This window comes from Trachypithecus francoisi, unplaced genomic scaffold (genome assembly GCF_009764315.1).
Source record: "Trachypithecus francoisi isolate TF-2019V2 unplaced genomic scaffold, Tfra_2.0 Lachesis_group8, whole genome shotgun sequence".
Classification (NCBI taxonomy): domain Eukaryota; kingdom Metazoa; phylum Chordata; class Mammalia; order Primates; family Cercopithecidae; genus Trachypithecus; species Trachypithecus francoisi.
Window position 1 is genome coordinate 75847770 of NW_022681473.1, and position 288358 is coordinate 76136127.

The following is a 288358-nucleotide window of genomic DNA, read 5'->3' on the forward strand; positions in this document are numbered from 1 at the left end:
AAGAAGATGTCAGAGTTGAGAAGGCATTATTTGGAAATGGAAGGGGAAAGAATGTCTGTATTAGTTCATTTACATTGTTATAAAGGAATACCTGAGGTTGGGCAATTTATTTTAAAAAGAGGTTTCATTGGCTCACAGTTCTGCAGGCTCTACAGGAAGTGTGATGCCAGCATCTGCTCTAGGCAAGGGCTGCAAGAAACTTACACGAATAGTGGAAGGTGAAGGGGGACAGGCGTATCACATGGCAAGAACAGAAGTGAGAGAGAGAAGGGAGACGTTCCAGACTCTTTTAAACAACCAGATCTCATGTGACCTGAGTGAGAACTCCCTTATCACCAAGGGGATGGTGTTAAACCATTCATGAGGCATTCGCCCTCCTGATCCAATCACCTCCCACCAAGTCCCACCTCCAACATTGGGGATTACATTTCAACATGAGATTTGGAGGAGACAAACATTCAAACCCTATCAATATGCTTTCTTTCCATTAATATCATTTCTTGTGTTTGGGATTTGCAGAACAGCAGTATTTCTAAAATAAATCTGCAGTTTTCTTAACTCAAATTCTAAACAGCTTACAATGGTAGCTTTGTTAATGACTACATTGCAAAGCAACTCTCAATAAAGTACCACTGTGAACTTCCTATGGGTGTCACTCATTCAACAAAGCATTTATGGAACCAGTCAGGCACTGTGTGTAAGGTTTGAGGGATGCAAAATCAAAATGCTTCTTTCCTCAAATAGCTCATGGTCCACTAAGAGAGCCTGAGCCATCATTGTTGCTTTCAGTCTTCAGCAATAACAAGGAGGGAAGGAAGCAAGGAAAGTGGGAGAAGACAGGAAAAGCTATTCTAGGTGTGGTGGGTGAGGCTATCACGTGTTTAGCTCACACTGTTTTTAGTACCTTTAGTAATAGGCTTGGAAAAAGCAATTTAAATAAAAATGAGTTTAGGAGGATTTTTATGTAGCTTTCAGTTCTCAGAATAACCAAGTATGTGAGTTTTGCATGTTGTTATTCAAGATTCGGGGGGCAGGAACAAGGTGGTTGGAGCTTGAGCTTCAGGCTAGTAAATTGCTTACTTTAGGCCCAAAATTAGGTAGATTTGAAGAAATTAAGGAGGTGTAAAGAGACAGAGTATGGGAAAACACATTCTGTAGAGTCAGGCTGGCTGCCTTTGCATCTTGGGCAGTCACTTAACCTCTTTAAACCCTGGCTTCCTCAACTGTACTTTATGAATCTAATTCCCATATTGCAGTATTATTTAAGGATTAGAAAGTGTGTAACCTACACATAGTAGACATGAAATATATGGCAGTTGAAAAAATTGACATTTAACACGAATCTCTAAAGATTCTCTGGAAGTAGCCAAAGAGTATGGTTGTCTTTGCAGTGCATTCACGTAAAGGCACACAGAACAGTCTGTGTCCAATCCGTCACATGGTGTGAGGTGTAAACCAGTCCGATGACAGCCGGGCTCTACACACTTTAAGTTTTAATTTGTATAGATACATGATAGTTTTATATGCATATGGGGTAACTACATGCTTATTAATCCAAGGGCTTGCTCTGTCTTTTGCTGAGAGCAAATCAGTTGCCGCCTGGTATGGGGGCATGGTCTTTATCCAGTAGGCTCCACGGGCCCAGCCTGAATCTGCTGATCTACTTCAGGCTGTAGGGACAAGTAGTAAACCTAGTTTCAAAATTCTTCTGTGTAGCAGGAGGTGGGGTACAGGCATTTTTGTCTCCTCTCAAGTCATGTAGTCAGACACTAGAACCATTCAGGGAACAGAGAGGCTAGGGTAGTTTTATGGCAACAAAGGGCTGTTTGTTAAAGGCCTGATTGGTCTTTGCTTGTTTTACTAGATGTCAACACAACTGTTCTCTGTATTTTTCTTGGAATAAACTGGCTTTTGTAACAGACACAAGGAAATGTGCCCTTGAACAATTGAGGCTTTCTAAATATTAGTGACTTTAACTCGATTAAGTATTTCCATTTCCTATTCCTATGACTTTGTGAGGCTCATGTTTCCAGAAAGGCTTTTTTTTTTTTTTCTTTTTTTTAATCATGACTCTTTAAGTTGGTTATGTTTTAGGTCATTCTGTTCTTATGATCTGAGTAAGTGCTAAAAGCCTTTAAGATACTTTTAAAGAATCTTTAAATAGAAATGTTTTCAGATTTCCAGCACAACAAATGAGTCTTAAAGTAACTGCAGATTCAGATATCCTCACAGATTCTTAGCATAAGGTTTTGTGAGCATTTCCTTCCTCAAGTCCTGTGTCAACTCACTGACCTCTTGCCTTCTTGGGTTACTGCCATCTTTTTGTATAGTCTCAGCTATAAAAATATGCTAGCCTTTGCAACATTTCCCTCCTAAGAAGAATGAAAATTAACCATGTGGGATTCCCCTCTCTCTGACTACTCTAAATGAGGCCAGCAAGTCACTTTTACCTCAAAGTCCTTAGACACCAAATCAGAGGGATGGTGTACCCTGACTTCCCTTGAGGTTCTAGCACAAGTGTGTAATTAACATTTGAGCTTTGATGTTCTTCGTTACATCTCATTTTTACATCAGTCATTTTCTCCTAGCCACTTAAAAAGTGTCTTTTGTTGCTTTTATGTTATTTATATAGAAATGTCAACGTGAGATCTAACTGGGCCTAAAATCTGGTAAGAAGGTACATATTTTCAACGTGTCTTGTAACATTTACTCAGCACTAGCAGCTTGGATTTGCTTAGTTTTCATTTTTTAAGCTTTTGATATTTTTTGTATTTGTTTTCATTGACACATTACAATTCTAAAACATTATTTTAAAAGACTTCTCAGATCTCAGCTTATAGTATGTGTCATGGGTTTTGAAGTCACAGATCAGAAAAACCTTCATGAAATTAACAATTCTTCTAATAAAAATTGTATGACTGTGGCAGTGGTTGCTATTTTGCCTTGAAATATATTCTCCCTATTAGCAATAGTACAAAATAGAAGTGAAAAAAAAAATAAACTATTCTCCTCCGTCTTCTATAATCATTCATTTAGCTGTTTTAATTGGTACATGGTCATGCAAATACTTGTTTTAGTCTTTAGGTTTTTAAAAAAATAGCCATATGACAAAGTTCTGGCCAATGGAATGTGAACAGAAGTGTAAGAAGTGTGCAATTTCTGAGTTCTCTCTTCTCCTGTCCCCACCCACCTGAATCCTGCTGCTTGGAATGTGGTTATGCTGCTCAGCCATATTGGATTGTGCACCTGAGAGTAATACCTTAAGGACTGTGGGACACCAAGACACTAGACCTGAAAGTGGACACCTAACAATCTTGTGGGGCAGAGTAGCCACACATACCAAGTCACACTTGCATGTGTGAGGAAAAAGAAACTATCTTGTTTGAATCAGTGTAAGTTTACTGCTATACACAACCAAAACCAATCCTCATATAGAGACTGAATATTTTCCTTATGAGAAGTCAATGTTTTCAATAGTAAAATATTGTCTCTGCCAGGTGCGGTGGCTCATGCCTGTAATCCTAGCACTTTGGGAGGCCATGGTGGGAGGACTGCTTGAGCTCAGGAGTTCGAGACCCGCCTGGGCAACACAGTGAGACCTCCTCTCTACAAAAAGTCAAAAAATTAGCTAGGTGTGGTGGCATGCGCCTGTAGTGCCAGCTACTTGGGGGCTGAGGTGGGAGAATTGCTTTGGCTTAGAAGTTCAAGGCTGCAGTGAGCCATGATCTTGCCACAGAACTCTGGTCTAGGTGACAGAGCCAGATCTTGTCTCAAAAAAAAAAAAAAAAAAAAAAAAAAAAGAAAAAGAAAGAAAAAGAAAGAAAAGAAAAAAGTAGTCTCTAGGACATTAAATAGGGCTGGGTAAGTATTATTCTCTTAAAACATTTTTTTAAAAATTGACATTTTGGGCTGGATGATATGAAGAAAAAATATTTTAAAAAGGGCTCAAAGTACATTAGAAAGTATTCTGCTGAGAAAATATCTCTGGGCATCTAAACTGTTGCCCTAAGTATACTTATGTGTAGGGTTGGCTGTTTTAAAAAACGTGTTCTGTCACACCAAACTACAGTATTACTCAAGTTGCCCCAGGACCAAGAACTCCTGCTTGTTGTGAGGACACGTGGAGTCAGGGGTTCAAAGTTCTGCTTTGAAAACCGCTCATGGGATCTCCACAAGCACTGGGCTTTGGTCAGCTATGTAAAAAGGAAGAATGGGCAATGTCAACAATTTAGCAATACAAACAACAGCAAACACTTAAATGTGCTTATTATATGCACTTTACATATACTGATCCTATCTATTATAACCCTATGAGGTAGGGTCTATAATTACATCCATTTTACAGATGAAAAAACAGGCAGAGGGAAATTCAGTAACTTTTTCAAAGATCTCCAGGTAGTAAAGGAGCAGAGCCAGGATTTGAATACAGGCAATTTGGATCCAGAATCTAGGCTCTTAACTACAAGCTGTTCTGCATCCCAGTGAGAATAACAGTAATTCCATATCATATCTTTATCATGTTCTGAGTGTATCTTTTAAATTCATTAAATAAAAGCCAGGCACAGTGGCACAGGCCTATAATCCCAGCACTTTGGGAGATTGAGGTGGGCAGATCACTTGAGGACAGGAGTTCAAGACCAGGCTGGCCAACATGGCGAAACCTCATCTCTACTAAAAATACAGAAATTAGCCAGATGTGATGGCACATACCTGTAATGCCAGCTACTCGGGAGGCTGAGGCACAAGAATCACTTTAACCCGAGAGGCGGAGGTTGCAGTGAGTGGAGATTGCACTACTGCACTCCAGCCTGGGCAACAGAGTGAGACCCTGTCTCAAAAAATAATAAATAAAAATTTAAAAAATTCATTATATACAACAGTCTTATGAGGTGGGTACTATTATAATTTTATAGATGAAGAAACTGAGACAAAGGGAGAGTATGTAACTTGCTCAAACTGGGGTTTAAACCCATAGCTTGGCAGAGTTGACACCATTACTGCCATGCTGTACTGTCTCATCAAGCAGCAGTTGCTTCCCTCAGTGATGGAGATGCTCTCCAAGGAAGGGATTTCTGCAAATTGTCCTCTGTATATTTCCATATTCCAGGCTCTTCATTTGCCTTTCTTCCATCTCCTAACCCATAACATCTCCAGTCCTAACCACTCAGCATCTTCCCTTTCTCTGATTTTGCAACCTATCTGATTGTCTCTCACCTAGCTATCTCCTCTAGCTCACTACAGCTTTCAGCAGCTAAGTTTTGCTCATGTTGGAGGACTATTATAATAGTCTCCCTATAGTTCCTTCTTAATACAGCCAGAGTGAGGCTTTTAGCAATACATGTTTTTAAAGAATCCTGTGGTCAACATTTTCAGTGGCTTCCCCGCTAAGAAAGAAATCCAAGCCTTAGCATGGCCTAGTCTTGTCCCACTGCCACCCCTGACCTCAGCTCCAACCCACTCATTTTGTTCAATCCTTGCTGGTGGCGGTGCTGTTTCTGACTAGGGAAGCAGGGCCTTTGCTCTGCTCTCTGCCCACATATGTGGGGAGGAGAGCCACTCTCCACATCTTGCCATCCTGCTTCCTTACTTAGTATCTCTGTTCAAAGATGACTTCAGGGTCTTCCTTGACCCTATCCAAAACAGCATTATACTCTGCTCACATCACTCTACTATTTTTTTCTCACAACACTCATCATCATTTGTCATAAAACATTTGCTAATTGCCTGCTCTCACAAGAAAATAAGCTCAATGAAAGCAGAACCTATGTTTTTTTTTTCATTGATTCTTGCACCCAGAACTACTGGCACATTGAAAACACTCAGTGTGTCGAATGGATGAACAAAGCAGTCAGTCAATCTGCTTTCTAAAAATCTTCCTTGGCCAGTCTTTTGCTTAGCATCTCTTTTAGTTCACAGCTTTTTGTTATCTCTGCATTTTCTCAATGCCATGTGATCTGCCTTCTGTCCCTGCCAATTCCCAGGTATATCTAGGGGTAAGGTTCAAGTTCCTAATTGCTGGATCCAATGGACAGGTTTTGGTCTTTATTTTACTTGTGTTGGCCATTCCCTCCTTCTTCAGTTATATCCTTGACATAATTATCTTTCCTGGTTCTCCTCCTCCAGCTTTGATTGTTCTTTCCTGGCCTTCAGCCCTAATAAGGGTGTGTTCCCTGGGACTCATCCTTGGCCCTTTCTTACTCTGGCACACAGTGGTTCCTTTGGTAATCTCAACCGCTGTGATAGGTATTCTTGTGTGTGGTCTTTTAATACTTCTGGACTTCTTTAGATGTCTAGAAGTGGAATTACTGGACAAAGGAGACAAACATTTTTATGACTTTCTGAAAGGGCTGCACAATTTGCAGTGCTCCTAAAAATGATCAGTTGCTCGCTTTCCATCCCAAGAATGACAGACTACGAATAGGCAAATAGGTAAAAACAACGGAGCAGAGAATTCCAGAGTTCCAATTAAGAGGCAGGGAAGAGACAAAGTTAGCCTGAGCAGAAGCTTCAAGAGTGGAGGTATAAGAAAGGCTGCAACGGTTGTAGGCCTTGAATATTTGATCAGTAGTGAGCCACCCAAACACACTGAAGGATTCCAGCTGTTAAAGCACAGGATTCGAGGGGAGGGGCTGGAGCCAACCGGAAACATGAACACTCACCACGTGATGGATCACTCCTGCCCTTCTCAGGAAGCTACATTTGGGCAGAAAATTATCAAGAATGAGAACTTTGTGAATCATGTATGCTAAGTCTTGCAATCAATAAACTGCCTGATAAATGAAACTAAAAATGCCTGATGGGTCCTGTAGTTTCCCATAACACAAGACAAGAGGCCTGGGAAGTCCTGCTTACTTCCCAAGTTTCCTGTAAGACAGTAAAATAAACATTGATGAATGGAAAGCACCCTTCTCTATTGGGTGACTGATAAATAATACTGTTCTCCTAAGCCCATTGGACCAGTATTCCTCCTGTCTGCATCAAAGACCAGCCTTCCCCCAAAAAGAAAACCCATCTTTTTCCCTTGGGCCAAGTTGGCCTGAGGATCAGCAGAGCCAGCTATCAGGTAGTGTAGACTGGGCTCTAATCTGGGATGATAGCAATAAAAATCTGTACTGAATGTCTATTTGTGACCTGTGAGACCAAGGCTCTTTTGTACTGCAGGTTTGGTCTCAAGGGGTGATACATCCCATTAATCTGACCTCCTACCCTTAGGTATGAATTCCTGTTTTTAAACTTATGTCTTAATTCAAGTTCCCAAGCCAAATTCCCATCCCCAGATTATTTCCCTGGGTAGATTTTCTCAAAGGGGAATTATTGGATTAAGGGTATGAACTCTCCAGTTTCTTAACTATGGCCAATTTCCATCCAAAACAGCTGTACTGGCTTACACTCACCTTAGCCTTAGATAAGCAATCAAACTTTATGTACTCTTGCCTGCACTGGTACATACACACATGCTACTTGATAAACACAATGGCAATCTATACTCCATTGCACAGCAGTGCTAAAGACCAACAACTAGACCAACAGCCAGACCACAGTAGTTCTGGATGTCAACTTAAGCAGAGTTGATAAAGATTATATACTAAGTGACTTAATCTCTCTGAGCCTCAGTGTCCTAATCTATGAAATAGGTATAACAAAAGTGCTTCTTTCATAGACTCAGTTAAGTGAACGAGTATATATAAAAGCTCAGAACAGCCTTACACCTACAAAGGACTTTTTTTTTCTTCTTCTTTTTGAGACAGTCTCACACTGTCACCCAGGCTGAAATGCAATGGTGCAATCTCAGCTCATTGTAACCTCTGCCTCCCAGGTTCAAGTGCTTCTCCTGCTTCCAGCCTCCTGAGTAGTTGATTACGGGCATGCGCCACCATGTCCGGCTCATTTTTGTATATTTTCAGTAGAGACAGGGTTTCACCATGTTGGCCAGGCTGGTCTCAAACTCCTGGTCTCAAGTGATCCACCCGCCTCGGCCTCCCAAAGTGCTGGGATTACATGCGTGAGCCACTGTGCCTGGATTCATTTGAATTCTTTAGTTACTACTAAAGATGATTTTTTTTTTTCCATTGATCATTAGTATTTCTTCTTTGGTGAACTATTTTTATCATATTCTTTCCTTTTTCCTATTTGGCTATACCTATTTTTTATTAATATGTATTCTATGTGTGTGTGTATTTATACACACACACACACACACTTTGGGAGGCCCACTTTGGCCTCCCAAAGTATTGGGATTACAGACACGAGCCACTGCACTCGCCTAAAATTAGCTTATATATATATTATATATATATTTTAAATATATGTGTGTATATGTCTGCGCGTACATATATATCTTAATATACAGAGAGATGTCTCACTATGTTGCCCAGGCTAGTCTTTAACTCCTGGGCTCAAGTGATCCTCTTGCCTCGGCCTCCCAAACTGCTGGGATTACAGATGTGAACCACCTCTGAAATATGTATATTCTTGGCTGAGTCACGCCTGTAATCCCAGCACTTTGAGGCGGAGGACAGCAGATCACTTGCCCCTTCTCTAAGTAGGTATTTGGTGCTGGTAAAATTGGCTTATTAAATAGTCCATCTTTTCTTGACTCTTTTGAAATGCTGCTCTACCACGTATTTACACACCTGTCAGTTATTAGGCTTACTGTCCTATTCTCTTTGTGTCTTCTGGGCCAGTATCAAATCAGTTTAATTTACTGTAACTTTGTAAGTCTAAGTGAACTCCCATGTTTTCATTTCTATTTTTGGTCCACACAAAATGTAAATTCTGGCCACGATGAATTTTAAAGTCTGCACATCAGTACAGCTGTAAAATATTAGCTCCTGATGACAATTACTATAAACACCAAGCAAATGAGCACAGCTATCCCTGCACTTACCTTAGAAGACCGCGTGCTAGGCTTCTTGGGATCTCCCCCTGAATCCTCCCCTTCTACTTCAGTGTCTCTGTCTTCTTCTGGCCCTTGAAGCTTCCCTTCAATATGTAATTAAAAGGAAGTGAAGTTCATTTCAGTTTCTACCTTGATACGGTTTGGATGTTTGGATCTCTCATGGTTTAGCACTATCCCCTTGCTCAGTTACTTCAAGTGAGATTTGATTGTTTTCAAGTCTCCCACCTCACTCCCTTGCTTCTTCTCTCAGGCCTGCTCTCTCGTCTTTGGCTACGAGTAAAAGCTCCTTGAGGCCTCACCAGAAGCCAGTGTCATGCAGCCTGCGATGAGACAATTAAACCTCTTTTCTTTGTAAATTACCTAACCTCAGGTATTTACAGCAACACCAAGAACAGACTAACACTACTACCCTTCTTAGGACAAAAATGACCAGATATGCAGATTTCATATTTTGTGGCTTACACAGCCACTAAGCTAGCTGGCAGTGACAGTGTGGTGTGCTTAATGCTTCCATGTAGTGTTCTTAAAAGTTAAAGAAACCTGACTCCCTAGACAGCCTGAGTGGGGGGCAGTTGGGGGGGCTACTTGCTATTTCCTTCCCTATGGTCCCAGTCAGAGGCACGGTAACTCAGTACTTGTTTATCCAGAGCACAGGACAGCTGCCAAGGGACTAAGGCTCAAGAAAGACAGGCAGGGTACCTAACTGGGGAAGGCTCCAACAGAGCAAGGTTTCTCTCTCAAGGTCAATCACACACAATTTTTATTTCAAAACCAACTTTAGGCTGGGTGTGGTGGCTCACGCCTGTAATCTCAGCCCTTTGGAGGTGGAGGCGGGATCACTCAAGGTCAGGAGTTTGAGACCAGCCTGGCCAACATAGTGAAATCCCATCTCTATTAAAATACAAAAATTAGCCAGGCATGGTGGCAGACGCCTGAGGCAGGAGAATTGCTTGAACCCCGGAGGTGGAGGTTGCAGTGAGCTGAGATCACGCCACTGCACTACAGCCTGGGCAACAGAGCAAGACTCCATCTCAAAACAAAAACAATTTTTTTTTTTTTTTGAAGGGTCTCACTTCACTCTGTTGCCCAGGCTGGAGTGCAGTGGCGTGACCTCTGCTCACTGCACCATCAACCATACTGGGCTCAAGCGATCCTCCCATCTCAGCCTTCTGAGTAGCTGGGACTTAAATTTTTTTTTTTAATGTTGTACAGACGGGGTTTCACCATGTTGGCCAGGCTGGTCTCAAGCTCCTGGGCCCAAGTGATCCGCCCACTTAGGCCTCCCAAAGTGTTGGGATTACAGACATGAGCCACTGCACTGGCCTAAAATTATCTTTTGTATTAGATAAAAAGCTATTTTGAGCCAGAGTTTATCAGAAAACAAAACTTTTTCTAACCTCACCTTTCTCTCCTATTTGTCTGCCTAAAATCAGTTTAACCTTTCCTTCAAGTTACATCTGCCCCAGAACAAATACCATAGAAAGAACTTTCATCAACTTTAACAATGTAGTCAGTTTCATACAACTACATCTACATACCATATCAACAACAAATGGGACACAGTGAGTGCTTATGCTAAAATTAGACTAGGAATACAAGCTAGAAACACAGAAAACCTTTTGGATTGGTGATACTTCAAACAGGACTTTACTTCTTAGTAACAGCAAGAAATCAGCTTAATGTTTTCAGTTGAGACACTGCATGGATGATAATGCAGGATTTCTTTTCTGAAACTTTAGACAGCAGAATTCCAGATGGGCTAGTCACATCCATGAAAGGCAGCAAGTGTGGCAGAACAAAGATCTAAGCTGACTGCAGAGGCCACTGATGAAAGCTGTGAAGTATCTTTCCTGGAAGGCAAAAATAAATTCATCTGGCTTAGTACCATTGTGTCTCCATACACTGTGACCTGGTCACTGCTAGCACACAAGAGCCACACTCACTCTGAAGAGATATTTTTTTTCTCCATGGAATTTTGTAGAATAAGCAGAGTTTGGAAGCGTGTCTGTGAGTTATGATAAACGAGAAGAATCTTGAAATTATTTTTAGTTCAAGAAAAACATCCCATAAAGGCCTATTTCCCGTAAGTCACATTTTGTTGGCTTCTGGAAAAGCAGAAGACTCCTAGGCTAACATAAGGAAGTCCTCTTCCTAAATATGTATTCTCATAGTCACTGGTTAGGAAAGGGATACCTTTTTAAAAATGCTGAATGCTGACAGATGTTAAATCAAAGGCAAATAATTTTGAAAACAATTTGGGACTGGTATAGTTGTCCTCTGCTTACAGTCTTCTCTCTTATTTCAGCCAATACCTACTTGCTAACTGGATTTATTTCAGCCAATACCTACTTGCTAACTGGATAGTGAAATGATGTGAGCATGTATGAGTTTACACAGCCTGATGTAGTTAGGTAATCAACAGCTGATTTACTTTACTCATTATATTTTGGTTAAAGATGCTCTTGTCGCATGTTTGCATTCTTCCTTGTCAGCGATGTCTGGGCATCAAAGGAGGAGGCAGGAAATGTGCTTCACTAAAGACCACTGGGAATAAAGAGTGGCCATCAGTCTAGATTGCAGAGGGAAAATATCTCCATGTTAGTTTATATATTTAAATTATGTGACAGCAGGTCACAGAGAGAACAATGGACCATGAAACCAAAGATTTGATTTTCATCTGTTAACTTACTGATCTGGGCAAGTTCCTTTTTTTTTAAAACAGGGTCTCACTCTGTCACCCAGGCTGGAGTGTGTAGTGGTGTGATCCCAGCTCACTGCAGCCTCAACCTCCTGGACTTGGGTGATCCTACCACTTCAGTCTCCCAAGTAGCTGGGACTATAGGCATACACCTGGCTAAGTTTTGTATTTTTGGTACAGACAGCGTTTCACCATGTTACCCAGGCTGGTCTTGAACTCCTGGTCTCAAGTGATCATGCACCTCAGCCTCCCAAATTACTGGAATAACAGGTGTGAGCCACTGCACCCAGCTCCTTTTCTGATTTCTGCATATAGAATGGGTAAAATGTGGATAATACTTATCAAACACAGCCCAAAAGTTGTTTAAACAACAAAATAAAAATGGCTATGAAGCACGTCACATACTGAAACATACTTAAAAAAAAAATAAGGCAATATAAAAGAAACAAGCCACAGACCTTAAATATAAACACCTCCTCAAACATCAGAAGGGACAAAAATTTGTAAAGGAGGGTAACTTATAAAAGTACAATTTCCCAGTTTATATGAAAATGGTTTAATAATAGCGAAACTTAGAAGCTGATAAAATTTATTGGCTACGACTACATTTTTTCTCCAATCACAGCAAATATTATGCAGACACTTATCAATGCAAAGCTTTTCATCCTTTATCATGTACTCTGAACCCTATGCACTACTAAATAGGCAACATGATACAATCAAAGGTTTCTTTGGCAGACGTAATTGTATGTACCGAAACGTTACACTTAACTGCATATTATCCCTTAAACTTACCTGACTAAAGGCATCTGATCAAAAGACAGAAAGTGAACAATTTTAATAAGTAGTTGTGTTTATCAGTAAGAGTCTACAAGGTAACAAAAAGTGTAAAGAGACATCTTTTTGAAAATTTATATAAAACAAACCTTCCATGTTACTAAACCAACAAATATAATCACCTGGGTATACTTTCATTAGGGAAAAATGATGATATTGATAATAAAAAGAGAAAGGGAAAATGAAAATGCATCTCAGACCAGAATACCATAACAAAAGTTTTGTGGAAGCTGCATTTTATTTGAAAATCCACCCATTTTGCTAACATACATTTTAATATTGTAAACAAAAATAGAATCTGCAGAGACAATGCAACAAGAATGCTTAAACTCATGTACAGAATTGCTTTCCTACAATGAACTGTCCTTCTTAAGGCCCCTCTCAACCCAAATGTTAAAGATGTATTTACACAAAGCACCGATCAACAGTGCAGTTTAATTCTTCGTTTACTAAACTCTTGGCTAGACATTAACTTTAAAGATACTATTGTCCCTTATTTAAAAGGTACATGATCATAACATGGCACGAGCCAAATAAAAGGTTCAAGGACTCTGGCCCCCTTCCCCCACCCTTGCAACACCTTCTAGAGTTTTAGTGAAAAGAAGGAAAGTCTTGAAGTGAAAGCAATTCCTCACATTCATTTTGGAAAGGCCCTAATGTCAAATGGAAAATAATGACATGCCAAGCACAAAGCAGTAAAGATCCTTCCCAATGCACTAATGCTGAATTTAAAATGTAGTGCTTTTCCTAGTCAGTGAACTGTTCCCTGGCAAAATCCTAGGCACAGAATTGACTATAAGGATTAATGCATTTATAATGCTTCCCTAAATCCCATAGAGGCCGAGAATTCTTAAGAGATTCAGACCTATGGACTTGCCTTAAAATATTTAGTGCTCTGTATGTCAGCTGAGAAAAGCATTCTGAATCAGATTCATTCTTGTGGATAAAAATCAAACATACTGTGCACATCCATACTCATTTTCATAAGGAGGTCTGATACAATATTAATGTTATGTAAAACTGATAATCATAAATAAATACAAATACTTAAGGAATGTCTACTGCAAACTGAGTATAATTTTTTTTAAAAAAAGAAAAGTTAATTTCAGTTACTGTTTCTGTATTTGTGAGGACTGGAGAAAAGAAAGATAATGCATAATTAGGAATTTTAATTTTGATCCCCCAAAAGAGTCCTGTTGAAATGCAGTAAAGGACACAGTTCTTCTCTCCAGGCAGCTTTTCCAAATACAAATTTCACACTTTCCAAATAAGGGCTTTTCTTGATAGGTTACTGATTATGGGTATTAACAGGAGTTGAAAGAACTGAAGCGTTAGTCACCAAAAAGACAGATCTTAGTCTTAAATCATAGCAATTCTTGGCTTTATAAACTGTATTGATACGTTCTCCTATAAACTAGTCCCAATTTCCTTCATGGGCCTTCACTGAGTTACTTGTAGCATTCTAGTGGAAGAAGAGAGTTTAAGAGATTTAAGAGACAGCAGTTTGGATTTTGCTGGAAGTAAGGATTTTGCTGCTTGAGCACTTGTCTTTTTGGAGTAATTCCATTTTCTTCCATCAAGTTACATAAACTGTATCTGGAAAAAAAAAAAAGTGGGTATGTTAATTCATTGTATTGTAGGATGTCTTCTCATAAGTAAAAATGCTTTGTGGTCTTTACCATTTAACTGGCCCAGAAGTGTTCACAACATGCTAATCACAAACCCTGTTTATAAAACAAAGTCAGTATTACAAACTTATGTGCCAGAGAGCCCAATATTTGACACATATAGGGACTTCCAAATAATGATTTTTGTTGTTGTTGTTTTTGAGACAGGGTCTTGCTCCGCTGTCTAGGCTGGATTGCAGTGGCGTGATCAAAGCTCACTGGCTGGGCACCGTAGCTCACACCTGTAATCCCAGCACTCTGGGAGGCTGAGGCAGGCGGATCACCTGAGGTGAGTTCGAGAGTTTGAGACTGGCCTGGCCAATATGGTGAAAACCCGTCTCTACTAAAAATACAAAACTTAGCCAGGTGTGGTGGCGGGCACCTGTAATCCTAGCTACTTGGGAGGCTGAGACAGGAGAATTGCTTGAACCCGGGAGGCAGAGGTTGCAGTAGGCTGAGATCGTGGCACTGCACTGCAGCCTGGGCGACAAGAGCGAAACTCCATCTTGGAAAAAAAGAAAAGCTCACTGGACCTCCTGGGCTCAACCAACCCTCCTGCCTCAGCCTCTGGAATAGCTAAGACTGCAGTCGCCACCACAGCTGGCTAATTTTTTGGGAGGGGTAGAGACTAGGGTCTCAACATATTGCCCAGGCTAATCTTGAACTACTGATCCCAACTGATCCTTCTGCATCAGCCTCCCAGGGTGCTGGGATTACAGGCATAAGCAACCACATCCGGGCCAAATACTTAACTGCTAAAAATCGAGGAATAGCATGTGGAGGAGGAGAAGAAAGATCAATGACCTATTTTTTCATGACAAGTTCAGAAAAATCTCTCCATAAGCACAAATACCACACGCAAAATTTCATTTGGGAAGCAAAATTTGAAGTATTATTTCCAAATGATATACAATTAGAGATAATAAAGGGAACAGTAATATTATACTAAGTCATTTTTATTAACATAAAAATCTGAAAGAGCCATAAAAAATATTTTTCAATAGGGTACCACTGTTTATTCAAAGATATTTCACTCACGATTTCCCTTAAACTGCCCATCCAAAGATCTATTACTGAAGTAGACGTGCTAATAAACTTGCCAAATCAGAAGACTATAAACTCCCAAAGATCTAGAAGGTATATCTAAACTGGGGGCTAGAGCACCAAGAAGAACAAATTGCACTGTCTTCCAGCAAACAGAGGCAGTGTGGATCATATGCAGAATCCTTCTAATCAACAGGGCTTAAGTATTCACTTGCCCTTAATTAAAAAGCAAACTTTATCCGATCTCATCCATTTACTGTGAGCAGTGGGTGAGATTACTTTAATTATGTTAAAGATATTTTCCAAAAGTTGTTTTTCCTTATGTCCTATCTTTTCATTCTGCACCTGAAGAATAGAGGAAGAGGAGGAAGAGGAGAGGGAACCTAGAGTCCTTTAAAGAAATGAAAGAGAAGCGTGAATTGTGTTTAATGTTTGGTAATTGTTTTTAAGTATTTAAGTCCCCATCTCCCACAACAAGCAGCAATACCTAAAGTGATTTATAAGAAATCCTCCAAAGAGAGCTCTGCAAAAGGGTCCTTTCCTGAAGCTCTGTGAGGACTGTGACTGGAGGGGCTGGATGCTGCCGACAGCTGGGGGAAAAGAAGACAGAGAGAAGGAAAGAAAAAAAGATCTCAGAATGACAGAACATGAAAACAGAAAATGTATGAAAGAAGAAGTGGTTTTTGTTTTGTCATCTTTAATAAATATAAGGGCAGTCTTTGTAGAAAATGGATTAAGACCAAAGTTTCAGTAGCATGTCAAGTTAAAAGGTATGCAATGGCATGTGTTTTTCAGAAAACAAACTCTTGCTTCTGAAATTTCAAAGGAATAATGTCTTTTACCCAAAAGGTCGATATAAGCTGATCCATGGTTAAGAATTTTAATGTGTGTATGGGGGGGCGGTGGGGAGGATAGGGGAGGGAATACATAATTGCATTTTTGTTTAAAATTGAGAGAACATGTTTCCTGTGCCCAGGCTATCTGTCCAAAGCTGTGCAACTCTGACCTCAGTCCAGAGCCAACACATGTAGCTGCAATATTTTTTCCTTTCTTTCTTCGTAAGGGTCGAAAAGTCCTGTCCTAGGTTCACACACTTTTTACATGAAGTTGTCTCCTGCTCGTTTATCTGGACAAACTGCAGCTGACACACACACTGTGGGAGGTGAAAGAGACCTTAGAGGTCACCTACTGTAACTGTCCACATACTGCCCTGAATATGGGGAATACTTAAGATCTTGGATCCTGCTCCCTGTTTGGACATATTTACTTGATTCTTAAAATCTGTCCTATTGTTTATTCGAATATACTGTAAGGCAAGTAAACCACTGAACTCAGTATGTACCTTTATTCTCCCAAAGATAGACTATTCTTGAACAAGATACTAATTTTCATACATGTATCCTTCATTAAGCTGACATGAGTGTTTCAAACCCAACATGAACCATTTTACTTTCGAACAAGCTTTTAATTCTTTTTCTCCCTCTGTATAAGATTGCAAACCATGTAAGCACAGGACTATTACAAAATCAGCTATTCTTTTAGGGATGTCCAATTGAGCAATAAAAGTTGACTAACTGGAAATAGTTTCAATTCATACTTCAACATTCAAATCCTATAGAAGATTTCTTTGCTGGTGCCAAGTGATTTCATTTCTTTCTACCTATTTATTTATTTATTTATTTTGGAAAAGCACTATAGAGAATGAACAGCCAATGAGCTTCAGCAAATATTACATCACTAGTATATGCAATTTGTTCTGGATGCCAAGATCAATTTATAGGCATCAGTTATACTCAGGGTTGAGTAATTTCCTAATGCATATCTTGTTCCCAAAAACAAATGTTCAAAGACAATGGGAAGAGACAAATGGAAGCATGATGGAATCACGCAGGCAGCTACAGATGGGAGGACAGAGCAGCATGCCTGGGCTTGAGGTTTCAAGTATCATCCACGCAGAGACAAATTAAGGTGTAACAACTGGAAAGATTCCCCCTCCTCCCTCTTCAGCGCTACCATGGATGGCCAATCAAAAGCAGAATGATTTCAAGTAAAGTGATCATCAGTTACTAAGCTGGAGGGAGTCCAACAGCCACACTTATCTCCAAGATTAACTTCGTTTCTCTCTGAAGCAGATTTTCTTTCACCTGAAGTTAAAACAGCAACAGCAAATCCTACTTATTGCAGATAGACTGCATCTAAAATCAGAAGTTTCCTATGACAGCCCCACACTGAATTACCTTCTTAAATCACATGTTTTCATGAGGGTAGCAGTCTGAAAACCTGACAGACCCACAATAAAATGCCCCTGAAGAATACAGAAGAGAAAAATCCATTCTCAATATGTGAGCATACTGCTAGACAAGCCCTAGAGGCTTATAAACAATGTTGAAAAGGATCACTTTTCCTTGGGGAAAAAGAGGTGGTTTTTTATTAGAACTTCTAGTAGTCTCTTAAATTGGTAAAACATATACATACATGTGTTATGTCTATAAAAATGTAGCCAAACTAAAACATGACAGAGACCACCAATAAGAAAACAAGACAACATCCTTGGAATAAGTTTCTTATCATCAATATCCGTATCAAGCAGATGAAATCGTAGCCAGGGCTAGCTTGGCTGACTGCACAGCTCCAAGGAGTGGGACACCCAGCAGCCCCTGACCATCCTACCCCTTCCTGGTATCTTTTCCAAAGCACAGACACACCTTGCACTGGTGACAAAGTAGTCACCCCAGAGAGTAAATAAGAGAAGGAAGGGAAATGTGCTTCAGTAGCCGTTACTGCTCAGGAAAATCAAGAACAAAATAGCATGAAGAGGCAATGGGATCTTGGTGGGTGAGAAGTAGGAGAATTTTAAAACTATAAGAGCTGACTCGACTCTACTTATTCCTGTGAGTAAATTAAAGAACATGATGTAGAGTTGCTAAAGAACATAAAAAGGCAAGGTTAAAGTACACAAACCAGCAACAAAAAGACGGCTATTCACATAAATCACAAAATCATCAAATTTTACAAGAGAGCATATGTTATTTGTTGTTCTGGACACCAAGACAAATCATAATTGATCTTTCCAGTCAAGCCCTACTACTATGTCACCAGGTATCTATCACAAATAAAACTAAAAACACAAACAAAAAGAGCCTTTACCTATTTATTTCAAATACCATTCTCTATCCCAAAATTCCCACAGAGCCAAAAAATAACTGGTATAGCTACCAGTTCGTTCAAATCAAAATGACCTATGTCACAACTGAAGATGTCTTAAACAAAATGGTCAATCGTAATGGTCCAATACAAAGTTTTTTCTCATATATAGAAAAATGAAACACTGAGAAGAGCAGCGTATAAATAAAAATACTAAAATCTGCAAGTGGTTGATGATAGTATCTCTTAAATTCCTTCTCCCCTCCTCCACTACTCTAATCAATCTTTACGAAAAAATACGGTAAAATGTTACCAAAATCTTTGCATTATATCCAGAGCAATGATTTTCTTGGTTATAGAGTGTGTTTCATATAATCTATCTATCAACATTGTCTTGTTCTGTCACCCAGGCTGAAGCGCAGTGGCGCAGTCACAGGTCACTGCAACCTCAACCTCCTGGGCTCAAGTGATTCTCCCATCTCAGCCTCCCAAGTAGCTGGGATTACATGCACCACCACACCTGGCTTTTTTTTTTTAAGTTAAGGTCTTGCAATGTTGTACAGGATGGGTCAAACTGACTTTAATAAAGGACAAACACACCTAGCTTAAAGAAGGTTTAAAAAAAAAAGTCTATTGACAGACTATCATAAAATAAAAATGGTTACTCCTTCGTTATACTCCTGTTTAACACTAAACAAAGAAAATTTCAGGTTAGAACAAGAAAACACCAACAATCTCAGAAAGTCAGCCTAGTGGAATTAAAAGCTTATGAAAGACTAAATGGTTGGATATTTAGGAAAAAACTTGTGACATATCATTTGGCTGTACTTAAAATTCTTAGAGAACCAACTTTGCCACATCTTTACATTTTAATTTTTCAGTCACCCAAAAGCCTGGGTAGAAACTTAACAATGCTGTAGAGATTCATTTTGTCTCATTGGCAAAATCAACATCTTAAGAGAAAAACAGATTGTACTCCCTTTGCCTGGAACAACAGTGCCAGGTTTTGTAGAAAGATGGAACTGAATCTAATCCTAACTCTCTTATAAAATGGGATTTAGAATACCAGGCCCAATACCTGTATTCCTGCTTATGGCTGTCTTGAGAATTAAATGAACATAAGCACTCAGCATGCTGCCTGCCATATATTAAGCAGCTCAAATATTCTTAGTTCCATACTACCTACCATCAAATGTTCATCTACAGTTATAAGGGGCCTAGTTCAAATGTCATTGCCTCTGTGTCGTTCTTGCTCTTCTGCTGTGCTCTGTATGTCTTTCTTATAAGGGATCTCATTTTATTATCAACCAGTCACTTGTCCGTCTGTATTACACTCACCTTTAGGCTGCTCAGGTGCAGGAAAGACTTTATCTGTCCCTTGTTCAGTACATAGCACTTACACATTGTAAGAATTCTAAAATGTGCAAAATTAAAATGCTTTTTGGTGATAAAACAAGCTCCATATAAAAACAGTCTCCAAAGTGAGATGTACAAATAAATTATTACAACTGTATTATTTTAAAAAATTCCTATTTTTACATGTTTTAAATGTACCTCATATATTGCTACAGAAATACATGAATGGAATCTATAAATACACATACAGTCATGGTACATACTTGCTATGGTTTTGAGTGTTTCTTACAAAACTCTTCTTTAAATTTGGTTGTCACTGTAAACAGTATTGAGAGTTAGGACTTTTAAGAGGTATTTAGGTTCTCATCAAGGGAGTGGGTTCGCCGCCTTTTGTTCTCTCTCTGCTTTCTGCCTGCCGTGTGATACCTTCTACCATATTATCATGCACCAAGAAGGGCCTTGCCAAATTCCAATACCTTGATACTAGACTTTCCAGCCTCCAGAACTGTGAGCCAATACATTTCTGCTCTTTATAAACTACCCAGTCTATGGTATTCTGTTACATCAGCACAGACTTAGACAATGCTTCAAACATGTTTTCCTAATACTGCTGTGTAATCAAAACATTTAAAGACCATGGTACTACCAAATAGGATTCCACAGAGACACTGAGTCACAGAACAGTTAGGCTGTTTTGGGGTAATGTTTAGAACATGACCAGGCCATTAGTGGTACACTGAATCCAGTTGCTTAGGGATATAAATATACAGTGCTGCATTTCATTTACTTAAAGATAATGCGATTCCTCAGCTTCCTCTGTCAGATAGGGCTAAAAGACAGGATTTCTCTACTATATACATGTAGGGGTCTATCCTTTGGGTTAAGTCTAGTGCCACAAATAATTGCTTCTTGTGTTTATGGTCAACAAAACCCCACCTTGGGTTTCTGCCTATCAACAACATAACAAAGTTATGCCAATATTAACCCTGTCACCTTGAACGCATTACCCATTTTGTTTTGTTATTGTTGTTTTGTTTTTTTTTTTTGGAGACAGAATCTCACTCTGTCACCCAGGTGGAGTGCAGCGTGCGATCTTGGCTCACTGCAACCTTCCCCTGCCAGGTTCAAGCAATTCTCCTGCCTCAGCCTCCTGAGTTGCTGGGACTACAGGTGCCTGCCACCAAGCCCAGCTAATTTTTGTATTTTTCACAGAGTTGGGGTTTCACCATGCTGGTCAGCCTGGTTTCGAACTCCTGACCTCGTGATCCACGCCCCCCTCAGCCACCCAAAGTGCTGGGATTACAGGCGTGAGCCACCGTGCCCGGCCTGCATTACCCATTTTTTTAGGGGATGCCACACAGTGACCTGGGAGCATTCCACTTTGAATGTATGTTTTATCTGAACCTCTCTAAAACTTTTTTCCCCCCCAAAGACAGGGTCTAGTCCTGTTGCCCAGGCTGGAGCACAGTGGTGTGATCATTGCTAACTGTAGCCTTCAATTCCTGGGCTCAAGTGATTCTTCCACCTTAGCCTCCAAAAGTGTTGAGATTACAGGTGTGAGCCACTGTGCCCAATTCTCCTCTTAGAATTGCAGGATAAGAACAATTCAGGGAATAGGAGCAATTTCCAAAAACAGGGCAACCTTTAAAATTTTTCTTAGTTTCAAATATTTTCATTTGATCCTTACAGCAAAACGATAAAGCACACAAAGTAATACCACAATTTTACAGGTACGGAAACTAAGGCTCAAAGTTACATAGAGAATTTGCTCTCAACACATGGTTAGCTGAGGAGTTAAGTCAAGACTCTGTTGAATTGTGACCCCCCAAAAGATGTGTTGAAGTCCTAACCTCTGGTGCCCATAAATTTGACCCTACTTGGAAATAAGGTCTTTGGAGATGTAATCAAGTTAAGATGAGGTCATTGGAGTGACCCTAATTTGATGATTAGTGTTCTTATAAGGAGAGGCACGTGGAGGTAGAGACCCATAGAATACCATGTGACAGGTAGAGATTAAATGGCTACAACTGCAAACTATGGAATGACTGGGGCTATCAAAAGCTGAAAAAGTCAAGGAAGGATCCTCCCCTAGAAAATTCAGAGGCAGCATGGCTCTGCCGATACTCTGATTTTTCCAGAAGTGATAGAAAACAAATTTCTTTTTTAAGAACTTAAAAACTTTTAATATGCTTGATCAAGTTTGTGGTACTTTGTTACAGCAGTCCTAGGAAACTATAATACAGACTCTAATGCAGATCTGCTGGTTCCAAGGCTGGTGTTTTTTTCCCTCTTCAAACTCTGCTATCCCAATTAATTTCAATTCAGCTAGAATTTACGGTTATATTGAATTTACAGGAAAAAGTTAAAGTGGGAGTAGAGAATTTTTTAAAGGAACTTTTCTAGTAAATGTGAGACAATACATTCCCATGCTTTCTGTATACACATTAACATACATGGTCACTGATGTTTGTCAGGAAGATTCTACAGAACTTCACAGGCACCCAAGATTTTAAGAACACTTTCTGGTTTTCTTTATTAAGACAAGAAATTAGATTTCTACCTTTTGGAGAATGTCCTCAGCAAAAACCTAGTAACAAGCAAGGTCTTATTCTATAGGTTGTCTTGTTAGCAACAGTGGTCAGCAGATGAGACTCCTAACATTTCTGTTTTGAATGATTCAGGTGTGTACTGGGAGCTGCAGAACTAGTTTTCACCTACGGTACTACATCCCAATCCCCAAGGAAATGTCCCTCATGGTATTCTGTAGTCGGCAAGGATGAATGATAACAACACACTGCTTACAAGGCAAAAAGCCTTCTTCACAGAAATCCAGCTGGGCAGATTGGCTGACAGAGGAGGCACTGCCAATATTCACAATTAACACACCAAGAGAGTAAAAAAACAACCAGAACAAAACCAAAAAACAAAACTAAAACGAAGCCTAAAAGCAGCCACTAGTTCTTAAAATACAAGAAAGAAATTTAAAAGGCTTTTTCTAAGACTTCTATTATACAAATATCTAAAAGCAACAGTGTTCCCATTCAGAAGGATAAAAAGCACTCACAACAAGCCATCATTTCCCTTCAGGCACTTAACTGATCTCAGACTTATTTAAAATTAGCCACTGCAAAAAACAACAAAAAGCAGCAGCCATTTTGCATTTTTAACCATATCCTCCATAAACAAAACTGGCAGTCCTCCTTTAAAAAAAAAAAGGCTAATACCAGTCAAGAAACCAACAAAACTTGGCCAGGAGCAGTGGCTCATGCCTATAATCCCAGTCCTTTGGGAAGCCAAAGTGGGAGGACTGCTTGAGGTCAGGAATTCAAGACCAGTCTGATGTACGCTCGCTCTACAAAAAATTAAAAATTAGCCAGGCATGGTGGTGTGTGCCTGCAGTCTTTGCTACTCTGGAGGCTGAGGCTACAGTGAGTCATGAACATGCCACTGCACTCCAGTCTGGGTGACAGAGTGAGACCCTGTCTCAAAAAAAAAAAATAAAAATAAAAATAAAAATAAAAAAATAAAACAAAACAAACAAAACTTTTAGTACGCTTAATTTTAAAATTAAATGCCCAAAGTTAATACTCTGTATTTTTCATATTGCTTTTGGGAAAACAGGCAGATTGATATGCGATCAGTGAGAATTTTTCACATAAGGAAATAATAAGATGACAACAACCCTTCTCACCCACAAAGAGCTTCAAAAATACCTAAACTGCCATATAAACATTCATTTAAAAAGTGTTATTTCATACCACAATGACTTTCAAAAGAAAATTGAAACTATAATTGTGTTCATACTTAGTAACATAATAGCTGTGTATTCCAACTATAGAATGAGTTTATGAACTACTGGCTTAGCAATGGACATTTGAATTTACATAAAGCACCAGTAACAGAAAGCAGGAATCCCCTTTCCAGACACACTAGCAATCTGTACCAAGCAACCAAACAGTAAGACTGTGAGGAAGCACAGAAGAGAAACAAAAGGAAAACCACAAGGACCTAGAATTTACCACGAAGTTAAACATCTAGGAAGATGCACTAATGTAGAACAACATACTAAAGACAGCTACAATGTTAGGTATGAAACAGAAAAATATATCCATTGTTAAACAATTCCATGAAAATATCTAAAAAATACAGAAAAATGACCCAGCATACACACACACAAAAGGAGAAAAAGGTATGTGTATAGGAATTCGTAAGTTCAAAGCTACAGCGCAGTCTACTAAATTAAAGCCATAATGACAATTTCCTGAAGAACTGAATCAAGTCTGAGCTAACAGCCATCTGGAAGGTGTTAGCTGCTTCCTCACAAACAAGCACTAATGCAGTGCTTACAGTAAGGTAGATAAAATGTAAAACACACAACACACTGGAATGTCTCACTAAATGGCAACAAGATAAACATATCTGAGAGGGCTAGGGTTCTCTCAAAAATGTTAATTTGATTTAACAGTAATCAGGCAAGAAACCAAGAGCTACAAGTTATGCTTTAGGTAAGTAACAGCTCTCAAAACAAACACTTCAAAGAGCAAGGAAGAACTTTTGGGAATAGCTGTAGAACTGAGATTTGATTAAAATATTCCATTTTGATGGAATTTCATTTTTCATTTTAACTACCATTTACTTTACCCCATACAAAGAAATGGATGATCTCTGCCCTCAATGATTTTTTAATCCAACTGGAAAAAAAGGAACAAAACAATGAAAGAACAATTAAAAGGTAATTCATTAAGAAAAATTATTTTGGTTTCAGCTAGCATTCTATGGACAAAATTAATCCAAGAGACTGGCTGAGAATCATCAAACATCAAAGCCTGAGAAAAAGCTCATCTAATTCAAAGATAAACAGTTTAATTTTTTCAAAAACCAAAGAGAGTCTCACTATGTTGCCCAGGTTGGTCTGGAACTCCTTGCACTTAAGTGATCCTCCTGCCTGAGCCTCCCCAAGTGCTAGTATTATAGACATGAGCCACTGTGTTTGGCCAACAGTTTAATTTTTAATTATTAAAAATGTTCAATCATGAAGTTAAAGCTGTCTTCAGTCCTCAGGTGAGCCGTCTAATGTTTTAGCTCACCATAACTATTAGCCAACAAATCAAACCAATTTTAAACACCACTGTAAGTTATTATAATGGTTACAAGTAAGTGAAATGAGAGATTAAGGAGGAGCAGAGTAAGTTATATGATGAAAAAGATAAGTTTACAAGGTGATTCATTTACTTAACAAAAAATGTACAAAAACTATTACATGTCAGGCACCGTTCCAGGAACTAAGGACAGAGAAGTAAGCACGCCAGAGAAGCTTGCCTTCATGAAGCTTAAAATTTAGTAAAGAAGGCCCTTGCTAGATTGGATGGATGCCAGGTAGTCACAAGGTCTGTAAGAAAAAATAATGCAGAATAAGGAAAAGAATTCCAGATCTCATAAGGATGTGAAAGGGACACGAGACGACTGAAGACTGGATAAAGAGTAAACCCACTTTATGGCAGGTGAAGGACTTTTGGAAAAGACAAATAACAGCAGAACACTGGATACTTATTGAGAATTGTAAAAGTATGGAATCGAAGAACGTGAATATTCCATTAACTCATTATTATTCTTATAAATAGGGAGGCTTCATGAGGTAGTTTTAAGATAGAAGGAAAGCTGAGAAAAGGCTTTAAATTTTCCGTTATATTTAGATTCACCTCCTTAGGCTGGGCACAGTGGCTCACACCTGTAATTCCAACACTCTGGGAGGCCCAGGAAGGCAGATCACTTGAGGCCAGGAGTTTGAGACCAGCCTGGCCAACATGGTGAAACCCTGTCTCTTCTAAAAATTAGCTGGGCGTGGTGGCATGTGCCTGTAATCCCAACTGCTGGGGAGGTTGAGGCAGGAGTTACGACACAGGAGGCAGAGGTTGCAGTGAGCTGAAATCGCACCACTGCACTCCAGCCTGGGGGACACAGAGAGACTCCGTCACCCCCACACAAAAAAAGATTCACCTCCCTAAATGTTTGAGTATGGAGATAGGTGCTACAAATACTGCCTACAAAAGATTATTCCAGTATTTACAAAACGGATTAAATCGAGGAGGCGAAGAACATGAGTGACTATTGCAAAACAAGCGTGAATAAAGAGGTTCCAACATTGGGTGAAAGCTGTAGAATGCAGGGAGAAGAGTGGGTCTAATCACAGCAGAGAAACAATTAGTGGGACTTTGTGATTAGACACATGGAGAACAAAGGAGTTATAAAGAATTAAAAGTAACATTAACAAATTTAAGATTCTGACTTTCAAATGATTCAAATGACTATGCAGAGAGACCAAAGCTTCTATGAGCCATTTCATTGCTGCCTGATTTTATTTTTCTAGTTATCAATTTGCTTCCTTCATTTGCTTTTTCAGTAATACTTAAGTACTCATTTCAAATTTTATCTTTCAACTAGAAACTTACTACGCTAATGTTCTCATTCACTTCTGATATAAAGTAGTTAGGAAAAGATATTTCTGTCCCTGTTTCTTTTCATGCACAAGGAAATTCTGGCACTTTTCTGGTTTCTGCGAAAGGGTTATTTGGGTTTTAGAAGGCAACAGGACATAAAACTTGGGTTAAGAGCAGATGCTTGGTGGGTGCGGTGGCTCACACCTGTAATCCCAGCACTTTGGGAGGCTGAGGCAGGTGAACTGCTAGAGCTCAGGAGTTCAAGAAAAGCCTGGGTAACATGGCAAAATTCCATCTCTAAAAAATATACAAAAATTGGCCAGGCCTGGTGGCACACACCTGTAATCTCAGCTACTCAGGAGGCCAAGGCGGGAGGATGGCTTGAACCTAAGAGGTGAAGACTGCAGTGAGCCAAGACTGCACCACTGTACTCTAGTCTGGGTGACAGAGCAAGACCCTGTCTCAAAAAACAAAACAAAAACAGAGCAGATGCTGGGTGACAAGCAATTTTTTTTTTTTGAGATGGAGTTTAGCTCTTGTCACCCAGCCTGGAGTGCAATGGCATGATCTAGGCTCACAACAACCTCTGCCTCCCAGGTTCAAGCAATTCTCCTGCCTCAGCCTCCTGAGTAGCTGGGATTCCAGGCACGTGCCACCACGCCCAGAAAATTTTTGTATTTTTAGTAGAGACAGGGTTTCACCATGTTGGTCAGGCTGGTCTTGAACTCCTGATCTCAGGTGATCTACTCACCTTGGCCTCCCAAAGTGCGGGATTACAGGTGTGAGCCACCGCGCCTGGCCAACAATTTTTTAAAGGTAGATTTTTGCCAACATTTTAAAAAAAACATGTTTAGTTTCTTTAAATGCAAAACTCATACACAATGTTTCAAGATCGAAGGTTATTACCCAAAACTGTAGAGGATATTCTTTACAACTACAGTAGTTACATCCTGAATGTGTAAATGTTTACACATTTAGCAGAAAAAACAAAGGAGCGTGTAGACTGTTCACTGCTGACAAAAGAAGATGGTGCTACCTATTGGCCATTAAGGGCTCAGTCCCACTAGCAGAGAGACAGTGGTATAAATGAGCACTGGACTAGGAACAGGAGATACCTGGGGATAAGTTGATTTCACCACTTAATTAGCTGAAGAACCTTTCCAAATCTGTCTTCTTCACCTATAAAATGTGACGGTGAGAGCAGACCTATCTACCTTAAAGAATCAGGTGACATAATGTATGTAAAAGTAATTGGAAATTGTCTGGTAGCATCCAAGCTTAAGGTAGCAATATATTCTGACAACAGCCTGCAAATCAAGATGCAGAGGGGGTGAAGGGTTTAACTACATATCAGGAAAAAAGCTTCTGTAGTCAAAGGTCCCTAATAAGTCTTTAGCATGGACTATAGCTTTAAAAAAAATTACTTAAATACATTTCGGTTTCTATCACTTAGTCTCCTGTAGCAAAAAAAAAAATAGTTTTTAAAGTAAATGATACATATCTGAAGTTAAATGTACAAATAACAAAATAAAAAACAAAAGGACATGAAAAAGACATAATCGTTTATCAAGAAAACATCTACAACAGATAGGGATATCATCAATATACTTCTTAAAAGATTATCAAGTTAGGCCAGTAATCAGATTACTGCTGGTAAAAGTTCAATAGTAGTTACTATAAATACTGTAAATAGTCTATTTTATAAAAACAAATACATAAAAAGTAACTGACTTATAAAAGTAATGACTCTGTCAATTATCCTGACTCCAAGTTATTTTCAGTTTTCACTGTAAATACTTAACTGATTAAAGAACAAGGAGGAAGTCATTATAACACAGACAAACGGTGGGGTAAAAAAAGAGGCATGTTGCTAAATGTATTAACTGCATTTTACCGCTTAATCAGAACTAAATTCACTACCCACTCTTAGCCAACATAGATATCAATTTATTAAGAGATGCAATATTCAAAAAGGCTGAAAAATGAAAGGACTGCCTATGCTTCACTAGTCTATGAAATACAGTTCACTATTTCACTTTCTGTGGTTTCAGTTACCCGAAGTGAACCGTGGTCTGAAAACAGGTAAGTAGAGGATATTAAGATAGCTCAAGAGAGATAAAGACAGAGAAGGAGAGAGCAAGCATGTCCGTGAGCAAGGGCACACATTAACAAAACTTTTATTACAGTATACTGTTACTGTTCTATTATTCATTATTATTAACCTCTTACTGTGCTTAATTTATAAATTAACCTTTATCAGAGGTACATATGTATAGCATATATATGGTTCAGTACTATCCCATTTTCAGGCATCCACTGTGGGCCTTGGAACATATCCCCAAAGAGAAGAGGGGACTACTGTGCATACAGACTAGATTCAAATCGGATCAAATAAACTAATTTTGGCAATGTTTAAGACTGTATGCTTTGGCAAATGTAATATATATGCATTCAAGTGGAAGGGGAATAACAAGTCCACTAACCAGACGTTCATTCAAATGTTTTCAAATAAGCATTAAACACATACAGTAACCAATCAGTTGGCATTAGAAACCATTTAAGAAAAGGAGGAGTGTTCTAACGATTGCATATAATTAACTACTTCTAAATGCCAAACAGTATGAGCAGAGCCTCAGACACAGAAGGATAAACCATCCTATCGCTTCACAACGGCCTCATCCCAGAGTATGCCACCAGAGAAGTGAATAACAAAGGAATTTCCTATGTCTTCTAACCATAATGAGTAAAACCTTAAAAAAAGAAAACACACACACAAGAAAAAACCCCACATTCTTCTAATGCAATAATAATGGGATAAAAAACAATGTATATTTATGGCGTATTTTCAGGAACTGGGAGAGAAAACCCATAGAAACACGTGAAGAGGAAAGTCTCTGTAGATTAAACAATCTAGTTTAGCATGACATTTCAAGCTTTCTGATTCCTTTTTTTGGTTTGTTTTTGAAAACAATCCTCAGTGGCAGAAAGTTATCTAATGAAAAAATAACAGTCAAAACTTTCTGGAGAGTTGCCAAGAGTTTCACAAGCATCTCAAGAACAACACACCCTGCTGTAGCATCATTCTAGCCATTAGCCAAGGAACTAAAGCTCTGAGTTAATGGTTTGGAGGGTTCACAAAGGATAGTACACCAGAATCATGAAGAGCAAGTAGGCTCCTTAATCTCAGAAAAATCATCCTTTGGATCCACCAACTATAAGTTATCAAGAATTTTCTGTCTTTTAGTATTTGCTATCTACTTATCCTTTCCCTCCAAATAATCAATATTCCTAAAGCTCTTATATAAGATATGAAGCAAGCAATATCCATAATGAAGGGGGAAAGTGCTAGTAACTTGTTTCTCAAGTTGTACAAAAGGGTGTTATAGTATCATATTCCTTCCAAATCAAGCACATTACCACAGCTGTATGTAGTCTGTAATACCTGTGCTCCTGATACAGGGCCAAAGGGGTTTGGTGGTCTCATGACAGGCTGGCTGTATATTAAGGTTGGTTGCGTCATTACAGGGACACTTCCCATTTGTGGAGGCTAAAAAAGAGAAAATTATCAAGTCAAAAGATATTGACTACCATCTTTCTTATTGTGACAAGTAAATAACAATGACACAGGGATGACAGGTCCTAGTACCTTTGCTTGACTCAAGGGGTAACTTCCTCTGAATATAAGTAAGACTAACAGCTACAAACTTTCAAGAGTATTTTTTTTTCTTTTGGTATGTAAAGTCTTTAACATGCTCATTTTAAAAATGTGGTAACAAAGCCTTTTTCTATTCGATGAGCTGCAAAATTTAAACTTTATTGTAGTACAACAGACAAAATGATTCAGACTAAGAGCTTCCAAATTTATCAGGTTTAGACATCAAGAAAACTTAAGACTCTGTCTTTGCTGCTAAGATATTTCAAAGTAAATTGCCTTTGTATAACAAATGAAGTTCTTATACCATTACGCAAGTGATCACAAGTGAAGAGTTGATTCTCTGAATAAGCCTGCTCTAGTTCTTCCATTTTATTTCACATAAGAATCAAGAAAAGAGCTTAAATTACACACCAGAGGTTAACTCTTTCTTAACTGAAAACAATCTCAACCAAATATGTCTCCTTAAAAATTACTACTACAGGGTATAAAATTAACCTAGTAAGTGACATTACCTAGTGTAAAAATAATGCACATACAGACTACTGTTTTGGTTAAAATGCAATGCTCTAAAATCTGTCAAGAAGTTCTATTTATTGTTTCAAGTAGACTACTATTTGCATTTAGAGCTTCATTTTAAGTTTATGGCCTGAGTTTCTCAGTAGACTTTTTTCTTTTTGAGATGGAGTCTTGCTCTGTTGCTCAGACTGGAGTGCAGTGGCATGCTCTCCGCTCACTGCGACCTCTGCCTCCTGGGTTCAAGCGATTCTCCTGCCCCAGCCTCCTGAGTAGCTGGAATTACAGGTGTGTGCCACCATACCCAGCTAATTTTTGTATTTTTAGTAGAGATGGAGTTTCATCATATTGGTCAGGCTGGTCTTGAACTCCCAACCTCAGGTGATCCACCCACCGTGGCCTCCAAAGTGCTGGGATTAGAGGCGTAAGCCAACACGCCCGGCCTTAACAGACATTTTAATGCAATGACTGTGAAAAAAAGCTGTGAAACTTCTCCACATGTATAAAAGGAGTTACTTCCATATCATATACATAAAGAAGTAACATAACAGGCACAATAGTAACACCAAGGGACATGGCACTGCCTTCTACCAGGAACAGTTCCTCAAATACACACCGTTGGGTTGAAGCTACTAGCAACATTTCTTACTTAAGTGAGTCTATATACTGAGAGTTGCGAAAGTAAGGGCAATCTAAAATGCGCATTGTGGCATTTTGAAAGGTTAAGACTGTTTTTGTACTGTAATAACCACTGTCATAGGAAAATTTCTCTAGCCTTTATCAGACTAAATTTACCTCTATACAATTCAAGTGTTAATCCTTCCCATGCCCTACAATATTAGGTTATAAGTTCTCACTGGTATTTAATATATGGTCACAGCAACAAAGGCTCAGAATTAACATGAATGTTTGAAATATAAAAGGCTAGCAAAGTTATGAGGAGAAAAATAAACCAAGTAATACTATGAACATTAATGCATAAGATCTCTTGTATAATGATGAATCTAGACACGCTTATGAAGCCAATGCTATGGTTCTACTGCGTTAGGCACTAGGGCTAGGTGTACGAGGAGCACTAAATTCATTTTTAGGTTAAATTGTAATAAAAGCATATTACATATGAATCAATATTTTTTCCAAAAGCTGTATCTGGGAAAATACTTACAATTCCATATCCTATCATGCCTGTTGGTGTAGTAGCAGGATAGGCCATTACAGGGGGTGCCTAACATAGCGAAAGGAAAAATAAACAAGAAAGTATAACTCATGCGTGTCAACTGAGTTCAAGGAATTAGTAGCTGTAGTTCCACTAAAAAGAATTGCTAAGACAGCTGTGAGTAAGTGACACTTGTGATCATTAAGAACTGTCAATTAATGGTCAGTGAAAAAAAGTGTCCTGAAATTAGCAGAAAAGCAGACTTATTAGAAGGAAAAATATACCACTTAGATACAGCAGTGATCTAAGATTTCATCATGCTTTTTACAGCTTTAAAAATCTTTAGATTTAAAAAAATATCTTAAATAGTTCTAAATAGTTGTAAAATTTAAAGCCTATCACTATCATAAAAAATGTTTACCCAGAAAAAGTATTATTGAATGTTTTCTTACTTAGGTACCTGATTGCGTTAGCATTCAAAGAAAAAAAAAGTAAAGATCTCCAATCAATCAATAACCTGATCTTCCAAAAAGTTTCTAAGGATCTTACTCTTTTCAAAGAACTCCAAAGGTTTCAAACTACTATTGAGTACTATTTCTACGAACCATAGTTCTTATATAGAGTATGTATGTTAGCTTTCTAATTTATTCCAAAAATTATTTAAGAGGAACAATCAATTAGGTCAGGTCATGCTTTCATGTTTAAAAGAACCATCTACCACTATGATGTTTAAGTTCCCCTCTTTCTACTACTTTGATTATCAGTAAACATACAATTTGAGAACAGAATCATTTTAGATATAGTTGCTGTCTTAACAACATTTCCTGTGTGTGTTTCTCATAATGAAAACTGAAACTGAATAAAGGTGAAAGACCAATAACACTGCTAAAACATAAAATAACTGAAATTATATGGCAATTTGAACATATGCATGGAGAAATTAAATGAAGTATAACTTTAAAAAAAAACCACTAAAGTGAACAGTTCTAAGTTTAGTATTTGGGTGAGCGTGTAGGGCTTACTGGTCTCTCCCTACTTAAAAACCAAGATCTGCAAGAGCAGCAGACAAACTGCCAAGAAGAGCAGAAGCCTGTAAGATTTCATGCAGTTGTTATTTTAAACATTACCACAATCAACATTTCCCTTCATTCAGAAGTCATCAAGTGCATAGTGGCAGCACAGATACACACACAGACACCCAGCCATCTGGCAGCAAATGGCGGAATATTAAGCAAGGAAAAAAAATCGGTATTTCCCATGCCACCATCAGAATCAATTCTGCAACACATCCATGAAATCAGTAGATGCTAGGAAGAATTTCTGGCACATTGAAAATCTGAATGTGAAAACAATAGCTGAAAGGTTATGAGATTCTGCTATAGCAGTGGTTAATAGCATGCCAATTTATTGCAAAAAGGCTCATTTTTGGTCACTTACGTATTGTGGAAAATGCATGCCATTCTGTTTTTCCCAGGGAGAACAATTACATAATGCAATAACACTGGATTAGAACAAGTACTTACACAACAGAAAATACACAGAGAGCATTTTAGTTCACATGTACATTCACTAACTACCTAAAATTCCTCGTATTTCCAGTATCTAATGAAAGAACATCTATACTAAAACACTATCAAGGTTGACAAGGGAATTGTAGTCTTTGGCCTCATCTCTTTATATAAAAAATAGTTTATTGATTACAAGTATCATTAAAACATCAATTCTATCAATAGTGTCAATAGTGCTAAATTCTGGGCATCCCATAAACAGGGCTGCACAAGATGTTTACCACAGAAAAAAAAAACAAGCACTAATTAATTTGTAGTATAATATTCATTTTAATAAAATTCCAATGAATTTGTGTTAAATTAAAAAAAACACTGAAAAACCTTGACAGTGTTTAAGGATTAATAAAAAGGTTAGAAATGTAAAGAAATGTCAAAAGCAGCAGTTTATCTTAAGTAGTGAATCACATTATCAGCCCCAAACATTAGGCATTAAAAAGAAAACTCCATAAAATACATACAAATATTTTAGCAAAATCCTTAGATGATACACATTACCATATATAACACAGCAAGATAAAGACTGTTATCAACTTAAATACAAATTCTACAGGACTAAATACCTATTACATTTTAGTAGTCTTAAGTGCTATCTATGAACTCCTAATATTTCATATAGATTAATACTAACTTAAGAAAATACTCATTATATTTTAATAGCAGCATTGGTACTTATATCATTCCTCATACATCATCAATGTCATAATTCACACGAGACCATAAAATCCACTACTCTAAACTCCTACCATACCCTAGTCGATGAGGTGTGTTATAGTGGGAAGAAGACTGGATTCAGACTCAAAGAGATGGATGTCAACTTAAAACTGCTTTTCAACTGCTTTACATTTAGGGGGAAAAAAAATCTTTAAAAGTGGGGTGATACATGCTCCAATTCCCTCAAGTGAGCAACATTTACAGGTTTAAGATTGTGTATTTGTGTATATAAAAATCTAAACTACTTAAATGCAAAGTTTTAAAATCAGTGATGGTAGTCTGGGCGTAGTGGCTCAAGTCTGTAATCCCAGCCCTCTGGGAGGCTGAGGCGGACGGATCGCTTAAGGTCAGGAGTTCAAGACCAGCCTGGCCAACATGATGAAACCCCGTCTCTACTAAAAATAAAAAAATTAGCTGGGCGTGGTGGTGGGCGCCTATAATCCCAGCTACTTGTAGGCTGAGGCAGGAGAATCACTTGAACCTGGGAGGCAGAGGTTGCTGTGAGCTGAGATCGCACCACTGTACGCTAGTCTGGGCGAAAGAGCAAGACTCCATCTCAAAAAAATAAAAATAAAAATAAATAATAATAGCTGGGCACGGTGGCTCAAGCCTGTAATCCCAGCACTTCAGGAGGCCGAGACAGGCGGATCACGAGGTCAGGAGATCGAGACCAGCCTGGCTAACACGGTGAAACCCTGTCTCTACTAAAAAAATACAAAAAACTAGCTGGGCGAGGTGGCGAGCACTTGTAGTCCCAGCTACTCGGGAGGCTGAGGCAGGAGAATGGCGTAAACCCAGGAGGCGGAGCTTGCAGTGAGCTGAGATCTGGCCACTGCACTCCAGCCTGGGCAACACAGCGAGACTTCGTCTCAAAAAAATAAATAAATTAAAAAAATAATAAAATTAGTGATGGCAGTGAACACTAACTGTAAAAACAAAAAAATAACTGCCTTAAAAAGGTAGCTAAATATCAATATTACTTTCCATTTATTAAGTCTCAAGCTATATAATAAAATGCACAAATTTTTACAAACATACTATTTTTAGCTCAGTCCTACTAATTTTAACATATCATTAACCCATGGAAAACAGGGCAGTGCTCTGGAAGTGGCTATAAGGGCAACAGCGGCCTCTAACAGTAATAGGATAGCTCTTAGTAATGTGTAGCCTGTGTAATCAAAACATAGCTACTAGTCTACTGTCAGGAAAATGAATGCTTCAAACTTTTCCACAAGAAGGAGTTTTCTTTGATGAAAATTTGTTGTTTGGTAAGACAGAAACTGGCCAAGGACAGGAAAATAGCCACAAAGCTATTCTGGGTCTACCATATCTTACAGTAATTAAAAACATGCTAAAACCTCTTCATTACTGGATGCTAATTATTTAATTAGAAAATACAGTTAATCCTCATTATCCATGGATTCCGTATTTGCAAATTCACCTACCGGATAAACTTTGTGACACCAAAAATCAACACTCCTGGTGCTTTCAAGGCCATTCATGCTCATTTGCAGAGTGGCAAAAATTTGATTCATCCAATACAGTTCACTTCCAGCTGAGATGGAACAAAGGACACTCTGCCTTGGTTCAGCTCTCATACCACACCAGAGGATAGAGAATGAGGATGGGGAGTCCATCATACTGCAAGAAACTCTGACTCTGGGGCCAGGTGGACAGGGCTAAAATTCCAGCTCTGGCACCAGTTAGTGCGACAGCCTTAAGCAAGTCACTTAACACTTCTGAACTTTATTTCCTCTTTTGTAAAATAAAGAAAATAGAATATACTAGAATGAAGTTTTCTAAAAGGATCATCTATGTGACATACACATGTATGTATATATTTCCCCAGCAAGGGTTCAGTGTTCACTAATTCAGTGTTTGGAGTGACTTCAAATACTTAACTGCCACAAACAATGAGAATCAACTGTATAAGTTATATGACATATATATAATTGTCAAATTTATTGTCATATATAAAAATTACACGACAAAACCCAAGCAAGTATAGTTTCTTTACCAATAATGAAATCAGAAGATTTTATATTTTAGAAAAATAAATAAAAAATTTGAGGTCAGTAATATAGAGTAGTGATTAAGGACATATGTTCTATAGTTAGGCTGCCTAGGTTCTAAAAATTCAACTAATGATTTAAGATCTCTGTAATCCTGAGCACATAACTTAATAACTCTGTGCCTCCACTTCCTCATCTGTAAAATGGGGATAATAGTTACTAACACATTAACAGAATTATCAAAAATAAAACATTAGTATTTACTGGAATGAACTCTGGCACAAAGTAACACTTAAATACTTGTTAGCCGCTAAAATATACCTGGTAAACACAGGCAACCAGCTTCCTTTAAAAGAAATACAAATTACTTACACTTCTAAACTCAGTAACAATCTATTTATGCCTATCACTTTAAAAACATTTTCATGTTACATATTTAACTAAATTATTCAAGTGTTAGTATATCAGAAGCTTTTTCAACTCACCATTGTTGCAGCATTCCAAGCGGTTGTTGGTGCAACCTTTGGTTGCCAGTTAGATCCTCCAGTTAACTTCTTTTCACCTGGTTGACTCCAATTTACATCACTTTAAATAAACATAAGTGAGAATATTAAATGTCTCTAATTATAAAGTTTCCTTAACTATCTACATATATTGAACAGAGTAGGATACAGACTTGAGGCTGGGCGTGGTGGCTCACGCCTGTAATCCCAGCACTTTGGGAGGCCAAGGTGGACAAATCACTTGAGGTCAGGAATTCGAGATCAGCCTGGACAACATGGTGAAACCTCATCTCTACTAAAAATACAAAAATTAGGCAGGCATGGTGGTCCGTGCCTGTAATCCCAGCTACCAGGGAGGCTGAGGCAGGAGAATTGCCTGAACCCAGGCAGTAGAGGTTGCAGCAAGCCAAGACGGCGCCACTGCACTCCAGCCTGGGCGACAGAGCGAGACTCTGTTTTTAAAAAAAAAAAAAAAAAAAAAAAAAAAAAGGCCAGATGCGGTGGCTCAGGTCCGTAATCCCAGCACTTTGGGAGGTCGAGGCTGGTGGATCACGAGGTCAGGAGATTGAGACCAACCTGGCTAACACGGTGAAACCCTGTCTCTACTAAAAAATACAAAAAAATTAGCTGGGCATGGTGGCAGGTGCCTGTAGTCCCAGCTACTTGAGAGTCTGAGTCAGGAGAATGGTGTGAACCCGGGAGGCAGAGCTTGCAGTGGGCCGAGATTGCACCACTGAACTCCAGCCTGGGCAACAGAGCCAGACTCTGTGTCAAAAAAAAAAAAAAAAATGCAGACTTGACATCTCTATACATACTTTTGAGATGAAAGTCAAATCAACCTCTAAATAACACATGGAGAAAAAAATGTGTGTATTAAACACTCACTTCTTAGTCGTTCCATTTCCGATGCCAAGATCTAGTAAAGGAGAAAAAAAAAGCATTTTATAACATGAGACTCAGTTTAATAAAACAACATAAAAGAAGATTAAAGTATCCAAAGACTACTTACTGCCCACAAGGTTGGCTAAAGATGAATCCAAGTCATCAGATACTAACTTGTTAGGGGGGAGTTTGGCAACAGGAAGGCTCTGGTTCTGAGAGGCCACTGTTGGTTTGAGAAGTCCACCTAGTTCATCAAAGCCTTAAAGTTACAAACAGACGAAACAGAATTTGTAAGGAACTTTATGATGCTATGGTTTTCTAAAGGAGGTATTTGCCTTTTCTCCTTGTTTGTTCACTGGAAAAGTTATCCAAAAAACAGACATTAGTAAATGTCTTTAAATGGAAAATGGAGAAATTTACCACTTCACAGTGAACTGACTGAGAAGGCTGTATTTGTTTTGACAGAAATCATCTCTTATCTCATGACAAAATTACATTAGGGTTAAAGGGGATAAGAGAGAAGTATTATAAAAGGGAAAAAAAGGAATGTAATTCTCCTGCTTGCCCAGCAAAATTTTTTGAAGACTCATATCTACAGCAACATAGGTTAAAAAATAGCTCTCTGGAACTTTGAAAAAAGTTCCTTTTGCATTAAGAAATAAGATTTTATAGACCTTTTTTTAAAAGCAGAGAATGTAAGAGTGAACTATATCTAAGAAACTGCTAAATACTGTAATTGCATAAGCCCATCTAGTAAACGAGGACAATTCTTAAAAATGAAAATAAAATTCTTTAAGTTTTCCTCACCAAAGGATAGAAACTAAAAGAAAATCCAATCAAACTCTCTATGAGACTCAATAGTATGATCTAGGAATATTAGAGTTTGAAAAAGAAAGTCACCAAAGATGATAGTTCACAACGACTGGTCTCTCTTTCCACTTTCCTAGGCAAGACAAACTAAAATCTAATGCAGCAAAAAAAAAATTACCATAAATCTACTAGTGCACAGAAAAAAATAAATTCTTAGTCCACACATATTCTTTATAGGCTTTATTCTTAGTTTTTGGAGGATAACTAATTATATGTTATAAAATTAAGAACATCTCAATATATTCTCTCTAAATGGCTAGAAGTTAATTACTAACCAAAATCAAAGGCCATCCCAGAGTAAGAACAAAATTATGAGTGTCAAAGTTTTACAGGCACTTCAAATTAACAAGGTATTAATGAAAACACAAAGTGGAAACCTGGCTCTACAGATCTATAAAGTTTCTTTAAGACAAATGAATCATAATAAGAATCATGTATAAAACAATAAAAAGCTCCTGTACCCACAGGCCTGATTATTTAATACATTCTAATTATTTATAATAGATTATTTAAACAAGTCAAGGTACCACAAGTTATATTATTCTAGTTTACAAACATAGCCAATTTCATACATTAAGATACAATACTGTTATTATTCATTTCAGTAAAGGTAAAAATTGCATGCCTAAAAAGGCACAACATCTACACAGAGTCACAAGCAACTTAGCATTCTATAGAGCTAAATCTCTTTTTCTCTCTTATTTTGCTCTAGGACTAACAAAATGTTCCCAAAGTCTAAACTGGTACCAATAAAAGAATAATGACTAAACAGCTCCTTGAAGTTCTCGTCTAGTGCTTGGGGGGATGGGTCAATTTCTTTGGCTACCCCAACTTAATACACTTAAACATTTTAAAAGCAGTATTATTTTTCCTTACACAGAATCTAAATTAGGACACCATAATATTTTTAATAAAATTTTTTTCCTTACCCCCAGAATCTACAATAACATTTGTAGATTTATTTCCAAACACAGATTCAAAGTCCACATTAAGGCCAGCTGAAGGGTGTGGCTGTGCAACTGGAGAAGGAGTGAATCCTGGGTAAACCAAAATGGAAAAAAAAGTTCAAGTATTTAATAGCTCTACAACTATTTAATAATGATGACAATAGAATGGAAAATGCAGTAAATTTCCCAAACAAAAAACAAAGCCAATCCTTCAAGCAAAATGTTTTCTGTATCACATTTTTTGCAGTGATTGGGTTTTCCCTAACAACAAAATCATCCTACTGACAAAATTAACAAATGAGCAACTGACACTGAACTGAAAATATGCTTCATTACAGAAATCTTTGCGTATCTTTTACCTTAATTTTGTATGAGGATAATCTTTAAAAAACTAAACACATCTAAAATTACAAGATTTTGCATGAAGCAAAACACATACGCAATATAAGGGATCAGTTGAGAATGCAGTAAGAATTCTGTAGTGTTTAAAAAAAAAAGTATGAAACCTCTCAGTATCCCCAAGATAAAAGTTTTTCTCCCTCCCACCTACCCATTTTCCATATTTCTCTCCATCCTTCCTTCAACAGTTAATCAAAAGCTAAATAGCTTAAGTTCAGTGATAGGATTCTCAATGTTGCAACTCACTAATCCTCATGTCCATCTGTATCCATGTGCTTTTAAAACATCAAAGAAAAAAGATATGCCACTTTCAACTCTCAACCACCCTCTAACTTCAACTTAGTACTTGTAACAGTGGGGATGACAAGCATAAACTCGAGCATACTAATTAAGCTGACTCTACTCTTGAAACACAAAACCATTAACAGACCTTATTCTTTCTTGCCTGCGTTACACTAATGCTAGTGGTATTACACAGACAATAAGCTCATGTCTTTAAGATCAGCCTATACAGAGTTAACAAATATAAGGTTTCCAATTATGCGAGGTTATATTTGAGTAAGGTTCTGAATGTCTAAGGGCTGAAAAGAATTAAAATCACCTAAAAATATTAGGGCTGTCATGTGATTTGGAGAACTTTCAATGATTGAGTATATCCAAATAAACAGTAACCTTGCAAGGATCACAAAGAAGAAATTATTTCACCTTTTGGAATGCTATAAGGCTCCTAAGGTCTCTCCCTTTTCTAAATTCTACTGCGTCAGAATATAAAAAACCAAAGAAACAAACAAAAACCACCTATATTAGAAGGTTAACAACTACACCATTAGGGAGAAGTTAAACTTTTGGTGTCCTAAACTTAGGATCCCTCTCTTCCCCTCCTCTATTCGGGTCAGAATCTCACTTTGAATTCTTAATGTATAACACCAGGATGTAAAGAAGTACAATGATGCATGTTGTACTAGAAAGACTGATCTCAAAGAAAACTGTAAAAAGTAGGATAAGATTTGGTGAGATGTCCAAGAAGCTCCTCAAAGACAGAAACAACAATTTGTTATTAGCAAAGAACCATACAAGCTGATACACATTAATGATACTACTTTAAAGTAGCATTTCACACATCCTATAATGACTATTTGGTAGCACACACATTTTTAGAGAATGTACCAGTTTGATCGTGTTCCATACTCACATAACCCTTAAACTACTATTAACTCAAAGACATTGGTCATACAATGAGAACACAAAACACTATCAAAATACGAAATAATTTAGTATATAAATCTCCCGACTATTCATGAAAAGGATCTGAGAATCCTAGACTTACCAATTTAATAATATTTTTAAGTGTGCAAGCTGTTTAGGAATTATGCCATCAGCTTACTACTGGTTGTTCTCTTAACCTTTACATAAAAAGCGAATGTATCTACTCAAGAAAAAAATCTATCATGCTTAATTATGTGCCCATGCTATTATCAGGGTGTAAGTAGTACAGATAATGTTCTTTAAATCATTCTGGTAACAATCTTGGCTATGATGTCACTAACTTTTAGATTATATATGGAACAATTTAAAATTAGGCCAATATATCAAATTCCCATTTTCTCCTGCTACTTTGCCTCAACTTTCTAGAATATGATTGATATAAAAGATAAGCTTATTCTTTATAGTCACACAGAAATGACTTCAATACTTTCTGTAAAAAGAGGAGCTATCTCCCGAAATGCCTAGAGATACTAATCTGTGAAATTACAACATAATTACCTAAAAGTATAAAAGGTTAGAAAGACTATAAAGTAATCCAGAACTTGTATCTCAAGTTTTAAAAGCCTCTATAGACAGAGGAAAAAAGTTAAAAAAATTAATAAATTGCAATAGCAAATCAGCTTTTAATATTTGCTTAAAGTCACACAGTTATCATGGAAGCAAGCAGTTTACTTCCAAAGTAACAATTTTTAAAGTAATTATTGCATGCCTGAAAAACACACACCAACAAGGTTAGAGTTTTGCATCCTAATTTCAATGCACATCATCAATTTTTTGTGAAACTATCAGGACTGCCAACTTTTAATTTTTAAAAGTTATTTAAAACAAAAAGACCCAGCTAGTATCACTATTCTAAAAGGGAAAGTTTACAGAAATACACACACACACACACACACACACACATGCGTGCGCGCCCATGCTAAAAAGATCAGGCGCTGAGCTCTGAGTTAAGGTTAACTTTATGATATTATTACACAGGTCCTGCTTACTCTTCCATTTCACCAAGGCTCAGTGAAAACTTTCTCACTAACCAGCACCAACCCACAGTTCATCATTTAGAAACCACTGGCCTGCAGGATAAATCTCAAGAGGACAGTAATAAATTAACTAAAAAGTACAAGATCAACAAGCTTTAGGGAAAGAAAGGCATTCCAAATACCTTTTACAAAACTTGGTTGGACTGTTAATTGATTTTGGTGGTAGTTTTACAATAAATTAGGACTCATACTTTTTTGTCAAAGTAACCATTACCATTTATTAAACACTATTAAACACTATGCAAGGGCTTTATAAACAGGGTATTATTTAAACCTCACATAAACCCTATGACATAGTTATTATCCCCGTTTTACAGATGAGGAAACAAAGAGAAATTACCTAATTTACCCAAGGTCAAAGATTTAGTAAGCCTGTCAGAACCAAGACTTCAACCCCCATTTGTTTGATTCTAGAATCTATTAGGGGTTTTCCAGTTTAATCCCAAGTATTTCACCTTACATAAAATAGTAAGTAGAACAAGACATTTTTTACTATTGCTATATAATTAAAAACAACTCAATTTTATGAACTTCTTGAGCTTTTCATTGCTATTAGACCAAAAAAAGTGAATAATCTTTGGCAATTTTAAAATCTAAAAGCAATAAAGAAAAAAAACCAATGTTTAAGATTTTAGCTGATGACTACATAATAATTTAGGTAAGAAGTACATTCTAATCATGATGTGGTCCACATACACAAGAATTTTAAATTCTTAAAATTTTTTGAGAGATGGGGTCTTACATGTTCCCCAGGCTGACCTCAAACTCCTGGCCTCAAGCTATCCTCCTGCCTCAGCCTCCTAATTAGCAGGAATTATGGGTACCAGCTACTGGACCCAGCTCCCAAGATGGTTTTTAGTGGTAGTCATTTTGATACTTTTATATGCCTAGCAAAGTGCTAGATGTTACATAGTCATGTATGTAAACCTCATGACAATCCTGTAAGACACTATTATCCTAACTTGCATAGCCTTAAAAAGGTTAAATACTTGCTTAAAGTCATAGTTCATGAAGCAGAACTAGAATTCAAACCTAAGTTCATTAGGCTCCAAGCACATACCATCAAACGCCCTAATAAATTCCATTTTAAAAATACATTTAGTCCTGTCCAATTCTTGCGATCAAGAGCCTCAGTTCTTTAGTTGTGTCAAGCATTCTTTTTAATCCCAACTTAACTACAGTAATAACTACTATGCACACAGAAAGTATCAGCTGGACTTTGAGGTTTCACTGCTACCACAATGGCCTTGAATATATGTGGAAAGACATAGATTATACAAAACTTCAGATTCCATAACCTTGTAATATTAAAACGTTTATATGCTTGTGAAAATTTAAGGTTTGAGAATGGAGTAAAGTAAGAAGATGATAAGCATCTATTCATAAAATCACCAAGTGTTTAATTAAGGCAAATGAAGTTAGGCAAAAAGTAGTGTGTTCTTTGAAAGCAAGTAAGTATATTTTTTCTTACCCAGTTTATAAAAACTAATTTTAAGGAAAAAAAAATCCTTCCTGCATAAATAAGTTGTAAAGATACTGTTATCTAGCTCCAAATGAGCCGGCTACAGTAGAAGAAACAAGGCACATAAAGGTAGTATTAGGAGAAACTTAAGTGACACAAACAATTCTGACAAGGCACACAAGACAGGAAGACAGGAAAGGAGTAAGGACAGGCAAAAAAAGAGGGGAAGGGGGAAGGAAAGAATCAGGGAAGCAGCTAGGGAGGCAGGCAAGGAATAAGAGGAAGAAGAGAAGGTAGAAAAAAGAAAGAGAAGGGGAGGAACAGTTATGAGTGGGATGGGTAATTGAGAAAACAAAAAATGGGGGGAGCCCAAGCACTTGGCATTCTTCAAATTACAACTTACTAAAAAAAAGAACTTAAGGTTCCATTAAGTACTTTTAAAAAAACTATTCTGTTTGCATAAATTAAAAAGAAAAACCCAACACTGTATCTCATTAGAGAAGAAATATGAGGCAGTTGGCTTTTTAGCCAACACGATCCTGTCCTCTAATGTGTGGTTTTACAGGTGAGAAAGCAAGCCTAGACACTTTTACAGACACTCACATATGCAGCATAGTTAAGACCACAACTCAGTCTCCTTGACATACAATTCAGTGTTCTTGAAGCTTCAATGAGGACAAGCTACCTATTACACGATTACCTATTACACATATCATTGTATCAAATGTCTTCCCTCTGTCAAGATCAGAAGCTGCCTAGATACATAGCTATTCTGATTTTTCTGGATTGTTCTTAATTCTATAGAGTAAGGGTTGGCAACTTTGTATCAAAATGACATGATAAGAATTACTGCAACAAATTATCACACTTTGGGTATATATGTATTTTAAGCTATTAGACTAGTCATATTTTTAGAAGACCTGACTTGGAACTTTGTCTATTCTCCTTCTACTAACTCACTTTCTAGTTACTTCTTCCTTCCCCTCACTCATATATATCTAACAGAATATTTAGAATATGGTCACACGATTTGTTTAGGGTATACTGATGACTTTCTGCATGCTATTTTAATGAAATATTTAAATTCACATTACCCTAAGCTGCTTCTCTGAACTGAACAAAAGAAGTTTCATTGTCTGCCGTGCATGGTGGCTCACGCCTATAATCCCAGCACTTTGGGAGGCCGAGGCAGGCAGATCAAGAGGTCAGGAGATTAAGACCATCCTGGCCAACACGGTGAAACCCCATCTCTACTAAATACACAAAAAATTAGCGGGGCGAGGTGGCGGGCGCCTGTGGTCCCAGCTACTCGGGAGCTGAGGCAGGAGAATGGTGTGAACCCAGGAGGCAGAGCTTGCAGTGAGCCAAGATCACGCCACTGCACTCCAGCCTAGGCGACAGAGCAAGACTCTGTCTCAAAAAAAAAAAAAAAAAAGAAGTTTCATTGTCTTTGGGACTGCGGGGGGAGCAGGGTTAGCATCTTTTTCAGCAGAATTCAAAAACATTTATTTCAGCTTCAGTATATATTTTAAAACTTACTATTCCCTATATAACCTCAGTGTGAAATTCTGCCTTTTTATACTATAATTACAGAATATCCAAATCAAGTTGTGTTTCTGCTTTACTATTTAAAATGGAATACATACTTCCTACTTTTATCTCCATACTATCAATAAAGTGAAATCTTTCCGAATGGGATAAAAGATATGCATAGATTTTGGACAATATAAAACTGTGACATGCAACAGCTATAAGAGAAACAAAAGATTAAAGATAGCTGCTAAGAGTGATTAACCACCCTCTCTCCCAAGCACAAAGAGAAAAATATAAACACATATAAACAAGTAAGTTTAAGAGATGTTACTTTTCAACCAGTTCTCCAAACTAAAACAGGAAGCTGCATGTGATACTAGACAGCTAGAGTACTGCACTGTAACATGATAAGAGAACAAAACGCTAAACAAAAAAAAAGAGTTCAACATCAAGAGAAATTTTCCTTAAAGTTCGTATAAATAAAATTGAGATACTAGTGTCAATTTAAAAAACTCACTACATGATTGCTGGTTAGTTTCAGAATTTGATATTAAAATCTGAAGTAATTATTGCAATGCTTTTAAAGTAATCAATGGACACGTAAAATATAGTTAGGCAGTATAAACATTGATTGGAAAAAAAGGTTAAATGGTACTTTACCAACAAACATTTCATGAGTAGGTGTCCTAGTAGTGAAAGTGGATACATCTGAAGAAATGGAAAGGTGAACATCACCACTACTTTTTGTGAGGAAAGGATTTAAGCTTGGAATGGCATCATCAACAGCATCTACAGTAGCAGAGAAAGGATCTGTGCAGTCCAAATATATTACAGCAAAATGAAGAAAGGAAGTAAATTAATTAGTATTGTAATTAGTCAAAAGATGAAAAGTGAAAAATAGTAGCTATATTATCGTTTATTAATCTTAAATATCTAAATTCTCAAAAACAAAAAATATCTAATTATCAAGATGGAAGAATTGCATTTAATATATTTTAAAATTAATCCTTAGAAAAAAATCATTTTATTTGTTAACACCAGAAAGCCAATAGTGAGGTAGTTAAAAAAGAGAACAATAACCCAGATATTTCTATAAAGAGCCACCCATCCTGCACCAATCTTCCCTGTCCTAGGTGAGTGTGTTGGTTGTGGTGGTATAGCTGTGTTTACCTGAATAATTGATATAGACAATAGGTATGTGTGTCGTGAGTAAACTTTCAAAGAAAAAAAGAGGGTAATGACAAATTAAGGGTAAGAAGCTGTTTCTGGCATGTGCAGATAATTCCTGCATATATTCAAAATAAAAAATAAAGATGAAGAAAAAAAATCTAAGCATGGGGGAAAAGAATTTTAGATAATTAAGAACAGAGATGAAAGAATGCCCACTTAATAGATCGGCAACAGCTTTGAATGTCTAAGAGCTTTAGTCTTTAAATGATTTGCTAAAGGAACAACAAAAGTGTTGTTTCCCTATTAGAATGATATCAAATATGTACCATTATCAAATGCTTTATCTAATGTTATTCTAGAATCAGATAAATATTATACTGATTCCTTATTCAAGATAATTATCATTCTAATGACTGAAACCTATTTTTCTTTACTTCTCAAGATTTAAAAAGTTAACTAAATGGGGAAAGAAAAAAAATAAAAAGTAGCAAAAATATTACCATAATTTTTTCTTTGTAACATAATTAAAAATAAGTGGATACTCCTGTAATTCTAAACAGTAGAATCTTTCTTGTCTGTTCTAGTTTAGTTCTTGACCTTCACTGAAATATACTGGGGTACCTTCACACTACTAGGTACTGTATTTTACTTTCAAGATTGTATTACTGCACATTAAGAAGGTAACACTGGCCTAAGGACTAGCTCATTTACTATGGTACAGACACATTTCCTTTAAAGTCAAAAAATTCAACGCAAGCATTCTGCAAGCTCAAATACAACTGTTTGAAAAAGGAAAAAAAAAAAAATCAAGAAAATACTCGGGTTATGATTTTTAAAATAACACATCTTTTCAATACAACTTTTTCTGTAACGTAAGAACTTTTCTATAATAGTATTCTTATGGAAAACCAATTCACACTAAAAAAAAATAAAGTCCTACAAATCTATTAAAACACGCTGATTATGCTATTCAAACGCGAAATCTTTCCCATCACTCCACTCCCCAATAAATGGAACACTGGGAAAAAAGAATCAGAAAACGATAAGAAATAAAAAGTAGAAAATAGTTACAAGAAGTTGCAGGGGGGTGCAGTGGGTTTTTTTTGTTTTGTCCTTTTTGAGAGTGGGTCTTGCTCTGTTGCCCAGGTAGACTGCAGTGGTACAATCATGGCTCACTGTAACCTCAAACTCCTGGGCTCAAGTGATCCTCCCACCTCAGCCTCCCGAGTAGCTGAGACTACAGGCACGTGCCACCGTGCCTGGCTAATTTTTGTAGAGATGCTATAATACCAATGCTAGTCTTGAACCCCTGCCTGGACTCAAGTGATCCTCCTGCCTTGGCCTCCCAAAGTGCTGGGATTACAGGCATGAGCCACCAAGGACAGTGGTTTTTAGTACTAAAAATATATATATATATTTTAGATAATATATATACTGATGGTCACTCTAGCTTCTTCTTGCATAAGAAAGGAGTTGCATTAAGCTTAAAGTTGGCCAGTTAGGCTGAAAGTTCTGATTTTTTTTTTTTTTTGAGACGGAGTCTCGCTGTGTCATCCAGGCTGGAGTGCAATGACGTGATCTTGGCTCATTGCAACCTCTGGCTCATTGCAACCTCCACCTCCTGGGTTCAAGCAATTCTCCTGCCTCAGCCTCCCAAGTAGCTGGGATTACAGGCGCGTGCCACCACGCTCAGCTCATTTTTCTATTTTTAGTAGAGACGAGGTTTCACCATGTTGGCCAGGATGGCCTCGAACTCCTGACCTCAGGTGATCCACCCACCTTGGCCTCCCAAAGTGTTGGCATTACAGGCATGAGCTAACACACACAGCCAGATGTTCTGTTTTTAAATACATGATATTAATAGCTGCAGAGAATTTTAAAAGTACATTGTATTTTGTCAGACAAGTAAAATACCTGTTTTTCACACACACACAAAAAAGCCATGAAATAAGTCATTTTTTAAAAAAACACACATTATTTCTGTAACAGATCCATTGCTTTATGAGAAAACACATGTTCAAGAAAGGTTACCAGTTATCCGCTGTTCTACTGACAGATAGGTTTTATTTAGCACCTAATTTCAATCACTTCCTGTTACGTGAAACACCTTAGAGAAGAATATTCAGAAATATGTGCAAATGTATTCATAACTAGATCAATCAGATAAGGAAAACCAGTTCCTAATCTACTTGACAAAACACTACAGGTAATCTACAAGATGTTAATCTATTAATGGACATTATACTATAATAATAAAAACCAATTCATTAAGGTGTAATAATAACACTCTAGCTATTTCAAGTTAACCTATTAAACTGGCAATTCTAAATCCCTTAAAGATTTTTTTTTTTCCTTTAGACAGAGTCTTGCTCTGTCGCCCAGGGTGGAGTGCAATGGCACAATCATGGCTTACTGTAGCCTTGAACTTTCTGTGCTCAAGCAATCCCCCCACTTTAGCCCTCTGAGTAGCTGGGACCACAGGTGTATGGCACCATGCCCGGCTAATTTTCTCTTTTTTTTGTAGAAGCAAGGTCTCGCCATGTTGCCCAGGCTGGTCTCAAACTCCTGGGCTCAAGCAATCGTCTGCCTCAGCTCCCAAAGTGCTGGAATTACAAGTGTGAGCCACTGCACCCAGTTTAAAATTTTTAAATACAGTTTTGTCCATTATTTTTTTCACTATTCATTCAAGTTTATTTTTTTGAGACAGAGGTTCGCTCTGTCGCCCAGGCTGGAATGCAAGGGCATGACCTTGGCTCACTGCAACCTCCACCTCTCAGGTTCAAGCGACTCTAGTGCCTCAGCTTCCTGAGTATGTGGGATTACAGGTGCACACCACCACACTTAGCTAATTTTTATATTTTTAGTAGAGATGGGGTATCACCATGTTGGCCAGGCTGGTCTCAAATTCCTAACCTCAAGTGACCCACCCACCTCGACTTCCCAAAGTGCTGGGATTACAGGCATGGACACCTGGCCCAAAAGTTTAATTCTATGCTGCACTAGAGTCATTAAAAAAAAATCCAAAAAAAGTTAAAACAAAGACTAAAATGGCACCACAGTCATACTATAGCCTTTAAGTCCTAAACAACTGATACCTACATTCACACACAGTAAGTTGATTTTTTTTTAAAACATTGTTTGGTAAAGACAAGGTCTTGCTATGTTGCCCAGGCTGGTCTCGAACTCCTGGGCTCACGCAATCCTCCTGCCTTGGTCTCCTAAAGTATTGCAATTACAGGTATGAGCCACTGCACCTGCCCAGATAATCAAATTTTTTCATCAAGTGTTTTGTGTTTCATGCCAGCTAAAAGTAAAGCAAATTACACTTCAGAATGGATTCTATTACACTTAAACTAAAATCTGAAATCTTGCTTCAAATACTCAACAGTGTACCAAGCTGATAATATTGTGTATTTTTAGACATAAAAACTCAAAGTTTGCTATAATACAAAATGTTCAGGGTGATGAAAACCTAGGTCTTCTCAGGTATTAGTATTCAATACCCACTGCTTGTTTACACTCCACAACACTTCTTGAAAAAGTCAAGGCTCATTAACAATACAATGACGGCAACAAGAGAGCTTCTGTTCTCTCATTTTCATTCTACCAAAAGGTGGAATCTTAAATGTCTTTCATATACACATACAAACTTTTCTTCCCTTTATCTCTACCTTATCACTAATCTATCTATGACCAGGAATGCACATCATTTCTGTGGTGTTTCTAAGAACTAAATTAAATACTAGGTCTATTATTGGCATTCATTTTTAGCTAATAAAAGCCAATAAAAGAATAGAACAAGATTTGGGGATTATGAAAAAAACATACCTTTGCTTTGTCATATACTATAAAAGCAGCATTATATGTAAACTGTTACATATTTAAGTGTTCAGCTAAATAGTTAACTTCAAAATACCCTAAGTATTTAATGTTACAATCTAAGCTTCTCATATATGTGATTTCTTTTCTTTTGAGACAAGAGTCTCACTCTGTTGCCCAGGCTAGAGTGTGGTGGCACAAATCTCGGCTCACTGCAATCTCCGCCTCCCGGGTTCAAGTGATTCTCACGCCTCAGCCTCCCGAGAAGCTGGGATTACAGATGTGCGCCACCAAACCTGGCTAATTTTTGTATTTTTAGTAGAGACAGGCTTTTGCCATGTTGGTGAGTCTGGTCTCGAACTCCTGTCCTCATGTGATCTGCCCACCTTGGCTTCCCAAAGTACTGAGATTACAGGTGTGAGCCACCACACCTCGCCATATATGAGATTTCTTTATTTCAGTCTAACTTTTAGTTAGTTTAGTCACACTTTAATTTTAAAAATTAAAAAAATATATATCAATATGATTGTCCTGGATATGAATACTGACTTGAACTAGAACATTCTTGGCTTAAAATACTCTTCAGCATCATGAGGAAGTCAAAACCTTGGTTATCACCAACTCAGAAGCCAAATATCCTTATATGAAAGTCAAGACAGGATTTAATTGATTAAATTATGGGTCTTAATATGGGGGAAATTTTTACAGAAATAGCATACAAAGCAAAATAAACTAAAATAGAAAAGTAAAACATGATTAAATGTATTCCAATATATTGCAGTCTGTCACATAGCGACTTTGATGGAATAATGTCTTCTAACAGGCCATAGAACAATTCTTACAGATTGAAATTACTTAGAATTGTTCTCTCACCATAACAGTCTATTTGCTGTCACATGTGACTTTAACAATTTCAAGCAGAAACTTCAACTTGTCATTTTTAGTTGTACGTGGTGTCCAGACAAAACAATTAGGAATTGCAGTTCAGCTTCTTTGAAATGTTAAATATATTTTTATTTGGCCTTCTGTAAAATTTTTAATCTATTTAGAAAAACAACTCAGCCTTAGTTTTAAAAAAACTACTACATTTTTTAAAAAAGGAAATAAGCTGAAACTGCTTAAATGATCATGTTAATTCTACTAACCTTTTCTAAAGCAATTCACAATAAGGCAGAAAGTAATTAAGAATTCAAAAATCAGAAAATACCATGAGGGTATCAAGAAACTCCTTTCTAAATCTTAATTTGCTATCTACAGTTCATTCTGAAATAATTCTAAAATACTTAACAATTAATATCTTGTCATTTTTAGGAATTACTCTCAGATCTTAAGATTTAGCTAAATTAAACTAGCCTTCAAAGTCAATTAGTTTTTTAAATCAAGTTCAGGCTCACAAAACTAGCCTGAAATCTAGTATTTTAGGGTTTCACTACCCGCTCTGTGCCCCACCTTGACACCGAAAGAACTTGTCCAGAAGAGAAAGCGCCCACGTATTCAACTAACGTTTACAAACTACCTGTCAGAACAAAATATTTTAAAACCTGCCTTCATAGAGCTTATTTTCTAGGATATAGTTCCTTAAAAATTTTAAATGTTCTTAAATTCAAATCATTAAAATAAAATGAAAAAAGCTTTGTTTATATACTGTAAAAACTCATTAGAATAATTAATTTATCTTGCTATGAGAGATAAGCCTATCACTTCAGAAATGCTTAAGGGCAGCAAACATACCTATTGGCACAAGGGGAAAATTCTTTGACTAGCAAAATCTTTCAGGTCTTAATTTAAAAAACATTTAAAACATTTATGTCTTGACCATACAGCTGGTCAAGACAATCCTGGTCACAACATAGTTCCTGGGTGATAATACCATCTGAGTTTTATTAGAACTTTATCATATACTTAACACAAAGATAAGTTATTTCCCCAAAAGTTAAAACAAAAATTCTACACCAAAATCAAAATAACCACTATGCACTTTCTGGTTATGAAATAAAAATTCAACATTAAAAGAATAATCTCATACCTAAAAATACACTTGGTCCTTCCTCTTACATTTATCTTTATTAAATATCATTTCATAATTTATTTGAACATAAATTCCTAAATTATTTATAATAAATGAACATGCCTTCAAGGGATAAAACTGCTTCACTGCCATTTTAATATTTATTAAGTTCTCATGTATCAAGTGTAATAAAAAAACTACACTTAAGTAAAACACCACAGAATGAGGAGAAGAGATGCATGTAAAATCTAAAATAGAATTCATCAATGCTTACCTCCCCATGTACTTGCTACCTGAGAAGCAGTTGACATAGGATGTACAGATGGGTGAAAAGTTGGCTGCTGCAAATCAAGCAGATCATTGGGCAGCTTTGATGTGCTACAAAGATATTTTGGAAACGTGTTTTATTTACCAGAAAAACTTTGCTACTTTAGGGTCACCTTCTCTGCCCACCACAGATAAAAACATTAAAAACAAGGGAGAAAAGTCTCATTAATATAAATTTCAAAAGAGGAACAGTTTCTTCATATAATAGCATATTTCTAAGGAGGCTTGGAAAAATAATCTAATATCATATCTTAAGTTTATACAGGATTCAAAGAATAGTAGCTCTTCTGAAAAGGATAAATGTCTTTCCCCGGAAAAAAACTAATTTCCTTCTTAAAAGGAATCTAAACAATAAGATTCTAAAATACAAAATATCATAGCAATTTTAATATTTTAAAAATTCTTTTCCTTTAATATTCACAGAACTTGAATCACATTTACAATACACTACAAAGTAAAATACTCCTTAACCTCACTTCTAGTGCCTCAGTATCCCAACTATGTATCAATGATACAGGGAAAAAATTTTACCTGCATTTATGAATAGAGCTACCCCATTACACAACACACTATTTACATGATATATTTCTTTCTTTTTGTTTTTGAGACAAGAGTCTCGCTCTGTCACCCAGGATGGAGTGCAGTGGCACGATCTTGGCTCACTCACTGTAACCTCAGCCTCCCGGGTTCAAGTGATTCTTCTGTCTTAGCCTTCCGCGCAGCTGGGACTACAGGTGCACAGCACCACACCTGGCTAATTTTTGTACTTTTATAGAGATGGGGTTTCACCATGTTGGCCAGGCTGGTCTCAAACTCTTGACCTCAAGTGATCTGCCCATCTCGGCCTCCCACAGTGCTGGGATTACAGGCGTGAGCCACTGCACTCAGCCTGTTAATTTATTTTATTTTTTTTTGAGACAAGAGTCTCACTCTGTTGTCTAGGCTGGAGTGCAGTGATGCAATCTTGGCTCAATGCAACCTCCACCTCCTGGGTTCCAGTGATTTGCATGCCTTAGCCTCCCAAGTAGCTGGGGATTACAGGCGCATGCCACCACGCCTGGCTAATTTTTGTCCTTTAGTAGAGACAGGGTTTCACCACATTGCCCAGGTTGGCCTCAAACTCCTGAACTCAGACCTGACCTCAGATGATCCACCCACCTCAGCCTCCCAACGTGCTGGGATTACAGGCATGAGCCACCATGCCTGGCTTACATGATATATTTCTGACCTCAAGACTTCTATGTGATTTTAATGAACAACTCAAAACATGACCCTAGAGTGTCTAAGAATTCAAACACAATACAGATAATTTTAAGGGGTCTGGGTGCAGTGGCTGATGCCTGTAATCCCAGCACTTTGGGAGGCCGAGGTGTGTGGACTGCTTGAGTCCAAAAGTTCAAGATCAGCTTGGGCAAAATGGCAAAAAAAATATGAAAAATAGCTGGGCATCGTGGAGTGCGCCTATAGTCCCAGCTACTCATCAGGAAGCTAAGATGGGGAACGCTTGAGCCTAGGAGGTTGAGGCTGCAGTGAGCCATGACTGTGCCACTGCACTCCAGCCTGGGTAACACAGTAAGACCCTGTCTCAAAAGAGAGAGAGGGAATAAGAGAGAGACAGGCAAAGAGACGGGGTCTTGCTATGTTGCCCAGGCTAGCATTGTACTGCTGGGCTCAGGCCTTCCTCCTGCCTCAACCACCTGAGTAGCTGGGACAACAGGCACATGCCACCACACCCAGCTCCTAATTTTTAACTTGTATATTCTCCAAAATAGAATGTTTTTCTTTTTAAATGGATATACAACAATTGTACATATTTATGGGATACATATGATATTGTGATACATGCATACCATGTAATTATCAGGATATCTATCACAACTCAAACATTCATCATTTCTCTGTGTTGAGAACATTCTAAACCTTCTAGCCACTTTGATATAGATAACGCAATTATTATTACTAACTAGTAATTCTACTGTGCTATCAAACACTAGAACTTATTCCTTCTAACTGTATTTTTATAAAAAAGTTTTGAAGACATGTCTTTTAGATGTAAAATAGTTGTGTAGATAGTAGATATAAATGCATTTAGTGCTTTGGGGAACATATAGAATATACAATAAGAATTCTATAAATGGGCTGTAAGATTTGCCCTTAATTACTATTAAAAAAGTGAACATTTTTAGTATGTGAGATAAAACAGTGAAATTAGTTCTTTATCCAATAATTTGTTTCAGCCTCAAACACTGAACATTCTTTTCACTTGTCTCTCCTAGGACAGACTTCTTTCCAAGGTCTCCATGTTGAGAACTTGCCCCTTAATGGGTTCAATGTTACTTAACTGAGGATTAAAGAAGGTAGCATACATGAGCAAACAAATCATAAAGCTGAAAGGAAAAAGAGAACTAAATTCAGCAAACACCTACTAAGATTTTAGGAAGCAGGTAGCAACTGAGAATGCACACAGCAAGCAGTTCACATAGTAAAACTTACAATGAGCTTTTAGGCTCAGCTATTAGGAGTCAGTAGGCAGGAAGACGAACTTTCAAGGGTGAGTTAATAAAATAAACAGCAACAACAAAGTGAAAGGAAAAAACTCACCACTCTCTATGGAACATTTAACATGTGCTAATAATGCACTGTGCTAATAAAAGCTAGTCATCTGGGAGCATCTTAGAAGCAAAAATTCTTGGGCCCCAAGTCCCACCTATTGAATCAGAACTCCAGGATTGGGACTCAGGTATCTGTAGTTTAATAAACTCTCCAAATGTTTCTGATGTTAAAGTTGAGAACCACAATCTCACTTGAAAACAAGTTCTCAAAAAAAGTTAAGAACTAACAGAGCCAGGATTCAAACCAGAATCTGACTTTTAAACTGCTTTAAGCCACTGTGAGGTAAAAAACAAAACAGGTTTAGAAAATGTCAATTATTTTACTTTACCCCACAATATTATATTTCCACGTTAAGTAGCTTAAATTAGACAACAAGATTATTAAAGTTAGTGTGGTAGGCTTCAATACCAAGAAACCTGGCAACTAAACTGTCACTATGTTCCAGATTACAGAGTTTAAAACCAGGAAACAGATATGACAGATGTTTAATATCCAATGAAATGGTATTTTAAAATATACATCATACCCATACGTCAAAGAACTATAAAGGGTCTTGAATCATTAGATGTCTCATAAATGTGTTTAATCATAATTTTTACACAATGAAAAGTTTGGCCAGAGATAACAGCTACATTCCTATTAGCATAAATCAGTGATTTAACTATATTCAATTTCCTAAATATGTAAAATATAAACTCTTACCACTTTATCTTTAGGTATTATACCAGTATCACCATTTATCGCCACCTCTTTGTGTGAATAGACTATAAAAGCATAAATAAAAGTAAACCTGAAAAGTCCTGCAAAATTTCTATTAGAAGTCTTTGAACTTACAGTTTCAAAGGTAACCTTAACTTCTACTCCTACCTGTTAGAAGAACTAGGGGTAGAAAATATGTCAATGGCTGGTGCAGTCATTATCCCTCCTGCTGAGGTGGATACAGGAGAGGCTGCAGTTGTTAAGGAGGTATGAGGTTTCTTTGCAAGTTCTTTTAGGCGCTGTTCCTGTTAAGAAAGGGAACTACCATAAGGATTCCAGAAACTAGATTTGTTTGTACAACCTCTGAAAAAAGCATTTTCTAATTTGTTCTGATAGCAGATATTCTGTTTTACCTAATTCTATGTCAGGATGAAAAGTCAGACTGAGTTTCAGCCCATTAACACTATACATTTAAGACTCTGTGCAGAGGCCCCATTTACCTAATGAACACCTGTACTCATTTTTCCAAATATGGAGAATGCACAAACTTACCTTTAAAGCTTTCAAACGTGCCTGTTCTTCCTCTAATGCTGCCTGCTTTTCCCTTTCATCCACTTTGGTCAGAGATAGACCAGTGCTTGCGAGGGAAGACACTGCATTGGAAAGCGTAGTTGCCCTAGGATAATTGAATAGAGATAATTTGGCTTTTTGCTAAACACTTCACATTACACCCAGGTCAGGAAACGGTCTGGCAACCTTGCCATGGATAGGCACTATAATTATAAACTTAACTTCTGGATTCAAACACAGTACTTCAGATGAAATATTCCACCCAGTGATCTACGGGATTAAAGCAATTAGAAAAATCTTGACTTACATAAACACTCACTGCTTTTAGAGTAAATGTTTGACTTTGGAAAGGGTTCACAAGAAAGTGGGGCACATTGCCTCTTCCAAGCCCCGAGAGAGGAAACCAATGCAATTGGGAAAGAGCCCACATACTCCCACAAAATCCCTGATGGGAAAAAGTGCTGAGCTTATCACAGGGAAAACCCTCTGCTAATTTACAGCCTACGTTTTGGCAGTGCCACAGAACACCAAAACATGCATACCAGTAATACGTAACGGAGGTCTAGGTATGTTTCACCTATAACAACAGCCCCAGAGGACTTCAGGTTCCCTCAAAAGAAGACTGGTTTCAATCTAGTCACCAGGTCATCTGGCATCTTTCTATGTGCTGCCCTTTTGCCAAACTAGAATTTCCTTTTTAATATACACATACAATGTATCATCTTTCACTGGCAAGCCACCTCCTTTCCCTTTTATCAAAAAAGTATCCACACTGTAAACCTCAACATTAACTTTCCAAATGTTAACTCTAGGCTAAGTAAAACAAGTGGTAAAGAATTCTAACCTGAAGAACTACCTTGAGCTTTATTAATTTTCCTTTTACCACAAACTAAACATCATTAGTTTTTACTCTAAGCACATAAAGTGGTAAAAACTCTTCTAAATTTTACATAAAATTAGTATTATAAATAAGCCAATAAAAAGGTACAACTCAGAAGACAAAGGAAGAGTGACACAGTTGTGACAGAAATGCAAGAAAACCAATACATTTTATGATAAACATTTCAGGTAAATTGGTGCACCTGAACTACATGGCTCTTTCCTTCATTATTCTCTCAAATAAATGAGACTTATTGTTTTGATTGCTACTTCAAAAATCCTACTAGAAAATTCAAAGTACAAATCTAGGATTAAAAATAAGTACTAAAATCCAATAATGGCATTTTCCTTTGAAAATTATTTAAATTTTATTACTAAAAGAAAGACTAAAGTTATGAAACAATCAGAAAGTCTAAAAATAGCCAAAGGAAAGTTCTCACCATACAAATTCTTTCTTCATGCTGTTTTAAAAAAAGCTTCATATGACAACATGAGAGTAACTCAAGTAATTTCTTAACCCAATGCAAAAATCATGTTACCAGATTGATATGAAATGATATGTGTTACTTTCAATTTGCTAGGTTAACTGGTCTTAGTCTGAGGAATTAGCTTAAAACATAATAAAGTGATTAAAATATAAAATATCAATAATCAACCCCATGAACTGGCATTAGACAGAGATGATGCAATTTGATGTCTGATATTCTAGGTTTGAGTCCCAGCATTGCTACTACATACTTCACAGGGCTATTGTTAGGATTGAGCAAATTTATATAAAAGTATCTTGTAATTATAAGCCCGGCATGGTGGTTCATGCCTGTAATCCCAGCACTTTGGGAGGCTGAGGTGTGCCGATCACTTGATTTCAGGGGTTCAAGACTAGCCTGGTCAACACGGTGAAACCCTGTCTCTACTAAAAATACAAAAATTAGCCAGGTGTGGTGGCATGTATCTGTAGTCCCAGCTACTTGGGAGGCTGAGGTGGAAGAATCTCTTGAACCCGGGAGGTGAAAGTTGCAAGTGAGCTGAGATTGTGCCACTGCACTCCAGCCTGGGCAAAAGTGAGACTCTGTCTCAAGGGGGGAAAAAGAAAAAGAAAAAAAAAGTATCTTATAACTATAAAGCATCATACAAAACAATGCACTAACATCTTTAGGAGAAATTTTGACATCATAAACACAATTCTAAACTATGCAGTCACTGTCATTATCTTAAGAGATGCCGACATTTATCGAAGGTCAGAAACTATTTCAAGAATTTGCATGTATTAATCCATTTAATCCTGATACTAATTCTATGAGGTTGATAATACGATTAAACCCATTTTATAGAAAATCAAATCAAGATAAAGAGAAATTAAATAGCTTGGAACTTGAGCTGATTTCATCTACTCCCTCAGAAAAATCACTCTTGCTCTTTGTCCTACAAAGAATGATGTACCTGCTTGCAGCTGTAGAATCTTTGATTTTCTTTCCTTCCAAGGAAGCTAAGTGTTGTTCCAAAGCATCAAGAAGACTGCTGGGGGCCTGCAATTGTACAAATATTAAGAATTTCATGATAATTAGGTCACTGGTCAAATTAAATCAAGTATCATCTAATCAGAGAGCAACAAAAATAAACAGGTATGTTCTTCATGTACTAATTAACAGTGGAGTTTTAGCTACTTAATGAGAATGACAATCTTACTTTTATTATACAAACATGACCTAGTTGGAAATATTAAGAAACATTACCAAAAACGTTAAGAACAGAAAACTATGTAAACATGAAACATTTTTTAAAAATCTTGCAAGTACTTAAATTTTAAAGTAAAACCATACTCCTAAAAGCTAGATACACTACTGAGCATGCAGAAGGTACTTAATAAGCCCTGCTGAGCAACTGAATGTGTTCAAACATGACTCTGGAATAATTATTGATAAATGACACTGAACACTGGCATCAGGGAAATGAAAATGAAAATCACAATGAGATACATCTTTTTACTTACTACAATGACTAAAGTTAAATACATTAGCAATATCAAACGTTGGTGAGCACATGGAACAACTGGAACTCTCATATATCACTAGTGGGAGTTTATCACTTTGAAAATGGATTAGGCTGTTTTTTTACAAAGTTAAATACACACCTATCTTAATGACCCAATTCCATTCCTAACTATTTACCCCAAAGGGATAAAATCTTATCTCTGTAAGAAAAGACTTAATGTTTAATGTGGCTTTATTTACAACAGTCAAAAACTGCAAATAATCCAAAAGTCCATCATTTGGAAAATGGATAGACAAAATTATGGTAAATATTATTCAGCAATAAAGAAGAATTAATTAATGGTATATTCAACAACATATAGACAGATCTCAAACAATATGAGCAAAAAAAGCCAGAATGCAAAAGTAAATACTTGTATGATTACATTTATATTAAGTTTAACAACCAACAAAATTATGCTATTAGAAAACAAAACAGTGATTGTGGAGGTGGGTAAGAAGTGACTGGAAGGGGGCATAAGGATTGGGGAAATAGAATTTTCCTATCTTGAATTGATGTGTTGGTTACACAAATGTTTATCAAACTGCACTGAAATGAATATTTACTTTTTTTTAACAGAAGACTATTTTAAAGTCAGTCTATAGGTCAAATCTCAACCTAATAGAAGAAAGCTTTCAAAAGGAAACCTCTTCAGTGTGCAGACTAAGAACTGCCCACTAGAAGTGAAGCAAATGCATCGGTAGCGTTTACTTACCCTAAATATTCTATAGGATTTGAAATACAGTTTCTGGATTACAGGATCTAAAAATAGTTAAAGGGGCAATACCTACTAATTTCTCTATCATTTATGACTTTAACAACTTCTTTCATCTACTATTTCCTCTATATACCAGGACCTTAGCCCAAGGGAGATACAGTAGAAAACCATTTAAAACCAAATACTACATTGGAAGATGAACTTCTTTGTTGAAATGAGAGTACACATGCACTTCCTACAGCCCCAGCAAAAATGTTTGCTAATCAGCAAGCAAAGCACTGTCTTTAGAGCTTTCAGAAATAAGGAGGATGTTGATGATAGTGGTTAACATTTAAAAAGCTCTCCTCACACAACAGGTACTACGCTAGCTACCTTGTAGTAGTCACTGAATCTATGAAGCAGACACTACTGGTATATCCATTTTACAGATAAACTACCTGAGACAGTGAAGATTAAGTTATCTGACCAAGATCACATATTTGATACACAAAAGAAGCCAAGATACGGAAGGTATCACTGACTTTAAAGACCACATAATTAACTACTATGGTACCAAATCCTAAACTGAAACTCTGGTCATAGAAACTGTAGTTTATCTTTTTTCTGAAGGGTTTAAGCTGTGGCTTACAAATAAAAATATTAAATTACCAAGTTATGATAAGTAAGACAAACCATTTCTAAAATCCCTTCTAAATATATCTGGCTATTCTTTGAAAGTCAAATCCACATGACAAACAGTGAGGAGGCTGGACACAGTGACTCACACCTGTAATCCCAACACTTTGGGAAGTAGAGGTGGAATGACTGCTTGAGCCCAGTTGTTTGAGACCAGCCTGTGGAATATAAGGGGACCCTGTCTCCACAAAAAAATTAAAAAATTAGTTGGGTGTGGTGGCATATGCCTGTGATACCAGCTACTAAGGAGGCTGAGGCTAAGGATTACTTGAGCCTGGGAGGTTGAGGATGTAATGAACCATGATTTTGTCAATGCGCTCCAGCCTGGGTGACAAAGCAAAAGCCTATCTTTTCTCCCTCTCCCCCAACAAAACCCAAAAGAGTGAAGAAAATGTGATGCTTTACACCTTAAAATATATAATAACAAAAAAAAGAGTAAATAATCTCAAATTTCCACTCTTCTGCATTACCACCATCTTCCCTAAAGTGTAAACAGCTTTGTTTCATTCACTTTTGAAAACTTTCTGAATCACCCAAAGAATGCCTGGCAAGTTTCCTTTGCTCAGAGATCATCAATACAGAGGAAAAGAGGAACGGAGGTTAAAGAACCCTATTCTAATTACAATAGGGTGAATATTAACATACACAGACACATGATGACGGCCTGTAACTTCTACATCTATCCTGAGGACAATGAATTTTAAATAAAACATAAGGGAAGCATAACAAATGGGGTGGGTAACAGGGGAATCTAAAGTTGCCAAATCATTTTATACTATATGTTATTCAAGCAATGACTTATCTCATGTTCAACCCAGAATAATGTGCTTGCTCTTAATAAAGCCAATTTATTTCAAGTGGACATATACAGGATTCTTTACTTACATATAACCCACGACTAGATTTATTGCATACTCTTAGCCTTGACATTAGAGGGAAGAATCTGAACAAGTGAGTACAGAGAAACTCAGTAATAACTGTTAACAAGGCGTTTAAAAGATGTCCTGGAGGCCGGACGTGGTGGCTCAAGCCTGTAATCCTAACACTTTGGGAAGCCTAGGCGGGCGGATCACCTGAGGTCAGGAGTTTGAGGTCAGCCTGGCTAACATGGCAAAACTCCAACTCTACTAAAAATACAACAATTAGCTGGGCATGGTGGCTTAAGACTGTAATCCCAGTTACTTAGGAGGCTGAGGTGGGAGAATCGCTTGAACCCAGGAAGTGGAGGTTGCAGTGAGCTGAGATCACACCACTACCGCTCCAGCCTAGGCAACAAGAGCAAAACTCTATGTCAAAAAGAAACATTAAAAAAACGTCCTGGAACAATTCAAAACAAGGTAAAACAGATGTCAACAGTTGAGAGAGTTGACGGAAATGTTACAAGGATAGTTTATGCCAGGTACTTTCATTCTTGATACTCAGTAAAGAAAACAGAGAATAAGCCACAACAACCAGCAGGTATGAAGTTTGTTTCCTAGAAACTTTTTGAAGACGATGATGATAAAGACAATATTAAAACAGCCAACATTAGTTGAGTGTGCTTAATGCTTTAAATTTTTTTTTTTTGGCATTAACTTATTTAATCCCCTGAACTACTTACTGTATGAGGTAGGTACTGTAGCATCTTCATTTTACAGATGATGAAACTAAAGCATAGAAAGTAACTTCCCTGAAGTCACAGGGCCAGCTAATGGCACAGCCGAGACTGAAATTTGGACATATCCCAAACCCTACTCTCTTAATCTAGTATTATGTTTTGAGGTTTATCCCTATTTAATTCTCCCAACTGAGTCAAAGAGTCAAAGTGGAAGTTTAAAACAGGAAAAATAAATACTGTATAATTCTCTACCAGCAGTATAGTGAAAATTGTTTTTCTAAATATCATTTTCTAAATTCAGGTTCCAAAAAGTTTTTTTTTTCCCTTTTTTAAGATGGGAAAGAAACAGTGATTGAAGAGATTAAATAAATGGTATGACAGTAGGTAGGCCACAAATGTAAGTGGCAAGCAGATCGTTTTATGTGGTCATAACGTTAGAACAATCTTTAGGAATACATCAAAATGTTAAAATTGGTCAAAACCTGCACTGATCCCTTTGACAATGGGGGCTACATGTTACTTATCTTAATACTCTTCACAGCTCATACACAACAGACAGTTGATTGATATTTTAACAATATACTTACCTGTGAAAGGTCTGGTATATCACCTCTGTCAATTCCAACTTGCTGTAAGAAGAAGCATTGTATTTAATAAATTACAATAAAAATATTTTATAAATAAAATTTGGAAAAATGACATCACAGCTAATACCAGTAATATTTTAAACAGACTTCTTAAGAATCAGGAAAATATTTAATCTCCAAAAATACTCAACATTTCCAACGGCTTAGATATTATTTGGTGGCCCTAAAAGTTGTTAACAGTAGGGAAACTAGAGTTGGAAAGTCAACGAATCTAAGTTACCATCCCTATGTCTTCTGAATACCTATATATAAGCTACCTTGTCACAATCTGAAAACTCCCCTCTCTTTTATGTGTAATATGACAAATATATTAAGAATGAGAAAGCCTGACCATGAACAAGCTCTTTGATGGAAAACAAAAAAAAAATTTAAGAAACAAACCTGAAGACATCGACTTTGTCTTTCTCCATAAAACATGTTTTCCCTAGAAATCACCATAGATAACATTTTAAAAACTCATGTTCCATCAGGTAGCCCAGGTTTACAAAAATGTCAAGTGATATCTAATCAGGATATAACTGTCTTCACAAAGCAATTCCAATACACTTTCATGATGCTCAGGCCCTAGGCAATTTCTAGCAAAAAAAGAGAAATGGTTCCCGTGTATTCTAGCATCCAAATTAGAAAACTGTTTTCTGTCCCATGGCTGTGTTTCATTTTCTAATCAGTCTCCCTTCCTTTTGTGACCTCTCAGGGGCTGGTCTCAGAATGATGTCAGTAGAAAATCTGATAAAGGCCAGATACACAGTGGCTCACACCTGTAATCTCAGGATGTGGGGAGGCCAAGGTGGGCGGATCACGAGGTCAGGAGATCAACACCATCCTGGCTAACACAGTGAAACCCCATCTCTACTAAAAATACAAAAATTAGTTAGGTATGGTGGCAGGCACCTGTAATTCCAGCTACTCAGCAGGCTGAAGCAGGAGAATCGTTTGAACCCAGGAGGTAGAGGGTGCAGTGAGCAGGGATCAATCACGCCACTGCACTCCAGCCTGGGAAACAGAGCGAGACTCCGTCTTTGCAAAAACAAACAAACAAAAAAAACCTGATAAATTCATTATTACTCAGATGTTACTAATCACTGCCTGATATATTTGTTCTCTTCAAACATGTTTCAAGAGGTTACTCTTGCCTTCTTCCAGGAACTAAGGCATTCTAATTAAACTGCAAGCCCAGAGACAGTCTCCTAACAGAATATTTTAAGGTAAGGGACTCTTCATATTTTTCTTAAATCATATGGAGCAGGCTGGGTGTGGTGGCTCATGCCTATAATCCGAGCACTTTGGGAGGTCACAGTGGGTTGATCACTTGAGGTCAGGAGCTCGAGACTAGCCTGGCCAACATGGTGAAACCTCATCTCTAAAATCAGCTGGGTGTGGTGACGGGCACCTGTAATCCCAGCTATGCGGGAGGCTGAGGCAGGAGAATCTTGGGAGGCAGAGGGTGCAGCGAGACGAGATCACATCATGGCACTCCAGCCTGGGTGACAGAGCAAGTCTCTGTCTCAAAAAAAAAAAAAAATTATAGATAGCAGAGAGTCTATCCCACCTAAGAATAACTTAACAGCACATCTGGAGTATAGAAGGGGGCTTACAACTTAAGTTTGGGCGGGCGCCATGGCTGATGCCTGTAATCCCAGCACTTTGGGAGGCCGAGGCGGGCAGATCACCTGAGGTCAGGAGTTCAAGACCAGCCTGGCCAACATGGTGAAACCCTGTCTCTAGTAAAAATACAAAAATTAGCTGGGTGTGGTGGCAGGCACCTGTAATCCCAGCTACTCGGGAGGCTGAGACAACGGAATCACTCGAACCCAGGAGGCTGAGGTTGCAGTGAGACAAGATTACGCCATTGCCCTCCAGCCTAGGGACAAGAGCAAGACTTTGTCTTAAAAAAAAAACAAAAAAAAAAAACTTAACTTTTTACTACAACTACCAAATGCAAAGAACATAAAAGGCCAAGAGGGAATGTCAACAAATTAAAACTTATTTAAAGAATTTACTAGAATTACAGCATAACCACCACCTTCTTCTGTTTTAATATGTGACTGACCCTTAAAAAATGGAAAGGATCTTCCTCCTTGAAACATTTTTAAATTCAAAATAAATTTCAGTAGGCTTCATAAAACAGCAGATTAATAATAAACCTATTGTCTGATCATCCTGTTCTGTCCGACTGCTTCTAATATAGAATCATATATCACCACAGTAATAAAGCCTAGAATCACTAACTTGCTAATTCCAAAGTAACTACTTTGACATAATTGAGCAAATTATCCTAGGAAGAAATCTTTGGTGGAGATGGGTAGAGGCTGGAGAATGGGAGAACAAACAAACAAAAAAACCCTTAAGAACGCCTCTGTAGTAGCAAGATAATGCCTGCAAGTATTACCACACTTGCCTTCTGTCACAATTTCAGAAAAATTTTTTTTTTTTTTTGAGGCGGAGTCTCGCTCTGTCGCCCGGACTGGAGTGCAGTGGCCAGATCTCAGCTCACTGCAAGCTCCGCCTCCTGGGTTTCCGCCATTCTCCTGCCTCAGCCTCCCAAGTAGCTGGGACTACAGGCGCCCGCCACCTCGCCCGGCTAGTTTTTTTTTGTATTTTTAGTAGAGACGGGGTTTCACCGTATTAGCCAGGATGGTCTCGATCTCCTGACCTCGTGATCTGCCCGTCTCGGCCTCCCAAAGTGCTGGGATTACAGGCTTGAGCCACCGCGCCCGGCCCAGAAAATTATTTTTAAGCAGAGCTGCAAAATTAGATTATCCTATTACCTACATTCATGGTTTTCACAATCAAGGATAATAAATACACAAAATTCATTTCTGTCGGGGAACAAAAGCTTTTTTTTTTTTTTTTTTACGGACTCTTGCTCTGTCGCCCAGCCTGGAGTGCAGTGGTGCAATCTCGGCTCACTGAAACCTCCGCTTCCCAGGCTCAAGTGATTCTCCTGTCTCAGCCTCCTGAGTAGCTGGGATTATAGGTGCCCGTCACCACGCTTGGCTAATATTTGTATCTTTAGTATAGACGGGGTTTTGCCATGTTGGCCAGTCTTGAACATCTGACCTCAGGTGATCCACTCACCTCAGTTTCCCAAAATGCTGCGATTACAGGTCTGAACCACAGTGCCCGGCCAACGAAAACATTTTGAACTATGTGGCTCCAGCTGTCTCACTGAAAAGAAACCTGCACTGATACTGGATATTCTCTACCACATTTAACAATAAACATTCTCAAATATATGATTAATTCCAACTATAAAAATCTCTGGCACTACTGTATGTCACCTACTCAATTTTATAGAGAAGTAAACAATTTAAAAACAGGTAACTTTTCAATACTCGCTACTGAATAAAATATACAGATATATTTTATTCACTATTTTACCATATTCATATCTTGGCACAGAATTCAATACAGCATAATAGTATCACTGAATACTAAATTTAAGACATTTACTTTATTGGATAGTAAGTGATGACTTCAAAATCCATACTTACAGACAAAAAGGCAAGTTAGGAGACAGTTACTTAAAGACAGCTTACCTCTGCAACTTTGAGGAACTCTGAGATTCTTGTCATCCTAGTTAGGAACTTCTTATAGATGTCAAGACCTTCTTTGCATTGGTTCTTTTTCATATCAAAATATTTTTCTGACAAAATAAATGTAAAAATTCTTTTGTTCACATCAAAATATAACACCCAAAAAAGGAAACAAGAGTAGGTAATAGCTCCAAATAGGTCTCTAAAGAAGCATACACACTCTGCTAGAAAAATATCAGTGTTAAGCTAGCTTAGGTATTTAAAGCAAATTAGAATAGAGCTGCTATTATATTAAAAAATAGAAACATTACTTGACCCTACTCATATTCCTAGTCTGTGCCACAATACTTTTCCTCACAATTACCTAAGTATATATTTGTGTAAACACGTATTACACTTGACCCCGTTTAAAACAGCACTAACATCTATTTCCAATCTTCTTACTAATAGTGTATTATCTAAGATAACAACTATGCCCAAATGTCACTCAGAAAGTTCATTCAAGTTTAATGTATACATAGGAGTAAAGAGGTTAATTTATACTAATTATAGTATGGAAGACTACGCCTTCTAAAGCTTTATAGAAAAACCTTTATTTTTCACTTGTGAAAAAATAAGCCAAATTTCCCTATCCCTATAGATTAAAGCATCCCTGAGTAAGTCCATGTTACTTCAGACTATAAAAAACAGATTTAAATTTTTTAAAAAGTTCATTATGGAGTTGATTACGAGAAAATAATATTTTTCTGGGACAAAAAAATTTTTTTTCCCATCTTTTTTTATTGTGGTAAAATACATATAACATAAAACTTACTTTTTGTTTTTTTTTTTAAACAGAGTTTCGCTCTTGTTGCCCAGGCTGGAGTACACAGGGAAGATCTAGGCTCACTGCAACCTCTGCCTCCTGGGTTCAAGCAATTTTCCTGCCTCAGCCTAAAACTCACTACTATCTTAACCCAGCTAAATTTTAAAGGCACTTTTATATTTCTAAAAATTAACAAAATGGGTAGAAAAAACACAGATATATCTAAAAAATAAAGTTCAACTTGCTGAACATCCTGGGTATAAAAGTATGTAATCACTTGCAGAGATAATCAGGCATAAAACTCTTTTCTCCAAATTAATTGTTAAAATGAATGAATATATCATAATAAATTTTTAGACAGCTTTAAGTAACGAATCAGTCAATATTATTTATCCATATGACACAAGATAAGAAATGTTACTAGGCTACAGCAGTATTTACCCAACAAATTAATAATTCCTTCATTGTATGCTGCAAACAGTCTAATGGCATCTTTGAACAGGAGCATGAAGGCAGCATTTATTACCCCATTTGTAAGTTCATTGCTATTAACCTGGGGAAAAATTGGAAAATAAAATTAGCTAATCTTAGGTTTTAAACGACACAAAAAGACTTCCTTCAAATTAAAATACAGTAAATTCCAGCATTAGGCATGTTAGTGAAAAAGACATTTATTTTCTCTAATAAATAGAGGATTATATAGGGAGATTATATAGGATTATATAGGGAGAATCCTAATAATAAATAAATGAAAGCAATTTATAATATAAAAAATACATATGGACAATAACATATGAAAAGAAATACAACTTCACTTATCAGGTGAATTAAAATATAATAATCAAATCAAATTATTAAAATATCCTTTCCTAAACATCAGACTATATTACTCAGTGCCCATAAGAATGAAAAAAAAGGCCGGGCGCGGTGGCTCAAGCCTGTAATCCCAGCACTTTGGGAGGCCGAGACGGGCGGATCACGAGGTCAGGAGATCGAGACCACCCTGGCTAACACGGTGAAACCCTGTCTCTACTAAAAATACAAAAAACTAGCCGGGCGAAGTGGCGGCGCCTGTAGTCCCAGCTACTCGGGAGGCTGAGGCAGGAGAATGGCGTGAACCCGGGAGGCGGAGCTTGCAGTGAGCTGAGATCTGGCCACTGCACTCCAGCCTGGGTGACAGAGCGAGACTCCGTCTCAAAAAAAAAAAAAAAAGAATGAAAAAAAAAAGAACACGGTAGCTCATGACTGTGGTCGCAGCACATCATAAGGCCAAGGCAGGAGGATTGCTTGAGCCTGGCAGTTTAAAATGAGACCAGCCTGGGCAACATAGCAAGACCTCCTCTCTAAAAAAAACTAAAACCAAGAAAAAGTAGCTGAACATGGGGGTGCACCCCTGTAGTCTCAGCTACTCAGGAGGCTGAGGTGGCAGGATTGCTTGAGCCCAGGAGTTGGAGGCTGCAATGAGCTATGATCATGCCACTGCACTCCAGTCTGAGTGACAGAGAAAAACGCTGTCTCAAAAACACAACAAAAAAAAGATGAAAAAGCAAAAACAGACACCTGTTGAGTAGTGGCTCACCCTTTTGCAATAGAAGCAATATTTATTAAAAATGTAAATGCTTATATTATTTGAACCACCAAATTCTTTTTCTGGGTGTTAACCCTATTGAAATAGGTTTACAAATGGACACACACACACACACACACACACACAGAGATAGAGACAAGAGACAGAGAGAGGAGAGAGAATTGAGTGCAGCCTCGTTTAGGTTAAAAAAACAGAAAAACTAAACATCTATCAACAGGAGGATCAGATAAATTGTTATATATAACAAAGTACAATATAGACATTGAAAAGAATAAGACATTTTATACAAATACAATATATTAAGAAAAATATGCATGGTTGGACCATGAGCTTCTATATAAACCAAAATAATGTGGAATAACTGCATCAAAACCCCATGCCTTCTAGAGCAGGGGTCAGCAAACTTTTTTTTGTAAAGGGTCAGATGGTAAATATTTTAGACTTTGTGGGCCACATAGTCTGTCACAACTTTTCAACTCTGCTGTTGTGACATGAAACAGCCATAGATATTATGTACCAGTGAGGCTGGCTGTGTTCCAATAATACTATTGAGGACACTGAAGCTGGAATTTCATATAATTTCCACCTGTTACAAAATATCATTTAATTATTTTCAACCACTTATAAAACATACAAAAATAGGCAGTGAGCTATAGTTGGATAATCTCTGTTCTAGTCTATGAAATACCTGTAAGATTTATTGAATGTTTACTCAACACTTACTATGTGCCACGTTAATAGGCAATGGGGGTACAACAGAGAACAAAAGAGACCTAGTTCCTGTCCTGAAGAAGCTTAAAAACTAGCAATTAAACAATTTAAAGGAAAAATCTATTTCAGCATGAAACTGTCACAGTTCCATTCACTAACTCGCACTCACAATCTCTAAAACAAAATGTCAGATAAATAATAAACAAAACATTGTAAGATAGATGCCAAAAAAACAGAACAGAGTTGAAAATGCTAACTTCTAACATATTATAAATAAATGACAAAGCTGGCAGCTTGGATGAAGTCATGGTCATTAAAATAAAAATTCCAGGGAACACAATGCCCTTGGGCAATAGCTACATAACAGGCTATTATAAGTGCTATTTAAATTTTTTCTGAATAACTGTCACACTTTGAGTCCCATTAAATAGACAAAAACAAAATATTAAGTTGGCTATTCATTTAAAAAATACCCCTGTACATTTTAAAAATCTAAAAGTCATTATTAAAAGAAAATATATTTTCAGATCAACTCTTTCACCACTTTAGCTTGTATATCTTAAAATTCTAGAGCCAGAGAAGCACTAAAGAAATCCAAAAGAGTCATAAAAATCAAAAAGTAATTTGACTTAAGACTATTTTATAGAAAATCCTTAGCCATATAGGATATCAGTGAGAAAAACTAGAGTCTGTGAAAACTTTAGATTAAAAATTCTCATTAATTATAATGACTTAATTTTTTAAAATCTTAAATTACAAAAGCATAAATCAACTTACATTAAAATCAAGAAGTGCATCCATTTGATTCTGAATAATTGGTACAGTTTTAAGGAGTTTTTCTGTGTTCATTGTTCTCATAACTCCATCAGCCCTGTTATGGAAAAAAAAAGAGAAATAAACAAATGAATCTGCAATTAAATCTACATTTCAAACTCCCCCGGTTCTCTACTAAAACAGAGAACCAAGTTGCTATTAAATGTCACATATTTTTAAGTCATTATGAAAACTAAAGCAGAGATCATACAGAAAAAACAAAAACAGGCAACACAATATGTCAAATGTCAAGGTACTCATTTAGAACTAAAAAAGAACATAAAGTATGAACCATAAAAACAAAAGTTTACATTAAACAGCAAGGTGTATAGCACACTTTTCACATGAGGAAATGATCTGATCCTCACAAACATTGGTGTGTAAAGAGCAGTTTTACCATTTTTTTTAAAATTACAAATAAAATAATCATTTGCCTGAAGTCACTAAACAGTTAAACACTCTGTAGGCCAGGAGCTGACAAAGTCTAAGAGCACTGTTTTATTTACGGTATTTTATTCATGACCCAACAGCAATGGCTTTTAATTCAGAAATGATAACTAAAACCACTTTACTACAAAATAAAGAACAATTTTACCAAGTCATTCTAATCTGGCTATTACACAAGAGATACTTTCAGTGGACAGTCTTTAATAAAATAGTCTGTTAAATATTTCCAAACAGATATTTCTAAAGATAGAGAAATATTAGCGGCACCAAAACAGATTTAAAAACCACTATGTGAGGCTGGGCGCGGTGGCTCAAGCCTGTAATCCCAGCACTTTGGGAGGCCGAGACGGGTGGATCACGAGGTCAGGAGATCGAGACCATCCTGGCTAACACGGTGAAACCCCGTCTCTACTAAAAAATACAAAAAACTAGCCGGGCGAGGTGGCAGGCGCCTGTAGTCCCAGCTACTCGGGAGGCTGAGGCAGGAGAATGGCGTAAACCCGGGAGGCGGAGCTTGCAGTGAGCTGAGATCCGGCCACTGCACTCCAGCCTGGGGGACAGAGGGAGACTCCGTCTCAAAAAAAAAAAAAAAAAGAAAAAAAGAAAAAAAAAAAACCCCACTACGTGAAAGGTACTAGGGCTAACGTACACAACTAATATTAAGAGCTTATTGTATATCACATTTAGTATTACTCAAGAGATTGCCCTATCATTTTCAAATCCTTGTAAAAATTCTACTGATATTCTTGTTCCATTTTACGGTTGATGAAATTTTAGGTTCAGCGAGGGTATATGACTTATCTAAGATCACAGAACTAATCAGAGGTAGCGTCATTATGTAAACCCAGGTGTACTAGACTGTGAAATAATGGCATAACTGTTTGGCTGAGTAACAAGGCATTTCCAAAAAATATGTCAGGTTCCCCTAATTTACAAATGATCTATACTTATAAATGGCTGTTCTACCCTACAATAAACCATGAACTATGACCTCAGATGCCAAAAAACAATTAAGCTATAAAAAGCAACAATTGTGCTTTGCAGGACACAACAAAGTTTAATAAACAAATACTGGACTACCTTAAGTAGTCACCTACTGATCAGCTTCGGCCTAATTCTCCCCAATGTGTTAACTTATTGATGCCTGTTTCCTCTCAAGTGCTAAACAGCATTGGCTGGAACCAGCTGCTGGAGCTTGGGATGAGGACACCATCCCTTCTTTCGCAACTCTTCTTACTGAAGTCACTTTTTTACCTCCGGTTACTTCTTCATCACAGAAGATTTGAACATTGGCTCAGTCTTTCTTGTCTTCATTAGCTTCAACATCTATATGGACAACCAATCCAACCTCTTGATGTCAAAATCCCTGATTCTAACCTTACTGCCCCCAGAAACCACAGCATCCTAGCCCCACCCCTGAACGAAAAAAAAAAAAGGTAAAATTCAGACACCTTATTCTGTGACAATTACCTGTTAACCTTTCAGCTGCTTTGGTCACATATCCCTGTGGTAAAAACTATTTGACCTCATCAGAAACTTCAATGTTTCAACTCCACCACTACCCACACTGATCCTTTCTCATTTTTACTTTCTTCACCTAGCTTAGAATTCCACAGATCATTGTTATATTCACTCCCTTACAAATACCTTTAACTTTCTTGCACCTCTTTTCTTCCCTGCATGTCAGTCACCTGGCTAATTAACAATCCTGGCTGAGCAAATACCTAACTAATCCATGCCTGTACACATATAGCTGAGTGCTGGTAAAGAAAATGGCACAACTGGGCAAACTGGCAAAACCATAAACTCATGATCATCAACCTCAAATGAATACTCAACATTGCCAGCAATCCTCTTAGCCTTCTCTAATAAAATCCTCTCCTAAGCATCTTCAAGTTCTCTTCTTCTCTTTCCTTGTCTCCTTACATGAAACACATCAGCTCTCAGCTCTTAACTCCCAAAATACTTCATTCTAGAACAGAGAATAACAAAAAGCAATTGTCTGGTCTTCTTGCCACCCAAACTATATTTCTATTTAAAAATAGTTGGCTAGGCCGGGCGCGGTGGCTCAAGCCTGTAATCCCAGCACTTTGGGAGGCCGAGACGGGCAGATCACGAGGTCAGGAGATCGAGACCATCCTGGCTAACACGGTAAAACCCCGTCTCTACTAAAAATACAAAAAACTAGCCGGGCGAGGTGGCGGGCGCCTGTAGTCCCAGCTACTCCGGAGGCTGAGGCAGGAGAATGGCGTAAACCCGGGAGGCGGAGCTTGCAGTGAGCTGAGATCTGGCCACTGCACTCCAGCCTGGGCGACAGAGCGAGACTCCGTCTCAAAAAAAAAAAAAAAAAAAAAAAGTTGGCTAAGGCTGGGCGCATTGGCTCACGCTTGTAATCCCAGCACTTTGGGAGGCTGAGGCAGGCGGATCACGAGGTCAGGATTTTGAGACCAGCCCGGCCAATATGGTGAAACCCCATCTCTACTAAAAAATACAAAAAGTGGCCGGGCACGGTGGCATGTGCCTGTAGTCCCAGATACTCGGGAGGCTGAGGTGGGAGAATTGCTTGAATCCGGAAGGCGGAGGATGCACTGAACAGAGATCACGCCACTGCACTCCAGCCTGGGTGACAGAGCAAAACTGTCTCAAAAAAAAAACAAGTTAGCTTTTACCTCATGTTTTTCCTACCATGGTAGACTCCAAATGAATCCAAGATTAAAATATAAAACACTGAATCCATAAATATATCTGATGAAAACATAATAATTAATCATTTTAGCTCACTGAGCTTGCTTGAAGATAAAAAACATAAAAATGAAGGTAACGATTTTGATCACCTAAGACTGTAAAGCTTTTAACGATGTTAAAAAAACAGGGAAAAAATACTCATAACCTATCATAACCTATAACATTTTCCTAATACACAAAAAGTTCGTTTGTTGAGTGTTTGTTACGTGTTAAGCATTACATACAATATCCCATTTAATTCTCACAACAATCCTAACAGGAAAGTACTAATTAACATCATAATTTTACAGATGAAATAACTCAGAGCTTAAATAAGGCCTTCCCAGTTTTGCCACAGCATACTAGCATGGTAGAAACGGTTATAAGTGTGCCAAGATGTTGATCCTTTCTAACCCTTTAGCCTCAAGTAGTCTCTTGTATAAATAGTTATCAGTTTGTGTGCCACCATGTGAAAGAAGTTTAGCACGCTGATAGATATGTAACAAAATATCCTTGTTCTTAGAAAATATTCACCAAAGTATTAAAAGATATAAACTATAAAAGGCAACAGGTATGTAACCCACTCTCAAATGGTTCAGAAAAAAAATGTGTGTGCATGCCTATGTGAATATACACAGAAAGAGAAATGCAGATTTGGCAAAATGTTAAAAACTGGTGGTTCTGAGTAAAGTATACAGAAGTTCTCTAATATTCTTCCTACATTTCTGGAAGTGAAATTATTTCAAAGTAACATTATTTTTTAAAAGTCAGTAAACCAGCTAAAGTATCTCATTGAAGTCCCTCATCTAATTGGTATGAAGCTAGAATTCAAACCTAGATTCATCTGACTAAAAAAGCTTGTGAGTTCTTACCACTATTCAACACAATGGAAAAGAATGAAAAACCCAAAAGAGACGATGTCAATGGACATCAAAAGACAATTAATAAAACAAGTATGGCATTCAAAAGGAAGGGGGAGTGTGCTCAATATCACCATTTATTCAATCAGCTAATATAAAATGAACACGAGATGCATTTTTCATGATGGAAGAATACAGAATAACTAAGCCAATAATTTGGTATAACTTTTATAAAGCATAATTTGGTGTTTTCTATTAAAATGTTAAATGTATATATATTTATCAATGACCCACCAATTTAAATAATTTATTCTACAGAAAAACTCTCTTAATACAACCATAAATAAAAGGATGGTCAATCCATTGCTTTTATAAGATTAAAAAAATGGGAATAAATCAGATGTACACCTGCAACATAATTCTACAGCCATTCATAAGAATGAGATGGACTGAGGCCGGACGAGGTGGCTCATGCCTGTAATCTCAGCACTTTGGGAGGCCGAGACAGGTGGATCACTTGTGGTCAGTTCAAGACCAGCCTGGCCAACATGTCAAAACCCCATCTCTACTAAAAATACAAAAATTAGCTGGGCATGGTGGCGGGCACCTGTAGTCCCAGCTACTTGGGAGGCTGACACAGGAGAATCGCTTGAACCCAGGAGGTGAAGGTTGCAGTGAGCCAAGAGCACACCACTGCATCCCAGCCTGGGTGACAGAGCCGACTCCATCTTAAAAAAAAAAGAATGAGATGGATCTATGTGTACAGATGTTGAAAATGTCCAAAATACAGAGGAGGAAAGAAAAGCAGCCTTCAAAGAATCTGATCCAATTTTTATGTAATTTCCTATGTGCCTTTATATACATATTTTTATTTACACCCACAGAAAAGATTAGACACACTAAAATGTTAACATTTTCTATGAATTAGGATGGTACTCTTAATTTTTTTTAAGTTTATTACTTTTGTAAGTATAAAAAATTATCTTAATAAATCAAACTTCACTACTTATAATGAGAGTCCTCTCCAAAAGGTGTAGCCTACTGAGGTTTTTGCCATGATATAATACATTTCAACTGCTGTCATGTCCTCAATCTATACCTGACAGTCTTAATTTTTTTCTTTTGTATTTACACAGTCTGATATGTGAATGTGTGTACGTTTAATGCCACTTTTGCGCTTCTTCTTGGTCCCCACTCAATTATGGCTCCTCCTTGATTCAACTAAGTCAATACTAATTTTACTGTACTTGATCAAGGGCTATTTTCATCCAATTAAAAAAGACTGCTCTATTAAATAAAAAAATTCATCAACTATTCTCAAGACTGGCCCTTCACATTAGAAAAAAAGTTACCATTTTAGGCCAGGCGCGGTGGCTCAAGCCTGTAATCCCAGCACTTTGGGAGGCCGAGACGGGCGGATCACGAGGTCAGCAGATCGAGACTATCCTGACTAACACGGTGAAACCCCGTCTCTACTAAAAAATACAAAAAACTAGCCAGACGAGGTGGCGGGCGCCTGTAGTCCCAGCTACTCGGGAGGCTGAGGCAGGAGAATGGCGTGAACCCGGGAGGCGGAGTTTGCAGTGAGCCGAGATCCAGCCACTGCACTCCAGCCTGGGCGACAGAGTGAGACTCCGCCTCAAAAAAAAAAAAAAGCTACCATTTTAAAAATCTATTATTCTGAAATCGGTAAATACACTGAAGATCAACTTTACTGAAGACACTTTACAGTGAAATATTATTGGACAAAATACAGAGGTTAAAAATCAGACTTCTAAAAAAGTTCTCCAACATAGTCTTCTACAAAGTGCTTAAATATATGAAATAAAATCTGTAGAATTTACTCTAGGTATATTCCAAAATAATTGCCTCCTGATGAATTTGGAATGGCAACATAGAACATTTAAATTCAGCTTTAAATTTTCTTGCATAACTAAGAGGTTAACTCTATATTTTAGCTAAATTTTCCCTTCAGTCCATTAATTTAAAATTTCAATAGAACAATCTAAAGGAATACATCAATTGCTTAGACCTTAGGGATCACTGAGCAGCAGAGTGGCTCAGGAAGGCATTCACCAGGCTATTTCTGTACATGACAGATTCCCTTCAAAACAGGACTTCATAGCTACAAGGGTCATCACTGCTGCTAAGAATGTCTTCAGTGGCTTTCTCCTCAGTCCTCATCCTATATCCCAGGAAAAAATCTGCATATCAGGTGTTATCAGTTATAGAAGCACTGACTGCATCACTCATGTGACTGGATCATGTGCTAGGATGATTGTTAATTAGGGTGCAGCAAAAATTAAATGCATCTTCTGCATTTGAGATTAAAAGAAAGCTTAAATACAAAGCAGCACTGAAAGAAATGAGAAGAGATCCAAATAAACAGAAAGACATCTCTTGTTCATGGACTAGAAATTTAATCATTAAGAAGATAATACTCCCCAAGCTGATCAACAGATTCAATGCAATCCCCCACAAAAATCCCAGCTATCTTTTCTGCAAAAATCAACAAGCTGATCCTGAAATTCACATGGGAATGCAAGGGGCCTAAAACAGCCAAAACAATGTTGGGGAAAAAAAAGAACAGAGTTGGAAGACTCACACGTTCTCATTTTCAAACACAATGCAAAGCAACAGTAATCAAGACAGTGTGGTACCGGCATGAAGATACACATACAGATCAACAGAACAGAGCTGCAAGTCCAGAAATAAACCTTTACATTTATGGTCAATTCATCTTCAACAAGGTGGTAAGACTACCCAATGGGCAAAGAAGAGTAATTTCACAAAATGGTGCTGGGATAACTATATATCCACATACAAAAGAATAAATTTGGACTCATCTCCTACACCATATACAAAAGTTAATTTCAAAGAGATAAAAACCCTAACTATAAGGTCAAAAAATACAAGATTCTTAGAATAAAAAGGAGTACATCTTTGTGACCTTGGATTAAACAATGATTTCTTAGATACAATGACAAAAGTAGAAGCAACCAAAGGAAAAAAATAGATACACTTAATTAATCAGTTAAAAATGTTTGTTCTTCAAAAAACACCAACAAGAAACTGAAAAGACAAGCCACGGAAGAAAAATATTTGCAAATTATTTATGTGATAAGAAACTGGTGTCCAGAATATATTTTTTAAAATTCTTGCAACAATAAAAAGGCAAGTAACCCAATTTAAAAATGGGCAAAAGGCCAGGGCAGTAGCTCATGCCTATAATTCCAACACTGTGGGAGGCCGAAATGGGAAGACTGCTTGAGCCCAGGAGTTCAAGACCAGCCTAGGCAACATAGTAAGACCTCGTTTGTATGAAAATTTTTTAAAAAATTAACTGAGCTTAGTGTTGTATGCCTGTGTTCCCAGCTACTCAGCAGGCTGCAGGGGAAAAATGCTTAAGCACAGGAGGTGGACACGCAGTGAGCTGGGATTGTACCATTGTCTCAAAAAGTAAAAATAAAAAATAAAAACAGGGAAAAGGGTTTGAAGAGGCATTTTTTCAAAAGACAATATACAAATGGTCAACAGTACAAAAAAAAAATGCTCAATATCATTAGCCATCAGGGAAATGACAACTAAAAATCACAAGACACTATTTCACACCCACTAGGATGGCTACAACTAAAAAAAAACAAAAACAAAAACAGAAAATAAGTATGGCAAGAAAGGGAGAAACTGAAAGTGCCATACATTACTGATGGGAATGTAAAATGATTCAACTGCTTTGAAAAATAATTTGGCAGTTCCTCAAAATGGCAAACATAAGAGTTACCATATGACACAGCAATTCCAGTTCTAGGTATATACTGAAGAGAATTAAAAAGATAATCCACATAAGATCTAATGTTCACAGCACCATTATTCCTAATAGTCAAAAGTAGAAACTATTCAAGTGGCCATCAGCTGATGAACAGATAAAATGCAGTATATGTCCATAAAGTAAAATATGATCTGGTTAGAAAAAGGAATAAAACACTGATATTTGATATAACATGGATGCTATAACTTGGATATATTATGCTACACAAAGGCCACATATTGTATAATTTCATTTATATGAAATGTGCAGAATAGGCAAGCCCAGAGACACAGAAAGTAGGATCATGGTTGCCAGGATCTAGGGGAAGAGGGAATAGGAAACAAATGGTAATAGGTACAGAGTTTCTTTTTAGAGGTGATAAAAATGTTCTGAAATTAGTGGTGATGTTGGACAACCTTGTAAATACGCTAAAAACCAATGAATTACACACTTTAAAAGGATAACTTTTGTTATGTGAATTATATCTCAATAAAGGTGCTACAAAAAGAACTGAAAAACAAATCCTACCACAAAAAGTACTTGATATACCTCATCAAAGAAAAATGAGGTTCATCTTTTAAAACTGGCTTAAATTTCGTAATTCATAATCTAGTACTCCTATGTTTTACATTTTTAAAAATTCAAATCAATTAGATGCCAAAAAAAGCTTAACTCACCCTCTCTTCACTTTTGTGAAATCAAATGCAACTTGTCTGTATGAAACTGCTTTTTCATTTAAATATCTACTATACCGCCTAATAAATGTAGACATGTCATATCCTGTAAAAAAAAAAAAAAAAAAAAAAAAAAAAAAAAAAAAAAAAAGAAACAAGTTTTTATAAATGACTAAAAATCCCAATATTCCTCGAAAAACAAGTCATTGTATTCAATGGCTATAATGTCTTGGTATCCCAGTTCAATTTAGTGATGTAAATTAAGTAACTTATTAACAACATTACCATTAAATTCTCTTAAGGTTTCATATTTAAATCAGATAAGTCCTATGTAGCTTTAAAAAAAACTCTTCCTTAGACCTTCACCAAAATAAGAAGTTTCTTTTCTTTCTTTCAATATTCCTATTCTTTATTCATCAGGAATTAGAAAAACATGTCCTTTTATACAACTTGATAATCTCACAACTCAAATTTAACATCCTATAGAACCACAATCCCATTCCTCAAAACATCAAGCAACTTCATATAATTTTTATATTCCTAAAATCTTTAGCTGTATTTAGAACCATAACTTATATGTGCCAACCTTATAAAAAGTGTAAAAAATTACTGTCTAATATAACAAATGGCAATACGCAAGTTTCGGGTGTAACAAAAACAATTTATATGTTTTCAATGAAATTTCTAAATGAATACATAAATCATTTTAAGACTGTTTCATCATGTCCTTGATTTGAAAACTTCAGCAACATAAAATCTAATCAGTATTATTTTTAAAAAACACCAAAAACTCTGTGTTTATTTATTGCCTGGCTCAAGGAAGTCTATAAATTTTTGCTCCTCATTGCAAACTGAACCCATTTTAACTCATATTCATCTAACAAATTAAATTACTTGATCTTTGCTACTTTTAAAAGACAATACCAAAACCACCCAAAATGTAAACTAACTGGATTTCAACATCACCAGTTCATTTATTTAGCAAAATATTTATTGAGTGCCTATTAAGTACCAGTGGAGAAAAATCAGTGAACAAAATAGAAAAAAAAATACTGTTCTCATATGACTTCATACCTACTACTGTACAGGTCAGGTGTTACATGCTACATTCCTCAGCTCTTCAATTCATATGGTTCTATCTACTATATCCCATCCTAAGAGGGTAAAGAACCTCTCATCCTTCAAGGCTCAACCTCTCCTCTACATAAAAAGAGTGAAATTATTAAAACCTTATCACTAGAATTGCTTAATTTCCATCTTAAGAAAGTGAGAAATCAGTTGCTAATACAACACAAAAAACCTACTTGGATATATGCATAAACTGTGCCTAGAGCAGTGCTCTGCATCTTGTTTTTCATACACTTTTAAAGTTAAAATGAACTGACTGAGGGAGGAAGTGAAAATTAAAGGATGAGCAGGCAGTTTCTTCCATGCCCCTGAAAATACAGACACTCCATTTTTATCTATAATATATATCTGGCTTCTGTTTAAGATTTCAAAAACAGGCCAGGTGTGGTGGCTCATGCCTGTAATCCCAGCACTTTGGGAGGCTCACGAGGATCGCTTTAGACCAAGAGTTCAAGACCAACCTGGTCAACAGAGCAAGAGCCCATCTCTACAAAATATTTAAGAATAAAAAAATTTGCCAGGCCTGGTGGTGCACATCTGTAATCCCAGCTGCTCGGGAGGCTGAAGGGAGGCCTGCTTGAGCCAGGAGTTCGAGGCTGCAGTGAGCTATGATCACACCACTGCACCCAGCCTAGGTGACAGAGCAAGCCCTGGCCTCTTTTACTCCAGCCTCAGCAACAGTACCAGATCCTGTCTCAAAGAAAAAGAAAATATTTTTTCAAGGGGGGGGGGGTCTACTGTTTTAATTTTTTTTCCTTAAGTTAGAGCACTATAACTCTTATTAAAATATAATGCATTTTGTAACACTGGGTCCTATGTATAGATTACTGGTCTTCTAGAATGTTTGGAAGATAGGGTATTAAATTCATTTTAAGCAAGTATATACTTGCACCTACCAAAGGGAAACAAGTATTGGACTGAACACCTCCAAACTCAAATACAGCCAGTCTCTCACACACACACACACACACACACACACACACACACACACAAAACAATTCCACTGATCTTTTTTTTTTTTTTTTTTTTTAACACCTCCAGAAGAACCACAGTTCAGGCCCTCATTAACTCTACACTAGATAACAAGAAAAACAACTGAAACAGTCTCAGCATCTTCAAGATTTGGTTTACTCTGATCTAACTTGACTAAGCTATGATGCTTTCCTTGTAACACATAATTCTCTCTCCCCTCCTCTCTACTGCATTATGAAATTCCAACTATATAAAATATTTTTGTGCTTGATTATGGCTCTGAACAGCTTGAGGGCTATCTGCCACTACATGTTCTCAAATACACCATTCATATATATTCTCTTCACATTCATTTGCTCTATAAATCTTAAATATTCATATCCATGTGAATGACTTTCATATCCATATACATCTGTGTATCTGTGCTTACTTTCACATCCATGTATTGTACCTGTGTACCCGTGCTTAAGCCAACTCATCTTTTCATCCTTCCCTTGAAGCCAAGCATAAACCTCACCTTCTCTAAAGACACTTCCCTGATTGAGCTTCACTACTGAATATTCCCAACTCATTTGGCATATCCTTTATGAGGTTCTCCCTAAAGCTGACATTCTATAATGCTAACAGCCTAGTTACAGAACTAAGTAAAAACAGATGACATTATGACAATGTGCATGGACAGCTATAACCACATTATGTCCATTTCAAGTTACTAAATAAAAAATAACAGGCCAGGTGCGGTGGCTCACGCCTGTAAATCCAGCACTTTGGGAGGCCGAGGTAAGCAGATCATGAGGTCAAGAGATGGAGACCATCCTGGCCAACATAGCGAAACCCCGTCTCTACTAAAAATACACAAATTAGCTGGGTGTGGTGACACGCTCGGGTAGTCCCAGCTACTCGGGAGGCTGAGGCAGGAGAATTGCTTCAACCCGGGAGGCGGAGGTTGCAGTGAGCCAAGATCATGCCACTTCACTCCAGCCTGGTGACAGAATGAGACTTTGTCTCAAAAAAAAAAAAAAGAAAAGAAAAGAAAAGAAAACAGCTTATGAATGAATATGAAAAAAAGAATATAAACAAATAATTCATCTTAATAAATTATATTCACTTTAGCTACTAAAAAATGTAATATTCCAACTACATTTCTTGGAATGAAACATAAAATAATACAATAACAATGAAAGCAAATATTTACACAGCATTTCTTTTTTGTTTGTTTGTTTTTTTGAGACAGAGTCTAGCTTTGTCAACCAGGCTGAAGCGCAGTGGCATGATCCTGGCTTACTGCAACCTTCGCCTCCTGGGTTCAAGTGATTCTCCTGCCTCAGCCTCCTGAGTAGCTGGGATTACAGGCGTGCACCACCAATCCCGGCTAATTTTTGTATTTTCAGTAGAGATGGGGTTTCACCATGTTGGCTAGGCTGGTCTCGAACACTTGACCTCAAGTGACCCACCTGCCTCAGCCTCCCAAAGTGCTGGGATTACAGGCATGAGCCACCGTACCTGGCCTTACACAGCATGTCTTGTGTGCCAGGCACTGTTCTAAGCACTTTGTAGTAATTAACTAGTTAAGTCTCATGACAATCTTATTGGGTAGGTACTATCACTATTACTCGATTCTACTGATGCAGAGGTGAAGTAACCTGCCCAAGTTCACATAGCTGCTAGGTGGCAAAGATGAGATTCAAACCCAGACAGTCCAGCTCCAGAATTCATGCTCTCAAATAACTACTCTGTACTACCTCTCAGAGAGCTCTGAGTATCTGGTAGGCAAATAAATATTAATTCAAATTAAAAGACAGTTTTTTCTTTCCTACAACCTTCACTAAAATATAAGGTTTAAAGTAGCACATGTTCTAAAAGACAGAGTTCTGCTCCAGAGTAATCATCATGTGGGTGTCATTCTTTTGATTTTCTATAATGAAAAAGTTATCTTTACCTTGCAATCCACTTTTATCCAAAAAATTGCTTAAGTTAAACAACGTGTTTCTTGAAGCCAAATACTGAATAAAACGCTGGAAAAAAAAAAAAATTACATCATATTAAGGTACTGCCATCTCACAAACTCTAATTCGAAAACTAGGAGGAAAAGTTATGGTTAACGCATTCCATTAAGCTTATCTAGTTTAAATTTCTCATCCTCACTACTCCTCCCATTAACTAGTTACCAAACCTAAAAACATAATATGTATTTTTCACTAGCATGCAAGAATTTATTACAGCCAAATTCCCACAGATATATTATAGTATTAAGCCAAAATAATAAAAGCAAATAGGCAGTGGAACCAGTAGTTTGGGTTTTATTACAGCATACTAAAACTATGGCTAATCATTTCTAGGTGGCATCTGTATTTTAAACAGCCATCTGGTATACCAAAGTTTTGGCTTTTAAAAAAAACAAAATACTTCTAAACACACAAGAAAGTAATAGAGATCCCCTTACCCACTGTCCAGATTAAACAAATTTACATGCTCACTTCAGATCTTATATAAAATCAAAACATTATAGCCTCCATTGCTTCAATCTCCCTTCCCTCCCTCTTCGGAGGTGAGTACTTTTCTGAAACAAGTACACATTACTTTCACACAGGTTTTCACCATTTTATTAGATATACAAGTATCTATAAACTATCCAATTGCTTTCTATTTTAAATTTACACAAGTATCATAGTGTACTTACTCTGCAATGTGCTTTAACTCAATCTTTCCCTAAGAATTACCCCACTTAACATTTCATTTTAAATGATGTTCTAATATTCCAATGAATACATCATTATAAATCCATTTATTTAGCATGGATATACTTTCTAATTTTCACTATTATTAACAAAGTTGTATTGACATCTTTGTTCTTGGTCTCCATGCATAAGTATATTCGTTTATCAGGATATATACTTAGGAATGAATTATTAGGCCAGCACATATGTAAAAGTTCATCTTCTCAATATTGCCAAAATGCTCTCTGAAGTGCTTACCATAGTAAATAACATTAGTCTCCTTCACATACAGCCTCTAAACAGCTAAAGAAATGCCTTTCAATTTCACTTCTTAGGATTCCTTTACTTTCTTCTTCGTTTTTTTAATGCATGCAGAGGCTAATAATCAACTAGGATGCACACCATCACCTCCGAAATCAGTCCTTTTTTTTTTTCTTTTTTGAGACAGGGTCTTGCTCTGTCGTCCAAGCTGGGGTACAGTGGTGTGATCACAGCTTTCCACCCTCCTGATCTCAAGCAATCCTACCATCTCAGCATGAAGCACCACCCACCATTCACTCTTCACCCTCGCCCCCAAGTAGCTGGGACTACAGGCATGCACCACCACGTCCAGATCACATTTCGTTTTTAATTTTCTGTAGAGACAACATCTTACCACACTGCCTAAGCTGGTCTGGAACTCTTGGACTCAAGTAATCCTCCTGCCTTGGCCCCCCAAAGTGTCAGGATTACAGGTGTGAGCCACTGTGCCCGGCCCCCAAATCAGTCTTGTTCAACTGAGATCACCCCAAACTAACAAACCAGGATTTTGAAAACCAATTTGTAAACTGAAGACTCGTATTTCACAATTATCCTAAAATAGTGTTTCAAAAAGTTATAAAAATATCGTAAGACAATATTAGACTATGATTTTAATAGATTTTGATAAGACTCTTCTTTACCTCTGCATTCTAAATTAATGTAAATAATTTAGTCTACCAAGCCATTTCATTCATGATTTTAGAGATAATAAATCTAAATTTTCCTTTTCATTTTATTAGTCCTTTCTACCTTCATCATATTTAGCTGCAAAGACATATATGGCTTTAATCAAGTTGTGGTTTTGGTTTCAACAGCAACCTAATGCTATTCAAAATGGTATTAAATTGAGCACCATGCCAACAATCTGGCAAGTAATAAGGCTTCATAGGTTCCCATTTTGGGTCATAAGCAGTAACCTGAAATGGATTATCCTAAAACTTCATTTAAAGAATGGCAATGTGGAAGCTGAGTGATTAGGTACATAAGCATTTGTTACACCATTCACTCTACTATTGTGTATATCAGAAACTTTTGATAACAAAATATTTAAAGAACATATTTCAGGTTACCCAAAATGGTATTAAATACTTTATAATAAATCCATGCTTGGTTCCATACATCTGTTTTCTAATTTCATCTACAAATTTCTAACTCTACATTTTCATGTATTAATCACCTATAACTTGTCATACTACAACTACAATAAGAGCCTTGGTCAATTCTATTTACCATGAAGATACTATCATATTATTGAGGAAGCTCCAGAAGTGACTTACCCAAGTCACCCAGTTGGTAACAATGGTATAGAAGTACCTACTTGCCTGGTGTCAAGGGTCTATAACACAATGCTCACCCAGCCTTAACCTTTTGAGATTTTTTCTCCGTGGCCAGGTTTCTCAACCTGAGTACTCTTGACACTGAATCAGATAATTCTTTGTTGTTGGGGACTGTTCTGCGCAATTTTTTTTTCTTTTTTTTTTTTTGAGACGGAGTCTCTTGCTCTGTTGCCCAGGCTGGAATGCAATGGCGCAATCTCGCTCACTGTAACCTCCGCTTCCCGGGTTTAAGTGATTCTCCTGCCTCAGCCTCCTGAGTAGCTGGGATTACAGGTGCACGACACCACGCCTGGCTAATTTATGTATTTTTTAGTAAAGACAGGGTTTCACCATGTTGGTCACACTGGTCTCAAACTCCGGACCTCAGGTGATCTGCCCACCTTGGCCATCCAAAGTGCTGGGATTACAGGCATGAGCCACCGCACCCAGTCTATTCTGTGCATTATTATATGATGTTCTGAAGCAGTCCCGGCCTTTACCTACTAGATACCAGTAGCAACCCCCTTCAGTTGCGGCAAATGTCCCCAAAGGGAAAAAAAAAATCATCCCCTTCCCCACTCAGTTTTGAGAACCACCACTCCATGGTATTCCAGTCACCACAGCATAGTGAAATCCTATGTACAGCCTCTAACAAATTAATGGCATCTGCCAATGGGAACACCTGAAGGTTGTACAAACTAGCATAAAAAATGAACAGAGCATGGAATTTGCTTTAACTACCTAGAGGAAGCTAAACATGAGTTTATCAAAAAAACACTAAAATGCTATCTTTTTCCCCTTGTCAATCAATTCTACGAAATGACTGTCAACTTTCTGTTTTGTCTTTACTAACATTTTGCCTCTAGTACTATCAATTACCTTATTTACAGCCTCTAAAAGCCATTATTGATACCTTATCTGGCAGTGTAGGTGGTTATATTTGTGGCTTTTTCTTTTTAAAAAATAAACTATATCAAATAAATAAAGATGGATAAGAAAACTACATACACGTTTGGAATTCTTCAGAAAAATCATAATCTTAACTAAACATATTCCTGCCAGAAGTAAAAACTATTATCCTAGTTAAGATGTTTCAAGTTACATTTAAGCTAATATAGCCAAACATTTCTATTAGCTCTATAAACTGGTTATAATGTATTAGAAAGCAACTAACATAAGTCCTAAAAATGGTCATGTCTGTTGACTTAGTAATCACATTTCAGGTAACACTTAGGGGAAATAATTTTTAAAAATTAAAAACTACAAATAAAACCACTCAATGTGGTGGTATAACAATGAATCAGAAAACTAAATTTCTAGCAAGGAAAATAGTTTAAAAATTGTGAACTATATGATCAATTACACAGTTATTAAAGATGATAAAAAATACAACATGGTGATGTTGACAGTGTGATATTATATAAAAAGCTAAATATATTTTATCTACATTATGATTATAGCCATTTAAAAAACACAAATACTTTTGGACAAGAACCAGAGGGAAGACCAAAATGTGCCAATAGTAAGATGTGTCAGAATAATAAAGTTGTGGGTAAATTCCTGCTTTAATTTTGAACTTTAAAAATGCTATACTGGTAGTTGTCAAAAAATAATTTCAATACCGAAAAGCCCAAAATAACGCATGACGTGATGGATGTCAGTAAGTCATTACGCTCAGAAAACTAGTACCAATGATTAAAGTTCTTCTCATCTCTAGAGGGTTATCCTCCTGGACTGCATTTTTCTAAGGCACATACCAATGAAGATTTCTCTAGTTCTACTCAGATGATCTTGAAAAGCTCCTGTTAATACAATTTTACAAATAAGTTTATTGAGCTGAGAAAATGAACCAAAACTGCTAGGCTATCATGGAAAGTAAGATGATTCTCTCAAAACAGAGAATTGCAAAAGTTTATGTATCTTATTTGTTAGCCTTTTAGGCAACAAAGGCTTCAGACACACCTCTGCTGAAGAAGGCACTCTTCAATCAGTCCCTCTCAGCAAATGCCATCTTAGTCCTAAATATCACAGCTTTGAAGTAGGCAAAGTGCTTCCACAAACAACTACATGAGATCAGATAATAATCTAAAGCTGGGTGTGATGGCTTACGCCTGTAATCCCAGCACTTTGGGAGGCGAAGGTGGGAGGATCACTTGAGCCCAGAACTTCAAGACCAGCCTAAGCCAAGATGGAAAGACCCCCATCTCTATAAAAAAAATTTAAAACTAAGCCTGGTATAGTGGCACACACTTGTAATCCCAGCTACGTGTGAGGCTGAGGAGGGAAGGTCCCTTGAGCCCAGGAATTTGAGGTAGCAGTGAGCTATGATGGTACCACTGCACTTCAGCCTGGGCAACAAAGCAAGAGCCCGTATCAAAAAAAAAAAAAAAAAAAAAAATCTAACTGGGCTATAATAAAAGAACAAATGGATATAGACAAATACATAGTCTATAAACAGGACCAGCAAAAACCAGGGATGCTTATGGAATCCATTTCTAGGCATTAATCTTTGCTTCTTGATCCATTATTGATGTCCTCCGTGCTCTGACCCACTTTTTGCTTTCTGGCTTATAGGCTATCTTTCCTCAAATTGCAGGGTCTATAACTATATTTCTGGCTAGGTACCTTGCCCTTTGTACCTGGAAGCTGTTTCTGAAGTTTCAGTGAGAGAAGCTAGCTAACAATAAGTCAACACATCAGTATACTTGTTCATTAAAAATTCTGCTTACCTCATTTCCATACACCATCAAATGATGAGTTGTAATGAGAGATTTGAAGACCACCACCCAACTACTGTTAGTAGTTCTTTCAAATAAACTGTCTGCCAACTGTGGGATGTTCACATTCATCTCATTTGTGCACTGAATTAAGTCTGCAATAAAAAATTTTTAAATGATTAATTTCCTCTCTGGTTTTAATTTATTGGTAATATGAGATTTGCATACAAACAGGCAAAAGATTTAACACAAAGTGGAGCAGCAATAGATAGTTTGGAGATGTTGTTAAAAATCTCTCAATTAAGAGCAACTGAGACTACCATCATCTACCTAGGAAGCAGGGTACCAACTAGAATCACATAAATGATCGACAATACCAAAAAATAAATCAAACTCCCTCAGGGTATAATTAACTCTCAAGTACTTTGGTCATCTCAAAATGAATTGCTGCAAGGTTTTGAGGAAGCTTCCATTTCCTTACTACTTAAAAACTCTCCATTAAATTACTGGTATTATTCATCTCTTTAAAATTTAACATTTTTCTTTAAATAAAGCTTATTTAAAGAAATCATCCATACAGAAGAATGAACAACATGAAGATCAAACTACCTTTATGAACATCCACCCTAGAATGCTGTCTTTGCAACAGGAAGATAACAAGGCAGAGATCTGGTCTGTAATTGAGTTGGATCTCAGTTTGTTCATACAAAATATTTATCCTCCTTCTCTACCCTCAGTTCTACTGAATTAGCTCAGATCGGTTGATAACTAGGTAATACTGAGAACAAAACTGGAAAAAAAGATTCTTAATAAAACTTAAGAAGAGTAACCTACAATCTGTTTAAGAGATACTACTGGTAAACTCAATGAAGAAAATGTAAAATAGGATGGGTGCGGTCGCTCACCCCTGTAATCCCAGTACTTTGGGAAGCTGGGGGGGGGAGTGTATATCACCTGAGGTCAGGAGTTCGAGACCAGCCTGGCCAACATGCTGAAACCCCATCTTTACTAATAATATCAAAAAAATTAGCTGGGCTTGGTGGCGGGCATGGGTAATCCCAGCTACTCAGGAGGCTGAGGTAGGAGAATTGCTTGAACCTGGGAGGCGGAGGTTGCACTGAGCGAAGATAGTACCAGTGCACTCCAGCCTGGGGGACAGAGTGAGACTCCGCCTCAATAAAAAAATGTAATATAATATAATCAAATTTAGAGATATAACAGAGGAGAAAACCAAGAAATGAGTTGTCTTACTTTTAAAATACATATAAAATATAATGTATAAATGTCTCAGCTATAACTACAATAAAGGGAAAAAAGTTATTCATGACTCATTAATTTGTTCACTTTTAATCTTGATTGTATAATGATTAAATATGAATTCAAATGATCTAACTTGGCCTTGATTGCTAGCAAGAAATGACAATGTAACTATGAACATTTACTTAAAATTTTTCCTTTACTAGGACCAATTATTATATAAGTTAATATTTGATAAACACATGTATTTTAGATAAGCAGCTACCATGGCCAATGTTGCTTAAAGAACAAAGAAAAAAGCAGTCAAACAGAGTGCCCATGGAACAGCAGAATGACACAAAGCTTTCACAATTCAGACTATTTGCAACAAAAATGAAACAGTAAATCCAACTTGAATATGCATGCTTCAACTTCTTAGAGTAAAAAACGGAATTTAATCTCTGCCTTCTCTAGATTTTCATAGCACTTTATAACCGGCCTATGGCACTGAACATATTACACTAGACTTCAGTTTCAATGACAGTACTTGATACACACACACACACACACAATTTAATACTATATAGTGCATGGCGCATTATGTGTGTGTATATATACTGTACTACATATTTACAAAACGTATGTGTATGTATACATACATATATCCATACTATATTCCCTTTGTGATCTGTTCTTCCCCCCACTGCATCACTGCCATCTTCTTTGCAATGCCTCCCATATGTCAAGCACTATTATTCAGGTGTCTGGTACTGTTGTTCCTTCTGCCTAGAATTCTCTTCTGCTAGATACCTATGCTGCTTTGCTCCCGTCACTTCCATAGATATTTGCTAAAGTGTCGGCATATTAGATAAACTTCCCTGAATACGTAAAATAACAGAGCCTTGGGCATTCCCCTACCTCTAAACCCTCATTATCCCCCTTACTCTGCTTATTTCTCTCCAAAGTATTTATTACCATCAAACTCATCTTAATTTGTTTAATGTCTTTCTCTCTCAATTAAAATGTTGTTAAGTTCCATTATGGGCAGGACTTTTTTGTTCTCAGCTCTATCCCCAAAGACCTATAGAACAGTGCCTCAAACACAATGATCAGTCATTTTTTAAGACATTCATTTTGGTATGCATATGGGTACTCTTAACATGCTTTTTTAAAAAGCATCCAAGATTGTGTCCTTAAAAGTTAAATCAACATCTTACAACTATCTGTACAACCTGCTGTTCCCAAAAGGTTGAAAAACAAAGCTGAGCCCAATATATGTGCAAATTTTCAAATTTCAAATTAAAAGAGGATCTAACAAATGAAGGTTTTTACTATAATGCTTATTAAAAACTATAGTATGCTTTAGTATTAATCACAGAAAAACTGGAGTTATTCTGAAGGATAACTCCAGAAGCTCAAAAAAAAAAAAAAATTCTTCACACATAATAAAACAGGAAAAATGAAGTAAGAATTCACACTGAGATTACGAATCCAGAACAGACCAAATGTAAAATCAAAGTTATGCAAATATTACAGGTGTGGTGGGGAGGATATTGAATAAAACTAGCAGTTTATACTTGCCCACAGTATTTAACTCAGCCATTTTCTCCATACAATAATTTTTCATCTGTACAATGTTTCTAATACAATAGTACCCCGAAAACGCTTTCAAGTTTGAGCTCCATGTCAGGAAGGAAAATATTCTTCCCACCTCTGACTAACCAAAAGTAAACTATTCCAAACAAAAGTTAACACTTATCATGGGACTTTCAATAGTTACTGCTTTTCCCACTCTCAATCCAGAAGATACTATTTCTTAAAAAGCAAAAACTGTAACAATTTCCCTTGGCAACTAATAAGTTAAAAAAATGAGGACAGATCTTATATTTTCTTTTCATTATTTATGTCAAGAATACAAAAACTGAAGAACCTTCTTGAATATTCATTATTAACAATTTCTGAATCCCACACACACTAAAAAAAAAAAAGTACCACATGGTACGTAGGTTCTTTGCTTTAAGTATGAGTGAGAATTTACAAAGATTTCCAATATTTAAGGGGATGAAGACAATAGGCCTAAAAATAAGCCTACCATAGAAATGACAATCACTTTTCCATGTAGAGAAAGCAGAAGGAACCAATACCCACCATACAAACATAAATGCTCTCACTTTTGTTATTTCACACGCTCCTTCAACAAACAATGACTGAGGTAGATAAAGCTGATGTTAACTGTATTTACATAGGCAAGGTCACAGAAGCTAAATGACAGATTAACGACTAGAATTAAATTTTTGCTAAGGATAAGGATCCATTAAAACATACACCAAGTAAATGCTCAACCAGCCAATTTAATACATGTTCTCAGTTGAAAACGAATTAAAAACAAAAACAATAGAAAAACAGTGAAATGCAAAACAGTATTTTTGTATTCTGGGGAAGTCTTTTTTCTTTCTTTTAACAAAGTACAAAAAATTTAGAAGTAAGCAGTTACCAAATGGTTTCATTAATCTTACAGTCATATTCCCAGTGTAGGCCTTTACAAACTCTCCCAACAGGCAGAGTTCACCAACTTCAGCCTATATAGATGTCCCGAGGCAGAGTTCATCAACTTCAGAAACTTAAATTAGGACACTCAGGGTTCACTTCTACAGTCAGTCAGGCAACCCAGCCAGTGGCCTGCGCCATTAGAATGCAGAGTTCTCAAGTTCCCATCTAAACAGAAACTCATTAGGCTACACCAAAACCATACTGATACCCAAATAAGATTTTCTAAAAAAGAAGCCTGGCTTAAATCAGTATTTGTTTGTTTGTTTGTTTTTAAATCAACATACCACAATCATTTAGCCAAACACAGTAATACATATAAAATTTAGTAATCCCTTTCAAAAAGGTCATTTTGAAAGATACCTTTTTTTAACAACTGCCCTCATAAATCTACAACCTAAAATTGATTTATTCAGTCATCTAGAAAATTGGAGATACGGCTGGGCGTGGTGGCTCACGTCTGTAAACCCAGCACTTTGGGAGGGCGAGGTGGGCGGATTACCTGAGGTCAGGAGTTCGAGACCAGCCTGGCCAACATGGTTTTTTTAGTCTTTACTAAAAAAAAAAAAACAAAAATTAGCAGGGCATGGTGGCACATGACCGTAATCCCAGCTACTTGGGAGGCTGAGGCAGGAGAAGTGCTTGAGTCTGGGAGGTGGAGGTTGCAGTGACCTGAGATTGTGCCACTGCATTCCAGCCTGGCCTACAGAGCGAGACTCTGTCTCAAAAAAAAAGAAAGAAAGAAAAAGAAAATTGAAGATAAAATTAATTTTGAAGGCAAAGAAATTAACTGGTTAATCAAATTTTGCTTCACTTATCAAATCTTTGTAATTTTTCCTTGGTGGGAGTAGAAACAAAAAGAATATTTGTCAATAAATAGTAACCAGAGGATAAGAAACTTTTATATGAAGTATCACCAAAATTTTTTTTCATATAGCAAAATTAAGTATTTCAAAACTATGCAAGTTAAAATTAGACATAGGCTAATCAAAGTTAAACAGGCAAATCTGCCTAGTCTTAAATGTCAAATGTCTAGGAAATGCAATGAACAGTCTTATTTCTTACTCCAAATAGCTGTGAAAGGGATCACAAAATATGGTCCAAATTAAGATTTATGGGGTCTTCTGTGAGAAACACAGTGTTATATTTTTATATAACTTCCAATAGAATTAACTCAAAACTATGCTCTTCACAGGCTTACACCTTAAGAAATCTAACCAACATATTAAGTGGACTTTAATAACTGGGGAAATACTCCTAAAGGCAGAATATGGAATGCTGAGTACAATGACAAAGACTGACAAGATAATCAGATGGCTTTTGTAACAATACTAATGAAGCTAAGGGGCCTAATTCATAAACTAAGCGGACATATCCAAGAGTGAAGAGTTAATCAAATGACACTACAGTCTGACCATGAAATACTATGAGGCCAACGAATGCATGGCACAAAAAATAAAAGCTGTGAGGAGAAAATGTTCACCACATAATAAGTCAAAAGTCATAGCAAAGAAAAATACACAGTACAATTCCATTTTTTAAAACTGTATGTGTGAGGCTAGGCATTGTGGTTCATGCCTGTAAGCCCAGTGCTTTGGGAAGCGAGGTAAGATGATTGCTTGAGGTCAAGAGTTTGAGACAAGCCTAAGCAACATAGGGAGATCCTCAACAAAAATAAATAAATAAATAAAATAAAATAAAATAATTTTTTTTGAGATGGAGTCTCGCTCTGTAGCCAGGCTGGAGAGCATGGTGCGACCTCAGCTCACTGCAACCTCTGCCTCCCAGGTTCAAGTGATTATCCTGCCTCAGCTTCCTGAGCAGCTGGGACTACGGGGGCGCACTATCACACCCAGCTAACTTTCATTTAGTAGAGACAGGATTTCACCATGTTGGCCAGGATGGTCTCCATCTCTTGACCTTGTGCTCTACCCGCCTCGGCCTCTCAAAGGGCTGGGATTACAGGCGTGAGCCACAGCACCCAGCTAAAAAAAAAAATTTTTTTTGAGACAGAGTCTACTCCATCGCCCAGGCTGGAGTGCAGTGGCGCGATCTCGGCTCACTGCCACCTCTGCCACCCAGGTTCAAGCAATTCTCCTGCCTCAGCCTCCCGAGTAGCTGGGATTACAGGCAACTGCCACTGTGCTCAGCTAACTTTTGTATTTTTAGTAGAGACGGGGTTTCACCATCTTGGCCGAGCTCCTGACCTTGTGATCCACCTGCCTCAGCCTCCCAAAGTGCTGGGATTACAGGCATGAGCTACCGCACCGAGCCCCAAAATTTCTTTTTAAATTAGCGCTTGTAGTGGAGGTTGAGGCGGGAGGCGGGAGGATAGCTTGAGCCTAAGAGTTAAAGGTTACAGTGAACTGTGATCATGACATTGCACTCCAACTTGGACAACACAGCAAGACCTTGTCTAAAAAAAAAAAGTTGTACATATGTAATATTTTATTGTATATACTGTATTTGCCCAAATACAAGGTGATGCATAAAGAATTGAACACTTCCAAAATGATTCAGCAACTATGTCATATATGAACAGTTAGTGAAAAATAATTTATAAAGGAACTATAAGTTACTTCCATAAACTAATCTCAGTACCTCTCATAGCACATAGCACACACCAATTCTGTATTGTAATTTATCCCACACCCTTTAGAACATTATCATGATCAACGCAGAAAGGAGAGCCATGACACATTCTTTATCTCCTCAAGGATGTGACGAAGAGGTGGTACAAGAGTAAGAGTTGCTGGGCCGGGCGTGGAGGCTTACGCCTATAATCCCAACACTGTGGAAGGCTGAGGCGGGCAGATCACTTGAGGTCAGGAGTTCGAGACCAGCCTGGCCAATATGGTGAAACCCTGTCTCTACTAAAAACACAAAAATTAGCCAGGTGTGGTGGCACACACTTGTAATCCCAGCTACTTGAGAGGCTGAGACAGGAGAACCGCCTGAACCCAGGAGGCGGAGGTTAAAGGGAGCTGAGATTACCACCATAGCAATCCAGCCTGGGCAACAGAGAGAGACTTCATCAGAAAAAAATTAAACAAACAAACAAAAAGAATAAGAGTTGCATGGTCGGGGCAGAGCAAGATGGCCGAATAGGAACAGCTCCAGTCTCCAACTCCCAGCGCGAGCGACACAGAAGACCGGTGATTTCTGCATTTTCAACTGAGGTACTGGGGTCATCTCTCTAGGGAGTGCCGGACAATCGGTGCTGGTCAGCTGCTGCAGCCTGACCAGCGTGAGCTGAAGCAGGGCGAGGCATCGCCTCACCTGGAAGCGCAAGGGGGAAGGAAATCCTTTTCCTAGCCAGGGGAACTGAGACACACAACACCTGGAAAATCGGGTAACTCCCACCCCAATACTGCGCTTTAAGGAAACAGGCACACCAGGAGAATATATCCCACACCTGGCCGGGAGGGTCCCACGCCCACGGAGCCTCCCTCACTGCTAACACAGCCGTCTGCGGCGATCTATCCGCAAGGCAGCAGCGAGGCTGGGGGAGGGGTGCCCGCCATTGCTGAGGCTTAAGTAGGTAAACAAAGCCTCTGGGAAGCTCGAACTGGGTGGAGCTCACAGCAGCTCAAGGAAGCCTGCCTGTCTCTGTCCACTCTACCTCTGCAGACAGCGCACAGCTGCAGTCCATTAGGGGAAAGAGCGGGGGCCGGTGCAGACGCGAACGACTCTGTCTGACAGCTTTGGGGAGAGGCGTGGATCTCCTAACGCGGAGGTTGAGATCTGAGAACGGACAGACTGCCTGCTCAGGTGGGTCCCTGACCCCTGAGCAGCCTAGCTGGAAGACATCCCCCACTAGGGGCAGTCTGACACCCCACACCTCACAGGGTGGCGTCACCCCTGAGAGGAAACTTCCATAGAAAGAATCAGACAGGTACACTCGCTGTTCAGCAATATTCTATCTTCGGCAACCTCTGCTGCTGATACCCAGGCAAACAGGGTCTGGAGTGGACCTCAAGCAATCTCTAACAGACCAACAGACAGTCCTTCTGACTGTCAGACGGAAAACTATCAAACAGGAAGGACACCTATACCAAAACCCCATCAGTACGTCACCATCATCAAAGTCCAGAGACAGATAAAACCACAAAGATGGGGAAGAAGCAGGGCAGAAAAGCTGGAAATTCAAAAAATAAGAGCGCATCTCCCCCTGCAAAGGAGCGCAGCCCATCGCCAGCAACGGATCAAAGCTGGTCAGAGAATGACTTTGACGAGATGAGAGAAGAAGGCTTCAGTCCATCAAACCTCTCAGAGCTAAAGGAGGAATTACGTACCCAGCGCAAAGAAACTAAAAATCTTGAAAAAAAGTGGAAGAATTGACAGCTAGACTAATTAATGCAGAGAAGATCATAAACGAAATGACAGAGATGAAAACCATGACACGAGAAATACGTGACAAATGCACAAGCTTCGGTAACCGACTCGATCAACTGGAGGAAAGAGTATCAGCGATTGAGGATCAAATGAATGAAATGAAGCGAGAAGAGAAACCAAAAGAAAAAAGAAGAACAGAAATGAACAAAGCCTGCAAGAAGTATGGGATTATGTAAAAAGACCAAATCTACGTCTGATTGGGGTGCCTGAAAGTGAGGGGGAAAATGGAACCAAGTTGGAAAACACTCTTCAGGATATCATCCAGGAGAACTTCCCCAACCTAGTAGGGCAGGCCAACATTCAAATTCAGGAAATACAGAGAACGCCACAAAGATACTCCTCCAGAAGAGCAACTCCAAGACACATAATTGCCAGATTCACCAAAGTTGAAATGAAGGAAAAATCTTAAGGGCAGCCAGAGAGAAAGGTCGGGTTACCCACAAAGGGAAGCCCATCAGAATAACAGCAGACCTCTCGGCAGAAACTCTACAAGCCAGAAGAGAGTGGGGGCCAATATTCAACGTTCTTAAAGAAAAGAATTTTCAACCCAGAATTTCATATCCAGCCAAACTAAGCTTCATCAGTGAAGGAGAAATAAAATCCTTTACAGATAAGCAAATGCTTAGAGATTTTGTCACCACCAGGCCTGCCTTACAAGAGACCCTGAAGGAAGCCCTAAACATGGAAAGGAACAACCGGTACCAGCCATTGCAAAAACATGCCAAAATGTAAAGACCATCGAGGCTAGGAAGAAACTGCATCAACTAACGAGCAAAATAACCAGTTAATATCATAATGACAGGATCAAGTTCACACATAACAATATTAACCTTAAATGTCAATGGACTAAATGCTCCAATTAAAAGACACAGACTGGCAAACTGGATAAAGAGTCAAGACCCATCAGTCTGCTGTATTCAGGAGACCCATCTCACATGCAGAGACATACATAGGCTCAAAATAAAGGGATGGAGGAAGATCTACCAAGCAAATGGAGAACAAAAAAAAGCAGGGGTTGCAATCCTAGTCTCTGATAAAACAGACTTTAAACCATCAAAGATCAAAAGAGACAAAGAAGGCCATTACATAATGGTAAAGGGATCAATTCAACAGGAAGAGCTAACTCTCCTAAATATATATGCACCCAATACAGGAGCACCCAGATTCATACAGCAAGTCCTTAGAGACCTACAAAGAGACTTAGACTCCCATACAATAATAATGGGAGACTTCAACACTCCACTGTCAACATTAGACAGATCAACGAGACAGAAAGTTAACAAGGATATCCAGGAATTGAACTCATCTCTGCACCAAGCGGACCTAATAGACATCTATAGAACTCTCCACCCCAAATCAACAGAATATACATTCTTCTCAGCACCACATCGCACTTATTCCAAAATTGACCACATAATTGGAAGTAAAGCACTCCTCAGCAAATGTACAAGAACTGAAATTATAACAAACTGTCTCTCAGACCACAGTGCAATCAAACTAGAACTCAGGACTAAGAAACTCAATCAAAACCGCTCAACTACATGGAAACTGAACAACCTGCTCCTGAATGACTACTGGGTACATAACGAAATGAAAGCAGAAATAAAGATGTTCTTTGAAACCAATGAGAACAAAGATACAACATACCAGAATCTCTGGGACACATTTAAAGCAGTGTGTAGAGGGAAATTTATAGCACTAAATGCCCACAAGAGAAAGCAGGAGAGATCTAAAATTGACACTCTAACATCACAATTAAAAGAACTAGAGAGGCAAGAGCAAACACATTCAAAAGCTAGCAGAAGGCAAGAAATAACTAAGATCAGAGCAGAACTGAAGGAGATAGAGACACAAAAAACCCTCCAAAAAATCAATGAATCCAGGAGTTGGTTTTTTGAAAAGATCAACAAAATTGACAGACCGCTAGCTAGACTAATAAAGAAGAAAAGAGAGAAGAATCAAATAGACGCAATAAAAAATGATAAAGGGGATATCACCACCGACCCCACAGAAATACAAACAACCATCAGAGAATACTATAAATGCCTCTACGCAAATCAACTAGAAAATCTAGAAGAAATGGATAATTTCCTGGACACTTACACTCTTCCAAGACTAAACCAGGAAGAAGTTGAATCCCTGAATAGACCAATAGCAGGCTCTGAAATTGAGGCAACAATTAATAGCCTACCCACAAAAAAAGTCCAGGACCAGATGGATTCACAGCTGAATTCTACCAGAGGTACAAGGAGGAGCTGGTACCATTCCTTCTGAAACTATTTCAATCAATAGAAAAAGAGGGAATCCTCCCTAACTCTTTTTATGAGGCCAACATCATCCTGATACCAAAGCCTGGCAGAGACACAACAAAAAAAGAGAATTTTAGACCAATATCCCTGATGAACATCGATGCAAAAATCCTCAATAAAATACTGGCAAACCGGATTCAGCAGCACATCAAAAAGCTTATCCACCATGATCAAGTGGGCTTCATCCCTGGGATGCAAGGCTGGTTCAACATTCGCAAATCAATAAACGTAATCCAGCATATAAACAGAACCAAAGACAAGAACCACATAATTATCTCAATAGATGCAGAAAAGGCTTTTGACAAAATTCAACAGCCCTTTATGCTAAAAACGCTCAATAAATTTGGTATTGATGGAACGTACCTCAAAATAATAAGAGCTATTTATGACAAACCCACAGCTAATATCATACTGAATGGGCAAAAACTGGAAAAATTCCCTTTGAAAACTGGCACAAGACAGGGATGCCCTCTCTCACCACTCCTATTCAACATAGTGTTGGAAGTTCTGGCTAGGGCAATCAGGCAAGAGAAAGAAATCAAGGGTATCCAGTTAGGAAAAGAAGAAGTCAAATTGTCCCTGTTTGCAGATGACATGATTGTATATTTAGAAAACCCCATCATCTCAGCCCAAAATCTCCTTAAGCTGATAAGCAACTTCAGCAAAGTCTCAGGATACAAAATTAATGTGCAAAAATCACAAGCATTCTTATACACCAGTAACAGACAAGCAGAGAGCCAAATCAGGAATGAACTTCCATTCACAATTGCTTCAAAGAGAATAAAATACCTAGGAATCCAGCTTACAAGGGATGTAAAGGACCTCTTCAAGGAGAACTACAAATCACTGCTCAGTGAAATCAAAGAGGACACAAACAAATGGAAGAACATACCATGCTCATGGATAGGAAGAATCAATATCGTGAAAATGGCCATACTGCCCAAGGTTATTTATAGATTTAATGCCATCCCCATCAAGCTACCAATGACTTTCTTCACAGAATTGGAAAAAACTGCTTTAAAGTTCATATGGAACCAAAAAAGAGCCCGCATTGCCAAGACAATCCTAAGTCAAAAGGACAAAGCTGGAGGCGTCACGCTACCTGACTTCAAACTATACTACAAGGCTACAGTAACCAAAACAGCATGGTACTGGTACCACAACAGAGATATAGACCAATGGAACAGAACAGAGTCCTCAGAAATAATACCACACATCTACAGCCATCTGATCTTTGACAAACCTGAGAGAAACAAGAAATGGGGAAAGGATTCCCTATTTAATAAATGGTGCTGGGAAAATTGGCTAGCCATAAGTAGAAAGCTGAAACTGGATCCTTTCCTTACCCCTTATACGAAAATTAATTCAAGATGGATTAGAGACTTAAATGTTAGACCTAATACCATAAAAACCCTAGAAGAAAATCTAGGTAGTACCATTCAGGACATAGGCATGGGCAAGGACTTCATGTCTAAAACACCAAAAGCAACGGCAGCAAAAGCAAAAATTGACACATGGGATCTAATTAAACTAAAGAGCTTTTGCACAGCTAAAGAAACTACCATCAGAGTGAACAGGCAACCTACAGAATGGGAAAAAATTTTTGCAACCTACTCATCTGACAAAGGGCTAATATCCAGAATCTACAAAGAACTCAAACAAATATACAAGAAAAAAACAAACAACCCCATCAAAAAGTGGGGAAAGGATATGAACAGACATTTCTCAAAAGAAGACATCCATACAGCCAACAGACACATGAAAAAATGCTCGTCATCACTCGCCATCAGAGAAATGCAAATCAAAACTACAATGAGATACCATCTCACACCAGTTAGAATGGCAATCATTAAGAAGTCAGGAAACAACAGGTGTTGGAGAGGATGTGGAGAAATAGGAACACTTTTACACTGTTGGTGGGATTGTAAACTAGTTCAACCATTATGGAAAACAGTATGGCGTTTCCTCAAGGATCTAGAACTAGATGTACCATATGACCCAGCCATCCCACTACTGGGTATATACCCAAAGGATTATAAATTACTCTACTACAAAGACACATGCACACGTATGTTTATTGCGGCACTATTCACAATAGCAAAGACTTGGAATCAACCCAAATGTCCATCTGTGACAGACTGGATTAAGAAAATGTGGCACATATACACCATGGAATACTATGCAGCCATAAAAAAGGATGAGTTTGCATCCTTTGTAGGGACATGGATGCAGCTGGAAACCATCATTCTTAGCAAACTATCACAAGAAGAGAAACCAAACACCGCATGTTCTCACTCATAGGTGGGAACTGAACAATGAGATCACTTGGACTCGGGAAGGGGAACATCACACACTGGGGCCTATCATGGGGAGGGGGGAGGAGGGAGGGATTGCATGGGGGAGTTATACATGATATAAACGTCATGCACATGTACCCTAGAACTTAAAGTATAATTAAAAAAAAAATAAATAAATAAAAAAGAGTTGCATGGTCAACTAGCTGAGAATTTGGCAGCCACTATGCCAGAAGTAGGTCAGTATTTTGAACACAAGTTCAATCTCTCACAATGGTAAATGAGCCTTAAGGAATCTCCAGACCCCACACTCAAAGTAAGTCAAAGTCCTGGCCAGGCATGATGGCTCACATGTGGAATCCCAGTACTTTGGGAGATCGAGGCGGGTAGATCATGAGGTCAGGAGTTCAAGACCAGCCTGGTCAAGATGGTGAATTCCCATCTCTACTAAAAATACAAAAACTAGCCAAGCGTGGTGGCGGATGCCTGTGATCCCAGCTACTTGGGAAGCTGACGCAGAGAATTGCTTGAATCCAGGAGGCGGAGGTCGCAGTGAGCTGAGATCACACCACTGCACTCTAGTCTGGGCAACAGAGCGAGACTCCATCTCGGGAGGGGGGAAGGTAGGTCAAAGTCCTATCTTAACGTATAAATAAAAACCCGGGTGCAGTGGCTCATGCCTGTAATCCCAGTATGTTGGGGGCCAAGGAGGGCGGATCACTCAAGGTCAGGAGTTTGAGACCAGCCTGGCCAACATGGTGAAACCCCATCTCTAATAAAAATACAAAAATTAGCTGGACTTGGTGACACATGACTGTAATCCCAACTACTTGGGAGGCTGAGGCAGGAGAATAACTTGAACCTGGGAGGCACAGGTTGTGGTGAGCCCAGATCATGCCACTGCACTCTAGTCTGGGCAACAGAGTTAGACTCTATCTCAAAAAAAAAAAAAGTGCAGCTGTAGGAAAAAAATCAGTGTATTAGCACAACTAGATATGCTATTTCTGTCACCGTGTTCTTAGCAACATGAATGGACTAAGATTCACACACGTAAAAATTAGAAAATGTAAAAATAGAGAAGAACATGGTGACATGCACCTGTAGTCAGCTACTTGGAAGGCTGACAGGAAGATCCCTTGAGCCCAGGAGTTCAAGGCTGCAATGTACTATAATCATGCCTGTGAACAGCCACTGCACTCCAGCCTGGGAAACACAGTGAAACTCTGTGTCTAAAAAAAATAAATTTAAATAAATTTAAAAAGGCAACCCTCCCCCACCAGAAATGTAAAAATAATTCTACCATTTGTAAAATTGCCAGGTAAAATGAGAGCACTTCCCCTCTCCAAAAACTATTCAACAGAAAAACTGCCCTAAGTCTTCACAAATCATCTCATTATCTTATCTGTTTAACAAAGTTCCTTCTGAAGAAGATAACCTGAAAAGACCTCCATCAATGCTAGTTTCAGGTGCTTATGAAGAAATAAAAAATTTAATAGATGTAAGTATTCCTGGGGATATATACCACATAATTGCATAATTGTGTTGGGTGTCTTCAGAACACTTAAAAAAACAACAAAATAAAGTTATGTTGCAGAGATCAGAAATACACATGAGGAACGAAAGAAACTGTCAGTGTTACAAGAATGGATGGTGATATCCTGTGAAAAAATTTCTAATGTAAATTAGATCTTACACAAAAGGAAAGAAGTTATATAACTTTAAAAAGGGGGCTGTGGATGACCAAAAAACACAAAATATCCAAGATATGCACGAATATAAAATGAGTCAAATGTTATGTGGTGAGGTATATATGAATCAGGAAAAGAAATCAGTATTTTAAAATCATAGATTACTTTTCTTTCTAATAGTTTTTTAAAATTTTATTTATTTATTTTTATGGAGACGTGGTCTCCCTTTGTTGCCCAGGCTAGTTTCGAACTCCTGGGCTCAAGGGATCCTCCTGCCTCGGCCTCCCAAAGTGCTGGGATTACTACAGATGTGAGCCATCGCACTCAGCCAGATTACTTTTTATAGTAATTTTTCATACATATTCTCACTAGTGAGTTTCAGTATTACGAGGCTGACTGCTTCATCTATATCCCTAACATTTATATATTTAAATAGGTAAAATAAATAAAACTTGAGGGGCTGTCAATGTCTCAATGGGAAAATGTGGGCTTGCTTTATATTTGGGGTTACCTTACATTCAGGTACATACAGTGTATGTGTATATACGTTTAAGTGTGTGTATATATTCCAAAATGCTTAAAGTGAGACAGAGGATGAAGCCACACACTTTCAGAGCTATCCCTTTTGCTAGAAATGACCTGGATACAGTTCAAACCAACAACTGACTGATTCACCTACTGATGCCAAATACCTAGATATACAAAGCTGAGAAGCAGCAAAATTTCTTCCCTACTAAACTGAGGTCTCTGGGGGTAAAGATACAGCCTCACAATACATTGTGGTGATTGTAATCTGTATGTATAGGATTCAGAGATGGAAAAAAGAGCAGGTGATTATTCTGGAAGGGAAAGCAAATTTTCCCTGGTTTCAATTTCATACTCTCTTAACTCATCATACAACAGTTACAGCACTTTTCACACTTCATTACAATTACTAGCTCATATATCAGTCTCTCCCATGAGAGAGCTCATTAAAGGCAGTACCATGTCTTCTTCATCCTCAAATTGCCAGCACCTAGCAGGGTACATCTTAAATATTAAATGAATCCTAATAAATGAAATGTAACTTAGAAGACATCTGTAGAAAGCAACAATATTCTATTTAGTCTATGCTTTAGTGCAGCGATAATTTGGAAAAAAAAAATATTAGCCATCTAGAGAGTAGCATAATTGCTTTTTCAAGTTTATACCACCCCATATTCCTCCTCCTGCCACTATAGTGATATGATGAACTGCCTCAATAAAAAGCCTCTACTTCAAGAACAGAACACAGAAGAGATTTTTAAAAAGGCATTTTCCTGGCAGAGAAAGGACTGACATCCTTTTTATTTGTGGCAGAGGAAAGATGAGGAACTGAAAAGGGAATATGTAGAGAAGAACGAATTCAGATAGAGCTGGGTACACAAAGCAAACCTCTAAGATACTACATATTAATATATGTCTGAAATTTAGCCTCTTAAGTCATGGCTGAAGCCAAGTCAAATTTACTGAACTGTCCAAACTTTAATTTTAAAAGTGCAAATTAAATTGTTTTAAATGAAGTCATTATGTAATTGCTCTAAAATTTTAATCAACACTGAAAACATATTTTTCAAATCAGTCCAATCTACTGTCTCTTAAAATTATTTTTCATTTGTCTCTTTACCCACTAACGTCATAAATACAAAAACTCTTAGAACAAAAGTGGGAAGTTTAAGTCATGAAAATGCTCTATAGAAAAACGTACTCTTGGGATACTCTTGACTTCACTGCCACTGACTTGTATTTTCAAGTGAAAGAGTTGTTCATCCCCACTCCTCTGATTATCAACATGTTTTAAATTACTACATAAGCCTTCTTAATATAAAAAAGTGTAAACCTAGAGCTTTCCCTTGGCATGCTGGTAGACTCTGCATTCCTACCACTAGATGGCAGACTGTACAGAGGAACAATAGGACCTTGGTAGGAACACAGATGCATTCCGGCTCATCTGTAAACCACATCCTTAAATCTGAGATTGTTTAGGATTCCATTCTAGTACTCAGGTAAGTTGGTGATTTTCAAAACTAGATACCTTAGGCCCATCCTAGATTCCAAATAAGCATTACTGTAAAGGATGAGGAAAATATTTTGCTAAGCACCACCTCAAATATTTATTACTTATATGTCACTTTTTAATTTATCAGAAATGCAAGACAATAAAAAGCTACTTAATGGAATAAAAACTCATCACTTAATATAAGAATAAAAAATTTTATTTAAACTGAGTAAGAAAGCAAAACGAAAGCATTACAGTGCTCCAACATGAAAAAATAACATATCCATGGTATAAATTACATTCTCTTCTTTGAAGATCTTAAGTTTCACAATGACAACCCCACCTATAAGAAAGAAAACATATTAAGTATCAAGTGATTTAAGAACAAATGCCAAAATTACAAACACTTTTTTGTATTACACGCTAAGAACTTAACTAATAGTTCATTAGCCCAGTTAAATATAATCGGGACTCTCAAAAAAAAAAAAAAAAATCTAGTACTGGATCAGAAAAATACAGAAACCTCACTTCCTAAGCAAAACAAAAGTCAACTAATAATACACTGTGCATACTACTTACCTCCACCAATGCTGTGAACCCAAGCAGGGTCCAGGGTGGGGGCAGAAAAATTCTCCTTTCTTTCCAACAAGGCAGGGAAAAAGAAACCAACAATTGAGAGGCTCTGCAAATGCAGATCAGAGTACTATAAAGGAAAAAACATTATCTGAGGAGGTTAAAGGAATTGGGACTAAGTCTGGAGAAAAGTACATTATTAGTTAGGAATGACCAACCGTCCTGGTTTTGCTGGAGCAGTCCTGGTTCACACCCGTTGTCCCAGTGTCCCACTTGGATAGTACACCCTCTCACTCTTAAAAGAGACCACCCAAGTTTGGATAACATATTACATGTCACCTCAGTTATAAGCACACTAATAAAAGTTTGCATGTAGCTAAAAAAATTAATACACTACCAGTAGCAGCTATTCACAGTGCATCTGCATTTTCCTTTTGTGAGTGCTATATTCTGGTTCTTTCTCAGCCTCCTTAAAACACAAACACGCTTCTATTCTGCCTACTTTGTCCTCTAACCCCTCTACCCATGACCATTTTTTAACAATAATCTCTGCTCCTGTTTTTTTCACCCTGGGAAACTCATCTAATTTCTTAACCTCAAAGAAAATCTCTATGCAAATCATTCACAAACTTCTCAGAAAAATCAATCTAAGGTTTTCTGGGGGAGTTAGAGACATTAGAATTTTTCACCTCTGTCCAAAAACATCTCACATTCAAAAAACAAAAACACGGTCTCAAATGCAACCTAAATGTCCCATTTTTGTTTTAATCAATAACACTCATTCTCAACTTTGTTAAATTCTCAGGAATCCTGTCTCTTTGTAACTTCCACAATGTGTGACACAGTGCCTTAAACATGTATGACAGTATAAATATTTGTGGATTTGTATGTGAAACAAAGGCCCATTCTCCACTCGGAAGATCCAGGAGAGTGAAGTAAGGGTAACAGGGAAAAAGCCTTCCCTGTAGGTAGGTTAAAGTTATTCGTTAATAGCCAAACCCATGTCTAAAAATAAAGTAGGAATCCAAAGATTTTTTTCATATCTTCTCTTAAAATGTTTAAATTCTGCCCAGTCACAGGGAATAATGGATTGCAGTTAGACTTTCTGCCAGAGAGTCTCCCTCACTCAGAAAACACAAGTTCCGTTCCATGTACCCAATGCACATAGAACAATGAGAATCTTTATATATTCTACCTTCACGAAGCTTTGCAAACCTCAGTAAGAAAAAACAGAAATCCCATTTATTCTAGTATTAACAGCATACTATAACATGCCAATAGTGTCTTAGGATTTAGAAATATACAATAGTGGACAAAGTTTCTATTATTATCATGGAGCTTATATACTAATGGGAGGAATGCAATCAGTACACAAATGAACAAATATATGTCAGACGGTGGCAAGTGCTAAGAATTTCTTAGCTCTTGGGAGGGATGGAGCTACGTGTTTAGGGGAGGTTGCTAGGAAGGAGCCCCACATAAAATGACTTTCGAGAATTATGGCAACAATGGTAGTGTGTCACCAGTGGCCTGGAGGACTATGGAACTGACCATCATGATCAACTACCACCCTCCACATAGTGAGTAAGTGTGAAGGCCTCCCATTCATGCTATATCTCACATGTCTGCTCCACCCGTGCCAAACCAAAGACACATCACACGGGACAGTCTCTTGGTAATTTTGCAAAGCCTCCAGTTTTATGTATATAGTACTAGAGACAGCAGAAATCTCATTTATTTATTCACATGCGTCACAATTAAAACAATCTCTTCACTTTAAGTGAGTCAAAATTACACCAGCCATTTATTACATCTGATTAAGTGACATACCTGTGGCTAGTAAGCATCTGAAGACCCTATAAGCCAGGAGCTCCCAATGCCCAGGCTGTGGACCGTTACTGGTTTGTGACCTGTTAGGAACTGGGCCACACAGTGGTTGGTGAGCTAGTAAGCATTTCTGCCTGAGCTCCAGATCAGTGGGGGCATTAGACTCTCACAGGAGCGCGGACCCTATTGTGAAGTGCACATGCAAGAGATCTAGGTTGTGCACTCCTTATGAGAATCTAATGCTGGATGATCTGAGGTGGAACAGTTTCATCCCGAAACTATCCCTCCACACATCTCCTGCCAGTCTGTGGAAAATGTGTTTTCCATGAAACCACTCCTTGGTGCCAAAAAGGTTGGGGACCGCTACCGTAAGCCACTGAGTAACAAGTGAAAGTCATTTCTGAAAAGTCTTTTTTCAAACTGCTGGAAATCAACTGCAGTAATGGCGGACGTAGCACCAAATAATAACCTATCTATGTGGCTTAAAATTTTGAAACAATACTCTGTAAGTGGAAAATATTAGATATTTTAATTAATTATTAATATATCACTATAAAATAAAGCCATTAATAAATCACTACAAAATAAAGCCAAAGTTATTTTTCCTAATAAGTTTAATCTTAAGCCTTTAAGTTTCTACAAGAAGGAAAAATCACTAGGATTATTCTACAAGAAGAAATAATCACCAGGACAAAAAATATCTCTATCCTCATACACCTCATAACTATACAATTGTTCTTACAAGATTCCTAGCAGGGTACAGTGGTATGCACCTGTAGTCCCAGCTACTCAGGAGGTTCAGGTGGGTGGATCACTTCAGCCCAGGAGTTTGAGGCTGTAGTATCCAATGATGACAACTGTGCATAGCCACTGAACTTCATTCAGCCTAGGCAACATAGTAAGACCCTGTCTTGAAATTTAAAAAAAAAAAAAAAAAAAAAAAAGATTCCATATAACCCACATTCACCTATTTCTCAGCATTAAAAAGTCTGACTTCACTTCCTGACAAATGCCTTTCTTAAAAGGAATTATAAAATTTTATATAGATCTATATTTAGAGAATATCCCATTTATTTTCAAAACCACATTCTATCTATGAATGGATATTTGAAGAGTCTCCTAAATTTCTTAAAGAGTGTATCTTTATCTTGGCTTGTGTGAGAAAGTAATATAAATTTTAAGTGGTCTAGACAAGTTGGAAGGGAAATATAATCATCTTTCTCCCATCATTCTACAGTACCAATCTTTCACCAACTTTTTTTTGCTATGATGCCAAAGGATCTTCAAATAAACCTTCTACCCAACTACTACTTTTCAAGTTAATCTCTTTAAACTTGACAAACACTGGAGAATGTTAACTCATTTTTACTTTCATTCCTATATTAGATACCCTCCAGAGTGACTGGGATTGGCAGGTGTCTTGTCTTTAGCTCTTTCTATAAGATATTTCATTAAAGTTAATTTCCCCCATTAAAAATCTTCTGGCTCACATTTATTTGATAGTCTGTCCTAAGCGCTATTCATTTTCAATCTCTGCTTCAAATACTGATGATGAAGATTTTAATTTGCCATCACTGAAGTTCTCCTCTAGACTCTCCAGCGTCCATGCATGGTCCCATCCATTTCCATGTGCTACAACTGTACTGTAACAGGACTAAGCAACACATAAGAATGAGCAAAAAAATCTAGAATCAAATTCGAGATTCATGATTCACCATTGTGATTTCAGGCATGTTAATTAGTCACTCAGTTTCCATTTAAACATTTAAAAAACAGGATTGATACTTAATTTTCACAACATCTTGGTTGAGTAAGGTAATATATTTAAGGTACTAAGTACCCTAAAGCTTTTAAAGCTTTAAAGCACCATTACAAATACTTTTATTTCTTTCTTACCATCATTTTGTATTGATATTTTCCCTCATTTTAGGAGACAATTCCTCTGTCACCTTTCCAACACAGTGTTATGAAAATACCTCAAACTCAATTACTGCTGCAAAACCTTCATTATCTAATGTCCAATTTCTTCATCAACTGGGAAGTGTTACCACAGATTCTTGCACTCAATTTTAAGAGTGGCGAAATCTTTATAATGCACATATGATTTCTTTATTAATAAAGACAGGGCCTTGCTTTGTCACCCAGGCTGGAGTAGCTGGGACTACAGGTACATGCTAGCACATTCAGCTAATTTTTAAATTTTCTGTAGATACAAGGTCTCACTATGTTGCCCAGGCTGATTTCAACCTCCTGACCTTAAGTGATCCTCCCGCTTTGGCCACCCAAAGTGCTGGGAATACAGGCATGAGCCACTGTGCTTGGCCAAGATTTCTTTATACGTTACAAAATTCGTTCATATCCTTAGTCTTCCAATTTAACAACATCCTTGTGCCAAGGCAAGGAATGCTGTTATAATATCTCCATTATAAAGATTTAAATACTTGTCTAAAGTAGCACAAACTAGTGGCTGCGTTGGAACTCATTTTTCAAACAGTAACCTTTCCACTAGCGGGACAGATGAAGATACACATTCTCAACACACACACATTCTCCCCTCATTTCCATGTGGTCTGAGTGAGACTGGTTATCATTTTCTCTAATTATTCTAAACTCCACACATTTTCACAAATTCAGCGTTGTGTTTAGTTCTAAAAAATCTAATGCCTAGCATACACAGTAGGCCATCTCTTGTCCGGTTTAGTATATCCTCATTGGCATCATCATCTTCTTTGTGGCTACAATGAAGTAAAGTTGACAGACTATGAGGAAAGAGACAAATTATTCAACTCAAGTTCACAAGATGCGAAAGTTCTGGTCTTTCCCCATCTCCAAATGACTCAAACTGCAAGCCTTAATTTATAAGCAAGTTTAAAGAAGTCAAGAATGTCAGAAAACAAACTAAATCAACTCACTAGATTTTAGGCGAACAGGTCTTATATGATGTTATATAAGAAGAACCCAGAGCAATTTTCCAGTCATCTTTTGCCCTAGAGATTAATTACTATCAATCCTAAGTAATAGCAGAAGGGGTAAACTATGTCAAAAGGGGCTTCAACAGTTATAACACATTCTTGGTTAGTCATGAAGTTACAAAAACATAACTCTGATGAAGAAAGTCAAAGAAAAATCAATTCTAGATTAAGTCTATAAGCCCAAGGACAGGAAGCAATTTATTAGTAAGTTTCTCCCTTAAAAGGTTTCCAGCTGGGTGCAGTGGCTCATGCCTGTAATACCAGCACTTTGGGAAGCTGAGGCTGGCAGATCACCTGAGGTCAGCAGTTCGAGACCAGTCTGGCCAATAACGGGGTGAAACCCCATCTCTACTAAAAATATAAAAAATTAGCCAAGCATGGTGGCGGGCACCTGTAATCCCAGCTACTTGGGAGGCTAAGGCAGGAGAATCTCTTGAACTCAGGAGGCAGACGTTGCAGTGAGTCGAGATCACGCCACTATACTCCAGCCTGGGAAACAAGACCAAAACTCCGTCTTAAAAAAAAAAAAAAAGGATTCCAATCTCCTGATGGCAAGAACGGTTCTCTCCTTGCACTGCACCTTCATGCAGTCAAGGAGTATCTTAGTATCCCAAGCTGCTCTATAAATAGCTTTCTAACTTAGCTACCAGTTGCAATTCTATAGCTAATTTTTAAGTTAGCACCTATGGCTGTTTTTCGTTGCTACTGAGCTATGTCAGGCAGTATTTCTAGGATAGGCTACTACAGAAACCACTTGAAGATAGTGCCTGGATCCACTCTAGGTCACCAAGTCAAAACAGTATTTTGCAAGAATACGATGAACAAAAATAAAAGAGGGTTTATACTCTATAAAGTCTAAGACTTTATATTAATACCCAACACAAATTCCAAACCTGATAACAAATACACAAATACATAGTTCTGTGAAGAAAAATTACTAAAGCTAATGTTAAGAAAAACAGGCCAGGCTCAGTGGCTCACACCTGTAATTCCAGCACTTCGAGGCTGAGGCAGGCAGATTACAAGATCAGGAAGTCGAGACCATCCTGGCCAACATGCTGAAACCCTGGCTCTACTAAAAATACAAAACTTAGCCGGGCATGGTGGCACATGCCTGTAATCTCAGCTACAGGAGGCTGAGGCAGGAGAATGGCTTGAACCTGTGAGGCAGAGGTTGAGGTGAGCCGAGATAGCGCCATTGCACTTCAGCCTGGGCAATAAGAGTGAAACTCGGTCTCAAAACAAAACAAAACAAAACAAAAATTACTGCCTGCTAAACTGTAACTTCTCAGTCATTAAACAGCTGATTTTACTTTAAAAAGGAAATGTACAAATGGGAATAAGGATAATGTGAGTATATTTCCCAATTCTGAAAATGGGAGGCAAAGTCATCACATAAAGAACAAATCAGAGGGTCAGGTGCAGAGGCTCACACCTGTAATCCCAGCACTTTGGAAGACCGAGGCAAGCGGATCACATGAGGCTAGGAGTTCAAGACCAGCCTGACCAATATGGCAAAAGTCCGTCTCTACTAAATATACAAAAATTAGCCAGGTATGGTGGGTGCACACCTACAATCCCAATCACTTGGGAGGCTGAGGCATGAGAATCACTGGAACCCAGTGCAGTGAGCTGAGACTGTGCCACTGCACTGCAGCCTGGGTGACAAAGCAAGCCTGTCTCAAAAAATAAAAAAAAAAAAAAGAACAAATCATCAGAACTTTACTCCAGTTCCATACCAAAAGATCAAATGCAACTATCCTGTTAACTTATTTTCTCTTGGATATTCAGTTTTAATACACAAATTCATTGCAGAGCAACCCACTCCATTTTGTACGTATCAATAAATCTTCAAACTGACCTTATATCTCAAAGCCAGACAAATTCCCCCATGACAGCTCACCTGAAATAAAGCCAGTAACTGTTAATTAGTGAAATTCATTTTCTTTTCTTTTCTTTTTTTTTTTTTTTTGTCTGAGCTCACTCTGTCACCCAGGCTGGAGTGCAGTGGTGCGATCTCAGGGTTTCATCATGTTGGCCAGGCTGGTCTCAAACTCCTGACCTCAGGTGATCCACCCGCCTTGGCCTCCCAAAGTGCAGGGGTTACAGGCGTGAGCCACCATGCCTGGCCTCTTTTCTACTCATCTAAGAGAAATGCTATCTTCCAAAATTCTGCCCCTCCCTTTCCAAAGATCCAATCTGAAGACAGATGAACTTAGAGAAGTTAAAAACAAAAAAGTACCAACAATTAAAACTAGTTTGCTAGGTAAAACTACATATCGGACACAACTAAAGATTATTCTAACTACATCAGGCCAGGTGAGGTGGCTCACGCCTGTAATCCCAGCACTCTGGGAGGTCGAGGTGAGTGGATCACCTGAGGTCAGGAGTTCAAGACCAACATGGCAAAACCCCATCTCTACTAAAAACAAAATACAAAAATTAGTCAGGCGTAGTGGTGAGAACCTATAATCCCAGCTACCGGGAGGCGGCGGTTGCAGTGAGCAGAGATTGCGCCCCTGCACTCCAGCCTGGGCGACAGAGCAAGACTCTGTTTCAAAAAAAAAAAAAAGAACTGTATCAGTAAGTTGCTTAATTTCAAGTCACAAATGGCCAAAAAGAAGAAAAAAAAGGCAAAAACAAAGTTCACCCGTTTTTGACAAATAACTCAAAACTAGATGTACATGTACTGCAAGTAAAAGCAAACTTTTTTGGCTCTTAATGGTTGTCACTGGTACACAAAAGGCTATAAGCCAAAAACGTGCAAGCAATTGTAGCCACAAAAACTGATACAGCCTTGACCTATTACAGAGTTCTAATATTAAACAGACATATGCAATTCCCCATTCTACAATACATATACACAGCATTCATATAATTTAAGAAACATAGTCCTTCCATCATGCAAATTAAATTAAGGATCCTGGCAACAAAAATGTTTATATTTCTGTGTTTCTAAAGAATTAAAATTAAGAGATAAAAATAAGGTGAAGTAATTACCCATCAATCCATCACTTAATAATTTTAAAATTATGTCACTGTGGTAGAACATAAAGAAATGGTGATGGATTAGTGATGCTCCTTACACACCCTCAACTGATCCCCCTAATATGAACAACACTCAACACATACAAGATAATTTTTAATAAAGGCAGAAACTCCCTTTTTTTTAACATCCAAGATACACACTGGAAAAACATTAGTTTTATTATTATTATTTTCATGTGATAGTGGTCTTGCTATGTTGTACAAGGTGGCCTCGAACTACTGGCCTCAAGAAATACTGCCACCTCAGCCACCTGAGTAGCTGGGACTACAAGGATGCACCACCGCACCCAGCTGAAAATTCACACTTTTGTTGCCCATTTCCTCCTAAAACAAAAATCACATAAGACAATGCCACCTATTCCTATCAATGATAAAGTATGCAAATTCAAACTGTTTTTCAAATAATGATATACTAGCAGATGGGACGGAATACTCTAATGGAGAATGAAGCAAAAGCTCAGAGAGAAACTGTCTCTGGTATTCGTTTTCAAAGGACCAAGCCTATAACAAAAAAAGCTAAAGGAACACAATTGTAGCATCACAGAATAACAGAGAAAGAAGGCAATTTAGAAAATAAACTATTTTCATAACAGATTTTTGTGAGGCCATATGGAGCTAGGGTCAGTACCCTACATTCCAGTTAGAGCTTACTCCTCTTGAAGCATATGGAAAATTTATCTTAAGATAAAAGTGGTGGCTCACTCCTGTAATCCCAGCACTTTGGGAGATGGAGGTGGGCGGATCACTTGAAGTCAGGAGTTCCAGACCAGTCTGGCCAACATGGTGAAACCCCATGTCTACTAAAAATAAAAAAATTAGCCGGGCATAGTAGCATGCACACGCAGTCCCAGCTACTTGGGAGGCTGAAGCAGGAGAATCACTTGAACCTGGGAGGCAGAGGTTGCAGTGAGCTGACATCGCAACACTGCACTCCAGCCTGGGCAACAGAGTGAGACTCCCATCTCAAAAAGAAAAAAAAAAAGAAGTATAGAAAGTTGACATCTCAAAATGTAATCTTACATATTTACATAAATTATATTTCTCAAAGAAAAGCTCTCTCCTGTCTATATCTCATTCCATGTAAGTTTTCTGTGAGCTAAGAAGCTCCCCTTCAGATTGCCTGACCTCTAGTCAAGGTTCTTCATAGCCATCTAAATGTTGGATTTATTCTCTGTGTATTCTTACTAGTAGTGTTTTAGTTTAAGTATCTGGAAAATAGAGCCAGTAAGACTATCTGATGAATAGGTTTGTATAAATATTGTATTAATAATGCATGTCAATTGCCCAAGACATAAAAAGGTTTCCTTAAATGTTAGCTATTCTCCCCATTTTGTATGTTATGTCCTAACTAAACATTTTGTATGTTATGTCCTAACTCTCCCCATTTTGTATGTTATGTCCAACTGATACGGTTTGGCTCCGTGTCCCCACCCAAATCTCACCTTGAACTGTAATAACCCCCACGTGAAGTACAGGACCAGGTGGAGATAATTGAAACAGCATGGCAGTTTCTCTCATGTTGTTCTCATGATAGTGAGTTCTCAAGAGATCTGATGGTTTTACAAGGGGCACTTCTCTCTCCTGCTATCATGTGAAAAAGGACATGTTTGCTTCCCTTTCTGCCATAATTGTAAGTTTCCTGAGGCCTCCCTGGCCATGCAGAACTGTGAGTCAATTAAACCTCTTTTCTTTATAAATTACCCAGTCTTGGGTGTTTCTTCATAGCAGCATGAGAATGGACTAAATACACCAATTTTTACATTTTGTGAATCCCTGAAGACTGAAAGGTTTCCTTTTTTTTATAAAATTTCTACCTTCAGATCAAAGTTAGGTTTACATTATTTCTGTTGAGAAGACTTCTTCAAAGATTCCTGTGCAATCTAGAGACTCGGAAATCCCCCAAACTTCAGTAATTGCCACCATTCATTCAGTCTATAATAAAGTTAATACAAAAAGCTTGAGACAGCAAAATCTCATCCTCAAGCTTCCAGATCAGCAAAACTCCTTGCCTTTCCTGTTTTCACACTGGCAGCAGAAACTACAGATAAAGTGTAATTTTGAAAAATTGGCTCTAACTATGGTCCAACTTGACCTACAGTAGCCAAAAAGCTGTATCTAAAGGTCATATAATTAAAAATCATACTCCCTTCACAATCTAGCCTCAGACAATTGCTCCAACTATACTTCTCATTGCACCCCTGTCCCTCTCACAGTCCAAAAGCACCCCATTTACAAATTTCTTTGTTCCTCAAACACAATTTCAGCTTCCTGTCTACAAATGTTTGCTCACGCTCTTTCCTCCACCTGAAATGCCTAGTGTTCCTAATAACTTATCATTTAAGGTCCAGTTCTCTTCCCTTATCAAAAGCAGTATCTCACTCCTCTGATTTTTAATGTCATTTGATCTGTACTTATCTCACACTGTCTGGCAAGACAGCTATCTACATATGTCATCTTCCCTACTAGACTGAGGACAGATTAGTGTTTCTGCACTTTGATTTCACAATAATCAACACGACCTGAATAGTGACACTGTTAATTAAATTTGGCCTAAAGCTGCTTCCATTAGCAGTGAACTGCACCTCAGTATGGTAAAACTGCAACCTAACTTGAGTATATTCTTGTTCCGAGCAGCTAAGTTTTCTGCCAATCACAAGCTGCAAGCTGCTCAGACGTGTCCAAATAAGGCAAACGTGGACCCAAATGCAGACCTGTAATGAATCAGGCTATGTCTAGATGACACTTTTCTGTCTATAAATCCTGACTATCCACATTGCTGGGTGGAACTTTCCAAACCTTTACTCCTTTAGGGTGCTGCTCAATTCATAATTGTTTCTTTGCTCAAATTAACTGCCAAATTTAATTTGTCTAAAGTTTTATTTTAACAAGACTCAATATGTAATGCTAAAGAGTATATTAATTTCTATAAGACTAACAAAGCCTTTTTTTTGTTTTTTTTTGAGACAGGGTCTCGCTGTCACCAAGGCTGGAGTACAGTGGCATGACCTCAGCTCACTGCAACTTCCGCCTCCTGGACTCAAGTGATCCTCCCACTTCAGCCTTACAAGTAGCTCGGAATACAGGCATGTGCCACCATGCCCAAATAATTTTTATATTTTCAGTAGAGATGGGATTTCACTATGTCACCCAGGCTGGTCTCAAACTCCTGGACTCAAGCAATCTGCCCACCTCGGCCTCCCAAAGTGCTGGAATTACAGGCATGAGCCACGACACCTAGCCAAAACTAACAAAGCCTTGTTTGGTAGAGATCCAGCTTTAAAAATGCACAAGTGACAATATATCATTTTCAGATATATAAAAGTCACTAATTAAATCAAACAGGCCACCAAGATTCTTACTGACTTTAAACTTTTTTAACAAATCTTATGTATTCATACTATCACCCAATAAGATAGTTTGTGTTTAAATTCATTCATAAATTTAGAACTCAATAAAAGCTCAATTCCCAGACAAGTCCACAAAAGCCATGAGTTCACAGTATGCCTGATTTTAGTTATTTGCAGACCCAAACACTATGTATAATAACATTCAGAGGTCCAATTTTGGGCGGTAAGGTATACTGAGCCCCCTGCACATGTGCCAACAGAATCATGCATTCCTTCTTTCCTATTCTTCTCAACAACCCCACTACAAACTATGTGTGAAAAGGAAAACATACATTGCTAGTTTCACAGCACTGGTATCTAAAGCTAGGGAAGCAGCTAATAAATGGGAGAAAGGAGGGCTCTAAAATGAAGATAGAGGATGGCACTGAGGAGCCAAGAGTCTATCAAGACAACTCCTGCTCCTTTAAGGGTTCCCTCTCCAGCCTCATCTTTCCTTACTCCCATTAACACTTTGCATTCTACCACACAAAACTATTCAGTTTCCACAAACACACCATAAAGTGCTTTTTTGTCCCATGTCACTGCTTATCATCTGCAAATCACCATTTATCCTTAAAGTTCCTGTTACCTCGTCTGTGAAGTCTTTACTAACCTCCTTCAAAGTTACTCTTTCCTATTTGATCTTTATGTAAAAAGTTATTATGCATTTACCTCAATATATTACAATCAATTATCAGTTTGCACATTTTACACTATTAGATCTCAGGCTCTTTTTAAGGTAAGAATCAAGTGTCACTCTTTTTTTTTTTTTTTTTTTGAGACGGAGTTCCATACTTGTTGCTCAGGCTGCGGGGGTTTCTCCATGTTGGTCAGGCTGGTCTCGAACTCCTGACCTCAGGTTATCCACCCACCTTGGCCTCCCAAAGTGCTGGGATTACAGGCGTGAGCCACTGTGCCCGGCCCACTCATCTTTATAATATTTTCTGGACTGTCACCATTTTACCTTAGCACTCCAAAAAATATATATATATTTTATGTTGGCAAAAATCTACCTTTAAACAATTGCTTGCTGGCTGGATGTGGTGGCTAATGTCTGTAATCTCAGCACTGTGGGAGGCTGAGATGGGTGGATCACCTGAGGTCAGGAGTTTGAGACCAGCCTGGCCAACATGGTGAAACTCCGTCTCTACTAAAATACAAAACTGGCCACGCGTGGTGGCACATGTCTGTAATCCCAGCTACTTGGGAGGCTAAGGCAGGAGAATCGCTTGAACCCAGGAGGCAGAGGTTGCAGTGAGCCTAAATCGTGCCATTGCACTCCAGCCTGGACAACAAGAGCAAATCTCCATCTCAAAAAAAAAAAAAAAAAAGATATTATGGAAACATACAATGACACTATTCTTTGTGGACAAAACAACTTATTCACAGTCATGCAATTATTTGTTACCTTCTTCATATATCTAAGACTATTCTGAAAATGTAAAAAATATACACTAGATCAGATTAAGTGGTTCATCCAGCTGAAAGAATGTCTGACCCAAATAATTCCAGTTATCCATCACCAAACTATGCCCAGTAATCCTGGAGATTGCCATCAAGTAGCATTTTTCTCCTGCACAATTCCACTTCAACATTACACAGAGGTAGCAGAGTTGTATTCCATGTCAGCTTCAAAAGATTAAAAACTCAAATATCTTTGGTTTTCCTTAATATAAACATGTTTCTTCATACCATATACAAAAAGTCAACTCCAAATTGATCAATCTTAAATCTAAGAGCTAAAATTTCTTCCTAAAACTCTTAGAAGGAAACAGGTGTAAATGTGCATAACCTTGAATCAGCCAAAGATTTCTTAGATAAATCAAAAGCACAATCAAAAAAATCAGAGGCTGGGTGAGAATGTGATGGCTCACATCTGTAATTCCAGCATTTGGGGAGGCTGACGTGGGTGGATCGCTTGAAGTCAGGAGTTCAAGACCAGCCTGCCCAACATGGTAAAACCCCATCTCTACTAAAAATACAAAAACTTGGCTAGCATGGTAGCATACGCCTGTAGTCCCATCTACTCGGAAGGCTAAGGCAGGAGGATCACTTGAACTCGGGAGGCAAAGTTGCAATGAGCCAAGATTGCACCACAGCACTCTAGCCTGGGTGACAAAACAAGACTCTGTCTGAAAAAAATAAAAAAAACCCTGAAAAATTAGATTTGAAAATTTAAAACTTTTGTATATTAAAAGACATTTTATCAAGAAAGTGACAAGCCAAGCCACAGAATGGGGAAAAAAATTACAACTCATATAAAGATCTAGTATGTGAAGTATGTTAAGTACTCTTCTGGTATCCAGAATACATAAAGACCAAATTTTAAAACAGGCAAAATATCTTGAATAGATATTTTCCCAAAGATATACAAATAGTCAATAACCACATAAAGAAATGCTAAACAGCATTAACCATTAGGGAAATGGAAACCAAAATCACAATGACATAACACTTCACACCCACTAGGATGACTATTTTTTAAAAATCAAAAAACAAAAATCCTGAAAATAACAAGTTTGGCAAGAAAATAGAGGAGAAATAGGAACCTTCATACACTGCTAATGGGAATGTAAAACGGTGTCACTGCTGTGGAAAACAGTTTGGTAGTTCCTCAAAAAGTTAAACAGAATCACCATATAAACCAGTAATTTTACTCCTAGATATATACCTAAGGGAACTGAAAATAATGTTCACATGAAAACTTGTATATGAATGTTCATAGCAGTATCATTCGTCATAGCCCAAATGGCTAAACAACCCAAGTGTCCACCAACTAATGAAAATATAAATGAAATGTGGATATCTATACAAGGGAGTATTATTCACCTATAAAAATGAATAAAGTACTGATATGTGCTGCAAGGATAAACCTTTAAAACATTATAACTGAAAGAAGCCAGGAACAAAAGGCTACATATTGTATGATTCCATTAATATGAAATATGCAGAACAGAAAAATTCATAGACAGAAAGTAGATTAATGGTTGCAGGGGGGCAGAGGACAGCTTAGGAGTGACTGTTAACAGATACAGGATCTCTTTCTTGGGTGATGGAAAATGTTCTAGAATTACATAATGGGGATGGTTGCACACAACACTGTGAACGTACTAAATAACACTGAATTCTCTACTTCAAAACTGAATTTTATGTTATGTAGATTATGTCTCAATTTTCAAATTGCCAAAAAAATGTGTACTCTAGCCGGGCGCGGTGGCTCAAGCCTGTAATCCCAGCACTTTGGGAGGCCGAGACGGGCGGATCACGAGGTCAGGAGATCGAGACCATCCTGGCTAACACGGTGAAACCCCGTCTCTACTAAAAAATACAAAAAACTAGCCAGGCATGGTGGCAGGCGCCTGTAGTCCCAGCTACTCGGGAGGCTGAGGCAGGAGAATGGCGTGAACCCGGGAGGCGGAGCTTGCAGTGAGCTGAGATCCGGCCACTGCACTCCAGCCTGGGCGACAGAGCGAGACTCCCTCTCAAAAAAAAAAAAAAAAAGTGTACTCTAAAAGGGAAAAAAACAAAAATAAAAAATTGCAAAAAAAGAAAATTATGTGTGTGAGGCCAGGCGTGGTGGCTCACGCCTGTAATCCCAGCACTTTAGGAGGCCGAGGTGGGCGGATCACGAGGTCAGGAGTTCAAGACCAGCCTGACCAACATGGTGAAACTCTGTCTCTACTAAAAATACAAAAATTAGCTGAGCCTGGTGGCTCGCACTTGTAATCCCAGCTACTTGGGAGGCTGAGACAGGAGAATCACTTGAACCTGGGAGGCGGAGGCTGCAGGAGCCGAGATCACGCCATTGCACTCCAGCCTGGGCAACAGAGTAAGAATCTGTCTCAAAAATAAATAAATAAATAAAAATAAAATAAAATAAAAAAGTATGTGTGTGGTGTGTATGTGTGTATATGTACACACAGCTAACCCTCCATATCAAATGGTTCCATTATCATGGATTCAATCACGAATTGAAAATATACCAAAAAAAGCATCTCTACTGAACATATGCAGACTTTTTTCCTTGTCATTATTCCCTAAACAATACAGTATAACAACTATTCACGTAGCACTTACATTGTATTAGGTATTATAAGTAACCTAGAGATGATTTAAAGTATTCAGAGAATGTGCATAGGTTATATGCAAACAATGCCATTTTACATCAGGGATTTGAGCACCCTTAGATTTTCTTATCTGTGGGAGGTCCTGGAATCAATTCCCTATAGATACTGAAGGACAACTGCATACATTTATCACCTCTCCTCAAAATCTCCTCTTTATTTTAGCTTTGGATTAGTTAAATGCTAATGTTTCAAATTATTCAATACAGTGCATGAGTCAGATTTCTGCAAACAATTGTTTGAAGTATATCAAAAAGACTTGCCAATTCTCTGCAGTGTGAATACCACCCGCTATTTACTTTTTGCGGCATACTTAGATTACATTAAAATTTTTGCATATAAGATGTATTTAAAATATGGCACGCATTCCTATTTCTTAAACATCCACAAGATAACTATTACCAGCACATAAAATTTTAAGTGCACATACACACAACCCCAAAGATGACCCTTGATCTCAGAGCTTATAGTCACGTGGGATCTATAATCAGAAGAAACATGTACATTAAAATATGACAATTGGGTATATTCTGTGAAGTCACTTGCAGAGTATATCTGCAATCTTTAGTAAGGAAATAAGCTTTGGAAAGCATGTCCAACTTCCTCAACCACTTCTTGGAAAAACTGCCCCCTGATTAAGACTTGGGTCCCTAGGATGCTTTCAAGTAATAACTTTATGGCTATAAATACCAGCACCATTCCCCTAACCACTGCTAAAAATTTCATGTATTCAGATGAAACTTTCAGCAATTCTCACTGGCCCCTGGAATCAACTTACTGATTAAGTAATCTAGATTAAGTGATCCTATTTTTACCACCATCGCTACCACTCCCTAACCTTTGCCTCATATCTCATACAGCTTTCTTCTAAAACAGACACTTCTTTTCTTTTATATTTTGATATCATCTGTTAAGTGTGCTTTATCCCTTCTTATATCAAAAATGAGTTTACTGTACAGTTATACTCTAGGAGGCACCTTTTGCACAAAAAGATGTGATAGGCACCTTCTGGAGTTGTACAAGGAAGCAGCTTTGATAAACTCTTCAGATCTATTTCTGGTCCTCTGTTAAATTCTTAAAAATTACATTCCTAATTTCAAGAATATGTCCTCAAAAATGTGCATTTTAATATAGCGTTCAAATGGAGCAGCTACAAAAATTTTGAAGTAACAATGTTTTTGGAAGACACTACCTTGCATCTAAAGAAAACTAAACCTCTTAATGCCTCATGAGTTCCATGAAACACAGTAATTTCTTATGTTTTTAATCAATGTTACTGACTTTATATACAAATCTGTAACCAGGCAATTTCCACAGTCACCATAAAAAATATCCTTAAATGTCTACTGGTATAGATTTTTATGTCCATAAATTGTTCATGGAATAGTCTGAGCTATGAAGGGAGGTTAGGATTATAATCATTTGATATTTACTAGGCAACCCCATGGGGTTGCTGACTAGGTACCTGAAGAAGAGAGAAAGAACAATACAGAAAACAATCCCTGTTCTACAGAGGAAATGTGCATAAACTCAAAATATATAAAAGCAAGAGAGCAACTACAGTTTAACAATATTTGAAACTTTATAAATGGTGAGAATAATATTGGACTGACAGGACCGGGGGAGTTATTCAGTGATGTTTTTATGAAAGTGGTTACTTTAAATGTGAATATTAATGGGAGCAAGGTAAAGAAAGTTTAAAAGAGGCTGAGCATAGTGATTCACACTTATAATCCCAGTACTTGGGGAGGCCAAGGTCAGAAGTCGAGACCCGCCTAGGCAAGAGACCCCTTTCTCTTTAGCAGGGCATGGTGGCACACACCTGTAGTCCTATCTACTCAGGAGGCTGAGGCAAGAGAACCCCTTCGGCCCAAGAGTTCAGAGTTACAGTAAGCCATAATCATGACCCTACACTCCAGTTTGGGTGACAGAGCAAGACCCTGTCTTTAGTCCAAGGAATCGTAAGTGCAAAGGCTAATGGTTTGGTAGTCAAGAACTTTTGGCACAACTGATACCTAACCTGCCTGGCTTTCACAAAAAAAGATAGTTTTGACATTAACAAAAAAAAAGGGGGGGGGGGACAAATAATCAAGAGTTCCAATTAATAACTAATTTTTAAGGTCTTTGGGGAAAAAATTTTAAATATTAGTGTTAGACTTTTTTGCCCCAGCAGTTTCCAAGTCATACTGAACACTCCTTCCAATCTAGTTATGGACATAAAGTGGACATAGGGATTATGATATTACATCTCTTGCTTGAAATCTTCCAAAAGTTGGGGCACTGTTACCTACAAAATCAAATCCAAAATCACTCTGAGAATTCAAAGGATCCCTTAAATCTAGTTCCTCTTTGAGTACTCTTTTGTCCCCTCTAACACACACTCATCCCTAAAGGCGCAATTTTTTTAGTCTCAGAACCTTTACACTTTAAAATTGAGTAACCAAGAGCTTTCATGTGGGGCTTCTCTATCAATATTTACTGTTAGAAACTGAAACTGAGAAATTTATCAACACTAATTCATGTGAAAAATAACAGTATTTTCAAAACAGCACCCCACAATTTAGAAGAATGGCATTGTTTCACATTTTTGCAAAACTCTATTTTGTGGCTTAATAGGAAATAGTTGAATTCTCATTATCTGCTACTACATTCAAACTGTTGCAATATCACACATCACATAGCCTCTGGAAAACTCCACTGTACAGTGGCGAAAGAATAAAAATAGAAAAGGCAAATAATATCTTAGTACATGAAAATAGTTTTTAACTCACAAACTTGCCGAAATGGTCTTGAGAACCCCCAGAAGTCCCCAGATCACACCTTAAGAACCACTGCCAACAAAGGAGAAAGGCAATACAATGCAGCAAAGACAGTCTTTTCAACAAATAGTACTGCACAACTCCACATCCACAGGCAAAAAAAAAAAAAAAAAAAATGAATCTGGAGACAGACATTACACTCACAAAAATTAACTCAAAATGGATCACAGACCTAAATGTAAAATGCAGAATTATAAAGCTCCCAGATGGTGACACAGAAGACAATCTAGATGACCTTGCATTTGTTGATGACTTTTTAAACACAATGATGAAGGCATGACCCATGAAAGAAAGAACTGCTAAACTGGACTTCATTAAGATTAAAATTTTCTGCTCTGTGAAAGGCATTGTCAAGAGAATGAAAAAGACAAGGCACAGACTGGGAGAAAATATTTGCAAAAGATACATTTGATAGCCAGGCTTGGTAGCTCATGCCTGTAATCCCAACACTTTGGGAGGCTGAAGCAGGCAGATCACCTGAGGTCAGGAGTTCAAGACCAGCCTGGCTAATATGGTGAAACCCCATCTCTACTAAAAATACAAAAATTAGCCGGGCATGATGGTGGGCATCTGTAATCCCAGCTACTCGGGAAGCTGAGGCAGAAGAATCACTTGAATCCCTGGGAGACAGAGCTTACAATGAGATGAGATGGCGCCACTGCACTCTAGCCTAGGTGACAGAGCAAGACACTATCTCAAAAAAAAAAAAAAAAAGATACATCTGATAAAGGACTGTTATTCAAAATATACAACTCTCAAAACTCAACAATAAGAAAACAAAGAACCTGACTTTAAGAGCAGGACAAAGACCTTAGCGGACACCTCACTAAAGAAGATATAAAGATGGCAACTAAGCATATGAAAAGATGTCACATAATCAGGAAAAGGCAAATTAAAACAATACCACTACACACCTATTAGAATGGCCAAAACCCGTAACAGTGACAATATCAAATGCTGGTAAGAATGTGAACAGAAACTCCCATTCATTACTGGTATGAATATAAAATGGTACCATCACTTTGAAAGACAGTTTGGAGGTTTCTTGCAAAACTAAAGGTACTCTTACCATATGATCCAGCAACTGTGTTCCTTGGTATTTATCCAAACGAACTGAAAATTTATGTCCACACAAAAGACACACACACACAGATGTTTGATGTTTATAGCAGCTTTATTCACAATTGCCAGAACTAGGAAGCAACCAAGATGTCCTTCACTAAGTAAATGGACAAGTAAACCCTGGTATATCCAGATAATAAATAGAGTAGTCAAGTGCAAAAAAAAAAAAAAAAAAGGCTGTCAAACCATGAAAAGCCATTGAGGAAATCGTAAATGCGTATTAGTACGTGAAAAAAGAAAATCTGAAAAGGCTATAGACTGCATGATTTCAACTACGACATTCTTGAAAAGGCAAAACTATAGAGACAGTTAATAAAAAATAGCAGTTGCCAGCGGTTGGGGAAGAGGAGGGATGGCTAGGGGGAGCATAGAGTATTTCAGGGCAGATAAACATTGTACCACTACAATAGTGGATATGTGCCATACAATTGTCCAAACTCACAGAACATACAAACACCAAGAGTAAACCTTGGCCTGGCGTAGTGGCTCACGCCTGTAATCCCAACACTTTGGGAAGCCAAGGTGGGTGGATCACCTGAGGTCAGGAATTCGAGACCTGCCTGGCCAACATGGTGAAACCCCATCTCTATCAAAAATATAAAAATTTAGCTGGGCATAGTGGCGGGCACCTGTAATCCCAAATACTTGGGAGGCTGAGCCAGGAGAATCCCTTGAATCTGGAAGGCGAAGGTTGCAGTGCGCCGAGATCGTACCACTGCACTCCAGCCTGGGCAACAAGAGCGAAACTCCGTCTCAAAAAAAAAAAAAAAAGTGACCCCTAATGTAAACTATGGACTTTGGGTAAAGATGTGTGAATGTACATCCATCAATTTTAACAAATGTACCACTTTCGTGGGGGATATAATATATCTTGATAATAACTTGAGAAATCCTTAATTTTCTGATAATCTGATAAATCACAACTCTGAACATAATTTTTAATACGAAGGCTTAGGTTTGCCGAGATTCTCTTTTAAAGAACTATCTAACTGCCCAAAATGACTCTCCATAAAAAGAACCATATACACAGTGAACATACAAAATTCTAAAAGGTCAAGTCCAAAATTTTGATTCTCTAGCGAAACGTATAAAGCAGTTAAACTAGCAACATACTAAGACAGAACACAAAGTAACGGAAATGCCACTTTAGCTACCAAAAGAACAGGAAGAGCAAATAGTAAGCCTTTACTTTGAAAGTCTAAGGCTACTACTTCCTGGTAGGGCTCTAACCTCTTGCCAAGAAGCCTGTAAGTCTATTTTTCTTACTTTTTTTTTTATTATTATACTTTAAGTTCTAGGGTACATGTGCATAATGTGCAGATTTGTTACATATGTATACTTGTGCCATGTTGGTGTGCTGCACCCATCAACTCGTCAGCACCCATCAATTCGTCATTTATATCAGGTATAACTCCCAGTGCAATCCGTCCCCCCTCCCCCCTCCCCATGATAGGCCCCGGTGTGTGATGTTCCCCTTCCTGAGTCCAGGTGATCTCATTGTTCAGTTCCCACCTATGAGTGAGAACATGCGATGTTTGGTTTTCTGTTCTTGTGATAGTTTGCTAAGAATGATGGTTTCCAGCTGCATCCATGTCCCTACAAAGGATGCAAACTCATTCCTTTTTTTATGGCTGCATAATATTCCATGGTGTATATGTGCCACATTTTCTTAATCCAGTCTGTCACAGATGGACATTTGGGTTGATTCCAAGTCTTTGCTATTGTGAATAGTGCCGCAATAAACATACGTGTGCATGTGTCTTTATAGCAGCATGATTTATAATCCTTTGGGTATATACCCAGTAGTGGGATGGCTGGGTCATATGGTACATCTAGTTCTAGATCCTTGAGGAATCGCCATACTGTTTTCCATAATGGTTGAACTAGTTTACAATCCCAATCAACAGTGTAAAAGTGTTCCTATTTCTCCACATCCTCTCCAGCACCTGTTGTTTCCTGACTTTTTAATGATTGCCATTCTAACTGGTGTGAGATGGTATCTCATTGTGGTTTTGATTTGCATTTCTCTGATGGCGAGTGATGATGAGCATTTTTTCATGTGTCTGTTGGCTGTATGAATGTCTTCTTTTGAGAAATGTCTGTTCATATCCTTTGCCCACTTTTTGATGGGGTTGTTTTTATCTTGTAAATTTGTTTGAGTTCTTTGTAGGTTCTGGATATCAGCCCTTTGTCAGATGAGTAGATTGCAATAATTTTCTCCCATAAGTGAGAAATCATGAAATTAAGCATTTTAGAGCTGAAGAAAACAAAGGAGAAACAACTATGTCTACGGTGAACTTTCACATTAACTATTCTAAACGATCATCATGGCCAAATAAATTTACTTAAATGAAAGCGATTCTGATTATTAAAATATATTATTTTTAAACAATTAGTGTATTTTAAAACATCAAAGTAAATGTTTCATGTCTCACAAAGCATATGAAAGAAAAACGCCAATCACTTCTTATGAAGTGTTTCACTTCTCACCTGCCATAGTAACTTTAAATTCAAAGACACCTTTAAAAATTATCCAGATATATAAAATACTTAGTAAACATAAAAAAGGTATAGATGCCCAAAGTCTAATATTATTTCTTAACATAGCAAATAAATCCATCAGTGAACAATAATTACAAAAGTATTTCAGAATTCATTTGCTAATTACGAATAAGCGGTTACAAAAAAAGGTGAATATTAAGTTCTCTTTAGAGTTTCTCTTTTAAAACACATATGATTCAGAAACAACTAGATATGTCTGGGAGGAAAAAGGATCCATTTGTGAATTTTACTATATACCTCAGGCATTCTGTTCCGCCATGGCGACAGAAAAAATAAAAATAAATAAAATGCCTCAGGCATTTGACATGTATAATCAAATCTTACTCATTACTACCACTTTGATAACTCTATTACTATTTTCTGTATTGCAAAACTACTAAAAGACTAGTAAGGATAATGAAAATATAAATCATATGACAAATTCTTATAGGAAAGAATACGGTGCCCAGACATTAATTACACAATAACTGTCTTTTTAAAACCAGATCCTTTTGAAAAAAAAAGTCCCAGTTACCTTACTTAATAAGACATATCCTGGGACAGATCTTCTACTTTATTTCTTCCTTATATGCATCTTCTTAGAAACCACATCCTAGTTACCAGATCCTTCTTGACAATACGCAAACTAAGCACCCATGATATTAACTGAAACATTAAAAACCATTTGTGCTTTAAAAGAGAATTAATTCAGGTACAGTTTGGTATGTTATATACATTTTTAATGTAGTTACACAAACCCCTAGACCAAATACAAATTCCACCTTCTACATAAGCAAAATATTCAAATCTTTTTAAAAACTTATTTCCAATTTCTAGATTCAGTTCACAACATACAAATAACCATTCTGTATCTACCATAGAGATATGTTGATAATGGATGCTTAGTAAGAACTTGATCTTGATTTTGTTTTAGAAAAGATAAGGCAGTGGTTGAAATAAAATGTCCCTGTAAATTAACTGGGAAAAATATGAATTAAAAAACAGAGACATACAGGATATGGTGACTCACACCTATAATCCTGGCACTTTAGGAGGCTCAGCTGGTAGAGAGGATCTTTGAGCCCCGGAGTTTGAGATCTGTCTGAGCAACATAAGGAGACCCTGTCTATATAAAAATTAAAAATCAGCTGCGCGTGGTAGCAGGTGCCTACGGTCCTGGCTACTCAGGAAGATTGTCTAAACCTGGGAAGTCAAGGCTGCAGTGAGATGTGATTGCACCACTGCACTCCAGCCTGGGCAATAGGGTGAGACCCACCTCATTTAAAAAAAAAAAAAAAAAAAAAGGAGACATTACAGCCTTTAGTACAAATATTACATTTCAGTGAAATATGTCAAAATATAAACGTCCAAGGATAGTAAATAAGAATAAAGAAAATTAAGAATTCATATCAAAAAACAGGGTAAGGGACAGGCATGCTGGCTCACACCCATAATCCCAGCATGCTGGGAGGCTGAGGCAGGAGGATTACTTGAGCCCAGGAGTTCAAGACCAGCCTGGGCCACATAGGGAGACCCTCATCTCTTCAAAAATAAAAAGTTTCTTTAACCAGGCGTAGTGGCACATGCCTGTAGTCCCAGCTACTTGGGAGACTGAGGTGGGAGGATCTCTTGAGCCTGAGGAGGATGAGGCTGCAGTGAGCTGTGATCCTGCCACTGCACACCAGTGACAGAGCAAGACCCTGTATCAAAAAAAAGGGGGTGGGTTAAGACTAAAGATCGTAAGATCAGATAAAAATGATTTATATATTAAGAAGTTATAAATTAAAAATTGTGGGCCAGGCACGGTGGCTCACATCTGTAATCTCAGCCCTTTCGGAGGCAGAGGCGGGAGGATCACAAGAGACCCAGACCATCCTGGCCAACATGGTGAAACCCTGTCTCTACTAAAAATACAAAAATTAGCTGGGTGTGGTGGCGTGCGCCTGTAGTCCCAGCTACTCAAGAGGCTGAGGCAGGAGAATTGCATGAACGTGGGAGGCGGAGGTTGCAGTGAGTCAAGATTGCACCACTGCACCCGAGCCGGGGGACAGAGCGATGACTCCAAGACTCCGTCTCAAAAAAAAAAAAAAAAAGAAAGAAAAAAATGTTTTCTATCCTGCAATCATTATGGTTCTTTTAAGCATTTTATACTGCTAAACGGAATTAGAAGCTACTTTCTATGTATATGAATTGCCCCCACCTGCAGCTGTGAGACAGGATTAAACGAGATGATGAGAAAGTGCCTGGAAAACTGAAGTCCTTCAAATATAAGGGCTGCTATGTCTCTACCTTGATTATGGCTACTAAAGGCCTAAAATTAAATGGAAATCATGTTTATTTTTACAAACATATTCCAAGTTCGACAACGCTTTCACACTAGGGATGCTAGTCAACGTTATTATCCATTAACACCTACAGTATAAGCAAAGCAAAAAAATCTTTCTTCAATAAGTATATAACGTAGTATGAATTAAGCCATAATTCATGGATTATTAATAATCACTTCCTAATATGGAAAGATCTTGGCGAGAAACTGCACAGAAACCACCTCCACACTCTAAGGGCTCACAGGAAAACCAACAGTCCTAAGCATATTTTTTGTTAAATGCTGCCATTTTAAAATGAAATCATTTTCATTAGATTCATATAAATAAGCATCAGTTGCTAGAGGCATTAAAAGGTGCACATAAACTAAGCTTTCACTATAAAGAAAAATTCCTAAAAGACGAAAAAGTACTTGAAATGACAGGTTTCTGTATTAAAGCCTAAAGTTCATGATGTCAACACCATGAACTGTCTGTAGAAGACTTTTAAATTTTCTCAAAGCATGTTAGCGTGTGCAAGGAAGGTATTTGTTTAGTAAACCACTCACTGGTCAGACTTTACCTAAGATAAAGGTATTTTATTAGTGAGAACTGATTACAGGACATTTTAAACAACAATGTAAGGAAAATAGTATTCCAGTATTTTAAAACTGCATTGAAAAGAAACAGAAGTACACACGTATTTTTAAATCAAATACTACCAGGTATACTCAAGGTCCAAAAGGTGAGAGCTTGTAAAAACAGAAGTGGAAGAGAAAAAGAACGACAAATGCAAGATTATCCTCCAAACCTAATCCCAGTTAGCATCTGCAGTAGTGGTTAAAAAAAGAGAAATAGCTAATAACATTTATGAAACCACATGCAAATAGCACTCTTCCAACCTTACCTATTTTCTCTCTTTTTGGCAACGCGTTAAAAGAACCACTGCTACATTTGAAATAAGACACAAACCTTTATAAAAAAACTTTTAAAAGACTTATCGATTCTTATTTTGAAAGAGGAAAATAGTTCACACAGTCACAAGTAGTTTCTTCATACTCCCATACCAAAAAAAAAAAAAAAAACCCACCAAAAACAACTAACAGAAGAATTAACACAGTGTCAGGGCAAACTGTAAGATTTGGTAGGGCAAATCAAGTAGTCATTTGAAGAGCCTAAATAGTAGAAACGTCTACTACACATATCAGATAATCAAAAAATCACATATGGCTTTACGATGCACTTTAAAAAGTTTCCTGTTTATAAGTGTTACCATTTAAATATATTCTCCATTCTCTAAGACAAACAAGGACTGAGAGTTTAAAAGCAGCTTGAACGCATATCTGAAAGAACCAAGCACTAATGCTTTTTATTTAAAACTTTTTTCCACAGTGGAGCAACAATCACAACGAATAATGGGCTTCTGTGCAGCAAAAACTTGTTCTAACAGCATTCATGAGCACAGTAACTTGGAAGAATTTACATTTCGTACATTTTTTTTTTTTAAGTGCAAACTTTACGGCCAAAGTCCAAATGAGAAATTAAAACAGGCTTCCAGACAGTGAATTATCTTTCAGGGCATGCTCACTCTTGCTTCAAACAGTAAAGCAAAGTAACTTTCATGTATGATGAAAGTCAGACTAATGTGTGTAGTCATTTAAAAAGGTAACTTATTTATCGTGACTATTTCCCTATTTTTCCCTGAAAAGTTTCAAGTCTAAGCTCCATTGGCTTGAGTGATCCAATGAGCTTTGTACCCCGAGGTAAAAGAGCGCAAAAAAAAAGGAGGATATTACAGGTGACTTCCTGATTAGAAAAAAGTTGCGAGGAGTCAGCTCTACTAATTGTATCTACGTTAGCGAATGGACGAATACTGTGTCGTGTAAAAGAAGCTGGTTCCTCAAAAGGTAACTGGCATAATTAAAACGTATCCAAACTCAAGCATCATCAAACATCATTTTGCCAATGTTTTTTAAGGGATGTATGTTATTTGTAAGTAAATTTATTAATCCATTTGGAATTCCAACAGTCTACGCTTAACACTCAAGCTTCTGAATTCAGGCCGCCAGAGTTAACAGTTCCGAGAACTGATAAGAGTATCAGCAAAAAGCCTTTTTCCAGTTCCCCATTTGAAAAGGTGGGGGGCAGAGCTGACAGTCACAAACTCACCCCAGTCAAAAGTATGGACAACACAATGATTAAATTCCACCAGAGGCAAATAAAAATCCCAACTTTCCAGAAAGCTTTCCCTACACCAAATTGAATCCTTTTACTTTCAATCTCACAAAGAAGGTAATCTGAAATAAAAGTCGGGTAAGTGGGTATGGTATTTAAAATAAAATGAGTCAAAAAAACTACACTGAAGCTACTAGAGAGGCGATGAAAGGTAACCCAAACGCGGGAGGGAAAGTGGACGAGAAAGCCAGGAACGGATGGGAGAAGCAGCTAGTGGAGCAAAGGAAGTGAGGGATCCCTTCAAGGGAGGCAGCCCGGAGGGCTCACAGGGATCTGGGTGCAAGGAACCAGGCGTTTGCGGAAACCCGAAGAAGGCTGATGAAGAAACAATGGGGCTGGGCAGACGCTCAGACGAGGGCGACAAGGCGGCACCGGACGGGTGGGAAGGGAGAGCAGAAGGCTGCAGTGGAGACGGGTAGCGGGTGAGAAGCCAGGTGGGGAGGCAAGTTGGTTGGGTATGATGGGTGTGGTAGCGCACCGGACAGGAGGGGAGGGTCCCCTAGGAATAGGGAGGGGACTGGCTTGTCAGATTTTGAGACGGGGAGCGGAGGCCGTGAAGGCAGGTGTGATGGAAGCAAAAGAACACAGCCCAACGGGCACAGGACCCGCCGTGCCAGAGAAGACGCAGGGAGGGAAGAGGCAGCAGACGGGGGAAAGAAAAGAGAGGGAGAGAAGGACGCGGGTCGCGCGGGCGCCTGGGAGGGGGGCCGCGGTCGGCTTCACTCACAGTCCAGGTGCTTTTTCTTGGGCCCCATGATCTCGTGGGTCGTGGCCTTGCATACTGTCTTGGATACGGCAGAGCCCGTGACACTGTGCTGGGCGGCAGTGATTCGGTCCGTCAGGCTCTGGCCGGACATCTCTGCAGTTCCTCCACCACCCCACCCGCTCAGCAGCCGGCGGGGACTGGGACCCCCAAGAGCCGGAGGGTCCCCACCCCCCACCGCACCCCCTACCCCCACCGGCTCCTTCCCCGCCTGCCGGCCTGGGGCGCGGTTCGGGGCCGCGCGCTGCCACCCAGTCCAGAGAGAACCGGCTTGTATCACCCGCGGAGTCGGACAAGATGTCGGGCACTCCCTTGCCCCCGCCTCAGTTCAGCCCACCCCTTCCCTGGTCAGCTGGAGCCGGGCAGGGTAAGAGGGACAGGCAGCCGCAGGAAAATGGCGGCGCCAGGCTCCTCCTCGGAGCTTTCCGGGCTGCCCCCGGGTCACGTGACTCGGACACCGCCCCTCCTCCCTTCTCCCGCCCCTTTCCCCTTCCCTTTCCTCTTCGACGCCCGCCCTCCCTCGCTCAACGAGGGAAGAGCGGGGCGGCACCCGCGCGTTACGTGATGGAACTCGCCAGGCGGGCGCAACAGGAGGCCCGCCCGAGGGGAGTGCGCAGCCGGCGCGTCACGTGACTCTCCCTGCCAACAGGTCGCCTGAGGCTCGGCCCGCGGGGGGGTCACAGACGGGGGGCGGGGCGGGAGAGGAATGGCGAGGGCGGCGTGCTGGGGGCGGGGCGGCAGGCTTCTCCACTTACCCCCAACTCAAGTGTGCCCTCGTGTCTGTGGTTGAAACCAACAGCTTGACAAAGGAGGTGCAACTGCCGTCACAGCTTCCCCTGAAGTCGAGGGTATTAGGCCTCTGGCTCCCCGAGCTTTCCTAGCAGAGTCAAGAATGTATTTCGAGACGCCTCCCAAAGCCGCCCTCCTGGCTTAAAGGAGGTTCCAGCCGGCCTATTTTCTGAACCTGCCAGCAGGCCTCTCTCTACCGTGGAACTATTGAAGCTCTCCTTATTTACTTACCCCAGAAAGGTTTTTTTCCCCCTCTTTCCTTGAGAGGCTTGGAAATGTCACCTGGTTTTGTTTATCTCTACTCCGAAAACCCGACACGTTGCTGCCATTCTAAATTTAGATACTAGCTGGCCCCTATTCATTCTCTAGGGTGTGTGGAATAGGACAGGAAACACATAGCTTCACTGGAATTTGAAAAGGGAAGTAGTAGGATGATGTCAACAGCGATTAGCTTGACCCTACATGGCTGACTGCTGTGGTGATTAAAGGTCCAGACCATAGAAGGAAGTGAGAGGGCGGTAAATGGAGAAGTCCCATTCAAATAGTCCAGACATCACTGCCTGCCATCTCTCTTGGTTTAGTCTTTCTTTCCTTGGCCTCTTTTCTCTTATTGGGTGAGCCAGATTTCCATGGAAAGACATTGACGCTGCCCTGTGGACATTTTAAAAGAAGTATTACATCCTGAAATACTATTGAATGAGACCCAGACCATACATAACAAAGCCTTTTATATGTTATTAGAGCCTCTACATTTAACCCAAGGTTAGGGATAAGTTGAAAAATCTCTTGAGTGTTAAGTTACCATGATAGTCACATGTAATCTTGCTAGTTTCAAATGAAATGCTAACATTCTCAGAAAGTCTGTGTACACCATCTGCCAGCCAAATCCAAAATACTGTGCTTCAATCTGGTGACTCTCAAAGGATGCAAAGCTGATAGATATTTAACATTTTATGTATCATATCAGGAATTTTGTGGTCTCCCATTCCATATTCCCCACACCCCCTCACCCCCCTTTTCTCCCCACTATGGCTGGTGAAATTCTGCAGCAACATGCTCTTGCCAAGAACACAGAGTTCTTAATCCCGGCGGGCTTCATCTTTGTCAAGCCAGCCTCCAATTTCACAAAACTATAATGACTTCCTTCAGTGTACTGCAATCCATCTGTGGTTTGGTGCCCAGTTTGCTGTCCCATCTCCATTGGGCAGTGGAATTACCAAATTTTCAAGACATATTATCAGCCATCATTGCTACTGGTCTATGGGTTCCACTGTATAAGTTACTGGTTGGCTTGAGCCTCTGCATTGGTAAACCCCAAACTGAGGTCAACACTAACATGGTCTAGCTATCAGCAGGTGAATATTTTATCCTTAGGGAAAATGTCAGTCATTCCTAAGTACGTAACAGGAAAGTATTACACTGTTACTTTTACCAAAGAGGTTCTTTCAAACCATTTTTATGACAATAATTGTTGACATGTTTACCCTATTAACAAGCTGCTGTTAGAAATATCGTTTTATTTTTTCCAAGTATACATGGTAGAAGTTTCTAACTATGTAAATAATCAATAATCATTGAGGAGGATTATGTGTAGTTGTGAAGTGAAATCTATGGAGAAATTTAGAAGAAGATGGGGACTTGTTCCAAGGATAGACATTACTGACCTATTTTGTCTTACATGCTTAAGTGTTCTCTGTGTCAGTTTCCTTGGTCTATTCAGGAAATATCTCTACCTGAAGTTCCACAGATGCCAACTCACCATGGCCAAAACTGAACTTCTCTTGCCCTTGCCCAGCATCCTACATCTTTAATTCATACTGTTCCCTGTATCTGTTAATGGCCTCACCACATGCCCAGAAGCTCCCCTCAGAAAGCTGTGATTCAGAGTTCTTCTGTTTTATTTCCCTCATCAAGCCTAACCTACTCTCAAACACATCCCATCTCTAACACCACTTCTGTTGCCTTAGTTCCAGCCTTTATGATCTCTGTTGCACTAGACTATTTTAGTAACTTCTTGGCTGATTCTGTCTTTTATACCCTGACTCTCCAATTCAGATCTTTCTGAAACTAAAATGTGATTGTCTTTTCTTTGCTTTAAGATCTTCCATTAGCTCCCCCATCGCTACCCTAAAGGATGAAATTAAGGACTCTCAACATGGCATACATGGTTCTTCATGATCTGGCCCCATTTTAGAAGTTTCTAAGTATGTAAATAATCAGTGACCATTGTAGAGGTTTATGTGTAATTGTGAAATGAAATATATGGAGCAATTTAGAAGAAGATGGGGAATTAGAACTAAGAATAGGCATTACTGACCTACTTTATCTTATATACTTAAGTTTTCTCTGTGTCAGTTTCCTCGGTCTATTCAAGAAATATCTCACCTGAAGTTCCACATATGACAACTCACATGGCCACCTAAACCTGTTGAGCCTTGTCTCTTCCCATTCCTCTAAATTCCCCTACCTACCTGCTACTTGTTAAGCCTCATCTCTTCCGATTCCTTTAAATGCACTCAAGCCAATATCACACTACTTGACATACTTGGATGTCATGCTGTTTCACATCCCAATAAGCAGTTGCTGGTTTCCTTTTGTTACTCATATCTTATATGTGCTTCTGTTATCTGATTGTTATTGTGATTGACTAATTGCACTAACATGGGGGTGCAGAGATACATCCATGCTAGTGTTATGGTTGATGCAAGGTAGATACACAGTAGATGGTGATTGAATGAATAAATGAGAATGCTTTGAAATCACACATTCAGACACACCATCACTCCAAACCTCTCATTTGATAAAATCTGCCCACTTTTTCACACATATAGCATGTCTGCTGGGCATGGAGGCATAAGCCTATAGTCATAGCTACTTGGGAGGCTGAAGCAGGAGGATTCCTTGAGTCCAGGAGTTTAAGCCTGCAGTGAATTATGATCCTATCACTGCATTCCAGCCTGGATGACAGAGCAAGACACTGTCTCTAAAAATAAATAAATAAAGTATGTCCATCCCATAATTATCTGTTTAGAGCATCATCCTTATTTAGTACCTTCTTAATTAATTTACTCTTTCAAAAAATATGTATTGAACTGTGTGTCAGGCATAGGGGTTCTAAGTGTTAAACACTATTTATAGTGAACCTATCAGTCCTTTGGCAACTAGTCAGTTCTCAACTCGAAGGTCTCTTTGCTTTGATTGTAAAGGAGCAGACCAAAAACAGAAGGAAAAAACTTGAATAACATATTTCCTAGATATTTCTTAGGCTCTTCCAACTGAAAGGTATGTTGTAGAGAGACAGGGAATGTTGGGAGAAGGAGCAAGTTTTTTTTAATGCCTCCTATGTGCTAGAAACACTACACTTTAAAAATTTAATGCTCATAACAATAACTTCAAAAAGTATCATGCCCAAGTATCATGCCCATCCAATACAAGAAAACAGACAAGTCTTAGAAATTACTTTTTATTTTTATTTTTTTGAGACAGAGTCTCACTCTGTTGCCCAGGCTGGAGTGCAGTGGCGCAATCTCGGCTCACTGCAAGCTCCACCTCCCGGGTTCACACCATTCTCCTGCCTCAACCTCCCAAGTAGCTGGGACTACAGGCACCCACCCACCACCACGCCTGGCTAATTTTTTGTAGTTTTAGTAGAGATGGGGTTTCACCATGTCAGCCAGGATGGTCTCGATCTCCTCACCTCATGATATGCCCACCTCGGCCTCCCAAAGTGCTAGAATTACAGGCATGAGCCACCGCACCTGGCCAAATCTTAGAAATTGAGTAACTTTCCAAAATCCCACAGATAACTAAGTGGCAGAAGCAAGATTTAAAAAATAATTCTCCTTCCAATACTCTACCCAGACCCTTTAGCCAGTACTTGAAGCAGCTGCCAATATAGACTAAATTTATTCAACAGATAGTTCTTGCCTGCATACTATGTGCCAGGGTTTTCTAGATGCTAAGATAAAATAATGTGCGAGACAAACAGGGCCTCAGTTCTTAGAGATCTTAGTCTCTAAGTGGTAACAAAGAAGAAAATAGGTAAAAGTATGCTGCACCTGAGGAACCTTAAGTCGTCATCAATGACTTAAGAAAGTGGCAAAGGAATATGGAAGAGAAAATTGACCAGAATTTTTACATTTATTATTATACTTTATTATCTAAATTATAATCTTTTGATATTAAGCTAACTAAACTGATATGAACACATAGCAAGCCCTTCCTCCCTCACCTTTCTGTGTTTACACTTCCTGATGCTGCCAGTCAGTTAGAGGTCATAAGGTCACATAACCTTACAAAGGTAAGGACTTTTCTTTGTAGCTAAGTTCCCTTGCTAGAACCTCTAAACAAATGAAGTCATGTGCCGCATGACATTTCAGTCAACAATACACCACAGATACAGGGGTGGTCCTATAAATTATAATACCATGTTTTTACTGTGTCTGTTCTATGTTTAGACATATGTTTAGCTACACAAATACCATTTTGTTACAGTTGCTTACAGTATTCAGTACAGTAATGTGTGGTACAGATTTGTAGGCTAGGAGCAACAGGCTATAATATATAATCTTGGTGTGTAGTAGGCTATACCATCTAGGCTTCTGTAAGTGCACTCTGTGATGTTCACAAACCAACAAAATTGCCTAATGACACGTTTCTCAGCACTTTTCCCCATTGTTATGTGATGTATGACTGTATTCCACTTCCAACTGCAGGAAACTTATTCAGACTCCCAGCATATGTATTTGTGACAATAATAATAATATGTGACTTTGTTGATTGCTTACCCTGTTCTAAGCATGTTACATACATTATCTCAGTTACACCCTAAAACTTCATGACCTTAAGTGGCAGAGACAGCAAACTGTGTCCTTGAGCACATAGTTAAACCACATTTCCCAGCCTCCTTTGCAATTAGTTGGGATCTTGTGACTGACTTCTGTCCTAGAGAATGTGGACAGAAATAATGAAAGCCATTTAAGGCTTGACCCATAAGGCCTCAAAAACCTCCTACACATGCTCCATATTCTCTTTCTTTCCCTTCTTACAGGCTGAATGAAGACTTCAGAGAATCTAGAGGAGGTCAATACCACAAAATGTAAGAAGCCTGGGGTCACAGATGAATCCTTGGAGGAATGCTGCCCGTGAGAACTGCATGACCAGAAACATAAATTATGCTGCCGAGCGCAGTGGCTCATGCCTGTAATCCCAGCACTTTGGGAGGCTGAGGCGGTGGATCACCTGAGGTCAGGAGTTAGAGACCAGCCTGGCCAACATGGCGAAACCCCGTCTCTACTAAAAATACAAAAATTAGCCGAGCATGCTGGCATGCGCCTATAATCTCAGCTACTCAGGAGGCTGAGGCAGGAGAATTGTTTGAACCCTCAGAGGCAGAGGTTGCATTGAGCCAAGATTGTGCCGCTTCATTCCAGCTTGGGCGAAAGAGCAAAACTCTGTCTCTAAATAAATAAATCCCCTGAGATTTTTGATGCTGTTTGTTACAGTAATCAGCTACCCTACCTAATACACTTCTTTTCTCTCCATTTTACTGATAAAGAAATTAAAGCTTAGGAAAAGTAAGTAACTTGCTTAAGCTTGCTCAGCTATTAGGTTGAGGAAGTAGGATTGGAGCTCAGGTCTACCTAACTTTACAGCTGGGCTCTCACTGCTTGTGTTCCTTGTGGAACTATTTCATGTACTTCTAAAATTTTCATAAAAATTCCATATGGCCCTTTAGTACAAACTGCTACATCTAGCATGGCTACAAAAACAATAATCAGGGTAATCTCCAGCTTCTCTAACAGGTATGAGGCTCTCTTACTATCTTTAACACATTCCTGCCACACTTTCCTTTCTTTCAGATACATTACTTTTAAAATTTCAAAATAACAATATGTTTGGACTTTTTTAGTTATTCAGAGATGATGTCTAGACTGGTTGTTAAATACAATCCGTCCCTTGAAAGGGAAAATTAACCAAACCTTGACCCTGAATCATCATAAAAACCTCTAATTAGGCATGGTGCAGTGGCCTCAACTATAATTCTGGCACTTTGGGAGGCCTCAGTGGTAGGATCACTTGAGTTCAAGAGTTAGAGAACAGCCTAGGCAACATAGTGAAACTCCTTATCTACCAAAATTTTTAAAACTTAGCCAAGTGTGGTGGTGTGCAGCTATAATACCAGCTACTTGGGAGACTGAGGCAGGAGGATAGCTTGGGCCCAGGAGCTTGAGGTTATAGTGAGCTAAGATTGGGCCACTACACTCCAGCTTGGGCAACAGAGTAAGCCGCTGTCTCAAACACACATGCACTCACACACACACACAACCTCTCTAATTATGAAGTAGAGCAAAATTAGTACATATGAGATGTTAACATACCTGGGGGCCATTTTTCTCTGTAACCTAAGAGGATGAATCAAGTAAAAATGTGTTAGAACATGCAACATTGAACTAAAATGAAATCAGAAGCTTAATGCTAATGTTAATATTGGGATATTGAATTTTGACCAATAGGTATCAGAAAAATGAAGGAGATTTATTAATTCATTTCAAGTAATGGTAGATATACTGGATTTGGAGTCAGGCACATTAGATCTTGAACTTAGGTTCAAAACTCTGGGCAAGTTACTCACTTTCTAATACATAACACAGGGATAATAGTAAATATCTTGCAGATTTCCTGTTAGGATTAACATAATGTATACAAAAAAACTAGTAAAATGCTTGACACACAGTTGTCACTCCATAAATAGGATTAATCAACATTTACCCAGGATTTGCTATGAGCAAAGCACTCTGCCACATTCTCAGGATACAGAGATGACTTAGACAAAATGCCAACACAGTATGTTAAGTACTATGATAGAGGTGTTGCATACAGTATTAAAAGAACAGAGAAAAGGAACCCTGAATTCTGCTTGAAGCAATCAGTGAGGGTTTCCCAGGGGCATAAATTGCCATGTTCTTTATATGTTTATCCTTTTGGCTTTGCATCTTTATCCTCTTGGCTATTTTATTCCCCCTCTTCTGGAGTAAGGTCCTTGATTGTTAATGAACACCTTTGTCCTTTACTCATGGTATTCCTAAGGCATTTGACAACAAATAAGGGACCAATTCTTCACACAGCAGTAAGGTTGAACAAACACTACCCAAATTAAAGGGGAAAAGACACTTGATTGTATAAGGAAGATCTAAATGGATTATGGCACATGCTTTCATTGTCCACTTTTGAAAACCTGGGACTATGGCTTTGAAATGCCTTGTGAACTCTATAATCATTTTTGTCTTAGTGTCTGTCTGCATTGCAGTTACTAGATCATCAGAGTCTTAAATGCTGCTGCACATCCATTGTTAAACTAGATAATTTACAGATGATCATTCAACAAAAAGAATGAGAAGGTTTCATAAAGAGGTCAAAATAACTACCATGAAAAACTCAATATACCATTGCAACTTATTAAATAGCAATGCAGATCTGGACTGATCATGTTCCAGGTAATAATAGTATTTCTTCCAACTTGGGTTGAAGATTGGCTGAAAGAAAGGAGACTGAGAAATGAAGCAAAAACTATAATGATTTGCAAAATGAATCAACTGTACCATTCCATGACATGCAACACAAACACAAAATTGAAGCCCTTATCGTTCTAATGCCAACTTGCTTAGAGACTTACAAGTTAAACCACAGATGAACTGATTTAATGTAACTCTGCACACACATATGTTCTATAGCTCATCTAGTTAACAAATTTAAACCAATCTCTGCACTGGCTACTAATGTCAGCCATAAATCCCCCCATGATTAACACCAGCCTCCTCTCAAATCCTGTACGTAATACCTTTCCCTAACTCCCCCTTTTGAGACATTACTAAAATTTTGTTATGGTGATGCTTCTCCTTGTTAGTAACTTTAATAAATCCAGATTTTTATAATTAGCAGGTTTTCTCATGGTTTTTGTATGGGGATGGCAGGCTAAATTATGTCCCCTCCCTGCCAAAGATGGCAGGTCCTAATGCCTGAAACCCATGGCTATATTTTACATGGTAAAGAAATGTTGGCCAGGTACAGGGCTCACGACTATAATTCTAGCACTTCGAAAGGCTGAGGCAGGTGGATCACTTGAGGTCAGAAGTTCGAGACCAGCCTGGCCAACATGGTGAAACCTCATCTCTCCTAAAAATACAAAAATTAGCCAGGCATGGTGGCACACACCTGTAGTCCTAGCTACTTGGGAGGCTGAGGCAGGAGAATCACTTGAACCCGGGAGGTGGAGGTTGCAGTGAGCTGAGATCGCACCACTGTACTCCAGCTGGGTGACAAAACAAGACTGTGTCTCAAAAAAATAAATAAATATAAATACAAAAATTAACTGGGCGTGGTGGTGCATGCCTGTAATCCTAGCTACACGGGAAGCTGAGGCACAAGAATTTCTTAAACCTGGGAGGCGGAGATTGCAGTCAGCCGTGATTGTGCCACTGCACTCCAGCCTTGGTGATAGAGCAAGACTCCGTCTCAAAAAAAAAAAGAAAGAAATGTTGCATTGCAGATTTAATAAAGTTTAGGATGGGGAGATTATCCTGGATTATCTGGGTGGGACCAATGTAATCACAGGGTACTTATAAGAAGAACACAGGCAATCAGAGGGAGGAAAAGGCTATGTAATAACAGAAGTAGAGATAGTGATACTGCCTCAATCCAAGGAATGCCAGTCACACCTAGAACCTGAAAGAAACAATGAATAGATTCCCTTTGGAAACTAGAAGGAATCATCCTTGTCTACATCTTGTGTTTGGTCCCACTAGACTTATTTTAACACTAACATAAAAGAAGGTAACTTCTGGAGGTTAGAAGTCTAAAATCAGATAAAAGAATAAATTTCTATTGTGTTAAACCACTATGTTTGTGGTCATTTTGTTGCAGCAAAAAGAGGAAACTAATACAGGGAGATTTGGCAGGAATTTGCAAAGTACATTCTTGTTGCTGTGTAGAGAATGGAATGTAAAATAAGAATAGAAGCAAGAAAAATAGCTAAGAAGGAATTGTTGTAGACCAGAAGAGCAGTGATCTGACTTAAATTAGCGTGGTAGGCATGGAAGTCAAAAGAAGTAGATAGGTTTATATATATGTTGAATAGAGAATCAACAGAATTTGCTGGTGGATTGAATGGTAGAAAATAGAATCTGGGGACAGTTGCTCAAGTAAAGACTATGAAAGGATGACTCTTAGGATTTTGGACTGAATAACTGTGTGAATGGAGAATAAGGACAGACGAAGTTGGAAGGAAGATAGCTTATATGCCACAATTAAAAAGAGCCTGGATATTGCCCTGAAGGCAAGAAGAAGATTGAAAGATTCTTTTTTTTTTGAGACGGAGTCTCGCTCTGCCGCCCAGGCTGGAGTGCTGTGGCCAGATCTCAGCTCACTGCAAGCTCCGCCTCCCGGGTTCACGCCATTCTCCTGCCTCAGCCTCCCGAGTAGCTGGGACTACAGGCGCCCGCCACCTCGCCCGGCTAATTTTTTTGTATTTTTTAGTAGAGACGGGGTTTCACCGTGTTAGCCAGGATGGTCTCGATCTCCTGACCTCGTGATCCACCCGTCTCGGCCTCCCAAAGTGCTGGGATTACAGGCTTGAGCCACCGCGCCCGGCCGAAGATTGAAAGATTCTAAGGACAGAAGTGATACGGAGAACTAATCTTTGTGGAACCTCTCATACCTGAAATTCAATTAGTCTTTTAAATGATCCCCTGAGCCAGAAACCATGATTCCATCTCTTCTTCCTCTACCTGTATAATGTTTTGGTTTTTAGTTCAATTACAGCCTTATTATGAGATATCAAGAAAGTTTTGGACAGCTAAATTTTACATTTTATGGTCTTCATTAGGCCTGATTCACAGTAGGATTACAGAAGATTAGAAAACAAAAAGCTCATAAAAATAGTTGTACTCCTTTATAACGCTTATCCCAAGGGCAAGATCAAAATAAAACTAGCTGGTGGATAGAGTATGATAGTGGCATTAGAAATAACAAGAAGGCTATTGATTCTAGAGGTGAAAGTGCATAGGAGTTGGCAAAGAGATTGCATGCAATGGATTAAGGAGAATGCAAATTTTAGGTTGATTCCTAGGTTTCCGGTTGTATCATGATGCTATTCACCAAAAAGGAGAATCCTGGAGCAGGGGGAAGTTGGAAAGGTAGCAGGGAAAGAATGTTGTATTCAGTTTGAACATACTGATTTTTTAAATTAATAAACTTTTTTTTTTTTTTTAGAGAAGGTTTAAATTCACAGAAAAATTGAGTGGAAAATACGGACAGTTCCCACATAGCTCCTGTCCCAGCACATGCACAATCTTCCCCACTGTGGACATCAAGTGCCACAATGGTACATTTGTTACAATCAGTGAACCTACATTGACACATCATTGTCACTGAAAGTCCATTGTTTACATTAGGGTTCAGTTTTGGAGTTGTACATTCTATGGGCTTTGACAAATGTATAACATGTATCCACCATTATAGAATCATACAGAATAGTTTTACTGACCTAAAAATTCTCTGTGTTCTGCCTATTCATCTCTCCCTTCCCCAACCTCTGGCAATTATTGATTTTTCACTGTCTCCATAGTTTTGCCTTTTCCAGAATATCATATAGTTGGAATCATACAGTATATGCCCTTTTAAGATTGGCTTCTTTCACTTAGTAATATGCAAATAAGATTCCTCAGTGCCTTTTCCTCGATTGCGTAATAGCTCATTTCTTCTTAGCACTAAATAATATTTTCTTATCTAGTTGTACCACAGTTTACTTATCCATTCACCCACTGAAGGACATCTTAGTTGCTTCCAAGTTTTTGGCAATTATTAATAAAGCTGCTATAAACATCTATGTGCATGTTTCTGTGTGGACATAAGTTTTCTTTTCCTTTTTTCCTTTTTTTTTTTTTTTTTTTGAGACCGAGTCTTGTTCAGTCGCCCAGGCTGGAGTGCAGTGGAGCCATCTGGGCTCACTGCAACCTCTGTCTCCTGGGTTCAAGCGATTCTCCTGCCTCAGCCTCCCAAGTAACTGGGATTACAGGCACCTGCCATCATGCCCAACTAATTTTTGTTTTTTTTGTAGAGACAGGATTTCACCATGTTGGCCAGGCTAGCCTCAAACTCTTGACCTCAGGTGATCCACCTGCCACGGACTCCCAAAGTGCTGGGATTATAGGCATGAGCCACTGCACCTGGCCGAACATAAGTTTTCAGTTCATTTTGGTAAATACCAAAGAGCACAACTGCTAGATCGTGTGGTAAGAATATGTTTGTTTTGTGAGAAACTGCCAAACTCTCTTCCAAAGGGGCTCCACCATTTTGCATTCCCACTGGCAATGGATGTGAGTTTCTGTTGCTACACGCATCCTCTCCAGCATTTGGTATTTTCAGTGTTCTGAATTTTGGGTCATTCTAATAGGTTTGTAGTGGTATCTCATTGTTGTTTTAATTTGGATCTCCCAATGACATATGATGTTGAACATCGTTTCACCTGATTACTTACCATCTGTGTATCTTCTTTGGTGAGGTGTCTGGTCAGGTATTTTGCTCATTTTTAAATTGGCCTGTTCATTTTCTTATTGCTGAGTTTTAAGTATTCTTTGTATGTTTTGGATAACAGTCCTTTATCAGAGTTTATTTTGCAAATATTTACTCCCAGTCTATTGCTTATCTTATTCAATTTTACATTGTCTTTCACATAGTAGAAGTTTTTCAATTTTTTTTTCTTTTCTTTTCTCTTTTTTGTAAGACAGGGTCTCACTGTGTCACCCAGGCTGGAGTTCAGTGGCACAATCAGGGGTCACTGCAGCCTTGATCTCCTGGGTTCAAGTGGTTCTCCTGCCTCAGCCTCCCTAGTAGCTGGGACTGCAGGCATGTGCCACCATGCCTGGCTAATTTGTTTATTTTTTGTAGAGATGGGGTTTCACTATGTTGCCCAGACTGGTCTCAAACTCCTGGCCGCAAGCAATCCTCCTGCCTTGGACTCCCAAAGTACTGAAATTCAGGCATGAGCCACCATGCCAGGCCAAGTTTTTCAATTTTAATGAAGTCCAGCTATCATTTATTTCATGAATCATGCATAGGGTTGAATCTAAAAAGTCACTGCCATATCCAAGGTCATTTAGGTTTTCTCCTTTGTTATCGTGTGGGACTTTTATAGTTTTGTGTTTTACATTTAGGTTTGTTGTGGTATGAATATTCGTATCCATTCCCCAAAATCCTAACCCCCAAAATGATGGTATTAGGAGGTGGAGCCTTTGAGAGATCATTAGGTTACTGTGGTTGGAACTCTCATTAATTGGATTAGTACCCTTATAAAAGGCCCAGAGAAATTCCTTCCTCCTGCCATGTGAAGGCACAGTGAAAAGACAGTGATCTGTGAATTAAGAAGTGAACCTTCACCAGACATCAAATCTGCCAGTGTCTTAATCTTTGATTTACCACTCTCCAGAACTGCAAGAAATAAATTTCTGTTATAAATAAGCTACCCACTCTATGGTAATGTATTAGAGCATCCTAAATGGATTAAAGACAAGGTCTATGATCCATTTTTTAAATCCTTGATGCTGATTCTAGAATATGATCCATTTTGACTTAATTTTTGTGAAAGGTATAAGGACTGTGTCTAGATTCTTTTGTTTTTTTGGTTTTTTTTGCATGTAGATGTCTAGTTGTTCCAGCAAAACTTATTGAAAAGACTATCCTTTCTCCATTAAATTGCCTTTGCTCTTTTGTCAAAGATAGTTGACTGTGTTTATGTGGGCCTATTTCTGGGCTATTTTGTTCCGTTAATCTCTTTGTCTATTCTTTTACCAATACCATGCTGTCTTGATTACTGTAGCTTTATAGTAAGTCTTGAAATCAGGTAGTGTCAGTCTTCTTATTCTGTTCTTCTCCTTCAACAGTGAGTTGGCTATTCTGGGTCTTTTGCCTCTCCATATAAACTTCACAGTTAGTTCGTCAGTATCCACAAAGAACATGCTAGGATTTTGATTGGGATTGCATTGGGAAGAACCAGCATCTTGACGACATTGAGTCTTCCTATCCATAAACATAGAATACTCCTCTATTTTTTCAGTTACGTAATTTATTTGTAGTCTTCCTCATATAGACCTTGTACATATTTTGTTAAATCTATACCTATTTTATTTTGGGGATGTGCTAATGTAAACAGTAATGTGTTTTCAACTTCAAATTCTACTTGTTTATTGCTAATATATAGGCAAGTGGTTGATTTTTGTATATTAACATTGTATCCTACAACCTTATTATAATAGCTTATTAGTTCCAGGAGCTGGTTTGGTTGATTCTTTTGGATTTTCTGCATAGATGATCATGTTATCTGTAAACAAAGCCAGTTTAATTTCTTCCTTCCCAATCTGCATACCTTTTCTTTTTTTTATTTTATTGCCTTAGCTAGGACTTCTAGTAAAATATTGAAAAGCAGTGGTGAGAAGACATCCTTGACTTGTTCATGATCTTAGTGGGAAAGCCTCAAGTTTCTGAGTGTCACGTATGAAGTTAGCCGTAGGGTTGTTGTAGATGTTCTTTATCAAGCTAAGGAAGTTTCCTTCTATTCCTAGTTTCCTGAGAGTTTTTATCATGAATGGTGTTAGGCTTTGTCAAGTACTTTTTCTATATCTGTTTATATGATAATGTGAGCTTTCTTCTTTAACCTGTTGATGTGGTAGGTTACACTAATGGATACTTGAATGCTGAACTAGCCTTGAATACCTGGAATAAGTCCCACTTGGTCATGTTTTATAATTTTTTATGCATACTTTGATTCAATTTACTAATTTTTTGAGGATTTTTGCATCTATATCATAAGAGATACTGGTCTATCATTTTCTCATGAGGTTCGTCTGATTTTGGTGTTAGAATTCTGCTGGCCTCATGGAATGAGTTAGGAAGTATTCTCTGCTTTTATCTTCTGAAGGAGATTGTGGAGAATTGGTCTATTTTTTTCCCTTAAATGTGTGTTAGAATTCACCAGTGAACCCATCTTGGCCATATTCTTTCTGTTTCAGAAGGTTATTAATTATTGGTATCATTTTGTAAATACATCTAGGTCTATTCAGATGGTCTGTTTTTTTCCTGTATAAGTTTTTGTAGACTATGTCTTTCACAATTCTTTGTCTTTTTTTTTGAGACAGAGTCGCACTCTGTCGCCCAGGCTGGAGTGCAGTGGCGCTATCTCGGCTCACTGCAACCTCCGCCTCCCAGGTTCAAGCAATTCTCCTGCCTCAGCCTCCCAAGTAGCTAGGATTACAGGCATGCGCCACCATGCCCGGCTAATTTTTGTGTTTTTAGTGGAGATGGGGTTTTGCCATGTTGGCCAGACTGGTCTCGAACTCCTGACCCCGTGATTCACCTGCCTCGGCCTTCCAAAGTGCTGGAATTATAGGTGTGAGCCACCGCTCCCAGCCTCGCAATTCTTAAGTTACTCCATTTCATCTAAGTTATCACATTTGTGAGCATAGAGTTGTTCATAATGTTCCTTCCTTTTAATGTCCCTTCTTTCATCTCTGATATTAGTAACTTGTGTCTTCTCCTGTTTTTTTCTTAGCGTGGCTAGAGGTTTATTGATTTTATTGAACTTTTCAAATAATCAGCTTTTCATTTTTTAAATTTCTCTCTATTAATTTCCTGTTTTCAATTTCATTGATTTTTGCTCTAATTCTTATTATTTTCTTCTGCTTACATTAGACTTAATTTGCTCTTATTTTTATCATTCCCTAAGGTGGTGGCTTAGGTTATTGATTTTAGATCTTTCTTCTTTTGTAGCATATGCATCCAGTGCTATAAATTTCCCTCAAAGTACTCCTTTTGCTGTATCCCGCAAATTTTGATAAATTATATTTTCATTTTCATGCAGTTTAAAATATTTTTAAAATTTCTCTTGAGTTTTTTTTTTTTTTTTTTGACTCATGTTATTTAGAAGTGTTTTGTTTAATATCCAACTATTTGGGATCTTCCCACCTTCTATTGCTGATTTCTAGTTTAGTTCCATTTGGCCTGAGAGCAGACATTGGAAAATTTTTATTCTTTTAAATTTTTTAAGGTGTATTTTATGGCCCAGAATATGGTCTTTCTTGACAAATACTTTACATGAGCTTGAGAAGGATATATAATCTGTTTTTGTTGGATAAAATGGTCTATAGATGTCAGTTATATCCAGTTGAGTGATAGTTTTGAGTTCAACTATATCCTTGCTGATTTTCTCCCTGTGGGATCTGGTTATTCCTAATAGAGGAGTGTTACAGTCTCTAACTACAATAGTGGATTCATGTATTTCTCTTTGTAGCCCTATCCATTTTTGCCTCACATATTTTGATGCTCTACTGTTAGGCACATATAAGTTAAGAATTGGTATGTCTTCTTGGAGTATTGACCCCTAAAGGGGATAAATCATTATGTAATGCTCCTCTTTATCCCTGATAATTTCCTTGCTCTGAATTCTGCCCTGTCTGAAATGAATAATAGCTACTCCTATATTTTGATTAGTGTTAGCATAGTATATTTTTCTATATCACTTCGTTTTTAGTATGTATATTTCTTTATATTTAAAGTAGGTTTTTTGTAGACAGCATATAGTTGGAGCTTGGTTTTTGATCCACTCTGACAAGGTGTGCTTATTTTTTGCTTGCTTGTTTGTTTCTTTGAGACAGTGTCACTCTGTTGTCCAGGCCAGAGTGCAGTGGCGCAATCACGGCTCCCTGCAATCTCTGCCTCCCAGGTTCAAGCGATTCTCCTCCCTTGGCTTCCTGAGTAGCTGGGATTACTCAGGTGTGCACCACCATGGCCCCACTAATTTTTGTGTTTTTAGTAAAAACTGGTTTTCTCCATGTTGGCCAGGCTGGTCTCCAACTCCTGGCCTCAAGCAATCTGCTGGCCTCAGCCTCCCAAAGTGCTGAGATTAAAGGTGTGAGCCACTGTGCCTAGTCTGACAAGGTGTGCTTAGGCCACTGATGTTTACAGTAATTATTAATATAGTTGGGTTAATATCTACCATATTTGTTTTTGTGTTCCATTTATTGCCCTTATTCTTTGTTCCTATTTTTGTCTTCCACATGTTTTCTGCCTTTGTGGTTTTAATTGAGTGTTTTATGTGATTTTGTTTTCTGTCCTTTCTTAGCATATTGATTGATTATACTTGTTTTGCTTTTACTTTTGTAAGTGATTGCACTAATGTTTGCTATATACATTTACAACTAATTCAAGTCTACTTTCAGATAACACTATACCACTTCACAGGTAGCACAAGTACCTTATAATAACAAAGTATTCCTAATTCCTCCCTCCTATCACTGATATTACTGCTGTCATTTATTTCACTTATCCATAGGTATACATAAGAATATATATTATATATAGTCAAATACATTATTACTATTAATATTTTGAACAAAATGTTACATTAGAAAAATTAGGAATAAGAAAAATAAAATTCCCAAAGCTCTTCCTTTCTTTATATAGTTCCAAGTTTCTTACCTATATCATTTTCCTTCTCTTGGAAGAATTTCTTTTAGTATTTCTTGTAGGGCAAGTCTACTGGCAGCAAATTCCTTTCATTTTTGTTTGTCTGAGAAAGTCTTTATTTTCTCTTCACTTTTTTTTTTTTTTTTTTTTTGAGATAGAGTCTTGTTCTGTCACCCAGGCTGGAGTGCAGTAGCATGATCTTGGCTCACTACAACCTCTACCTCCCAGGTTCAAGTGATTCTCCTGCCTCAGCCTCCTGAGTAGCTGGGACCACAGGCACACACCACCATTCCCGGCTAATTTTTTTGTATTTTTAGTAGAGGTGGGGTTTCACCATGTTGGCCAGGCTGGTCTCAAATTCCTTACCTCAACTGATCTGCCTGCCTTGGCCTCCCAAAGTGCTGGGATTATAGGCATGAGCCACCATGCCCAGCTCTTCTTTACTTTTGAAGGACAATTTTGCAGGGTACAGAATTCTAGGTTGCTGGTTTTTTTCCTTTCAACACTTTAAATATTTTGCTCCACTTCATTCTTGTTTGTGTGCTTTCTGAGGTGAAGTCAGATGTAATTATAGGTAAGGTGTTTTTACCCTCTAGCTTCTTTCAAGATTTTTTCTTTATTTTTGATTTTCTGAAGTTTGAGTAAATATGCTTAGTATAGTTTTGGTGGGCATTTATTTTGCTTAGTGTTCTCTGAGCTTCTTGGATCTGTGGTTTGGTGTCTGACATTAATTTGGGGGAAATTATTGCTTCAAATATTGCTTTAGTTCCTCTCTCTCTTTCTTCTCCTTCTGATATTTCCATTACCTGTAAATTCCACTTTTTGTAGTTGTCTTATAGTTCTTGGATATTCTTTTCTGGGTTTCTTTTCTCCAGTAATTTTTTTTTCTCTTTTTCTTTCATTTTTGGAAGTTTCCTTGTCACGTTCTCAAGCTCAGAGATTCTTCCCTCAGCCCAGTCCAGTTTACTAAGGAGTTCATCAACGGCATTCTTTATTTCTGTTAGTGTTGTTGATCTCTAGCCTTTCTTTCTGACTTTTTCTTAGAATTTCCATCTCTCTGCTTATGTTTTTCCATCTGTTCTTAAATGTTGTCTACTTTTTACATTAGAGTCCTTAACATATTATCATATTTGTTTTAATTCTCAGTCTGATAATCCCATAATCCATGCCGTAACTGAAACTGGTTCTGATGCTTAAATTTCTTCAAACTTTTTTTTTTTGCCTTTTAGTGTGCTTTGTATAGTACTATTTTGTTGGAATCTGGACATAATAACTAGGTGAAAGAAATCCCGGTAAACAGGCCTTTAGTGATAAGGTTCGGGTAAAGTGGTAAGGTTTGGGGGGATGAAAAGCATTCTATAGTCCAATGATTTGATTCCAGTATTTTGTGAGCATATGTACCTCCAGTCCTCCAGATAGGTTAGGCACTGATAGTTTAGTCCCCCAGTAGGTTAGGCTCTTGTGGTATCATATAAAATACAATAATCTTGTATATAATATAAAAATATATTTGGTCTGTTCCTGTCTTCTGGCACAGAACTCCTAAAACCTTTGGAATTTCCCTTGGAATGATAGGAGTGCCTTTGTTATTCATAACGAGCCCCTCTCCACCATGTCTATATTTATACAAATAAGGTGGCTTAGGGTGGGGCCCTTAGATGGCCTCAGGATAGAACTGGTCTCTAGAAAGAACAAGTGATTAGAGGGTGAGAATTTTCAGCCCCACTCATCAACCTCTGGGGAGGGAATGGGGACCTGGAGATTGAGCTCTATCAAAACTCTTGAACAATGAAATTCAGAGAGCTTCTGAATTGGTGAATACATCCATGTATTGGAAGGGTGGTGCATTCTAATTCCACAGGAACTGAAGTTTCTGAGCTCAGGACCATTCTAGACCTTGCCCTGTGCATTTCTTTATCTGGTTGTTCATCTGTGTCCTTTATAATAAACCAGTAAATATAAGTAAAGTGCCTTCCTGAGTACTGTGAGCCATTCTAGCCAATTACTGAACCTAAGGAATGGCTCATGGGAACCCCATATTTATTTATTCTTTTATTTTATTTATTTTGAGATGGAGTCTTGCTCTGTCACCCAGGCTGAAGTGCAGTGGCGCAATCTCAGCTCACTGCAACCTCTGCCTCCCAGAAAGAACCCCATATTTATGACCAATCAGTCAGATGTATGAGTGCGCAGGGACTTCTGATAGGCATTTTAAATGGAGGAGGTCTTAGGAGATTGAGCCCCTAACCCTATGGCGCCTGATGCCAACTCCAGGTAGTTAGTGTCAGAATTGAATGGAATTTGTTGGCATCCAACTGGTATCCAGAGAATTGGAGAATTGGTTGCTGGTGTTGGGAAAAAAATCCACTCAGATAAAATAGTTTCCCATGATGGTAGACCTTGTTAAGAAAGAAGTGCTCTATCATATTTAAAAATGGTTCCTTTTCCTCTTCCCCTGCAAGAAGCATGAGGGATTTTTCTCCAGTATTGACTGTGTGTACCTGGCAGAGCTTCAGGAGGTAAAACTCACAAAAGTGTTGGGGCCTCCTAGGACAAGGTCCCCCTGGAGTTTATAACTCGAAGACTTGTCCACACTGAACCTCCAGCAATTTGTTAATTACAGGTTAGGTTTTCCTACCCTGGCACTGGTTCCCTGTATCTGCCTGCCTGTCTTCAATTTTGGGGCAGCAATCTGCCCTGTGACCTGTGACCTCGTTTTTTTTTTTTTTTTTTTTTTTGACAGATCTAAGAAATGTAGATTTTTCTGTTTGGTCAGCTTTTTTATTTGTTGTTAGGATGGAGTGGTGACTGTTTTTTTTGTTGTTGTTGTTTTGTTTTTTGAGACAGAGTCTCACTCTGTTGCCCAGGCTGGAGTGCAGTGGCATGACCTCGGCTCACTGCAACCTCCTCCTCCTGGGCTCAAGAGATTCTCCTGCCTCAGCCTCCCAAGTTGCTGGGATTACAGGCGTGTGCCAGCACACCTGGCTAATTTTTGTATTTTTAGTGGAGACAAGGTTTGACCATGTTGGCTAGGCTGGTCTTGGACTTCTGACCTCGTGATCCACCCACCTCAGCCTCCCAGAGTGCTGGGATTATAGGTGTGTGCCAGTATGCCTGGTGAGGGGTGACTTTTAAGCTACTTACCTGCCAGAATAAAAACTGAAAGTCCTGGACATACTGATTTAGAGTTGTTCCTGAGATACCCAAATGGAACTGTCCAGTATGCCAAAGGATATTGATGTGGCTTTCAGTAAGCTGGAGATCAGACCCAAACACTGTGAGTGTGTAAGCAGTTGGTGAAATCATGGAATGTATGAAGTTAACCTGGGAGTGAACTAAAGACAGTCCTGGGTAATTCCAACATTAAAGGGCAGCATACAATTTTGAATGAGCACTGAAGATATATAGTCACTCTCTGATAAAATTAAGTTTTCCCTGGTACCTTGTTATAGCTCATATAAATTTATCAAAGTTCATTACCTTTTACTCTTTTACACCCACACCTCCCACACCTCGTTTAACTAAAGCAATTATATTACATAATCTGCTCATCCTGGGGCAATTTTTAAGACATAGACTTTTTAACAGTGGAATAAAGTATTTCCAACTATCTTTTAAATAAGATTCTATAGATTAATTCAAATCTTTTGTTTAAACATATCACTTTAAAGAAAATATATTTTATTCCAGTTGGCAAACTAGAGAAAGTTTCAAGTACTGAATTCTAAACCTCCAGAAGTAGGATTAAAATTTTAGATGCTTGAGGATTCCAGGAAACAGCAACATTTCTGCATGCTACAGTAGAATAAAGGCTGGAGGGACACATCTGCCCAACTTTATGTTATAATTAAATCACTTTGTACTGACATAGCTTTAGTTTAGAAGAGAATGTTTGTGGGGATTTTTAATCAGATAAAAATAGGGCTGCTGTTTTCTCTATACCAATTAACATAGTTGACATTTAGCCAGATCTACCCTGGACACAGCAGGGGATGTACAGTTTGTCCTGGTTCTGTGGGAAATGGAAAATGCAGTACTTGGCACAAGAAAAATATGTGAACCCAAAAAAATGTTGTCAAATATAGCAAGTCAAATTAAGTAAATTGATTTACTGAAGGGCAGTCTATGCTTTCGAGAGAAAAAAGCTGGAAGAAAGACTCTCTGGACTACTTTAAAAAGCTGAAGAGACCTTGAGTTTAACTATTAATATTATATGTTAATAAATGAACATCTTTAGTTACAGTCATTTTTCTAGCACTTAAATATGCAATTCTTATGACGAGTTTAAGAAAGGAACTGGTAGTGGCTCATACACAGTATATAAAGACATGTTAAGGCCGGGTGCTATGCTTCATGCCTGTAATCCCAGCACTGGGAAACCAAGGCAGGTAGATCAGTTGCGGTCAGGAGTTCAAGACCAGCCTGGCCAACAGGGTGAAACCCTATCTCTACTAGCAATACAAAAATTAGCCAGGTTTAATCGTATACACCTGTAATCCCAGCTACTCAGGAGGCTGAGGCAAAAGAATCGCTTGAACCTGGGAGGAAGAGGTTGCAGTGAGCCGTGGTCATGCCACAGCATTCTAGCCTGGGTGACAGCCTGTCTCAAAAAAAAAAAAAAAAGACATGTTAAAAATTTTTAGCACAGAAAGACTACTTACATGCCATCTAACCCATTCCTAGGTGGGGAACAGATGAGGAAAATTGATCCCAGGGATGTTAAACCGCTTTCATCAAGTCACACTGATATGTTGCCCTCTCAGAACTTCTGCCACACATCCTTTGGCTCATGCATCAAAAACTTTATGAGAATATCAATGATATAGTAACATTTCAAATAACTACAATGCTTGAAGAACAAATAGTTTATTCTCATTCATTTGAAATTCTGATTAATGTTTAAAAAGAAAAATATTTTTATATTTATACCTTCTTAAAAATTTATCACAAGTGTCTTAGCTCATGGTAGCACCTTTATAAATAATAGGTTGAAAACATGAAAATTGCTGATATTAGCTACGTTTTTTAACCACAAAAATAGCAAATTTTGACCAAGTGCGGTGGTTCATGCCTCTAATCCCAGCACTTTGGGAGGCCGAGGCAGGCGGATCACCTGAGGTCAGGAGTTTGAGAGCAGCCTGGCCAACATGACAAAACCCTGTCTCTACTAAAAAAACACAAAAATTAGCCAAACGTGGTGGTGGGTGTCTGTAATCCCAGCTACTGGGGAGGCTGAGGCAGGAAAATCACTTGAATCCGGGAGGTAGAGGTTGCAGAGAGCCAAGATCACACCACTGCACTCTAGCCTGGGTGACAAAGTGAGACTCTGAAGAAAAAACAACAAGAAAGAAAGAAAGAGAGAAGGAAAGAAAGAAAGAAAAGAAAGAAAGAGAAAGAAAGAAAGAAAAAATTTGGGGACTTGTACTAGTCGGCATCCAAAATGGATCTAAGTGATCTTTACCTCTTGGTATTCAAGTCCTTGTATATCCCCTGCCCATGATGAACAGGAATGCCTGTGCAACCAAGAGAATATTAAGGAATTGAGGATGTTTGACTTCTGAGGCTAAGGTCATAAACAATATTGCAGCTTCCACTTTGCTCTTTCCTGGCTTACTCACTCTGGCAGGAATCAGCCACCAAGTTATGAGAACACTCAAACAGTCCAAGGGAAAGGTCGACGTGGCGAAGAACTCAGACCTCCCGCCAACAGCCTGCACTAACTTGCCAGCCTGTGAATGAGCCATCTTGGAAGCAGATCTTCCCACACCAGAGTAAAGCCTCCAGAAGCCCTGACCAACATCTTGATTACAACCCCATGAGGCACCCTGAGCCAGAACCAACCAGCTAAGCTCTTTCCAAATTCCTGGCCTATGGAAACTATGTGAGATACTGTTTTTCGTTTATTCTTTTTAGAGACAGAGTCTCCCTATGTTGCCCAGGCTGGGAGTGCAGTGACTATTCAAAAGTGCACAATCAGTACACTACAGCCTGGAATTCCTGGGCTCAAGACATACTCCTGCCTCAGCCTCCCAAGTAGCAGGGACTACAGGCACATGTCACAGTGCCCACTGAGATTCTATTGTTTTAAGTCACTAAGTCTTGGGATAATAGGTAACAAATATGGAGCTTTTACAAATATGTATCTGGGCCAGGCGCAGGGCCTCATGCCAGTAATCGCAGCACTTTGGGAAGCCAAGGCAGAAGGATCTCATAAGCCTAGGAGTTCGAGACCAGCCCAAGCAACATAGCAAGACCCTGTCTCTACAAAAATTAAATTGAAATAATTAGCTGGGTATGGTGATGTGTGCCTGTAGTCCTTGCTACTAGGAAGGCTGAGGGAGAGAGGATCACTTGAGTGCCGGTGTTTGAAGTTGCAATAAGCCATGATCGTGCCACTGCACTCCAGCCTGGGAGTGAGACCCTGTCTTTAAAGCAAACAAACTGTATATATATATATATATACACACACACACACATACACACAAGTATACATATGTGTGTGTGTGTATATATATATAATATATATATAGAGGCCAGGCATAGTGGCTCATGCCCGTAATCCCAGTACTTTGGGAGACCGAGGCAGGAGGATTGTTAGAGCCCAGAAGTTTGAGAACAGCCTAGGCAACATAGTGAGACCCCATCTCTATGAAAAAAAGAAAGAGGCTGGGAGTGGTGGCTCATACCAGCACTTTGGGAGGCTGAGGTGGGCAGATCAGGAGGTTAGGAGATCGAGACCATCCTGGCTAACATGGTGAAACCCCATCTCTACTAAAAAAAAATACAAAAAATTAGCCGGGCATGGTGGCGGATGTCTGTAGTTCCAGTTACTTGGGAGGCTGAGGCAGGAGAATGGCATGAACCTGGGAGGCAGAGATTGCAGTGAGCCAAGATTGTGCCACTGTACTCCAGCCTGGGTGACACAGCGAGACTCCAAGTCAGAAAAAAAAAAAGAAAGGAAAAATAAAATATAAGACTAGATAGTATTAGGAAAATTTACAGCATTACTATGGAGGAGACAGAGGAATGATATTTTGTTTGTTTTAAAATATGGTTTATAGTTCATGTGGTTTCCTTGAACCAATAAGACCCTTCCTAAATCCATTCCAGAGATTATTATTTTGGGTTTCATTTTCTTCTTAGAGAGCCCTCTAAGAATCTCTCCCTGCAAGATGACTCAAGTTCACACCAATGTTTCTCTGCTTTGATCCTCAGTAAAACTTGTTGGACTTCACAGTTCATTCTTTTAGTATCTAATCTCTAATTGTTTCAAGTATGCATTGCTTATCTCTTCAATTAAATCAATTAGATTGTAAAATTCCTGCAGCCAGGACCACATCTTTTACTTTCTTTAGACCTTTAACATTGTTGTCTGCTGGGGGCACATTACATGAGTATCATTACTCATTTATTGATTGACCAAATTAATAGAATCACTTCTTAACATAGTTTTCCTCCTTGAAGATCATTTTATCCTAGAAACCATTCTTTATTTCAACATGGACGTTTTTCCACCAAGAAAACCATACAGTACTTTAAAACATCCAAGTCTATCATATAATCTTCTTTGAGTTATTCATGCTTCAGAAATGTGCTGAATTTTTTGCTATCACTTCATGACTTTCTCCAATTGTGAGGCTACTAATTTAATTATATTATTTTATAATTGCTAAAATACAAGTTAGGCCAAAAAGATCTTGCTGTGGTAACTGTGCATGGACTCTGTCTGAAAGGCCCACCCCTAACATTTGTAATAGTGGGACCAGATGATACATAGCAGCCTATATATCATGTGTCTAAATATTTGAAAGTCAGGTATCAAACTGTCAAACTTTTAGAAAAAAACAATAAGTATGTTCTCTTTTTGCTATCTTGACAAGGTTTCTTCCTAGTTATTTCTTCTCTGAATTTCAGTGTTGTATTTTCTATTTCTATCTTGACCTTAACTTGTACTCATTCTCAAAGTCCTAAAAGATTAAAAAAAACCAAAGTGACTGTATTCAAAGTGTTCAAATATATCTTCCATCAAAAAATGTAAAGTAAATTCAAAAACTGGAAAATTCCCATTATTTAATGTTTGAAAGGTATTTTTCTAAAATATTCAAAATAATCTCTCCTGATCCTTTTGTAGTTCATGAGTGTAATGATTGAGTGTTCATGCACATGTATGAGATATGCCACCCTTGTACCTTGTTACACTGTTGTCACGTTACCCGTTTGACATGAAAAAAAAGAAACAAAAGAAGAAGAATCTCCCTAAAATTTCTGAAGAGGAAAACAAATTATAATCATTAAATATCAACTTCTTTTTCAGATTCATCATCTGCTCTGAAAATGTCAAAATTTTAAATCAAAGTAATTAAACAAAAATGTTTTTAAAATCTATTTGCATCTATTTAAGTATTTTAATAAAAATAAAACCATTTTTAATGATCACATTCAATGCCCATTCAGTGGCCATGTGAAGAAATGGTATCATACTTCATATATGTTATGTATAACCTTCATATACACACACTTGAATAATATAAATTGTTTTATCTTAGAAAATGTTCCTCAGCCACCATATTTAATTATTGCAAATAAAATACTAGTTCACAAGTAGTCAGGAAACAAAAATTAAAACATGAAGAAGGCCAGGCACAGTGGCTCATGCCTGTAATTCCAGCACTTTGGGAGGGCTAGGTGGGTGTATCACTTCAGGTCAGGAGTCTGAGACACCAGCCTGGCCAACATGGCCAAACCCCATCTCCACTAAAAATACAAACATTAGCTGAGTGTGGTGGTGCAGGCCTCCAGCTACACAGGAGGCTGAAGCAGGAGAATCACTTGAACCCGGGAGGCAGAGGTTGCAGTGACCCAAGATCGTGCCACTGCGCTCCAGCCTGGGCGAGAGTGAGACTCAGAAAAAAAAAAAAAGAAGAAAATGGATACTTTGTGTGTTGGAAAATGATACTGCATTACACAAAAATCTTTTGCACTCTTGCTAACTGAAAGATCTGAAAAGTTAGTCTCTTCTCCTACCTAGGTGCTTCTGTTACTCACATTCTCCTAAATTGCTCATGTTCATCTTCATATCTTGTGGTGGTATAATCCAGAAGACAGCGCAGATGTTGGACACAATTGCCTTTTCATTTAATGACATAGGATAAGAGACATAAAGAAGCATTTTCCTGGGCCTTAAATGCTGTTAAGCATGAGTGGATGCTTAAGAACACACTGTCAATGCTAAGAGCCAGATCTTGAGTATCAGAAGTGCCCATGTGTTGTTAAATAAATTTATTTTTCGGGGGGCCGGGTATGGTGGCTCACGCCTGTAATCCCAGCACTTTGGGAGGCTGAGGCAGGTGGATCACAAGGTCAGGAGATCAAGACCATCCTGGCTAACAAGGTGAAACCCCGTCTCTACTAAAAATACAAAAAAATCAGCCAGGTGTGGTGGCGGGCGCCTGTAGTCCCAGCTACTCAGGAGGCTGAGACAGCAGAATGGTGTGAACCCAGGAGGTGGAGCTTGCAGTGTGCAGAGATAGCCTCATGCACTCCAGCCTGGGCAACAGAGTGAGACTCCATCTCAGAAAAAAAAAAAAAAATTATTTTTTGCGTCGTGATGTGTAGGGCCTTCTAAAGCACAGTGCCTAAGACTAGGGCCACTTTGCCCAGCTAGCAAGGTTGTACTATTGTATCAAAAGTTAATCACCAAAAGTCAGGAAATTTTTTCTAGTCTCATGTATTATTTACAGATTAAATAATAATATTTTTTTTTTTCGTAGCAGAGTGTCACTCTGTCACCCAGGCTGGAGTGCAGTGGTGTGATCTCAGCTTACTGCAGCCTCTGTCTCCTAGGTCCTAGCAGTTCTCCTGCTTCATCCTCCCAAGTAGGTGGGATTACAGGCATGCACCACCACACCGGCTAATTCTTATATTTTTAGTAGAGACAGATTTCACCATGTTGGCCAGTCTGGTCTCAAACACATGACCTCAAGTGATCTGCCCACCTCGGCCTTTCAATGTGTTGAGATTACAGGTGTGAGCCACTGCACCCAGCCCAAATTAAATAATTAAGTTATTCATGGCAATAGAATAATGAGAGTGCAGACTCTGGAGAAATGGCGATTGGGTTCGAATCTCAGCTTTGTCACTTAGTTGTGTGACCTCGGGCAAGTTACCCAACTTTCTGTGCCTTAATTTCCTCAACTGTAAAACAGGGATAAAAATAATATCTTGAAGGATGGTTGCTATGCTTAAAAATACCAATCTTACTGAGGAAGGTGCTGAGAACAGTACATGGATCATAGCAAGCTCTACATATGTATTGCTCTTACTGTTTGTGCACTCTCCAAAGCATTCTGTAGAACCTAATCCACTCTTGGAAATAACACAATAATTAATGATAATTATAATAATTACAGTGTTTGAATACCTCCCATGTGCCAAGCACAGCATTTATATTATTTCATTTAATCCTCGGAACAACCCTGACAGGTAGGCATTAGTCTCAATTCTCAGAGGAAGAAACTGAAATTAAGAAAGGTGAAGTAATCTGCTCAAAAGCACAGATAGTAAGTGACAGAGCTGAGCTTTAAATGGAAGTTTTCTGAATCTTAAACTTGTGCTCTTTCTACTTCATTCTTGGTGGACATACCATGTTGCTTAATCCCAGATTCCTGGTTCTGAGATCCCAGAATACAATGATTCTGTTATTTGTAAAGATGAAAATTACAAATAATTTGTAATCACCAAACTGAACTCTTTGAGGGGACAGATTGTTTCCTTCTGCCCCCCTAGCACCGTGCCTGGAACACAGTAGATAAATAATATTTGTCCAAACAGTGATGATTAATCTGGAGTCAACAATATGCTAGGGAAATGAACAAACTTTTTTTTTTCTTTTTTTTTCTTTTTGAGACAGGGTCTTGCTCTGTCACCTGGGCTGGAGTGCAGGGGCACAATCATCGTTCACCGTAATCTGGAACTCCTGGGCTCAGGTGATTCTCCTGCCTCAGCCTCCTAAGTAGCTGGGCCTACAGGAGCACACCATCATGCCCAGCTAATTTTAAAATTTTTATTTTGTAGAGATGGGTTTTCACTGTTTCCTAGTCTGGTCTCAAACTTCTGACCTGAAGCAATCCTCCACCTCAGCCCCCCATAGTGCTGAGATTATAGGTGTGAGCCACTGCACACAACCAAACATAACATTTTGTGAACTGACAGTCTATAGGTTCATTGAGACAGCTGCAGTACTTCCTCTACTTCATGTAACAAATTTTTATAAGTAATAATTTTTCAGCCTGAGCAATATAGTGAGACCCTGTCTCTAAAAACATTTTTCAAAGATAAATAAACCAGGCACAGTTGTGCCTACATACCTGTAGTCCTAGCTACTTGGGAGGCTGAGGTGGGAGGATGGCTTGAGACGAGAAATTTGAGGCTACAGTGAGCTATAATTGTACAATTGCACTACAGCCTGGGTGACAAGGAAGAATCTTGTCTCTTAAAAATAATGATCATCGGCCGGGCGCGGTGGCTCAAGCCTGTAATCCCAGCACTTTGGGAGGCCGAGACGGGCGGATCACGAGGTCAGGAGATCGAGACCATCCTGGCTAACACCGTGAAACCCTGTCTCTACTAAAAAATACAAAAAACTAGCCGGGCGACGTGGCGGGCGCCTGTAGTCCCAGCTACTCGGGAGGCTGAGGCAGGAGAATGGCTTAAACCCAGGAGGCGGAGCTTGCAGTGAGCTGAGATCCGGCCACTGCACTCCAGCCTGGGCGGCAGAGCGAGACTCCGTCTAAAAAAAAAAAAAAAAAAAAAAAAATAATGATCATCATCATTTTTGAAGTTCAGTTATACTTACGCCCTCTGTTCTTGCTTTGACATTTTTAACCATAACATATAGACCTTGACTCTCCCTTGAATTTTTTGAAATGAAAACCGAGTTTATTCAAATTTCTTCTGCCTTTAACTATTATTCCCATGATCCTTGCTAGAAAACAAAGTACAGGATATTTGGAGATGTTTCCTTGTTTAGATTTGAATTGCCTGGGCTATTTTTTTTTTCTCGGAAAAATCTCATAGTACACACAGTTTCATACCAGCTTGGAACATGGTTATTTGGCCCATCTGCCATTTTAAATAACATTTAAAATTAGGTTTATATATTTTTAGGGATATGGTGGTGATGCTATAGAGTTTTATTCTGAGAGTTTCAGTTCTTCAGGAGTTCCACAACAAGCAACTTGCATGTAGTCTGAACAATGTCTTTAGATGCATTTCCCAGCAAGTTTTAGGGGAAAAAATTAAACTCCTCAAGTTCATCTCTCTTTTACTTGACCAGAGGAGCAGCAATTTATTTACATTTGAGTTCAGCTTAGGAAAAAAGAGGGAGGGGGTTTCAAGCAAACTCATACAGCTCAAGCGTCTGGCAACTGTTAACCAAAATGATGGTGGAAAGAGAAGACTTGTGTCAGACAAAATCTCAGGTATCTACTTCCTCATCCTTTCTTAGTGATGAAAACTTTATTTTGGCTGGGTTTATAGCCACTCGAAAAGAAAAGAAAAGAAAAAAAAAAACCCTTGCAGTTAGGTATGTAGGTATGTGACTAAATTCTAACAAATGAGATGTCATTGAAATTGTTCTTTTGAATTTCCAGGAAGGCTCCTTAAAGGGAAATCATGCAGACAGATCATCTCCATCTCCTTCATTTGGGCTGGAAATAAAACATGATGGCTGAAGCGTGAGTAATGCTTCTGGGCTATTAGGTAGAAGCCATGTGGCAGAGCAATGGGGTAGAAAGATTCTGTGTGCATGATGATCATAAAACTGTTATACCAACTCTGGATGACTTACTTTTGGACTTCTTTTATGTAAGAGAGAAATGAATTTATATATTGTTTAAGGGCACTTACTATTCACTGTTTTCTCTTTCTCATCTATACCCAATTCCAAGAGACAGAAGGATCCATTAGGATCTTCATATATTGTTCTATCTTGGAAAAAGTAAAAAAAAGGATCTGACTATATCTCCATGATACTCTTCACCCCAAATATTACCCTCTTTCCACCTGGCCTATGAAAGCCAAAGACGTCTGGACAGCCTCTTCAAAGAGAGGAAACTTGTCAGTTAATCCTAGTTTATGAATATGATAGCAATTTCTCAGATAATATGCTGATATTCTCCCAAGATGGACTAATTAAATATTCTAGGTTTTGTGCTGTAAAATTAGCGTAAACGATTTCTCTGTATTCAACACAATTCATTGTTAATTAACTGTTAATTTTTTAGAGTACCAAGAAAGGCAAACTAGCCAAATGTGACTTTTTGACTTTTTTTTTTTTTTTTGAGATGGGTTTTCACTCTTGTTTCCCAGGCTGGAGTGTAATGGCATGATCTTGGCTCACTGCACACTCTACCTCCCAGGTTCAAGTGACTGTCCTGCCTCAGCTTCCCAAGTAGCTGGAATTACAGGCGCCCTCCACCACACCCAGCTAATTTTTGTATTTTTAGTAGAGACAGGGTTTCAACATGTTGGTCAGGCTGGTCTTGAACTCCTGACCTCAAGTGATCCGCCCACCTCGGCCTCCACAAAGTGCTGGGATTACAGAGGTGAGCCACTGTGCCCGGCCCCAAATGTGACTTTTTACCTCAAGCGTCAAACTATTTTATGCATTGTGCCTCACAGCTGTTTCCCCAGAAAGACTAGTTTTCTTTTCAAATATTCTCTCATTTTTACATTCTAACCTCTAAAATGTTTCAATCTGCTATCATATATTGAGTCTTGTAAGGTTATAAATTAATTTCTTTTTAAGTTTGATTTTAAACCTGGAAAAGATATTTTACATGATCAATAATGAATAATTAGCAGGGAGGTAGCCAAGAGTAGAGGATGGGAGGAGAAAAGAAAATGAAAAAAAAATTAGACTTTAATATAGAAGAAAATTAATCTTTAAGTTTTCTTCCACATTAAACGTTTAGGCTAAGTAAATTCTTATAAGGAAAACCAAATGATTTTTAACCAGCAGAAACAAATGTCTGATAAAACCAAAAGACAGGTTTCCTTATGATCTAATAAGGTAATTTTGTCTTCATAATTAGCAAAGTGCTATTGCTAAAATAGCACTTAGGAGATGATGCTCAAATATTCCCCCAATGGGAACATGTACGTGATTCAGACTGTGAGCAATGACAGCATAGGATAACTTACACATTGCCAAATCGTATCCCTGGGCACCAGAATGTGTGTGAATCTTTTATCTACTACCAACTCACGTCTCTAAGATATGTTGACAGACCTATTTGTCATGTCTCTTTAGTCTGCAGTGTGGTGTAATACAAACAGCACTGGGTCGAAGGTCAGAAATGTTAGAGTTCTAGTTCAGGCTGTAACACTTATGGCACTGTGCATGTCACTTGACCTTGCTTGGTGTCAGTTTCCTCATCTGTAAATTGAGGTTAATGATACCTACATTACTCGCTTTACATGTCTGTTGTGAAGATCAAATGGTATGTATTTATTAGTGCTTTGGAAATTTTAAAACATTAAATATTCTATTACTGTGGGTTTTTTCACATATACCTTTGGCCCTACTTAGGGGTCCCCTCCCTTCCTCCCTTCTTCCCTTCCTCCTTTCCTCCCTCCCTCTCTTCTATTCTTTTTTTCTCTCTTGCTCTCTTTCCTATTTATTTATTTATTGAGATGGAGTCTCGCTCTATTGCCCAGGCTGGGGTGCAGTGGCGCCATCTTGGCTCACTGCTTCCTCTGCCTCCCAGGTTCAAGCAATCCTTTTGCTTTCGGCCTCCTGAGTAGCTGAGATTACAGGCATGTGCAACCATGCCTAGTTAATTTTTGTATTTTTTTGTAGAGATGGGGTTTGGCCATGTTGGCCAGGCTGGTATTTCTTTCTTTTTTGTAGGGATAGCATCTTGTTTGTTTTGCCTAGGCTGGTCCAGAACTCCTGGCTTCAAGTGATCTTCCTGCCTTGGCCTTCCAAAATGATTTTTTTTTTTTTTTTTTGAGAAAGAGTCTCACTCTGTCACCCAGGCTGGAGTGCAGTGGCACGATCTTGGCTCACTGCAACCTCTACCTCCTGAGCTCAAGCAATTCTTCTGCCTCAGCCATCTGAGTAACTAAGATTACAGACAGGTGCCAACACCCCCAGCTAATATTTTTTGTATTTTTAGTAGAGATGGGGTTTCACCATGTTGGTCTCGAACTCCTGACCTCAAGTGATCCACCAGCCTCAGCTTCCCAAAGTGCTGGGATTACAAGCATGAGCCACTATGCCCAGCCCCAAATGTTGAGATTACAGATGTGAGCCACTGTGCCCAGCTACTTCTGACATTTCTTTTCCTCAAAATCTCTTTGAAAATTAGAACCCAGTCTAGGAGATCTCTCAGTGAGGTCTCTCAAGAGCATATCACAACCTTTTGAGCCTCTATCTGTAAATGAGAAGTTGGAATAGATTAATAGGCCCAAATTTTATTTTGAAGCAGAACATTTTTTAATAAACTTATTCTGAAGATCAGCAGGTGAAATGGACAGAAGCGGGTTTGCTCTTGGTTGAGATGGTTGAAGCTGGAATGAGGAGAACTCAGAGTCCTACCTAATTAGTCTTCTTTCCCCCACTATATTCCTAGCTGTCTTTTAGGCAGCCACTGAGGCTCCTCACAACAAACCTCAGATCCTTCCCACTCTAATCTTCTACAGTGTTGATGGTATGATTCTAGCCCTTATGTTTCTATCATTCTTCAAGCAAATTCTATTATAAAGCAGTAAAGAATAGCTGTAAAATATTATAGATGGACAGATGTCTTGGCCTCTCCAATGACTTAAATACTAGGTAGTCCATCATTCCATCATCTGAATCATTCTGAACTCTTGTTAGTCACCCAGCAAATTTGTTGAAATGTAGCCAAATCAATCAAACCAGATAGGTACCAAATTTCTTGAGCTAGAAGACGACTTTAAAAAGAATGTAAAATATCTCCAAAGCTCTCATGGAGTAGGAACTCTGCTTGAAACTATAAAATATCGAATAAGCAATTCTCCAAGTTCTTCTCCACTAAATATACAGCAATACTGCAGGCTCTTTGAATCTCTTTTAAGTAGGAATGATTCAGAGATTAAGAAGCCATTTATAATAAAGCAAACAATGCAATGCCATTTCTCAGTGGCCCAAACAAGAGAGATTGTTTTGGGAAGTTGGCTCCAGAATACACAGATCACGTAATTGCAGTGTCAGAGCTGGAAATGATGTTAGAGAGTAACCAATCTATTTTACATATGACAAATATGAAGTTCAGAAAGACTGTGAGTGAGCTGTCCAAGATTAGGGATGCATTTAAGCTTCATTAAATAAGTATTAACTGAGTGCTATGTGCCAGGTGATAGGGATAAGAAGGCAAATAAAACATGATCTTTGTCCACATAGTGGAAGAAGACAAATAAGTGAATAATTGCAGTTAGACTGTTGCATAACTGGGACTCCAATTCTGTGTCCAAGTTCATAATCAAAGGTCTATCCCACTACCTTATACTGCCTCACAACTAAAAAGCTTGAGAAATTAGTAGTGGGGAACCATGGTCAATATATCCAGAGATATGTTTATGTCAACTAAGCCTTGGTCTTTGGGGTGCCCAGGTACTTATCCACCTTTCTTGAGGACCTATGAATAATAAAGAAGACTCTATGCTTATATGAAAGGAAATTCTTACAAAGACTTTTTGCCAATACTTATAAGGACTTCTTAGATCATTGAGGAAACCATGAATGGTAAAGGCTTACAAATCAAAGTAATCATAGTATAACCTTTGCTCTGACTTTTTAAGAAGTTACCACCAAGGTCAAAGTCATGAAAAATTATATTACCTACTGGCACACTTTTCAACCTACTTAAGTAAGAAAATGACATTTTAATTAGCTGTCTGCGTATGTTTCTTTTTCCTTAGTATATAAAATATTGAAGAAATATACAAATATTTCAAAGATCTGTACCATCATCCAGAAAGAACAACAAACACAAAAGCCAAACAACAGCCTGGGCAACATAGTGAGACCCTGTCCACCCTCACCCTCATCAGCTGTCCATTCAATAAAAAATGAGCAACTTTATGAAGAGATATTATGCATATAAATTAATTACAATAGAATGTAAGTGTGCACTCACATTTTTATGAAAAAATGCATCTATGCATAAAAGCAAATTTGGAAGACTACACATTGAAACATTAAGAATAAGAAAAACCTTTAAGCAAAATATAAACAAATACATAACAGTTTTATAGAATACATACACAATAAAAGTAAAAAGAGCTGAGCTTGGTGATGTGTGCCTGCAGTCCCAGCTACTGCAGAGGCCGAGGCAGGAGGATTGTTTGTGACCAGGAGTTCAAGTCTGTAGCATGCCTGTGAATAGCCAGCGTTCTCCAACCTAAGCAGAATAGCAAGTGCTCATCTCAAAAAAGAAAAAAAAAAAAAAAGAAAAGTAACCAAAATCCTTTATTTAAAACTTTTATGTATAATTTTTGTATTTTGTAATGTCCCTGGAATGGAAAAAAATTCCCAAATCCAACCATTGAGAGTATAGTTGAGAATTGTTAGTGACTATGTTCAGACTTTTCATATGACTGGTAGTTTCAGACCTTCCCAAAACAATACATATCAAATATTTAAGTTAAGGAAATTATCATCAATGTTACTTACCGAATGTCAAAAGAAGAGAAATAGTCACCAACAAGAATCTCTAATGTAGTTAATTAGGCAAAATATTTATTTAATTGAACCAACATTTGAGTACCCTCCACATACATAGTTTTATCCTGGAAAAAAATGTAGAAGTGTACTAGCTAAAACAAAAAGGATAACTTAGTAGGAAACAACTAAGGAATAATATGAAAGCAACTTATAAACAAATATATGGTGGTATAATCTAGATTCTGGATAATGTCTAATGTCTGATTTAATAACCCTAAAGCATGTTCATCTCAAACTACAGTGGATGAGAGCAAAATAAACAATTAGCTTTTTGGGGCGGCACTGACACAAGATAGACATAAACATATGCACAAACTTATAGGAAGTTCTGAAACACAGCATCAGCCACTGTGTGGTAGTTATGCCCTACGGCAATCAAGAACAGCCTCGCTCTTTTTAACGAAAATTATCTATAAGTCACCAGCAATTGCCATTGCTGTAGCTGATCACAGGGCTCGGAGGCACAACTGAAAACAATGAATCAACAGAACAGTTAGTAGCTATGTTCAGGCCATAAGGACAGTAGCTGGCTCCTAGTAAGAGCTTAGTAAATGCTCTCTGTTGAATAATCATTTGTTTTTAAAGAGCTGCTGGTGATACACTAGTCTATCCAACTCTTCTCACACCTTTTCCTCTTCATTTTCTCACTTCTGTGGGTCCCTGTCATATACAGCACACCAAGAGAATCATCATCCACAGTGTCATCTTTGAAGGAAATAGAAAATTTATATCTGGATGCCAAACACTTAAAAATACGAAGATTTCTGAACCTAAAAGGTACAATTAGCTAGAGGTCCATCAGAAAAAAAAGAAAGAGTAAAAAAGCAATTTGGGTTCAAATCAGAAGAGATTTTTGTGTTGTTTTAATGCGTAATATTTCAAGCTTTGTCTCTATGAAGCTTAGAGATTTGCTAACAGCATATTAAAATGAAGCTAACTGGTTAACTCACAAGTCAAGTCTTGTAGGTATAAACTATTATTATTTTAATTGTTACAGTTAATTATTATAATAAACGTTCATATAGCACTATATATTACTAAAATGCTTTATAATATTCTTGGCTCTTATTCTTCTAATACTAAATTAGTTAAAACTAAAAGCAATTATTTTTTATACACTAATGAGAATGAAATTTGACTGCTTTGTGGAATCTACAGAGAAAAAGACAGGTGGACTTAAAGTTTATATATTTAGTGTAAATTTTAATTCAAATATTTAACTGGGTAATTTAACTAGGAGCATAAGAAGTTGTACACATTAAAAAATTCATTTATTAAAATATTATTTTATTTTGAATTGTGCTTATAATTATAGAATATAACAGATACTGCTAGTCTATATCAGTGTTTTTGCAACTTTTCTCATGGTATGAATCATAAGGAGTGTTTGTTAAAAATATAGTTCCTTAGCTTCCAAGTCTTGGAATTTCTGAATCATCAAGTCTGCAACAAGACCAAGGAAATTGTATTTTTAACAAATACCATAAGAAATTCTTATTATTGGGGAAATTTGGGAAACAGTCATTTCTGTGAACTAGTATCCAATTCTCTGGCCCCATAGAAACTGGGAACATATAAATTTTACTTGTATCTTCAATCTTTCACCCACTAGGCTCAAGAGTTTTGACATCTCTTTTGATCTTCATAGCATTCCATAAGATAGAGAGTGTTACCATTTCCAGGAATCAAACTCTGAAAGTTTGAATAACTAGACCAACAGAAAAGTTGAATAACTAGACCAAGGTCTCAAAGCCATGTCTACTTGGCTCCAAAAGCTGTGCTGCATCAGTACAGTGTATTTTCTTCTGTACATTGCCAAATCTTGCATCTCAGACAAAAAAAAGAAAAACGAGAGATAAAGAAGAAAGCATAATTCCAGTAAGTGCACTCCAGATTTTCAAGAGGTTATTGCATATATACAGCAAATTAAAAAGCTAAATCCACCTTAAAAGTCTCCAGTTGATATGTAAAATTGTTTTAAAAGACTCATGTAGAAGTCCCAGGGGAAGATTAGGAATGGTCACAAAATAGATTGAAGATTATAGTTAATTCTATATTAGTGTTGAGGTAGATGTTATTTTTGTTAGGAAGAGCCCCTTTTGGTTAAGGAAATAGAGAAAAGAGTAGGTCTTGATATTTGATGGGATCTAGTATATTATTTCTCTAAAGCTGGCAATTCAAACTATAAGGTCATTCTTTTTCGGTAAGTGCAACTCTTAATCTTGACTGGAAAAAAAACTAAGAAAATCATGCACAGTACATATGTCCAACTTCTTGTTCTACCTTGATGCGGAGAAGGGAAATCTTTCAAAGTCTTTTGATAAGTACGCCTAGTTATAAGGATCAGGTTGTCATGTACAAATGCAAGAAATAATTCACCTGAGTCAAGCTAACGTTTTCAGAGAATGCAAGCTGAGTTGAGCTAGTTTTTGTGCAGAACACAGGCTCTAATATTACCTTGAGAGACCCAGCAAACAAAACCTTCAGGCTTTTGATGCAGAAATGGGACAGACAATCTGTGACAAGAAAAGGGGGAATATGTCAGCAAGTTGCTATTGAAATCAACAAATCCCGCCTCCCCCACCCACACACCCTTTTATTTTGTGGTATTGGTTTAATGTAGACAATGGTGATTATTTTTTAAATTTCATTACAGGATGTGGCGGCTTCCTTGGCTTTCAAAAAATTCTACTTCCTCCATTTGTTTCTAACAGTGTGTTACATTTCTGCTTTACAACCATGAAGGGAGGTGGTCGTGGAAACAGACTAGTGTCCATATGCAGCGGGGTGGTGTTGGATTTATGGCGTAGGGGAGATCACAGTTTGGTAACGAGCTTACCCTCAGGGGAGATTCCAGAAAGGTAACAGAGGGATCAAGCAGCAAGAGGACAGTTACAGCTACAAGCCTGTATAGTGAGAAAAGAGTTAAAGGGTCTGATAGGCTGAAAGGATCTTGCTATAAAGCAATTGTCAAAAACCATGGCATTCCATTTCTTCTTATGTAGACATGATACACCAGAAATTAATCTAAGAACTTTGTGTTAGAAAAGCTAAGTAATATCCTAGGGAAGAAGTTTCAACATTTGGGGGAAAATGATTTTCAATCACTTTGAAAGTATAATTTGCATATGAAAAACTATCCTATTGATTATATAGCATTCTAGGTCCTAAGAGCTACCATTGCTTTGTTAACCTTGACAGTGTTTGGTGGTCTCTGGTCTGTGGGACGTCTGGCTACTAATTTAATTCTTTTTGCCCCAAGATAATATTATTCTGGTCACTACCACAGTAGCCCAAAGCACATGTTTCCTTTGGTGGGCTGATTTAACTACCAGTGTCTTGGAAGAAAGGCCAAAAGTCAAGAGAAATTGAGGGGCTTTGGGCAGTGGTTAAGCAGCTACTTCATATTTCAAAGGACAGACACTTGAAGTCCACAGTGAACTCCAAGGTATGAGTAGAATAATTCACCTGCTGTATTAGGCCGTTCTCACACTGCTATAATGAAATACCTGAGACTCGGTAATTTTTACCCGGAAGCATGGCGGCATCTGCTCAGCTTCTAGGAAGGCCTGGGGGAACTTATAATCATGGCAGAAGGGGAAGGGGAAGCAGGCACATCTTACATGGCCGGAGTAGGAGCAAGAGAGAGAGTCAGGGGAGGTGCTACACACTTTTAAACAACCAGATCTCACAAGAACTCACTCAGTCACTATCACGAGTACAGCACCAAGGGGATGGTGCTAAACCATTCATGAAAAACCACCCCCATGATCCAGTCACCTCCCACCAGGTCTCAACTCCAACAGTGGGGATTACAATTCAACATGCGATTTGGTTGAGGACAAAGATCCAAACCATATCACCTGCTCACCACCAGCACATCCCTCTCATGTTCATTTGCTTTTGCTTTTCCTCTCTTTCACTGCCTATTTTTCTGTTTCTTTGTATGTGTATATCTTGTTTGTTTTCTTTTTCTCCTGTCTCTTCCTCTCCTCCTTTATCAATTGTTTTCCCTTCCCTCTTTGTCTCTTTCTTTGACTTTCTTCTTTTAAAAAAATATAATTAATTAATTTTAATAGACAAATGATAATTGTACATATTAATGGGGTACATAGTGATGTTTCAATACTTACAATGTATAGTGATCAGATCAGTGTAATTAGCATAGCCATCCTCTCAAACATTTATAATTTATTTGTGTTAGGAACTTGCACCATCTTCCTTCTAGCTATTTGAAACTCTATAATGTATTATTGTTAATTATAGTCATCCTCCACTGCCATAGAACACTAGAACTTGTTCGTCCTATCTAGCTGTGATTTCGTTTCATTTAACAAATCTCTCCCTATCCCTCCCTTCCTCCAACTTTCTTTTACTTCTTCTCCTCTTTATTCACCTCCACTCTCATATCTTTGAAATCAACCAAATGTGCAACTTAAATACAGCATTTTAGATATTCATATTTGTAGAAAATAATTTTATACTTGCAGTTCTTAATTTTACAAGCATATAAATTTGTGTATCTCTTTCTTAAAAAAGAATTTAAGACCAACAACTTAAATTTTACTTCTGACAGGATTTTTATTGTTTCCTGTAGGTCAGTGAGCCTGAATAGACAAAATGTTTCCTAGCAAAGCCCTCATATTTAATACTATGTGAATTTAAAGTTTTTAAAATCATAATTGTAAAATAAATATTTAATAACTCCTTTACAGGTAGACTTTCTTCTAAATTGTGCTAATTTGGTGGTGTTTTGTTGTATAAATATATTGATTACATTAACATTAATACAATAATCTAAATATAGCATAATTTTTAAAATGAGTTTCTCTATATTTTTTAATTTTTTAATTTTTAATTTTTGTAGAGATGGGGTTTCGCCATGGTGCCCAGGCTACTCTCGAACTCCTGGGCTTAAACAATCCTCTCGCTTCAGCCTCCCAAAGTGTTGGGATTTCAGGCATGAGCCACTATGCCCAGTCGAGTTTTGCCTATATTTAATGTATTTCATTCACTCTTAATTTTGTAGCTGAAAATATGTTTTGAGGAACCTGAAGGTGTAAAGTAAGAATGTTGAAGAAAAGGACCAGTTCTCCAAGGCAGAAGATGCTATTACAAAAAGTAGTATGATTCTTCTAGGCATTGTGTCCCTGAGATCAGGGGCTAAACCAATTTTTTTTTAGCTACTCCCTATCTAACATCTATAAATCTAGGAACCAGAATCTGAAGTGGAAGAGTCTATGTATAGGAAACATGTCATTGTATTATTTCTTCACATGATGCCATCTTCTATCTATGTGCCAAGTGAAAAATGTCACTGGAAATGTTTTTGGCCAAATATAACTCTGTTCTGGGAAACTACTTCCTTCATCAACCACAGGTATCTAGACACATCTTAGAATATACTACAGCTCTCCAAGGAGTGCCCACCATGCTCCTCTGACCCCAAGAATCAACTCTCAGGAAAAAATTGCAAATTAATCAGAAATGCATCTGGACTAGCATGCATGTTGCTTCTTTTTCTGGCAGATCCCTAACCTAGCCAACCAGCTGGATGTGCAGTGTGAGAGAGGGGAATTGGGAGTATCCTGTAATAGCCAAGCAAACTGGCTTTTAGAGATCCCCTTATGATTGCCTCATAGGTCTATCACATTTAACATTTTCAAATCAAAACCCAATCCCCAAAACATGTTCTACACCCAGTCTTTCATATGTCAGTAAATAGCACCACCATACCCCAAGGAGTTCAAGTCAAAACCTAGGACTCTTTCTGGTTTTCTTTTTGCCTTGCTCCCAAAATCCAATTCATCAACAAATCCTAGAGGTTAATCCTCCAAAATAAATCCTGAATTTTACCATCACCACTGATATCATCCTAATCCAAGCCACTATCATCATTTACCTGTACTTTTGCAAAGGATTCCTGTTTTCACTGTTGCCCCTCCATACTCCACCCTCTGTCCAGCATATAGAATCATCTGTTAGAAACAAGTCCATATCTCTCCTTTGCTTATTCCAACCCCATCCATAGTCTCCCACTGTAATTAGAACATAACCAACAGTTTTTCCATACCCTGTGAAACCCTGTATGATCTGGCCTTTCTCCACCTCTACAATCTCACCTCTTACCTTTCACCCTTTCATTCGGTTCATTTTAACTACATTGTACTTTTTCCTCCTATCTCATTAACCTGCACACCAAGCTCATTTGCACTCAGAGCCTTTGGATTGCTATTCCTTCTACCTGATGTGGTTTTCCCCAGGCCTTCTCATAGCTGTCTCCTCATAATCCAAGTTTCAGCTCAGTTATCATCTCCTCAGAGGAGCCTTTCTACCCCACCTCTCCCAATTAAAGTATTTGAGAATTACATGAATTTAAAAAAATTATTTGCATCGATTCCAGCTTTCTTTTTATTGGTAAAAATTTAAAAAAATAGAATTACGTGCATCCATTTCTTTCTTTCTTTTTTTTTTTTTTTTAAGACAGAATCTCACTTTGTCACCCAGGCTGGAGTGGAGTGGCATGATCTCAGCTCACTACAACCTCTGCCTCCCAGCTCAAGTAACTCACATGCCTCAGCCTCCCAAGTAGCTGGGACTGCAGGCATGCGCCACCTCACCTGGCTAATTTTTGTATTTAGTTTTTAGTAGAGACAGGGTTTCGCCATGTTACCCAGGCTGGTCTCAGACTCCTGGCCCTAAGTGATCTGCCCACCTTGGACTCCCAAAGTGCTGAGATTACAGGCATGAGCCACTACGCCTGGCTGATGTGCATCTACTATTTTGATATTTTAAGTTAAAGTAAAAACAAATGTATAAATAAACAAAATAGTCTCTCTAGTCACTATTATATCACTTTGCTTAGTTTTCTCCATTGAAGCAATTATCTCAAGTTATTTTTTTTGTGTGTCTACTTGTGTATCATGTGTTTGTCACTACAATGTAAGCTACATTAAAGAGGGGATTTGCTTTAGTGACCCCATGACTACCATGCTAACCTCATGTCCTATCATGTATCCCAGCACCTTCAAAGTCTTCTGTACATTGTAGATGCTCAATAAATATTTGTTAAATGAGTAGATTTCAGGTATCCAAGAGACAGGCAGTGTTCTTTTGGCTGATGGTTATATGCATTCACTTGAAAAGAGTGTTGTAACAAAATGTGTTCAAGTTGGGTTTTGTTTGCATATTAAGATACTACTGCCAATACCAATGCATATGGAATGGGTCTTTGATGCAAGTGAGAAATTGCCAACATTCATTTAGAGCCTATTAATAAATGGGCTTTATCCTATAGATTAGTATCCATGTCCCTGTCTACATGGCAGTGGTAAAGTTCACATCAAAGTAAAAATTGAAAAACAAAATTAATGTTGATTTGGATTTAAAAGCTCTGCTTTCAAGGCAGTGGGGAACTGTGGGGAACTGTCTGGAACTGTTGATGCTGCAGGTGAAGCTAAAACATGAGAATGCTATAGGCTGGTTTGTAGCACAGTGAAAACGGAAGAATAAGAGGTAAGGCCAGTTGCCCGGAGACTCCAAATAAGAAACATGGTTATGAGGAAGTGGTTTAGAATTAGGGCTTTGAAAAATAATAGCTGTCATTGACTGAGTGCCTACTATGTGTCAGGCCATTCTCCATAATCCTTACGGAAATTCCTGAGCTAGGTATTATCTCTCCATTTTATAAATGAGTAAGCTGAAGATCAGGAGGTAAAATGACTTACCAAACCATATAGTTATGTAAAAAGTGGAGCAATGATTTAAACTAGATTTTTCAAATCCTAAAGCTGACATGCTTTCCACTGTACCACAATGTCTTCCTTTGTACTGGTGCACTCCATTTATTTCTGTGATTCTTGGCACCAATTTTAGGGCTTGGCACAGCATCCTAATGGAATCATGCCTAGCTGGATAGCAAATGCCTCTGCTGCCAGTAGAGGGGCAACTTAAGAGAAAGGTCCAAGCCAAATTGGGTCCAAGAGTTTCTGACTAAGCAGGTTTCAAACCTCCTGCTAACACTTCTTCCTCCTCACTTTCTTTCCCAGCATCCTCCCATAGCTCGCCTCTACCTCCGTCCACTGGAGACACCATCCTCCAGGTGCTAATAAGAAAGCTACTCTGGCTATGGAAAAAGGGAAAGAGGCAGCTCAGCAAAATCACTGCTGAGAGCCTGGGCAGGCTTAGGCAAAGTGATCTGAAGAGCTGAAGTGTGCAGCCCACAGAGAGAAATAATTGGGTAAAATGCAAAACTAAAGAAGAGGATAAACCTAAGAGGAAAATCTTCCTGACAGAGATGAATTAGTTATGGAACTAACTCCCCATGGAAGAGATTGGGCTTCATTCCCTGAGGCTCCCTGAGCAGAAAGCATGCTACAGAGAACAAGTAGGCGGGTGGTAGTTAGTGGGGACATCAATGACTAATAGGTGCTTCCCACCTCTGAGTTTTATGAAGATGAATGGAGCCTTTTTGAATAGAGAAAGAAATGAAAATAGTAACTAAAATGGAGAGATGGGGCTGACTAAAGCATGGCAAAGATAAAGAGGAATGAGGCTGTTGGCCCTCATACTGAGTGTGGAAAATAATTTCTTCCAATTGGAAGATGCAGAGGTGATCAGTTCAGAGGTTTAAATTCAGAGTCCAGGCTCTGCCATTTACTGATTATATGAACCTGAGCAAATTACTTAGTCTTTCCAAGCTACAAAATAGGAATAATGTGCTATTTTTCAGATTATTTCTCACTACAGATTAGGAGTAATGCCATTGAAAAGGTTCTTATGAAGATTAAATGAGACAACTCATGTAAAAAACAGTATCTACTTAGCATGAAGTAAGCACTCAAATGACAATAATTATTATTGGGGCATGACTTCATGTGGAGGGGGAAACATAGCTGGGTAATTATTATCAAGGTCACCATATGGGGATAATTTTCCCTTTGGACTGAATGATGGCATCTCCTTGGTTTAATTATTTGCTGTGTTGATAGCTCACATCCTCTCTACTGACTTGGCTTTCAGCTCACAGGGAAGATGAAGCCCAAATACAATAGATACCAAGGCAAGCTTGCTGAAGAGCAGCTCAACCCGTACTGGTACTCAGAGTCATTCTAAGGATAAAGCCGTCTCTCCATGGAGAAGGGTATTGTACATAGGAGGTAATACTAATGACACCATCCATTTGTTTAGTCTCTTACAGTTTACAAAGCACTCTTGCCTGGGAAGGGTTACTGTCTTCATTTTATAGATGAGGAAACAGAGATTTAGAGAGGTGAAGCAACTTGATTAAGGCTCCATAGATAATTGGTTGTAGGGATTCACTCCCAGGTCCTCTGACGTCATGTCTGGGGCTCTTATACCACAAGATGACAAGATGCTGCAGGGAACATGAAGAGGTAGCAAATTAGGAGGCTAGTTGCTTTCAATCATAAAAATAGTGAATTTAGGAACAGGAAGAAACTTTCAGATGACCTAATACTGTGGTTTTAGACTGTATCCAAGGGTCTAGTAGGCAGTCGAGGGAGCCAAGCAGGAGGTGGGATCAGCTTTTATCAATTTAAAAAAGAAAAAGAAAGTTGGAAAAACCTAATCTAGTTCAACTGTCTCATTTCCCCAAGAAGGATATTGAGGCCCAGAAGGTTTAAGTAACTTGTCCAAATCAGAGCTAAGACTAGCATAGCACTCAGTCCTCAATCACCTGCATATTTGATAAGCATGTCATAAATGTCCTCATTCTCCAAATATTTTCCTTTGATTACCTCAAGCAAGTCACTTACATGTAATAATCAAATCATTGAAGAGAAATTAGCTCTGGTGTGAGTCTCTTCTGATGACACCATGTGACCTTGGAATAGTCCATTGATCTCTGAACCCTCAGCTTTTCTATAGGTAAAATGGGGATTATAATTTCTGTCTAGATAACTGTCAGTGGGGCTGTTGTGATGAACGTAAAAGAAAAGCCCATATGGAAGTTCATGGAGTTCTTCCTGGGAAGGAGACTCAGCAAGCTCAATGTCTTATTCTTTAACAATACCTACCAAGAATCACTGCTTCTAAGCTAATCTCTGCAATTTACCATTCTCATTTATTTGTCATTCTTTCTCAAAAAGGCCATGAGGTTTGTAACCATGTCAGTACTACTGGTTTGTGAAAGTCTCAAAAAGTTCTTATCACGTTGGCTTTCTGATAAGACTTTGTGATTTCTACTACTTACATGTGGAAAGTAAAATCATTTTAGGTTAAACACCTTTCGTTCTAGACAAGTAACAGAGGCAGCTATCACTCAGGGTGTTCTAGCAAGCCTGGGGAGCTCAAAGCCAGATGGGATCACAGGACTTGTGTGCAGGTTACAGAGTTTGGAACTCTCCCACCTAACTGGCAGTTTCTCCTCCTTTGACAAGGAATACTAAGAAAATATTATCACAAACCCTTAGGCAGATCTTGAAAACAGCCTAATTTGCTTGTGACCTTGGCCAAATTCTTGATCTCTCCAAGCTTCAGTTTTCCCACCTGTATCATGTACACTTTCCACCTCACAGGGTTGTCAAGGATCAAAAGAGAGAACACAGGGTGTTTTTGAAATTGTCGAGCATCTACTAACTAGAAGGACTGTTATTTTTAAGAATGTGTAAATTATTATAATTATTTACAATGTGCATTTCAATTAAATCCTTTCAATTTGTTAGAAATACCCACTTGGATAGATCAAATACTAAGATTGAAGAGAACAGTGTTTTAATGTATTCTAGTCTCTATGAAGAAAGTAAAATGGTGATACTGAGCAAGACAGAGTTAGAGCTAGGGAGCCAGTTAGCCCCTTACTTGGCATCATCACAAGACAAGGAATACTTTCATATTTTCATTAAGAACATTTTAAATTTGAAAAGAAGAAATTTTAAAAGGCTTTACCAAAATTCTGGGTTCCCCAAATTTCTAACTACATCCCTTAGTTAACAGCATTTCTATGCTTACCCATGTTGATACTTTAAAAAATCTAGACCTAGTTTCCATTATGCAGACAGCCCAGGCACAGAAGCCAACCAGTATTTTAAGACTGCAATGTTTACTAATGGATGTCTGGCTAGAAACAGTGTTGGCAGAATCCTGGCGGAGGCATTTACTCTCACTAATGATGTGGAACAGGGCTGCATAATTATGTCCACTTGTATTAAGTCTACCTAAGACTGTGATGTTTTGTAGTGGAACCGGAAACAAGCATCCCAAAAACTCCTGGGATTTTCCTGCAAGAGGCATTACATCAGAACTGGTTCAAGGCCGAGCACGGCAGCTCATGCCTATAATCCCAACACTTTGGGAGGCGGAGGTGGGGGATCACTTGAGGTCAGGAGTTTGAGACCAGCCTGGCCAACATGGTGAAACTCCATCTCTACCAAAAAATACAAAAATTAGCTGGGCATGGTGGCAGGCGCCTGTAATCCCAGCTACTCGGGAGGATAAGCGGGGAGAATCGCTTGAACCCAGAAGGTGGAGGTTGTAGTAAGCCGAGATCATGCCATCATGTTGGATGTCATGTCAGACACCAAACCACCAAACCACCAAACTACAACATCATGTTGGATGTTGTAGTTTCTGCCATTCCCATGAATCCTCTATCAAGATGTTTGTCCCTCAATTGTTGATGCAGATAGTCAAAGATTATCCCTTTAATCTTTAACAGTGTCAAAGTTAATGTGTACCCTTTACTTTTCAACACTGTCAATGTTAATATAAACCTTTTAATTTTTAACATATTCAAAGTTAATATAAATCCCATTAATGTTTCTCAGTTGATCAAACACAGGAATGATCACTATGAACTAGTTGTATCAGTAGTTTTTCCATTCAGTAGCCGGTACATATTTGGGGGTATGATATCATCAATGGTCATAGTGATAACTGCCCTTAGTTATAGCATTTTTAATACAAAATCATATCACCTTTATTATTTCATTTGAGACTCCCATAGACCACTGCTTGCTACTCCAGAAACTGTTCCCAATTGCGTCTGCCATTTCATGCCCTCTTCTGAGTGCTGCCGCTCCCTCTTCCCTGAGTTTTATTCTCTACTCCTTCCTTCATCCTTCCAAGTACAGTTAACACAGGCTATTGTGTTTAGTACACTGTACTAAATGTATTGGTTTCTTAGAGCTATCATAACAAAGTACCACAAACTGAGGGGCTTAAACAACAAAAATTTATTGTCTCTCAGTTCTGGAGTCTAAAGTCTGAAATCAAGAGGTCAGCAAGGGTATTCTGTCTGAGGACTTTCTCCTTAACCTGTTGATGGTTATATTCTCCTTATGCCTCTAACATCATCTTCCCTTTGTACTCTCTTTGTTTTTGTATCCCAGTTGCTAGTCCTATAAGGATGTCAGTCATACTGCACTAGGGTCTAGCCTAATGACCTCTTTTAAACTTGATTATCTCTGTAAAGACCCCCGTCTTCAATTACGGTCACTTTTTTTTTTTTTTTTTCAGATGGAGTTTTGCTTTTCTTGCCCAGACTGGAATGCAGTGGCACAATCTTGGCTCACCACAACCTCTGCCTTCTGGGTTCAGGCGATTCTCCTGCCTCAGCCTCCCGAGTAGCTGGGATTACAGGCATGTGCCACCACACCCAGCTAATTTTGTATTTTTAGTAGAGATAGGGTTTCTCCATGTTGGTCACGCTGGTCTCAAACTCCCGACCTGAGGTGATTCACCCGCCTCGGCCTCCCAAAGTGCTGGGATTACAGGCCTAAGCCACTGTGCCAGGCCTTTAAGGTCACATTTTGAGGTACTAAGGGCTAGGGCTTCAACATATCTTTTTTGGGAGAATACAGTTAAACCCATAACACTAAGCCTCAAAGACAACAGATGAGAAACACAATGTAGAAAAGAAGAACTTAAATGGAATCTCAAGTGTCATTATCATGAAACCCATTGGCCATGCCTGGTATAGGGCCTGATTGTCTCACTCCTTATATCCAATCTGCTACCATGTTTCTGGGGCCAGCTCATCTCCTTGGATGTAAATCTGATCATGCACATTCCTTTCTTCCCGTGATCGTTAATTTTATGTGTCAAATTGACTGTGCCACTGGGTGCCAAGATATTTGGCCAAACATTATTCCAGGTGTTTTTGTAAGGATATTTTGGAGAAGATTAATATTTAAATCTCATCTGGGTAAAGCAGATTGCCTTCCACTTTATGCGTGGGGCTTATCCAATCAATTGAAGGCCTGAATAGAACAAAAGGCTGATCCTTCTTTGAGTAAGAAAATTATTTTGCTTGACAAACCTTCAAACATGGACATTAGTTCTTCCTGGCTCTACAGTAGCTTCCAGCTTTGAGACTCAAACTGGCACATCAGCTCTGCAGATTTTGTACTTGTCAGCCTTCATAATCATGTGAGCCAATTCCTTATAATAAGTCTCTCTCTCTTTTTCTCTTTCTCTGTACTCTCTCTGTCTCTGTTCCTCTGGAAACCCTAGTATACACTCTAAGATCAGATCTTACTTAATGAAGAAAAATCACAAACCATATCAGCATCCTTTCAGGATTAAAACTTATGAGCCCCAGAGCAAGCTCTTTATCTTACTAGACACAATACTCAACTTCCCTAATCTGAAGCCCCTACATCTGGGTTATTCCTCTGGGTTTCAGTCATAAAGATGACTGAAATCTGCCCCTCTATCCCCACTGATCTCTCTGAGAATAAAGCAAGATCCTGTCCCAAAGTCAAGTCCAGCTGCTAATCTTAGTGCAATCATGGACTAAAAAATACTGAGATCCGAACTCAGAGCACTCTGCTACATGCACAAAACTTTTCATATCTTTGCATACATTTCAAACCTTTGTGGACTTTCTCAAATTCTCCCTATCTAATTTCATTTAGGGCTTTTAATTTCCTTTACCAACTGTCTGGTAATTCCTTTACGAACTGCCAGTTAGGTAATTACCCAGATTTCTAACGACATCCCTTAGAGCACAGCATTTCTATGCTTACCCATGTTGATACTTTAAAAAATCTAGATCTAGTTTCCAATATGCAAGCAGCCCAGGCACAGAAGCCCACCAGACAATTCCTTTACCAACTGTTTTTTATAGCTCAATAATGTATACATGTGACTTTGTAAAGAATTAGCCTTGTCTACTTAAGGCTCAATACAAAACCTTCCAAAGTTTTGACAGATTAACCAAATTAGTCTTGAAAGAATGTCTCCAGGTTAGAAGAGGGTAAACCACTCTCCCTGACTCTGCAGCCTCACTCTCATCCCTACTTTGGGTTTCTGCTTTCCAGATTCTGTCACCATATCACCTATTCACCCCTCCCCCAAGGTGGTATGATTCTCCTTTAAAAATTTTAATGTGCACAAAAATGTTTTCCCTTGGCATAACTGAGACAGGCTGGTATTTTCAAGAACAGCTTTACTAAACATGAGGGAAAACAGAAAAGAAATAATTACAGAAAACATACACAGTATAAAAATAGCCAAGTTTCCAACTGCAGGTTTCTGTTTCTAAAAATTCCATTTTAAGTAGGAACTCTTTACTGGGCCTCAATCTCATCTACTCTTAGTCAACCACATCCCTTAATTTTGCTACATCCTGTCTGGACTCCTTCTCCTCTTCCACCAACACCTCACCCTTCCCTGAGCCCTGTGATCTTGATCCACTATCTCTGTTTTTCGAACCCACATCTCAAAGAAAAAACACCCAAGAACTTACTTTTAAAACTAAACTTACTTTTTATTCTCCTAATTAAAAATATCCTGTACTCACGAAGAGCTGCCAAATTGCTAGCTTACAAGAGATTTTCAAGTTTTGATGTTTAAGATTTACTGGGTTTCAAATATTAGTCCTTCTCAATACTGATGTTAAACCAGCATAAACCAAACTGTAATCTAGGAAATGATCGCTGGGATAACAAATATTCTTTACAAAGGCAGGTAGTATTCTATAGTCAAATAAATCTGAGGAATGCTGGGTTAAACAAAGTTTCATAGTTTTCTCCATTGCATAATTTCTCAAACCGTTCCATGCAGTTAACAAATATTTATTGAGCACCTATATTGTGCTAGGCACTACTACAGGTACTGAGGATTCCCTGGTAAAGAGTGAACAGGACAGATAAAATCCTTACCCTGCCCTCATGGAATTTGCCTTGTAGGTGGGGTTCACCAGAAAAGATCAACAAACAAACAAGAGCATTTCAAATCATGGTATGGACTTTGAAGACCTTAAGGGTTAAGGTTATAGGGTATAACTGGAAGTGGGGAAGCCCAGGAGGCAGAGGAAACAGTGAGTCTAAAGACCTGGCAGGAAAAAGCTTGGCCTGCTGGAAGAAGAGAAAGGAGCTTCTGTGGTTGGAGCTGAATAATTAAGGTGGGGAGTAGAAGTGATGAGGTATGATCTTAGAAAAGTAAGATGTTGTTGGTGCAATAGAAAGCAATTTGGAAGGTTTTAAGCCCTGGCATGATTTGACTTATGATTTGAAAAAGAAAAATTCCTTGCATGTTGTGTGGAGAATGAAATTTAGAGGCTAAGATTACAAGTGGAAACCAGTTAGGCTCTTGTAATAGTTCCTTTGAGAGATGGCAGGAGTGTCAGTGCAGATAGAGAGAAGTGAATGGCTTCAGCACATATCTGAGGCGTAGTGACAACAGAACTTCCTGATGAGTTAACGTGAGAAATGGAAATCAGAGAGAAGACACTGATGACTTTCACCTTTGGGGCTTGAGCAATTACATACATTATGGTGGTATTGACTGAGCCAAGACAGACTAGGAAGCAGAGGCTTAAAGGAGTGAAGGAAATGAAGCCTTATCCGTGATAAGTTCAAGATACCTATTTGGGTTGGTGCAAAAGTAATGGTGGTTTTTGTCATTGAAAGTAATGGTGTAATACATGTGTAAGAGGTGCTATCAAGTAGATAGATTATATATATATAACATAATAAAATAAGTAATATATATGATAATTTATAATATATATATATATATCTGAGTCTGGAGTTTAGGAGAAAGGTTTGAGATATATGTTGGGAAATCATCAGCATACAGATGGCATTTAAAGTCATGGAACTGGGGTTGGGCATGATGGCGCACGCCTGTAATCCCAGCACTTTGGGAGGTCGAGACGGGTGGATTGCTAGAGGCCTGTAGTTCGAGACCAGCCTGGCCAACATGGCAAAACCCCATCTCTACTAAAAATACAAAAATTAGCCAGGTGTGGTGGTGCACACCCATAATCCCAGCTACTCAGGAGGCTGAGGCATGGGAATTACTTGCACCCAGAGGGTGGAGGTTGCAGTGAGCTGAAATTGCGCCACTACACTCCAGCCTGGGTGACACAGTGAGACACTCTCAAAAAAACCCGAAGAAACAAATAAAGTCACAGAACTGGATGAGATCACCTGGAGAGAGAGCAGAAAGGAGCCAAGGCCCAAATTTAGAAATCTGGTACAGACAGGAACCAACAGAGGACCACTTTTAACATGTTTGTGGGCATTATGACTCTATAAAAGGTGGATGCAGAAGGCAGCATTTCCCTAACTTTTTTGACTTTGGAAACTTTCATCATGTAGCATGTCACAGGACTAGGGTTTTAAGGAAAATATTTTGGAAAATATTGCTCATACCCTTCTAGCTACACTCCATTATGGCATTATATATTAATTCCTAAGGTAACACAGGCTTTCTCTCTAGGGAGAGAGGTATTTCAATAAAACTTCATCCATCACTAAACCAAATAGTGTCCTGAGGATCCAGGCCCCAAAATATACCTATAGGAAGCACACATGTGCCAAATGCAGTGAGCGGCGAGGAGGGCTGTCTCACCACAGCCTTGTTGAGCCCAACCTCAAATGCTGCCAGGTTTTAGCCTTTTTTTTTTTTTTTTATATTTCTAATAGTATTTCGGTGGAGGAGTAAGATTGAAGGTCTGGAGAGAGGCCTGGGAGTAAATGGTCTTTTTTTCTGGTGATGTATGTAATATTGTTCAGAGTACTAGCATTTGGGTGTTTCTACCTATATACACTCTGTCAGTGTCAGAGTGTCATTTGATGCTCTAGAAAGAATTAAAGTTTTTTTCTATTTTCTAATGAGTGAGGTTTTTGTTTGTTTTGTTTTTGTTTTTTGTTTTGGTTATAAGGAACAGAAACTCACTCAGAGGCCCCATAAGTAAAAAATGTATGAGGGAAATACTGAAAGGGAATTTATCTGGTGATAGGAAGTTAGAATCTGAGGCAGCCCTAAGGATAGGTTTCTCTCCAGGACAAGTCTTCTCTCTCTCTCTTTCCCTCTCTTTCTCTCTCTCTCTGTCTCTTTCTCTCTCTCTCTCTCTCACACACACACACACACACACGCATACACACATGCACGCACTTTCACAAAGGCTCAGAGGCTGTATGGTCTTTCATAGTACCTCTGAGAACTCTCACATTTTATAGTTATACACTAAGAAATCATAATAAAATCTTCTATGTTTGCATACCACAATCTAAGTAAGTCTTGAAGATTTGCTTTTTAAACAAGGAGACAAAGGCCCAGGGAGAAGAAACACCAGCCAGTGAAAGGAGCCCTAGTTGGGTTTAGTAAACGTGAATTCTGCTCCTGTGTAGGCAGATGGCTTCATCTGGGTTTCAAATTCCTCTTCTGAAAGGGAAGTGACTGGATAGAGATAGGTGATCTTCAAGATGCATTCCGCAGTGTAACGTGGCTGTGGTCATACAGCTGGTGGATTACAGCCAAGTAAGAATCACATCTCCTGTCACCTGGTCCAGTGTTGTGATTTGTTTCATTACACTACACTGCATTTTCATGTTTAAACTTTTTAAAAATCTCAACCCATTTTTTTTCTCATCTGTTTGAATTGCTGTGAAAACACTTTAAGAAGGCAGTATGGTACTGTGAAAAAACTATAAGGGTTGAAACCAAAGAGACAGATTTAGATCTGGGTTTACTGTCAGCTCTGTGATTTTGGAGCAGTTACTTAACCTCTTCCTCAGCCTCAGTTCTATCATCTGTAAGACAGGTATATATAATATCTGCCTTGTAGCGTTGTTGATAACATTAAATGAGATCGTGTCTATAAAGCATCAAAGACAGTATGTATAAACATTCCATCTCACATTTTACATCTCCATGCCTCTTAATTATTTAGGGAGATGAGGAATTACAGCAAAGCATTTATGAACCAAGATGAGGATGAGGCATGTGATGGCTTTATTTTCTGCATAAGTAATATTTATCAGAGACATATTTAGGTCAATTTTTCTGTTCATTTTCAAAATATCAGTCCATGTTCCTTCTTGAGAAAGCACACACACAAACTTTAGAAAGATTATAACTGAATCTTCGTTGATGATTGAAGATCTTGCTGTGCCTTGGGCTTATTATTTCAAACTTGAATTCAAATCATTCAGCTGTCTTGGAAAAACGTGCAGAAGGTACAGAACTTAGTTGGAATGTGTTGAACTCAGGAAATCTTCTAGAATTTTGTTGTTTGTTTTGAATTGAAATTCTTGTTAACAATTTTCTCTGTGGTTCAGACTTCTAAATAGTACAAAACATTCCATTTACAGTTGAGGATCTTGGGTACTGTGCTCTGGTTAAACAAATGATCCACAGAATTTTTTGTTTTTTTTGAAAGCCTACTTTGTCGAAGGACCTGAACCAGACACCATTTTGGATATGAGCAAATATTAAAATTAATATGAGGTTTTAAGGAACATACACACTCATTAATGAGGCAAAACATAAACTCATAAAAAAGTAGCTACAACTGAAGTAAAAAAAATGAGAGAAGACTTTATAAAGAAGTCAGTACTTGAAATGGGACTTGAACCATGGTAGAATTTGGATCAGTAGTGCTCAGTGGTAGGAGGAATGTTTGATGGAGAAGGATCTTTAGGGTAGAGAGAATAGTTTGAATAAATGCATGGGGATGGGAAAGCTTAGGGTATATCTAAGGGACTTTAAGTTGTTCGTTTTGGAGATAATTAAGGCTAACACAGATATTTAGTTGAGACTTTCCTAGTTTTTCATAACATCTACTGAATGTACGGATGTCTTGAAAAGTGTTTCTTAGGCCCTAGAGTGATGAGAAACTGATTTGCTGTGCATTCTTTTGTACATTAGTTTATCTCTGTGGGCTGATAATATGTAGGTTACAAAAGAAATCATAGGGCTACCAATTTACCTGTTTGTTAGAAGCTAAGACCCATTTCTTGGACATCAGAGATGTCTGGTACACTCAACAGCCTTCCCAGGTTCCATTCTCCTTTCTAGAAAACCTTTAGAGCCACGGGCTAGGTCCTGAGTTTGGGTATCCATTGCCCCTCTGTAAACAGTTCAAGCCAGGAATATGAAGGAGGAGGGCACTAGGTTTCTCTAATGTTCTTTCCATTTGCCTCACTTGCCCTTTGTCAGCCCAATCCTGTGCCCATTCTCATCTTTAAAAACAAGGTTCCTTAAACACAAGGTCACGTTCCTCAGAGGGAAAGATAGCATTTCACCTAATGGTCAATGGACTTACATATTCCCTCCTTATAAAAGTGGAAAATGAGGGAAAGTAGGGGGGAAATCCATGCAGAACCCTGGTGTTGTGGGACGTCTCTCAATCTACTTTGCTGAAGCTAATGCTTTCAGCAGAGGTGAAAAAGGCATGACACAGCAATGTGTATTCCATATTAAAGTATCTGGGCAGTGAGACTGTCATGAAAAATTGCTAGATAGATACTCTTTTGAACATTTCTAAGCATTGATTGATTCTGTTGGTATGGTTTGGCTGTGTCCCCACCCAAATCTCATCTTGAATTGTAGCTCCCATAATTCCTATGTACTGTAGGAAGGACCCCATTGGAGGTAATTGAATCATAGGGGTGGGTTTTTCCCATGCTGTTCTCGTGATAGTGAATAAATCTCATGAGAACTAATGATTTTATAAATGAGAGTTCCCCTGTACAGGCTCTCTTGCCTGCTGCCATGTAAGACGTGACTTGGCTCCTCATTTATCTTCTGCCATGATTGTAAGGTCTTCCCAGCCATATGGAACTATAAGTCAATTAAACCTCTTTCCTTTATAAATTACCCAGTCTCAGGTATGTCTTTATTAGGAGCATGAGAACAGACTAATTCACTGTTAAGGAGAGAAAACTGAGATTCTCAAACGTGACTTTCTACATGTAAAGCAAGTCTATGCCAAGGAATATGGCAGTTTTGTGTTTTAAAGAAGCAGGTCTTTGATCAGGGACACCTAATGAGGAAGGTTCTCTTCTTGTCTTCTTTTTGTGTTGCTGTTATTTTTCTATATCTGACTTCTTTGTTTCTGCCCTTCACTTTCAACCATAATGCACAACTTCTCCCCATTTAATGAAAAACTCCTTTACTAACATAGCACAGGGTCAGAGCGGTAGAGCTGGGAGGGAACTTAGACATTATTGAAGTCACCCTACTGACTTTTGAGATAAGGAAAATAAGCCCCAGAGAGATAAAATGATTTTCTGACTGTAGGAGTGGTGGGGATAGACGTGAATGTTGGGAAGTTACACGATAATTCACAGAGTGTTTTATGGTTTACAGAGTGTTATTACTTATGTGATTGCACATGATCTCATAACACCTGTGATGTAGGTGATATTATTATGTCCACTTTATAGGTGAGGAAACTGAGACCCAGAGCATTCTCCTATAAGGGGAAAGAGTATATACTTTTTCATCAGGGAAACTGCTCATGGCAAAGCCTAGTGACTGTGAAGTGCCAAACCCTGTTCTGAAGGGCTAGGCATACAAAGATAATGACTGCCTCTGCACTCATATCTGTTAGAAGGAGGTTGTTGGTCTGCCCAAAGGCCACACACAGGGCACCCTAATGCTGTCAAAAATTACCTGAATTCTAGAGGAATTGCATCTGGTACAGCCATTTGACTCCTTCTAAGCATGGCCATGTAGAAACTCTGGACAGGGCAATTCTTCTAAAGAGGAACCTGCACTTTAAACTGTATAAAATTAAAAGTCGATGTAATGTGAAAAGCGAATAAATTAAGTTGGCTCAAGATCATAGAAGCATTTGGGTTTTAACTGGCAGGGGAAGTTGAGTGGGGATGAATTAGGGGCTTTCAGATCTCTTCTATTCTTTTTTGTGAATAGTCCCCATCTCTGTGGCCCTACTTTTTCAGAGTAACACTCACAAATACATACTCTTTTTATTTTTCATTTTTATTCTTGGTAAAATTATCCGATCAATAACTGGATCATACCTTCATGGATGCTGGAAAATTCTGGAACTTTTGTTTATCCAAGACAAGGGTCAGCAAACCACTGCCTGTGGGCCAAATCTGGCTGCTGCCTGTTTTTATAAGCTTGTGAGTTAAAAATCATAAATGCGTATATATATATGTATACACCCCCATATATATATATATTTGGAGACAGAGTTTCAGAGTCTCACTCTGTTGTCCAGACTGGAGTGTAGTGGTGAGATCTTGGCTTACTGCAACCTCTGTCTCTTGGGTTCAAGCTAAGAATAGTTTTTATATTTTTTAATGGTTGAAAACAATCAAAATCAGAAAGCTATTTTTTGATGTAAATATAATATTAAAATTTCAATGGCAAAAAATAATGTTTTACTAGAATGCAGCTACTCTTATTATTTACATCTTATTTATGCTTTTGTCCCACACAATGGAGTTTAGTAGTTGCATTAGAGACTATATGGCCTGCAGAACCTAAAAATATTTACAGTCCTGCTCTTTACAGAAAATCTTTGCCAATGCCTCTCTTACAGCACTAATCATACTGTATGAGAATTCGTTCTCTTTATATCCATCTCCCCAACTTGACTTTTGAGCTTATGGAGGGCTCCTCTTTGCTTAAGATGAGGCTTTAACTCTAGGTAGGCACTCTAAATATTTGTGGGATGGAACAGAAAATGAATCAATGATGTGGGCTTGGCAGAATCAATTCCTGCTTTGGGGTCTCAGCTTTCTTTTTGTGAAATGAAAGAGTTGGTTAAGGTGACCTTCGTCCCCATCTAGCTCCAACACTCTATATTATATATTAAGGTTTCCGTAGCTAAAAATAAATATCATGCTTGGTTCATTGAACTTCAACTTTGAATTCTCCCTTGCTGATCTTCTAACTATTGGTTGATTTCCCAGGTCTTTCAGTATCACGAAAGGGATGCCCTTATGAGCTAACTTCCTTGGGCATATTATGTTAGTGTATGTGGTGTGTGCATTGCATGCAGTATATAAATAGATTACATTAAGAAATCAGTAACTTCCTTCTTCATTTCTGCATGTCTTATGTGAATCTAATGACATGATTTTCTCAGGGTCTGGACATTCTTTTTTTTTTTCTTCTTTTTTTTTTGAGATGGAGTTTCGCTCTTATTGGCCAGGCTGGAGTGCAATGGTGTGATCTCGGCTCACCACAACCTCCGCCTCCTGGGTTCAAGCGATTCTCCTGCCTCAGCCTCCCAAGTAGCTGGGATTATAGTCATGTGCCCACCACACCCTGCTAATTTTGTATTTTTATTAGAGATGGGGTTTCTCCATGTTGGTCAGGCTGGTCTTGAGCTCCCAATCTCAGGTGATCCGCCCACCTCAGCCTCCCAAAGTGCTGAGATTACAGGAGTGAGCCACCATGCCTGGCCAGGCCTGGTCATTCTTAAGAATCTGGGACCAGGCACAATGGCTCATACCTCTAATCCCAGCACTTCGGAAGGCCAGGAAGGGTGGATTGCCTGAGCCCAGGAGTTTAAGACCAGCCTAGGCAACATAGCAAGACCTCATCTCTATTTAAAAAAAAAAAAAAAAGTACAAAAATTAGACAGGTGTGGTGGTGTGTGCCTGTAATCTCAGCTACTTGGGAGGCTGAGGTGGGAGGATTTCTTGAGCCTGGAGTTCCAGATTGTAGTGAGCTATGATCACACCACTGCACTCCAGCCTGGGTGACGGAGTGAGACTTTGTCTCAAAAATACAATACAATACAATACAATACAATAAAATAGATGTTATAATCAATATCCTTGTATTTGAATCATGACTTGACCTTGTACAAACTGTATACAAGTTATCTTGTGTATATTAATATCTTATGTATATATTCATATCTTCATCTTGTATATATTAAGACAAATTACTTAATTTTGATTTTAATTTTCCTTAGCTGTCAAATTGGATTGAAAATACCTTCTAGAGCCTGTGTAGTGTAGTGTAGTGGCCTGTGCCTGTAGTACCAGATACTCTGGAGACTGAGGTGGGAGGATCATTTGAGCCCAGGAGTTTGAGGCTGTAGTGAGCTGTGGTCCTGCCACTGCACTCCAGCCTGGATGACAGAACAAGATCCTGTCTGTTAAAAAAAAAAAGTCTGAATGTTTGGAGTTCAGAGACCACACACTGGAGTTACGGCTACTCCCTCACCTCTATGCATCCACACAATAGACTCAGAAAAAAACCCATCTGCCTTTACTTGGAAAATCTCACTACTTAGAAAAACTTACTACTTGGAAAATCGTGGTATTTTCAAACCAAACGGAGATAAAAATGCTTGTGGAAACTTTAAGAGTGCACAGTGCCATTCCCTGAAGTGATTCTAAGAACACCTTCATCAGGCTGGGTGTTGTGACTCACGCCTATAATCCCGGAACTTTAGGAGGCCGAGATGGGTGGATGGTTTGAGCTCAGGAGTTCAAGACCAGCCTGGGCAACACAGCAAAATCCCATCTCTGGTAAAAAAAAAAAAAAAAAAAAAGGTAAAACACACACACAAAAGACAAAGAACACCTTCATGAGGCAAGGTCAGGGCCAGACATAATATCAGTGTGATTTGATTTAACCCATTATCCTACACTGTTTCCTCCCAGAAATATCATTGCCTCTCTTCAACCCCATCATTGTTAAAAAATGGACAGAATCTTAGAGTTGAGACATATGTGACCTAAGGAAATGTACTTGCTTATAAATATGGTCCCATGAAGTCTGCCTGTACTGAAGCGAAGAGCAGCTCTCAAGCAATAGACAAAATTTCTTTTCCAGACTCTTTTGTTATTTTTTCTACCCTTTCCTCCCAGATTTCTAACACTGTTCACTGATTATCATGGGCCTCTGCTATGATGCACCCAGTGTGGAAAACATCTAAGCCTTCAGTTCAGTATCTCTCTTCCCTTCTCACTACCCTTAAAAGAAGGGTAGCAAGGTATAGTGGAAAAGGGTAAAGCACTAAGACTCAAATAAATCTGAGACCCAGCTCCTCCATTTGTTGATGGAGCCTCAGTTTCTATAATCTACTAACACTTATTATCTACTACCTCTACTAATCATCCCTGAGTCCCTTACCGGCAAGAACCATGCATTATTTCTTCTTTTTATCTCACACTACTTAGTGTATAGCATGCAGCAGAGGCTTGACACATGCCTCTGGAGTAAAATTGAACCGACTTGACATATAATCTTGCATGGATCATGAAATGTGGAATGTCTGTGCTAAAAGGAACCCAAAGACCTACCCAGTTCAGTGTCTGCAAACGCAAGGCAGATGCAACCCACTCCTCTCTTCTGTGCTAAATGGACAGAAATGACTAAATAGTCACAATATTCTTTCTAGCGGAATATGTTTCCTGACCTAAGCTTCACCATTTTCAATGGCACTCCCTTGGAGGCCACTGCTGAAATTAGCACTGAAGAAAAAAAACCTATGTACCATTCTGGATTGAGTATAACTTGCACTCTATAAATGAAGAAACCCAGACCTAGATAGGTGATATGATTTGGCCAAGGTCACACAACTAATTGTAGGGTGAATTCAAAATAGAACGTAGACAGCCTTCATATCCACAGGTTCCAAATCAGAGGATTAAACCAAAAACAGATAAAAAATATTCTGAAAAAAGTTTTTAAAATAACACAATAACAAAACATAATACAAATGTAGGCCGGTCGTGGTAGCTCATGCCTGTAATCCCAGCCCTTTGGGAGGCCAAGGTGGGTGGATCACTTGAGGCCAGGAGTTTGAGACCAGCCTGGCCAACATGGCAAAACTCTGTCTCTACCAAAAATAGAGAAATTAGCTGGGCATGATGGCATGTGCCTGTAGTCCTAGCTACTTTGGAGACTGAGACATGAGAATTGCTTGAACCCGGGAGGCAGTGGTTGCAGTGAGCTGAGATAGAGCCACTGCACTCCAGCCTGGGTGACAGAGTAAGACTCTGTCTCAAAAAAAAAATAAATAAATAAATAAATATAATATAACAACTGTTTACAAAGCATGTATTTGTATTGGGTATTATCAGTAACCTAGAGATGATTTAAAGTACACAGGAGGATGTGCATAGGTTTATATAAGGGAATTGAACATCTGAGGATTTTGGTATTCATGAGGACTCCTGGAGTCAAACTTTCCCCACAAGCCCTGTGGATACCTAGGGACTGTATAGGTCTCCATGCTGTCCTTCCAATGCTCTATCCACAGCTTAACATTTGGATTCTAACAGAAGTCTCAGTGCCTTCAAGCCAAGGAGTGAGTACTGGGAAGAATTTCTAGCAAGGACAAATGAGCTTTTTGGTGGGAGTGGTGGGGTGCTTGGCAGACAGGAGAGACTTAGAGTCATGTGGATACCTTCTTGGTATTTCAGAATGCAAGTCAATTGCTCAGCACACTTTCACTGAAGGCCTCTTCCAGGCACAGATGCAAGGCCTTAGAGGCATAGATAGATAAAAAGAGGACTCTGCCCCAGGGCTTATAGACCAATAAACAAACACTGAAAAAAAAAAGAAAAACAGAATGATAAGTGAACTAACAGAGATATGCCTAGAGCCTTGCAAGGGCAAAAGGACATGACCACACATTGTCCAGAGAAGTCATAGGGAACTTAACTGAGGAAGTAGCTTCTGAGCTGATTGTTTGAAGAAAAGTCACAGTTTTCCCAAGAAATTAAGAAGGAAAGAGTGTTCTGTCACAGAGAACTGTGTGTGCAATGGCAAAGGGCTGGGATAGAGACTGTCATATACTGACAACAGCAAAGAGTTCTGTGTGCAAGGAGTTCCAACTGTGTGATGAACGGGGGCGGAGAAGAGAAGAGAATGCGGGCAATGTCCAGTGTCAGGAGAGGGATCTAGAGAGAGAAGCAACACCTGCTTTGAAGGAGTCTATAAAGGCTGATAAGACATGCATAAATCATTATAACACATGGTAGAATGATCCAATGTTTTTCAGAGGATCAAAGGAAGTAGAGGAGAGCTCAGAGAAGGGAGAGATGACTTTTCACTGGGAGTTAGGGATATATTACTGATAAGTCAAGCCGGGTTCAAATTGATTCTCTTTTCAAGTAGAAGTTAAAAATCTGCAATACAATTACTTGCCCAATCGTATTCTCATTGGGTCATACCTTTAACTTGATAGACCTGATCCTAAGTCCCAACACACTGCCCAGTGGGGTACCCATTCCCATTACATAACATATTGTGTGTTTTCTTCACCACTCTGTTACCCAGTGCCTACAACAGTGCCTGATGCCTAGCAGGTGCTGAATGAATATTTGTGGAATCAGTCTTTTAAATGATATATTTTTATTATGGCAACTACACACTCTAGATTTTTCCCAGTGTCTTAAAAAATCTGTCTCCCTTGGGAGGCCGAGGTGGGTGGATCATGAGGTCAGGAGTTCAAGACCAGCCTGACCAACATGGTGAAACCCTGTCTCTACTAAAAACACAAAAATTAGCTGGGTGTGGTGGTGTGTGCCTGTAATCCCAGCTGCTTAGGAGGCTGAGGCAAGAGAATCTCTTGAACCTGGGAGGCGGAGGTTGCAGTGAGCCAAGAAAAAAAAAAATCTGTCCCTTAGTTGCCATTAGTACCACTGTATTTGTCATGCATCTGGATTTCTGACTTAGAAAATACGGTAATAGAACCCTCAGCTACAATATAGAAAAGCTTAATTCTCATTCTCAGAAACTCCCCCTATGCAAGCTGGAGTTTTCAGGAGGGAGGTGGGAGAGAAGTGTGGTTTAGTAAGAGCACACCATTTCCAAGCTGGAGGCCTCAGCCACTTCCTACTGCACAGTTGGCTGCCCATGCAGTCTTGGACCAAGTCATCTTGTCATCTTGTTCTTTGCCCACTGAACACATAGGCTTTGAGAGTCTTGGGTGAAAGTGGAAAGCATTCGCATCTTGAAAAGGATGTAGTTGGGGCACTTGTGTCCTTGTTTGTTTCTTTCCAGAGCTCTGGCTGCTCTGTTGGAAAAGGTAAACTTTCAGATTTGCAGGGATGAAAAAGTGTGTTGCTTCACAAACTTAGCATCTACCTGATACTGCCTGGAATGTAACATTTAATGTGTTTGATTATCATGGTCAAATGAATTATCAGTGAAAATCATTATCAACTAAATATGTTCTTTTTTTTTTTTTTTTAACAAAAGATTCCAACTTTGTTTAGTTTTAGGTTCAGATGCCAAGTTTTTTTGAGCTGAGGAATAGGCTTGCTTTATATTCTTACCTTTTACAGTCTCTACCTCTACCTCTCCTTGAAAATTTTGAATCCCTTCTGTATTTAGGAAGTAATAGAGAAGGCTGTCTTTCCTAATGGTTTCACCAGCCTCTCATCAACTGAAACTGAAAGCCTTTGGAATTCTCTCCACCATTTCACCACTACATTCTTGAGTCCTCTTGATTCTATCCCCAGATTATTCTTACATGTATTCCCTCTTGTCCAGCACCTTAATTGAGGTTCTCAGACTGAGTTATTCTAACTGCCTTTTAACCAATCTCTCTGACTCCAAGATCTCATTATCAAGCCAGCTTTTGCACTGCTACAAAACTAACCTCCCTAAAACACAAGTTACACTATGGCCCTCTCTTCCTTTCTGGGCTAATCCATATAACACAGGGAATAAAATGCAAAATTCTAGCATGCTATTCAAGGCCACCTCAAGTCTTGACAATGCTTTATGATGAGCCTAACCTCTGGAAAATGAAAAATAAACAGAAGAAAAATAAATTTATAAAATAAGCTGGATATAGTACATAAAATCTGTGTCCAAAAATCTACTGCAAAAAGTGTTTGTGTGTGTGCATACAAATATACACATAGATAGACAGAGATATGTATGCTACACACAATGTTATAAATGGTTAAGATTTCTACACAAGCCCATACAAATCTATTTAATGTATAATTTGGAAACAAACTACTGTGCATGTGCAACAAAAATTACTCTGCAATGCCAATAAATAAAATAGGAAAACCATTAAAATTTAAAATAATTTTTAAGAATATATCTTGACCACTGACCCTTGAGATGACAAGATGGACAGACAACTCCATTTGTCTTTATAGCTAACTTTTACAATGTGCTTACAATATGCCAGGCCATATTCTAAGAGCTTTACAAGCATTAGCTTTACAAGTATTTGATCTCACAACAACCTTATAAAATAGATACTATTTCTCTGTTTTGTAAACAAGGAAACTGAGGCATGGGGTAATTAACTTACCCAAAGTCACAAACAAAGTGGTAAAGGTGGGATTTGAATTCAGACAGCTTGGTTCCCAAGTTCCCACTGCTTAAATTAATATAGCCATTATGGAAAACAGTATTAAAGTTCCTCAAAAAATTAAGCATAGAACTACCATGTGATCCAACAATCTCACTACTGGGTATATATCCAAAGGAAATGAAATCAGTAAATTAAAGAGATATCTGCACTCCCATGTTTACTACAGCATTATTCACAATTGTCAAGATATGGAATCAACCCAAGTGTTCAACAATGGATGAATATGGATGAAGAAAATGTGGTATATATGTGTGTATATATATATATATATATATATACCCCAATGGAATACTATTCAGCCATAAATAACGAAATCCTGCCATTTGCAACAACATGGATGAATCTGGAAAACATTATGTTAAGTGAAATAAACCAGACATAGAAAGACAAACAGCACATGTTCTCACTCATATGCAAAATTTTAAAAAATTGATCTATGGCTGGGTGCAGTGGCTCAGGCCTGTAATCCTAGCACTTTGGGAAGCCGAGGCGGGAGGATCACCTGAAGTCAGAAGTTCGAGACCAGCCTGACCAACATGGTGAAACCCCATCTCTACTAAAAGTACAAAATTAGCCAGGCATGGTGGCACACGCCTGTAAACCCAGCTACTAGGGAGGCTGAGGCATGAGAATTGCTTGAACCCAGAGACAGAGGTTGCAGTGAGCCAAGATTGCACCACTGCACTCTAGCCTGGGCGACGAGAGTGAGACTCTGCCTCAAAAAATAAATAAATAAGTAAAAATAAAAATAAAGATAAACAACCAAAGTTTCCACATTTAATGACAATTCTATCTTGAGAGCCACTGTAGAGTTACCAGGAAGAGCTAGAGCTGGTTAATGGTGGAGCATGTGCAGGAAGTGTCTAAAACTGTCAGAGCTAGACTGACTGGGGAATAAAACTGGGTAGTCAGGATTGGGTATTGGGTACATGATGTTTTACTGAGGTAATTTTAGTGCCAGTGATATTTCAATGTTCACACTTAATTCATTACTGTAAAGAATAAATTATTAAATTTTCAGCTTTTACAAAATCATCAAATAATCTATGTAAATAATCTCCTTTATGTCAAGATGAAGTGAGGGTCAGATAAGGAATTCAGGAATGGGGCTAGACACAGAGATGTGATGAGAGATGGTGAAGCTTATGAATGGGGTAAGGTTGTTACCCATGTCATTTGTTCGTTTTTTAAAAGTGAAACCAATTTCTCTGACTCTAAGATCTCCTAATCAAGCCAGCCTTTGCACTGCTACAAAACTAACCTCCGTGAAACACAGGTGAGACTATGGCACTCTTTTCCTTTCTGGGCTGCTCCTTATTGGCTTGATTTTTAGGGTCCAGTATATCTAAAGTGTCAAAACAAAAAATTATTACTTTAGAGGGACATGCAAGAGGAAGAGGTTAAGCACTGAGTGCTAACCACAGTCTGCCTTGGGCGAAACAGAAAGAAGCCTCAGGCCAAATGATAGAAGGGAAGTTGCTTTCTGTTCTGGTTGCCGGAAAGGGCAAAGAATCAAAACACCACTTTTGCAATGAATGATTTTACAAAATTGCGATAACTGTGACAAGACCTGAAAGACAAAACAAATTTTTGAAACATCTTCATGCAGTATCTTTTTGCTTTGAAGTATTCCCCATTGGAAAATTGGGATTATTTGATGAGGTAGCATCATCTCTGGTATCAAGACAAATACCAAGACAAATCTTGGTGGATCAAGACAAATAAAATATTGTGAGAAAATTGGGATACAGAACCAGGTTCAAATCCAGGCTCTACCACATGTCAGCTGTGTCTTTTCAGGCAAATCTTAACCTCACTGAATCGCAGTTCTTTCATTAATTAAAGGAGAATAATTGTACTACCTGAGCCTTACGATTGTTAGGGTGCCTCAGCTAATCAGCATTCAGTAAATATTCAAATATTCATCAAATAGCAAGAGTGGTTAGTGGGATTACAGTTGATTCTTTATTTTATGTCTCTGTATTTCTTAGATTGTGTACCATGAATATATGTTGTTTCTGTAATTAGAAAGAAAAATAAAACATATTCTTTTTAAAAATGAAGGCCAGAGGGCTGGGCACGGTTGTTCATGCATGTAATCCCAGCACTTGGGGAGGCCAAGGCAGGAGGATCACTTGAGCCCAGGAGTTGGAGAGCAGCCTGGGCAACATGGCAAAACCCTATTTCTATCAAAAATACAAAAATTAGTGAGGCATGGTGGTGTACGCCTATAAATACCAGCTACTTGGGAGGCTGAGGTAGGAGGATGGTTTGAACCCAGGAGGTGGAGGTTGCAGTGATCCGAGATCGCACTACTGCACTCCAGCCTGGGCAACAGAGCCACACACTGTCTCAAAAAAAAAAAAAAAAAAAAAAGAGAAGGCCTGGTGAGGTCACTCATGCCTGTAATCCCAGTGCTTTAAAAGGCCAAGGAGGATCGCTTGAGGCCAGAAGTTCAAAACCAGCCAGGGAAATGTAGACCTCATCTCTACAAAAAATGAAAAAAAAAAAAATTTAACTGGGTGTGGTGACACACGCTTGTAGTCCTAGCTATGTAGGAAGCTGAAGCAGGAGGATCTTTTGAGCCCAGGAGTTGGAGGCTGCCGTGAGCCATAATCATGCCACTGCATTACAGCCTGGGCAACAGAGCAAGACCCTGTCTCAAAAAAAAAAAAAAAACAAATTAAAGATGAGGGGCATAATTTCTCTTATTTTTACATTCGCTCTCCCCACCCTTGTCTCTTTTATGTCTCTTTCTGCTGTTATAAAGAGTGCATCCTGTCTATGCAGCGATATTCAGAAGGCACCATAGAATGACAGTCGTTCTCTATTCTCCAGCACAGTGCTTTGGGGTCAGCTGACTCTATCCAGGCCTGCAGTACGGAAATGAGGCTCAGATCAGGATGGTAGCTGTGTCCATGGGAGATCTGTTCTCTCGATACATATCAATTCCTATCCCACCATTTCCTCAGTTTGACACTAAGCTGGATGCTCCCAGCCATCCCCAGTCCTCAGAGAACTGTATTTTTGCCTTCTAGTTTCATTTATTCAGCACCAAGGTCCAGTGGCACTGACATGGCTGCAGGAGTCAAGCCTGCAGTTGGTCTTTGGAAAACAGGGAGAGTGTGGGCAAGTGCATTAAAGGAAGCAAAGCTCTGGAAGGAAACCAGCTTCTAATCTTGACGCCACCCCTGGTTCTCTTTTTTTCTTTATAATTTTAGGTTTGTGGGTCCCAGATCTCCATATTTGCCTTTTGGAGCTGCTTTAGAAATAAGAAAAAAGATGAATGAGGGAATTAGGGCCAAGTTACTCCAGCCCCATGAAGCACCCCATCACCAGGAAGCATAACCTGAGGCTCCATCACGTTTGGAGCTGCCTGCTTTGCAGTGCCCCACCCCACTCGTGCAGAGGGCCTATTTTCAGAGTCACAGAGGTAGGGAAGGAGCCAAAGGGCCAAAGTATTTCTGAATATGTGGGCTTTGGGAGTACAAGGTGCCCGTGATCAGAGTCCTCTCAAACCCGTTGCTGCTCGCTTGTTCCCACATCAGTAAACGTTGCTGCCATCCACCAGCTGCCCAAGTCAGAAATCTAGGAGTTGCTTTGGACCACCTTCCTTTCTTCATATGTCACATCCAAGTATACCCGCAATCCTGCTTACTCTACTTTGTAAAAGTGGCCCTTGAAGCCACCCACTTCCCATTTCCAACTAGTGGAGACAAATATGCTCTTCTGTCTCTATAACTGGTATCTCCCAAATAGGACAATTGTTTAAATGCCTGCTAGTCCCAAATAACAGCAAGAGAGCATAAGGCCACACAGATAGTGACACATAGATCCAGAGGGGGAATGCAGGCTTCCTGATTCCTAGTCCAGCACTCCTTCTGGATTTGTTCATTTGTTCAATATGCTGTATTGAGCCCTTAAGAGATACCAGACACACTTACCTCTGGGGTTTCTCCAGGGTCACCTCTGGGGTGACTTCCCATATTGGATTATGGTTTTCTGCCTGTTATTTTATGTCCCTTTGCTCCGGCATGTCACAGAGTAGGGCATCCCTCAGACCCCTGCTGGACCTCTCATCCTAGCATTCCACAAGTTGACTTCTGTGTGGTTTACTCACAAACAGCTTCTGAGCTATGGGGCCAACAGAAAATACACACATTGAGGCATTTCTCCAGAGGAAGAAACTATGTGAGTCAAACATTTAAGCCGCAAGTAAGTGCAAATATTTCCCTCTAGACCAAACTTCTCTACATAGGAAAGGGGAACAGGAAGGTTGATCTGAGTTCAGTTTTCATTCCCATCACACTCCATGACATCTTGGGAAGGAGGAGCTCACAGCATAAGTCCTTAGCATATCCAGAATTCAATCATTCATTTAACACATGTTAATAAAGGTGTCAAGTGCCAGGCATCAGCATGGGTTCTGGGAACACAGTGCTCTGTCACACAGATGGAGATTCTGTCCTAGGGGATTTTGTAGACTCACACAATTGGACCTAACCTACTACTTAGTTTCCTTTTAAATACATTCATTTTTGAATGCCGTATTCACAAATTTCAAATAAAGGATTATGGAATCATAGAATACAGGAGACACAAAGGAGATACTCATTTAACCCAATGCCTCTCTCCACTTAGTCAATGTTTAAATCCCTTTCCCAATATCCCTCTCAAGTGATCATGTGATTCCTCCTTGGACACCTCTAATGACAGAGGATTTCCTGCCTCCAGGGTGATCTATTTAATTTCTAAACAGCAGTAGGGGTTAAATGTTCTTCCCTGTGTGAAGCCAAAGTCACTTTCCCTAAAACTTGTATTGCGTTCTGCCCTTTAGGCCTATACAGGACAAGACAGTCTCTTCCATTCTGAACGGGCCCTGGCTATGTGAGGATGGTTGTTATGGTGCCCAAGCATTCTACAGACATCTCCCCTTGATGCTCCCTCTCCCCATGAACACGATTTTGAGCTCATTCTCTAGTCAAATGGCCAACAGATCCACCCTCCCCTGCCCAACTCCGTGGAAGGACCTTCACGTAAACAATATTTTCCTTGATTCTCCCACATTAAGTTCAGGTATCATGCCACTATAGAGCATCCTTCTCTCACCTCTACAATACCCCATCACTTGTGTAACTCTGTGTGTAGCATTGAAACAAGCAGGCAAACTAGAGCTAATAATATTGAGCTTTCAGGGTGGCTTTGATTAAAAGAGGTAATGAATGTTGAATCAAACACTGCAACAAGTATTGATTGAACACTCATCCTGCACTGGACACTGTGCTGAGCTCTGTGTGTGACACTATCCTGAGGAAGATATAAAAGGCCTCTAACCTTATGGAACTTTTAGCCTACATCCTGAACATAAGCCCCTCTCCAAGGCTTGTACAGTTTTAACCAAAGCCAGGGGTCCTCAGAAGCAAATCTCCATGACCTAAGCTGTAAGCTCAAAAATGGTACCATTATTATTGTCATCATGATGAACATAGATACAACCATATTAATGCCAATAATGCCTTTAGATGTTACAATTTCCCTGCAACAATAATACTTTTGGAAACCTAAGAAAGTCCATAGTGGTATTTCTTATGAATAACAACCATGGTATCACCTATTACCTAATTTTTTCCTACTAGAAACTCCGTATTTCCCATAAATCAGGGAGTTTTATAATAAGTGATCTGGGTTAGCTTCTACTGAGTGACTGTTCTAATCTGGATCACTTTTCCCACCTTGGTCAAACCAAATGTGAGATTCTAGTGCAAAGCAGCAGTTTTATAGAGGGCAGTGCAGTTGCACTTACAGGTATGGTGCCAGGCGCCTTTCCTCCTTCCACTGTCTGCTAGAGTCATTATCCTGACCACAGTTCTCTTTGGCCATCATCTTATTCAGCATGCTACAGTTGACAGAATTTGCATCAAATATTAAGGAGGCGTTCAGCTTTTTCAAAAGCTGTGCCTTGGCTTCCTTATCATTTCACATTATAGCTTGCACATTGTTTGGTCAGGGAACTGATGGGAATGGAAGTTATTTACTGTAAAATACATAGTCTCTTACTTCAGTTGAAACCACTGTTCTTCCTGTTTCTCTGGTACTGTCAGATAATCCACCATCTTGGGTGGGGTGTGCATGAAACCACTACCTAACATATGAGTAGGGGAGGGAAGTGACCACAGGATATCACTATCTGTGTCAGAAGAGTGGCAAATATTTAGCAGGAAGCACTTCGCATTTACTGGTAAAGCAGAGTTGTATATCTGGGAAGATGGTCCATGGCCACCATGTTACTAGGATGAGAGTTAAGGTCTCTTTCATTAAGCCTCGTCCACGGCCCCTATATGCTGACAAGATTTATTAATACTATCTATGCTTTTGGATATTAATCATAATTTTTGTTTTGAGATAGAGTTTCACTCTTGTTGGCCAGGCTGGAGTGCAATGGCGAGATCTCGGCTCACCACAACCTCCGCCTCCTGGGTTCAAGTGATTCTTCTGCCTCAGCCTCCCGAGTAGCTGGGATTACAGGCACGTGCCACCATGCCTGGTTAGTTTTTTATTTTTAGTAGAGACGGGGTTTTTTCATGTTGGTCAGGCTGGTCTCAAACTCCCAACCTCAGGTGATCCGCCCATCTTGGCCTCCCAAAGTTCTGGGATTACAGGAGTGAGCCACCACGCCTAGCCTATTAATCATAATTTTATACATGTGGCTAATATTATCTACAATTAGCCTGGCATTGTGCTTGGCACTTTTTGTACTCTATCTCACTCAATCTGCACAATAAATCTTATGTGGTAAGCATGGTTATTCTGTTTTCACATGAGCAAACTTGTTCAGTGGGTTGCTCAGGGTAACTTTAGTAAGATTCAGGCCCAGTGTGGTGATGCACAGAGCCTGACATCTTTTCACTCTCTTACTTTACCACCCTGTACACATGAATCCCAATCCAGAAAAGAGGAGGCCCCTCTCAGAATGTCCTTCCTTCCATACTTGTTCACTCCCTTCCGTTATTTGCGTTTGTATCTCCTACATAGGCTTGCAAGTCCCAATGAGGGGAAGATGCCATTCATCTTTGTAGTCTTCCCAGAGAATAGAATACGATAGTGTCTCAAAAAATGCCAAGTGAAAGCACATACACAAACCAGAATATAATGCTATAGCTGGAATTTCCGGCTCCTAGTTCAAAATTGAAGAAAGACTTCCTTCTTAAGTTTAATAATGAATCAAATCCTATATAGCCTATGTGATATTAATAGTAGCCTTGCAGTGACTGAACAGTAAAACCCCTTTTTCACTGTGGCTCTAAATTGCACATCCTCTTGGTGTCCAAAGCCAAAGAGAATAAAAATCCTCCCACCCGGAGTGTGCCACTCAAAAGTAGCTGAGTCAAGACATGCAGTTTCTCAAATATGAATAGAAAAACTTTCCGCTCTACATTAATAGGAGAAGCTTCCCCAGAAGCACAAGAAACTGGTGGGAGTCATTGTGCGAAGAGCATAAGAGGAGAGATCTCCTCTCTATACACAAAGTTGGCTTTGCTGGAACCAGATGCAGACTGAGAGGCAGTGTTCTTAGCCATTACTATTTAAGATCCTAACACCTGAAAATCCTCATTCCAATTAGAATGGAAGAAACATGCAAGAAATAGGTGCACGGGATCAGCAAGCCAAGAAAGAAAGTGGGCTGGGATGACAGTAACTCTTCAAATTTATGGAGGGCTTCCTATGTGCAGGCACTTACTTTATTAGTTTTAGTATTTGTAACAATTTGAGGGGTAGATCTATTTTGCAGATGTAGAAATGAAGCTGTAGAGAAGTAACCTGCCCAAGTTTTCCTTGTTGGTAAATGTAGAGCTGAGAGAATTGAACTCAATTGTCTGACTCCAAAGCCTAAGTGCTTAACCATTAATGCTAATCATTAACCACACTTAACTAACCGTTTCATCTTTTCCTCGGTGAGCAGGGACTGGAGGTTACATACTAGAACTCCACTGCATATTCTTTATTGTCCTTATTTACATTATGAAAAAACTAAATGTACAGTCCTCATTCTGTAAAATGGATGCAGTCATTCAAAATTAATCTTTTTGTTGCCAATTTCAGTCCTGGGCTAACAACCTCCACTAGATAATGTACAGAGACACCTGGACTCAGTGTCTCCACACTGACAATTTTATTCAAGAAATTCATGTCCAGAATGGCCAACCAGATAAGCAGCAGCTGTTATGGACTGGAGCCTGATAAAAATTGTTGCTTGAGGCCAGTCATGGTAGCTCATGCCTGTAATCCCAGCACTTTGGAAGGTCAAATCTGAGGCGGCTAGATCACCTAAGGTCAGGAGTTTGAGACCAGCCTGGCCAACATGGTAAAACCCTGTCTCTACTAAAAATTAGCCAGGCCTGGTATTGTGCTCCTGTAATCCTAGCTACTTGGGAGATTGAGGCATAAGAATCGCTTGAACCTAGGAGGTGGAAGTTGCAAATTTTTTTTTAAAAAGCTACTTGTTTCACTTATATTGGTAGAGTGGATTATAGTCTACCATGCACTTCATATCTATTATTTCATTTGGTCCTCTAGAGAATATTATGAGATAGATAAAATAAGTAATATTATCCCTATTATATATATGAAGAGGCTCACTTAGAATTACAAAATTAGAGCCAGGTGCAGTGGTTCACACCTGTAATCCCAGCACTTTGGGAGGCCGAGGTGGGCAGATCACCTGAGGTCAGGAGTTCCAGACCAGCCTGGCAAGCATGGTGAAACCCCGTCTCTACTAAAAATACAAAAATTAGCCGGTCGTGGTAGCAAGCGCCTGTAATCCCAGCTACTTGGGAGGCTGAGGCAGGAGAATCACTTGAACCCAGGAGGCAGAAGTTACAATGAACCGAGATCATGATACTGTACTCCAGCCTGGGCAACAGAATGAGACTCTGTCTCAAAAATAAATAAACAAAATAAAATTAGAAAGTGGTGAGACTGGGACTCTAGTTCAGGGGGACTTTGAGTTCAGGTCCTGATAATCCAAAACCCAAATAAACAAACTTCTTGCCCTTTAGAAATATGGATGGAACCATGCTCAAATCTTGACGTTATCACACAAGTCTATCAGCTTCACACATTACTATCACATCTGCCGAATAAGGATGAGGACATCTGCTTTGTAGGATTGTTCAACTAAATGAAATAATGTAGGTAAAACCCTTTCAATAAAGTAGTGAACAGAACAGACATGGATCCTGTCCTCCTGAAGTTTATAGTCTGGAATCAGGAGGTGGGGATTAAGAAGAAAACATTCAATAATACACATTTAACTATCAAGTTATACTAATAAGAAGTGTTGTAAGGGAAAAATGCAGAGTGCTATGCACGTGTACAGTGGGGTGACATAACTTAGAGTGTGGTCCACAGAGGCTTCCCTAGGCAGTGACAGCTAAGCTGAGACAAGAGGATGCAGGACAATAAGCCAGGTGACATGGGGAAGTGTGAGGCCATGGGTGTGGGTGTTGGTTACAGCAGAGAGTGTTCCAGGCAAAAGAAGCATTTTTGAAGAAGTGTGGTGCTCATGAGAAACAAAGGAATTACTTGTGGGGCTGGAGTGTAAAGAGACCTAAGAAGAAGATGTGACAGGATGTTGGTGAGGTTGGCAGCCTTCATGCCATGTGGGGCCTTGTTGGTCAAGTTTAAAATTTTGAACTTTATCCTAACAGCAATGGGAAACAACCAAAGGGATTTAGGCAAGGGGGCAACATGAACAGATTTGAGCTTTACAAACTTTCAATTCCTAACTAGGGAAAGTTGGGATCTTTTTCAAACTTTTCCTTTGGCCGGGTGTGGGGGCTTACACCTGTAATCCTAGCACTTTGGGAAACTGAGGCAGACGAATCACCTGAGGTCAGGAATTCAAGACCAGCCTGGTCAACATGGTGAAACCCCGTCTCTACTAAAAATACAAAAATTAACTGGGCAAGGTGGCAGGCGCCTGCAATCCCAGCTACTCAGGAGGCTGAGGCAGGAGAATCACTTGAACCTGGGAGGCAGTGGTAGCAGTGAGCTGAGATTGTGCCATCGCACTCCCGCCTAGGCCACGGAGTGAGACTCCATCTCAAAAAATAAAAACAACAACAACAAAAAACCCCTTTTCTTTATTTTGTTTGTTTCAAATGTAGAATCCAAAGACTTCGAATGGGGAAAGAACCAACATATCCCTTTAAGGAACTAGGACATGTCACCTCAAAGGCTGCCTCTGTTCCCGCCACCTAATGCAGTTGCTTCTCACTCTAAGCAAGAAGTGACCTCCAAATCCTAAAAGTACATTAGGAACCAGTGGGACATTTCTGGGAAGCTCATTTATTTGTTCTTTTCATTGAGCAGACAAATATAAAGCATCAACTATGTAACCAGCACTGTACTGGGTGCTGAGGGTACAAGACTGATAAGATGGAGGTCCTGTACTTTAAGAACTCATGGTTTGGGGTCGAGGTAGGCCAGAAAAATAACAGTCCCAACAAAGTAGAATCTGTTAAAAAACCATGAGGGAGTTGCTCACGGAACCTAGAGTGAGGAAAGCTTTAGAAGAGGCGATTAGCACCTAATGTGTGCTCAGTAGCTGCATACTGAGTAAATTAAAGTTTGAGCTAAGTCTTTAAACTCTTAGCAGGTAGAATAAGAGGAGTAGGGAATGAATAAGATCATATATATCAGAAGCGTGGCTTTTGAGATTATTTTATCAGCAGTAAACTGGATGGGTTGAAAGGGAGAGATTATAGGCAAGGAGGTCAAGTAAAAACCTGGAGCAGTGATCCTGCTGAAAATTGAAGAGGACTTCATGTGCACTCAGCAGTAATTGGGACTGTTCTCAGTTTGCCTAACCTTAACTTGAGCTCGGTGGTACAGTGTATGGCTTATAATTGTTATTTGCATCTCCCCATGAATGCATGCCTATTCTCCCTCACTAGGGTGGAGACTGTGTCATTGACTGAAATATTTACATTACTTAATTCTGTGCCCTGCACTGCATGCATCCCCATCAAAACTGGGTTGATGATTGGATTCCTTGAGATGCGTGGGAGTGGGAGAGCTGGAACAAGGGAGGAGGGAGAGGAAGGGAAGCAGGGCTGGCAATGAAGGTCAAAAAGGATTTCATGTTATCTTAAATTTTTTTCACAAGTGTAATGATGCCTTTATGTGTTCATGACTTAATTAAATAGTTTTTTAAGGTAATAAAATCATTAAGAATATGCAGTATTGCTTTTCACTGCTTTTCTATTTTTCTTTTTCCTTTTTGTTTGTTTGTTTGAGATGGGATTTTGCTGTGTTGCAGGCTGGAGCACAGTGATGCAATCATGGCTCGCTGCAGCCTTGACCTTTCAGGCTTAAGAGATCCTCCCACCTCAGCCTCTTGAGTAGCTGGGACCACAGGGGTGGGCCACCACGTCCAGCTAATTTTTTTTTATAGTGACAAGGGTCTCACTATTTTGCCCAGACTGGTCTTGAACTCCTAGCGTTAAGCAATCCTCCTGCCTCAGCCTCTTGAGTAGCTGGGACCACAGGGGTGGGCCACCACGTCCAGCTAATTTTTTTTTATAGTGACAAGGGTCTCACTATTTTGCCCAGACTGGTCTTGAACTCCTAGCCTTAAGCAATCCTCCTGCCTCAGCCTTGCAAAGTGTTGAGATTACAGGCATGAACCACTGTGCCATGCCCAGTAGTGCTTTTAACTGTGAAAAGTTTGAAGTACCTAAATATTCAGCAATAGAAATATTACCAAATCAATCATGATACAATTTCAGTGGCATAATTTAACAAAAATAATGTTGTTGAGGTATGTTCACAGATATAAAGAAATTGGTAATTTATAGTTCCACTTGAAAGTAAGTAGATATTAATTATTATATTCTGAATTATCCCATTTTTGTTAACAAATATATGCACAAAAAGGTTTAAGATACTTTCATATAAGAAGTTTACATAGTTTCTACATCAGCGGGATTCTGTTGTGCTTTCTTTTACTTCTTTATTTCCTAATTTTTAAATAAAAAATAAATAGTAAGAAAACCCCAATTTTAAAAAAAGTAAATGAAATGAGAAAACTGAACTAGGAACAAAGAGAACAAGAAAGCTAAGAGGAAACAGTGTACGATGGTGCCATGGTGGATGGGTATAATAAAGTAGAGAAAAGACGTTCTTGGAATTGTTTTTTTGAAAGAGATTTTCTTTTTTTTTTTTTTTTTTTTTTTTTTTTTTTTTTTTTTTTTTTTTTTTTTTTTTGAGACGGAGTCTCGCGCTGTCACCCAGGCTGGAGTGCTGTGGCCGGATCTCAGCTCACTGCAAGCTCCGCCTCCCGGGTTCACGCCATTCTCCTGCCTCAGCCTCCCGAGTAGCTGGGACTACAGGCGCCGCCACCTCGCCCGGCTAGTTTTTTGTAGTTTTTAGTAGAGACGGGGTTTCACCGTGTTAGTCAGGATGGTCTCGATCTCCTGACCTCGTGATCCGCCCGTCTCGGCCTCCCAAAGTGCTAGGATTACAGGCTTGAGCCACCGCGCCCGGCCGAAAGAGATTTTCTTATTTTCCATAAAGTTAAGGGGAAAAATATTTTTGTTCTCAGAGTTTTTCAGTGTGCTTTCCAAGCCATCAGATTCCTAAATATAACCAAAGTTGATGATTTTACAAGTAAGCCAATATAAACATAGTAGATGTTTATATTTCAGCATTAACAACGTGACATTGGAGCTGCAAAAGATCTTCTCAATTGGCCATATTTTATTTTTCTCAAAAGTTTCCATTTTCAGTCCCCTATTAAAATACACCCAGTCCCCCCATCTCCGACCCCCACCCCACCCCTTTGTGGCTTTAAAATTTCAAGAAAAGGCAGAACCAGATTAATAGAGTAACACTGGACAGAGCATGTGGAAGAAAGGAGCAAGAGTGAGGTGGTAGAAGGTTAAGCATTTGGGGAGGAAGAGGAAGAGAAGGATTTTTTGCAGAGCCTTGCCTCAAAGAGGTACTACTACTCAAACTTAGTCACATCATGTAGGCTCTTGTTAACATGCAGATTTTGATTCCTCAGATCTGGGTGGGACTCCCTGGTGATCCCCATGCTTACTGGTCCATGGACAACTTTGAGCAGCGAGGCCTTAGACTCTGGGAATTTGCTCCTCCACCCTGGTCACATTTCACATGGGCAGCCTCTGGCTGTGATAACCTCTTTCTTTCTAACTTAATAAGGTTTTATTATTATTATTATTATTTTTGTCAAAATACCAAATAGTGGAAACTTTTCAGAAAGTCATTTAACTATGAGCAAGGTGCAGTTCAAGGCACTCTCCATGGAAGAGAGTAAAACGGGAAATACAATATAGAATGGGTAGGAGCCCCTGATATACCAATGTTATTTGTTATAAAGGGCGTGGTGTTGTGGAAAAATCCCTGGACTGGTTGTCAACAAAACTGGCTTCAATCCTAGCGATTACTAACTAGCTATATGTCCTTGTGCCCATCATTTTTCTCTGGTTCTCTGTTTCCTTTCCTGTTCAATAAAATAATTGGTCTACATGGCTTCTAAAATCTTTTCAGCTCTGACACTTGAGGAGTCTATAAAGGAGATCATATATCAACAGGAAGGGAGGGAAAGGGATATGCCACCACACGCGCAGCTGCCAGGGATCCTGCACATGTGGTATTATTGTGGCGGAATCTCCCCCTTGTCTGCCCAGATGCAAAAATGTTATTGGAGTGAGAGACTGGGAAACTTGCCTGGTATGAAATCCTAGTACCCCAACTTCCTGGTTTTGGCAATTTAGAGTCTTGGGAATCAGTCCCAGCCCCTATAAAAGAAGGCAGACCCTGTAAACATGCCCTCCAAGAACCTCCAGTGTAGTTCTGGCAGCTTTCAAATTCTAAGGTCCTCAATCCTCCATTCTAAGGCCACCCTCAGGTTTCACCTCATTCCCCTATACTGGTCAGCAGCCAAATTCTGCAGCCTCTTTAACTTAAGATCCCAGCCAAAAAACCTGACTGCCCTTCTACTTGTGAACAAATCCCAATTCTCAAAGCAACTCCAGCCCTCCCCAACTGACTCCCCTCTGGTCTGAGGGGAGTATCTGGGAGTATCTCCCAGATACTCAAACTCACTTCAGCACTGTAGCACTCAAGCCTCAGGGATTTGGGCTGGCTGGTAGGTGACACTTCTCTGTTTAAGATAGTCCCATCCGCAGAGCGAGGATCAGCCCCTAAATTGATAAGCAGAGGGTGGGAAAGCGACCTGCCTTAGTGAGATTACCCAGACTCTAAAGTAAGGTCCTGCAGCTCCACCTCATACCTCCACAGACACACACTCTTCAGCTTTTAAGTTATGAAACAGGCCTGTTGCTATTCTAAGGAAGTCTCACCAGTCACCTTATAAACATGCCGCTTCAGGCAGCTTCCTGTGGTTTGCCAAAGGCCAGCTGGGAAGGCAGCCAGACTCCCGCCATGGCCCTGGAACCCCCTCCTCTAGCAGACATTCACTCAGGGCATGACCTCCTGAGGTGCCCACTTGGGATGCAGGAACTTAGTGGCTGCGAGAGTTGTTATTTTTCCCTCCAGCCCCAGCCTGGGCTGGGCTGAATGATGTGGCTGGCTGGTACAAAGGCTGCTTTTTATAATGTTCTTCTTTGGTATTTTTGGTGTCTGGAGAGGGTTTCCTTTCCTCCCACAGTTAATTAGCAGCATCAAGCATTTCCCTTTCTCCAACAGAAGTCTGTTCCCACCCCTGAGGCCAGGCAGAGGGGGTGGCAGGTGTGGCTAAATGCCCCCTGAGGTTAACCTCAAACTTAAACTTAGAGCCCCACTTGGTTAGAAGTGAAGTGAAATGCAGGGCTAGCTTCCATTCTGGGCAGAGTTGGCAAGCGGGCACACGTCCCTGGCAGGCTAGCATCCCAATCAGGTGAGGGGACAGAAAAGGGGGTGGGGAACCAATGTGTGTTTGACACATTTGTGAATTGTTTCTACAACAAAGACTTTTTTAAAACAACAGAGTGAAGCTTTATATATTTGAATGAGAAGCACACAGAAGGGCCTATTGTCTGGAGGAAAAATTGCATGAGTAATTGTGCATGACTTCAGACTTCCCAGTTGAAATGTTAGGCGTATTAAGGATGATTGAGGGCATTCCAGTGTTTTCAGTGAGGAGAAGAGGGAGGACGGAGCTCCTGGGACTAGGGGAGGCAGGTTGTGTAGCAAGACAAGGGAGGAAGGAATCTGAGGAACTCTACTCCCCACTTTGCCTCTCTGGTTTCCATTTTTCCTCTGTTTAATTGAAGTGCCACCTCCTACAGGAAGTCTTCCTGACCCTATCTCCTTCCTCCACCTGTCACTTTAGGTGTTCTTGATACATATCTCCTGTCTTTTCATTATTTGCTTGACTATGATACTACGGATGGACCATAGAAAAGTGAAGATGGACTCCAGGACCTGACTTTGCCGCTTCCTAGATGTGTTACATTGGACAAGTTACTTAGCCTCTCTGTGCTTCAGTTTTCTTGTGAGACTGAATAATACTTACCTTCTAGGGTTGTTGAGAAGATTAAATGTGTTAAAACACATAAGGAATTGAGAATAGTGCCTGACATACAGTATGCATTCTCAATAAATGTTAGCAATTATTTATTTTTATTTGTATCCCCTCTTATTTGCATAGGACCTAATATATCATGGGGCAGCTGTGTTCAACCCTCATATGCATCATAATTGCTTGAGGAGCTTTAGAAATGTATAGGTCTGGCCGGGCGCGGTGGCTCAAGCCTGTAATCCCAGCACTTTGGGAGGCCGAGACGGGTGGATCATGAGGTCAGGAGATCAAGACCATCCTGGCTAACACGGTGAAACCCCGTCTCTACTAAAAAAAAAAAAAATACAAAAATTAGCGGGCGAGATGGCGGGTGCCTGTAGTCCCAGCTACTCGGGAGGCTGAGGCAGGAGAATGGCGTAAACCCGGGAGGCGGAGCTTGCAGTGAGCTGAGATCCGGCCACTGCACTCCAGCCTGGGCGACAGAGCGAGACTCCGTCTCAACAAAAAAAAAAAAAAAAAAAAAAAAAAAAAGAAATGTATAGGTCTGGCCTAGGTTCCATTAATCTATGGGTGAAAACTGGTAAAGCTATTTTGGAAATGTTCCCTGGGTGGTTTCATTATGTAACCAGGTTGAAAACCAGTGTCATAGATGCTCAATGAATATTTGTTGAATGAATGAATGAATGAATGAACCAAATGAGGTTAGAAAGAACAAATCCTGTGCTGGCTTTGGCAGCACATATACTAAAATTGGAATGATGTGGAGAAGATTATCATGTCCCATGCACAAGAATGACACACAAATTCATGAAGTTTCCATATTAAAAATACATAGAGAGAAAAAGAACAAACCCAGATTACTCCATCTTTAGGAATGTGAAGGCATGATGATTCTGTCTCCTTCAGAAAGTTGGCTCTTCCTGAGAGGTTTCAAGAGAAAAATATGACAGAGAATATAATGGAATGCATGAAAGAAAGAATCATAATTCTAGTCACCTCAACATGAAAGTATTGAAGAAATAGAAAAACAATTGCCTAGAGCTCATATTAGAGATCAACAGTTATTTCCTCTTGCTCTCCCTTCTGTGCATGCAGATTTATTTCCTGGAGTTGCTATAATGACTCTAGCTAGAAGCTGAACTTTGACTTTTCCTCTAGTTTTAATTTCGATTTGGTACTCAATCTTTAATTTAGTGGATGTAAAAACTTAAAGACCTCAACTGAAGCATTTGTACCACTCTAATTTATATTCATGCATGATGATAGCATAATTATAATTAACTACTTTACCTAGTTGGTCCACAAAATTTAAACTGATTACTGCTTGTAGAACATTAAGTCAGGTACCTCAAAACAGAAATAAGAAACTAGGCCAGGGTGGTGGCTCACACCTATAATCCCAGTACTTTGGGAGGCTAAGGAGGGTGGATTGCTTGAGCTTAGGAGTTCAAGACCAGCCTGGTCAACACAGGGAAATCCTGTATCTACCAAAAATACAAAAATTAGCCGGGTGTGGTAGCACATGCCTGTAGTCCTAGTTACTTGGGGGACTGAGGTGGGAGGATCACTTAAGTCCAGGAAGTCAAGGCTGCAGTGAGCCATGAAGGAAAATTAAATTTAAGAAAAGAAGATGCTATATACAAGCAACAGTGACAAGGTGAGAAACTAGCAAACCTACAGTTGTCTAAGTAGTTTTTGATGCCCAATATTAAAAAAGTTAGTAAAAATCTTGCATTAATTCCCAAATGAAGAGAACGGGACGTTTTAGAAAATAAAAACACTTAAATCTAGGAATAAATATTCTTTATGACTTCACTAAACAACAAAAAATAACAGGAGAGGTGTACCATTTCCTGAATGAAGGATCAGTAATGTGAAGGTGTCAGTTCTCCTCAAATTGATCTATAAGGCTGGGTACGGTGACTCATGCCTATAATCCCAGCACTTTGGGAGGTCAAGGCGGGCAGATCACTTGAGGTCAGGAGTTCGAGACCAACCTGGCCAATATGGTGAGACCCTGTCTCTACTAAAAATACAAAAATTAGCCAGCATGGTTACACATACCTGTAATCCCAGCTATTCAGGAGGCTGAGGCATGAGAGTCGCTTGAACCTGGGAGGCAGAAATTATAGTAAGCCGAGATTGCACCACTGCCCTCTAGCCTGGGCAACAGAGTAAGACCCTGTCTTAAAAAAAAAAAAAATTGATCTATAAACCTAATAAAATCTCAATTAAAAAACCAGAAATGTTTTTTTTTCTGAAACTTGATGAGCTGATTCTAAAACTCATTTGGAAGAGACAGATGGTAATGAAAACAATGAGTTAACAGAGCAGACTCAGTAAATTCATTCTAGAGCACAGAAACAAGCATGTGCATAGATGGGAATCTGTTAGAGATAAAAGGTGACATTTAAGATTGGAAATTAAAAAGAAAAGAATTATCCCATAAGTCACACTAGATAATTAGCTTTCCATTTGGAAAACAAAAGTTAGATTTTTGGGGCCGGGCATGGTGGCTCACTCCTGTAATCCTAGCACTTTGAGAGTCTGAAGCGGCCGGATCATTTGAGGTCAGGAGTTCAAGACCAACCTGGCCAACGTGGTAAAACCCTATCTCTACCAAAAATACAAAAATTAGCTGGGCATGGTGGTGCAAGCCTGTAATCCCTGCTACTCTGGAGGCTGAGGCAGGAGAATTGCTTGAACCCAAGAAGTGGAGGTTGCAGTAAGCTGAGCTCATACCACTGCACTCCAGCCTGGGAGACAGAGTGAGACTCCGTCTCAGAAAAAAAAAAGTTAGATTTTTACCAAACACAAGGTAACTTTCAGCTTGACTAAAGAGCTAAATCAAAAAAAAAATTAATAGTAAGACAAAATATAGGAGACTATTTCTATAGTATGAAAGTGGAAAAGTTCCTCTTAAGCAAATTTCAGAACAGAGAGCATTACAAAAGATAAGAGGGACCAATTTGACTAGAGGGTTTTAACTTTTTATTTTTACAGAAGTGGAGTGAATGGTACAATGATGCCTTCTGTGTGCATCACCAAACATAACAATCATCAAATTCATAGCCAGTCTTATTTCATCTATCTGCCCACCCTCACTGGATCATTTTGAAGCAAATATCAGATGTCATTTTATTCGTAAATATAGTTATTATACCCAAAATACTAATAATTAACTATGTTAAATATACAGTTTTACTATTTTTTAAATTGAAGACTTTCATACAACAAAAATATCATAAGAAAAGTTAAAAAAGAGTGAAAAGGACAGATTAGTTGCCAAATATACAACAAAAGATTAATATCCTTAATACATAAAGAGTACTTATCAATGAATATAAAATACAAATTAAACTAAACTATTAAAAAAAATGAACCAAGGAATTGAACAGGTAATTAAACGGAGGAAGAAATGTAAGTTTTCAATAAGCATATAACAATGTTCAGTCTTATGGGTACATAAGGAAATGTAACTTGAAATAAGTATGAAATATTTTTAATCTTCAGATTGTCAAAAACGAATAAACAATAAAATCCAACATTAGCAAAACTTCAGGGGAAATGACACTCTCAAACTCTGTGGGAGTATTAGTTGTTATCACAGTTTCTAGAGAGCAACTTGGAAGTAGGTATGAAAATTTTCCATTTCTAGCTGTCTAACCTGGAGAAAAGTTTGTAGAAGAATCCATTTACGCAGTAAATTTAGCAAAAATTAGAGAGACTACCAGGAAACTCCCATAGTACAGCCGGTAAACAGTGCCAACACTGGAGTTAAAGTGCTGTGGTTCAAATCCCAGTTTGGCTACTTACTAGTCCTGAGACTTTGGGTGAGATTACCTTAGCTGCTTCAGCAGTCAACTAGGGATAACTATTTCATAGGGTTATTCTGAGAAACATTTTTCATGCCAGGTATGGTGGCTCACGCCTATAATCCCAGAACTCTGGAAGGCAGAGACAAGAGGATTACTTGGGCCTAGGAGTTCAAGATCAGACTTGCAAAGGACTTAATGTCAGGGATAAAATACTTCCCTCTGCCAGGGTAGTCCACCCATCTCTTTCCCAAACGCCTGGCCCTGTATACCATTGCATGTTCCTAAATATGTAAGTGCGTAGAGAAACTTACAGCAGAAACTGAGAGCATGACAATTTACAGAATAAGGTGGGGTTGAGTGGGAATATGTAAGATTTTTACTTTTTACTTTCTGCTTGTTTATTTTAAAACATTTTGCAGGCCAAGTGCAATGGCTCATGCCTATAATCCCAGAAATCTAGGAGGCAGAGGTAAGAGGATCGCTTGAACCTAGGAGGTCAAGACCAGGCTTAGCCAACATAGTGAAACCTAGTGAAACCCTCATCTCTTAAAAAAAAAAAAAATGCAAAGAATGTATTCATGTATTTATAATAACTTGTGTAATTAAAACTTGTTAAATTTGACAGAAGAAGTAAGATGGTAGGCAAAAGTATTTATCCCAGGAAGTTAGAAAAATGGAATATGATGATAGCATGTATCATGTCCTAGATATTTTAGATGATGGAATATGAGTTAGGTACAGAGACTGGGTTTTCAGAACTAAAAATCAGAACCCAATGTCTACCAAAGCATTTTTAGTGTAATTTCTGTGTTGGAGAGGCAGCCTGGATCGTTCAGTCTGGATGCCAAAATAATGGACTTTCTGGAACAATGTAACGGTTTATTATTACAAATAAACTGAAACTGGGCCTGTTCAAAAATTCCCAATCACATTCCAATTTTGGATCCTGTTGGAACTGAATTCCTCCTGACCCAAAACCAGTTTAGAACCTAGCATTCAGCCTGGCTTATACTAACTCCGCTAGGTCCAAGGCCTTGCAGATTTCCTCCCTGTGAGATCTCCCAGGACTGGCAGAGGATTTCTAACTTCTCAATTGCTTCTGTGGCATCTCCAGGCACACTGTCTGCCCTCACCTGCTAGGGAAGCTACTTTCCTGTCTCTGTCATCCCCCTGGTTCCCTATGACCAGCCCCCATCCCCCAGCCCCAGCCTGGCGTGAAGCTGAGCCAGCTCAGGCCTGGCCTGAGCTTCTGATACCAATCCTGCTGAGGTTAGCACAGACAGTCCAAGACACAGGGTAAGCTGAGGCCATGGGAATGAATTTCTGGGTAACAGAAGGAGGAGGGCAATAAGGTCAGAGATAGCAAAGAGTTTGCCAGGAAACCAGAGACATGGGTGCTGAATGGAAAGGAGAAGTCAGAGCAGGACTCACTGAACATCTTGAGGCCACTTAAAGGAAGTGGGAAAAAGGTAGGAACAAAAAAATACACAGCAGTGTTAGCTCTAAGTGTGAGAAAGGATGACTTTCATATCATCAATTGATGACCTTGATTATCAATGATCAAGGTAAATGCATGGGTTCATCCCTGAGAAGGACAAAACAAAAAGCTCCAGTGGGCCCCAGAAGGTTCTGCTGGGGAACAGGGAAAGAAATGAGTCAGAAAAACCTGCTTCCCATCCTGGCTGTGTGACGTGGAGCAACCACCTTTACCCCCTGAGCTTTTCCAGCAAGTCGTGTTCCTTCTAAATATATATATATTTTTTACAGTACAAATCGATTTATTTAAAACAGTTACAAAAAGCACAACAAAATAGAGATTATCCTTAGAATTATTAATGCTTTGTTAAAGATCAGGTAGGATTAGAGGGTAAGAAATGGTATTGGGTGGAGGGAGCACCTGACTAGTTCTAAGGCTTTAGATACAATACAGTTGATTACATATTAATTCAGCCATTACATACTGGGGATAGTAGATGGGGGATCAGTAATTTATCTACAGGGAACTCCTACACAGATCCATCCAGACCTCCCTAGTGCCATCCTTCTCCACTCCTTAGGACCCTAAAGCCACCTGGATGACAACATTCCCATCCTTCTTTCTCCACCCCATTCCCTATCCATATATTCTTCCCTCGCCTAAGGTGCTGTGCAAGCTGAGAGCAGTCTGCTCTCTGCAGCTGGATCATATACTGTTTTGGCTACAGGGATCCTGTGTGACTAAGAAGGTTGTAGGGGACAGCCTTATTTTAATGCTTTGTTAGCCATGAGTACAGTCAGTCCCTCCCCCAACACAATCTAGATTCTCTTGAATGCAAGTATCAATCAAGTGAGGGATCAACCCTGCCTTCAGCAATACCAGCAATGCACTAACCACTCACAGCTCACAACTACGTGCAAACTCCCTGTCCAGGGGGTGGGTATAAAACCACTGTGTCATCAGCTCACTCTCTCTCTCTCTCTCTGAAGAACCTCAGTCCCCATGACAGTCATAAAGACAAATAAATGCTTGCAAGTCTGACAATAGGTAAAGGCACATGGGCTGCTGCCACACACACTGCAGGCAGGAACCCAATTTGAGGCCATCTTCACTGCTGGGCATTTGCAGTGGAATGGCTTTGGGATCACAAAGACTTTGAGTTCGCAATCTACCGGGGGGGATCTAGGTTTTACTGGAGAACTAATAAAGAAACCTTTAGTGTGAAAAGTGCATTTGTGACTATTGTTCCTGCTGGGGAGGCAGCAGGGCAAACCCCAACACCTCTCCTCCTTCCGCCCCAGGCACTGTGCATAGTCTGCAGCTAAGGAGAGAGTGCAGTCGACTCTAGCATCTCTGAGGCCAGTGTCATCCTAGGCCCTGACCAGGCCTCTGGTCCAAAGATGGATCCTAGAGTTGAAAGAGCAACTGACAGCTGCAAAGACCTAGATGCTTATTTTATTATTGCATAATGTGGGAGACGTTCCCTACCCCAGGGAAGATGGAGGGTGAAGGCTTCCCAGCAAAGGGCAAACAGGTTCCTGATCAACATCCAACCTAATAAGGTTCAGCTCCTCAACTGTAGTGTACACTTTTGCCCATCTGGAAGGTACTGTAGCTTCAGTGTGGTTTAGTAAACTTAGCCTAGGAGGCCAAGATGTCTCCCTAAAACTTAGTCTCTGTCCTATTTACTTTGTTTATAAGACTGTGACCTAACTTCCCATGGCCAATTCAATTAACCAGGTTGTCTTTACTCCAATGGACCCAGGCCTTTTCCCAGTCAATCCATGTCCAACCCTTCATCTCCAGCATGATCACTCAACTCTTCAATATGCCTGCTTGCTGCAGGTTTAAATCACACCACCATCCTGTGCTTCCCCCTAAATCGCTCATGATGCCCACCAGTAAAAATAAAACTAAACCCCACTTGAGGTGCTATTTCAGCCAAACTTTAAACCCTCTTCAAACTCCAGAATCCACCTAACTGGAGCTGGACAAACTTCACTGGGATGCTGGCATGGGCCCCTAATGTGGTTCCCTTCATTTAGTTTTTAAAACAGGATACAATATACCACAAAAGAAAGAAGTTAATACAACAGAAGACACCACGAGTAGAAAGCTGCTTGTTTCTTCCTCAAGATAGTCAGACATTTGGAGCCAAAAGGCTCCCAACAGCACTGAAGCCATATCCCTTTGGATTCACCAGTCCACCAGCAGCATTTCATACCATCCCTATTCAACATGACTTTGCTATAAAATAATGTGGCCTAACACAGGTAAGAATGAACCGGACGCCTAGACTTAATCTACATGGCCAAAGACATGGAGGATAGGGAGCTGTAGAGGGCAGCAGGCAGGACAGTGAGCAGACAGCAGCAGTGGCAAAGCAGCGCAGAGCAAAGCCCTTGGTGGTATGACAAACTGGGACCAAGAATATAGAAGGATCAGCCCAGATCGGCTGAGGTCCCTCCCCTCAGGTACAAGCACTCAGCTCTGAACTCCTAGATCCCCTTCCCCCCATGCCACCTCTTCCTCATGTACACTAATCTTGATAGGAATGATTCAAGACTTGGCTTATTATCCATCCATGACTGGGTTCCCCTATTCCCAAATTGGTATACACATTTTTATACAGTGCCAGATAGTCAGCAGTCCTCCTTTCTATTCCTAAGAGCTGGAAACTTCCTACTGCTGACAAGAGACAGGCTCTGGCCCTCGTCAACTGCTCATTCCTAAAAAGTTGACAACTTCCCACTAAAATACTCACTCTCTAAAAACTGCTCTCATGTCTCCTGCAAACTCAGGAAATTCCTATAAGGAAGAATGGACACACCACAGGTTAGTCATATTTTTCATGCCTGGAGGAAAAGACTAAACTAGAGGTTAAAGGCAAGGGGAAGGCCACAGCTCTGACCGAGATTTAGAGCACAGAGCTTCTTTTCCTGGGGACCATATTTTATGAGATACCTTTGCAGCTCAGCAAAATCAAGTGTTAATATGTTATATATGCATGGAACGATATTGTGATATTACAGGAGCTGCTGGTATTGCTTCACCAGCAAGAGACAAAAGAGGAGCAGCAACAGAAAGGTCAGGGCCCAACCTGCCAGGGTCCTCAAGAATTTCTCTTTTCCAGAATTCCGTGGAAGTTAACAGGTTGGAAAGTCACAAGTAGCCCAAGTGGAGCGTGATTTGATTTAAACTAATTGGTCTGTATCTGGTTAGATATAGGTTTGCCCCATAAGCAGAAAGCTCAGCTTATGTCCTTGCAGACACTGCTTGAGCATCTTCTGTGTACATGTCACTAAATTCAGTTGATGAACCTTCCTATGAGGAAGGACGCTTGTGAGAAACCCGTGCAAACAATGAACTCTAGGAATGAGCTGCTCATGAAACAGCCAGAGATGAGGCCTTCTCCCAAGGCTCTCATTTGAGGAGATTCCTCAAGACTCAACCCCACAGGCCCCCACTGTAGGAAACAAGCCAGAGAAAGCAGCATTCAGAGAATGGGGGACAGAGAAGGGGAAAGATATGATCCCAAATGCAGTACGCAGTTGGTGTCTGGTTCTGATACAAACCAGATACTGAAGCACTCGTGGTCAGGTCAGCAGCTTCCTTTGATGGACCCCCAAAAGCTGACTGACCAGGCGACTGCTTTCAAGGAATGAAAGAGTGGAGTATAGGGCTTGTAGCAAACAAGCCAGTTTCAGTCACTCTGTTCCCCCAGGAGAACAACCTTTAGCACCTGAACACTAAGAATGACTCCATTCTCAGAACTTCCCCTCCCCCCAGGAGGTAGGTAAGATTATTTATCCCCATTTGGCAGGTGGGGAGGAAGTGAAAGAGCCAGAGGTCACGAGACTTGCCGAAAGTCCTTGACAGAGCAGACATCAGACCTCAGAGGTTTGGACTCCTGATGCCAGGCCAGGTCGCGGCCAATCCACACCTTATAAAGGACATGACAGGATCATAGTCTGGGAGAAGTCTAACCAGAGAGCTGGGTGGACAATACCCTGAGTTGCCTTCAAGAGTCTAAAGACCCCCAAAAAACAAACAAAAAAACTCACCCACCTGAAAGCTAGTGGGGGAGCCTAATTCCCAATACCCAATGGAACCCCACGGTCTGAGCTGATGCTAAAAGTTGTGAAGAAAATGTGGGATTAAGACATTGGCGGGGGCTGGGGGGGTGCAAATGCAGCTAAGATTGAAAATACTTTTTGCAGAGGAATATACCACCACAAAATGACATCTATTCAGGTATTGAAATGTTATCAAGACTATCCTAGAATCTTAGAGCTGGTAGTGGGAGGGGATGGCTTGGAGACACCAGAATGCTGGGAGAAGCAGTGGAATAAGACGTGAGGGGCATATGGGACGTGTGAAACTGCTATGATGGGCCCTCCCAGCCATGCATTTGCCCTGGCCCAGGGCATAGTTCCCTTCTTCTTTCTCCACCAAGCTGTTTGGCAGTGGAAGTGGAGGGGACATGATTTTGAGATTTTAAAAATAGATTATAGCTGAAGGGGAAACCAGAGAGACCCCTACCCACCAAAAACTAGATGTCTTGGTCAGAGTGGACAAAACCAACTTTGCAGACAAGGAAAGGCAGTGCAGCTACAAATGAGGCCCAGCTCACGACACCATGCAGAGGTCAGGGCAGCAGGAGGGTGGGGGTGGCGCAGGCACTTAGGCACAACACAAAGGTGGGGGATCAGTGCCTGGGAAAAAAGGGTCTACTAGTTCTTTCTAAAGTCACCATTACCAGCAAGATTCTGTGAGATTTCAAAGTGAGTCTGGCATGCTGAATTGGAGGAGCTTTGTTAGGTGAGCTACCTTTCCAGAGGCCCTGCCTAGAACCCAGTCAGCCTGGCTATCAAGTCTCTCTCCCAAAGTCTCCTAACTGAATCCCTGGCAAGGTAGTACTTCACTCTGAACCCTGAAGGGGCTCTCCCTCTGGGCCCCTGTGCTGCTAGAAGCCTTGTAGGCGGAATGGTGAGGAGAGATGGGGAAGAGCTATGAAGCAGAGGATCAAGCAGAGTCCTGTAGATCAGAGTGCTCCTCCCCTACACACTCAGCCACAGACATCTGGAACAAAATCACCCTTTAAAGTGCGCATCTCTCACAAGAAGGGTTCTGGGTGGGAACCCTCTTATTTCCAACATTGGGGCCTCCTGCCTTTCCACCACAAAAAAAGAAAAAAAACTTCTGACAGTTTAACTGCTACTATAAGCTGTGGATCATCATTTTTGGCTCTCTTTACTCCCTCCCTCTGCCATCTGCTCCCAAAGCCTGGACTTTCTCTTGCAGGAGCTAGGGATGGGGGAGGCCCTGATTTTGGAATGTTTCTTCTCCTGTGTGCACCCCCTTCCTTCCTTGCCCCAGGCCTGCTGCTCCCGATCACAACACCCTCTGGGGTTGTCCTAAAAGGACACCATGGGGTAATGAGCAACAGATCCTGCCTTGGGAGGCTGACTTCATGCCTCCCCTTTCCCCCAAATCTCACTGCCAAGAAAGCCATTCCCTGCTCGGCGTGTGCAAATCCTCTGCCTGCTCACGGTGGCGAGGCAAGGCTCTGGGGTAAAGCCCCAGTCCTGGTCTGGGAAAGAGGTTCATTTTCCCGCATTGGAACGCCCTTCAATGGACAGCTTTACCTCCTGTGGAATGAAAGAGGGACGGAGCAGCGCAGCCCGTGCCTCCTCCCCTTGCATGCCGTATCTTTGGAAGCTTGGGGTTGGCCAGCAGGCCTGAGCACCAGGCTCAGGCTGGGAAGGCTCTACCACATGGGAGCCCTCTCCTGCTGGCTGGCTCTTCCCCTCACTGTCACATAGCTCTCTGGGTCCCAAGACCATCCTCTCAGGCCTTTCTCGGGGGGGGACCCAGCTGGCCTGGGGGAGCACAGCTGGCCTGAGAAACTGAGTTACTGTTCAAGCTCTGTAAACTGATAGAGATGCAGACATCTCCCACCTGTAGCCGATGGCAGGGCAGAGAGAAGAGTTGTGTCGTCCGCCCAGGGCTGCAAGAGGACCAACCCTGGCCATATACAAAGAAGGGGTGCTCGGGGGGCACCTCGATGCTCACTTTGCTCTGCTGCTCACCAACCACAAAATGTAGCATGACAAATCCAGGCCATTGGCTCTCCTGAATGTCCACGACCATGCTAGAGTCAATCTTTAGCCCCCCACTCACTTCGGCACTGCGCACAAAATCCTGGGTCTGGAGGTCCTCCACCCGCTTCAGCTCTCCCGTAGCCAGCTGGATGATGGCGCCTTTCATGAAATGGGAAGGCAAATGGGGGGCGGCATTGGCTCTTTGTCTGGGAAGGTGGCTCTGGCCTGCACGTTCAGACTTGATGCTACCAGGATCTCCGAGCCCACAGGCAGCAGGCCTGAGTCAGTTCCAGTGGGCACCAGGTTGCCATTGGCTACAACCATTGCTTTGGGTAAAGGTCTATGTTTTACTGGTTCCTGATGGGACTGAGGGTAGAACCCACGGGCCTGATTTTTCTCTGCCAGCTCTGCAGGGTTCCTGGCTGACCCTCGCCCCTCACCCTGATGGTCGGGGGGATGATGGGATAGGTTGAGGGGGCTGGGTTCCTCCTTCCTCTGAGCTGCCACCACATGATAGTCCTGAGAAGCTAAAGCACCAACCACTCGCTGGACCTCAAGGTCGGTGTCCGAGGTCCCCTGGTGAGCTGGTGCCGCTACCTCCACCTGTGGAGTCTGAGAGCCTGAAAACAACTGTCCATCCACCACACTTTCTACCACTGGCACCAGTCCCTGGCCTTCACCCTTGCTGTTGGGGGAGTCAAGGGCTTCACTTTCCCGTCTTACTAAATTTCGTTCTCGCGGTCTCTGTCCTCCATTTGCAGCAGCTGCTTCCAGAGCAGACTGGCTCTCCTGAGGGGTAAGAACTGGGCTGGCGCCTGCTGGAGGGGGTTCATGCAAAGTATACCCAGCAGGTAGCCTGGACATCTGATAATAAATGGGCATCCGACCTGGAGCAAGGTCCAGTGGCTGAGTACTTGAATGATGTGGCAATTGCCCAGGTGGGGAGGTGGCAGAGGGAGCTTTGTTAAATGAGTGGGCCAGGGAGGGAGCCTGTGGGGGAGGAGTGGCTCCTTCTGCCAGAAGTGAGGCCTATGGCACAAAGTGTGGAAGGTGAGAGGTGGCAAGGTTGGCAGAAGGAGACAGGAGGGGACTCGGTAGGAAATTAGGTGGCACAGCATAGGGAAGGCTATAAGGAGACCCAATGAACTGCAGTGAGGTGGATGGGAGCTGAGCATAGTGGATTGGGGGATAGTGGATGCCTGGATGTTGAATTAGTGAAGATGCTACATTAAATGTCGGGGGCAAGGGGCTCATATTCACCACAGATGGGAGGCCAGTTGGTGAGAAGGTGGCAGGTGGCACAGCCACCTTATACAGCATGCCATACTGGTCCACTGTCAGACCGGTGATGGCCTCAGCTCCATCACCCCCCAGGCTGACTCTGGTTCCTGCCTGGCTCTGTCCAGCCACCACAACCCCTCGGGACCATTCAGAAGCATCACTGGAGGGTGTGTGGTTAGCGGAGCAACTGGTAGTTCTCCCCATATCCTCGCTGGTCACGGGGAGGTCTCGTTTCTTTGGTGGAAGGCATTCCTGAGTCCTCTCATGAACAGGTTTCATATTGCTCTGTGGTGTTTCTGGAGCCTGGAAGGAGTTGGCTTGCTCCCTGGGGCATCAGAAGGAGCTTCTCTGTAGCTTCCCTGTACCCCTCTCTGCTTCTGGCTGGGGCGCCCACATCTGAGTTTCCAGTGGTGCTTCTGAGCAGCTGTAGTAAGTGTCCTCCCGGCTGGCTCGGGAGCCAGCCCATTTCACAGCGCTTCCCGGGATCCACCCGCTAGTCCGCCGCCATCCCCAGAGCCGCCCCATACCCCCTTTCTAAATATTAAATGTGTTTGGGTAACTAAGGCTCTCAGTCTAGTGTTTGGTAAATCTGAATTTCTTTCTTTCTTTCTTTCTTTCTTTCTTTCTTTCTTTCTTTCTTTTTCTTTCTTTCTTTCTTTCTTTCTTTCTCTTTCTTTCTTTCTTTTTCTTTTTTTTGAGAGAGTCTTGCTCTGTTGCCCAGCCTGGAGTGCAGTGGCATAATCTTGGCTCACTGCAATCTCTGCCTACTGGGTTCAAATGATTCTCGTGCCTCATCCTCCCAAGTAGCTGGGACTACAGGCATGCACCACCATTCCCAGCTAATTTTTGGTTTTGGTAGAGACGGGGTTTTGCCACATTGGCCAGGCTGGTCTTGAACTCCTGACCTCAGGTGATCTGCCTGCCTTAGCCTCCCAAAGTGCTGGGATTACAGGCCTGAGCCACCGTGCCTTGCTGGTAAATCTGAATTTCTCTCTTTTTCCATCAAAATGTTGATGATGATGAAAACTCACCCCAGCCTCTTGCTACCCATGTCATCCTCAGCGTGAGCAGTCAACACACCATATAATAGTTGTGATAGATAACATTTACTGAAGTGTGTATTATTTGCAGGCTCTGTTCTGAACCCCTTGCAGTATTAATCCTCACAATAACCCTATGAAGCGGGTAATATTATTATTCCTAGTTTACAAATAAGAAAATTGAAGCTCAAAGAAGTTTGGTAACTTGCCCAAGCTGAATAGCTAATAAGAGGCAGACCCAGGATGAAAATCCAGCTCTAATTGCAAAACCCATGCTCTTTACTACTGCACCATATGCCTTTCTGACAGTAAGGCAGAAAATAGAAAAATAGGTAAAACAAGGAAAGGTCCTAGCAGAGACAATGAGGGAGATTAAGAGGAGGCCTCTGATCCTGTGTAGGAGCAGCTGTTGAAGGAGGCTTCCTAGAAATCTCCCATTTGACAGTGGGGTACAGGGGAGAAATGCCACTGCTAAGATGAAGGAGTAACCTCCTCCCCTACTATGGGAGATGGGGGATGGCATCTGAGAGGAAGCTGATCACAAGTATAACCTGTGCAAATAAAGCTACAGGCTGGGGTATTGCTTCATGTTATGAAAACATCTTGCAATAAAGGAAGGTAATGTGGTAATAAGTCCAAACAGAAGGGTGATGGGTTGGCATGCAGTTTGAAACAAGCCAAGTCAAAGTTTGTTTATGTGTCTCTAGCTCTGCCTACTCTGATTTCAAGTGTTCTGTCCTAGTTCTGCAGGCACAATCCCTGGGAGGAGGAAAAGGGCCTGAAGGAGATGTTTCCTGGAGAAAGACAAAGCACAAAACAAGTAGAAGACATTATTCCTATTAATGTAGTAATGCCAAGGATACTAGAGGTTTTCATTAAAGTTAAAATCATTGCCACCATTTCATTTATTCACTCACTCATGTATTTATCCAGGATTTCCTTATGGAGAACCTCCTACACTCCACGCCCTCTGCTAGATGCTGGGACATGATAATGGGTCTCTAGGAATTTTCGATCTAGTCAGGAGACAATAGAGAGTGGGCTCTTCCAACCTAATCAGGTAAAAGCGCTGCTGTCAGTGAGGGCCTGCCACATGCAAAAGCATGGCCCTTCCTGCAAGGAGGTGATGTGCTGGTGGGGAGTCGGGAAGTACCTCCTACAATGTGCAAGACAAAAAGGTCCTTTGGGAAGTAGTCCAGCTTTCTTAGTGTATGGAGAAGAAACCCATGAACCTGAGTTACAAATGGGATAAACTGCAAATCAAGACTCCGAAGGGTAAATACCAGCTGAATGGCACCATCGCAAGTGCAGCAGGAGTTTGAGGGAGACAAACATCACTGTGAGTCAAGGAAGGCTTCCTGGAAGAGGTGGGACTTAAGCTAGGCTTTCCTGGAAAAATAAAGGGCGTGTGTGTGTGTGTGTGTGTGTGTGTGTACACTTGCACACAGGCATGTGTATGTAGGGAAAATACCTGGTTCTTAGGTGTTCGTCAGTTTGTTCCTTAAGGCTGTTTAATTTTTTTATCTGTTTTTTTTCAGTCACCAAAAATCCCTCAGATCTGCAATTGTGTGTTTGAGAAGATCTAGCACCAGATGTGATATGATTAGTTGCACAGGCTTTGGAATCTGATAGGTCTGGGGTCAAATCCAGGCTCTGCCATTTTCTAGTTGTATGACCTTAGTTTCCTCATCTGTTAAATGGGGATAATTATACCTATCATAGGCTTATTATGAGTATTAAATGAAATAAAATACGCAAAGCATATATCATAGGGCCTGAGACTCAGGAATCGCCTAGCCTAATTCCATAAACATAATTATTTACCTGTATTGAGCCTGTTTTCAGTGTCCTCTGATTTATTTAAATTCCATTATTTTTTTTCATCCAACTGTTAGGCACAGTGCCATCCAACTGTTAGGCACAGTACCATCATCTTGGATGGTAGACACAGCCATGTGCCAGAGACATGTTCCTTGCCCACTCAGGGCAGTCTAGAGGGATATCAGACACATAAGCACATTATTGCAGTACAGTGTGAGGTGCATTATGAATAGGGGCAAGTAGTGGTTATTGGTGGTCATCTCTGAGTGGGCTATGGACTTGAAAGGCCATACAAGGGGCCAGTGGGGTCTGACCTCACCAGGATGCAGCTGCTCTGGAAACCCACCGGCAAAGTCATTACCACTTCTGGACAGCTCTAAGTCTGCTCTGTATTATTTACAATGTCATTTTTGTTTAATAGCAGAATAATGTAAATAGAAAAAAAAAAGTTCCCTCTTACTAGCCCAATATCCAGCAGAGACTGTGAGAAGCAGTAAAAATGTACCTGGACTTAAGCTTCAAAAACTTTTCCTGGCTCCTCTTCTCTCCCAGTGTGTTGGGTACCTTCTATAGCAAGCATTCCAGGTGGCTCTCAGTGAGCCCCACCTCCTGGTTTTCACACCCTTGTGTAGTCCCCTCCTACTTTGTACCAGGATTGATCTCTGTGACCAACACACAATGGCAGAAGTGAAAATGGCAGATCTCATATACTGCTTATGAGATTAGGTTGTAAAAGACACTGTAGCTTCCTCTTGAGGGCTTTCTTAGATGTGCTCTCTCTTTTGCGTATCCCTGGGGAAAAGCCATCTTGAGCAGACCTACAGAGAAGGTCACATGACAAGGAACTGTAGCCTCCTGCCAACAGGCATGTCAGTGAGCTGGGAAGTAGATTTGTCATCTCTAGTCAATAGTCAAGTCTCTAAAGATTGCAGAAGGCCAGGTTCGGTGACTCACGCCTGTAATCCCAGCACTTTGGGAGGCTGAGGCCGGGTTGGGTGGATAGCTTGAGCCCAGGAGTTCAATACCAGTCTGGGCAACAAAGTGACAGGGAGACCCCATCTCTTTAAAAAAAAAAAAAAAAAAGAGAGAGAGAGAGGGAGATTGCAGCCAACAACTTGATTCCATGAAAGTTCCATGAAAGGCCTGAGCCAGAACTATCCAACTGAGTCATTCCCAGATTCCTGACTCTCAGAAATGATATGAGATAATAAATGTTTGTTGTTTTAAGCTGCAAAGTTTTGGGGTAATTTGTCTTGCAGCAATAGATAACTCACACTGTGCCCTTCCTTTGTGCTTCAGGCGTTCTGCCCCTCCCCTGATATGGCGCATACCACACTGTGTTGTATTTACCCATGTACTTATCTGTCTCCTCATCAGACTGCAAGCTCAAAGGAGATCATGTCTTATTGTCTTTGTACCCTCATCATGGCACATGCCTGACCCATGCCAGGTGGTCAAAAATATTTGCTGGATGAATAACTTGCATTTGTATAGCACGTTAGAACTGACAAAGCATTAGTGTATTCATACTCTTCCGTAGTCTTCAGGCAACCCTAGAAGGTAAGTACTGAGATCCTATTCCCGTTTAACAGATGAGGAAAATTGAGGCTTGTCAACTCACTTGAATATCTCACAGCCAGTAATTCATAAAATCAGGACTCAAACTTAAGTCACTAAATTTCTAGTCTATGCCCCTTCCTGTATACCAAACTGTTCTTCATTTAGCTTGGTGAAGGTAGGGGTGGGAGAAAAAGTAATCTGAGGAATGAGGTGCAGTCCAGTCATGGATGGAGCTCTAAAGAAAGGGCAATGGAGAAGAAAATTATTCACTTTTGAGTAGGCCAGGCCTCTACAGGCCTCCACACATATGTTCAGTATCTCGTTTAATGTTCACAAAAACCCTAAAATGGATTGGTAACTTTTATTCCCCCTTCACAGATGAGAAAACCAAAGTATGGTTTCACATCTGTTAAATAACAGAGCTGGAATTCAAGCAAATGTATTCAAACTTCTAGTCTAAGTATCTTTTTGTAAAACCCAAACTGCTTCTCCTTTTCACAGTACTGGACAGTTGGATTTGGGCTCCAGATCTAATTCCTGATTCCAGCGGGAAAACACTTGCAAAATATCATGGAGTCTCAGACAATGAGCAGACTCTGTCTTATGTAAGGATTCTACCTGGGGCTATGTCCTACCTTCTCCTGTGCTGAGCTCCAGGCACTGTTTCTCTGGCCTAAGGTCAAAGGTTCACAATATCTCTTTTATTAATGAAAAACAAAAAGTGCTGTTGTGCTTAGAGTCAGTTTCAGTTTACACATTTTTAAAAGAGGAAAATAATTGCCATGATGATTAAACAAGAAAAAAGGTGTATGTAAGACAGCTGGTACATAATAAGTATTCACAAGCATGTAAATACACTTCTCTGGGCTCTCCTATACGCCTATGGGACATTTTTCAGGACAAGAGCATACATCCTTTTGTGAGCCTCTGTTCTCCACATAAACTGAAGTGTTAGCAGCAACCATGGAAAATAGAATAAGAGGAAACTTCTGAGGGCTCTGTGCACAGTTTTCAGCCTGAAGGGAGCTCTGCAGTGGGATTTCTGCTTTATGTCAGCGGCACAGGGGCCTGGAAGACTTCTACGCTTGGGGGGAAGTATGCCAAGGAGCTGAAGAGCGTCTATCAAGAAGAAGCCCCAGCTGTTATGTGGGCCCTAGTGGAGAGTGGCTGGGGGTTGCCTGAGGCCATGCTGGGTTGGGTAAACTTGGTATGTTCACTTCCATCCAAGAGACCTTTCACCTTGAGGGCTCAATGATTAGAAAAACATCACAGAAGCCAATAATTTCTCATTCTCCAGGGAGCCAGGAAGCATTTTCTGGGCTAGATATCAGGACAAACCCATGAACTGTGAGAGGTCCTCTTTGCTGAGAGCTCCATCTGATCCCAGGAAATGGAGTGCTGGTTCCATGTGCTAGAAGACACAACTTCCTGCCAGAAAGAGGATCTGCGTCTCATCTCCATGTGCGCCAGCATTCAGATACGGCTGTCTGGGCTTTCATGGATGAGTCATGGCAATGGCCAAGCCTCAGCTGCAAGTTGTGGTGAGCCTGACTCTCATAGTCCTAGTCAAAGCAGTTCAGAGCAATTAAACAACCAAACGAGAACCTACTAGGTGCAGGCCTCTGGGGAAGGAGGGGTATTGTGGAAAGGTCATGGGTTTTGAAGTTTGAAAGAGAGGGGCTTCAATTTAAATATTAGCTTTTCCACCTACTAAGTATAACTTGGGAAAGATACTTAGCTTCTTTAGACCTCAGTTTCTTTATCTTTAAAGTAATGGCAACAGTAGTATTTAATTAATTAATTAGTTTTGAGATAAGGTCTTGCTCTGTTACCCAGGCTGGAGTGCAGTGGCATGATCACAGCTCACTGGAGCCTCCACCTCCCTGGCTGAAGCAATCCTCCCTCATCAGCCTCCTGAGCAGCTGGGGCTACAGGGGTATACCACCGTGTCAGGCTAATTTAAAAAATTTTTTGTAGAGACTCGGTTTCACTGTGTTGCCCAGGCTGATCTCGAACTCCTGGGGTCAAGCAATCCTCTCACTGTGGCCTCCCAAACTTCTGAAATTACAGGCATGAGCCACTGTGCCTGGCCAGTAAATAGCAGTAATAGTAATGGTAATGGTAATGTAGGCTTTGCAGGGCTGAGATAAGAATTAAGTGTTGTTACCAAATATAAAGGGGACAGAATAATGCCTACTATCTGATCAGGGCTCACAAAGCCCAATCTCAGTATTAGATTTTATATAGAGAGAAGTGAATAACAGTCACAGTTAGGGAGACAGTTCATGTAAAATTCAATATAACTCAGTTGATTTTTTTCAACCAGCATATATTGTAGAACGTTCTGAGTGCTGGCAACTAATAATGGCCCCTGGCCTAGAGGAACTCAGAGTTTTGCAACTGAGATAGATGGATGAGTAAGCAAATTTCTATCAGGGTTATAAGAGATCTGACATAAACAAGAGAAAATGCTACAGGAGCAGAGTGGAGGAGGTGCTCACACTCACTGAAGGAGTTAGAAGAGGCCTTGTTGAGAAAGCAACTTCTAGGGCTCCACTGGCTGGGTCTTAAAAGATGAACAAAGAGGAGCTCACCAGGTGGAATGAGTGTGGAAAATTGTTGTTATTGCTGTTTTTTTTTTTTTTTAGACGGAGTCTCGCTCTGTCACCTAGGCTGGAGTGCATTGGCACAATCTCAGCTCATTGCAACCTCCACCTCCTGGGCTCAAGCGATTCTCCTGCTTCAGCCTCCCAAGTAGCTGGGACTCCAAGTGCCCACCACCATGCCTGGCCAATTTTTGCATTTTTAATAGAGATGGGGTTTCACCATGTTGGCCAGGCTGGTCTCAAACTCCTGACCTCAAGTGATCTGCCTGCCTCAGCCTCCCAAAGGGCTGGGATTACAGGTGTGAACTACTGTACCAGGCCAAAAGTTGTTCTGATATCAGAGCATATGTGTAGAAAAAACACAGAGGCATGAAAGAGCTTGGTTAGAGGAATGGGGCCATGGAGTAATGGATATAAGGAACTTGACAAAGGATGACCCGTCTCAAAGGATGACCTTGCTTGACTGCAAAGAAGCTGGACTTTGCTCTGGAGGCAGCAAGGAGATTTTAAAGCAAATAACCAAGATGATTAATTTATTTTCAAGAAAAATAACTGGGTGGAGGATGGGTGTAAAGGGGAAAGACAGGAGGCCAGAGAGTGGAAGCCTATGGAGATAAGAAGCTCATCTAGGTTACATAATCGGGAAGTTGAAGCAGGGTAGATCAGGAAGAGAAGCTAGACCTCTTGGCTCCTAGTTTGAGCCTTTTTGATTAGATTGCTCCCCCTTCCACATCTTTGAAACCTGCCTACTAAGCAATCCCTGATCTAAAATTACAGTGCTTGTGTGAACAGGAACATAAAGCAACAAATTGCAAGTAGGTTTGAATTTGACTAAGGCACCTGTTTTTTTAATCCATGGTTTGCCACAGCTTTAAAATATATTCAGCATTTTTCTTGGCACTCACCCTCTAAGGTCTGTCTTCCCAAGGAGAATGCAAACTATTACTGATTTGGGTGGGTCATCCATCCATCCATTCAATCCATCTGTCTATCTATCTGTTGGTCTACCCACAGACATGTATTGGCAGCTACTATGTACTTAGTCTTTGGTTAAGTCCTGGGAATATAGAGATGAAAGGCAATTTCTGCCCTCAGAGAGCTCGCAGCCTAGTGGGGAGGGAGACAGAAAACTAAATAGGCAGGGACAATCCAATGCGATGAGTGCTGATCCAAGGAGAAAGATGTGTTAATTGCCATGGGAGCTCGGAGCAGGGATACCCAACAGTCTGAGCCATGAGGAAAGGAGGGGATACTTGTGCCAAGCCTTGAAGGGCAAACAAGAGAGCACAGATGTATTCTAAGTAAGAGGAAGAGCATATGTTCTTTGGGGGTACAGTGCAGTGGTGGGAGTGATTATAATTTGGGAACTCAGCAATCTTCCTAGTCCTGAAGCCAAACACATGCTTTGCCTGTTTTAATTACATAAACCCCATTAATTCACATCTTAATTTATGGCTTCCCTCTGGCATACAAGGCTGCAAACCAGTGCCCCTTTCTCCAAATTACCAAATAGGTAACTGCTTGGCATTTTCTGACCATCTTCTTTTAGTTCCTGTTTACTCCCCCATTTCTGGCTCCAGCGCCTTAAGTTGGTCCTCCAGCAACCGAGAGCCCACTTTAGCCCCAGCTGGGCAGCGGCCCAGGTTTCCAGTCTTTGTTCTTACTCACTTTCCTATCAAGTCTTAGCTTGTGGGTCAAATTCTGCCCAGCTTACTCTGTGAAACTGGCAGGCTATTGTTCATTCAACTTTCTTAATAACCACTAGCCAACTTAAAACATTCACCCTGTCAGAGATATCCACACTCAACATTGTCTTTGCTCATGTGCTTGTCCCCTGTGAGGACCATGTTTCCCCTATGCACATTTTCTCCTTGTGATTTTTCTATGAGACTCCTTCTCTGGGTCACCTCCTATACTGGCAGCCCCATAGTACAGCCCTATCATGATAATCATCAAAGACAGAATTTTAACTATCTGCCTATTTCAGTCTTCCTCCCAGACAAAAAGTTCTGTGTCCTACTCGTTTTTCTCTTCCTAGTTCCTGCACATAGTAGCACTACTAAACATTTGAAGAATGAAGGAATTAGTAAAGGAATGGACAGAAGTTTGTGGAATAAACTCCTGCCAATGGAACACTGCTCTAGAAATAGGAACACCAAACATAAGAAGCAGGTTGGACCTAGGCAATATAACCATTCAGGACATAGACACGGGCAAAGATTTCATGACAAAGATGTGAAAAGCAATTGCAACAAAAGCAAAAATTGACAAATGGGATCTAATTAAACTAAAGAGCTTCTGCACAGAAAAAGAAGCCATCAACAGAGTAAACAGACCACTTATAGAAGGGGAGAAAAGTATTGCAAACTGTGCATTTGACAAAGGTCTAATATCCAGCATCTATAAGTAACTTAAACAAATTTACAAGAAGAAAAAAAAACCATTAAAAAAGTGGGCAAAAGACATGAACAGACACTTTTCAAAAGAAGACATACATGCGGCCAACAGTCATATGAATAAAAGCTCAACATCACTGATCATTAGGGAAATGCAATCAAACCACAATGAGATACCATCTCACATCAGTCAGAATGGCTGTTATTAAAAAGTCAAAAAATAACAGATGTTGGCAGCGTTGTGGAGAAAAAGGAACACTTATACATTGTTAGTGGGAGTGTAAATTAGTTCAGCGACTGTGGAAGACAGTGTGGCGATTCCTCCAAGTCCTAAAGACAGAAATACCATTTGATCCAGCAATTCTATTACTGGCTATATACCCAAAGGAATATAAATTGTCCTCTTATAAAGACGCATGCATGCATGTGTTAATTACAACATTATTCACAATAACAAAGATGTGGAATCAACCTACATGCTCATCAATGATAGATTGGATAAAGAAAATATGGTACATATATACCATGGAATACTATGCAGCCATGAAAAAGAGTGAGATCACGTCCTTTGCAGTGACATGGATGGAACTGGAGGCCATTGTCCTTAGCAAACTAATGCAGGAATAGAAAGCCAAATATGGCATGTTCTCACTTATAAGTGGGAGCTAAATGATGAGAACACATGGATACATACAGGAAACAACACACCCTGGGGCCTATTAGAGGGTGGAGGGCAGGAGGAGGGAAAGGATCAGGAAAAATAACTAATGGGTACTAGGTTTAATACCTGGGTGATGAAATAATCTGTACAACAAACCCCCATGACATAAGTTTACATACATAACAAACCTGCACGTGTACCCCAAACTTAAAAGTTCTTTTTCAAAAAGGAAGAAGGTTGGATAATCTACTTTTGAGATTTCTGGCACCCCTCTATGCCATAGGCTTGTACCTACTTGTGTCTTAGGTTAGTTATAAGAAAAGACATGCTGCTTGAGAGCAGGGAGAAGACAGCATCTTATACCTTAATTTATTTAAGCTCTGTTTGGCCTAATTTCTCCAGGCCCATTTCTGTGGACCTGTGCTACTTTGTGTGGCTCTTATTCATGAACTAGGTACTATTAATGACACACCAGGAGCTGATATTCTACTTGACCTGAATTATGCTTTAACTTTAATGCTGTGAAATTCACTGAAGAGAAGAATTAAATTGAAGTTAATACTCAGTTAAAAAAAAAAAGACCAGTCCCTGATTTATTATTAGAAAAATCCTGGCCTTTGTTCTAATTTTATTTTATTTTTATGTTAAGATCCCAAAATAAACTGGGCATACTAGCAAATGCCTATAATCCCAGTTGCTTGAGAAGCTGAGGCAGGAGAATTGCTTGAGTCTAGGAGTTTGAGACAAACCTGGGCAAACCAGTGAGACCCCATCTCCAAAATATATATATATAGCAAAAAGTCTGACTAGCCACACAGAGCATATGCTGAGAGTCCTCAGTCGAAGCCAAATATAGGAAAAGCCCAACAGTGTATAGAAAACAAACAAATTAATCACAGTGTTGGGTAAACTGCTATTTGGCATAAATCCATGAACACAGGCCAAAAAAGTATCTCTGCAAAGATGTAAGACATAGCTGTAGAAAATATCTCAGAAATAGATCTGAATTTGACCTGAAAACTTGACTACAATGGAACTTTGAACAAATACATATTATTTTCCACTAATACATGTTTGTCCACCAATATGTCCATGGATCACGAGTGAGGCTGCTCTCTGCAGTGTGAACTGCTCCATGGTGGCTTTGGTTGTTGTGCATGGTCAGCCGGAGCCAGACTAACCCACGGTCATGGGAAGCAAAGATAATACAATTGGGTAGTTTGGAGCAGTGGAATGGGCCCTGGGCTGGGAGTGGGAGTCATGGGCCAGAGTCCAGGCTCTACTGTTAAATAACTGTACACCACATGTAACATTCTTCAAAAATGTCTGTCCTTACCACATGCACTAATATGAAACTATCTATAGACTGTTTAATCTAATGTCCAATTTGAAATTTAATTACAGTAAGTCTGTTTAATTCATGGAATCACTAATTTCATGTAAAGGCACCTTGTGGATATGAAAAGGGGGAAAAGAGTTGGCCTTAAGTTTTCTAAAATCTGTCAAATAATTAATCTTGTGTTTTGACTATATTCTAGGCATAAAAGGAGCTTCAAAGAAATAAGCAGGCTTGGCCAGGCATGGTGGCTCACGCCTGTAATCCCAACACTTTGGGAGGCTGAGGTGGGTAGATCACTTGAGGTAAGGAGTTCAAGAACAGCCTGACCAACATGGTAAAACCCTATCTGTACTAAACACACACACAAAATTAGCTGGATGTGGTGGTTCATGCCTGTAATCCTAGCTACTTGGTAGCCTGAGGCAGAAGAATTGCTTGAACCCAGGAGGCGGAGGTTGCAGTGAGCTGAGATCGTGCCATTGCACTCCAGCCTGGGCAACAGGAGTGAAACTTCATCTCAAAAAAAAAAAAGAAAGAAAGAAAAAGAACAGGCACATGTCCTCCTACCCTCAAAGTGTACAGTCTAAGAGGGAACGTAAGATATGTTATTATTTTTATTTTTATTTTACTTTTTGAGACAGGGTCTTACTCTGTCACCAGGCTGGAGTGCAGTGGTACAATCTTGGCTCGCTACAACCTCCACATTCTGGGCTCAAAAGATCCTCCCGCCTCAGCCTCCCAAGCAGCTGGGACTACAGGCATGTGCTACCATGCCTGGCTAATTTTTGTGTTTTGTGTAGAGATAGGATTTTGCCATGTTGGCTAGGCTGGTCTCAGACTCTTGGACTCAAGAAATCTTCCTGCCTCGGCCTCCCAAAGTGCTGGAATTACATGTGTGAGCCACTGTGCCTGGCCCAGAGATGTTATATCTGTAAAATGAGGTAGAAGGAGAGGAGTAATAATGACAGCTAGCATTTATTAAACAGTCAGTATAGGCAAGGCACTATTCTAAATGCTTTATATTGGGCTAGGCATGGTGGCTCACGCCTGTAATCCTAGCACTTTGGGAGGTCAAGGTGAGTGGATCACTTGAGGTTGGAGTTCGAGACTAGCATGGCCAACATGGTGAAACCCTGTCTCTACTAAAAATACAAAAATTAGCAGGACATTTTGGCATGCGCCTGTAATCCCAGCTACTCAGGAGGCTGAGGCACAAGAGTCATTTGAACTTGGGAGGCAGAGGTTGCAGTGAGCCAAGATCGTACCATTGCACTCCAGCCTGGGTGACAGAGCGAGACTCTGTCTCAAAAATAAATAAATAAATACTTTATATTTATGGCCTCATTTAAACCTAACAGAAACCTTAAGAAGTAGGAACTACCATCAACTCCATTTTTACAGGTGAGGAAACTGAGGCATGGAGAGTTTTTGTTTGTTAATGTTTTAACTTTCCCAATATTGCCTAGCTAAATAACCCTGGAGATTCGAACTCAGGTGGTGTGACTGAAGGTCCTATGTGCCTAACCTCTGTGCCACTTGGTCTACCAGGTACCACCTGAAAGGTACATACAAAAAGTATCCTGGGAGCCCCACTGAGGGAGACATTCACTCCCAAAGAGAAAGATTACCTCTACTTTGCACACTAAGCTTTGATGAATGGGAGGATTTGGACATATAAACGTTGGTGGTAAGATTAGAGAAATAATTCAGACAAAGGGAGAGAAGTGCTTCCGGGTGAAGAGCAGCATTAGTAAAATATGAATGCAGTAAACACACAGGATCTAAGGAAATAGCCAAGATCAGTCTGGTTATAACAGAATGCGTGAAAGCAAAATCATGGAAATGAGGGTTGGGAGAGTAAGCTGGAGCCGGACATGAAAGGTGGGCTCAGGCCAGGTGCAGTGCTCATGCCTGTAATCCCAGCACTTTGGGAGGCCGAAGAGGGCAGATCACAAGGTCAGGAGTTGAAGACCAGCCCTGTTTATTTTGCAGAGACAGCAAATGAAATTAAAATGGTCAGATTTACTCAAAGTCACCTGGCAACTAAAATCAAAGTCATCTAGAAAAATCACTCTTGACCATGGAATTTTTGAAAAGTGAAACAGAAGCTTTTGTTGCACATTTATAAAATCTGCACGTACAGTAGATGTATCAAATGTTCTTCTGTCCCAACATTCATTCATGAGTCTTTGACATTTGGTTAAAACACAATATCCAAACAGGAGGTTTTTACAGTGGTGAACACAAAAATTTTTCATACTTAGAAAAGTGATTATTTATATGCCATGCTACAAAATAATTCAGTAGAGATGTTAACATTAACAATAGCTGACCCTGATTGCCCACTTGCTCTGTGGCAAGCGTGGTTCTGAGCACTTAAAATGCATTTTCTCGTATCATTAAGAAAATAATCCTTACAGAGGTACTACTGTTATCCCCTTTTTATGGTAGAAGAATCTTAAAAGACATTTAGTAACTTACTCAGTGTTATACAGCTTGTGAGCCCCCATCTGGGACTCAAACCTAGGACTGCCTGATACCAGATTTTATGGTTTGCTTTATAGTTTTTGGGTGTTGTTGTTGTTGTTGTTGTTGTTGTTGTTTTGTTGTTTTTTCAGTCTGTGGCCCAGACTGGAGTGCAGTGGCACAATCTTGGCTCATTGCAACCTCCACCTCCTTGGTTCAAATTATTCTCCCACCTCAGCCTTCTCCCGAGTAGCTGGGACTACAGGCACGTGCCATCATGCCTGGCTAATTTTTCTGTTTTTAGTAGAGACAAGGTTTCACCATGTTGGCCAGGCTGGTCTCAAACTCCTGGCCTCAAGTAATCCACCCACCTCAGCCTCCCAAATTGTTGGGATTAACAGGCGTGAGCCACCGCGTCTTGAGCCACCATGTGTGGCTGAATTTTGTGTTATTAACTATTACAATACATGATCTCCATAGCGAGTAGAGGATGCCGCTTACCTTCTTATCAGAAAACTTTAGCCAGAGTAGCTGTAGAAACTAACAAGTTAAATCTTTAAGAATTTCTGCCCTTAATTGAAAGTCTCTAGCTAAACAACTTTTAATGACTCCTTAACTGCCTGTCGTGACCAACCATCTTTGCTGGGAAACAGATGCCCTTGGTTTATTGCACAGTCAGGATTTCAGTGAGGGTTTGTAGGCTGCAGCCTGCCCAGTGGCCATCAAATAGCTGCCCTGCCATGAGTGAAGCCTGCCTGGTTAGCCTGGGGCCCTAGGCAGGAATCTGGAGTCTTGAAAAGCTATGCTTGGACTGGCCTGAGGCCCAGGCTCCTGCTCTACTTGGCCCTTCCACTGACCACCAAGTCCCATTAGCTGCATTTAAGAAATGGTGTTTGGTGGGTTCTCACTTATATGTAGAAGTGTAAAAGGTTGATTTCATGGAAGCAGAGAGTAGAATAATGGTTACTAGAGGTGGGTAAGGGTAGAGCAGAGGGGGAATAGCCAAAGGTTGGTTAACAAATACAACAGTGCAGCTAAAAAAGAGGAAGTTCTAGTGTTCTACAGCACTGTAGCATCACTATAATTAACAACAATTGATTGCGTTTTTTCAAATAGCCAGAAAAGTGAATTTTGAATGTTCCCAACATGAATAAATGAGAAACGTCTGAGGTGATGGCTATGCTAACTACCCTGACCTGATCATTACACATTGTATACATGTATCAAAATATCACCCTGTACTTCATAAACATGTACAATTATTATATGTCAATTAAGAATAATAAAAGAAAAAGAAGAAATGGCCTTTGACTCTGCTTGCTCTCTGTCCTTATTGCCACTGCCCTTCTTAGACCTCCATCAGTCATCTCTTGCCAGGACTACTCTAAAAGCCCCGTAAGTCCTCGGGCATCTAATTTGACGCTTTCTAATCCTCTCCTCTGCTGCTCGTGTGCTTTCTTTAAAACTGATCATGTTAATCCTCTTCTCTGAAATCTTTGATGGACTGTTGCCTACAGAATACAAACCACACGCCTAAGCATAGCCTCTGATACCCTTAACAATTTGGCCATTACTTACCTTCTAGGACTCAATAAATATTCGATGAAAAAGTGAATGCTCTCCTGCTAGAAATCCTGTTAACAACATTCCCTACACTTCTTAGTTAACAGTCAAGTTTAGTGAGTGTCCACAATGCATTAAATTTTAACAATCAGTATTTTATCATAGGATAATAGAAACAGTTGGAACATAAGGTTGAGTCCTGCATTTGAATGCAGATATGGCTTTTTCTCTTTATACAAATCTGAGCAAGTTAATTCCCGCTTGTGGGCCTCAGTTTCTCCATTTGTGTAAAAGAGGGCAAACATAAAAGATCTCTAAGGCCCTACAACCCATGTCGATACTAGTCCCCTGACACTACCACCCCTTTGAAGGAAGGAACCAGGAAGGTTAGTTCCTAGCCTGCCAAAGATGTGTGCCCACAGCTAATTCCTATACTCAGTAGCTTGAAGGCATCCTTACTTTATCACCTTTAAGGCTTCAGCACTGTCTCTTGTAATCTCCTAACTGGGCCCTCACTGAGTCACAGTACTGGGGTTTTAATCTTCTATATAATAGCATCTGAAGCTGAGACAATGGAGCTCTCAGAGCCTTTAGCTATGATCTCATCTTCTGATCAAGATTTTCTTGGCTTGTGATTGCTCAGCCATGATGGGGTGGAGAAAAGCCCCTACTCTAGGAAGTGCTAGTGCTGACTCAGCATGCTGCAGGTCTGGAATTGGAGCAGAAACTTGTGTGGACCAGCAGAGACCTTGCAGACTTAAGGAGAAAAGAAAGGAAAGGGCCAGGCAAAACTCAGAGAAACAATCCTGAAGGCAGAGATTTCAAGACATGCAAAACAGCAGGGTTTCTGTGAAGGATAACTTCTTTAATGAGAACCTTCTATATAGTAGACACTTTAACCTGGGCTACAAATCTGCAAGGCAGGTATTATTATTATCCCGTTTCACACATGGGGAATCCACAATTCAGAGATTAGCTGGGTGCGGTGGCTGATGCCTGTAATCCCAGCGCTTTGGGAGGCCAAGGTGGGTGGATCACCTGAGGTCAGGAGTTCAAGACCAGCCTGGCCAACATGGTGAAACCCTGTCTCTACTAAGAATACAAAAATTAGCTGGGCATGGTGGCATGCGTTTGTAGTCCCAGCTACTTGGGAGGCTGAGGCAGGAGAATCGCTTGAACCAGGGAGGCGAAGGATACAGTGAGCTGAGATCACACCACTGCACTCCAGCCTGGGTGACAGAGTCTTGCTCTGTCACACACACACACACACAATTCAGAGATTAACTTTTCCAGAACCATATGACTAGTAAGTAGCTGTGGGGTTCAAATGTAGGTCTCCAAAGGCCTGTGCTCTTTTCTTTCACACACCCTGAGAGGTATCTGAGAGGGACTTAGGAAGTCTTGAGAGTAAAACTAGATGCTCAGGGAATGCCCATTGGATGGTAATTTCAAGCAAATGGACAAAATAATAATGGGATAATACTGAGTCCTACATCACCAGCAGTAACTGTGAGAAGGGTAGAATTACAAACTCCATGCTAAATAGCTTTAGGTCATAAACGAATGTTGTCCTTTGGAAGATACAAAATGAAGTGGTTAATTCCTTGAACACCAGTGTGACTAATAAGCCAGGCTTGGCATCCGTCATCTTGTCCGCACAGCTGTCTGGGTAGGCTAATCTCTGGCTGGAGGCCCTGGCTCCTGTCTGCCCAGTGGCATGCTGCACTCTGGTCTCCTGGCTCCACAGTGAGCTTGATATTTCTGCTGAGTCTGACTCACTTGCTCCCAGCCTCAACTGTTCTGTGCCAATGTAGACTTCTTTTATAGTTGGCCTACTTAGAAACACAGGATGTTAGTGTTGGAAGGGAGATCCTTTAGAAGTCACCTAGTGCAATCCCCTCACATTACAAATGAGAAAACAGGCCCCAGATGAGGCTTGGTGATGACGTGCCTAAATTCGGGTGAGTTTAGATACACGGCATGATGAGACCTTGGCCACATGGCCCATAGGGAGGAAGCTGGGAATGAGCAGGACTGGAGCTGGCAATGCTGCCTCAGCTGCAGGACTCCTAGGGCTGGGGTGGAGCACAAGGAGTGGATCCAACCCCTTGGAAGAATGAGTTGGGTTCGGGAAGCAAAGCGTCAGGAACCCAGCCAAGCAGTGTAGAGTTCAGGGTAGCACTTTTGAAATATATGGCTGGGGAGGAGAATGACGCTGAAGGTCAGTTGTGAAGACTGGACCAACATGCCCAGGAGGGTGAGGTTGGTGTGAAGGAAAGTCACAACTTGAGGCTATCAGGGTGTGCAGCATTCACCCCAGATGTGATAAAGTCCAGAGTAGTAGCAGCACACTCCACCCCCATGCTGAGTTGTGGCTGGTGCACTTCTTGCCCTCATCTTTTTTTTTTGGAGATGGAGTCTAGCTCTGTTGCCCAGACTGGAGTGTAGTGGCATGATCTTGTCTCACCGCAACCTCCACCTCCTGGGTTCAAGTGATTCTCCTGCCTCAGCCTCCCAAGTAGTTAGGACTGTAGATGTATGCCACCACACCCAGCCAATTTTTGTATTTTTGGTACAGACAGGATTTCACCATGTTGGCCAGGCTGGTCTCGAACTCTTGACTTCAAGTGATATGCCTGGCTTGGTCTCCCAAAGTGCTGGGATTACAGGCATGTGTCACTGTGCCCATCCACTTATTGCCCTCTTTAGGAAGGTTCCGAGCTGGTGACTCCATATAATAGCCAGAGAGCTGGGGAAGACAGCACTAAAGAACACCATCCATTCTGCCTCCCAAATGTCTCTAAGGTGTCCTTTACCTCCGTTTCTACTGTCACCACCCTGAGCCCTGGTTGTCACCCACCTGAATTATTGCAACAGCAGTTTAGTTAACCACTTATCCTCTGCCTGTACTATTTCTAATGCGCTGTTCTCATTGCCACCCAAGTGATGTTTCTATGACGTGTGAAGATGTCAGTTGCTTTCTATAAATGTTGGATGGCTTGCCAATGCCTAGCAGCCTTTCTCTCCTGGGCTTCCATGTGAGAACCAAGCCCTCCAGAAAATTATTTGAGTGACTATTTCAGGTCTTTCCAGGATGGTACATAGTTAATACCATTCTAGGTGTACAGGGGACAGAAATTTATTTGTACGATAGATGTCTTAAGTCATCGGGGCTTAATTTTTCTGGTGGAGTCCTGGTTGAGAAGACCTGGATAGTACAAAGCCCAGATATACGAGTCTGGCACATTAGATCTACATGACTTCAGCCCAGTGTTTCTTCCAGCCTCATCTCCTATTCTCCCCACTGTGCTTTCTATGCTCTGGTCATACCGAACTCTTGCCATTCCTTCATCTAGCTATTCTGTTCATCTGTTAATGTTCCTTCTTCAACCTGGTCTCCTTCTTGGACTTTAAAAATCTTAGTTATTCATCCTTCAAGACCAAGCTCAGATGTCACCTCCTCTCTGAAGTGGTGCTTTCTATAGCCTTCAAAGGCATATCAAATTGTTCCTTCCCTAATGTGCCAATATTATTTGTGTGTGTGTGCGTGCCATTCCATTATTCATAATTGGAGGTTTACAAATCTGTGTGACTTACAAATTTTGAGTTTCTGCACAGCGGGGAACATCCGCTCCACCTCCTGACCTGAATAGATGTTTGTTTAACTGAATGGCCTGAAGCCCACTGGATAATCAATGATAATGCTAATTCTGGAACACATGACTTAACTCTTATTCCATCATTATTTGGGTTTCTATACATGACTACAACTAGATTGAACATTAAGTATGTCACTGTCAGATATGCAGCTGTGCATGGTGATAGTGTGGGCTGGAAGAAGACTTTCTGAATAATTACTGACACAATGAGGGAGTAAGACCCGGCAGGTCTAAGTGGAAATGGGGAATGGAGCCAGAAAGATGTTAGATAAGGTATAGGGGTAGACTTCATCAAGAGGTATGCAGAGGACCAATTTCATAATTTCTACAGGAAATAAGAAAAGAAAAAAAAATTAGTACTGGGGTTAAGTGAAGGACATATGTCAAGAACTAATGTCTGAAATGACTCATCAAAGCTGAAATCTGGCCGGGCGCGGTGGCTCAAGCCTGTAATCCCAGCACTTTGGGAGGCCGAGACGGGCGGATCACAAGGTCAGGAGATCGAGACCATCCTGGCGAACACAGTGAAACCCCATCTCTACTAAAAATACAAAAAAAAACTAGCCGGGCGAGGTGGCGGGCGCCTGTAGCCCCAGCTACTTGGGAGGCTGAGGCAGGAGAATGGCGGGAACCCGGGAGGCAGAGCTTGCAGTGAGCTGAGATCCGGCCACTGCACTCCAGCCTGGGCGACAGAGCAAGACTCCGCCTCAAAAAAACAAACAAACAAACAAACAAACAAACAAAAAGCTGAAATCTGATAAAGGGAACTTACCTTTGCGTAGTGTAGAATATTGTCACATAGATGATCTCATTTAATTCTCAGAACAACCCTGAGGTGGAGGGTGGGGTGTGTGGAGGGCGGGTAGGAAGTGTTGCGCTGTTGTTACAGTCCTCTCTTTACAGAGGAGATGACCAAAGCTCAGAGAGCAGAAATTACATGCCAAACATCCACCGTCCCTAAGTGATGCAACTGGAACCAGAGACAAGTCAGCCTGTCTCCTGGTCCAAAGCCACATTCACCTTTTTTTTCAGAATGGAGAGGCAGCTCCTCTGATCTAAAAGCTGAAAGCCTTCATGAAATCAAATAGAATGGCTCGGCACAGTAGCTCATGCCTGTAATCCCAGCACTTTGGGAGACCAAGGCAGGTGGATCACCTGAGGTCAGGAGTTCAAGACCAGCCTGGCCAACCATGGCCAACATGGTGAAACCCCATCTCTACTAAAAATACAAAAATTAGCCGGGCATGGTGGCAGGCACCTGTGATCCCAGCTACTTAGAAGGCTGAGGCAGGAGAATCGCTTGAACACAGGAAGCAGAGGTTGCAGTGAGCCAAGATCATACCTCTGCACTCCAGCCTGGGTGACTCCATCTCAAAAAAACAAACAAACAACAACAACAACAACAACAACAAAATCAAATAGACTGACATGTAGAGGTTTTTCTAAGCAATGACTCAGAGGGATTCTCCGTAAACTCAAATTTTTCTAGGCTGCTTTAAAATGAGGATAGAACACCATTTAGTCAGCTGACTTTCAGGGAATCAGCTGATACAGAATAATTCTCCACTTGAACTGGGAGAAGTCTGACTTGACTAGAGAATCTGGGGCAGGAAAGAAGAGCAGAGAGCAGTTTATTTTTTACCTGCCTGTGGCTCTAGGGGTACACAGGACAACCAAAGATGATGCTGCACTTTTTGGTCAACTCTAGACACAGAGAGAGAAAGTCTCAGGGTGATGGAGTGAAAGAGTTGGGAAGACAAGAGGTCTCTTGGCTGGCCCTCTGCTTCTCAGATCTACCCACAAACTTTGGAACCTGTGAGACTTAGACTGTAAGTACCACTGACCAGGGTCTACAGAGGATTCTTTCTGTTGTATTTAAACAGAATACAACATTTCCTGTCTCCCTGACAAAATAGTCAAACCCTCAGGGGCACAGAGTTGGTTTAAATAACTTTCTACCCCACTATATAGCGCTATGGTTATAAAAACACAAGTCTCAGGAAATGGCTTTTGATTACAATTAAGATTTCAAGTTTGTTAAAAACTTCTTTTTGTTTCTCTGTCAAACTCTTCCATTCACAAAAAAGATAGATTTTGATGCATCTTAAAGAAAGCATGCTTACATTTGTCTTTTACTGCTGGATTTCTACTCTTGACCTCATAGGGCCCAGTGATCATGCCCTAATAACATACTCTCGATTTGTTACAAAAGTGTTTCTCTGTCAAACTCTTCTATTCACTGAAAGAAAACAGCTTATGATGAATCTTTAAGAAAGTACTCTTACATTTGCCTTTTGCAGGTGCATATGTAAACCAGTGGTATATGACCCAATAAAGAGACATGCTCTAATAAAAAAATCTTTTATACATTTTCACATGATGAGATTCCTTGATTTCTCATCCCTCTCCCTCAAAAGTTAACCAGATAGTTTTTTTTAAAAAAAATCCTCATTCATTTATTCAATGCTAATATTTTTGAGTTCCCAATATGTGCTGGGTGATACTATGTGGTAGGCTATGCTAGGTGCTAGGAGATTCCTCATACTTTCATGGAGATTAAAGGTTAGGGCAGCGCAGTGGCTCACACCTGTAATCTCAGCACTTTAGGAGGCCAAGACAGGCAGATCACCTGAGGTCAGGAGTTCGAGACCAGCCTGGCTAACATGATGAAATCCCATCTCTACTAAAAATACAAAAATTAACTGGGCATGGTGGTGCATGCCTATAGTCCCAGCTACTCGGGAGGCTGAGGCAGGAGAATCACTTGAACCTGGGAGGCAGAGGTTGCAGTGAGCCGAGATTGTGCCACTTCACTCCAGCCTGGGTGACAGAGCAAGACTCCATCTCAAAAAAAAAAAAAAAGAAAAAAGAAAAAGATTAGGGCAACATAGGCTGGTGTGGTTGAAAGAGACTAAGAGACTGAAGACACTGTTTAATTCAAATGCCTCATTTTAGCAGTGAGAAAATGAAGGCCCAGAGAAAGGAAGTGTCTTACTAGATCACACAACCAGTCCATGGCAAAACCAGATAAAGAAAATAGTTCTACTTTTCAATTAAGATCCTGATCTGGTTGGGCATGATGGCTCATGCCTATAATCCCAGCACTTTGGGAGGCCAAGGGCGGTGGATCACCTGAGGTCAGGATTTCGAGGCCAGCCTGACCAACATGGAGAAACCCCATCTCTACTAAAAATACAAAAATTAACCAGGTGTGGTGGCGCATGAGCCAAGATTGGACCATTGCACTCCAACCTGGGCAACAAGAGTGAAACTCCGTCTCAAAAAAAAAAAAAAATCCTGATCTGAAGTTATTCAGGAGGCCAAGGAAGTCATTCTCTTCCTTCCCTTCTGTCCCAACTCAGTAAATCTTGGCTTCTTGATTAATGGAGAAAGTAAACATTTTTCTATGCTGTCTTTTCTGGGACTAAGCATGGTCTGTAAGTAATAAACAAGAGTTTCTCTGGAACTCTATCCTCTATATACTTTGTAAACCCCACTCTCTAACAGGCTCTCAGTTTTATGACTAGAGCCCCAGAACCAGGGGAAACATGCTGCCTGGGTTTTGCTTTTTCAGTGAAAGCAGATTATATCAACTTCTGTCAGAAAACATCATGAACTTCTGTTTCACTGTTGTTTAAAATAAATATTTCTGTAAGAAATGCTGACAAAATTTGTATTAGGGTTCTCCGGAAAAATGGAACCAACAGGATGCATGTGTGTAAGTTGTGTGTGTGTGTATGTGTGTGTAAAAAGAGCGCTAAAGAGATGTTAAAGAATTGACTCATGCAATTATAAAGGATGTTTTAGTCTGTTTTCTGTTGCTTCAAAAGAATATTTGATCCAGTGTATATTCTGTACTTTAAAAAAAAAGAAGAAGAAGAAAAAAAAAGAAAACCTGAGACTGGGTAATTTATAAAGAAAAGAGCTTTATTTGGCTCACATTTCTGCAGGATGAGAAATTCAAAGGCATGGCCCTGGCTTCTGGCGAGGGCTTTCATGCAGCATCACAACATGGTGGAGAAGGTCAAGCCGGAAGCAGACACATGCAAAGAGGGGAAGCCAGGGGAGCATCCTGGCTTTATAACAACCCACTTTCGCAGGAACTAATCATTCCTATGAGAACCAGTTCAGTTTCTTGAGAGCGAGAGTGGACTAACTTGAGAATACCACGAAGCCATTCATGAGGCCTGTCCCTATAACCCAAATACCTTCCACTAGTCCCCACCTCCCAACACCAGCACACTGAGGATCAAATTTCAATATGAGCTTTGGTGGAGACAAACAACCATATCCAAACCATAGCAGATGGCAAGTCCAAAATCTGCAGGGCAGATGAGCAGGCTGGAGAACATAGAAAGAGTCAATGTTGCAGTTCAAGGCTGAAGGCCATCTGCTGAAAGAATTTCCTCTTGCTCAGAGGAGGTCAGTCTTTTGTTCTAGTTAGGCCTTCAACTGATTGGATAAGGCACACCCACATTATGAAGGGCAATCTGGTTTCCTCAAAGTCCACTAAATTAAATATTAATTTCATCTAAAACACCTTCACAGAAACATCCAGAATAATGTTTGACCAGTATTTGGGCATTGCAGCTCAGCCAGGTTGACACAAAATTAACCATCACAAGACCATAAGCTGAAAGTTTTACAACCCAAGAGTCCTATTAGAATTATGGATGAGTGCCAGTTACTGGGGGAGTCACTGCACATAAAGGTCTTCATAATATTGGACCTCGCAAAACCATGGATCTACATCAGAGGAGAGAGAAGGAAACCTGGCAAAGATGGAAAAATCATCAGGTAGATAGAAAGGTTATGACTGGAAAAGAATATTTTGGCAAACAGAGATTCCCTAGCCCTAATCTCTTTACTTCTGTTTTGTTTCTTTGTTTTTATTTTGTTTTGTGTTTTAAGACAAGAGTCTCCCTCTGTTGCCTAGGCTGGAGTGCAATGGCATGATCTCAGCTCACTGCAACCTCCACCTCCCGGGTTCAAGAGATTCTCATGCCTCAGCCTCTCGAGTTGCTGGGATTATAGGTGCCCACCACGATGCCTGGCTAATTTTTGTATTTTTAGTAGAGACATGGTTTCACCATGTTGAGCAGGCTGGTCTCAAACTCCTGGCCTCAGGTGATCTGCCTGCCTTGACCTCTCAAAATGCTGGGATTATAGGCGTGAGCTACCGCACCAGGCCCTTCTGTTTTGTTTTACAAATTAAACCAAAGACCAGATAGGGGAGACACTGCCTTGTTTTACCTTCAGATATACTTGGTGGACTGGAGTTCCAATAACCAGACCTTTGGGGCTGGGGTAAGTTTTTCCTCCTAACTCCTCTGTGTGGGGAACTGAGACATTTGGCTTCCTGTTAGGAAGTTAAAGCTTGTGGCTGTAGAAGAAGGCCTGACTCTTGGTGAAGCTGCAGAAGTCTTAGAGCTCTGAACATAGGGCTTTGGACATGGAGATTCTTACATATGTTCAACAAGTATCCTTTGTGCCAGGCTCTGTTCTACATGCTGGCAACATAGCCTTGAACAAAAGTCACAGAAATCCCTGCTTTCTTGGAGTTTTCATGCCACCAGGGGAGACAGACAATAGACAATAAGAGTACGTGAAATACAACATACAATATGCTAATTACAAGTGGTAAAGATAAAAATAAAGCAGGAAAGCGGACTAGCAAATACTGGGGAACAGATGTTGTGATTTCAGATAAGATGGCTAAGGAAGGCCTTGCCAAGGAAGTAACATTTGAGTAAAGACCAGAAGCACAAGAGAAGGTGAACAGTGTAGACATCCGGAGCAAAAGCATTCTAAGCAGAAGAATAACTGTAAAGGCCGTTGTTGTGGGTTGAATTATTTCCCATCGCCAAAAGATATGTTGAAGTCCTAAGCCCTGGTACATGTGAAATGTGACCTTATTTGAAGACAGGATCTTTGCAGATCAAGTTAAGATGAGGTCACTAGGGTGGGCCCTAATCCAATATGACTGGTGTTTTATGAGAGGACACAGAGACAGAGAGACACAGGGAAAGTGCTGTGGGATGACAAAAGAGAGATTTAAGTGATACAACTGCAAGCCAAGGAATGCCTAGAGTTGACAGCCACAGCCAGAATCTCAGAAGAGGCAGGCAAGAGTTCTCTCCTACAGGTTTTAGTGGGAGCATGGCCCTGGTTAACACCTTGATTTTGGACTTCTCACCTCTGGAACTGTGAGACAATAAATTTCTGTTGTTTTGAGCCACCTAGTTTGTGGTACTTTGCAACGGCAGCCCTAGAAAACTAATCCAGCCATGAAATGGGAATGTGCCTGGTATGTTGAAGGAAGATGGAGGCCAGTGTCGCATGGGAGGGAGTCATAAGAGATTAGATCAGAGAAGTTACACAACAGATGGCGAGATCATGTGGCACCTTATGGTCAGAGATGTGACATGATCTGACTTACCCTTTAACGGGCTCACATATAGTTATAACTGTGTGTTACATTCATGGCTGAAGGGAGATGTATAGAAGAACCCAGACTATATTACGTACACTAGATAATCATAAAAGGTAGGTACCAAATTGCATAAATACTAAAATCACTGTGCTTATAATTAAATCTTTCATTTGCTCTTTAGGTATATTTTAATCTGTAATGTTAATGTGAAACTAATTTTTAAAAGATGAAATTAAAATTTTTATTTTCAAAAACAGACTATTAGGTGGCAAAGCATGAATTTGCTGACCTCAGGTGAACACATTAGTGACTATCTGGTTTGCTCTGACCATAATCATGGCATACCCCTCACCTGGTATCATAGACAAGGAGACCTATTGGCTAGATTCCCCTTCTAGGAAGGACTTGATATTCAGTCAGGGGAAATATGGTCAGCAGACAGCCTTCAGCTCCTTCAGGGTTTGTCTCAGCTGCAGAGAACAGGCTATCTTGTATCTGGTTCTAAGACAGAGAAACAACTGAGTTAGCTTAAGAGACAGGAAATGTATTTGGGAAGGATTAAATATATCTCACAGAACCCAACCTCATGAAGGACTGGAAATAGAAGAAGATGGTCTCCCTGTTTCTGTGTCTCTCATCATCAGTATCATCATCATCATATTCTGTCTCATGGTAGATCAACTCTCACAGCTCATCAGATGACATGACCCAAAACAGAAGTCCCAAAACGTCACCCTCTGTTGCCCTTATTCTCTGCCACTATATAGGTCCAGTGCCTGTAGCCAACTGATCCTATCTCTCTAGATTCCCAGGAGAGATAGTCTGACTGGGCTGTCTCTTTGGTCAGACGTCCCCTCCTAGCCAGTCAATTATAGCTGGAGACTGGGTCATTTTGAATGGAAAACTGCCCTTCCTCCAAGGCTGTGGATGGAGTTTATTTTCTAAGAAGAGATGTGATGTTGGGAAGGATGTGCCGTGCATCTCTAGCACAAAAATCGTCACAGCTATGATATTGTATAAAAAATGTTCAACTTTGAAGCCACATGATCAGTTTTGAGTTCTTGTTCTGCCATATATTAATTGTATGAACTGGAATGGGATCCATTAAACTTTTAAGCCACTGTTTCCTCAACTGAAAAATTTTACATTTTTTGAGACAGGCACTAGGCTATGCACCAGAAATATAGAAAAAAAGATACAATCCCTGCTGTAGACAGATGGTCACAGTCTAGCAAAGCAGGCAGGTAAGAAAACCAATAACTACAGTTCTAGGTGATATGCAGTGATGGAGAGAGCACGCCTGGGTGAGGTACCCTCCTTGCATGCCCCAGTGTGTGGGTGTATGGGTGTGCATGTGCATGGTGTGGATAGAACAGAAGAGGAAGGGAGGAGAATGGGGGAAAGCTTCCTAGAGGAGGTCAACCTGGGGTGGGAGCTTGATAGGCAGGAGATAAATGTGGGGAGGGGAAAGTATACCCAGGCAAGGATAGCACCATGTGCTGAGTCACAAACATGTGAAGGAAGTTGCTCATCTCAGACACATGTAAATGGGAGGGCAGGGCCAAAGTAAAGAACAGCATCTGGCATGGAGCCAGGCAGGTGTGATGGGGTGGCAAGAGATGAAGCTCCTCTGATTGAGAAGGAAGACATGTGGGCAAGTGCTCTGAAAACAGATGGTGCTACAGACACAACAATGGTGAACAGGGAGTGTTGATTATGTGAAAGCAGGAGCCAGGCTACTTTGTGTCATGAATGTGTCTCTATGAGGCAGGTAATATAATCTTCATTTTACAGGGCCTTATTGAGTCATAGTCCCAAGGTCACATGGTGTCTTGGTTTGGATTCTCTCAGAAGTAGACCTTGAGAAAAGGATTCAAACAAAGGTAGTTTATTTGGGGGGTGATCCTAGGAAACCCCAGTCAGAAAGTAGGGAAGCGAGGTGCAGAAGAGAAGGAGCCAATAAGGTGTGTGCTATCGGAGACGTTACCACTGGGAAATTTGGGAAGACCATGAGGAATATGCCTCCGAAGTATTTCCACCAAGAGGCAAGGAAGCCGAGGTGTTTCTCTCCAAATCTCCATCTGTCACTATTTGAGGACTGTTTCTCAGATGTTAACTCTGGAATTCCCAGCTTCCCCCCGCACAGGAGCCTAGCGTGCTCTTCAGGCAGTGAGTCATAAGTGTTCTCAGTAAGCAGACTTCAGGCTGCACAGGGGAGGGCTGAGAGGTTATGGGCAGAACACTGACCGCATGTGCTATGCACAAACAGTAAGGAGGGGAGCAAGAGTTTGGTCCCAAGCAGGCTGGCTTAGGTTTTAACAACAGTGTTATACTCTTTCCCAAATGTAGAGTATTATTAATAAACATATTTATACTGATACTTACAGTACTTTCAGAAACCATAGTATTGAGCCTAGAATAGAGGGAGTCTGTTGTCCTCATCAATGATTGACACATAATGGTTACTTAATGAATATTTTTGGATGAATGTTTTAAAAAGTCAAAACATAAATAATTCAGTGTTATTTAACTATAAAGAGCCTTTGGCTGGGAATCAGAAGATTTGGATTGTAGTTTGAGTTCTGCCATCAGTTTCGGGACCTCAGGGAAGCCATCCAGACTAATTGAGCTTCACTTTTCTCATTTTAAAACCTCATTTTATTACCCACCCCACTTGCCTACTGTTAGAGTTGATGTGAGGATGAAATGTAATAATGAATGTGAAGGGTTAAAAGTATGGCAAACTAAGGAGTAATCCTGTGTCTCTGCCTTGAGTTTGAATCAGGTAGAAGTTGGCCTTTGGTTTTCCAGGACCCAGGACCATGTACTATGAGGCCACCAAGTCCATCAGTCAGGGCTCTTGGTTGTAACAGGTGCTAACTCTGACTATCTTAGTCAAAAAAAGAGTTTATTAGAGAGATAGCAGGAAGATCACAGGATTGACAAGCAGTCTAGAGAATCAAGCTTGGAAAATGGACAGGAACTGAAAGAGAACCACAGGGAAGACCACACCCCAGAAATATCCTGGTTAAAATGCTGCTTCCTCTCTCACTGAGCAGTGGACACCAGTGCTGCCACCAGCACAAATTCTAAACTGTCCCAGTTTCTTGAGTCATTTGCTTCAAACTTAAGTCTCAGGCAGTAATATCAGGGGGGCCAAGATTAGGTCATATGCTTGTGCACCAGCTGCCAGGGACCCAGGAGGGTAACTGGCCTCTTTTCCAGCTTCCGTCAGGGGAAGACACATTCTACCTCCCAGCATGTCTTATGCAATGGCAGTTTCCCCAGACACAGGAAGGGGGCTCAGACGCGGAGCAGCCAAGAAGAATGTAAGTTCCATCCAAGTCAGAATGTAGGGAAAGTGAGGATACTGGTTGAAAATTGAAAAACCAAGATAAAGAGAAGGTCATTATTTATTAAGTGGTAACATTGACTTGAGAGTTTATTAACCAGGAACTGTTCAATGTGCTAGGTACAAAGAGGACTAAGACACAGGTACTGGCCTCAAGGTGCTCTAGCCAGTTAGGAAATGTATATTAAAATAAAATGTGGTAAGATGTAACAAAATTCAGTGGGAGCACAAAATAAAGGATTAATGCTGGGGATTATGTGGGTGGTCAGGAAACTTTTCACACAGATGGATCTTGAAGGACGGAAAGAGAGAAGTGAAAAAGCATCAGAAGCAGAGCCACTTCTGATATCTGTTACTCTTCCTAACCAGCTGGAATCTGGGTCCGGTATTTCCTGCTCAGTCCTTTTCTACAGCCACCAACCACAACACATATGCTACTACAATTAAAGTCTAAAATTAGTATGATTAAGGTCTAAGCAATGTGAGGGTATTGTTCAAGCCAGGATTTTCTTCCTTGGCTCTCCCCAGACTCTCTAGTGCAGAGGGATATTGACAAAAATTATTGCTGCTTTTGTTGTTTTTAGCTATTTTAGATGAAAGCATATACTCAGACCTGAGTTTGTTTGTTTGCTTGTTTTTTAGACATGGTGGTCTCACTCTGTCACCGAGGCTGGAGTACAGTGGTGCAATCATAGCTCACTGTAATCTTAAACTCCTGGGCTCAAGCAATCCTCCCACCTCAGCCTCCAGAGAAGCTAAGACTACAGGCACATGCCACCATGCCCTGCTACTTTTTTTATTTTTATTTTTTTGTAGACATAGTCTTGCTCTGCTTCTCAGGCTGGTCTCAAACTCCTAGGCTCAAGCGATCCTCCCGTTTTGACCTCCCAGTGTTGGAATTACAGGCATGAGCCACCATGGCCAGCTAAACCTGAGTTTAAGTAATGGCTCAGGCACTGACTGAAATCTCTCTGAGCCTTGATTTCCTCAAAGATAAAATGGGAATAAAAAATACTTGCCTTCCAAGTATTCCAAGGACTTTTGAAGATTAACTGAGATAATGTCTGCAAAGTGCCAATGATCGGCAGTTGGCAGGTGCTGTTATTGCTCTTGGTTTGAAACAGTTCTCTGAAAATCTGGTGATGAAGAGGAGACTTTACTGTTCTTCCCCTTTGACCTCAGGGGTTTCATACAAAGAGGGAGATTACAAGAAAGAAATGTCTTCTAAGAGAGAAAGAACCCAGAGGTTCTGCCAAAAATGTGAGACTATATGCGGGAAGCAGATACGAGCTACTTTCAAAGCCTGACTCAGTGGTGGGACTGAGAGCCTGGCTCCTGAGTCAAGAGAGGCTTTCCAATCCCACAAGAATGACTTCAAAAACAGCCCTCTTGGCACTAGTGATGTTTGCCTCTGCCCATTTCAAGGAGGAAACAATTTACCCAGATGCAGGCCTGCTTAGGCTCCCTTCTCTAGCAAGATCAAGCCAAGAACTCGGAAGGGTGGAGGACAGCACATTCATGAAGCCATTTTCACATACTGTTCCCACACAGCCTTTGAAAATGTGTGCCTTGTAACAGGTTGAATAACACTGGTAGAATCGCATTGTGTCCGTTCCGAATAACAAGTATGATATTTGAGAGGAATTAGCTATGGGCTGAAGAAATTTAATAAACAGGGCAGATACAGATGTGAAAATGCTGTGTGGCTTGGAACAGACACCAAATTATGTGGAGTATGAATTTAAATCTCTTTTCTGAAATTCCTGGCCTATAATTTAATAGTCTCTTCTGCCTAATAAACAATGGTGTTCTATTCCAACCTTGGACTTCTAGGTAAATTCTGACCATTCATTCATTAAACAGCTATATGTTGAATACTTACTACATGCCAGGCATTGCAATGGGTGTATAGGATCTTGATTCTGATTCTGGAGAAAAGAGAGGAGATTGTTTTGTAAACATTCAGGGCTTCTCCCTTCAAATATTATTTGTGGGAAAGCATGAATGTCTCCCCTGTCTGCATATGGAGAAAATAATTTCGTGTAGAATGGCGTAGTTCTGGTGTTTACTGGGCTCATCATCACATCTGGGGGTAGGCCCAGGACTGGGAAGGATAGAGCAGCCAAGCATGTTGCTATGGTAACTTGGCATTAACACACCTTAGCTCCTTTGTGTCGCCCCCAAATTACCTTTAAAACAAGTGTACATTTTCAGAATTTGGAAAGCTTTTCTTAATTTTCACATGGCCAGTTATAAAGGCATTTTTCAAAGCACTCAGGCAAAAGGATGGTCATTTCTTTTTGAAGCTGAGGCTATGTTGATGCTATTTTCTGGGCCAGAAGTGTAATCAGGATCTAGACTATCGTATTCTTTCATAGGAGGTTTCACTTTCAAATGTTATTGTACTTTTATTGCCACCTTGTTTTAACTTCCTGCTTAAGCAATCCTGAAGGGCAAGAAAATGAACCCACTAAACATTGATGCCTCAAAATAACCATGTGAGGTAGGAGCTAATACCTCTACTTTATAAATGAAAGAACTAAGGCTCAAACAAGGTCACATAGTTAGAAAATAACAGGATGAGGAGGAATGGAACCAGGCCTATAGATTGCAGATCTGGTATCTTTCTGTTATACCTTCACTGACTCCCAGTATCTTCCAGCCTTTGTTACTTTATAAAAATATAGATGCTTACAAGGCAGGGACTAGTTTGTTCTGTTCTTTCTCTCTTTCTTTCTTTCTTTCTTTCTTTCTCTCTCTCTCTCTCTCTCTCTCTCTCTTTGTTTTCTTTCTTGAGATGGAGTCTCTCTCTTGTTGCTCACACTGGAGTGAGTGCAATGGCATGATCTCGGCTTACTGTAATCTCCGCCTCATGGGTTCAAGCAATACTCCTGCCTCAGCCTCCCAAGTAGCTGGGATTACAGGCATGCACCACCACGCCTGGCTAAATTTTTTTGTATTTTTATTAGAGACGGGGTTTCTCCATGTTGGTCAGGCTGGTCTCTAACTCCTAACCTCAGGTGATCCACCCGCCTTGACCTCCCAAAGTGCTGGGATTACAGGTGTGAGCCACCGAGCCCAAGTGTGTTTTTCTTTTTTTTTTTTTTTTTAAAAAAAAAAGCCTTGGCCGGGCACGGTGGCTCACACCTGTAATCCCAACACTTTGGGAGACCAAGGCGGGTGGATCACAAGGTCAGGAGATTGCAACCATCCTGGCTAACACAGTGAAACTCCGTCTCTACTAAAAATACAAAAAATTAGCCGGGCATGGTGGCGGGCACCTGTAGTCCCAGCTACTCAGGAGGCTGAGGCAGGAGAATGGCGTGAACTCGGGAGGCAGAGCTTGCAGTGAGCCTAGATGGTGCCACCGCACTCCAGCCCAGGTGACAAGACGAGACTCCATCTCAAAGAAAAGAAAAAAAAAATACTTTATTGAAGTTTTTGTATGTATATTATATATTTCTTCATAAAGTTTACCCACTGTAAACATACTATTTAATGATTTTTAAAAAAAATTTGTAATAGCTTTATTGGGATATAATTCACATACCATACAATCCACCTACTTAAAGTGTACATCCAGTGGTTTTGGGTATATTCACAGAGTTGTATAACCATGACCACAATCAATTTGAGGACATTTTTAGCATCTCAAAAAGAAACCCTGTACCTTTTACTATCACATCTGAATCCTCCCATCCTCCCCACCCTTCCCAAGCCTCAGCAACCCCTAGTCTACTTTCTATCTCTATATTTGCCTATTCTGGACATTTCATAGAAATGGTTTCATATAACATGCGGTCTTTTGTGACTGCCTTCTTTCACTTATCATAATGTTTTCAAGATTCATCCATGCTGAAGCATGTACCTACTTTATCCTTTTTACGGCCAAATAATACTCCATTGTGTGAATATAGCGCCTTTTCTTTATCATTTTATCAGCCAATGGACATCTGAGTTGTTTCTACCTTTTGACTATTATGAGTAGTGCTGTTATGAATATTTGTGTACAAGTTTTTATGTGGACATATGTTTTCATTTCTCTTGGGTATATACTTAGGAGTGACATTGTCAAATGATAACTCTATGTTTAACTTTTTGAGGAACTTTCAGATTGTGTTTTCCAAAGTGGCTGTACCATTTTATATTCCCACCAACAATATATTGAGGGTTCCCACTTTTCTATGCCCTCACTGACACTTACTGTGGTTTGCTTTTTTCACTTAACATTATTTCATAGATATATTTCCATGTTCACATGGTTATCAGTTTCAATGGTTACACAGCATTCCAAATCAGTCGGACATTATTTAAAAATTACTTTAAAGCTGAGGACTTGGATTGTTTTCATTTGGGGACATTATAAATAGTGGGACTAGGATCTTCAGTGCTTACTACATTTTTCCTTTAGCTTATGTCTTTGAGGTATGTTCCAAAGTGGAACAAAGGACACATACAGCTCATGTACTGCTTCCCTGGTTACCCTGCAGAAAAATTGACTGTACCTAAAATGCTATCAGCAAAGTTTGCACTTGCCTTCCTCTCCACAGCCTCTGCCAACATAAGGCTTTGTTGCTTCATTCGTATATATTAATGATATAGTTACTGTATTAGTCTGTTCTCACACTGCTAATAAAGACATACTTGAGGCTGGATAATTTATAAAGAAAAGAGGTTTAATTGACTCACAGTTCCACATGGCTGGGGAGGCCTCACAATCAGGGCAGAATGCAAAGGAGAAGCAAAGTCATGTCTTACATGGTGGCAGGCAAGAGAGCTTGTGCAGGGAACTCCCTTTTATAAAACCATTAGATCTCATGAGATTTATTCACTCCTATGAGAACAGTATGGGGGAAACCATCCCATGATTCAATTATCTCCATCTGGCCTGGCCCTTGACACATGGGGATTATTACAATTCAAGGTGAGATTTGGGTGGGGACAGAGTCAAACCATATCAGGTACAGGTACATGATAGAACCTTATTTTTTATTTTTATTTTTATTTTGAGACAGAACTCTGTCACCCAGGCTGAAGTGCAGTGGCACAATCTTGGCTTACTGCAACCTCTCCCTCCCGGGTTCAAGTGATTATTCTGCCTCAGCCTCCCCAGTAGCTGGGAATTACAGGCATGCACAACCACATCCAGCTAATTTTTGTATTTTTTAGTAGAAATGAGGTTTCAGCATGTTGGCCAGGTTGGTCGCAAACTCCTGGCCTCAGGTGATCTGCATTCTGCAGCCTCCCAAAGTGCTGGGATTACAGGCATGAGCCACCACACCTGGCCTGAATCTTAACAATCTTAGGCTGTTCAATTTGCATTTCTTTCATTGTTGGTGAACTCATGATATTTTAACAGCCATCAGCTGTTACTCTAAGCCATCCATCCAAAAAAGCCAAGCAGTGCGGGAGAATCTAGGGCCATAGCAAAGGGCAGAAGATGGGGCTTAAAGAAATTCCCTGGGTTTGGGTAGGGTGTAGTGACTCACGCCTGTAGTCCCAATACTTTGGGAAGCCAAGAAGGGCAGATCACCCGAGGTCAGGAGTTCGAGACCAGCCCAACATGATGAAACCTCATCTCTACTAAAAATACAAAAATTAGCATGGGCGTGGTGGCAGTCACCTATAATCCCAGCTAAGGCACACGAATCGCTTGAACCCAGGAGGCGAACGCTGCAGTGAGCTAAGATCGCGCCACTACACTCCAGCCTGGGTGACAGAGTGAGACTCCATCTTAAAAAGAAAAAAAGAAAAGAAAAAAAATTCCCTGGGTCTGGGAGCAGGCTCAGGAGGTATGTTTGATAGGGTGACTGCAGCCTCAGCTGTAGATGAAGAGGACACTGGTAATGATGCTGGACTGATTTAGACGTCATATCCTTTTCCACATTCTCCTTTCATTTGGCACTTCTCGTTCTGCTTCTCCCTCCCTGGCTATTCCTTCTAAGCCTTTCAGAGTTTCTTTTCTTCTACCTGATTCTTATACATTGATATTAAAAAATATAAGATTTCATTCTTGGATCCTTCTTTTTTAACTTAATACTCTGGGCAATCTCATTCACCCCCATGGCGGTAATGACAATTTAAATGCTGAAAATTCCCAAAAATGTATTGCCAGCCTAGACTACTCTCTTGAATTCCGGAAGCACATATCTAATTTCCAACTGTATATCTCCATTTGAATGTCCTCTAGGCACCTCAAGTCCAGTATCTCCCTCTCCGATCACTCCTTTTTTTCCCCATATGCCCTACCTTTATGATTGTAGCAACAGCAACACAGTCACTGAAGCCAGAAATGCGGAAGTCACTCCAAACTCTTTCTTCTGCACCTACATATTCCTAAATGTGCACCTTCTTCTCCCTAAACCTATTACACAAATTTGATTAATGTTTCAACTATATCTCCCAATAACTCTAGCATTGTTACATGGTTCTATTGGTTGCAACTTGTCATTTCAGAAGGGAATGGAAAAAGATTTATTGAATGTATACATGTGTGGAATGAAAGGAGAAACTGAGAAATTATTGCAGAGAGGCAGGCTTTAGAGTGGCTCTGGGGACCTCAGCAGCAAGCAGGTTGTTCTGGGCCTTCTCTGGAGAGTCTGCTATGAATATGACTTGGTTCCAACAATGCTCAGCCTCTGCATCTCTTGGATCAAAATTCCAAATTTCTGGGGAAATCTGGGCACCAGCAAAGATTAAGAAGGTTAGGAAGGTTGAGTCATGTGATGAGGACACAGCTCTGGAGGATTACTTCTACATATTAGAGGCAAATATCAAAGAAAAAAGAGATGGCATGAGATGGACAGTCTTTCCAGAAATTGTCTATGACATTGCCACAGTTTCTGAGCTGGTCTTCTTGCCTCTGGTCTTACATTTCACCAGCCCACATTGTGCCAGAATGATCTTCCAAAATACAAGTCTGAGAGAAAAAAAAGAAACTATAGGCATGAAATCCTTCTTCAACTCTTACTAAGTCTGGGACTTTGAGCAATAGCAACTACCATCCGAGTTCCTCTGATCTGCCAGCACTGTGTCAGTACTTTACATATGTTATTTCTACTGCTCATGACCACTCTGCCAGGCAGATATTGTAATTACTGTGCAAAAGAAGAAAGTGAGGCTTGGAAGGAATTAGTAAGCTTGTCCTAGGGGCCCTGACTGGCAAGTAGCAGAATTTACCTGACTAAAGGCATTTATTACTGGATTATACTCCGTCTCTGAGATTTTTAGTGTCTTGGTTTATAAAGTGAGTATAATTTTTTGTTTTTCAGGATTAATGTTAGAATTAGGCAATACTGGCTACATAATTTGTGAGGCCCAGTGCAAAATGAAAATGCAGAATGGCCCGTTGTAAAGTAATTATTAAAAATTTCAAGAGAGCAACAGCAGGGCATTAAACTAAGTGTGGGGCTCTGTTTTTGCGAGGCACCAAACGCCCAAACCATATCAGGATGTGAAACCGTCTTTGGGGGACCATTATTCAGCCCACACAATAACAACATTCTTATTCTTATTATTTTGTTTTCCTTATTTCATGCTTCAGTGGTTTCGGAATAAAGTTCAAACTCTTTCTGAGGACATGGCTAGCCCATTGTGATCTGACCCATGTCCATCATTCTAATTTCCATTCTTTCTACCCCTCAACGTGCCTTGAAAACTCCAGTAACATTGAACAACTTGTGATTTTTCCACTGCAATCTGCTGTCACTTGCTGACCAGCCTCTTTCATATTGTTATTTCTGCACAGAATATTCTCTCCCATTTCCCCTTTTCACCATCCTTCTTCTCTTTCATTTCTGTCTGATTTTGTTGTTGTTGTTTTTAGTACTTAGCCCAGGTTTTCTCCTTGGAAAAACTTATCTCCACCACTTACGATTTTGGAAAAGTTACTTCTCTATTTTCACATCTAAAGAATGAAAATCACAGAATAACACCTGCATTATTATGAGGCTCAAATGACATAATCCACATAAAGCACTTGGCAGACTGCCTGCCAGGTGGTGAGTGCCCACAAAAAAATTATCTATAATTATCATAAATATTATTTGACCTTCCCCCATGGTGATATAAGAGCTTTCCCGTCTGTCCTCTACTAGCAACAACTGCATAGAAGGTGGCAGGCTTTCTGGTAATTTACTGCTCATGTGTAAATCTGTTCTGCTGTACTGATCATTCTTTGAGATCAAGAGCTCAATTGTTCATTTCCATATCTTTAGTGCCTAGCACAGGGTTTGGAAATATGGCAAGTTAATATTTATTGGAGCAAAATAGAGAAAGAACTCTTAGGAGGACACATGTTAATTATGTTCTCAGAATATTTTTTTAAGACATTCATTCCATTCTTATGTTCCTGCAGTACAAGTCTAAAAATTTTTCATTTGTCTACCTTCTATTTAAATAAAAGTGCAGCATTAACAAAACTTACCCTGTTGTGCCAAATTTCCTTTTGTCTTCCTTTGCTCTAGTCACTTCCTCTTTTTTTCTTTCTACTTCCTCCTGGTAAAGGTCATTTCTTTCTGTGTCATAATCTCACCTTTTTTTTTTTTTTAAATAGTGTCAGTGTTTTTCCCAAAATACGCATTCCCAGAAAGCTGCGTAGTCATTACCCGTAACAAGGAAAACCCCACCCTTCCTTTCCTCGCCGTGCTGCAGCCCTTGAAGTCTCCAGGGTATCTGTAACCTTAGCATGGAGTCAGTATGAGCTCCCTCTCCTGGCAGGTTATAGTCATGCTAAAGCTAGACACAGGGCTAGAGTATCCCAGTCACACATCCATAAATGATTATAAAGCATGAGATAACCCAAGCCTGCCTGTTCCGTGAGCTCAGATTTAAGGAAGGTGTGGGGCTATCTAATTTGTTTATAAAATCATTCGCTTGACAGGCATCACAGAGATCTGAATCCCATCGTACCACTTGGAGGAAAGAAGCTGCTGCACCATTTATGAAAAGAATAAAAACTTGGATTTGTGCCGTGTTCTACCACTTATCTAGCTGGCTGCTCTTTTGGCAAATTACTAATATCTGTATGCCTCTGGATCTTCAACTTTAGGGTAACTTTAGACCTATTTCACCTACCTTATAGGGTAGATGTAAATGTTTAAAACAATATAAAAACAGTGCTACTTATTGGGTAATAGCTATGCTTCAGGCACTGATAGGTGCCTTATCCCTGTTTTGTATATGAGAAAACCACAGGTCAAGGAGTTGTCACATAGTAACTCTGTTAACACATGGAGAGCCAGGATTCATGCCCAGGTCTTTCTGACTCAAAAACCTTTCTTGATGTTGTTTTCCCTTTAATTATACCAGGTTGATGTTCCTGAATCATGCATCTGAAAACATTTTGAGGGTGGGGGAAGTAAAATTCAATACTACAAAGTTTAATTTTTATTTTATAGATGATGAAATTGAGGCCCAGAGAAGTGCAGTAACTTTCCCTAGGAGTCGGTGGCAAATACAACTCAAGAGTTGATTAAGGACTCAATAGTATTTACCCAATAGGGCTATCAGGTGTGCAGGCTACTCGGGTGTTGAGGTGTAGCTGCACCCAGGTGAAAGGGAAATCCAACAAAGGTTTTAGGTACTTTGGACTTTTTTTTTCACATGCTTTCCACTTTATGGTTGCACTGGACAGCTTAGGTGACACAATCTCAATGATACAGTCCAGGTCACAAGGGTTTCCTGATTCCTTGTTGTGAAACACAGTAAGCCCTCTGCGTGACTTGGTCCCAGCATCAATTTCTAGCTTCATCTCTCCCTAGGTCTCCCGGATCATCATCTAGCTCCAAACCTCCTCCTCATTCATGATGAACTGCCTGCAGCTCCTGGAATGCACCGCATGGATTTGTGCCTCAGAACCTCCATTCCTTTACCTAGAATACATTTCACTCACTGAGCATCTACTCATTTTCCAAGACTCTGTTTAAACGTCACTTTTTGGATACAGTCTTATTTGATCTCCTACCATCCCTCCCCACTTGAGATAGAATTAACTATCCTCTCCTTTGGGCCTCTAATATCTCCTCTACATATTTTGCATTGGGACATATAATGTTTTTATTGCATATTGGTGCAAACTGGTTTGTTTGCACTTCTGTTTGTTAACACCTTCAGAATAAGGACTATCTTCAGATGGTGGCCACCGAGGGGGTCGGGAGGCTGCGCAAGGCGGCGAGCCTGGGCAGCTGGAGCAGCCCCCGCCCTAGCAGCATCCACCCCTGCCCCAGCAGCAGCACGAGGAAGAGATGGCAGCCGAGGCTGGGGAAGCCGTGGCTTTCCCCATGGATGACGGGTTTCTGAGCCTAGACTCGCTCTCCTGCCTCCTGTGCAGGGACAGAGAAGAATGGGCTGATATAGATCCAGTGCTGCAGAATGATGGCCCCAATCTCATGGTCCAGATCATTTATAGTGACAAATTTAGAGATGTTTATGATTACTTCTGAGCTATCCTGCAGCATGATGAAAGAAGCAAACGAACTTTTAAGCTAACCTGGGATGCTACTGAGTTAAATGCAGCCAATTATACAGTGTGGCATTTCCGGAGAGTCCTCTTAAAGTCACTTCAGAAGGATCTACATGAGGAAATGAACTACATCACTGCCATAATTGAGGGGCAGCCCCAAAACTATCAAGTTTGGCATCATAGGCGAGTATTAGTGGAACGGCTAAGAGATCCATCTCAGGAGCCTGAATTTTTGCTAATATTCTTAATCAGGATGCAAAGAATTATCATGCCTGGCAGCATCGACAACGGGTTATTCAGGAATTTAAACTTTGGGATAATGAGCTGCAGTATGTGGACCAACTTCTCAAAGAGGATGTGAGAAATAGCTCTGTCTGGAACCAAAGATACTTCGTTATTTCTAACACCACTGGCTACAATGATCGTGCTGTATTGGAGAGAGAAGTCCAATACACTCTGGAAATGATTCAACTAGTGCCACATAATGAAAGTGCATGGAACTATTTGAAATGGATTTTACAGGATCATGGTCTTTCCAAATATCCTAATCTGTTAAATCAATTACTTGATTTACAACCAAGTCATAGTTCCCCCTACCTAATTGCCTTTCTTGTGGATATCTATGAAGACATGCTAGAAAACCAGTGTGACAATAAGGAAGATATTCTTAATAAAGCATTAGGGTTATGTGAAATCCTAGCTAAAGAAAAGGACATGATAAGAAAGGCATATTGGAGATATATTGGAAGATCCTTTCAAAGCAAACACAGCACAGAAAATGATTCACCAACAAATGTACAGCAATAACACCACCCAGAATAACTTGATGGAATGCTTTTATTTTTTATTAAGGGACTCTGCAGGAGTTTAAAATGAGAGGGATCTTTCCCTTTGCCTGTGGTGTAAAAGTGCATCACACAGGCATTGCTTTTTAACAAGAACTGATGCTCCTTGGGTGCTGCTGCTACTCAGACTAGCTCTAAGTAATGTGATTATTCTAAAGCAAAGTCACTGGATGGGAAGAGGAAGAAAAAGTCCCATAAAGGAACTTTTGTAGTCTTATCAACATGTAATCTATTCCCTTAGCATCAACTCCTCCCTCAGTGGTACACACGTTAAGATTTGTAGCGGTAATAACTGCGGGTCACTTGTATGTAATGGATGTGAGGTAGCTGAAGTTTGGTTCAGTAAGCAGGCAATACAGTGGTTCCATCAGAGTTGGTCTGCACAATCACATTATCTTGCTATCACTATAACCAACTAATGCCAAAAGAATGATTTTGTAATAAAGTTATGGCTGTATCTAAAAGCAAAAAACAAGCAAAAAGAATAAGGACAATCTTGTTTGTCATTGCATCTTTAGTCTTCAGTATTCTGAGCACTTGGGGGCAGAGCATCATGACCAGCTAAACCAACAACTACACCCAACATATCTTTTGCCTGCTTCCTTACTATAAAAGCCAGAAAAAATGAATCACTTTTCTCAACCTCCCTTGTGACCATTAGACGCTACACACAAAAAAAACTCTGCCCAATAACATATGAGCAAAGATCTTAGGGAGAAGCAGACTGCTTCTAGGAGCACTTTTGCAATTCTGATAAAAGGGCCAGAGTGACTGATACAAACTGTCTCCCTTTCCTTCGTCTTGAATACAAACATGATGCTCGAGTTGGAGTGGTGCCATCTTGCAACCATAAAGGAAAAGCCTAAAAGGCCGCTGAGCCACCGAATGAATGCAGCTGCTGCATTTCTGTTACATGAGAAAATTGTACCCTTGCTGATTCAATCTGCTGTGGTTGGGTCATCTGTTACTTGCACCTGAGAACATTCCTAAGTAACCTATAAATTAATAATTTTTGTCACTTAAAAACAGGTAATTTTTTTATTTCAAAAGTTTTCAAATGTCTACTACCAGAAACTTCTCCTCAAGAGGAATTTTAAACTAAGCCCAATAAATAATGTCGATCAAAGGAGAGGTGTTCTCATTGAAGACGACAGGAGATTGCTGTGTGGACTACCAGCCCTTTTCTTACCCCCTTCTTTTCCCCGGTAGCTCCTGAGGCACCTATTTAAAACTCTTATGGCCTTTCTGAATACTGAACCACTCTCTAACACTAGATGGGAGTGTAAATTTGAACAGTCTCTTTTGTGCACAGTTTGGCAGTTTGAGAACAATTCCTATCATGTTGTTAAATTATGTAATCTTTGACTCAGCAATTCCATTTCTAAGACTCTGTTCACAGAAATACTGGCATTGTTGTACAGAGATGTGTGCGTGTATATATCAAAGGTGGTTCATTATAGAATTGCCTAAAGGTTAAAAAAAAGAAAAATTTTAAAAACAATGTAAATGTCCAATAAGGAACTGATTAGTTACTTTATAACACATTCGTCCTCTGGCATATTCTGCACCCATTACTGATATTGAAAGGTCTCCAGGATATATTAAAGTAATATACCTTTAACATATATTTAAAAATTAACTCATAAAATACTATTAAAATAAAAATCATATGAGTAAATAAAATATACATTTGTAGGTATGTAAATGCATAGAAACATGTCTTGAATGAAAACAATGTTAACAGTGATTACTTTTGGGTAGTGAGATTGAGAGAGAGAGAACTTCAACTTTTTACTTTGTAAACCAGTATATTGTTTGAAAAATTGGCATGTATTTATTTTTCTTAGGTGAAAAATAGAGAGTAGTACCTTTCCAAAGGAGATAAACTGATGATAAATAAGCACATAAAAAGATGTTCAACATTATATGTCATCTGGGTATTGCAAATTTAAAAAACAGTGAGCTACTACCACTAATTAGAATGGCAAAAATCCAAGACACTGACTACCAAATGCTGGTGAGGATATGGAGAAACAAGAAAGCTCATTCATTGCTGGTGGAAATGCAAAACAGCAAAGCCATCTTGAAAGATAGCTTGGCAGTTTCTCACAAAACCAAACATCTTTTTACTATATGATACAGCAATTATGCTTCATGGTATTTAATCAGATAAGTTGAAAACTCATGTCTATATAAAAACCTGCACACAAATGTTTATAGCAGCTTTATTCATTATTAACAAAACTTGGAAGTAACCAAGGTGTTCTTCAGTAGGTGAACCAGTAAATAAACCATGGTACATTCAGAGGATGGAAAGTTTTTTAGCACTAAAAAGAAATGAGCTATCAAGCATGAAAAGAGTGGCATTCTCTCTATTCTCCATGAAAAGACATAAAGGAAACTTAAATCCATATAATTATACTAAGTGAAAGAAGACAACTTGAAATGGCTCCATACTTTATGATTCCAGCTATATGACATTCTGGAAAACACAAAACTACAGAGACAGTAAAAAAGATCACTGGTTGTCAGGAGTTCGCAGGAATGGAGGGATGAATAGGCAGAACACAGAGAATCTTTAGAGCAGTGAAACTACTTTGTATGATACAGTGGTGGATACTTGTCATTATACATTTGTCATAACCCAACCATGTACATATAGCACCAAGAGTGAAGCCTAATGTAAACTATGGACTTCGGGTGGTAACAATGTGTCAATGTAGGTTCATTCATTGTAATAAATGTGCCACTCTAGGGCAGAATGTTGATTGTGGGCTCAAGCAATCCTTCTGCCTCAGCCTCCCAAATATCTGGGATTACAGGCGCACGCCACCACTCCCAGCTAGCTTTTTATTTTCGTTTTATTTTTTTGTGGAGACAGCTCTTGCTATGTTGCCCAGGCTGATCTCAAACTCCTGGCCTCAAGTAATACCCCTGCCTCAGCCTCCCAAAGCACTGGGATTACAGATGTGAGCCACCATGCCTGGCCTAGCCCAACATGTTTATTCAACAGGATGGACTAGGTCCTGTGAGGGTACAGTGAAAGTTAAGACATAGTTCTTGTTCTCTAGGTGCTTGAATATAATACAGTGAAGTTTTAAAACTATACCATACTATAAAGCATATTTTTTTAAAAGTGCTGTAAGAAAAACACAAGTAACCGATTATGAGAGTCTAGAGAAAGGAACGAGTTCCTCTCTTCTGATTAGGGAGAATATGAGAATACTTAACTACGGCAGAAGCATATGAGTTGGATCTCAAAATATAAATACATTCTTGTCAGTCAGATAGAGTGGGAAGGGAACAGGAAGAGCACTCTAGGCAGAGGGAACAGCACAAGGAGGCCTGAAAATATATATTATATGTGAGGAATGGTGGCTGCCTGGATGGCTATCACTTAAGATAAGAAAAGGGATACCTTGGGAAATAAAACTGGAAAAGAAAAGTGGGGTAAAAGCATGCAATATCTTGTATACTCCATGCTAAGCTATTTATGTTAACCAAATATAGGGAGTTAGCACAGGTAGGCCAAGTCAATCACTGGTAGGCTAGATCTGTTGTCCTGCAGCTAGGATAGGAGTTAAGAGGCATAGGCCTCTGTCCAGGGGCCTGGGCCAGGGTTCAAGAGGGATAGGTTCTGATGAACCCACACCCTGAAGCCTGCAGTGGGAGCACCAAATGCTTGAACTCCTGGGCTCAAGCAATCCTTCTGCCTCAGGAGGATTATGGGGTTGCGCCAACAGCCAATTAAGGGCATCTTAACACCTTTTGGATCTGAGCAGCTCTAGCCTCCCTGCTCAGCCCCTCTCTGGCTAGTAAGACCTTCTGTAATTAGAAATCATGCTTTCTCATGTTTGGTGTCCCCTTTTAGGGTTGTCTTCTCTAGCTAGACAGAGGAGCCTTGTGAGGATACTGGTAAGGATCCGTTTTCTTCTTCCTATACTCGCTGTTCTAGGAGTTGGGTAGGAACATGTCCCTATTGACCTACCCCTCTTGAACCATCTATAGTTCAACCAAGGAATTTGTACTATGGCATGTTCCTCATTTCTCTTGATTCTGGTTTTGTAAGCTCCTGACATTAAATTACTCTTATTTTTTCTCCATGGTTTGATTTGTGTTCCTGGCTCTGATTCCTAATTATTCCAAAACATATTAGTTTAATGGTTTGGCTCTACATTCAACCTTACTGTGAATGTCAGCCTTAAATGCCCCCAAAATAAGAGCTTTTTACCTAATATAGACCCTGTATCACATCATTGCTCCTAAGCTGCATATGCTCTTATCAGGGATACATGATTTTTAAACACTAAACAAAATATAAGGTTGAATAGAATTAAACTGTAAAACATCTTGCAGTTAACAAAGAAAAAGCAGTAAAATGTAGTGGGAAAGAAAATGCATTCAAGACATCTGGATTCTAGTTTTAGTTGTCACTAACTGGTTGCAGGACTAACCAAGTCCCTTAATTTCAACTATAAAATTGAAGAATTGTTCTATATGACTTCTCAGAGAACTTTAAACTCTGTGACTAAGTGCTATGTGGGTAGAGAAAGGGAGATATCTCTTTGGGTGGGATTTGTTAATTTTTCTGGGAAAAGAGGAAAAAGGGATATAAGGTGAGCCTTAAAGATGTGTGGGATTTTTTATTGGGAAGATGAAAGTGAGAGCACTTGCAGAGTTGGAGGTAAAAATTTTGGTAAAATAAGGACGGAGGAATGAGCAGAATGGCTCACAGCACAGCAAACACCAAACATGCCAGCCTGAGCACAGCAGCTGGTAAGCAGTGGGAGAGGCCTGGAGGGGCAGGCTATGGTGAATGCTGTTGGACATGAGGCTGAGGGGTCGCAGAGGACCTTTGTGGAGGGAAGTTAGTCTGCAAAGAGTGGGCAGGATGGAGGGGTGGGCGAATGCATTGGAGAAGAAGAGAGGAGTTTATGACCATGGTCCAGGTATGAGTTAAATGCATTTGGACTAGGGTAGCTGAGATGTGAGTAGAGAAAGTGGCAAATCTGAAAGGCATTTTGAAGCAGAGATTGAATAAGGAGGAATAAGAAGAGGAAGTGATCTAAGTTAACTAGCAAGGCTTGAGGGGAGATTTTGTTAACAAAAAGGGGAAAGGAATTTTTTGGGGGGAAGTTTGATCTTCTAAGGAGTTTCATTGTTTCATTCTTAGACATGAACATGTGTGAACAGTTGTACTGGGAGTCTTTTAAAATGGGTATATTTTTGTAGGCAGTTAGAAATGTGAATGTTGTTGTCAAAATCAGATAGATGAATTTCTAATTATTCACATTGAGACAGTAGTTGAAACTAAAAGCAGATGCTCTGTGTGAAGAAGAATATTACAAAGAGAAAGACATACAAATAAACTATTAGAAGAAAGAAATCATTACACATTTTATAATGCTTAACTATTTAGCTTTGCATTTTATTTCTTACTTGAATCCAACTCTTATAGTACTCCTTTGGCCTGTCCCACAAATTTTTCTCTCTTAATCTTTTTTTTTTGCATAAATATTAGCAATCTTTTCCTTTTCTATCTGGGTAACTGTATTAATAAGGACAGGTTAGCTTATACTAACACTCCAAATCTTAGTGGCTGAAAGGTATTTCTCATACACTCGACATGTCTGTCACTTCTCCTCACATTTTATTGGCCAATGCAAGCCACACAGCCATATCAACCCTCAAAGGAGGTGGCAGTTTGATCCCCCAGTGTACATTAATGGGAAGAGTGGGACTATTTGTGAAAAGTTCTAATGATAACCCTAGTAACACACTTTTTTCCTGAGATCACTATCTACAACCATGTCTCCTCTACCTTCTTATTTGTATCGTCACTAAAACATTTTCAGTATGGACGTTTTATAAGCAGCAGTATGGTGGCATAATTCTGTGGCATGATTCCAAGTCATTTCTGCTTCTTTGCTCTTTTCTCCTTATTTTGGTGCTGTCTTCCTTTGGTTCCATGACAGGCTCTCTTCTTTTCTTCCTTTCCCTATTCTTAGAACTGAAGAGACTCAAGGAAATGCTACAACGGAATCAAAACAATTTTTACCCCATCTCTCCTCCCTGTGGTTGGTTCCACTTCTCTTCCTTCTTTAGCAAGAGTCATTTCTTCCTCTTTGAGTCCTGCTGCACTTCCTTCTTCTTTCTCACTTCCATGTCATTCAGAGGTTAAGGCAGTTGTGAAGAAAAACAACCAGCTGACAAGCAATAGATGTGATTTAATCCACCATTTATTCTGTGCAACATTAATTAGCTGGTTGTCCTGATTTTCACAGCCTGTGACCACCCCATACATTGTTGACCTGATTACTTCTAATAAGAATTAATCTTTTTTTTTTCCATTTGAATCCCACAGAATGTGGTTTGAGTCTCTAATTTGATTATCACAGTCTGCCCTTCCTCAGGGTTATTTTTGTATATGCTTCCTCACTAAATCACGACATCCTTATAGATTAAACAGTGATGTGCACATAATAGATACTCAATAATTGCTAATTCAATGATGAGTCGTATATTTGACTAACTTGCCACTGGTTTTGGTGACATTTGGGTAAATCTTGATTCAGCAATTGGCACTTAGACTTTTGCTCATATCTAGAAAAAAAGGACATATGTAAATAGAAAAAAATATTATCTGTTGAAGACCTTTCTATTTCTCACCCTCCATATTAAGATTGTAGTACTATTGTTCGTTTACAATTCATACCATACCTGCTTTCTAAGAGGCTTTAAGTAGATGTATTAGGCAATATATTCACTTATTCATTAATTCATTCATTCACTGATTTACTCAATAGTCACTTAATGAATCCCTATCATAGGCTAGGGATAGGATAGAAAGTCTAATAAAAGGTTGGGCATGGTGGCTCATGCCTGCAGTACCAGAACTTTGGGAGGCTGAGGCTGGCAGATTGCCTGAGTTCAGGAATGCTAGACCAGCCTGGGCAACATGGCGAAACCCTGTCTCTACTGAAAATACAAAAATTAGCTGAGTGTGATGGCACCCGCCTATAATCCCAGCTACTTGGGAGGCTGAGGCACAAGAATCACTTGAACCCAGGAGGCAGAGGTTGCAGTGAGCCAAGCTGGCACCACTGCAGTCCAGCCTGGGTGATAGAGTGAGACTCCGTTTCAAAAAAAAAAAAAAGTCAAATAAAACGTGGTAACCTCTTTCAAAATCTGGGAGCAAGTGGGAGACACATAAGCAAAGCAATTGCTATAGTGCCATAAACACTGTGGCTTAGAGGAGAAGCATCTAAGTCAGACTGGAACTTTTTGGGAGATGAGACCCCTGAAACTAGCTTTGAGATTAAGAGGAGGAGATAGCTGGAGAATTGGGGATGGTGGAACAGGGGTTTTTATGAGGAGGAAATGTGCTGTGTGCAAAAATGAGATGAGAAATAAAATTACTTGCTCCAGAAACTGCTCAAGAAATTCAATAGGACAGATCCATAACATCCTAGTTGAGGAATGGCAGGAGACAAGCTGGTGAAATGAACATGTGTCAGATCTAAAAGTGTCTTAAAGTAAGGAATAGTAACATCAAAGCTATGGAACACGTTGAAACTCCTCTGCCAGGCCAAGTGGGGTCTCAGATGCCATTCTGGGGTTATACTTCCAGAAGCCGGGTCTGGTTATGGGTAGGGTAAGACTTTCTCCATAATATGCATGGAATAGAACTGAGAGGATCTGAAAGTGAGGGCCCAGGGTACAAAGCTAGGATTAATTCAAAGCTGATAGGAAACCAGAAATAATTAATATGAAACATGATCAGAAAGTACTAAGAGCAAAGAGGAAAAAATGCAGGATGAGAGGCACAGCATAGTGTCTTTCTGTTGTTGCTGTTGTTCAGACAGAATCTTTGGTCTGTTGCCCAGGCTGAGGTGCAGTGGCGCAATCTCAGTTTACTGCAACCTTCACCTCTTAGGTTCAAGAAATTCTCATACCTCAGCCTCCCAAGTAGCTGGAACTACAGGTGTGCACCACCACACCTAGCTAATTTTTTGTATTTTTAGTAGAGATGGGGTTTCACCATGTTGGCCAGGCTGGTCTCAAACTCTTAGCCTCAGGTGATCCACTTGCTTCAGCGTCCCAAAGTGCTGGGATTACAGGCATGAACCACCGCGCCCAGCCACAGCTCAGTATCTTAAAGCCACCTTTTCCCTTTTTGGGCTCCTTGAGCCAGTATCTGTATGGGAGAGGAATATTTTGAACAGATTTGGACCTAAGGCTATCCAAGTATTTTAAGCAGAAGAGTGATAGGACCTGTTGTTGCTCTCTTAATTCTAGACACACAGCATCTTGTCATGTCCTGTGAGCTCGAACCCATTTGTGTCTGGCCCAGAGTAAATCCTCAATAAATAATTAGTGAATGGCATGGACTTGCTGCTAATTGTTAAGCACGGGAATGTTTTGTTTAGTCTATTCATATATTATGTGAGTATAATGCTACAAGAAAACTGATTTCATAGAAACCCACAAGAATGTACTCTTCTCTTTTATTTGTTTTAATAAATGTCCACAAAAATTATGTTATTTACCAGCCATTCAAATGTAAAATTAATTTTTTTTCCAACAGTGTCGCAGACATACACATTTAAAGCATACACATTAAGGAATAAGACAATAGAAAAGATACACAAAGAAGCAGAACCAACAAAAATATAAAAACAAAATAACAGTTTACCAATAAAGTGGTATACGTTTGCGTAACAACAATATAGAAACAGTGGCTAAGAAGATTATAAAAGATGGAGTTAAGCAATACAAAGATGCTTACAAGATTTGTATGTGTAAATTGTTGACCATAATTGAACTAATGGTGGTGAAAATAAAGTTAGAATTTCCTGCAGATGTCAGGCGTGGTGGCTCACACCTGTAATCCCAGTGCTTTGGGAGCCTGAAGCAGGAGGATCGTTTGATCCCAGGAATTCTAGGCTACGGTGAGCTATGATTGCGCCACTGCATTCCAGCCTGGGCGACAGAGAATGAGAGAGTGTTTTCTTTCTTTCTTTCTTTTTTTTTTTTTGAGACGGAGTCTTGCTTTGCCACCCAGGCTGGAGTGCAGTGGCCGGATCTCAGCTCACTGCAAGCTCCGCCTCCCGGGTTTACGCCATTCTCCTGCCTCAGCCTCCCGAGTAGCTGGGACTACAGGCGCCCGCCTCGTCGCCCGGCTAGTTTTTTGTATTTTTAAGTAGAGACAGGGTTTCACCGTATTAGCCAGGATGGTCTGGATCTCCTGACCTCGTGATCCGCCCGTCTGGGCCTCCCAAAGTGCTGGGATTACAGGCTTGAGCCACCGCGCCCGGCCGAGAGAGTGTTTTCTAAATAATAAATACATACATAAAATATTAAAAAGAAATAAAAGGAATCTCCTGTGGGGAAGCTTCATCATTTGTCTATCATTCTAAAGTTGGGGTGGGGGGCAGAATAGGTAAGCTTTGGGTCCAGTTTATCATGAGAGAATGCATTAAGCAAACAACAGTTGAACAGAGTGTGGCCAGCCTGTACATATGTCACAATGGTGCCATCATGAGACAAGGCCACGTAATATAAAAAGTGAGGAAGGAAATACAAACTCCAAGTAAAGACCAAATTGCCAAATTGCTAAGGGCTGCAGGGCCTCCCAGACTGCTCTTCATTCATAGCACAGGCTTCAAATGTGCCTTGTGAATGTGCATATGTAACATCTGAATGGATATGCATTCTAAGTTAAAGTCACCACACATTTAAACCTGTACAGTTTTAGTTATTGATATGAACTTTCCGTCCCAGATTTTAGAATGATTTCTTCATGCTTAGCAACATCACCAGATAACAAGAATCAGCATGCAAAGATGTCCTTTATGTTATTGTAAAAAGTAAATATTTTATCTTTGTCCCAGATTCCTGGCATGCAGCTCCTGAAACATTTTGGAATCCTGGGAATGGTAAGGGTAAGAGTATATTGTGCATGTTAATTAGATGTCTGGTGGCTGAGGGCCCCTAGGTAGCTTCAGGATAGGGGCTGGAAGCCAAAAAGGCCAAGCCTTGATTAGAAACTTGGAACTTTCATCCCCATTCTGCTGGAGAGGGGAGAGAGGGTAGAGATTGAGTTCAATCACCAATGGTCAATTATTTAATGAATCATGTCTACTTAATGAAACTTCCATCAAAACCCATAAACAATGGAGGTCAGAGAGCTTCCCAGTTGGTTAACACATCTGCATTCTGGGAGGGTAGCACACTCCAGCTCCATGGTACAGAAGCTGTTATGCTTGGGACTTTTCTGGGCCTCGCCCCTATACCTCTCGTCGGCTGTTCATTTGTATCCTTTAAAATACAAATGTAAGTAAAGTGCCTTCCTGAGTTCTGTTGGCCAGTCTAGGAAATCATTGAAACTTAGGAGGGGGTTATGGGGATAGCTGATTTATGGCTGGTCACATAGAAGTACAGGTGATCTCAAATAGCATGGTACTGGCATAAAAACAGACATATAGACCAATAGAACAGAATAGAGAGTCCAGAAATAATTCCACACATTTATGGTCAATCGATCTTTAACAAAGGTGTCAAGAGCACACAACGAGAAAAGGGCAGACTATTCAATAAATGGTATTGGGACAATTGGATTTCCACATGCAAAAGATTAAAACTGGACCCTTATCTCACACCTTATACAAAAAAAAAAAAAAAACTCAAAATGGATTGAAGATTTAAACATAAGACCTGAAACTGTGGAACTACTAGAAGAAAACAGGAAAAAAGCTTCTTGACATTGTCCTCAGCAATCACTTTTTTGGTTATGACCCCAAAAGCACAGGCAGCAAAAGCAAAAATAGTCAAATAAGGGTGCATCAAACTAAAAAGCTTCTCTATAAAAAAAGAAACAATCTATGGAATACAACCTATGTACAGAAGAAAAGAGACATTCCATTCCATGGAATGAAAGAAAGTATTTGCAAGCCATATATCTGATAAGAGGTTAGTATTCAAATTACACAAGGAATTCAAACAACTCAATAACAAGAAAACACATAACCAGATTTAAAAATGGGCAAAAGGGTCGGTCGCAGTGGTTCACGTCTGTAATCCCAGCACTTTGGGAGGCCAAGGTGGGCAAATCACCTGAGACCACCTGAGGGAGTTCAAGACCACCCTGACCAACATGGAGAAACCGTGTCTCTACTAAAAATATAAAATTAGCCAGGTGTGGTAGTGCACGCCTGTAATCCCAGCTACTCAGGAAGCTGAGGCAGGAGAATTGCTTGAATCCGGGAAGCGGAGGTTGCGGTGAGCTGAGATTGTGCCATTACACTCCAGCCTGGGCAACAAGAGGGAAACTCCGTCTCAAAAAGAAAAAGAAAAAAAAAAAAAAGGCAAAAGACCTGAATAGACATTTCTCAAAAGAAGACGTATGAATGGCCAACAGGTATGTGAAAAAATGGTCAACATCACTAATTATCAGGAAAATGTAAGTTAAATTAAAAGCACAGTGAGATATCACCTCACACATGTTAGAATATCTATCAAAAAGACAAATGATAACACGTGTTGGTGAGGATGTGGAGAAAGGAGAACCTTGTACAATGTGGGTCAGAATGTAAATTGGTGCAGCCATGGTGGAAAATCACATAGAGGTTCCTCAGAAATTAAAAATAGGACTACCTTATAACCCAGCAATCCCACTTCTGGATATATATCCAAAAGGAAGGAAATCAATATATTGAAGAGATATCTGCACTCCCACAATCACTGCAGCATTATTCACAAAGGCCAAGATAGAAAATCAACCTAAGTGTCCATCAATGAATGAACGGATAAAGAAAATGTTTTACACACACACACACACATACATACACACACACACACACACACAAACACACAATGTAATATTGTTCAGCCTTTCAAAATACGGAAGTTCTGTCATTTACGATAATCTGGGTAAACCTAAAGGATACTATGCTAAGTGAGATAAGCCAGTCACTGAAAGACTACAGATACTACAGATCTCACTTATATGCGGAACTCATAGATGCAGACAGTAAAATGGTGGTTAACAGGGCCTGGGGGTAAGGAGAAATGAATGGGGAGATACTGTCAAAGGGTACAGGGTTTCTGTTAGGATGAATAAATTCTGGAGATCTATTGTACAGCATAGTAATGCTAGTTAAGAATACTGTATTGTATTCTTGAAAATTGCTAAGACAACAGATTTTAAATGTTCTCACCACAAAAAAAAGTTGTATGTGCAGTGATAGATATATTAATTACTGTCATTGAATTATTTCACCACATATACATATATCAAAACCTCACATCGTACACTGTAAATATATACCATTTTTATTTGTCAACTATAGCTTAATAAAGCTAGGGGAGGGTGGAGAAGTATGGGTGATCTGATATTTCACCTAGCATCTGAAATGAGGGCAGCCTTGTGGCTCTGAGCCCTTAAACCTGAAGAGTCAGAGGCCAACTCTGAGTAGTTAGTGCTAATTGAATTGGATTGCTGGACACCCAGTCAATTTCCAGAGAGGTGGAGAATTGGTTGGTGTGAGAAAACAACCCTTAAAGTTGGTGTCAGAAGTGTTGTGAGTAAAAACAGCTTAATTCTGGTAAAATGTATCTTACTAATTTTACTATTCTATTTATCTGGTGAAAAAATTATTAGTAGAATCTCACAGGTTCTGCGTGTGTGTTCATGAGAAGTTTGGTTTGGTATGTGCAGAAGTTTCACTTTAGTGGGTGTGGAAGTAAGCCAAGGGTTTTTTCCCCGAAATATTTCCGGTCTAGGTTTAGTCCTTGCTTTGTTCTTTCTCCTCCATATTCCATATTCCTTACTTTCTTCAAGTAAACTTAAAGTAAACTCACTGTTTTTGGAAACCAACATCAACCTCATTCAACTCAGTTACCTCTACTTGGTTCTGTCAAATACTCCCATGTTTAACACATTCTGTAAGGCAGTGGAGAGCTGTGGAAAGGTTTTAAATCTAGAGCACATGGTAAAATTTACCATGTGATTTTAGGTAATCACTTGAACCAGAGGCTGCATACCAGAGACGCAAGGATAAAGGCTTTCTAGTGTAGTGCACAAAAAGCACAAGTTCTGGAGTCAGCCAAACCTGGGTCCACATCTGGTTTTCAACACTTATTGGCTGTATAACCTTGAACAAGGTACTTATTCTCTCCAAGCCTACATGTCTTCATCAAGTGCAACAGAAATCATTTTCAGTGAAGTCATGTTTGTGAAGTGCTTAAGGTAAACACCGGCAGGTAGAAAGCACTCAGCAAATAGTAACTAGTAAGTTAATTGCTATGTTGTTCTGTGAATGTTTTCTTTGTTGTTTCATGAGTCTTAACTGGATTTTAAACTCCTTCTGGTCAGCATCTGTCTCTTTTACTTCCCACTAAGGGTACCTGATACAGTGGCTGAGTAGCTTCCATCCTAGATTCAATCCTTTTAATCCAGGGCTGACCTGATACAGTCCTGAATAGAAGATTACTCAAATGTCATCCCATTCCAACTCTGGGGCAACCTTATGTCAAAGGAAGATAGACTAGGCCAAGGTGGTCTTTGACATTCACTTCTTTCTTTTTCATGACCCTGAAACCTTAAACTAGGATCACTTTAGGCTTCCCCTTCTGAATTCATACCTCACTCAATGCCACACTCCCACACCACTCTTCTCCTGTCCACCTAGAATGAGTCCCTCATTAAAACTGACTCTGGCCGGGCACAGTGGCTCCACGCATGTAATCCCAGCACTTTGGGTGGCCAAGGAGTGCGGATCACTTAAGATCAGGAGTTCGAGACCAGCCTGGCCAACATGGTGAAACCCTGTCTCTACTAAAAATACAAAAATTAGCCAAGCATAGCAGCACAGGCCAGAAGTCCCAGCTACTTGGGAGGCTGAGGCATGAGAATCGCTTGAACCTGGGAGGCGGAGGTTGCAGTGAGCCTTGATCACACCATTGCATTCTAGCCTGGGTGACAACAGTGAGACTCCATCTGAAAAAAAAAAAAAAAAAAGACTGCCTTTCCAGCCCTATCTGCTCACTAATTCTTTGAATATGTTCAACAAACTTTTGCTGAGTGCTTACAGCATTCTACAAACTGGGGAAATAAACTGGAAGAGCTACAATTGTTACACTCCAGTAACACATGTTTTGCTTATACTATAATACAATTAGTGCTGGAATTAGTGAATTTCATCCCCTGAACTAGAACCACCTGTGAAGCATTTAAAACTACAAATGCTTATGTTTCAGCTAATTTAGTAAATCTAGGTCGGACTCAGATATATAAAATCTCTGAACCTTTTTTGAAGATTTTACTGAACAGCCAGGGTTAAGAACTATGGGATGTGTTGCAAGTAGAAAGGAGATAGGGATCACAGAGTGTCGGATGAGCTTCTTTTTGGAGCATTAAATTGCATGCTGAAGGAGATGTGGTTTTCCAGAGAGGGAAGAGCATTCTAGGAAAAGGAAAAGCATAAAGCCAAAACCTAAGGCCTTTGAATTTATCAGTATAATTTTTACAAATATATGAGTTAAAGAGCATTAGAAGACCCACTGTTGAATAACATTTATGCACACTAACTATCAACTTCTGAGCAAAATGTCCTTATTTTTATCCATCAATGCAGTTGACATATACTATAGTAACCATTTGTTTTCATGTCTAGTTTATTCTATATATTAAGACCTTCTCAAAGGAAGGACATATGACGTAGTATTTGCAACTCCACAATTGATACACAGTAGGTTTTTCAATCCATGTGTGTTGAATGAATGATGGTCATTATGTCATGATCTTAGTAATGGGAATTTCAAGTCAAGTGAAAGAGGAAATATTTGGACGTGAGCTTTCAACTCCACTTGCAAAGCATGTAAGTGATCACCTCTTCTTTGTCTGTGTTGTGACCCTGTTTTGAAATATTCAAAAAGGCTGGGCGTGTTGACTAATGTCTGTAATCTCAGCACTTTGGGAGGCCGACGCAAGTGGATTGCTTGAACCCAGAAGTTTGAGGCTATAGTGAGCTATAATCATGCTACAGCACTGAAGCCTGAGTGACAGAGCAAGACCTTATCTCTTGAAAAGAAAAAAGAAAAGAAATACTCAAAAGGTATCCATTTATTTGACAAGAATTTGTTGAGTTTCTCTTATATACCAGCCTCTCTATTTATATATTTGTTCTCAGAGTGATGTGAAATAATTTTTTTTTTCTTTTTTTTTTTGAGATGGAGTCTCACTCTCTTGCCCAGGCTGGAGCGCGCGGTGCGTTCTCAGCTCACTGCAGTTTCTGCCTCCCAGGTTCAAGTGACTTGTGCCTTAGCCTCTGTACTTGTTCTGACTACCAACCATGTGTTTGGTACTTTATATAGCTCCATGTCTGATCTGTAAAATATCATTTAATTTTTAGTCTTCACATGAGTCTTGAAAATAATCTTCCCCCTCCCATCACCATTTTTACAGATAAGGGAACTGACACTCCAAAGGTGCAAAGTCCAAGATTGTATGGCGCATGGACAGAAGCTCCAAGATTTGGACCTAGCTTTGTCTTCCTTCAAAGTCCTTTTTCCTCATACTATACCATCTCCTGGGTTGAATCTGTGAGCAAGGCCAGATGTGAATGATTAAGAAGTCACTATTCAACAAACTGAGCCCACACGGTACGCAGCATCAAAATGCTCACTTTAAACTAGTAAATTATCCCAAAGATAATTGCTGTAACTTGACCAGCTTCTTACCACTAATTCAGCAGTCTTGGAAATACAGCTTATGATTGAATCTATGAGCGTGAAATGAAATGTAGGTTTGTCAGTTTTTAAATAAAACTGGATGACTCTTATTGGCTTTTATTTCTGGTTTTGCTTGTTTTTAGGCCATTTCCTCCAACTCCTGTTACTTCTAAACAACATAACCTGGAGTGTTAGCAATTATCTGGTTAATTTGACCAGCGTGAACATACAGCTTAGATAAAAATAACATTCAGTTGACAACCAGAAAGTAAACTAGGGTGAAATTCAAAATTAGATTTCAAAATTATTAGGTCATACCACCACTAGGCCAAAAGTCTTGAGAAATTTATCCAAGCAGTTCACAATCGTGGGTAGATATGGGGGCGGAAGAGGAGGATAGGATGGAGAACTAGTTAGTGTTCCCTTGTCAGGAATGAAAGGATTGTATGATATACACTATTCTCTACAGGGTATGCAGATATTCTCCCAAGAGCACTTCCATGCTGTGGCACTGGCTGGGCCATAGTACCAGAAAGGTGGTTCACAGACAGACTCAAAACTCTGGACTCTATGTGGAAGGTTTACGGACTCTTGTTCCTCAGACATTACTCTTTAATCCTTTCTCTTGGATCTATTTCCTATCTAGTACCAGGGTTCTATGTGCATGAAATCTTGACTGTCCCTCTTGGGGAGTCCATGGCAAGATATGCTGGAAGCAGCAGAAGGTCCAGGGCAGTGACTCTGCCTCTAACCTCCAGGTAACCACCCAGATAGAAGGAGTCTCCTCAAGATAGAAAAGACATCAGATGTTCTAGCTGAGTTCTGGGACAGTGGTTCACCTTTAGTGGACAGAAATTTTCTTTAGTCAGTCACTGAGTAAGCAGCACAACCCATCTCTTCTCTGACTCAGGCTGTAGGGAAGGTACTCCAAGTCCTTGACAAAGTTCTACAGGAAACTGAGGAAATGGGCCTAATAAAAATGTAACTGTTGGTAGGCTGTGAAAGCCCAAGAGCATGATTTGTGCATTGGGGAGAATATTAGTTAGAACTCTGCCTGCAAAGTACCCCCCAGTCCTTTAGGGCACACAGTCTCAGCAAGCAGGGCAATGTGGTCAAAGAAAAGAAGCCAGAACTCAGTGGGGCAGTGCTGAACCCCAAAGTCAGAGACTACCACTGGGAGCAACAGTAGGAAAACAGAGCAGAGCCTGTGAGGCAGTGAAATTGAGAGATGGGTACTCCCAGATTCTGGGCACTTCATGTACACCTGGGATATGTGCAGCCACCCTAGAACCTGCCTAGAAAGGAGGCACTTGAGGGACTAGTGTTCCTGCTCAAAATGGCCTGGGTACCATTTTGCTTCTTTAAAGTGGCTTGCCGTTGGTTCATTCTCATTCATTATGTACTGGGTTGTTATTGCAGTTGTTGTTTTATCAAGTCTGAAGTTCTGTTGGTGTTTGTGTTCTACCCACACTTATCTTATTTGTGAGATTGAAAATAAATAACAGACATTTAACAAGGCATTAGAGCAAAAATGGTTAATAGTTTGGGCTCTGGAGCTAGAAGACTTCATATTCTGACTCTGCCATTTTCTATCTATATATCCATGGGCAAATTTCTTAACCTTAATTTCCCTGAGACTCAATTTTCCCATCACTAAAATTAGAATAATAAATGTCACAAAATTATTATGAGGATTAAATAAGATGGATATATGTGAAGTGCTTAGATCTGTGACTACACATAGTAACTCTCAATGAATGCTATTTTTTGTTATTATTATTAGGGTTTTAAGGTTCACAAAGCACTGTTATATGTATTTTCTCATTGGAATTATTTAGTGTTGACATACATTGCAAGTTAGGGGTGTGAAAGTAGATGGATAAGGGAAGAGACTGGTGAATGAGAGGTCCTTTCTTCCTCCTTGCTCTGGCATCTAATGTAAGATCAAAGTTATAAGTCATCCCCAAACTCTGGATCTCATGAGCTCTCCTTTTCCCTCCCACTGGCTTTCCTCTCCCCTCCTTTTAACTCTGTGGCTGGAATGCCCCGAAATGAGGCTCATCACTGCTCCAGCACAACCCCCTCCCCTTCACTTCGTCATCCAGCTTTTCTCCATCTCAATCAGAAGATAGCTAAACCCCATCAAGGGCAGCAGGTGCACAGCCCACAATGCTCACTGTCAGAGCAGGGCCTCTCTGGAGGAAATGCCAGAGCAGTGGGAGGACCGGGAGAAAGCCTCAGTGTCACCCACAATGTTACCTCTTTCCTCTTCCGGGACTCCCCTTGTGGTGCGGCTGGGGAAATCCAGCCCAGTCATCTCTGAACTAAGAGGTTGATCTTCCACTCTGGTTGCTTTGGGTGGGTAGAGCAGGCTGAAGTGACTGTCCCCACCCACAACCAATGTTTCATGCTCATCTACTCAAACCCTCCAAAATGTTCTGTTCTCTTCAAGGACCACCCCTACAATCTCCCAAATTAGGCGGAATGACACACTCACACATGGAGCAGTTATGATTGGCATACTTTTTCTGTAAGGTCCTCTAGTCAGTATTAAAGATGATCACCCCTACTGGTTTCCCCTCCACACTCCTGAGAATCACTGAGAGAGGTGGTTGTGGCTCAACCCCATACTAGGCTATTTAAAACAAGGTTATTTGACTGGGTGCAGTGGCTTATGACTATAATCCCAGCACTTTGGGAGGCTGAGGTGTGCATATCACCTGAGGTCAGGAGTTCGAGACCAGCCTAGCCAATATGATGAAACCCCATCTCTACTAAAAAATACAAAAATTAGCCAGGCATGGTGGCAGGTGCCTGTAATCCCAGCTACTTGGGAGGCTGAGGCAGGAGAATCGCTCGAACCTGGGAGGTGGAGGTTGCAATGAGCTGAGATTGCACCACTGCACTCCAGCCTGGGTGACAGAGTGAGACTCTGTCTCAGAAACAAGCAAATAAACAAACAAACAAAAAAACAAAAGGTTATTAAAGAGATTAATTGGGCCGGGCGCGGTGGCTCAAGCCTGTAATCCCAGCACTTTGGGAGGCCGAGACGGGTGGATCACGAGGTCAGGAGATCGAGACCATCCTGGCTAACACGGTGAAACCCCGTCTCTACTAAAAATACAAAAAACTAGCTGGGCGAGGTGGCGGGCGCCTGTAGTCCCAGCTACTCCGGAGGCTGAGGCGGGAGAATGGCGTAAACCCGGGAGGCGGAGCTTGCAGTGAGCTGAGATCCGGCCACTGCACTCCAGCCTGGGTGACAGAGCAAGACTCCGTCTCAAAAAAAAAAAAAAAAAAAAGATTAATTGGTCTTCCTTAGCATACTGGAGTGGGTAAGAAGAAAAAAAAAGAGGTTAATTGGTAGCATGTAATCAGTAATGCATTAAATCAGTAGATGAACCATGAAAACTGAAAATTCCCTGTGCCACCAAAGTCCCTTTCTTTTGAATGCCCTTCACCTTGCTTATGGCTGATGATGAGGTCAGAGGTCTTTCTGCTGAGGCTTGTGTCTACAGCCTCCACCAGGTCCCTCTGATCCATTTGTGCCTCTGGTGCTTGAGTTGGACCTCAGCTGTGGCTTCTGCTTCTACTTGTGCCATCTCAGACGCATTCTCAGTTGAGTTTTCAGCTACTTAAAAAGTTTGAAACTCACAGCCTACATGCAGAACATTCAAACTCTTAACCTACAGGAAGTCCAAAATCTGCACATCAGTTCCCTTGGTATAGCTGCCCTTTTCATCTCCGGATCCAATATATTAACTCTAGCTATCAAGGTTTTTCCAGGAGATGAAACCAACTTCCAGGTTGGTGCCTTTGAAAGATCCTTAAACATAATCACATTTGCAAAGACCTTTTTTCCAAATAAGGCAACATTTGCAAGTTAATATCTTTGAGTGGCCATTACTCAGCTGACTACAGCTGCTATCATTGGCTGAGCTAGAGGATCTGTGGACTAATAGTAAGAAGGGATGGGGGAAATTTTTTCCAAGAAATAGACTAATATATTGAAAGCAATTAATCTCTGGATGAATTATTTCTTTCTGTACAATTTTTCTCCATTTTCTAAGCTCACAGCAATGCACAGCTAATACTTGTATAATAAAAAGTATTATAAGGGAAAAAATTGTAACATAGATCATTTATTGGCATTGAAATAATTCCATAATCACTAAATGAAAAAAAAAGCTACAAAACAATGTAAATTTTGATAATTTTTGTTTTAAAATACACACACACGTACAGTAAAAAAATAGTACAGGTGCATACATCAAAATGTTAATAGTGGCTAGGCCTGGTGGCTCATGCCTGTAATCCTAACACTTTGGGAGGCTGAGACAGGAGGATTGCTTGAACCCAGGAGTTCAAGACCAGCCAGGGCAACAGAGGGATACCTTGTCTACACAAAATTTAAAAATTTAGCCAGGCATGGTGGTGTGTGCCTGTAGTTTCAGTTACTCAGGAGGCTGAGGTGGGAGGATTGTTTGATCCTGGGAGGTTGAGGCTGCAGCGAGCCATGATTATGCCATGGTACTGCAGCCTGGGCAACAGAGCTAGACCTTGTCTCAAAAAAAAAAAAAAAGTTAATAGTGCTTACCTTTGAGTGGTAGAATTATGACGAAATTTTGTTTTACATTGTATTTCTGGTGTTTTCAAATTTTCTGCATTAATTACTCATGAATTTTGTAATGAGATAAAAAGATAAGTATTATTTTTAAAAAATAAGACAGGCCAAGCTTAGTGGCTTATGCCTGTACTCCCAGCAGTTTGGGAGGCCGAGGCAGGAGGATCACTTGAGCCCAGAAGTCTGAGACCAGCCCAGACGACATAGTGAGACTCCATCTCTACAAAAAAAATTATTTTTAAAAAATTAGCTGGATGTGTGGCATGCGACCATAGTGCCAGCTACTTGGGAGGCTGAAGTGGAAGGATCACTTGAGCCTGGGAGGTTGAGGCTGCAGTGAACCATGATTGTAGCTATTGCACTCCAGCCTGTGTGACAGAGGAAGACCCTGACTCAAAATAAATAAATAGAATTATATAAGAGATATTAGAAATTAGAAGTATGTAAATGATAGGATAAGAAATTATTGTGTTAGAACCCACAGGCCTTCATATTAAATTATTTTAATATTAGATGGCATGGTAGAATAATAATGTGACTCCTATAACTGGAACCATAGAAGAGAATTTTTTAAATGCTCTCTGAGTGTATAAAGAAAAAATAAGATTTAATTGTGACATTCTGACACCCACATGCTAGGGTAAGTTCAACACCTGTGCAGGCTGCCTTCCCTCCCAGACAGTTGTGTCTGAACACCACTGTTTACTAACAAAACTAAGAATTTACAATATTGGCATGCTTCTTCCATATGTCATTCACAGGTCTGCTTCATTCCTACGGATTAAACACCTCTCCAGGATCCTAGATTCATGCCATTGCTCCTAGCATTTCCACCTTCTCACTCTTAAATTAAATGAAGGCTGGCTCTGTCCAAGAACACAATCTTTATTTTGTGAAGAAGGTATCTACCTCACATTTGGCTTTGCATTTCTCCAAATTCCAGACTTCTGCTGGCAGGATGTTCGAGTCCCAAAAGTGAATCCTCGCAAGTCCAGATTCTGTTCCCACCACAAGGGATAGAGCCTCACAAATGTGCAGCTAGGTGCCTTTGTAGTCCAAGCCTCTCAAGAGTACATTTTCTGGTGCTAGAAATAGTTCTCCATCTCTGCCTGTTGGTAATCACTAATTAAAGGTTTGGGTAAGATTTCCTCGCAGCAAGAATCCTGCTATGAATTTCCTGCCTTCTAAATCTTAGTCCCTTGCCTGACCACACCAGATGCCAATCTTGTACAATTAGGAGGTCGAAACAATCTGCCAGGATCCTGAATCCTGCATGTGGCTGCACAAGCTTCTCATCCAACACATACACAAGAGGATGCTGGACAAATGCCCATGCTTTGCTGCCAGTTCATGCTGGATTCCAAACCCTATCAGGTCTCTCGGCTTAGCAGCTGGACTGAACAAAGTGGACTCCCTGAGGTTACTTTTGCCCTCCTGACTTGAGAACGTCCCAGACACGAATCCCAAGGCAGGGAAGAGATGAAAAGATGAAAGCATTACAAGAGTTAACCAAAGCTGAGTCGCCAGAGGTCACTGACGGGGAAAGTCTTCTCTCAGCCCACTTCTGTTTATAACCACTTTATTCCTTCAACAGAATCCCCTGCAGAATCGTCTCTCTAAAACCTCCATCTATATCTGAAAACCTCCATCTATATCTGAAATCCCATTTTTGTCCTGGAGTCTCTTCAGAGATCCTTTTTCTTTGGAAGGAAGGATGGAAACATTGAGCGCCCCCTGGAGGTAGGAGTGTGTTAGCAAGCGTCTCCTTGGACTATGATTCTTTTCGTACCAGTTGGTAGCAGCTTTAGTGCTAGTTGGTTGATACCTTTGACACCTGAATTGCTGATTTTCGCCATTTCCAGTGCTGCCTCTAGTTGACCTGTCTACAACTTCTATGACAGTTGACTGGGGCTTCCACCTTCTTTGTATTCTAGCCTTGATAAGGGGAAGGATCCCTTGCCCTGCTGCAGAAGTAAAACAGCTTGTTTCTCAGCCTTGTCCTCCATTTTCTCCTCTAAGACAGTTTGTTACTCCTACAATTCTACTTGACAGCTCTCTAACTTGCATTGCTCCCTTCTTCTGTATCCTTATTACTGCTCTTCAGTTTGTATAAAGTTATTGTCCTACCTTCAGCCCTTATCCTTATGAAAACCTTTTCCATTCTTTAAAAGCCCAGTTCACCCGCCACTTTCCCCACACCTACCTCTGAAATCCTGTAGAACTTATTTACAAAGTTCTTATCATACACTGCCTTGTATTTTAGTTATCTATATATTATCTTACTGTATCCAACCAATTACCCAGCACGGTGTCTAAGATCCAGTATGCAGTTAATAATCATTAGATAAAAGTTGAATTAAGTTGTTGAAGGATGTTTTCAAACACCCAATTTTCTAAGAACAGAGAAAACATTACTGTTAAAGATTAAAAAATACAAAGAAAGGAAGAAATAGGAAAAATAGATGGGGCAGGCAGAGACACAGGAAAGAATGGTGACTATATAACTATAAGTCAATACGAATTCTTTCCTGAGAATACCAGTATGTTATAGAAAGACCACAGAACTAAGTGTCAGAAAACTGAACTCAAGTCCCAATTGGTTTTTAATGAACTAAATGATCACTAAACTACTCCCTGGGCCTCAGCGTTTTCTCTAAAGAACCAAAGCAGTGGGTTATATGACCTCTGAAGTTTATTACCACGTTGGCATTGTATGACCATCTCTCTATTCAGGCATAGTGGTAGTTGATTAAACAAGATAGCGCTCAGATTGCACCTGTCACAGAGACTGGCATAATATGTGTGCTAATAAATACTAGTTCCTCTTTTCTTCGCACATAATGGAAATATTCTGCAACATTCTGAATTTTAATAAAGGGAAAAGTTTGCCTTTATTCATTGAGGATGGAGGTATACGGAATATTTGTCTGATAACATGGTAAAAGAGAATTGTACAACTTGTTTAATCTTATTTTATGGAAGAATTTTCCAGTGGTTAAGTCATTTTTTTCCTCCAGGTCTTGCCATATGCTACTTCAAGGGGAAGCTTCTATTCTACAACAAACTATTTTTTGAGTCAAATGAAGAACTGAAAAATAGTTAGGCTTAAACAAATTCTTAGTCAACCACATCATGGTCTGGAAAGACACAAAAACCATTTGGCAAAGATTGTTCTAAATACTGTGAGAAAGGAGAAAGGTAGCAAGTGATGCCAATCAAAAAGGCGAACAACTTTAAATAGGATATTAGCGGATTCCAAAGAATTAAACTAAAGTTTTTGGAACCTATGACAATTGCAGGTATTCAGATTAATATGTGTAGGAACAACTTATGTATCCATGATTTTAAAGGAATAAAGAGGTCTATTTGTGGGACTTTTTGCATTTACTAAACTTTAGTTCTTTATATTTCTAAAAACTGATTTAATTTCACCATTTTATCAAGATCTTTTCCTGACTTATTTAAGAGAAGTCTAAACTACCTGCCATTCCTGCAAAAATGTGGTGTTCTTTCACTCCTCTGTGCTTTTGTGGGTGCTGTTTCCTCCTCCTGCAAGTCTTCCCTTCTATTCTACACTTCAAAACCTATTTTAAATATCTGTGAAGACATGCTATACTCCAGTTAGCAAAGTAAGTTGCTCCACTGTGGTCCACCAGTCTTGGTTCATAGCTCTCTTATTTTCATAATCACTGAGGCCCTCACTGGGTGAACACCAGGTGCACCCAGTTGGGGATCAGTGTAGGATTTGAGGAGGAAGCTGATTAGGACACCAGTACTCAATTATAAGAAGCTAGGAGCCTTTCTTTATTGAACATCTAATACTATTATATGTTTAAAAAAAAAACTGTATGTAATGTTTTCCTCTGATGCTGTTCTGAGTATATTCTGAGAGGCTCTTAATAGAAGTGAAATTGTGTGTGGGGGAGTGGAGGGGATCTACAAGAGGAGGGTGCTGAGATAGGAGGGCAAAGATAAGAAACTCCAGTCCCAGAAGTTTTTGCAAGACACAAGGTCTAAGTTCACCCATTCCCATATTCTCACTTAGTTGACCTTTTATGGTTCTTCAGATTTCAGCTTCCTCAGGAAAGTGTTTCATGATCTTTCTGTTGAGAACAATCACAACATCATAAACCTCTCATCCACAGTATTTAACATAGTTGTAAATGTATCTGTATATGTGATTTTTTGATGGACATCTGTTTCCACTAGCAGACTCATGAAAATAGAGACATATCTGGTTTTGCTTACCACTATTCTCTAGGATAAAACCTGGTACATAGTATGATTTCAATATTAGTAGAGCAAATTAATGTTG

The 288358-nt window shown here is 39.7% G+C and overlaps 2 protein-coding genes, 5 long non-coding RNA genes, 2 other non-coding genes and 1 pseudogene across 28 annotated transcripts; 4 read left to right on the top strand and 6 right to left on the bottom strand.

The window, feature by feature from the left end:
• Positions 1–12639: 12639 nt before the first annotated feature.
• On the bottom strand, positions 12640–132298 carry PICALM (phosphatidylinositol binding clathrin assembly protein). 18 transcript variants are annotated; one of them, XM_033204503.1, is made up of 22 exons: positions 131629–132298; positions 87478–87620; positions 82355–82430; positions 78319–78421; positions 69767–69860; positions 67132–67243; positions 65889–65995; positions 62290–62331; positions 58122–58207; positions 55785–55908; positions 55401–55537; positions 51868–51971; positions 45257–45406; positions 38882–38989; positions 37210–37341; positions 37086–37116; positions 36183–36282; positions 32844–32867; positions 31416–31475; positions 29525–29629; positions 15633–15735; positions 12640–14030 (listed from the first exon to the last, which is right to left on the bottom strand). In XM_033204503.1, exons 1-21 carry the CDS (start codon positions 131756–131758, stop codon positions 15643–15645), a joined length of 2061 nt encoding a protein of 686 aa, XP_033060394.1. In that variant the 5' UTR covers positions 131759–132298; the 3' UTR covers positions 12640–14030; positions 15633–15642. The 18 variants fall into 18 exon arrangements, with proteins under 18 accessions (XP_033060394.1, XP_033060395.1, XP_033060405.1 ...); XM_033204504.1 differs by having other exon boundaries at positions 37210–37326; positions 131629–131758; XM_033204514.1 differs by lacking the exon at positions 45257–45406 and having other exon boundaries at positions 37210–37326; positions 131629–131758.
• LOC117080034 lies at positions 104147–110328 on the bottom strand. Its single transcript, XR_004435684.1, has 3 exons — positions 109264–110328; positions 104531–104654; positions 104147–104294 (listed from the first exon to the last, which is right to left on the bottom strand). It is a non-coding gene; the product is annotated as an uncharacterized LOC117080034 (long non-coding RNA).
• Positions 132299–157087: 24789 nt separating the features above from the next.
• On the top strand, positions 157088–157191 carry LOC117081890. The gene has a single exon (XR_004436362.1). It is a non-coding gene; the product is annotated as a small nucleolar RNA U13 (small nucleolar RNA).
• Positions 157192–168030: 10839 nt separating this feature from the next.
• Positions 168031–201317, bottom strand: LOC117080035. Of its 2 annotated transcripts, XR_004435686.1 has the most exons (5): positions 201064–201317; positions 199205–199394; positions 169560–169626; positions 169178–169236; positions 168032–168548 (listed from the first exon to the last, which is right to left on the bottom strand). It is a non-coding gene; the product is annotated as an uncharacterized LOC117080035 (long non-coding RNA). The 2 variants fall into 2 exon arrangements; XR_004435685.1 differs by having other exon boundaries at positions 168031–169236; positions 201064–201309.
• Positions 201318–208568: 7251 nt separating this feature from the next.
• On the bottom strand, positions 208569–212914 carry LOC117080037. Its single transcript, XR_004435688.1, has 4 exons — positions 212872–212914; positions 211669–211727; positions 209391–209488; positions 208569–209083 (listed from the first exon to the last, which is right to left on the bottom strand). It is a non-coding gene; the product is annotated as an uncharacterized LOC117080037 (long non-coding RNA).
• Positions 211528–211634, top strand: LOC117081820. Its single transcript, XR_004436302.1, has one exon. It is a non-coding gene; the product is annotated as a U6 spliceosomal RNA (small nuclear RNA).
• An 8510-nt stretch (positions 212915–221424) lies between the features above and the next one.
• LOC117080032 (ataxin-1-like) lies at positions 221425–224005 on the bottom strand. Its single transcript, XM_033204522.1, is given in 3 exon segments — positions 221425–221972; positions 221974–222392; positions 222395–224005. Coding segments are annotated over 3 exon segments (2055 nt in total). The 5' UTR covers positions 223767–224005; the 3' UTR covers positions 221425–221708.
• A 21923-nt stretch (positions 224006–245928) lies between these two features.
• On the top strand, positions 245929–279490 carry LOC117080038. The gene is made up of 3 exons (XR_004435689.1): positions 245929–247395; positions 247858–247905; positions 279157–279490. It is a non-coding gene; the product is annotated as an uncharacterized LOC117080038 (long non-coding RNA).
• On the bottom strand, positions 247739–261064 carry LOC117080036. The gene is made up of 3 exons (XR_004435687.1): positions 260809–261064; positions 254266–254311; positions 247739–249532 (listed from the first exon to the last, which is right to left on the bottom strand). It is a non-coding gene; the product is annotated as an uncharacterized LOC117080036 (long non-coding RNA).
• On the top strand, positions 262515–264925 carry LOC117080033 (annotated as a pseudogene). Its single transcript, XR_004435683.1, has one exon. The product of XR_004435683.1 is annotated as a protein farnesyltransferase/geranylgeranyltransferase type-1 subunit alpha-like (transcript).
• Positions 279491–288358: the final 8868 nt, after the last annotated feature.

Coding starts and splice junctions, on each gene's coding strand:
- PICALM (XM_033204503.1), bottom strand. CDS start 131,758: ATGTCCGGCCAGAGCCTGACGGACCGAATCACTGCCGCCCAGCACAGT. Junction 69,861..78,318: donor TTCACAAAAGTGAAGAGAGG/GTGAGTTAAGCT, acceptor TTTCCATAACAG/GGCTGATGGAGTTATGAGAA. Junction 31,476..32,843: donor GCATGCATTTTCCACAATAC/GTAAGTGACCAA, acceptor TCGCTATGTTAG/GCACCCCCTGTAATGGCCTA.